Source organism: Cheilinus undulatus, linkage group 17 (assembly GCF_018320785.1).
Source record: "Cheilinus undulatus linkage group 17, ASM1832078v1, whole genome shotgun sequence".
Lineage (NCBI taxonomy): Eukaryota > Metazoa > Chordata > Actinopteri > Labriformes > Labridae > Cheilinus > Cheilinus undulatus.
The window spans coordinates 38917085-39205442 of record NC_054881.1 but is presented as its reverse complement, the minus strand read 5'-3'; the positions used below and the strand labels follow the sequence as shown (position 1 = coordinate 39205442).

At 39.5% G+C, this 288358-nt stretch overlaps 8 protein-coding genes and 4 non-coding genes across 21 annotated transcripts; 3 read left to right on the top strand and 9 right to left on the bottom strand.

Moving 5' to 3' along the window:
- Positions 1-36999: 36999 nt before the first annotated feature.
- On the bottom strand, positions 37000-45673 carry LOC121525476 (kynurenine--oxoglutarate transaminase 1-like). The gene is made up of 13 exons (XM_041811501.1): positions 45627-45673; positions 45492-45550; positions 42946-43093; positions 42686-42835; positions 42274-42360; positions 42047-42172; positions 41859-41979; positions 41701-41777; positions 41542-41631; positions 37581-37767; positions 37399-37475; positions 37209-37295; positions 37000-37088 (listed from the first exon to the last, which is right to left on the bottom strand). Exons 1-13 carry the CDS (start codon positions 45642-45644, stop codon positions 37035-37037), a joined length of 1281 nt encoding a protein of 426 aa, XP_041667435.1. The 5' UTR covers positions 45645-45673; the 3' UTR covers positions 37000-37034.
- A 2606-nt stretch (positions 45674-48279) lies between these two features.
- kyat1 (kynurenine aminotransferase 1) lies at positions 48280-55672 on the bottom strand. Its single transcript, XM_041810933.1, has 13 exons — positions 55387-55672; positions 55241-55299; positions 53401-53548; positions 53147-53296; positions 52683-52769; positions 52474-52596; positions 52284-52404; positions 52135-52211; positions 51963-52052; positions 49086-49272; positions 48925-49001; positions 48760-48846; positions 48280-48680 (listed from the first exon to the last, which is right to left on the bottom strand). The coding sequence occupies exons 1-13, from the start codon at positions 55456-55458 to the stop codon at positions 48621-48623; spliced, it is 1338 nt and encodes a 445-aa protein (XP_041666867.1). The 5' UTR covers positions 55459-55672; the 3' UTR covers positions 48280-48620.
- A 3129-nt stretch (positions 55673-58801) lies between these two features.
- Positions 58802-64808, bottom strand: surf6 (surfeit 6). 2 transcript variants are annotated; one of them, XM_041810934.1, is made up of 5 exons: positions 64708-64808; positions 64494-64606; positions 63142-63354; positions 62949-63031; positions 58802-59625 (listed from the first exon to the last, which is right to left on the bottom strand). In XM_041810934.1, the coding sequence occupies exons 2-5, from the start codon at positions 64582-64584 to the stop codon at positions 58936-58938; spliced, it is 1077 nt and encodes a 358-aa protein (XP_041666868.1). In that variant the 5' UTR covers positions 64585-64606; positions 64708-64808; the 3' UTR covers positions 58802-58935. The 2 variants fall into 2 exon arrangements, with proteins under 2 accessions (XP_041666868.1, XP_041666869.1); XM_041810935.1 differs by having other exon boundaries at positions 64494-64599; positions 64708-64800.
- On the top strand, positions 64730-69399 carry LOC121525122 (surfeit locus protein 1). The gene is made up of 9 exons (XM_041810936.1): positions 64730-64871; positions 64976-65042; positions 66424-66551; positions 66658-66740; positions 67002-67193; positions 67272-67344; positions 68728-68890; positions 69055-69136; positions 69239-69399. Exons 1-9 carry the CDS (start codon positions 64809-64811, stop codon positions 69300-69302), a joined length of 915 nt encoding a protein of 304 aa, XP_041666870.1. The 5' UTR covers positions 64730-64808; the 3' UTR covers positions 69303-69399.
- Positions 69400-71968: 2569 nt separating this feature from the next.
- rpl7a (ribosomal protein L7a) lies at positions 71969-82018 on the bottom strand. The gene is made up of 8 exons (XM_041810333.1): positions 81775-82018; positions 75979-76104; positions 75643-75792; positions 75268-75408; positions 74940-75019; positions 74568-74698; positions 72205-72274; positions 71969-72104 (listed from the first exon to the last, which is right to left on the bottom strand). The coding sequence occupies exons 1-8, from the start codon at positions 82016-82018 to the stop codon at positions 72000-72002; spliced, it is 1047 nt and encodes a 348-aa protein (XP_041666267.1). The 3' UTR covers positions 71969-71999.
- Positions 74815-74891, bottom strand: LOC121525714. Its single transcript, XR_005993254.1, has one exon. It is a non-coding gene; the product is annotated as a small nucleolar RNA SNORD36 (small nucleolar RNA).
- On the bottom strand, positions 75094-75166 carry LOC121525723. Its single transcript, XR_005993261.1, has one exon. It is a non-coding gene; the product is annotated as a small nucleolar RNA SNORD36 (small nucleolar RNA).
- LOC121525725 lies at positions 75486-75556 on the bottom strand. The gene has a single exon (XR_005993263.1). It is a non-coding gene; the product is annotated as a small nucleolar RNA SNORD24 (small nucleolar RNA).
- LOC121525724 lies at positions 75861-75934 on the bottom strand. The gene has a single exon (XR_005993262.1). It is a non-coding gene; the product is annotated as a small nucleolar RNA SNORD24 (small nucleolar RNA).
- usp20 (ubiquitin specific peptidase 20) lies at positions 81873-111925 on the top strand. Of its 4 annotated transcripts, none has more exons than XM_041810861.1 (25): positions 81873-82073; positions 82298-82405; positions 84118-84171; positions 84705-84767; positions 84867-85007; positions 85158-85260; positions 85584-85653; positions 86748-86861; positions 86953-87052; positions 90239-90752; positions 90836-91015; positions 92470-92582; positions 93034-93206; positions 99882-99976; positions 100529-100562; positions 100694-100739; positions 100824-101004; positions 101151-101277; positions 102630-102799; positions 103430-103511; positions 104168-104276; positions 104381-104483; positions 104572-104640; positions 106145-106313; positions 106666-111925. In XM_041810861.1, exons 2-24 carry the CDS (start codon positions 82328-82330, stop codon positions 106300-106302), a joined length of 2877 nt encoding a protein of 958 aa, XP_041666795.1. In that variant the 5' UTR covers positions 81873-82073; positions 82298-82327; the 3' UTR covers positions 106303-106313; positions 106666-111925. The 4 variants fall into 4 exon arrangements, with proteins under 4 accessions (XP_041666795.1, XP_041666794.1, XP_041666796.1 ...); XM_041810860.1 differs by having other exon boundaries at positions 82187-82405; XM_041810862.1 differs by having other exon boundaries at positions 81873-82405; positions 86953-87031.
- Positions 111926-127997: 16072 nt separating this feature from the next.
- ptges (prostaglandin E synthase) lies at positions 127998-136010 on the top strand. Its single transcript, XM_041811500.1, has 3 exons — positions 127998-128188; positions 128320-128402; positions 133772-136010. The coding sequence occupies exons 1-3, from the start codon at positions 128072-128074 to the stop codon at positions 134019-134021; spliced, it is 450 nt and encodes a 149-aa protein (XP_041667434.1). The 5' UTR covers positions 127998-128071; the 3' UTR covers positions 134022-136010.
- A 4112-nt stretch (positions 136011-140122) lies between these two features.
- Positions 140123-252769, bottom strand: garnl3 (GTPase activating Rap/RanGAP domain like 3). 6 transcript variants are annotated; one of them, XM_041810434.1, is made up of 31 exons: positions 252298-252767; positions 210239-210308; positions 187049-187123; positions 183318-183417; positions 181823-181941; positions 179611-179675; positions 177524-177587; positions 177365-177391; positions 176906-176981; positions 174838-174936; positions 174638-174741; positions 172427-172535; positions 172218-172263; positions 171800-171906; positions 171588-171703; positions 171033-171155; positions 165926-166000; positions 165588-165702; positions 165421-165447; positions 163280-163384; positions 162449-162565; positions 159865-160031; positions 158603-158761; positions 158236-158302; positions 157997-158104; positions 154259-154377; positions 153680-153815; positions 148484-148543; positions 144516-144734; positions 144306-144426; positions 140123-144232 (listed from the first exon to the last, which is right to left on the bottom strand). In XM_041810434.1, the coding sequence occupies exons 1-31, from the start codon at positions 252393-252395 to the stop codon at positions 144067-144069; spliced, it is 3159 nt and encodes a 1052-aa protein (XP_041666368.1). In that variant the 5' UTR covers positions 252396-252767; the 3' UTR covers positions 140123-144066. The 6 variants fall into 6 exon arrangements, with proteins under 6 accessions (XP_041666368.1, XP_041666369.1, XP_041666370.1 ...); XM_041810435.1 differs by having other exon boundaries at positions 171033-171137; XM_041810436.1 differs by lacking the exon at positions 252298-252767 and adding an exon at positions 218669-218961.
- Positions 252770-288358: the final 35589 nt, after the last annotated feature.

The window sequence follows — 288358 nt, the reverse complement described above, 5'->3', positions numbered from 1 at the left end:
TTTTATAATCTAAACCCGCCACCACCCCCTCTCATCAGAGGACAAATAACTTAATTTCACTGAACAAATACAATACCATAGGTTATTTAATATTTAAAACTACTTTTATTCTATTTTTTAATAATTAAACTAGACAATCATCTTTTATAATCTATATACATGTTTATATACATGTTTTCATTTTTAAAACTAATTTTAATCTAAAAATATATTTACTTTTTAAAAAATTTTTAAAACTAAATGTATTCTATTTTCTAATTACTGAACTAGACAATAATTACCTTTTTTTGTCTAAACCCGCCGCCACCACCCCCTATCAGAGGACAAATGACTTTATCTGTGAAAAAATCTAATAATATATGTTTTTTAATTTTTAAAACTACTTTTATTTTTTTTCAATAATTAAACTAGACAATCATTATCCTTTATAGTCTCTATACTTGTTTATATACGTGTATTCATTTTTAAAACTAATTTTACTCTGAAAATATTTACTTTTTAAAAAATTTTTAAAACTACTTTTATTCTATTTTTTTTCACTAGACAATCATTATCTTTTATAATCTAAACCCGCCACCACCCCCCCTCATTGGAGGACAAATTACTATATTTAAGCGACAAATATACATGTATATACGTGTTTTCATTTTTTTTTAAACTATTTTTATTCTATTTTTTTTTTTAATTCTTAAACTAGCCAGTCATTATCCTTTATAATCTAACCCTGCCACCACCACCCTCATTAGAGGACAAACAACTTTATTTTAGATACAAAATAAATGAATATACATGTTTTTATTTTTAAAACTACTTTAACTCTAAAAATATTTACTTTTTTTTATTTTTAAAACTACTTTCATTCTATTTTCTTTTTAACTAGACAATAATTATCTTTTTTAATCCCAAAGACAATGAGAATCCTGTCCCCACCTCTGCCTTTCCCTCTGCTTCTGTATCACCCTTGCCTCCCTTTCCCTCTTCTGCTGAACACCCTCTCCGCTCTTTCTCTTTGCTTCTGCTCCTGTCCCTCCTCCTACACCCAGCTCACTATATCTTCCTGTAATATTTTATCCATATGTTCCACTGTCCAGTGCCATGTCAATTTTTTTTTCTGCTGTTGCTCCCTCTTTCCATCCATCAGTATAGACTTAGTGGTCTCCCACTCTGTCTTCCTGCTCTCCCTCTCCATCTGCTCCTGTATCTCCCCCTGTTTCCACCACCCCATTTCCTGTCTCAACTTCAACTGCTCTGACAGCTCATCCCACTTCTTCATCCACTCACTAATTTCCTGTCCCTGTCTTTCCCTCTCCTCTGTCTTCTGAACAAAATCTACTCCCTCTTCATTTTCCTTCCTAAGTCCCTTCTTCTTCCTGATCTTTTCTTCTAAGGCGTCCCGTTCCCTTAGAAGCTTGTCCCATTTCTCCTCAGTCTTGGTCACAGCTTTCATGATGTTGTCTCGGCTGTGTTCCAAGTACCAGAGCTTCAGTCTGGAAATGATGCCCCGTCTCCCTCTCTCCTCTCTTTCCCTCTGTTCCTGTTTCTCCTCCTGCTCCCAACTCTCTATGTCTTCCTGTAACCCTCCATCTGTATCCTCCTCTCTTCCCACCTCCTTCTTCCTCTCTCTCTTCTCCGGCTCCTGGCTCTCCCTCTCTGCCTGCTCCTCTCTGTCCCGTTTTTCCTGCATCTGTCTATCCCTCTCTATCTGCTCCTGTGTCTGCTTCTCTATTAACCTCCGCAGCCACCTTTCCTGTGTCTCCTTTATCCATTCAGTTATATCCTGTCCCTCTCTCTTCCTGCTCTTCTCTCTCCTCCTGCATCTGTCCCATACTATCCTGTTCACTCCTTTTCCTGCCCATCATCTCCTCTCTTTCTCTCTCCATTCTGTCCCATTCTTCCCAAATCCTCCTATCCCTCTCTATCAGCAACTGTATGTCTCCCTCTACCTGCTCCTGTCTCTCCTTCTTCTCCCTCTTATGCCTCTCCTCTGACTCCTGTCTTACTCCCTTCTCCTTCTCCTTCCTGATCTTTTCTTTTAAAGCTTCCTGTTTCCTTAGAAGCGTTTCCCACTTACCCTTTGTCTTGGTCACAGCTTTTATGATGTTGTCTCTGCTGTGTTCAAGGTACCAGAGCTTCAGTCTGAAAATGATGCCCTGTCTCCCTCTCTCCTGTCCTCCTCGCTCCTCCCTCCTACTCTCCTCCATACTTACCTGTCTCTCCATCTCCTCCCTCCTGCTCCATCGCCTCTCTCTGTCTGCCATCTCCCGTCCTTTCACTCCTCTCTCTCTCCCTCTCTCTCTCTCTCTCGCTCTGTCACTCTTTCTGTCAAGCTTCCTCAGCTTCACTCTCTCCTGCGATGGTGTTCTCCGTCCTGCAGTGCTGACTCCGTTCAGTTGTTGATTTCTCTCTTTCTCTCTCTCTCTCTCTCTCTCTTTATTGTTCTGAAACACAAATTCCCTACGAAGTATCAGTAAAACTGCAAAACTATTTTAACAAAAACATATTTTCATTACATATTTGCAATCATTAGTTGAACATGGTATACGCTTCAAGAAGGAACATTTCAGAGACAAGAGTTCAGAGGACATTTTCAATGAAGCTATATTGAATAAAGAATGAAGGATATCAAAGAAATTAATAATAGTATAACAATATTACTTATCCTATCAAACAAAAAACGCAAAGACCCATACTATCACAACATACACCTTCATTACAGTGAAACATTAAAACAAAATCAAAGTACAGTAAAGAGAAAAAGAGAGCGGCATGTTAACGTCATGCTAAAGAACAGGGGTGTCAAACGTCACCATAGCAGGGTGGGATTTTGAATTTAGGTCTGACCTGAGAGCCTAACAGGGTCTAATTTAACCATAAACTGTCAACCTCTTTTCCACAAGTATTTAATCATGGGGAAAATTATAACGAACGCTTTTGAGATATGAGGAGTCACAATAAATCATAAGGATAAAGATCAGCGATAAAATGCAAACGTATTAGCTCAAATGGTCAAAACAAGAAATAACAAGCCAAAACAATGTTTTCAGCAGGTCAAAGAAGTCTAAATAGGAGATAAAATTCGAAATACTAAGTTTAAAAAGGTCAAAAGGTCAAAATATGAGGTATAGTCAAAATGATGAGTTTAAAAGGTGAAAATATTACATTTAATTCAAAATCATGAGTTCAAAAGGAAAAATATGAGATAAAGTCAAAATCATGAGGTTTAAAGGTCAAAATAGGACATAAACGTCCAAATTGTACGTTTAAAAGGTCAAAAATATGAGATAAAACATTGAAATCATAGGTAAAAATATTCAAAATATGGGATAAAATCAAAATGCTGGGTTTAAAGGTCAACCAATGAGATTTAGTACCAGATAAAAATCAAAATCCTGTGTTTTAAAGGTCAAAACATGGGACTAAAGTTAAAATAAGATTTAAGCAAAAATAACAAATTCAAAAGGTCAAAATATGAGATTAAGGTCAAAATCATGAGTTTTTAAAGTCATAATATGAGATTAAACTCAAAATCCCAAGTTTAAAAGGTGTGCTATCATTGTCCAACAAAAGCATACATTTTGACTCTCAAAACCCTGACTGATAGCCTAATTAAAAAATAAATCTAGTTCTCATTGTTTTTAAAAAAAAGGCTTTTGAATCAACTGTCTGCTGTAGTTGAACTGTTAGAACACTGTTTGCCCCATCTAGTGGTAATGGCTATGTACATTTGACTCTAAAATATTTTAAAATGACTGATTTTTCTACAGCAGAGTGAAACTCATCACTGATGTACTACTTTAATGCTGCTTTAGTACTCTGGTGAAAGTATTTCTTAGCTATTAATAAAACAGGAGTGAATGAATCACAAAGGTTGCTGAAAACTTTACTAGCTTGAGCAGAGACAGCCATTTTGTGACAATTTTGTGAAAATAAATGTCCAAGTCCCACTTTTGGAATGACTGAGATTTTTGTTTCCATTTAGAACTCCAGATCACAGCCACTTTTGGAAAGTACCTAATGATGTCACTGATGACGGCCATTTTTGGAACGTTTTTACAGATCTCATTTCTTGGACAAATCAATGCATTAACATGAAAAAAAGGTCAAAATTAGATTTTATTTTAACAACAAAACACATAGCCTTGTTTTGCCTCTCTTCACAAGACAGATTTCTTTAGATTTTACAGCATTCAAAAATCTCATACCCTCAAATTTGATTTAAAATCTTTAAGGTTTCAAAACCAAGCCTAACATTTCTCAACCAGAAACCGTTTCACTTTTTTTTCGATAAACCTAACAATATTTCTGACAACAAAGACACTCAATCTTTTGTTTCACACCAAACATGATACATTTATTCACAAAAACGAAGCAAAAATATAAAATGACCGAGCTTAGCTAGCTTAAACTAGCTTTTAGCCTAGCTTGCTAGCTCAGAGTTAATACATACCTTTCAAAGTCTCTCGATGAAAAAGGACGAACGTTGATCTCAGCTTCTATTTATACCCTCGGATGAGCGTTCTAGAATTAATCTCCACCAATCACAAGTAAGAAACCTTACGTCTTACGTCCATTTCCTGTATGTATATGTAAACTATGAGCTCCTACTTTACCAGTGTTGCTTGAATAAATAACGGCTTAATATTCATCAGATTCTGACTTCTTTATCCGATAAAGTAAATTCACTTAAGGAAACAGGAATTCAAATGTTGATAAATATTTCAAGGAAAAGTTACAAATATCAGACAATAAATAAGTTATTAATAAACGTTGTTTCAGAATCAATAATTATATTATCAGCAGTATCATTTTCCTGTTTATATTTATTTATTAATGTCACTGTTTCAAACCTGTTTTGTTATTTAAACGTATATTTTGATATATTTTGAGATTTATGATGTGCACAGGATCTGCTGCCTATTTCTATATGGTGGCCTGTGTAGAGTGTGCTGTATTTGTGTCTTTGAAAAGTGTGTAAAAAGTCTTATAATGTGTAAATAAATAAAGTCAGGAGCCAGGTTTTGTTAACAGCTTCAGCAGAAACATTATTAGCTCATTACAGTCATTGTTATTAGTGGATAAACTAACTGTTCATGCATCAAGCTAATAAGAAATTCTGTCAGTGAATATTCTACATCAGGGGTGTCAAACTCGACCACAGCAGGGGCCAAAATCTGAATTTAGGTCTAACCTGAGGGCCCAACAGGGTCAACATTTAACCATAAACTGTAAACCTAATTTTCACTGGTAATTCATTAAGGGGAGAAAAACTTATGATAAATGATTTTGAGATTAAAAATGACAAGTTTAAAGGCTCAAAATCTGACATCAAAAATCAGAATATTAGTTTAAAAGGTCAGAACACAAAACCAAAAATCAAAATAATGTTTTCAAAAGGCAAATATATGAGGTAGAAAGTAAAAATCATGAGTTTAAAGGTCAAAATATGGGATTACAGATCAAAATTAGGAGTTAAAAAGGTCACAATGTGAGATTAAAAAAAACCTAAATTTTGAGTTTAAAGGGCTGAGATATAACTTAAATGTAAGATTGTGAATGTAAAAGCTCAAAATATGAGATAAAATTCTAAACTGTGAGTTTAAAAATTTAAAATATGGGATTAAAAGTCAAAGTTTGGACTTTAAAAGAGCAAAATATGAGTTTAAATTTGAAATCATGATCTTGAAATTTCAAAATATGGCTTGAAATTTAAAATTGGAATCTAAAAGTTCACAATATGAGATAAAAAGTCAAAATGCTAAATTTAAGTCAGAATTTTAAGATTCAATTGAAAATAAACACAGATTAATTTTCCTCCCCCATTCCTTACTTTCTATCTCATTATTTTTACTCTTTACTTTCAAAAAAATTTTAAACAAAGGATATTTTAAATCTTCAAGGTTAAATTCTCATTTCCATACAGGAGAAAATCTGCAGACCTCAGACCTGCGGGCCAGTTCTAATCAAAATATGTTATGATCCTGTGGGCTGGGTAAAACTGCACTACGGGCCGGATTTGGCCCCCGGGCCTTGAGTTTGACACCCGTGTTCTAGACAGTAAATATATATACTTGAATTATATAATCCTACAGAGCTGCCTTGCAAAAAATGCTTGGAGTAATTTCTGGTGAACAAAACATGATGCGCCCACAAGAGGGCGCTGACAAGCGGATTTTCACCTTCCAACCATGCTGCATCACTGTGGCTCCTTTCAACCATTCTCTACGGTAGCCCAAAAGGTCAATTGTGAACTATTTGGACAGTTGTGAGATATTTCTTGCTATTTAAATAGGAAGTCAAAATATTTCACAGCTAAAATGTTTTAGATGCAACCAATTATTTTGCAGCAAGGAAAATATTTTACAGTAGCTGTAATATTTTTAAGCATCTGATATTTTTTCCAGCAGCCAGAATATTTCAAAACAGTGGCAATATTTTGCAGTAACCAAAATAATTTGCAGCCTCTGAAATATTTTGCAGATTCTTAATATGGTGCAACGGCAGAAATATTTAGCAGTGGCCAAAATATTTTGCAACAGCTTCAATATTTCACAATGACAGAAATATTTTGCAACTTCTAAAATATTATGCAGCTATCAAAATATTTTGCAACAGCCAAAATGTTTGCAATAGTCAGGTAAGATATTTTTTCACCAGCTCAAATATTTCAACACAGTGGAAATAATTTGCAGCAGCTTAAATATTTTCTGCTGAAATATTTCCAAACCCTGAAATATCCTTATATCCTTAAAATATTCTACAGCTGAATTATTTTTTTGTTTCTAGAATATTTAATCAGTTTTGCAGCAGCCAAAAACTTTAACACAGCTGGAATATTTTGTAGTAACTGAAATATTTTTCAGCCTCTGAAATATTTGAAAGAACTTAAATATGTTGCAGCTTCTTAATATGTTGCAACAGCAAAAATATTTTGCAGCAGCCAAAATAATTTGCAGCCTCTGAAATATTTGCCACAGCTGAAATATTTTGCAGCTTCTTGGTATGTTGCAAATGCAAAAATATTTTACAGTGGCCATTTTTTTTGTAACAGCTTAACTGTTCTGCACCGTTAAATATGTTGCAGTAGCCCTAATGTTCCAAGAACTGGAATTATTTTCTGCAGCAGACATATTTAGCATCCTCTAAATATGCAACAGCCCAAATATTTTGCAACAACTTAAATATTTTGAAGATACAAAATATTTTGAAGCAGCGAAAATATACAGTAGCAGCTGAAATATCTTGCAGCTTCTTAAATATTTCACAGTAGCCCAAAAACTTCAAACTAGTGGAAATACTTTGCTGTAGCCTAAATATTTTGCAGCAACTGAAATATTTCATTTTGCAACTTCTCCATACGATGCGACATCCAAAATATTTTGCAGCTTTTGAAATATTTCATGTTTGATCCTCAGGGCCACCGTAATTCTCCATAGAAATGCACTGATTACAATTTCTTAGGCTGATTTAGATTTTTATTTTATTTTTTTACCTGCTGATTTTTGGCCAATTTTTCTTGCTCTATGAACTTTTATAGAAAGCATTTGTTTAAACTAAATTTTGTTTGACCAAATCCTGCTTGAAATTCATATAACACATTGTGGCTGTTTATTTATTGTTCTCTTTTAAAAAAGGCTTTTAATCTGCACCATGTTAGTCCATTCATCCATCCTTTATCTTTACTGCTTATCCCGTTGGGGGTCACGGGGCCATATTAGTTGACAATTGAAAAGCTTTCAGTCAGCTGGTCAGTCCAGGTTCCATCCCTCACCTGTGATCATGAGCTACATCCCAAATGCTCACAAACACAAATGTGTACCTGACTATCTGCCGGACTATCCTCCAGTCATGGATTGTAAACAGTGACATATTTTACCCTTTTAAGACAAGTTTATATTGGTCTCAGAGGTCCCCAAAACACACCTGTGAAGTTTCTGAAAAAATACTCCAGTATTGGATTTTTGCATGTCTAAAAACCCCTCTGTTTCAGCCCTGCTCAGGACGAGCCGTTTCTGTGTCCGTAAATGGTAATGAGCTGTCTGACTCCACCCCTGACCACACCCCTCTCAGGAAATGGATGCAGCACTGGTGATGTTACAGACACTTTTTTTCCCCAAAGTTTAGACTGAGATTTGAACCATCAATCTCCTGGAGCAGGGAAACCCAGTGAGCTATCCAGCATCTCAGCTGGTAGCTGAGAGGATCAGTAGAGGAGGGCAGAACTATCCTCCAAGTGGGGGAGGGCCAACAAAACCTGGGGGCGGGTGCTTAGGCGCCTGGTGAGGTCACTAGATGTTTGTGCTTGAGGAATGTTTGATTTCTGGACTCTTTGTGCTTGGGAAACGTTTGAATTCTGGACTGTTTGTGCTTGAGGAACGTTTAATTTATGGACTCTTTGTGCTTGAGGAACGTTTGATTTATGGACTGTTTGTGCTTGAGGAACATTTCAATTATGCACTGTTTGTGCTTGAGGAACGTTTGATTTCTGGACTGTTTGTGCTTGAGGAATGTTTGAATTATGGACTGTTTGTGATTGAGGAACATTTGATTTCTGGACTGTTTGTGCTTGAGGAACGTTTGAATTATGGACTGTCTGTGCTTGAGGAACATTTGATTTCTGGACTGTTTGTGCTTGAGGAATGTTTGATTTCTGGACTCTTTGTGCTTGAGGAACGTTTGATTTCTGGACTGTTTGTGCTTGAGGAACATTTGATTTCTGGACTGTTTGTGCTTGAGGAATGTTTGATTTCTGGACTCTTTGTGCTTGAGGAACGTTTGATTTCTGGACTGTTTGTGCTTGAGGAACGTTTGAATTATGGACTGTTTGTGCTTGAGGAACATTTGATTTCTGGACTGTTTGTGCTTGAGGAACGTTTGATTTATGGACTGTTTGTGCTTGAGGAACGTTTGATTTCTGGACTGTTTGTGCTTGAGGAACGTTTGATTTATGGACTGTTTGTGCTTGAGGAACATTTGATTTATGGACTGTTTGTGCTTGAGGAACGTTTGATTTATGGACTGTTTGTGCTTGAGGAACATTTGATTTCTGGACTGTTTGTGCTTGAGGAACGTTTGATTTCTGGACTGTTTGTGCTTGAGGAACGTTTGATTTATGGACTGTTTGTGCTTGAGGAACGTTTGATTTCTGGACTGTTTGTGCTTGAGGAACGTTTGATTTATGGACTGTTTGTGCTTGAGGAATGTTTGATTTCTGTACTCTTTGTGCTTGAGGAACGTTTGATTTCTGGACTGTTTGTGCTTGAGGAACGTTTGAATTATGGACTGTTTGTGATTGAGGAACATTTGATTTCTGGACTGTTTGTGCTTGAGGAACGTTTGAATTCTGGACTCTTTGTGCTTGGGAAACGTTTGATTTATGGACTGTTTGTGCTTGAGGAACGTTTGATTTCTGGACTGTTTGTGCTTGAGGAACATTTGATTTCTGGACTGTTTGTGCTTGAGGAACGTTTGATTTCTGAAATGTTTGTGCTTGAGGAACGTTTGATTTCTGGACTGTTTGTGCTTGAGGAACGTTTGATTTCTGGACTGTTTGTGCTTGAGGAACATTTGATTTCTGGACTGTTTGTGCTTGAGGAATGTTTGATTTCTGGACTGTTTGTGCTTGAGGAACGTTTGATTTATGGACTGGTGATCCTTGGGAAATACTACATAGTACATAAATCAAGAGCATGCCCACTTCTACATGCACCACTACTCCGCAGTCTTGAATTAACACAGGGGTTGAAATGTTCTCCCAAACTCAGCAAACTGATTGAAATGAACAGACGATGAATTAAATCATTATCCCAAAATTACTGTCTCCAAATAATTCATTAAAAATATAACTGAATTATTAGCTAGGCCATTTTCTAAGTCTCAAGCTTAAAAATAACACGCCCTAACCTAATAAAGTACTATATATTGCTTTAACTACAATGTCTACACCAGTGGGTTTCAAAGTGTGAGGCGGGCCTCCCCTTGGGGGTGCCACAGAGCTTTAGGGGAGGCACTGAACCAGAAACCAGAAAAGAGTTGATTTGCTTTGCGAACCTCTGCTGTGCAAAATGGATAGACATAGTAACTATAGGGACCATGCTATAGAGCAGTGTTACTCAAGCAAAGAGCCAAACTGTTGAAAATACCTTTGCAAGAGCCACAATCTAAGAGGTGAAAAGGGGCAAAAACAGCTTGAAGTAGCAATAAAAATAGGTTAAAGGTGGCAAAATGGTCAAAAAGCAGCAAAAAATGGGTGAAAAGGGGCAAAAATGGGGAGGAAATGTGGAAAAATGCTCAGACAGTAGCAGAAATGGGGGAGAAGTGACAAAAAAATCAGTGGAAAGTGATTTCAATGGGCAAAAAGCAGTCAAGAGTGGCAAAAATGGGCAAAAAAGAGGAAACAAGTGGTATGTTATGGCAAAGGGTAGTTTAAATGGGCAAAAAGTGGAAAAAAAATGGGAAGAAGGGCTAAAAGAAGAGGCAAAAATTGGGAAAAAGGGAAACAAGTGGTACTTAATGGCAATGGGTCACTTAAATGGACGAAAAGTGGCAACAAAATGGTAAAACAAAAAATTTAAAAAGGGCAAAAAATGGGCTAAAAGTGGCAAAAATTAGTAAAAAGCGGCAACAAGATGGGGCAAAAATAAGCAAGAAATTGAACAAAGGGGGTATTTAATGATGAAAGGTAGCTTAAATTGGCAAAAAGGTGAAAAAGGGCAAAAATGGGATAAAAGTGCAAAAAAAAATGGGGAAAAAACAGGTAAAAAAGAAGGTGTAAAATGCCCAAAAAATATGAAAAAGGGGTATTTAATGGCATTATAACTGAATAAGAGGGAAAGGCAGATGTTTAAGGACATTTGCAAACCAAAATATCCAAAATATAATAATGTTAAAAATGTTTAAAGATTAGACATAAATGTTTGAAATGTTGTTGTTTAATTTTTTTTTTTTCAATTTGAATCCTTTTTGTGGGTGGGGGTCCACTGAATGGATCAGTTCTCCTTAGGAGAGGCTCACTGTCACACACTTTGAAAACCCCTGGTCTACAGGAATAAACCTGGTATCAAAGTAAAGCTGGCTTTCTTCAGTGATGTAAACTAAATAAAGATGGAACATGTCATTTCTGAAAGATTTTTGTCTGCTTAAAAACCTTTCCTCTTGTGGAGTAATTAGCTCAAGTAAAATGCTGTTGGGGCTCATACACCAACATCTAATAAATACATTCAGGCAGCATGTTCATTTATACATTAATTCATCCAGCGATGGACAGTGGAAGGTTCCTCCATCTTTCCATGTCCTTTCTACAGTGATGTAAACTAAATGCTCAAATTCTTAGTGAACAGAGATAAATACACTGATGTGATCTCAACCCCCAGGTCTATCGTTTCTTTTTTACCGGGGGTGTCCAAACTGTGGCCTGTGGTCCGCAGAAAGTTCAAGAAATAAAATTAAACGCAGCCACATTAGAATGTGAAGCTTGTGCTGTATTTTACTATTTTACTCTTAGTTTAGACAGGGGGAAGCACAATATGCTGATATTTAGCCCACAGATTCATTTTAGCTGATAGACTGATATCAATATAGATTAAACATAGCTCTGACCTAAAAGGCCCAAAGGACTATGGCAGCAAATATCAGCATGAATGGCGTTCATTTGCTGAATCATCTGCTCCATCTCCAGCTCCACTTTACAAATTATATTCAGGCCCCATCACCCCTAAAAAGTTTATCAGCTTCCTGCAGTTTGCTCTTATTTAGTGTCTGAATGTTAAGATGAGCCACCAGCGTCTCCCCTCTCTGCTCTCATCCTGACTAGGGCCAGATCCAGGAGCAGACAGGACCGCTTTATGTTATAGCTAATGATGGAAAGCTCTAAGGCAGGCCATTTTGAAGTAAGGAAACTTTGCTCTTTATAGAGTGCAATGGCCCTGAAAAGGGCCTTTTGTTTGTGAAGTATTGTAGGGTTGGTCACAACTAAATGCCTCCAGGAGCGCTCAGCAGCCTCAGAGGTGAACTACCAAGTGAACCTCTCCGTCTGCTGCATCAGTATCCTGGTGGACTTGTTGGATCCCAGAAGACCAGCACTTTCCATGGGGGACTGAGTCTTCAGGGATGGAGGTTGGGCCCCTGTTGACCTCAGAAGGCTCTGGAGGATGCAGGTTGCTTTCACGCAGGCGTCTACATGTAGAGATGTTCCTCCATCACCTGCCAGAACATCCAAAACCTGGAGACAAGGATTCAAAATGTGCACTCTACCCCCAGCAGAACCCAAGACACATGAATTATATATTCATACATATAAAATACATGCATGGGGTATCCTGCCGTGCGATTCTGGGAGCCGCAATGGCAAGAACAGCATCAAACTGTTCCTGGGACAGCCTGAAGAAGTTCCTGAACAAATGCAGCCAGCTCCTGGCGCTGGTGCAACAGTGTTCTCATCCAACAGGAAGAAACTCTCTTCTGGCTCCGCCTCTGACAAAACCGCTGATGGAGAACTTCAGAGAAAAGTAGAGAACATGTCAAGTCTAAAGAGGTGCAAATACTGTATGGTAACTGTATTAGTCAAAGACGCACTAGATTTGAAGGTCAGGCACCTTAGCTAAGTATAGACCTATATCTAAACTATTTAGCTGCAAAGATCCATGGGAAAGTCGTGCTCAGCAGCTCTGGGACTGTCTGAAATGAACACTATTGGAACACATTAGAGTCTGGATTTAGACTCCAGCTCAGCACAGTGGTTCAAGTGTCTAAAGATCTACAGTTAGCTGCAGACAGAGCTCTATTCTCTCAGCTTGTTTCATTACATCTTAGTGCTGCTTCCAAACACTGACTGTTTTATCTGATTACACAGACTACAACAATAAGTTGACAGTGCAGGAGCTGCTTAAAATCATTTCCATCTGATCCATCTCAGTTAGCAGAAGTTCACGATGAGTTCTCTACACACATCAAAGTTAGCTATGGACTTCTACAAGGCTCTGTGCTTGGACAGATTCTTTTCCCTGTGTATATATAATTATGTATGTATATATGTGTATATACACGTAGGTGTACATATAAATGTCCATATCCAATCTGTAATGTATTCAACATGTACATAACAGCTGTAAATAGTATTTCTATTTTTTTATTTGTAAGTTCCATTTCTATATTTCCTATTTTGTATTTATTCATTGTACTACTTGAATGCTCTTTTTACTCTCATGTGCTTTGTTTTCTCCACTCTTGCTGCTGTAAATTTGGAATTTCTCCTTGCGGGACTAATAAAGGAACATCTTATTTTACATGCTTTTCCTTCGCTAGCTGAGGCTTGGATCAGCCCTAGTTATTCTGCTATAGGCTCAGGCCGGACGCACACTAGATGTGTTTGAAATCTGAAATGATTTTAAAAACAAGGGAGACCACAGACAGCTGGACAATTTCAAAGGATTTTTCCTCTTTAATCTTCTGAACACACACAGCCAGATTGTCAGATCACTGGAGGCCACACACCTGCCGACCTTAGTGCAGCAAAAATCCTAAAACACGGGAAAGGCTGAGGAAGAAATCCTGGCTGAATGAAGCTACTGTTGTGTTTATGGTTGTGAGCGGTGAAAGTACCTATGATCCCGCTGCTGACACTGCCCTGTCTGCTCTCATTGGCTGTTGTGGGTGCTCTGTCAGAGGCACTACGACCTAGAATCATAAACGACTATCGGTCTGGGAGGCTCCAACGCGATTTGGAGCAGTAAAGCATTCGTGCTGACACCAGACACAAGATGATTAATCAGACAAATAGTGGTTTGTGACTAGGCTGTTGTTATAGGATTTTTTTGTTTTTAAAACTAAATGTATTCTATTTTCTAATTACTGAACTAGACAATAATTACCTTTTTTTGTCTAAACCCACCACCACCACCCCTTATCAGAGGACAAATAACTTAATTCCACTGAACAAATACAATACCATAGGTTATTTAATATTTAAAACTACTTTTATTCTATTTTTTAAATTGTTAAACTACACAATTAGTGTATATTTTCATCCAAACCCGCTACCACCTGCCTCACTGGAGGACAAATAACTTTATTTTGTGAAAAAATCTAATAATATATGTTTTATAATTTTTAAAACTAAATGTATTCTATTTTCTAATTACTGAACTAGACAATCATTATCTTTTATAATCTAAACCCGCCACCACCCCCCTCATTGGAGGACAAATTACTATATTTTAGTGAAAAATCTAAAAATACATGTTTTTTTTTAATTTTTAGAACTACTTTTATTCTATTTTCAATAATTAAACTAGACAATCATTATCCTTTATAATTTATATACGTGTTTATATACGTGTTTTCATTTTTAAAACTAATTTTAATCTAAAAATATTTACTTTTTAAAAACTTTTTAAAACTACTTTTATTCTATTTTTTTTTCACTTATTCAATTCAATTATTATCTTTTATAATCTAAACCCGCCACCACCCCCCCTCATTGGAGGACAAATTACTATATTTTAGTGAAAAATCTAAAAATACATGTTTTTTTTAATTTTTAAAACTACTTTTATTTTTTTTCAATAATTAAACTAGACAATCATTATCTTTTATAATCTATATACATGTTTATATACATGTTTTCATTTTTAAAACTAATTTTACTCTAAAAATATATTTACTTTTTAAAGAAAAAATTAAACTACTTAAATTCTATTTTTTTTAAACTAGACAATATTTATCTTTTATAATTAAAACCCGCCACCACCCCCCCTCATTGGAGGACAAATTACTATATTTAAGTGAAAAATATACATGTATATACGGGTTTTCATTTGTTTTAAAACTACTTTTATTCTATTTTTTTAAATTCTTAAACTAGCCAATCATTATCCTTTATAATCTAACCCTGCCACTACCACCCTCATTAGAGGACAAACAACTTTATTTTAGATACAAAATAAATGAATATACATGTTTTTATTTTTAAAACTACAAATATTTTTTTTTTTTTTAATTTTTAAAACTACTTTAATTGTATTTTCTTTTTAACTAGACAGTAATTATTTTTTTAATCCCAAAGACAATGAGAATCCTGTCCCCACCTCTGCCTTTCCCTCTGCTTCTGTATCACCCTTGCCTCCCTTTCTTCTTCTGCTGAACACCCTCTCCACTCTTTCTCTTTGCTTCTGCTCCTGTCTCTCCTCCTACACCCAGCTCACTATATCTTCCTGTAATATTTTATCCATATGTTCCACTGTCCAGTGCCATGTCAATTTTTTTTTCTGCTGTTGCTCCCTCTTTCCATCCATCAGTATAGACTTAGTGGTCTCCCACTCTGTCTTCCTGCTCTCCCTCTCCATCTGCTCCTGTATCTCCCCCTGTTTCCACCACCCCATTTCCTGTCTCAACTTCAACTGCTCTGACAGCTCATCCCACTTCTTCATCCACTCACTAATTTCCTGTCCCTGTCTTTCCCTCTCCTCTGTCTTCTGAACAAAATCTACTCCCTCTTCATTTTCCTTCCTAAGTCCCTTCTTCTTCCTGATCTTTTCTTCTAAGGCGTCCCGTTCCCTTAGAAGCTTGTCCCATTTCTCCTCAGTCTTGGTCACAGCTTTCATGATGTTGTCTCGGCTGTGTTCCAAGTACCAGAGCTTCAGTCTGGAAATGATGCCCCGTCTCCCTCTCTCCTCTCTTTCCCTCTGTTCCTGTTTCTCCTCCTGCTCCCAACTCTCTATGTCTTCCTGTAACCCTCCATCTGTATCCTCCTCTCTTCCCACCTCCTTCTTCCTCTCTCTCTTCTCCGGCTCCTGGCTCTCCCTCTCTGCCTGCTCCTCTCTGTCCCGTTTTTCCTGCATCTGTCTGTCCCTCTCTATCTGCTCCTGTGTCTGCTTCTCTATTAACCTCCGCAGCCACCTTTCCTGTGTCTCCTTTATCCATTCAGTTATATCCTGTCCCTCTCTCTCTTCCTGCTCTTCTCTCTCCTCCTGCATCTGTCCCATACTATCCTGTTCACTCCTTTTCCTGCCCATCATCTCCTCTCTTTCTCTCTCCATTCTGTCCCATTCTTCCCAAATCCTCCTATCCCTCTCTATCAGCAACTGTATGTCTCCCTCTACCTGCTCCTGTCTCTCCTTCTTCTCCCTCTTATGCCTCTCCTCTGACTCCTGTCTTACTCCCTTCTCCTTCTCCTTCCTGATCTTTTCTTTTAAAGCTTCCTGTTTCCTTAGAAGCGTTTCCCACTTACCCTTTGTCTTGGTCACAGCTTTTATGATGTTGTCTCTGCTGTGTTCAAGGTACCAGAGCTTCAGTCTGAAAATGATGCCCTGTCTCCCTCTCTCCTGTCCTCCTCGCTCCTCCCTCCTACTCTCCTCCATACTTACCTGTCTCTCCATCTCCTCCCTCCTGCTCCATCGCCTCTCTCTGTCTGCCATCTCCCGTCCTTTCACTCCTCTCTCTCTCCCTCTCTCTCTCTCTCTGTCACTCTTTCTGTCAAGCTTCCTCAGCTTCACTCTCTCCTGCGATGGTGTTCTCCGTCCTGCAGTGCTGACTCCGTTCAGTTGTTGATTTCTCTCTTTCTCTCTCTCTCTTTATTGTTCTGAAACACAAATTCCCTACGAAGTATCAGTAAAACTGCAAAACTATTTTAACAAAAACATATTTTCATTACATATTTGCAATCATTAGTTGAACATGGTATACGCTTCAAGAAGGAACATTTCAGAGACAAGAGTTCAGAGGACATTTTCAATGAAGCTATATTGAATAAAGAATGAAGGATATCAAAGAAATTAATAATAGTATAACAATATTACTTATCCTATCAAACAAAAAATGCAAAGACCCATACTATCACAACATACACCTTCATTACAGTGAAACATTAAAACAAAATCAAAGTACAGTAAAGAGAAAAAGAGAGCGGCATGTTAACGTCATGCTAAAGAACAGGGGTGTCAAACGTCACCATAGCAGGGTGGGATTTTGAATTTAGGTCTGACCTGAGAGCCTAACAGGGTCTAATTTAACCATAAACTGTCAACCTCTTTTCCACAAGTATTTAATCATGGGGAAAATTATAACGAACGCTTTTGAGATATGAGGAGTCACAATAAATCATAAGGATAAAGATCAGCGATAAAATGCAAACGTATTAGCTCAAATGGTCAAAACAAGAAATAACAAGCCAAAACAATGTTTTCAGCAGGTCAAAGAAGTCTAAATAGGAGATAAAATTCAAAATGCTAAGTTTAAAAAGGTCAAAAGGTCAAAATATGAGGTATAGTCAAAATGATGAGTTTAAAAGGTGAAAATATTACATTTAATTCAAAATCATGAGTTCAAAAGGAAAAATATGAGATAAAGTCAAAATCATGAGGTTTAAAGGTCAAAATAGGACATAAACGTCCAAATTGTACGTTTAAAAGGTCAAAAATATGAGATAAAACATTGAAATCATAGGTAAAAATATTCAAAATATGGGATAAAATCAAAATGCTGGGTTTAAAGGTCAACCAATGAGATTTAGTACCAGATAAAAATCAAAATCCTGTGTTTTAAAGGTCAAAACATGGGATTAAAGTTAAAATAAGATTTAAGCAAAAATAACAAATTCAAAAGGTCAAAATATGAGATTAAGGTCAAAATCATGAGTTTTTAAAGTCATAATATGAGATTAAACTCAAAATCCCAAGTTTAAAAGGTGTGCTATCATTGTCCAACAAAAGCATACATTTTTACTCTCAAAACCCTGACTGATAGCCTAATTAAAAAATAAATCTAGTTCTCATTGTTTTTAAAAAAAGGCTTTTGAATCAACTGTCTGCTGTAGTTGAACTGTTAGAACACTGTTTGCCCCATCTAGTGGTAATGGCTATGTACATTTGACTCTAAAATATTTTAAAATGACTGATTTTTCTACAGCAGAGTGAAACTCATCACTGATGTACTACTTTAATGCTGCTTTAGTACTCTGGTGAAAGTATTTCTTAGGTGTTAATAAAACAGGAGTGAATGAATCACAAAGGTTGCTGAAAACTTTACTAGCTTGAGCAGAGACAGCCATTTTGTGACAATTTTGTGAAAATAAATGTCCAAGTCCCACTTTTGGAATGACTGAGATTTTTGTTTCCATTTAGAACTCCAGATCACAGCCACTTTTGGAAAGTACCTAATGATGTCACTGATGACGGCCATTTTTGGAACGTTTTTACAGATCTCATTTCTTGGACAAATCAATGCATTAACATGAAAAAAAAGGTCAAAATTAGATTTTATTTTAATAACCAAACACATAGCCTTGTTTTGCCTCTCTTCACAAGACAGATTTCTTTAGATTTTACAGCATTCAAAAATCTCATACCCTCAAATTTGATTTAAAATCTTTAAGGTTTCAAAACCAAGCCTAACATTTCTCAACCAGAAACCGTTTCACTTTTTTTTCGATAAACCTAACAATATTTCTGACAACAAAGACACTCAATCTTTTGTTTCACACCAAACATGATACATTTATTCACAAAAACGAAGCAAAAATATAAAATGACCGAGCTTAGCTAGCTTAAACTAGCTTTTAGCCTAGCTTGCTAGCTCAGAGTTAATACATACCTTTCAAAGTCTCTCGATGAAAAAGGACGAACGTTGATCTCAGCTTCTATTTATACCCTCGGATGAGCGTTCTAGAATTAATCTCCACCAATCACAAGTAAGAAACCTTACGTCTTACGTCCATTTCCTGTATGTATATGTAAACTATGAGCTCCTACTTTACCAGTGTTGCTTGAATAAATAACGGCTTAATATTCATCAGATTCTGACTTCTTTATCCGATAAAGTAAATTCACTTAAGGAAACAGGAATTCAAATGTTGATAAATATTTCAAGGAAAAGTTACAAATATCAGACAATAAATAAGTTATTAATAAACGTTGTTTCAGAATCAATAATTATATTATCAGCAGTATCATTTTCCTGTTTATATTTATTTATTAATGTCACTGTTTCAAACCTGTTTTGTTATTTAAACGTATATTTTGATATTTTTCCTACCTGTTGTCCCAAGTTAGATGACTAATAAAAATCTGGCCACTTTCCACTGTGTAAGTGTTCAGTCAAAGACAGCCCTGATGACTTCTTTTATCAAATAATAATAATAATTTTAAGACACTTCAGACCATACTCTTTGTTATAAGAGTTACATTGATCTGAAATGAATGAATGATGAGCACACACAACGAAGTCAAAGGTATATTTCTTATGTAGTTTTAGGATTTGATTGATCTGCTTTCCCTACATTTTTAATTTCTGAATGTAGAAGCAGTGCACAATGCTTCTAATTTATTGGGTGCAGATGGTGTAGCGACTCCAAAAACCAGCCTTGTCGCTTGAGAGGAAAGGTGTGGGTCCTGTATTTTGTCCGACGCGCTGCCGGCTTGTCAAGAGAAGCACACTGAGGCTCTGAATGCACTTTAGGTGTTTTTAATGAAACAGCAGCTTGCACGGTTACACACTGGACGGATTCGAGTGCACAGTAGCAAACAAAAGGCAAAGCGAAGCGAAGCGGTCAACAAAAATTACGGCTACCCCGCTCCCCTCTCTCCACCTGACTGCAGGTAAACACGCCTCTAAGTCCTAACCGGCATTCACCACATACATCACGTGACCCAAGCTCCCGTGCGTTACCACAGCAACCCAAACACCACGTGACACATACACACATACTACATTATGGCTCCTACAGATGGCATTCAGTTCAGTTCTCTTCTCTGTATGTGTAGCTGACGCTGTCAGAGTTGAAGACCCACGCTCTGCAGACACGAGGCCAGCTTGTTTCTCTTCTGTTGCAGCATTGCAGGCAGTTGATGGAAGTAGCTCTCTCTCTCAGATCCTGAAGGCAGAAATGAATGAAGAAGATGTGCACAGGATCTGCTGCCTATTTCTATATGGTGGCCTGTGTAGAGTATGCTGTATTTGTGTCTTTGAAAAGTGTGTAAAAAGTCTTATAATGTGTAAATAAATAAAGTCAGGAGCCAGGTTTTGTTAACAGCTTCAGCAGAAACATTATTAGCTCATTACAGTCATTGTTATTAGTGGATAAACTAACTGTTCATGCATCAAGCTAATAAGAAATTCTGTCAGTGAATATTCTACATCAGGGGTGTCAAACTCGACCACAGCAGGGGCCGAAATCTGAATTTAGGTCTAACCTGAGGGCCCAACAGGGTCAACATTTAACCATAAACTGTAAACCTAATTTTCACTGGTAATTCATTAAGGGGAAAAAAACTTATGATAAATGATTTTGAGATTAAAAATGACAAGTTTAAAGGCTCAAAATCTGACATCAAAAATCAGAATATTAGTTTAAAAGGTCAGAACACAAAACCAAAAATCAAAATAATGTTTTCAAAAGGCAAATATATGAGGTAGAAAGTAAAAATCATGAGTTTAAAGGTCAAAATATGGTATTAATACAAAATCATGAGTTTAAAGGTCCAAATATGGGATTACAGATCAAAATTAGGAGTTAAAAAGATCACAATGTGAGATAAAAAACCTAAATTTTGAGTTGAAAGGGCTGAGATATAACTTAAATTAAGATTGTGAATCTAAAAAGTCAAAATATGAGATAAAATTCTAAACTGTGAGTTTACTCAGTTAAAATATGGGATTAAAAGTCAAAGTTTGGACTTTAAAAGAGCAAAATATGAGTTTAAATTTGAAATCATGATCTTGAAATTTCAAAATGTGGCTTGAAATTTAAAATTGGAATCTAAAAGTTCACAATATGAGATAAAAAGTCAAAATGCTAAATTTAAGTCAGAATTTTCAGATTCAATTGAAAATAAACACAAATTCATTTTCCTCCCCCATTCCTTACTTTCTATCTCATTATTTTTACTCTTTATTTTCAAAAAAAAATTTAAACAAAGGATATTTTAAATCTTCAAGGTTAAATTCTCATTTCCATACAGGAGAAAATCTGCAGACCTCAGACCTGCGGGCCAGTTCTAATCAAAATATGTTATGATCCTGTGGGCTGGGTAATACTGCACTACGGGCCGGATTTGGCCCCTGGGCCTTGAGTTTGACACCCTTGATCTAGATAGTAAATATATATACTTGAATTATATAATCCTACAGAGCTGCCTTGCAAAAAATGCTTGGAGTAATTTCTGGTGAACAAAACATGATGCGCCCACAAGAGGGCGCTGACAAGCGGATTTTCACCTTCCAACCATGCTGCATCACTGTGGCTCCTTTCAACCATTCTCTACGGTAGCCCAAAAGGTCAATTGCGAAATATTTGGACAGTTGTGAGATATTTCTTGCTATTTAAATAGGAAGTCAAAATATTTCACAGCTAAAATGTTTCAGATGCAACCAATTATTTTGCAGCAAGGAAAGTATTTTACAGTAGCTGTAATATTTTTAAGCATCTGATTTTTTTTCCAGCAGCCAGAATATTTCAAAACAGTGGCAATATTTTGCAGTAGCCCAAATAATTTGCAGCCTCTGAAATATTTTGAAGATTCTTAATATGGTGCAACGGCAAAAATATTTAGCAGTGGCCAAAATATTTTGCAACAGCTTCAATATTTCACAATGACAGAAATATTTTGCAACTTCTAAAATATTATGCATCTGTCGAAATATTTTGCAACAGCCAAAATGTTTGCAATAGTCAGGTAAGATATTTTTTCACCAGCTCAAATATTTCAACACAGTGGAAATAATTTGCAGCTGCTTAAATATTTTCTGCTGAAATAATTTAAAACCCTGAATCTTCCTTATATGTTGAAACAGTTGAAATATTCTGCAGCTGGAATATTTTGTAGTTTCTTGAATATTTAATCAGTATTGCAGTGGCCAAAATGTTCTAAACAATGGGAATATTTGCAGCTTCTTAATATGTTGCAACAGCCGCAATATTTCACAATGACTGAAAAATTTCACAGCTTCTAAAATATATTGCAGCAGCCTAAATATTTTGCAGCAGCCAAAAAATGTTCTCAACAGCCCAAATATTTTGCAATGACTCAATTAATTGAAATATTCAAAATATCTTGTGGAAGCCAAAATATTCTGCAGGTACTGTAATATTTTGCAGCTTCTAAAATATTATGCAACTGCAGAAATATTTTGCAAAAGTCAAAATATGCTGCAGGTAAAATATTTTGCATCACTCTAAATATTTCAACACAGTGGAAATAATTTTCTGCAGCTCAAATATTTCGGCTGAAATATTTCCAAACCCTGAAATATCCTTATATCCTTAAAATATTCTACAGCTGAATTATTTTTTTGCTTCTAGAATATTTAATCAGTATTGCAGCAGCCAAAAACTTTAACACAGTTGGAATATTTTGTAGTAGCTGAAATATTTTTCAGCCTCTGAAATATTTGAAAGAACTAAAATATGTTGCAACTTCTTAATATGTTGCAACAGCAAAAATATTTTGCAGCAGCCAAAATAATTTGCAGCCTCTGAAATATTTGCCACAGCTGAAATATTTTGCAGCTTCTTAAATATTTCACAGTAGCCCAAAAACTTCAAACTAGTGGAAATACTTTGCTGTAGCCAAAATATTTTGCAGCTTTTGAAATATTTCATGTTTGATCCTCAGGGCCACCGTAATTCTCCGTAGAAATGCACTGATTACAATTTCTTAGGCTGATTTAGATTTTTGTTTTATTTTTTTACCTGCTGATTTTCGGCCAATTTTCTTGCTGTGTGAACTTTTATAGAAAGCATTTGTTTAAAATAAATTTTGTTTGACCAAATCCTGCTTGAAATTCATATAACACATTGTGGCTGTTTATTTATTGTTCTCTTTTAAAAAAGGCTTTTAATCTGCACCATGTTAGTCCATTCATCCATCCTTTATCTTTACTGCTTATCCCGTTGGGGGTCACGGGGCCATATTAGTTGACAATTGAAAAGCTTTCAATCAGCTGGTCAGTCCAGGTTCCATCCCTCACCTGTGATCATGAGCTACATCCCAAATGCTCACAAACACAAATGTGTACCTGAGCAGCAGTTGCACAATCAAACACCCACATCTAATGCATGGCTTTCAGACGTTTGATGACACTCCCAGCTCCCATGGCCCAGCCAACCTGCAGAGAAATTCACCTGTAGTGAGGAAGGACTCATTATGAGAGGTCTCATTAAAAAAGTGTGTTTACCTTCCATCCAGTAGCACTGAACGTCTTTCCTGCACTGCCTACAGTGATGGTTCGCTCCCACATCCCAGGAAGCCTGGCTAATAAGACACTGACACTGAAGATTCATACATATTTTTGTGATTTCTGTTGGATGTATCTCACCAATCTTGACGTGTTTGGCTCCGTCATAAGTCAGCCACTCGTACACCTCATCACTGATGCACAGCAGGTCATGTTTGATGCACAGATCAGCCATCATTTGGAGCTCCTCTTTTTGAACCCCATTCAACCACTTTTCATGCATGTTTTATCCCCTTTGTGACACTCTTATCAATTTTTGCCACTGTTCTTCTATTTTGGCTCTTTTCAACCCCTTTTCATCACATTTTTTCATCAATTTTTGCAACTTTAAAACCAATTTTTCCCACTTTTAACCCATTGTTGATACTTTTTGCCTCTTTAACCTATTTTAAAAAACTTTAACCAAATTTAAAACACTTTTCATGCATGTTTAATCCCCTTTGTGACACTCATCAATTTTTGCCACTTTCTTGCACTATTTTTTCCATTTTTAACCAATTTTTATGACATTTTTCAACATCTTTTGCAACTTTGAAACACATTGTTGCCACTTTTAATCTATCGTTGATACTTTTTGCCCATTGTTGTCTCTTGTAAACAATTTTTGAACGATTTTAGCCCAATTTAAAACACTTTTCCTGCATGTTTTATCCCGTTTGGGCCACTCTTTTATCAAATTTTTCCACTTTTTAACCCCTTTTCATTACTTTCTTGCACTTTTTTGTCATTTGTAACCAATTTTTGATACCTTTTGTGCCTTTTTTCCTCTTTTACTTTTTTTTTTGTTTTTGCCACATCTAACCTCTTTTCGCCACTTTATCTGGTCATTTTTGCAGCATTTCTGCCAACCTTAACCAGTTTTAAAATACTTATTAATAATGACAGTAAATCTCTGGGAAAAAAAAAAAAACAAGAGCAAATGTTAAGTCATTCTAAAACTATTTCAATGCTATTTTTTTGTGGGATGGATTGTGGGACAGCTGCAGACATTTCAAGCCAAAAGATGCTCTTAAAATCTTCTTTTCCTCCTTTTTTGAATTTAACAATCTTTTGGGGACAGGAAGCTTTTGATGATCAGTGTCCTATGGGATATATAGCAATGGAAATAGAGCTGGCTTTGCTGCATTCTAGCAGCTTAATTCCCTCATGAGAATTTCACACTGACCCTTCCTCCTCAAAGTCAAGCAGCAGAAGTTGCAAGAGCAGTCAACACAAACTGTTGATCCTTTGCTGGATTACTACACTCATTACAAATATAAGGTACTGTAGCAGACGGGTGATTCCTGCTGCACAGCAGAGTAGTGAGAGGGAGGGGGTGTGGTGCAGCAGAGGAGAGTGTGTTAATTGTAGACACCTGTGAGCTGAATGAGGAGAAGAAGGGAGACAATGGCTTTCTGGAGGGACTGAGAGAGAAAACAGAAGGAGTGCAAATACCAAAAAACACAGTATAAAGAAGTGATATATCTGCTAAAAACTGGAAAAGAGAGCACATAGAAAGTCCAGAGTGGGTGAACAATTAGCCTTTTTACATTGGAGCCTTCTACATATGTGAATCCTAAAATCCTGGAGCAGTGTGAAATCCTCTCTCTGTGGTGGCACTGAAATCTTCTGGTGGCCGGGCTATCCTCCAGTCATGGATTGTTAACAGTGACATATTTTACCCTTTTCAGACAAGTTTATATTGGTCTCAGAGGTCCCCAAAACACACCTGTGAAGTTTCTGAAAAAATACTCCAGTATTGGATTTTTACATGTCTAAAAACCCTCTGTTTCAGCCCTGCTCAGGACGAGCCGTTTCTGTGTCTGTAAATGGTAATGAGCTGTCTGACTCCACCCTGACCACACCCCTCTCAGGAAATTGATGCAGCAATGGTGATGTTACAGACACTTTTTTTCCCCAAAGTTTAGACTGGGATTTGAACCATCAATCTCCTGGAGCAGGGAAACCCAGTGAGCTATCCAGCATCTCAGCTGGTAGCTGAGAGGATCAGTAGAGGAGGGCAGAACTATCCTCCAAGTGGGGGAGGGCCAACAAACCCTGGGGGCGGGTGCTTAGGCCCCTGGTGAGGTCACTAGATGTAAAATCTGAGAACAGCTTGTTTCAGCACACATTTTCTGAAAGGTGCAGAAAGAGAGGGGGAGAGGGAATGGATTTTTCTGGTACTTGAGGGGATTGTGGACAGGCCAGGGACACAGAATTGTGTTAGAAAAGCCTGAAGACGTGATTTTTGCATAATATGTCCCCTTTAACCTCCTGATTCTGACTCAGACTCTTCTAACTGCAAGTTTACCCCATTACCTTCTCTCCCACACCTGTCTGTCACCTTTTATTTCCCGTATACCCCGACATTCTCTGACACACACACCATTTTGGTTTTGGCTGAAGAGGCCTTGACCATTGAACACTGGGTTTGATTTTGTTTGAACTTTGGGGGGAGGGGCATTTGATTTCTGGACTGTTTGTGCTTGAGGAACGTTTGATTTCTGGACTGTTTGTGCTTGAGGAACATTTGATTTATGGACTGTTTGTGCTTGAGGAACGTTTGATTTATGGACTGTTTGTGCTTGAGGAACGTTTGATTTATGGACTGTTTGTGCTTGAGGAACGTTTGATTTATGGACTGTTTGTGCTTGAGGAACGTTTGATTTATGGACTGTTTGTGCTTGAGGAACATTTGATTTCTGGACTCTTTGTGCTTGAGGAACATTTGATTTCTGGACTGTTTGTGCTTGAGGAACGTTTGATTTATGGACTGTTTGTGCTTGATTGAAAGAGTTTGGTTATGGAACTGTTATTCATGTCCTCAGGAAGGATTTATGGACTGGTGTTACTCTTGTGGTTAAAGGAAAGACACATGCACCACTACTCCGCAGTCTTGAATTAACACAGGGGTTGAAATGTTCTCCCAAACGCAGCAAACTGATTGAAATGAACAGATGATGAATTAAATCATTATCACAAAATTACTGTCTCCAAATAATTCATTAAAAATACAACTGAATTATTAGCTAGGCCATTTTCTAAGTCTCAAGCTTAAAAATAACACGCCCTAACCTAATAAAGTACTAAATATTGCTTTAACTACAATGTCTACACCAGTGGGTTTCAAAGTGTGAGGCGGGCCTCCCCTTGGGGGCGCCACAGAGCTTCAGGGGAGGCACTGAACCAGAAACCAGAAAAGAGTTGATTTGCTTTGCGAACCTCTGCTGTGCAAAATGGATAGACATAGTAACTATAGGGACCATGCTATAGAGCAGTGTTACTCAAGAAAAGAGCCAAACTGTTGAAAATACCTTTGCAAGAGCCACAATCTAAGAGGTGAAAAGGGGCAAAAACAGCTTGAAGTAGCAATAAAAATAGGTTAAAGGTGGCAAAATGGTCAAAAAGCAGCAAAAAAATGGGTGAAAAGGGGCAAAAATGGGGAGGAAAAGTGGAAAAATGGGCAGACAGTAGCAGAAATGGGTGAGAAGTGACAAAAAAATCAGTGGAAAGTGATTCAAATGTCAAGAGTGGCAAAAATGGGCAAAAAAGAGGAAACAAGTGGTATGTTATGGCAAAGGGTAGTTTAAATGGGCAAAAAGTGGAAACAAGTGGTACTTAATGGCAATGGGTCACTTAAATGGATGAAAAGTGGCTAAAAAAATGGTAAAACAAAAAAATTTAAAAAGGGCAAAAAATGGGATAAAAGTGGCAAAAATTAGTAAAAAGTGGCAAAAAGATGGGGCAAAAATAAGCAAGAAATTGAAAAAAAGGGGTATTTAATGATGAAAGGTAGCTTAAATTGGCAAAAAGGTGAAAAAGGGCAAAAATGGGATAAAAGTGAAAAAAAATGGGGGAAAACAGGCAAAAAGAAGGTGTAAAATGCCCCAAAAATATGAAAAAGGGGTATTTAATGGCATTATAACTGAATAAGAGGGAAAGGCAGATGTTTAAGGACATTTGCAAACCAAAATATCCAAAATATAATAATGTTAAAAATGTTTAAAGATTAGACATAAATGTTTGAAATGTTGTTGTTTAATTTTTTTTTTTTCAATTTGAATCCTTTTTTGTGGGTGGGGGTCCACTGAATGGATCAGTTCTCCTTAGGAGAGGCTCACTGTCACACACTTTGAAAACCCCTGGTCTACAGGAATAAACCTGGTATCAAAGTAAAGCTGGCTTTCTTCAGTGATGTAAACTAAATAAAGATGGAACATGTCATTTCTGAAAGATTTTTGTCTGCTTAAAAACCTTTCCTCTTGTGGAGTAATTAGCTCAAGTAAAATGCTGTTGGGGCTCATACACCAACATCTAATAAATACATTCAGGCAGCATGTTCATTTATACATTAATTCATCCAGCGATGGACAGTGGAAGGTTCCTCCATCTTTCCATGTCCTTTCTACATTTTCTAAACAAAATGCTCAAATTCTTAGTGAACAGAGATAAATACACTGATGTGATCTCAACCCCCAGGTCTATCGTTTCTTTTTTGCCAGGGGTGTCCAAACTGTGGCCTGTGGTCCAATTCTAACTTGTCCGCAGAAAGTTCAAGAAATAAAATTAAACGCAGCCACATTAGAATGTGAAGCTTGTGCTGTATTTTACTATTTTACTCTTAGTTTAGACAGGGGGAAGCACAATATGCTGATATTTAGCCCACAGATTCATTTTAGCTGATAGACTGATATCAATATAGATTAAACATAGCTCTGACCTAAAAGGCCCAAAGGACTATGGCAGCAAATATCAGCATGAATGGCGTTCATTTGCTGAATCATCTGCTCCATCTCCAGCTCCACTTTACAAATTATATTCAGGCCCCATCACCCCTAAAAAGTTTATCAGCTTCCTGCAGTTTGCTCTTATTTAGTGTCTGAATGTTAAGATGAGCCGCCAGCGTCTCCCCTCTCTGCTCTCATCCTGACTAGGGCCAGATCCAGGAGCAGACAGGACCGCTTTATGTTATAGCTAATGATGGAAAGCTCTAAGGCAGGCCATTTTGAAGTAAGGAAACTTTGCTCTTTATAGAGTGCAATGGCCCTGAAAAGGGCCTTTTGTTTGTGAAGTATTGTAGGGTTGGTCACAACTAAATGCCTCCAGGAGCGCTCAGCAGCCTCAGAGGTGAACTACCAAGTGAACCTCTCCGTCTGCTGCATCAGTATCCTGGTGGACTTGTTGGATCCCAGAAGACCAGCACTTTCCATGGGGGACTGAGTCTTCAGGGACTGAGGTTGGGCCCCTGTTGACCTCAGAAGGCTCTGGAGGATGCAGGTTGCTTTCACGCAGGCGTCTACATGTAGAGATGTTCCTCCATCACCTGCCAGAACATCCAAAACCTGGAGACAAGGATTCAAAATGTGCACTCTACCCCCAGCAGAACCCAAGACACATGAATTATATATTCATATATGTAAAATACATGCATGGGGTATCCTGCCGTGCGATTCTGGGAGCCGCAATGGCAAGAACAGCATCAAACTGTTCCTGGGACAGCCTGAAGAAGTTCCTGAACAAATGCAGCCAGCTCCTGGCGCTGGTGCAACAGTGTTCTCATCCAACAGGAAGAAACTCTCTTCTGGCTCCGCCTCTGACAAAACCGCTGATGGAGAACTTCAGAGAAAAGTAGAGAACATGTCAAGTCCAAAGAGGTGCAAATACTGTATGGTAACTGTGTTAGTCAAAGACGCACTAGATTTGAAGGTCAGGCACCTTAGCTAAGTATAGACCTATATCTAAACTATTTAGCTGCAAAGATCCATGGGAAAGTCGTGCTCAGCAGCTCTGGGACTGTCTGAAATGAACACTATTAGAACACATTAGAGTCTGGATTTAGACTCCAGCTCAGCACAGTGGTTCAAGTGCCTAAAGATCTACAGTTAGCTGCAGACAGAGCTCTATTCTCTCAGCTTGTTTCATTACATCTTAGTGCTGCTTCCAAACACTGACTGTTTTATCTGATAACACAGACTACAACAATAAGTTGACAGTGCAGGAGCTGCTTAAAATCATTTCCATCTGATCCATCTCAGTTAGCAGAAGTTCACGATGAGTTCTCTACACACATCAAAGTTAGCTATGGACTTCTACAAGGCTCTGTGCTTGGACAGATTCTTTTCCCTGTGTATATATAATTATGTATGTATATATGTGTATATACACGTAGGTGTACATATAAATGTCCATATCCAATCTGTAATGTATTCAACATGTACATAACAGCTGTAAATAGTATTTCTATTTTTTTATTTGTAAGTTCCATTTCTATATTTCCTATTTTGTATTTATTCATTGTACTACTTGAATGCTCTTTTTACTCTCATGTGCTTTGTTTTCTCCACTCTTGCTGCTGTAAATTTGGAATTTCTCCTTGCGGGACTAATAAAGGAACATCTTATTTTACATGCTTTTCCTTCGCTAGCTGAGGCTTGGATCAGCCCTAGTTATTCTGCTATAGGCTCAGGCCGGACGCACACTAGATATGTTTGAAATCTGAAATGATTTTAAAAACAAGGGAGACCACAGACAGCTGGACAATTTCAAAGGATTTTTCCTCTTTAATCTTCTGAACACACACAGCCAGATTGTCAGATCACTGGAGGCCACACACCTGCCGACCTTAGTGCAGCAAAAATCCTAAAACACGGGAAAGGCTGAGGAAGAAATCCTGGCTGAATGAAGCTACTGTTGTGTTTATGGTTGTGAGCGGTGAAAGTACCTATGATCCGGATGGTGACGCTACCCTGGCTGCTCACTCTCATTGGTTGCTGTGGGTGCTCTGTCAGAGGCACTACGACCTAGAATCATAAACGACTATCGGTCTGGGAGGCTCCAACGCGATTTGGAGCAGTAAAGCATTCGTGCTGACACCAGACACAAGACGATTAATCAGACAAATAGTGGTTTGTGACTAGGCTGTTGCTATAGGATTTTTTTTGTTTTTAAAACTAAATGTATTCTATTTTCTAATTATTCAACTAGACAATCATTATCTTTTTTTTAATCTAAACCCACCACCACCCCTCTCATCGGAGGACAAATAACTTTATTCTCGCAAAAAATTACAATACAGATATTTAATGTTTAAAACTACTGTTATTCTATTTTTTAAATTGTTAAACTACACAATTAGTGTATATTTTCATCCAAACCCGCTACCACCTGCCTCACTGGAGGACAAATAACTTTATTTTGTGAAAAAATCTAATAATATATGTTTTATAATTTTTAAAACTACTTTTATTCTATTTTCTATTTATTAAACTAGACAATTATTATCTTTTATAATCTAAACCCACCACCACCCCCTCTCATCAGAGGACAAATAACTTAATTCTAGTGAAAAATCTAATAATACATAGTTTTTTAATTTTTAGAACTACTTTTATTCTATTTTCAATAATAAAACTAGACAATCATTATCCTTTATAATTTATATACGTGTTTATATACGTGTTTTCATTTTTAAAACTAATTTTAATCTAAAAATATTTACTTTTTAAAAAATTTTTAAAACTACTTTTATTCTATTTTTTTTTCACTTATTCAATTCAATTATTATCTTTTATAATCTAAACCCGCCACCACCCCCCCTCATTGGAGGACAAATTACTATATTTTAGTGAAAAATCTAAAAATACATGTTTTTTTTTTTATTTTAAAACTACTTTTATTGTTTTTCAAAAATTAAACTAGACAATCATTATATTTTATAATCTATATACATGTTTATATATGTGTTTTCATTTTTAAAACTAATTTTACTCTAAAAATATTTACTTTTTAAAAAAAAAATTAAACTACTTTAATTCTATTTTTTTTAAACTAGACAATCTTTATCTTTTATAATCTAAACCCGCCACCACCCCCCCTCATTGGAGGACAAATTACTATATTTTAGTGAAAAATATACATGTATATACGTGTTTTCATTTTTTTAAAACTACTTTTATTCTATTTTTTTAATTCTTAAACTAGCCAATCATTATCCTTTATAATCTAACCCTGCCACCACCACCCTCATTAGAGGACAAACAACTTTATTTTAGAGACAAAATAAATGAATATACATGTTTTTATTTTTAAAACTACTTTAACTCTAAAATTATTTACTTTTTTTTTTAATTTTTAAAACTACTTTAATTGTATTTTCTCTTTAACTAGACAGTAATTATCTTTTTTAATCCCAAAGACAATGAGAATCCTGTCCCCACCTCTGCCTTTCCCTCTGCTTCTGTATCACCCTTGCCTCCCTTTCCCTCTTCTGCTGAACACCCTCTCTGCTCTTTCTCTTTGCTTCTGCTCCTGTCTCCCCTCCTACACCCAGCTCACTATATCTTCCTGTAATATTTTATCCATATGTTCCACTGTCCAGTGCCATGTCAATTTTTTTTTCTGCTGTTGCTCCCTCTTTCCATCCATCAGTATAGACTTAGTGGTCTCCCACTCTGTCTTCCTGCTCTCCCTCTCCATCTGCTCCTGTATCTCCCCCTGTTTCCACCACCCCATTTCCTGTCTCAACTTCAACTGCTCTGACAGCTCATCCCACTTCTTCATCCACTCACTAATTTCCTGTCCCTGTCTTTCCCTCTCCTCTGTCTTCTGAACAAAATCTACTCCCTCTTCATTTTCCTTCCTAAGTCCCTTCTTCTTCCTGATCTTTTCTTCTAAGGCGTCCCGTTCCCTTAGAAGCTTGTCCCATTTCTCCTCAGTCTTGGTCACAGCTTTCATGATGTTGTCTCGGCTGTGTTCCAAGTACCAGAGCTTCAGTCTGGAAATGATGCCCCGTCTCCCTCTCTCTCTCTTTCCCTCTGTTCCTGTTTCTCCTCCTGCTCCCAACTCTCTATGTCTTCCTGTAACCCTCCATCTGTATCCTCCTCTCTTCCCACCTCCTTCTTCCTCTCTCTCTTCTCCGGCTCCTGGCTCTCCCTCTCTGCCTGCTCCTCTCTGTCCCGTTTTTCCTGCATCTGTCTGTCCCTCTCTATCTGCTCCTGTGTCTGCTTCTCTATTAACCTCCGCAGCCACCTTTCCTGTGTCTCCTTTATCCATTCAGTTATATCCTGTCCCTCTCTCTCTTCCTGCTCTTCTCTCTCCTCCTGCATCTGTCCCATACTATCCTGTTCACTCCTTTTCCTGCCCATCATCTCCTCTCTTTCTCTCTCCATTCTGTCCCATTCTTCCCAAATCCTCCTATCCCTCTCTATCAGCAACTGTATGTCTCCCTCTACCTGCTCCTGTCTCTCCTTCTTCTCCCTCTTATGCCTCTCCTCTGACTCCTGTCTTACTCCCTTCTCCTTCTCCTTCCTGATCTTTTCTTTTAAAGCTTCCTGTTTCCTTAGAAGCGTTTCCCACTTACCCTTTGTCTTGGTCACAGCTTTTATGATGTTGTCTCTGCTGTGTTCAAGGTACCAGAGCTTCAGTCTGAAAATGATGCCCTGTCTCCCTCTCTCCTGTCCTCCTCGCTCCTCCCTCCTACTCTCCTCCATACTTACCTGTCTCTCCATCTCCTCCCTCCTGCTCCATCGCCTCTCTCTGTCTGCCATCTCCCGTCCTTTCACTCCTCTCTCTCTCCCTCTCTCTCTCTCTCGCTCTGTCACTCTTTCTGTCAAGCTTCCTCAGCTTCACTCTCTCCTGCGATGGTGTTCTCCGTCCTGCAGTGCTGACTCCGTTCAGTTGTTGATTTCTCTCTTTCTCTCTCTCTCTCTCTTTATTGTTCTGAAACACAAATTCCCTACGAAGTATCAGTAAAACTGCAAAACTATTTTAACAAAAACATATTTTCATTACATATTTGCAATCATTAGTTGAACATGGTATACGCTTCAAGAAGGAACATTTCAGAGACAAGAGTTCAGAGGACATTTTCAATGAAGCTATATTGAATAAAGAATGAAGGATATCAAAGAAATTAATAATAGTATAACAATATTACTTATCCTATCAAACAAAAAATGCAAAGACCCATACTATCACAACATACACCTTCATTACAGTGAAACATTAAAACAAAATCAAAGTACAGTAAAGAGAAAAAGAGAGCGGCATGTTAACGTCATGCTAAAGAACAGGGGTGTCAAACGTCACCATAGCAGGGTGGGATTTTGAATTTAGGTCTGACCTGAGAGCCTAACAGGGTCTAATTTAACCATAAACTGTCAACCTCTTTTCCACAAGTATTTAATCATGGGGAAAATTATAACAAACGCTTTTGAGATATGAGGAGTCACAATAAATCATAAGGATAAAGATCAGCGATAAAATGCAAACGTATTAGCTCAAATGGTCAAAAGAAGAAATAACAAGCCAAAACAATGTTTTCAGCAGGTCAAAGAAGTCTAAATAGGAGATAAAATTCGAAATACTAAGTTTAAAAAGGTCAAAAGGTCAAAATATGAGGTATAGTCAAAATGATGAGTTTAAAAGGTGAAAATATTACATTTAATTCAAAATCATGAGTTCAAAAGGAAAAATATGAGATAAAGTCAAAATCATGAGGTTTAAAGGTCAAAATAGGACATAAACGTCCAAATTGTACGTTTAAAAGGTCAAAAATATGAGATAAAACATTGAAATCATAGGTAAAAATATTCAAAATATGGGATAAAATCAAAATGCTGGGTTTAAAGGTCAACCAATGAGATTTAGTACCAGATAAAAATCAAAATCCTGTGTTTTAAAGGTCAAAACATGGGATTAAAGTTAAAATAAGATTTAAGCAAAAATAACAAATTCAAAAGGTCAAAATATGAGATTAAGGTCAAAATCATGAGTTTTTAAAGTCATAATATGAGATTAAACTCAAAATCCCAAGTTTAAAAGGTGTGCTATCATTGTCCAACAAAAGCATACATTTTTACTCTCAAAACCCTGACTGATAGCCTAATTAAAAAATAAATCTAGTTCTCATTGTTTTTAAAAAAAAGGCTTTTGAATCAACTGTCTGCTGTAGTTGAACTGTTAGAACACTGTTTGCCCCATCTAGTGGTAATGGCTATGTACATTTGACTCTAAAATATTTTAAAATGACTGATTTTTCTACAGCAGAGTGAAACTCATCACTGATGTACTACTTTAATGCTGCTTTAGTACTCTGGTGAAAGTATTTCTTAGGTGTTAATAAAACAGGAGTGAATGAATCACAAAGGTTGCTGAAAACTTTACTAGCTTGAGCAGAGACAGCCATTTTGTGACAATTTTGTGAAAATAAATGTCCAAGTCCCACTTTTGGAATGACTGAGATTTTTGTTTCCATTTAGAACTCCAGATCACAGCCACTTTTGGAAAGTACCTAATGATGTCACTGATGACGGCCATTTTTGGAACGTTTTTACAGATCTCATTTCTTGGACAAATCAATGCATTAACATGAAAAAAAGGTCAAAATTAGATTTTATTTTAACAACAAAACACATAGCCTTGTTTTGCCTCTCTTCACAAGACAGATTTCTTTAGATTTTACAGCATTCAAAAATCTCATACCCTCAAATTTGATTTAAAATCTTTAAGGTTTCAAAACCAAGCCTAACATTTCTCAACCAGAAACCGTTTCACTTTTTTTTCGATAAACCTAACAATATTTCTGACAACAAAGACACTCAATCTTTTGTTTCACACCAAACATGATACATTTATTCACAAAAACGAAGCAAAAATATAAAATGACCGAGCTTAGCTAGCTTAAACTAGCTTTTAGCCTAGCTTGCTAGCTCAGAGTTAATACATACCTTTCAAAGTCTCTCGATGAAAAAGGACGAACGTTGATCTCAGCTTCTATTTATACCCTCGGATGAGCGTTCTAGAATTAATCTCCACCAATCACAAGTAAGAAACCTTACGTCTTACGTCCATTTCCTGTATGTATATGTAAACTATGAGCTCCTACTTTACCAGTGTTGCTTGAATAAATAACGGCTTAATATTCATCAGATTCTGACTTCTTTATCCGATAAAGTAAATTCACTTAAGGAAACAGGAATTCAAATGTTGATCAATATTTCAAGGAAAAGTTACAAATATGAGACAATAAATAAGTTATTAATAAACGTTGTTTCAGAATCAATAATTATATTATCAGCAGTATCATTTTCCTGTTTATATTTATTTATTAATGTCACTGTTTCAAACCTGTTTTGTTATTTAAACGTATATTTTGATATTTTTCCTACCTGTTGTCCCAAGTTAGATGACTAATAAAAATCTGGCCACTTTCCACTGTGTAAGTGTTCAGTCAAAGACAGCCCTGATGACTTCTTTTATAAAATAATAATAATAATTTTAAGACACTTCAGACCATACTCTTTGTTATAAGAGTTACATTGATCTGAAATGACTGATGAGCACACACAGCGAAGTCAAAGGTATATTTCTTGTGTAGTTTTAGGATTTGATTGATCCCCTTTCCCTACATTTTTAATTTATGAATGTAGAAACATTGCACACTACTTCTAATTTATTGGGTGCAGATGGCATTCAGTTCAGTTCTCTTCTCTGTATGTGTAGCTGATGCTGTCAGAGTTGAAGTTGCCATGACAACATAAAAGGTTAAAATACCTAACTTTACTTTCTATGATTGCCAGGTTGTTTTGTTTTTATTTGCAATCATAAATGTCTGGTTTGATAATGTTTGTCACATTATTAGTCATATTATTATTATTTAATTTATTATTTTGTCTGTAAAGTTGGTTCTGTCAATAAAGTTTATTGAAAGTGACGTGATCTTGTGGCCTGGAAGCATCGAGGGCCCAGAGAGAGAAACTAGCGGGTCCAGCACAAGAACTTTATACTCCCTCTGTCCCTTTTTCATTCCCTTCTGTTGGTCATCAGGTGAACACAGTAAATATTTGTAAGAACAATGAACAACATTGTTCATTATAATAATAACAACAATATTTATCATAACATTAGTAATAATAATATGATAAATATTGTTGTTGTTATTATTATAATGAACAATGTTGGCTTGAACATATGCTCTACTGAAATTTTCCATCTAACCCTGCATACCCATGCAGCACAGCTGATCAGGAAATGAAGACACACTGTGGCGGAAGAACACATAACCGAATGTTGCATTGCAAGATAGTTCCAAACACAGGCGCTTTCTGGGTGAAAAATAAAACGCTTCAAAAACTTTTGATAGAGCGTATATTTGAGCCAACATTGTTACTCGGCCCATTTTTACTTAAAACTCTCTAAATACAGGGGAGCAGGTGGCCTAGTGGTTAAAGGCGCTCCCCATGTACGCGGGCGGCTCGGGTTCAAATCCGGCCTGAGGCCCCCCACTGCATACCCCCCCACCCCTGACCCCGCCCCCGACTCCATCCACCGTCCCCCCCCATCTAAATCCTTAAAAAAAAAAAAAAAACTCTCTAAATACCGGAAACTGTACCCTTCTGTTCTGCTGTGCACACTAGTTTCCCTGTCATTATGACCAATGAATCCTTCTTAAGGGGCAACACTTACAGAAAACCCTGAAGGGTAGTGCCACTACTATTGCCTCATATGACCCAGCTTCAAAAGAACTAAAATATCCCTTCAAGTCGGGCTGCTCTGTACAAACAATGAGAGTGAATAATACTGAGAAAATTTATCGTGTATATGTCGTTATTAGGGGTGTCAATCAGGCTAAAATCCTAGAAGGGGCTAATTTAGAGTCAAAGGGGTCTTTATTGGGGGAAAAACGGGGTAAATAATGACATGTTATGCACTTTAAACATGATGGACCATGGACCACATCTGACTGTAGTTTGGACTTTAGTTTGGTCCTCCTGGTCTGTGGGTTTAAAATAGACATAAGGCATGACTAGTGTGAACTCCATAATGTGTTTATTTTACAGGCTAAAGTTTCTCAAGATGTCCTCGGCTGCATCCAAAGTTGAGTCCTCCTGTCACACAATAAGAGCTGGAGTTAGAAAAAGGGACAGCCAAAGAGCTGCAAATAAAATATGACATGTACCAAATCAAATTAAGATTAAACTCAGAGCAAGAAATTGGATTTCGCCTACTTTCACAAAGCAGAATCGGATGTATTTGTCAAACTCCTTGCTGTGCTCTGGACTGTAGAAAGCAGAGACCGGGATTGTTGCCAAACCCTGCAGGGAATTTAGAAAACTGTGAGACCAGAAAATCTCTTTGCCTTGAGAAAGCGTCATCTTTTTATCTTAAGTAAAGATTTAATAATATATCTACCATTACCTTCTCTTTGATCATCCATTTAACAAATCTGAAGTCATATGGTTCATCCTCAGCGCTCTGGTCCTTAAAGTCCACCGCTATCAAGAATAAGTAGTTTTTAATATTTAATTGGTTGTCATTGCTTTGCATCTTGTTATGATATGTTAGTTTAAAAGTGTAATACAGGCTCTGGAGACTCTTACTGAGAGAGGAGATGTCTGCCATGATAAAGTATCCTCCCTCAGGCATGATGGGCTGCAGACCCACGCTCTGCAGACACGAGGCCAGCTTGTTTCTCTTCTGTTGCAGCATAGCAGGCAGTTGATGGAAGTAGCTCTCTGGAGTAGCAAAGACTTTGTACTCTCTCTCAAATCCCTGAGCTACCGCCTCCTGGTGAAGGCAGAAATGGATGAAGAACACAAGAAGGGATAGAGGAGTTGATGCATGACCCTGGTAGGAGATTTATGATGTGCACAGGATCTGCTGCCTATTTCTATATGGTGGCCTGTGTAGCGTATGCTGTATTTGTGTCTTTGAAAACTGTGTAAAAAGTCTTATAATGTGTAAATAAATAAAGTCAGGAGCCAGGTTTTGTTAACAGCTTCAGCAGAAACATTATTAGCTCATTACAGTCATTGTTATTAGTGGATAAACTAACTGTTCATGCATCAAGCTAATAAGAAATTCTGTCAGTGAATATTCTACATCAGGGGTGTCAAACTCGACCACAGCAGGGGCCGAAATCTGAATTTAGGTCTAACCTGAGGGCCCAACAGGGTCAACATTTAACCATAAACTGTAAACCTAATTTTCACTGGTAATTCATTAAGGGGAGAAAAACTTATGATAAATGATTTTGACATTAAAAATGACAAGTTTAAAGGCTCAAAATCTGACATCAAAAATCAGAATATTAGTTTAAAAGGTCAGAACACAAAACCAAAAATCAAAATAATGTTTTCAAAAGGCAAATATATGAGGTAGAAAGTAAAAATCATGAGTTTAAAGGTCCAAATATGGGATTACAGATCAAAATTAGGAGTTAAAAAGATCACAATGTGAGATAAAATAAACTAAATTTTGAGTTTAAAAGGCTGAGATATAACTTACATTAAGATTGTGAATCTAAAAGGTCAAAATATGAGATAAAATTCTAAACTGTGAGTTTACTCAGTTAAAATATGGGATTAAAAGTCAAAGTTTGGACTTTAAAAGAGCAAAATATGAGATTAAATTTGAAATCATGATCTTAAAATTTCAGAATATGGCTTGAAATTTAAAATTGGAATCTAAAAGTTCACAATATGAGATAAAAAGTCAAAATGCTAAATTTAAGTCAGAATTTTCAGAATTAAATTGAAAATATTAAATGAAAACGCAAATTCATTTTCCTCCCCCATTCCTTACTTTCTATCTCATTATTTTTACTCTTTACTTTTAAAAAAATTTTAAACAAAGGATATTTTAAATCTTCAAGGTTAAATTCTCATTTCTATACAGGAGAAAATCTGCAGACCTCAGACCTGCGGGCCAGTTCTAATCAAAATATGTTCTGATCCTCTGGCCCGGGTAAATTTGCACAGTGGGCCAGATTTGGCCCCCGGGCCTTGAGTTTGACACCCGTGATCTAGATAGTAAATATATATACTTGAATTATATAATCCTACAGAGCTGCCTTGCAAAAAATGCTTGGAGTAATTTCTGGTGAACAAAACATGATACGCCCACAAGAGGGCGCTGACAAGCGGATTTTCACCTTCCAACCATGCTGCATCACTGTGGCTCCTTTCAACCATTCTCTACGGTAGCCCAAAAGGTCAACTGCGAAATATTTGGACAATTGTGAGATATTTCTTGCTATTTAAATAGGAAGTCAAAATATTTCACAGCTAAAATGTTTTAGATGCAACCAATTATTTTACAGCAAGAAAAACATTTTCCAGTAGCTGTAATATTTTTAAGCATCTGATTTTTTTTTTCCAGCAGCCAGAATATTTCAAAACAGTGGCAATATTTTGCAGTAGCCAAAATAATTTGCAGCCTCTGAAATATTTTGAAGATTCTTAATATGGTGCAACGGCAAAAATATTTAGCAGTGGCCAAGATATTTTGCAACAGCTTCAATATTTCACAATGACAGAAATATTTTGCAACTTCTAAAATATTATGCATCTGTCAAAATATTTTGCAACAGCCAAAATGTTTGCAATAGTCAGGTAAGATATTTTTTCACCAGCTCAAATATTTCAACACAGTGGAAATAATTTGCAGCAGCTTAAATATTTTCTGCTGAAATAATTTAAAACCCTGAATCTTCCTTATATGTTGAAACAGTTGAAATATTCTGCAGCTGGAATATTTTGTAGTTTCTAGAATATTTCATCAGTATTGCAGCAGCCAAATTATTTAAAGCAGGGGGAATATTTTGCATTAGCCAAAATATTTTGCTGCCTCTGTAATATTTTCAGCTTTTTAAAATGTTGCAGCAGCCCAAATGGTTCAAACAGTGGAAATGTTTTGCTGCAGCCATCATATTTTGCTTAATTTGATGGGGTTAGGTTAATTTCTCAACTGCCCAAATATTTTGCAATGACTTAAATAACTGAAATATTCAAAATATTTTGCAAGAGCCACAATATTTCATGGCAGCCAAAATATTCTGCAGCTACTTCTAAAATATTTTGCAGCAGCTGAAATATTTGGCAACAGCCAAAAATGTTCTCAACAGCCCAAATATTTTGCAATGACTTAAATAATTGAAATATTCAAAATATTTTGTGGAAGCCAAAATATTCTGCAGGTACTGTAATATTTTGCAACCTCTAAAATATTATGCAACTGCAAAAATATTTTGCAAAAGCCAAAATATTCTGCAGGTAAAATATTTTGCATTGCTTTAAATATTTCAACACAGTGGAAATAATTTGCTGCAGCTCAAATATTTCGGCTGAATTATTTCCAAACCTTGAGATATCCTTATATGCTGTAATAGTTAAAATATTCTACAGCTGAATTATTTTGTTGTTTCTAGAATATTTAATCAGTTTTGCAGCAGCCAAAAACTTTAAAACAGCTGGAATATGTTGCAGTAGCTGAAATATTTTTCAGCCTCTGAAATATTTGAAAGAACTAAAATATGTTGCAGCTTCCTAATATGTTGCAACAGCAAAAATATTTTGCAGCAGCCAAAATAATTTGCAGCCTCTGAAATATTTGCCGCAGCTGAAATATTTTGCAGCTTCTTGGTATGTTGCAAATGCAAAAGTATTTTACAGTGGCCATTTTTTTGTAACAGCTTAACTGTTCTGCACCATTAAATATGTTGCAGTAGCCCTAATGTTCCAAGAACTGGAATTATTTTCTGCAGTAGACATATTTAGCATCTTATAAATATGCAGCAGCCCAAATATTTTGCAACAACTTAAATATTTTGAAGATTCAAAATATTTTGAAACAACCAAAATATATGGTAACAGTTGAAATATCTTGCAGTTTCTTAAATATTTCACAGCAGCCCAAAAATTTCGAAACAGTGGAAATATTTTGCTGCAGCCTAAATATTTTGCAGCAACTGAAATATTTCATGTTTGATCCTCAGGGCCACTGAAATTCTAAGTAGAAATGCACTGATTACAATTTTTTAGGCTGATTTAGATTTTTTTTCTAACCTGCTGATTTTTTCACTTTTATAGAAAGCATTTTTTTAATTAATTAAATTTTGTTTGATGAAATCCAGTTTTAAATGCATGTAACAAATCATGGCTGTTTATTTCCTATCCTCTTTTGAAAAAGCTTTTAATCTGCACCATGTTAGTCCATCCATCCATCCATTTTTTATACTGCTCATCCTGTTGGGGGTCACGGGACGATATTAGTTGACAATTGAAAAGCTTTCAATCAGCTGGTCAGTCCAGGTTCTATCCCTCACCTGTGATCATGAGCTTTGAGTGATGACTGAACAAATGAGATCACAGAAACAAGGCTGAACTCAGTTTCCTCCTGAGGTGGCATGGCTCAACCCTGACACATCAGGTTGACTGTGACAGTATTTGGCTGCCTGACCATTACACCAACAGTAGCTGACATTGCATGCAAAGTCAGCTCACAAAGTCATACTTAACTGCATCATCAACATCCCAAATGCTCACAAACACAAACGTGTACCTGAGCAGCAGTTGCACAGTCAAACACCGACATCTGATGCATGGCTTTCAGACGTTTGATGACACTCCCAGCTCCCATGGCCCAGCCAACCTGCAGAGACATTCACCTGTAGTGAGGAAGGACTCATTATGAGAGGTCTCATTAAAAAAGTGTGTTTACCTTCCATCCAGTAGCACTGAACGTCTTTCCTGCACTGCCTACAGTGATGGTTCGCTCCCACATCCCAGGAAGGCTGGCTAATAAGACACTGACACTGTTAACACACCAATAACACAGATTCACACATATTTTTGTGATTTCTGTTGGATATATCTCACCGATCTTGACGTGTTTGGCTCCGTCATAAGTCAGCCACTCGTACACCTCATCACTGATGCACAGCAGGTCATGCTTGATGCACAGATCAGCGATCATTTGGAGCTCCTCTGTCTTATAAACCTAAAACAAAACAACTGTTAATGCACAGATGATAGCTTTAAAGAGACAACACGGCTACAAATCTTACTTTGCCTAGCGGGTTGTTAGGAGTGTTGATGACGATGGCTTTAGTGTGTGGAGTTATTTTACTGGAAAGTTCCTCAGAAGAGAGAACCCAGTCTCCACTCGACAGGACGGCACCGCTGTCAGCTTTCTGGAAGTAAGAAGGAAAACAAGACCACCTCAAGATTGCCACATAAATATAAGATGAAGGTGGACAAATGCTGCTGAGGCTTTAAAAGTGTGAACACTGACCGGCCTCAGAGGAACATACACCGCTTTTCCTCCTGCCATCATCACCATTGGATGGTAGCAGTCAAAGAACGGCTCAACTATTATGACCTGGAAGACAAACATGTCTCAGTCTGGTTATTTTCAGTCTGCAGCATGCCTAAAAGTTAAAGGACTCCTAAATGATCAGATATGGGGCCTTTTTGGGCCCACTGGGTCAGTAGTAGTCCCATAATCTTGGTTTCACCAACCATTGTAATGACTACACTGTAATCCTTTGGGCGGTTACAGGTAATTTAGTTATGTCCTCCAAAGGTGCTTGCTTTTATTAATGCTAGGCTGAATTTGTAATGTGTTTAAACTCCCTTAAACTCCAATAGAAATAGAAGAATGCTGTTAAAAATGTGTAAAACTAGCAGAATAGGGGGGTTTCTACCTCATCTCCTTCATCAACCAGAGCTTGAAAAGCACAGTAGAGAGCCTGGTACGCTCCAACAGTGACCAGGAGGTCCTCAAATGGATCAATCTCATGTCCCACAATCCTACTGAAGAATTTGGACAGAGATTTGACCAGAGATGGGTGGCCCTGAGGAAAGAAGTGAAGCAAAATGCGCGTTTAGTCTTGCTGGTTGTTTTGCATCCATGTGTCCCTTTAAAACTGGATTTAAAAACACTGAATCACGGGATTGCACTCACAAAAGCTCGGGTGTACTGGTGCATTAGCGGGCCTCCATTCAGAGCATTACAGAAAGCGTCCTGCACAAACTTTGGAGGGGAGAAGTCTGGGAATCCCTGACCCAGGTTCACAGCTTTGTAGTCGGCTGCTAGCTTTGTGAACTCAACCCTGATGGCAGAAAACAGGTCAGACACTGAAATGATGATCATAGGATAAAATAATATAAATATATAATAGTTTAATTGTACAACTGTATGCTGTAGAGATGTAAGAGCAATTTGTCCCAAGCAAAATAAAGCACAGACTCTGTGATAATGCATAAATGCATAAATAAGTCAATAAACTATGGCATGTTGTGTTTATTTCTAGATTTAGCACCTTTATATATCAAGCAGTGACTTACAGAGTCAAAACAACGCACTTAAAGGAACAATACGCAGCTTTGTCACCTTAAAACAGAAGCAGAAATGCTATGTAATGGTATAATAATATCCATCAGGGAGAATGGCACAGTGTTCCGTGCCACAGTGGGATAGGAGTGGGGTGTGGTTCCCTTGTGGTAAGTGTTTACATTTAGAGAGGGGTCTGGATGCAGACCACAAATCTCAGACCCTTCTTACAGACCACTACTGTAAAATATCTGTCAGAACAGAAGTGACGTAATTTGCTGGGACAACGTATATCCAGTTTTGGATTAAAAATACAAAACATTAAGCTAGCATAGCTATGCTAGCTGCATAGTTAACATAAGTCAGCCTAGCTACACTAGCTTTGTCTGAGCTTTAGCAAACATAGCAATGTCTACGTAGGTAATGTAGCCACAGCTAAAGCTAATGTTGCTACCAAGCTAACATAACTAACATAATCTATTTAGCTACATTAGGTTAGGTTAACATAGTATAGGCTTAAGTAGTTAATGTAGCTTTGTTAGCTATGCAGGTAGTACAGATACATAGCAAATATACTGTAGCTAAAGCTAATACAGCAATTAAGCTAACATAAGGTAATGTAGCTAATATGACTTACATTAACTTGCTATGTTGCTCTTTTAGGTTTAGTAAACATAGTTAGCTTTTTGTTAGCAACGTAAGTATTGCAGCTACATAGCTACAAAGCTAACATAATTAACATTAGCTACATTAGGTTAAGTTAACATAGCATAAGCTTAAGTTGCTAATGTAGCTTTTTTAGCTGCATAGGTTTTGCAGCTACATAGCAAACATAGCTAAAGCTAAAGTAGCTATGAAGCTAACACTGAAAAAATTAGGTTTAGCAAACAACATAAGATAATGTAGCTAACATAGCTATAGCAAGCTATGTTGCTCTATTGGGTTCAGTAAACATAGTGAGCTTTTGTTAGCTACATAAGCATTGCAGCTATATAACAAACAAAGCTCCAAATCTAAAATAATTAACATTAGCTACATTAGGTTAAGTTAACATAGCATATGCTTTAGTAGCTAATGTAGCTTGGTTAGCTGTGTAGGTGTTGCAGCCAAAAAGCAAACATAGACAAAGCTAATGTAGCTACAAAGCTAATATTGAAAATATTAGGTTAAGCAAACCTAACATAAGATAATGTAGCTAACATAGCTAAAGCTTGCTATGTTGCTCTATTAGGTTTAGTAAACATAGTTAGCTTTTGTTAGCGACATAGGTATTGCAGCCACATAGCAAACGTTGCTACAAATTAAATGTAGCTCATGTAGGCTAAAATTAGCTACAGTGGGTTTAGAAAACCTAACATAAACTAATTTAGCCACATTAGCTGTAGCCTTAGTTTTAGCTTAAGCCTTAGCTATGTTAGCTTTGTTAGTGTTTTCATGGAGGACAATCTTTTTTCTATAAGCACTCTTAGTTTACTCAGTTTCATTAAATGTTTTTCACTCAGGTTTTGCAGGTCAGGTTTTTGACTTTTAACTTTTCGTATCTTAACCCTGACCAGAAGTTTAATCTGATTTTATTTTGAAAGTTCTTGTGTATTTCTGTTCTGACAGAGGTGGGGCGTTCCACAGTAGTGCACGGTCTACAAGAGGGGGTGTCTGAGATCTGCCGTCTGCAGCCAGACTGTCTCATACAACTTTATGGCATCAGTTTACACACCAGCTTTCAGCTAAAAAGACGCCAGTTAATCTTTCCTGGTACTGTTTAGCCAAAGGTCTGTGGACAATCACACTAGGCAGTTAAACCTACCGATAATCACACAGAACACTTCTGATTAAAGGTAAAAGAAAACACTGAGATTTTAGTTTATTAGAGAACTGAATTATTTGAATGTAAAAAAAGGTTGAGTTGCCTATCAACAAGAAATCTGGTCCAACAGTCACTGAGGAGGGCAGGGCTTAAAAGGCTCTATAGCCCTGACAGACTTAGCTCAGGGTACTACAACCCAACTTTCACCCAAACCACATTTAAGACAGACCTTTACTATCTTCATGACTAAAACACAGAAAAATACATGCTCCCCTGCAGCGTCTTGGTCGCTGACACAACCAGAACTTTCCTTCCTGCCTCTAAACTCCTGCACTGCTCAGGTATCAAAGGTCCATCTGTTATTATCACTCACCAAACATTTTTATCCACACCGTCTGTTCTGAGTGCAGAGAGTCGTCCTGTCATGTTTATCTGAAATCAAAGAGGATTCAATTGAGCTGTGAAGTCAGCAGTCCTTGGATTATTGTGTCTTTTGTTCTGATCGTACCTGTGGACAGTTTCTCATGAACTCTGACAGCTCAGTCTGCAGCGACATCCAGCTGCCTCCACCACTCCTTTCCTTGAACTTTCAACCTTTCGTACCTTTATGGCTGCACTTTTCTTTCCCTTTAATCATATTTGTCCATTGAATGAAACCAGGAGGCCTAAAACACTGTGCAAAGAGAAGAAACAATGAAACGGTTAACACACAGAGGAAAGGTTAGTTTGAAAAGTGCACATGGATAGGAAGCTGCTTTGTCCTTTTAAACAGTATACAAGTCTCTCTTCTACTTTCATGGTCAACAAAAGGTTAAAATAAAGCTTATTATTGCACAGCTGTCACAGACAATGCAGGCTTTCCCCAGATAAGAGAAGGGACATGATGTTATATAAACGGCTTCTACGAGTTTGAAGACGAGAAGTAGTAATGATATTCGATAATATTCAATTCCTTGTCTACACTCCTGGAAAGAGAGCTGGTGTTTCTCCAACAAGAAGTCTTTCTTAGCATGTTTGGAAAAACTGACAGTAGCTACCACAGAGGGGGACATGGTGACGTAAGAGTTTTCATGAAAAGTAAAACATGCACTAATAATTTGTTTATTTTTGCACAAGATAATACATTCTTTGGATTATTTTGGTGTAATTGAAATAAGAAGTACTTCAAAATAAACATAATTTTCACAATAAACATAAAAAGACTGTTCTTTACATAAATAAGCAAACCAACCTAACCTCCAAACTGCAATAGGCCAATGATTAGTTGCAACAATACGTCTTAGTACATCTGTACTCCTCTACTGTTAATTTTACTGGAAAAAACAGTAGAAATACTGAAAATCACTGCAAAAAAATATTTACAGAATGAAAATGGCATTGTGCTGCAGACATGATTAGAATGTAAATGATTTGAGCTTCTATAGCCAAGCAACTGAATACAGAATTTCCTTATATTAATGATTCATTATCGTTTTTATATTATCATTATTATCATTACTATCATTATATTGTTATCAATATTATCATTACTATTTTGTATTATTATTATCAATATTAATTAAAATGGCTAATGTACCTAACATAGCTAATGTAGCTAACATAGCTAATGTACCTAACATAGCAAATGTACCTAACATAGCTAATGTAGCTAACATAGCTAATGTGGCCATGTAGCAAACATGGCAAAAGCTAAGCTCACAAAGCAGCTACCTAAGCTACATAGCAAGATTCTCTAAGTAGCTATGTATGTTTTAGCTATAATTGGTAAATGCCAATTTGCTAAAGCTAACTTAGCTACACTGGCTTATCCAGTAATGTTAAATACGTACCCAGCGTAGCTACATTAGCTTTAGCTAAAGCTAATGGAGCTAAAGTGAGCCACCATTTAAGCACCCACTTCAAAAACGTGTCCTTACTTAATTTAATCCTAGATTAGTCCTCTGATCTTTTTCTCGGTTTTATCCATAAAATGTTTTTAAGTCTGCAGTGTTAACAATCTGGTTATTTCATGAATGCAATTCCCAAACTTTGTTTATAGATAAAGCTGAATTAGAAAATAAAGAATATGTTGTACCGGCAAATGATGGCACTTCCGTTCTGAAAGAGTTGGCATCTCAGATGAACAGTCTTTGGTGGTGGCCTTCAGAGGTTTAAGGTCTGCAGCCAGACTTTGGCTGGAAGTAAAGCTAGAGTGCATGCAAACCCATGGACTGTTTATGGTCCAGTGCAAACACAGTCCTCAATTTAAAGTAATAAGTAGTATTGAGAAGGGGGCAGCGGAGGTGAGCAGCACACATCACCAAGTCTAATGCCAAGAGTTGGATAGAGTGGTGTAAATCACACCGACACTGGACTGTGGGGTGAAGAATCTCGCCTTTTTGTTTGGCAGTCAGATAGTTGAGTCTGGGTTTGGAGGATGCTGGGAGAACGTTACCTGCCTGGCTGCTGTGAAGTTTGGTGGAGGAGGGATAATGGTATGGGGCTGTTTTTCAGGGTTTGGGCTAGGCCCCTTATCTCCAGTAAAGGCCAATCTTAATGCTTCAGCATACCAAGACGTTTTGGACCATGCTATGGTTCCAACTGTGTTGCAACGGTTTGGGCAAGGTCCAAAATGACTGTGCCCCAGTACACCTGACCTCAACCCCCTCCAGCACCTTTGAGATGAACTGGGATGGAGATTGTGAGCCCGGCCTTCTGGTCCAGCATCAGTGCCTGACCTCATAGATGCTCTACAGAATGAACAGGCACAAATTCCCACAGAAACACTCTGAAATTTTGTGGAAAGCCTTCTAAGAAGAGTGGAGGCTGTTGTAGATGCAAAAGGGGACCAACTCCATACTGAAGTACATAAATATGAATGCAATGTTAATGTAATGGTCAGGAAGCTGAATACTTTTGTCCGTGTAGCGTTTCTGTAGAAAACTACTAAAATTCACAATCTATAACCAAAAAAACTGGCTAAAACTGGCCAGAGAAACTGGCTAAAACAGTACCAACCAATATCTTCAATTAAATGTGACAAAATTTGTTCCAGCAATAAAGCAGATGACGTAGTTGATTTTATAGTGAAAATATATACATGTACACTAAGTATGGAGTGTGTTCTTCCATTTGCATGAGCTAACACTGTGAAAATTGTAAAGATTTAAAAGGAGAACGTGGATTTCTTAAAATCTTTATTACATTTTTTCTACTTTGTCTCAGGAAAAATATCTCTTCAGCAGGACGTGATTCAAGCGAAAACATTTAAATAAACCCCTTAGATTGCTGAGAAAAGGTTATTACATTCAAAAATATGTATATTAAGTTATTGCAAAGGAACACTTAAGAGGATTTCAGTGTCACGGTGTTTGCTGCATAGGGACGAAGTAAAAGTGGACATATTTATCTGTAACACAGGAACAAAGCATGTGGCTCATTTCAGCTGAGGAGGCAACCCAGGCTGGGTTTAGTTGCCGGGGAAAATGTGGATGGACGGGTAATGCTTTGTTTCTGGGCGGTTTTACTGTCCCTGACTCCACTTTTTCAGTATGTCTGCTGCTGCATCCAGAGTGGCGTCCTCCTGTGAGACAGAAAGAGGTCAAAGCGTGACAGAAGGACTCTCGGAGTGACTGGATTTGCTTCATTTAAGTCAGGTTTACCTTCACAAAGCAGAATCGGATGTATTTGTCGAACTCCTTGCTGTGCTCTGGACTGTAGAATGCAGAGACTGGGATTGTTGCCAAACCCTATTCATAACATAAGTTATGTTTAAAGAAATTAATCTAAAAATCTGACATAAGAACTCATTAAATCATGACTTTTACCTTCTCTTTCGTCAGCCATTTAACAAATCTGAAGTCATACGGTTCTTCCTCAGTGCTCTGGTCCTGAAAGTCCGCCCCTGTCCAAAGATGAAGAAAGGAGGTGTTGTTAACACGGCGCTAATGAGGAAAAAAACATGTGAAGATGTTTGCTCTGTACTTACTGAGAGAAGAAATGTCTGCAATCATGAAGTACCCTCCCTCAGGCATGATGGGCTGCAGACCCACGCTCTGCAGACACGAGGCCAGCTTGTTTCTCTTCTGTTGCAGCATTGCAGGCAGCTGCAGGAAGTAGCTCTCTGGAGTACCGTAGACATCGTATTCTCTCTCAAATCCCTGAGCTACCGCCTCCTGGTGAAGGCAGAAATGGATGGAGGAAAAAATTATTACACATATGATGAAACCCAGTGTATAGGATGCATTATATGCTGCGACCATGCCAGGAGAAAGTGCATGGATGCAGATGAAAATTCAACCCTTTCATTGTTCACTGCATGCAGCTGCTTTACTGCTCACAAAATGATGCTATACCTAGCAGCACAGACCAAGCTAGCAGGTGTTGCTACTTATTTTACTATCTTTTCTCCCTCATTACGTCATAATCGTGAGCATCAAAGAGAATGAGGTGGTAAGTAAATAAAAGCTTGTAAAGTGCTGATTTAGTTCAGAAGAATCCTCAGTCAAAGCCAAAAGTGACCAGCAGAGGTGGGCACAGTGACTTCCTGACTGCATTGCTGTCAACTTCATTACACACTTTGCAGATTCAGAGCTCAGCTACCACGTTGTAGCAAGGAGAGGAGAAATGGTAAAACAGATGCTGCTGACAGAGTAACACAGAAACTTTACATTGCAGACTTTGATTAATACAACAGAAATCACCACACAGGTAGTAAATTTAAAACCTTTTCTCCCTTTGGAGGAGGCCCATAAACAGACAGTAGCTTATGTACCTGTGCAACCTTTAATTTAAACTTAATACTAACTGAATCTGAAGTGACAATAGGGATGGTAATAAAAGGCAAATTACATTACAATAGGCTGAAAATTAAAGCTGCATTAAAGAAAAGTGATTTTGAAAAGCAGCCAGCTAAAATAAATGTCCACACCTGCAGTTCCTCAAATGGCCACTTGAGGCTTGCTCCAAAAGAGAGTACATCCCCATCGACCTCTGTGTTACGCTTCTGAAGCTTGCAGCAGGAATTAACCCTTTAACTCCTGAGTTTCTGGACACTTTTTCTTATTTTGACCATAAAAGGCCCAGAAAATGTCCTGTGGGTTAGTGCTTTTGCCCATTTTTCAACAATACTTAAAACTTTTAATAAATGGCAGTTATTTACATTTGACTGCATGTTAAGAGTGTTTTAACAGTTGAAAATAAAGATATACAGTAAAGAGGGGAACTTTATGCTAAGTTTTTAGTGAGGAAAGGTGAAATTACGGTAATACCACATGTTGGCTGTGAAGTACTATTTCTCAGCTTACAGGAACTGAATTTTTCCGATAACACAAACAGTCGTGTAATAATGGTAATGCAAAGTAAATGTGGCGTTGGTGACGTGTTAGGTCTTAAAGGGTTAAATACCCAAACAAAAGGTTTTTTATTGGCCTTTGTACCTTATTTTATCACTCACCAACCATTCAGCTACATAAATTTGTTCTTAAAACCCTTGTTTGCAGTTTTAACTCTATAGAACCCAGTGCAGCACCAGCGCTATGATTAGCATATTCATTTTTGAGTGGCGATAGATTTGAAACCGGATAAGACAGATCGATCATTCTTTTGCATATAAAATCTGGGCAGTTACACTAACATTTCACACATTCACCATGTTTCAGAGCGCTTTTTCGTTGCAGTGATGGGTTTGTAAAAATACACAATAAAGCGCACATAACAAAAATCTTCATAAACGAGACCACAGGTATTTGCAGCACTTCCTATGTTGAAATAAACATCACGTTGTGGGCATGAGCTGTCACATGATTATTACGTGTCCCTACCCGATAGCCCCCCCCAGCAACAGGAAGTGTTGTGTTTTCCTGGGAGTTGTAGTTTTTTTCTGCGGAACACACCGAAGAACTTAGCCTGCACACATACTCGCCCTCACTCTCGTTTTACTCCTACTTTGTTACAAAAACACTCAGACACACAACCCACACACACCGGACATCCATCACACACACCTTTGACACACTTCGTATGTAGTTATGTAGTCATATGTAGTTATGGATTCGCAAAATTCTAGTCGAGCCAAACAACCAGCTGGCGCAAAGTTTTCGAACTAATTACAGCGTCAGATGAAGAGTCGAACTACTCATCTGGCTTGTTTTCTTTACATCTTACAAAATTGACAATATCTCAAAAATCAAGTTATGTAGGCTCCAAATAAATTTCCTGTGGTTCCAAAGGATATTGTGTAACTTTTTTACATTTACAAAGTTGAGAGATACAGCTGTGCAATTTCTGTATTTTAAAATATATGTGAAAAACCAAAAACGATTTTCATTTTTTTAGGTTAATTGCACTTTTAAGCAAATTATTGTAGTAGTTAAGATAAGTCAATACATATTAGTAAAACTTGGGATCTCAGGGTTCTATTGATGTAAAGCAAATAAAAATACTCCCAAAAATGTAAGAATATGTCCTGGCGGACTTGCACATAGGTTGGTTTTAAAGGGTTTTAAAGAAGATTCTGATCTAAGAACACTCCAAAGCTCTCTTTTGAACATTAGCGTGTTGCTACGACAGGATTAAATATTTAATCTTGTACTCATCAGCACTCAAATGTGCTAGAGAACGTACGGAACAATAAAATTGGTTTTTTTTTTTTTTAAATTCTGTTTTACTGCATCTTTATCTATTTAACTCTTTCAAATAACTAAGACAGATTTTTGCCTTATACATAATACATTAGTACATTTGATTCACAAGCAGGGATCAGCTAAATAGCTATCGTAAACATCAGATTGCTGTTGGCCCCTGACCTGTTTTTCACAATCAGTGCAGCCCTAATAGAAACTATGTTCATGATTTTAAAGCTTACCTGAGCAGCCGTGGCGCAGTGGTAAACAGTGTTCTGATGAATGATTTTCAAGTGTTTGATGATGTGTCCGGAGCTGATGGCCCAGCCAACCTGACAACGAATAACAGATTATTATAAAAATGTGGTGAAATAGGTCTCATTGTTAGAATCCTTTAACAGAGAGTGTGTTTACCTTCCATCCAGTAGCACTGAACGTCTTTCCACCACTTCCTATAGTGATGGTTCGCTCCCACATCCCAGGAAGGCTGGCTGATAAAACATTTGCATTCTTAGTAACACAGATTCATACTTTTTTTGTGATTTCTGTTGGATATATCTCACCAATCTTGACGTGTTTGGCTCCATCATAAGTCAGCCACTCGTACACTTCATCACTGATGCACAGTAAGTCATGTTTGATGCACAGATCAGCGATCATTTGGAGCTCCTCTGTCTTATAAACCTAAAACAAACACAGAAGACTTACATCTATAGTGTAAACATAGAGAAGCTGCAGCAGTTCGTGTCATACCTTTCCTAGCGGGTTGTTAGGAGTGTTGATAACGATGGCTTTAGTGCGTGGAGTGATTTTACTGGAGAGCTCCTCACGAGAGAGAACCCAGTCTCCACTTGACAGGACGGCGCCGTCAGCTTTCTGTAATTACCAGTATGTAAAAAATGGTTGATGCTCCTTAACACATGATAACACTGAAGCTATAAAAGAGGCAAACCAGCACTGACCGGCCTCAGAGGAACATACACCGCCTTTCCCCCCGCCATAATCACCATTGGCTGGTAGCAGTCAAAGAATGGCTCGACTATTATGACCTGGAAGACAGAAATACTCATTTCAGTGTGTCAGTTATTATTATTATTACTAGTCAGAATTAAATTGCATCTGTTTTTATACCACAGCAACAAAAATAGAAGTATATTATTGAGGGATTTCTTCTTTTAATCTCCGAATTTTGAAGGCAAACTCCTCCACATCGTCTGCAAATTTTATATTGGATTTATTCTTCACTTGTGTGCCAGTCTTATGAAAAAGCATTGATATTTGTGACTCCCTCCATCATTTAAATAACAGAGATTATATCACTTTAAAACATCTATTAAGTATTCAAACCCTGACAGCCTTATTTATCCCCTAACCATTGCTGCACCTTGGATTATCCTGACTTCCTGTTTTAGTTAACCAATCATACCTCATCTCCTTCATCCACCAGAGCTTGAAATGTGCTGAAAAGAGCCTGATATGCTCCGACTGTGACCAGGATGTCCTCAAAGGGATCGATCTCATGTCCCACGACCCTACTGAAGAATTTAGCCATGTTTTTAACAAGAGGGGGGTGACCCTTGGGAAGGAAACAACAAAGAAACAGGAAGTGAATCGATCAGTTTTTATGAAATCAAGACAATAAGAAAGCTTCTCTTATTGGAAATGTGTAACTGCACTCACAAAAGCTCGTGTGTACTGATGCATCTGGAATCCGCCGTTCAGAGCGTTACAGAAAGCGTCCTGCACAAACTTTGGAGGGGAGAAGTCGGGAAATCCTTGACCCAGGTTCACTGCTTTGTAGTCGGCTGCCAGCTTTGTGAACTCAACCCTGTTAAATGAAATAATTGCAGTCACATGACACATTGCTCAGTGGTCACAGAATCCTTCAGTGCTTGAAGTCCAGCGTTTTCAGTTTCCACAGGTAGTGATGGTTTGGGGTGAGTCAGCGCTGTCAGCCATCTACCAGGAGATTTTGGAGACCTTCATGCTTCCATTTGACTAGAAGCTTTAAAGAGATACTGATTTCCTCTTCACCTGCCCACAGTGAAGTCAGAACTACCAGAAACTGGTTTACTGACCATGGTATTACTGGGTTTGATTGGCCAGCCAATCGTGCTGGTCTCAAAAAAAAATGCCTTATGCCTCATATCAATGAATATGTGAAATTATACCTCATTATTGGATTTAACAACAAAGAGATTCTCTCTCATTAGCACATAAACACAGCGTCTGGCTGATTCAACTTTATTTTCGAAATCTCGAGTTGATTCTCGAAATTTCAACTTAATTCTCATCATTTCAACTTTAATCACATCTTGTCCAAAATTTATTCTCCTTCAAAAATGGCCCTAATCCTCTTCCGTACGGCAAGAGAACTACGGCTTAGGGCAGGGGTTCCCAAACTTTTCAGCCTGTGACCCCCAAAATAACTGCGTCAGAGATCGGGGACCCCCGCTTTCCCTGAAGGGGGGATAAAGGGCACGGTGTTGCATAAAGCATCATGTATAAAACTTACATTTTAGGTAGTTTTTTTTTAAACATTTACTTACATTTAAGCAGAAATATTTCTTAATAACTATGTTTTTATTTTAAATTGAATTGTTTTTACAATAATATCTCAAATGTATGATGACCCCCACTTTGGGAACCACTGGCTTAGGGAAACATTTATTTCCTGACAGAGTTTGAGCAGTTCTGAAAGAAGAATGGAGTAAAATTGCAGAGTCCAGATGTTTGAGTCTGACTGAGACCTCCCCACACAGACTCAGCTGCTAATACTGACCGCAAAGAGGTGAAGTTTCATTCATTTTTATTTGATTTGCTCTTATTTTTTTCTTGCTTAATTCTCATATTTATTTTTTTATTATATTTTGCATTGTTGTGTATGTGGGCTCTTTTATTGGGGTTATTTCAGGTTTTATTGGTTGTGAAGCACTTCGGCAAATGTGTGTTTTTATTTGCATTTTATAAATAAATCTGACTTTATTTGATTAGAAGAATGAGTTGATTCAACCTAATCTACAAAGAAATAAACCAATAGTCAAGATCAATGTTGAAATCTTTGCGATAACTATCTTTAAATGCAGATGGTCTGTCTTCAGTTGCCTCTGTTTTGGAGAATCCTCATCTAAATTCCAATTAAGCATTCAAAAATGTACATTATGCTTTAATACTTTTTATTTTCTCTCAGAGGCATTGTCAAAAATGTGTTTTTCCTTTACACAGGCAGTGTCTAAAATCTACCATATGTCAGATATTTGGGTTAGTCTAGTAAATACCATAACACCTCAAAATGCATGCAAATATCTCATTCATGACAGAATATTTCATCTTAAATCCAAAGCTGTACCACCCATATTCTCCACCAATCAGATGTTAATGTACTATGTGGCATGCCTGCTGTAGATTAATGTATTTTTCATTGTAAATAGCATATAGCTAACCATGCAACCTTTAAATCAGCTCACTGTTATCTTCAGTTTCATGATCTTTGTCCTGCTGTACCAATAAAATCTCTTACCATACGTTTTTGTCCACCCCCTCCGTCCTGCGTGCATGTAGCCGTCTTGCCATGATTATCTGAAATAACAAAAAAATGAAAGGTGAAAAATATTTCTCCAGCTGGTATTTTAAAGTGTATAATCACAGCGGTGCAGCTCGACTCACCCTGTTATTGTTTCTAAATAAACTCAGACGAATTAAAGTGAAATTAGAGAAAAGGTTGGTGAATATTCCCATTAAAGAGGGATCATCGTCCTGTAAGGAAGCGCTCAGGCTTCTTTAACGCGTCTATAAGGCCGACAGGAAAGCGGACGCAGGGCCTACGACTGATTTAAATATTCCGTTAGCCTTTGTGTGCAAAAGCTCGAAGTCATTTAAAGTTTAAATCAAACACCGCTTGGCTGCTCCTGTCAAACTCTTGGACTTCCCCTTCAACCTCCTTGTGTTTTCCTTTTACTTCCTCTCGCGAGATTACAAACGAGATTAACCCCGAGTGGAGCACGTGCGTGCTGCAGCCTTGAGAGAGCGGCGCGTGAGTGAAGCAGAGACAGAGAAATATGTAAACAACGACTTCTAAGTAAACATTTGATTTGCTAGTTTGGCGTTTAAGATGATTTATTTTAGGATTCACACAGTTTTAAAGACACAGCTTCCAGTAACATTCATTTGGCGACGTTAATAACGGAGTTTAAAAATACGAATGTTTTAATTTAACTTGAAAAGCAGAGTCCAAAATAACACATATTTGTTGCTATATGATGCACTATAACAGTTATCTTAAAGGCTATTTAAGGGGGAAAGCAACAAAAATGTAATTATAAAAGGAAGTGAATTAAGTGATATAAAAGTAAAGCTATAAATTATGAAATGATTTGATGAATTCGAAGTAGATTTGATGGAAACAGAGGCAAATTGAGATTGATTTTTATTCGTAATTTACAGCTCAAACATTTTCAATGAGCATTTAAGGAAAGAGGCCTCGAAGTTCGATGGAACCAGTATTGATTTTTAACCAGCTATTTTTAATTTTAGTTTTAGTCTTTAAAAGAAATGCATTTTAGTTTTAGTCACATTTTAGTCATTTCTGCCCTTTTTGGTTTTAGTCTAGTTTTAGTTGACAGAAACAAAACATTCTAGTCTATAAACGTTTTAGTCCATAAAAAGTCCTCACATTTCAGTCTTTACTTTTAGTCCAAGCATTTATTTTCTTGCCTAAATTTGGTACAGAATCATGGTAGTGTGTCTCTGCATCCTGCCAAACCTGGGGTCCCTGCTTTCTACAGCTGAGAGGCAGAAGAGATGCAGATGCAGATTTACCCACGGTGGAGAAATATCACAGATTTTGAATGTCCGGCAAAAACTAAATAACACTTTAGTCTAGTTTTAGTCATTTTGACAAAAAATTAATTAATTTTTTGTCTGTTTTAGTCCTCACAGATCTATTTTGTTAGTTTTAGTCTGTTTTTGTCATGGAAAAAAGGCTGTCGAAGAATAGTTTTATAGTTTTAGTTGACAAAATTAACACTGGATGGAACAAGAAATGGTGGTCAAAGTTAACTTGATGAAATTGAATTTGTGATTGGACTTACTAATCATAAAAATGTGTGAATTACATCATTAAGAGATGTAAATGTTTTTGAAGTACAAATAACAGTGATTATCCAATAAAATGATCAGTTTTTATCATTTATACCATGTATTAGGCCTCCATGTTTGATGCTGTGATGATGCTGATGGATTTTGTTTTGTTTTTTTTTATTCTTGTTTTGGTAAAGCAATTTGAACTAAATGATTATTGTATGGTCTTTCACTTGTCATAGTTGGCTTTAGAGGCGCCTCTTTAAGATAGTCCCATATAACAGCTTTTATTTTATTATAGAGTACTAACTTTTGGGATGTGTGTATTTTTTTAAATTTTGTTTGGGTTCATGACATATTAACATGTTTTTTCTGTTATGTGTGCATCATGTTAGACATTTTAAAAAAGATTTTTGTGAAAATGGGTATTTATTTATCTCAGTGAAAATAACCTATCTCCTAGGGTTACATACTTTATACCTGGTGATGTTTTTCCAGATGAAGATATTTCTCTGATCCTGACCTAAAACCATCTCATAGCTACTGTGTTCCTCTGATTTGGTGTTAACAAGTTTACCCTGTGGACCTGTTTTTAGGATTCACTCAGTCTGAACTCCTATCAGCAGTAAACAGGAAGTTATGTTTAAACAAGATACCAACTAGCAAGGCAGAGGGCTAATCCAGTTTTATAATTAATGATAAATTTCTTTAGATGATGCATGTAGTGAATATTTCATATTTTCACGTTTAAAAGCAAAACTTGATGCTCTACAGCCCTGATCATCAACTGGCGGCCTGGGGGCCATATCAGCCCCCCCAAAGCTTCCTGAAAGATCATTCAATTCAGAAAAGGAGGAAAAGACGATGTTGTGGTTTTAAGAGTATCCTTTGTTTTTAAATGTCTGCAGCTGTTAAATCCACCCCAAAAACAATTAGTATTGAAATAGTTTTAGAATGAATCAAAATTTGATTTGTTTTTACTGAAATGTACTTATCAGTACTAATTGTACTTATTAGATATTTTTAAAAAAGGGGTAAGGTTGGCAAAAGTGTTACAAAACTAATGGGTGATAAATGGCAAAATGGGTCATGGAGAGGCACAAAGGAACACAAATTGGAAGAAAAAGAGGTTAAAATGTGGCAAAAAATGGTAAAAGAGGAAAAAAGGAGCAAAAGTATAATAATAGAGCAAAAAGTAATGGAAAGGAGTTACAAAGTGGCAAAAATGAATAATAGAGTGGCAAGAAGAGGACAAAACATGCAGGAAAAGTGGTTTAAAAGGGGTTAAATAGCAGAACTTGGGCTAAAGACACAAACATGGGTTTAAAGTACCAAAAATATAGTAAAAATAGCCTGGCAATGTTGTGAAAAGGTGTTAAAGAGTGGCACACAAGGGGAATAACTGGCAGGAAAGTTGCAAAAAGGGGTTGAAGAGTGACAAAATGGGCGAAAAGTGGCAAACATTGGTTTAAAAGTTTCAACAATTGTTGAAAACAAAAAGTCAAAACTGACAAAGAAATTAGACGTACTGTTTGTCCTAAGGGGGCGCCAAAATCTACTCTAATTAATAGACCCTCACAGGAGCTTTAAGTCAAAAGGCCACACCACTTCCCTAAACAAACACAGATCAGTCCGTCAATGATTATTAGCACACACAAAGTTACATTTACAACAAATAAGTGTGTTTTCATCCATTAAAAGGTTGTCCACAAAGACAAACTGAAGAATCAATTATCTTACACACAAATACACATGAACCAGCTCATAACAGTCAGGACTGAAATCTGAGGTTTAGTTACAGAAACTCCGCCAAGATTTACAAGAAAGAGGAAATGCTTAAACTGAGTTATTCCACCGTATTATGACATTATTTGAATTAGTCTTTGGTACCTTCCTTGTTAATTTTCTTACACAGATGTAGACCAGAAGAGTCATAGCAACAAATGTATTTAGTTTTATATCCACACAAAATGATCAGTTTCTACAAAGAAGTTCAAAAATGTCAGTGAAGGATCATATTTTATTGATCAAAACAAACATCATATCAGTCCTCAACAGAAGCTAAGGTTTTTTTTTTCATCATTTAGAAACCGTGTATATTCTGTTGTTTTAAAATTATAGCCCACACTCTTTCCTCTAAACAGTGGCTTTTTTCAAGTCCTCAGGCAGCACTCTGCCCTTCTTCCTCGCCTTGTCCTTCTTCTTCTCTGTCTTCACCTGTTTCCGTTTCTGAATGTTCTTCCGTCTCTTGTCCTGCCGCTGCTGCATCTTCTCCAGAACGTTCTGGCTGCGCTGCTCCCAGCCCTTCTTCCTCTGCGCCCGGCTCTTCTCCTTCTTCTTCAGCGCTGTGCGCAGCATGTTCTCGTCGTCCTTGATTTTGATGCCCTCGGCCTTGTAGAGCATGTTGGTCCATTTCATCTTCTCCTCCATCTCGCGGGCTTTCCCCTCGTCTTTCTCCCGCAGCTGCTCCAGCTTCGTTTTGCGAGCCTCCACGCGGCTCAGCAGCTGCTTGTAGTTCTTCCCCGTCAGCGGCGTGATCTGACCCTTCATGCTCTGCTTCTTTAACTTCTTCTTCTGCATTTTGCTCATGTATCCCTCCTCAACGGTCTCCACCTTGTTGAAGATGATGGCAGTCTGGTCTCTTTTACTTGAAGCCGGGGTTTGAGCTGCTTCTTGTTTTATCTCCGGCTGCTCTTCTTGGCCATTTTTTTCAGCAAGTTTCTTCATGCGGAACTCTTTTCTCTTTCTCTTCTTACGCTCACGCTCCAGTTTTCTCTTCGCTCGCTTTGCCTGGACGGCCTCTGATAATGCATCCTTTGGAGGTCCCTAAAAAGAGATTGACCTGACATGTTAGTTAAAAAGAAAGCATACTAATGATTTACTACTGAGCATATCAGCCCTCAACATGCTGAACCAAACAAAGCTGAATAAAAAGAAGAAAGAAGATGCACATAAATGGCTCCCTTAAGGATTAGAATCTGGGACATCTGCTGTATCAAATGTCTTATTCATTGAGTGATTCATCTACAAATATTGCAGCTGTTATAAAACCAGATGTTCCCAGCTGTGGCCCGTAGCAGCACAGGAACAGGACATGTTTTGTATGAAGCAACCGGATGAAATCTGACCAACCGGCTGCTAATAACAGCTAAGATTTGACTGTTAGATATCCATCTAAATCAAAACCTCTGTTTCCTATTAGAGCTGCACAATACTGGAGGAAAAAAACACTAACATTGCAATAGCTATTCTTTCTGTGTTGCATATAAAACACTGAAAATAAAACCAGATAATCACAGGGTTTTAAAATATAAATAAGATGAACGTTATCTTAAAAAAATAGTGGTATCGGAATCAGTATCTTGTTTTATTGCCAAGTATGTTGCCAAGTACACTTACAGGAAATCTGACATGGCGGTTTTTATTACAAGTAACATAGGGAAGAAAAAAGATGGTAAAAGGCTGTACAAGGAGTAATACTTCTCCTGACAGACACATAGAAAAAGATGATATTAAACCAATATAAACGTATGTAAGAGAATGTTAAGACACTGTTCAAAGGTGCTGTTCCTATGTTTTAGATAATACTTGTGTTTTCTGCTTATCCCTCTTCAAACCAAAACAAATCTAAAAAGTAGTTTTATTCAAGACAGTCTGGCTGCAGAAAGCAAACTCAGAGCCCCCTCCCCTTAAACCAGCTGCAGAACACTATGGTGAGATATTGTCACATAGCTGACCCATAAAAACCTGACAAAAATATTAAATAAAGCCAGGAAACAGTCTGCTTGCAGGAAAAATCTTCCATGAAAACACTTTAACACAGCTAATGTAGCTAAGGCTAAAGCTACTGAAGCTACATTAGCTACATAAGTAACAGAATTAAATCTAAAGCTAGCAAAGCTATATTAGCTACATAAGTCATGTAGCTAAATAAACATAGCTAAAACAAACAAAGCTGGATTAGCTTTATTAGGTTAAGTTGCATTTGCAAAACTACACCCTTTTTAGAAGTAGTTATGCTACTTAGATAAATTTAGCTACGTTGGCTAAATAAGTAACCGCTAAGATAGCTAAATCAAAAGCTAAAAACCCTACGTTAACTATGTAAGTAATTAAGCTAAAGCAGACAAAGCTGCATGAGCTACTTAAGTAATGTAGCAACATAACTTTCCTAGCTAAAGCAAACAAAGCTACATTAGCTATATTAGATTATGTTGTGTTTGCAAAATTACACCCTTTTAAGAAGTAGTTATGCTACTTAGATAAATGAGCTATTCTAGCTACATAAGTAACAGCTAAAATTGCTAAATCTAAAGCTAAAACCTTTGTTAGCTATTTAAGTAATGAAGCTGCATCTAAAGCTGACAAAGCTACATGACTTAAGTCATGTAGCTACATAACTAACCTAGCTAAAGAAAAGAAAGTCACATTAGCTATGTTAGATTGTGTTGCATTTGCAAAACTTGACCCATTTTAGAAAAAGTTATGCAAACAGTTTGCTTTATTAGCTTTAGCTACATCTAACTTAGCTACACTAGCTTATGTAGTAATGTAAAAATAAATAAAGCTGTGTAAACAGTCTGCTTACAGAAAAAGATTATCCTCTATGAAAACAGTAACACAGTAAATGTAGCTAAGGCTAAAGCTAACGATGCAACATTTGCCTAAATAACATAGCTAACACAGCTAAATCTAAAGCTAATGAAGCTACATTCGCTACATAAGTAAGGAAGCTAATGCTAAATCGAAAGCTAGATTAGCTACTTAAGCCATGTTGCTAAAAAACAAACATAGCTAAAGCAAACAAAGCTACATTAGATTATTCAGCATTTAAAATACACCCATTTAAGAAGTAGTTATGCTAGTTAGATATATTTAGCTAAGTTAGCTACACGGGTAACAGCTAAGATAGCCATGTAAGTAATGTAGCTACATCTAAAGCTGACAAAGCTCCATCAGCTGCATAAGTCATGTAGCTACATAATTAACCTTGCTAAATCAAACAAAGCTAGATTAGATACTTTAGATTGTGTTGTGTTTATTAGCTTTAGATACAGCTAACTTAGCTACATTGGCTTACGTAGTAATGTAAAAATAAAGCTGTTAGACAGTCTGCTAACAGAAAAAAATCCTGTTCTCTATGAAAACACTCTTAACATGGCCAACGTAGCTAGAGCTAAATCTAAAGCTAAATCTTAAGCTAAAAATCTACATTAGCTATTCAAGTAATGAAGCTAAATCTTTAGCTAACAAAGTTATGTTAGCTACGTAGGTCATGTGGCTACATAACTAACAGAGCTAAAGCTAACTCACACACATTGGCTTACGTAGTAATATTAACTATGTAGAACCCTGAGGTGATGTGTTCTGTTTTTACAAACATAACAGCAAGAAAGAATGAAAACTGAATTAATCGTCCATGTTTTTCTTTCTCAGCATCATGCATGCACAACCACAGGTTCTGAACTTTTGAAGAACTTATTCGAGGCATTTGTTTGTTAATCTTATCATACTTCCTTATAAATAAATACACAATGACATAAGGCTTTCCTGAGCTGTGTTTCATCTCCCACGCCAGATTTGTTTTCCATTTGCATCAGAAACAGAACAAACAAATGTTTGTTTGTACACTTTAAAAATAATGTTTGGAACAAGCAAACATGTAACGGTAGTCAATAAGGACTGGTTTTGCTAGTTTTTAAATGTTTCTAGTTGAGGAGTCAGTGAATGAAGTTTAAAGTCACATACACTGACACTAAAGTCCGCTTTTACACATGCACTTTAATCCTGAAAATTTCTCTGCATTTTCAGTTTCAGGGTGAATATTTCTTATACTGAGAGATTGACTTGTTCACAGTGCTGTTTCAGGACGTGATATTTAAGGCTCTGTGACGTTTCACCTTCAGTATGAATGTTGAAGAGGCGTAAAGGGTAGATGAAATAGTCGTCCCATACACGTTAGCCAGAACATGCAAACCTTCACCATTTCATCATATGCATTTGAGTTAATGATGTCCAGCGGTGAGGTGCATGTGAGTAAGAAAATTCAGAAATAAAGTTCCAGTGATGTCCTGAAATTATCTGCATGTCAGGAACTCATTTGTAAAATGGCTAAAAAAAGAGCATGCAAAAATCTGAGTTCTACACACCTGTCCTCTGGACTCTTCGATCTTTTCATGCAGTCTTTTACGAAGAACATCTACTGTGGAGAAGCTGGACTCTACCTTTCCTCCTTTGAGTGAATAAAAGAATAGAAGTGAAAAAAATGCAATGACAAGTACAAATAAAAAGATGTAAGTGCATTAACTTCTACAGAAAGAAACAAAATCCTACGGGATGTACCTTTAGGTTGCACTGTTGTAGATCCATTTACACTCTGGGGTTTGGATTCCTTGAGTTTCGCCGATTCTGGGCCTTTCTGTGCTGGAGTTGAGGGATTAGACTTCTTTGGAAATTTGGGAGTCTTCTCATCAGCGACCTTTTCTTTAAAATGCTTCTTTTTGCACTTTTTCTTTTTCTTTGGAGGACCAGAGTCACTTTTACCCTTAAAATGTACTGAACATAAAGCAACAAAACACAAGCATTAACAAGCAAAGAAACACAGAAATAGTATTACAGTTTATAATGAAGAGCAAATTAAGAAAATGAGTCATATTTGAGATAAAGAGTTGAAATTATGAGATGAAGTCAACAGAATGAGATAGTAATAATCCTAACGTAGAAGTCAAAATAATGCAAGTTTAAGAAAAATTAAAGTTAAGCAAGTCCTTATTGTGAGATAAAATCATAATTTGAACCCTTATTTTCTCACAGGTCTGACTTTTATTTCATTTATGGCTTTACACCTCATAGTTTCAAGTTTTATCTCATAATTGTGACTTTTTTTTCAAATCTCATTATTTCGATTCCAGACTTTTTTGTCATTTTCTTTAAGGAATTCCTTACCGTCAGATTTTTTCTTTTTTAGTTTTAAGAATTTGGCTTCTATGAAAGAAGATTAGGGCCACTGGAAAAAAAAATTAAAGGCAATTTTTTTACTTGTGAGAAAAAAGTCACATTCTGAGATTAAAGTCAGAATTCTGAGAGTCAGAATCTCAGATTTCTGACTTGAATCTCAAATTTCTTACTTTAATCTCAGTATTATGACTTTTTTTTCTCACAAGTAAAAAAAATAAAATGTGTTTCAATTTTTTTTTTTCAGTGGCCCTAATCCTCTTCCGTAGGTTTTCATATCAAATAGTCGTTTGACAGCTCGAAATTGCACTCAAAGTGAACCTTTGCTGTGGAATACGTTTACAGAAACAGGATATTTTCTCCTTATCTGGCACCTACCCCTCAACATTTATTCATACAGGCATTATAAACCATATCAAAATATTCAGCCTTCATGCTTATGGTCTTCTTTGTTCTTGCTAGTCATATAATTAAGTAGTTATAATTTTAATGTGCTACCTAACCTGTTAAAACGTGTTACTGTACCTTTAAGGTGTAAAGTAGATGGATAAATGACAATGTGGCGCCTCCTTCAGTCAACTGACATCATTGTTAGAGGTTTTATGATCAGATTTTAATTTGGGGTACTATTTGCAGCTGCTAGCACACAGGCTTTAACATACGTGCTTGAAATGACAGCTAACTAAACCAGTAAATGTCATAAATGAGTGTATTTTGTGCTATAAAGTGAGCTAACATACCAAACGCTCTCTTCTTCGGCTCCTGCTCTCGCTGTGAAAACACTTTACTGGCCAATTTCTGAATGTAAGAGTCCTTAGAGGCGAGGTCCATGTCGACAAATTCCCCCTAAAAGCTGCCAAAACGGACGAATTAAGGACAAGATTTCACTGACGAAAGATATCAACACATTTCTGAACACACGTGGGGAAAAGTTTGGGCGGAGCGTCATCATACCGGAAGGTGTAACACTGAAAGAAGTCCGCCGTGAGAGTAGTTATGTAGCTGTTATTTAGTCGATCATTTCTGTCCTTCCTTCATTGATGTTTTGACTCAGGATGGCCCCTCTGAAAGCAGCGCTGCTTTATTCTACCAGGCTGATTACGGCTCTTCATAAACAGGTGGGCTTTTTTCTTGACCTTAACGTGGCTTCACGTAGTCCTGTGTTTTGTGAATGTCGTCCTTGCTGGGTTGCAAGTTTTGAACTGGTTTACTTTCATTACAGACGCATGTTATTTATTTAAAGAGGACTCTACTGCTGTCTAGACTGACTCTCTTCAAACGAACAGACGGTAAGTGAAATTATAACAATACTGTGGAACATTATTGGACCCAATGTACTATTTTCTCTGTTGTTTAAAACCCGAAAATAAACGGACGTTATCAAGAAAAGCCTGTGAGTAATGTTGATTTATAAAGATAAACAGGTGTAGCTCAAAATGTGAAAAACTTCCATATATTCTAGATTCATCTCTTACATCGTGAAATATTGCCAGACCTTTAATGATTACGACTTTAAGCTCACAAAAATAAAAAATATCTATCAAAAATATCAGTCCAACAAAATGAATTATTAGACAGAAATGTTGAACTTTTGGAACATGCCCTCAGTGTAAAGATGCTGGATAAACTACTTCCTGTTTAGTGGCAAAAAAAAATAAAATAGAATTTGCCAAGACTACATTTTTGAGGTGACTTGAGTGTAAGCTGGTTTGAACCCGCTGGCAGTTGTAAAAAGTCTACAACAAAACAATAATTACAACTGATTTTTTATGTCGTGAAAAGTTTAAAAAGTTTTTCAAAACTGGAGATTTTTACCAGCCCACAAACGTAATAAATTTCTGCAAATATAGTAGTAATTTTACAATTCATAGGGAGCTGACAAAAAAAAGCTTTTTGCAAGTCAAAACAAACAAGACAAGGCTGTCTTAAAAATATAGCTTTAAAACCTTCTGAGACTAAAAATAATTTTTAAGTGGACAGGGATTTTAAGTTATAGTAAAAAAATAAAACTGGCTAGGTGAACAGTGTTTATATATGTTATTTGTAATCTCCTCAGAGCGCTGTTTTGACACATTTAATCCACTCTGCTAAGATTCATGGCACTACTAGCGTTTTAAGACACTGAAAAAACAACTTCCTGTTTCATGGTGAACAAAAAATGGCCAAGAATACCTTTTTTTACATGACTTGAGCTTGAGCTGACTTTAACCCAGCTGTAAAAAGGATCCCAACAAACAAAAATGACCATAAAAGTTCAGTTTTCATGTTCATTTTACATTTGTGGGAGGTTGAAACCATTTTTAAAAGCCAGAGATCTTAATTCTACATTCAAATATGTAGTTAATATCTTTGCAGTAGGCAACTGCCATTACATTCGTGGGAACTTTATTATGTTTGTGGGATTATTACATTAAAGGCTTCAGATTTGTATCAATTTTGTGTTTTTTTTACTTTTGTGGGAAGCTATTATGTTGTAAAATGATGCAAATCTCACAGGAGGTCTAAGAAGGCAGTTTTTTGCTTTAAGAAATCGACTGCACAGTAAAATTTCTATCCAGTTTTTCCAAACATTCCAAATCATTTGACAGGGCAAGGCTAGTATGTTCAGGGAAAACTGGAACATTTCATCCCATGTTGAAGTGGTAAACATCCATGTTTTTATATTTCCAGGCAGGTTTGTTCCCTTCATTCGACCATCGAGCTCCACAGCAGCAAGGTCAGAGAGCGGAGAAGACTCCTTCCTCAAATGGTTCCTGCTGATCATCCCAGCCACCACCTTTGGCCTTGGCACATGGCAGGTACGGCTTATTTATTCCTTCATCACATTTCTAAATGTGATATGGTTTGTTCTGTCTTTGGTTTGCTGTTTGCTGGATTGACTCTGATGCTTGAATTTCTGTGAAGGTGAAACGGCGTCAGTGGAAATTACAGCTGATTGATGAGCTGACCAAGCTCACCACAGCAGAGCCCATTCCTCTTCCTACTGAGTAAGTGAAGATCTGATTTATTACTAGATTTAGACATACATACAAGTATGAAAGGTCAGAAAGCAAAATTTTTGTTCTTTTTAAAATCAGGTAATTGATTCAGGATAATGCTGTTTTTTCATGCTTAGAGTGACAAAATGTAAAATGCTTAAGAAACAGAGAGAATGAATTCTCTGACTTACTAACACCGTTCTTTGTGAGCCAAGCTCGTCTTTTTTTCCTCTAAAAATTAGGATTTCTTGTTTTTCTCCCTGATCTCAGTCCTCATGAGCTGAAAAGCTTAGAGTACAGGAGGGTGCGAGTTCGTGGACGGTATGACCACTCACAGGAGCTGTACATCCTTCCACGTTCCCCTGTCGACCCGGAGAAAGAGGCCCGAGAGGCAGGCAGGCTGTCCTCAAGCGGGGAGAGCGGCGCCAATGTCATCACTCCGTTTTACTGCACTGACCTTGGGTACGATAAACACGTGAAACACTTAATTTACTACAGTCTTACATCCGCAAGTCACTGATATCTCATCTTCACCTTCAGCATCTCAATCCTGGTGAACAGAGGATACGTACCGAGGCAGAAGATAAGACCGGAGACCAGGATGAAGGGGCAGGTTAGGGGTACACATGTGACGCATCAACATATTTATTTCTAAGAACTGACCCATTTATCACTCTGCTCTTACAGCAATATGAGGCTCAGTGGAGAGCCTGATACTAAAGTTTATTTTTCCCTCATTAATCTACATGCAGTACCCCATAATGACAACACTGGAACAGAACTTCGAGTTTTATCATAATGTATAAAAAGTAAAAATCTGAAAAATCACATTGAAAGAAATACTCAGACCCTTTGCAAAAACGCTCACAGTTTAGCTCAGGACTCGTGACATCACTCGAGCCCTAAAGAGATTTCACAACCCCATCTAAAGCTCCATTTGTACTAACCAGGAGCTGTTGATCTGCTTATGCTTCACTTTCCTTTAACCCTTTAAAACCTAAGGGATAGCCAGCGATCCATTTGCTTACCTATTTTGAACTATGGGTAGAATTGTAACCAGATGAGACAGAGCGATAATTCTTTTTGCATATAAAACCAGAGGAGTAACACTAACATATCACACATTCAATGTGTTCCAGAGTTCTGTTTCCTTCTAAAAATATCCTTCCTTCTTTTGCAGAAATGCAGTATAAAGCGCACACATCAAAAACAATATATTATAATATAATCCGGGCTATATATGTGTTGTTTTCTTGGAGGTCACGAGTTGTGCTTGTTATTGTTCCAACACAGTCTTCTGCAAAGACATGAATGCGAAAAAGTATCTGGCACCTTAGAGATTTGATTGCTGTAAATAGTTTATTTTTTATAAAGATGCTGTCTTTTTTGCAAATTGAACACAATTTCATTTTATTTTCATTTTTGCCACAGTTTATAAACATGAGTGTATTTCAAAAATGAAGCTATGAACATACTGAAAATATGGTTTTTTGTGCAACTTTTTTACAATCACAACTTTGAGGGATATAGCTATGACATCTGTGTTTAGGAAAATGTGTAAAAAAAAACGCTTTTCATTTTCCTTTTTTTTTTTTTTTTTTTTTGCACTTTTGAGCAATTTAATTTGTTACTTTAGACTTACCACATACATTTCATTAAAATTTGGGTTCTAAGGGTTGTATTGATGTATAGCCAATTCAAATACTCCAAAAAATGGCCCGACAGCATGTAAAAATGTAGATATGCTCTGGCGGACTTGTTCTATAGTAGGTCATAAAGGGAACGTGTTGACACTGCTGTTAAAATGCTTTGTCTGTCCTTAACTCTGCACTGACTCAGTGTCATTGTGAACTCTGGCTCTGAGTGATCTCACGAATATAAATGAAAGTTAAAAAAACTGGATGTATGCATATTAAGTGCTATTGGATAGAGCTGGAATCGATCAGTAAATTTGAGACACCTTCCCGAACCTTATGACTATCTGTATTCTGTCTAGGTGGAGGGTGAGGTGGAGGTGGTCGGTGTAGTCAGGCTGACGGAGCAGCGAAAACCCTTCGTGCCTAACAACGATGTGGAGAGAAACCGCTGGCATTACCGAGACCTGGACGTCATGTCCTCTGTCACTGGAGCTGAACCCATCTTCATCGATGCAGACTTAGGTAAAATGTCAGGAACTGCAAAGCCCATGATGCACTGACTCAATGACACCAGAGAGAATACCTGAGAAAATATTTAGTTATTTTACAGGAAAGGAAACCGATAAACCTCCATTACCCATACATTATATATTTTAGTGAACCAGTGAGTGTATTTTCTGATGCAGGGAGCACAATCCCTGGAGGACCGATCGGTGGACAGACCAGAGTCACTCTGAGGAACGAACACATGCAGTACATAGTGACATGGTAGGTGGGAGCTTCCTTTAATATGAAAAGCTTATAATATTCTATCATTAAAACCGGTCTGAACTTAATGTATGATTAATTTGATCCATCTTTTATTCTCAGGTATGGTTTGTGTGCAGCCACCTCCTACATGTGGTTTGCAAAGTTCATCAAGAAGATCGTCTGATCCAGTTTATCATCTGCTGCTTCCTTTCAGATAAATATGTATATAGCTGTGAATTATTCTCCAGGAGAGTATATAAGAATACATTCTACTAATTAAATGCTTGTCATTTGTTTTTTTTAATATTCAGCTGTAACCTGCTGGTATTTTAGAGATTTATATCATTGGTTCTCTGCTGCAGCATTTCTCGATCTTTTTCTGTCATGGCACCTTTTTAAGATTTTAAAATTCTCAAGTCATCCCAGACTAAACATTTTTATTTAAAAAACAATCAACATGCTTTGACTGGCGGGGGATGCATGTAGTAATAAAGGCAAATGCCAAAAAAGTTGGCACACTGTGTAAAATGTAAATGAGAACAGAATGCAATGATTGTCAAATCTCACAAACCCAGTATTTTTCCCAAAAAGGTTAAATTTCTGTTTCAACATCCAATATATTATGGGTGCATACAGTGTCCCAACTTTTTTGGAACTGGGATTGTAGACTTATCAAGATAAAACAGAATGGCACACCTGCCAGACTGAAAAAGAAGCACTGCTTTTTCATTACTTACTGACAGATTCATCAGCTGATTCAGACAGGAGTTGCAGAAAAGTGCATGAGTTTTGACTCTTTGCTTGTATAGCTAATGATCTGCACATCCATGGTAATTCTTAGTTGACTTTAAATCATTCTTGAGCTGCCTCTGACCATGCCAGAAGGATGACAGCCACTGTAGTGCAGACAGGGATGATTACAGTACAAGCTGTCCAGCTGCCACAAAGAAAGATCTACAGATACATCTAAAAAAATAGAATATCATGAAAAGTTCAATATTTTTGTCACTCATTTCAGAAAGTGAAACCCATATATTATATAGACTCATTACACATAGAGTGAAATATTTCAAGCCTTTATTAAGCCTTTATATAAAAACCCAAAATTCAGTGTCTCAGGAAATTAGAATATTGTGAAAAAGTTTTCATGGTGTCACCCTAATCAGCTAAGTATCTCCAAACACCTGCAAAGGTTTCCTGAGCCTTTAAATGGTCTCCCAGCCTGGGTCAGTAGGCTACACAACCATGGGGAAGACTGCAGACTTGACAGGTGTCCAGGAGACTGTCATTGACTCCCTCCACAAGGAGGGTAAGCCACTAAAGGTCGTTGCTAAAGAAGATGGTTGTTCACAGAGTGCTGTATCCAAGCATATTCATAGAAAGTTGAGTGGAAGGAGAAAGTGTGGTAGGAAAAGGTGCACCAGCATAAGGGAGAACTGTAGCCTTGAGAGGATTGCCAAGCAAAATCCATTTAAGGAGTGGACTGAGGCTGAAGTCAGCACATCAAGAGCCACTACACACAGACCAATCCTAGACATGGGCTACAAATGTGGCATTCCTCGTGTCAAGCCACTCCTGAACTAGAGACTACATCGCAAGCGTCTTACCTGGGCGGTGAAAAAGAACTGGACTGTTGCTCAGTGGTCCAAAGTCCTCTTTTCAGATGAAAGTACATTTTGCATGTCATTTGGAAATCAAGGTCCCAGAGTCTGGAGGAAGAGTGGAGAGGCACAGAATCCACATTGCTTGAAGTCCAGTGTGAAGTTTCCACAGTCAGTGATGATTTGGGCTGCCATGGCATCTGCTGGTGTTGGTCCACTGTGTCTTCTGAAGTCCACAGTCAACACAGCCATCTACCAGGACATTTTCGAGCACTTCATGCTTCCTTCTGCTAACAAGCTTTATGGAGATGCTGATTTCTTTTTCCAGCAGGACTTGGCACCTGCCCACACTGCCAAAGGTACCAAAAGCTGGTTCAATGACCATGGTGTTACTGTGCTTGATTGGCCAGCAAACTGGTCTGACCTGAACCCCATAGAGAATCTATGGGATATTGTCAAGAGGAAGATGAGAGACACCAGACCCAACAATGCAGATGACCTGAAGGCCGCTATCAAAGCAACCTGGACTTCCATTACACCTGTGCAGTGCCATGGGCTGATCTCCTCCATGCCATGCCGCATTGATGCAGTAATTCATGCAAAAGGAGGCCCAACCAAGTATTGAGAGCATAAAAATTAACATACTTTTCACTAGCCTGATATTTCTGTTTAAAATATCCTGTTTTTATTGATCTTATGTAATACTCTAATTTTCTGAGACAATGAATTTTGGGTTTTCAGTATCTAAACCATAATCACCATTTCCAGAAATAAAGGCTTGAAATATTTCACTCTGTGTAATGAGTCTATGTATGGGTTTCACTCTGAGTGACAAAAAATATTGAAATTCTCATGATTTTCTAATTTGAGATGTACCTGTATAGTGATATTCTATTCTGAACCAGTTTTTGCATTTAAGAGATCCCACAACCTATTCATCAAATTAGGGTACACCATCTCTTCCACAGGGTTCCTGATGATATTCCCTTTACAGACTAAATACTAAATGCGATAGAGATCCAGTTTTCCTTACATTTTTTTTCCATTTCTCACAGTGTGGTTATAATATTCAACTAGTTTTGTTCCCCAAAACTCATTTTGATGTTCAGGGGGACCAAACAGACATGTTATAATACTGGGATGTGCTCCTGACTTAGAAAAACACTAACTTTAATCCAAATATTCTCCTGCTGAAACAGAGTTCATGTAACACACTTGGGTATGACAACAATGAAGCCAACTCATTTAATTTAGGACATATATTTTTTATTCCAAACAATTTAACCAAGCTTGGTGGCCAGTTCCTTGGCCTTTGCCTTCTCCAGCTTGCTGATGCGAGCTGTGGATTTGGGACCCATGATTCCGCCTCCCCAGTGACGACGGATCTGGAGGAAGAGAAACAAAAAATGTAATACGAATTGAGTGATAACTGGTCCATCACTTAAAGCTTCATTCAGCAGACAACCACAGCTAACTGATGCTCACCTCCTCATATCTGTCGTTGTAGTTGGTCTTGATGGCTTCCACAAGCTTTGCAAGTGCACCCTTATCCTCACTGGGGAAGAACAAAACCAGTTATTACAAGTTTATGCATCATGTTACCTTTAGATAGGAGACATTCAGATACATTGAATCCTTATGAACAATCCTCAACCTGCTAATTTTACAGCTTTTATTTCTGCAATCTAATATTTGTAGATTAAAAAAAAGGTCAAATGTAGTATGCAAACCCATAACAGAGAATATGACCATTGTTATTAGACTGACAGCTACTGCAAGAAAAAACAAGACAAGTTCATTAAAACCTCTGTCAAAGATGAATACTCTTAATGTTTGGGAAAAGTAACTTTTCAAACTAGGCTCCCTCCGTGTGTTAGGAAGCAATGCTGCACTTAAATCTGTTTAAAACACAGGAAACAGCTGTGCTTTGTTTTTTTACCTTTCCACTATGACTCAACTCATCTTTTAAGTTTTCCATTAGGGAGGATACCTGGTCACTGGTAGTTTTTTTAATGTGACAGAAAGAAAGACTAACCACTGACTGGTCAGAGATCATTGCAACCCAGAGCGTTACGAGTGGGACATCAAACATGGAATTCAAAACCATTGCATACTTTTTAAAAGGATTTTATCTCCCTGCTTCAAAGAGTCTCCAGAACAAAGCTTGTCTCAATGTGACAAAAAGCCACAGATCCAGAATCAGATACGCCTATTTGTCCTAAATTATTGTGTTGGGCTGCACACGTTTGGCTGAAACATCCTTCTAACCTCTTTCCAGGGCTAGACAGACAAAACATCTGCTCTAGCAGATGTAAGTCAAATATGTCAACAGCCCCTAAATGCACCAGCTGCTCTGCAAATAAACCACGCTATGTTTGTACTGAAAAGTTCATAATCTAAGGAAGTGGTTCCCAACCTTTTTTCCTATAACACACCTCCTTATTTGTATCAGAGGAGCTGAGGTCCTCCAGGCCCCACACAGAGAAAAGGTGATGCATGGATGTAAAAAATTAACATCAAATTTTAAAAGTTTTTATTGTTCAACACTATATAAAATACAAAGTCTTTCTTATGAAGAGACTTTTGCATGAATAAATGCTTAATCATGATTTTAATTAGCATCTCTGGCAACCCTCCAGGGAGTCCTGGACCCCAAGTTAGGAACCAACGATCTAAGGTATGAACGTCAAAGAATAACACCTAGTATTTATAATAAAGGCTCAGAACAGATTTTTTATCAAATAGTTCATCATATTTTACCTTAATATGACTGCCTTGGGAAGTGATTTTAATGATAAACTAAGATTTTCTCAGCAAACTCTTTGCTGTGCTTCTGTACTGTCTTAGGCCAAGTGTCCTTTTCTTCTGGTTTACAAACAGCTCTTACTTGAAAAGACAAAAGAACTTCTGGTTTATCGCCATTTTAGCAGTAACTTAACAGCTGGAATCATGAGTGAAGCTGTTAAAACTCTGATCGTAGTAATCATCTGATGATTATTTCATGATTAGCAGAACAAAAGAACGATCATTTCACATATCAGAGACGATCAAGAGTAGCTCTGTTGTAAAAACTAAGGAAAATCTAAAGTTATGTTTCTGTTACGAGACTGGACAAAAACAATGGTGGACTGTCTGACATTCATGTAATCCAAGATCTCCACCCCACTCTGAGTCTTACATGCCCCCTAAAATTTGGCCAGGAGAGAGGAAGGATGACTACCAACTGCAGCCACTTTGCGAGAGGAGAGGTTTGTGTCTTTGAATAAGGGCCAGCCCGAGAACAAGCATTAATGCGCCAACGCTAACTTGATCAAGCAGTGAGTGACACTTCTCTAAGTTCTCATTATATTAAGCTTTGAAGACTGAGGCTCCTTTTCATACAGATGAATAAACAGCTGTTTGATTGGTTAAATCTGTGGCGGAGATGTCTGGCAGAGGAAGCAGTAAAAGCATTATCCCGCTTTACCTAGAGTCCTTCAGAGCAAATCACTAAGCTACTGTCATGTGATCTGTTGTGATCTTAAAGTGCTAGTGCAAGTAAAAAAAATTATTAATTTTGTTGTGTTTATTCTGTGGCATGTGTAACTTACTTAATGCAACACAACTCATAAAAATGTAGTTTCCTTTTAGTTAATAAAGTACAGATATGTAGACTTTTGCATTTCAACAGTGTTTGACTATCTGCTGAAAAGCATCCAATCAACCAATGAATCAATGACTGAAATTGTTGGTAGTAGCCTGCCTTTGTTCAGCAGGTATTATCTAAGGGTGTACTGTGATGGAGAACAGAGTGCCTGGTATTAAATCCTAAGTAGACCTTAGCTGGCTGTGTCTGAGTGCATACTTACGGGTTAATCTGTGTGAAGGCGACTGAAGTGCATGTCTTTCTGTGCACCAGTCTGCCCAGTCTAGCCTTGCCCTTAACGATGCAGTATGGGACACCCATTTTGCGGCACAGAGCTGGCAGGAACACGACGAGCTAGGAAAGCAAAGACAGAGAGAACGTTACACATTTATGATCCAGAAGTAGAACTACCAGTATGACCAAAGACCGCCATGTCCACAACAACAGAACAGGCAGGTTTGGTTTTAGACTCTGCTCAGGGTTAAAAAGCTCGTATGTTTGGTTCCACACAGATGATTCAGGTGAAGAAATTCAGACATCATTGCCAGAGACCAACTCAACTCAGACTGCTGCCAAACCAAATATGAAAACTCACCTCAATGGGGTCCACATCGTGGGCGATGATGACCAGCTGAGCCTTCTTGTTCTCCACCAGAGTGGTGACAGTGTTCACGCCTGGTGGAAGAAAAGCATTGGTATCTTACCATTTTAAAACACCCTGACTCAAACTGTTTTAAGTAATTTTGGCCAATGCTCAGGGTTAAAAAGCTCAATAACCATCAAGGAATGTTTCAGGTGAAGAAATTCAAGTCATCACTGCAGTAAGGCCAGGCTAAACGACACTTCTAACGATGTAGCTAGTTATATTTGTGGTAACACACTGCTTCATTTCAGCAGTCAGCTTTCAGATCATTAACGCTCACCTGCACGGAGGACAGGGGGCCTCTTGGTTGGGGTGTCTCCCTTTCCAGCGGCCTTCTGCTCAGCGCGAGCCAGCAGCCTCTGCTTCTTCTCCTGCTTGGTCTCTGGCCTGTACTTGTGGGCCAGCTTGAACAGCTGTGTGGCTGAGGAGAAACCAGAACACAAGCAAAATTAACTTTATTCAATAAAGAGGCCACATGCATGTTTGCTTTATTTCTATTGCATCAGTGATCTTGGTGGAAATGTCAGCACGGCTAATTAGATAGCAAATATTCTTTCACATCATTTGCAAAAGTCAAAACATAGCCATAATGAATGTACATGAAATGCAACTACTTCCCAGCAAGCTGCAAATCCAAAAAGTTTTAAAGACTCACCAGTCTGGCGGTCCAGAGCCTGGGTGAACTGGTTGATTGCAGGGGGGACCTTCAGACGCTTGTAGAGGATGGAGCGCTGCCTCTGCAGGCGAATGTAACGAGGCCATTTCACAAAGCGTGTTAAGTCACGCTTGGGCTGAATATCCTGGCCTGTGGAATAAGACAAAGCATTTAGTGACCAGCGTCAAAGAAAGCTAAAGCACCTTATTGATCTTAAGTGCATCAGCGATCTTGGTGGAAAAATTGTCATCAGTATTTCTAAGATAGCAAATATTCTTTTACATCATCTGCACTATACGAGTCTCAGTCCTCCCAAAATGCTGCAGAGCTACTTACCGATGCCAAAGTTCTTTGGCCTCTTCTCAAAGAGGGGGTTTACAACTTTTTTGGCCTCATGTTTCTTGGCCACAGAAGGGGCAGGTGCCACCTTCTTCCCCTTAGCCTTCTTTCCCTTAGGCTGTCAAGAAAAATAAACACATGCTTTAGACAACAGAAGACACAAGGTTCCACTTGTTTGGAGCGTTTCACTTAATCACATCTAAACTTGACACAAATAGTAAGGAAATATGTGTTTGGTATATTTTTTCTTTGTTGAAACAATGCTCCTGATCAATACATTTACTGTTGTAAAGACTGTTTATTTCCTTTTTAAATGGTGCCACATTTGTGGGATGAGCAGCAGAGCAGATTATGTGGGTTGCACCCTTGAAAATTGTGCCAGATCTCTGCCAATGCAGAGTGGGGTTTCCAACAGCACAGGAGTCATCAACAAGAACTGTGACCAAGAGATTCACCAAACACAAATCTCTTTACCTTTTGAGCAAAGTTGTTTACTATAGACTACCTACAGTGGTAGACGCATTACCAAGGGCTCTAACGTTGAAATGTTGCCAGCAAATTAGTCAAACTTAGCCAGTAGGCTAGCGTTTACTTGCAATTTTTCATCAGTAAAACTCAACTTTCCACAATTAGATACTTAGAACTTAAACTCCACAGCGTAAAGGGATCTAATACACACATTTGGTGTTAGACAGGCCTACAATGATGCTCTAAATGTGTTACTTCTAACAAGGCTAAACTTATTTCCCACTTAGGCTTTTGCATCCTTTGCTTGGCAAATAGGCTAACCACATGCGATACTAAAAGCACAAGATAGCACGTCAGTGTGAAGACTGGAAAGCTGCTACTGCCAATTCAAAGCATCTTAAGACTCCAGCTAGCCAAACCCCATGCTGGCCAGTCTACCTCACTGTTAGCAAGCAGTCCAGCGCCATTTAAAAACAATGTAAGCAGAAATGCCGCTGCCACTAAAGCAACACGAGTCCTTCACCTGAAAACACTTTAATTACTCAGCTACCAACGACGCTTTCACGTCCACGACATAAGAGAAGCCACAGTTAGCTGTAGCATTAGCATCCGTATTCTGACAAGTGGGAGCAGCGCCAGGGCCCATTGACTGTACCGGTGACAGCCGAGCTGGACACACTGCTACAGCCCCAAACAGCGTTCAAGTCCTTGGATAAAGTGATATTATACAGCCGACTGGAAGACAACAGCCATTCAAACTGAAGCGAAAATAAAGTAACAGTTGAAAACAGCTCCAGAAATCAAACGTGCTCACCCACGTTAGCTTTAGCTCCTCATAGTCACAGTGCTAACTCCTACCGGCTACACCGACCATCAATTTGACCAAGTCTTATTAAAATACCAAAACACGTCTACGCTCAATATCAACATCATTTACAAGAATATGTTTCAGAGAATCCGTCTGTACAATTGATGATATCAGAACAAGCATACATACAGGGATGCGAGCAGATAGAAAAGCTACAATGATTTCTCAGAAGAAACAGCTATGCACCCACCATGTCGGTTCAGGCAGAAAGGAAGACAGAGGGATTCTGGGTAGCGTAAATACCGCGAGGCTTGCAGCGTGATTACGTGGCCTGGGAAGAGCCGATCTGAGGTCAGATTTACGAACGACACGCTCTGAGCAGAGATAGGCAGTTAAAAAGTTAAAAGTCTGACCCAGGATCCGCGTTATTTTGATACTTTGTTGTTTATAATCCTCGTTTACAAACAAAACTAATACATTAAATCGATATAAAGAATGATAATAGAACTATTATTATTATTATTATTATTATTAGTAGTAGTAGTAGTAGTAGTATTATATGTTTTCTAACAAAATGTTTTTAACAAAAGCTGACATTTTAATTATATAAACATATATTTTTTAATATAAATTATTATAATATAAAAACATTAACTAATGAAATTGAATATGAATTTGTGAAATTTAGTTTTTATGCAGTAATACGTTTTACAGTCAATATTTTTTTTTATTTAGTGTGTATGTCATAATCAGTTACAATACTGAGAATTAACTTCTACTCAATATTATTCAGAATCATGAGAGCAGGAGAAAAATATTGAATATTCAACATAGTTTTTTTTTATTGACACATCACATCATACTTCACCAATTGTGAAAATTAAAATCAAATAAAATTATTTAATTAATCAGTTAAATTAGATATTCTGACTGTGTAATTTATTTTTCTGAAGATTAAATAATCTTCATTTAAGACATTTATTGTCATGTTGTGAAGTGGTAGATTATGGAAATCAAAAATCAAGCAATTAGATATTACCCATGATAAATAAGTAAGTATGATTAACATAGAATATAAAGAAATGATATGAAAAAGTATGTGATTAAAAAATACAGTTTCATTTATTAAGTACGTCATATGAATCTTAGTTCTTCTTAAAGGAGCCTAGTGTGAGGAAGAACCATACACAGCCACAAAAGCCTGGCTCCTCCTCCTCCTCATGCCTCAGCCTGGTCACACACTGCTGTGGAATGGCATCCCATTCTTCAACCAGCATTTATCACAAATCAGCCAATGTGGTTGTGTCTGTCATTGTGGCACGATCAGCTCGTCCAAGCTGATCCCACTAGTTTTCAATGGGTTTGAGGTCAGGACTGCTGGCATCTCCATTCCCAAATTCTGGAGGTAGTCTCTGATAAAGCCCGCTCTGTGGGGGCAATCACACTGTCTCCACCGAAGATGTCACTGTATCACTGTAGCAATCAGTATAGCCTTCTCTGTGTCTCCTCCACACTTTGACCCTACGATCCAACTTCCATAGACAGACTGTGGACCCACTGTTGAACACAACATTCCTTTGCATGTTCAGGTTCTGGTGCACATGTTGTCGCCACCAGTGCTTATGGGCCTGACAAAGAAGGGCAGTGATGGCAGGCCTCCTGGCGGCCCTATGAAACCACAGCTTGGCCTCATGCCATCTGTTCTGGACTGCAAACCTGTAGAAGACAACCTGTGGTTCCTAAGTGCTGACAGGGTGAGGAAACGTTCTTCTTGTGGTGTCATCTTATTGCAACACCTACTTTGCGGCCTGTCTCTGACTTTCCCCATTACATGGACTTGGCCTTCAGTCTGGAGATGGTACGAGGGCTCACTCCAAATAAAGCCACAATTTGATTTTGTGGAACACAAGTTTCAAGTTGCCCTTTCATATGGGCTCTATTCAGATCAGTCAAATGTTGCATGCTGATTCTTGAAGCAGACACCTACTGATCACTGTAGCAGCTCATTAAGTTAAGTCATACTTTATTAATCCCTGAAGGGAAAGTTTACACTCTTGATCTATTGTTATTCATGCTACAAAAACATAAGCAGTTACATGCAAATGCACATGCACAAACAGGATCCCCATGGACTTGCAGTAATGGAGAGATGTCAGAGTGATGGCCTTGCTGCCCTCGTTGGAGCGCTGCTGTGAGCTCCTGGGGGTCCAGGGCTCAAGGGCACTTCGGCTGTGCTCAGGAGGTGTCCTGGCACCTCTCCAGCTACCAGGCCAAATTCCAGATATGATCTGACCCAGTGGCGTGCACAGATTTTTTCAAGGGCAGGGGTGAAAAGAAAAAAAAGGGCACATACAGCGCGTTCTCACCACTGAAGAGGGCACTAAGTTTTACGTGTTTTCAAGGGCACTTAAGATATGTTTATATGTTGTACAAATGGCACATTATATAGCCTTAAAACAGACTAACTAGACAGACTACTCAAGTTAGTTTGTAGTTAGGATCAGCATCCACAAGAACTGTGTAGATTCAACATTGGACTGTGAAGAACACACAGAAATAAATAAATAAATCCCTAGGGGGTCTGGGGGTCTTCCCCCAGAACATTTTCAATGAAGTAGATGGCATTTCCTGTATTCTAGTGCATTTTAACACCATATTAGCACCAGATAATCCAAACTGGTTCTGTGAGATATAGTTCTGGCTCAATATAGATCAGAGAAGGGCCCAACATAAAAGTCATTTCAACAGTAATGTGCCATAGTATTTCTTGGTCCTAATGGTCTTCTGGAGTTTAGTGTGTTTTGCCAATGAGGAGGGTACTTAAACACGCCTTTTTGCCACCCAAGTGGGAAGTTATCATATTTTAACCAGCCAAGGGGGCAGTTTAGTGTGTTTTTTCCAACCAAGAGGGCAGTTTAGTGTGTTTTGCCAACCAGTATTGCACTTTAGCATGCGTTTTGGCTCCCAAGGGCATTTTAGCATGGGTTTTGGCTCTCAAGGGCACTGTAGCATGTGTTTTGCGTCCCAAGAGGGCACTTTAGCATGCATTTTGGCTCTCAAAGGCACTTTAGTGTGTGTTTTGGCTCCAAAGAGGGCACTTTAGTGTTCTTTTTGGCTCTGAAGGGCACTTTAGGATGTGTTTTGGCTCTCAAGGGCACTTCAGCATGTGTTTTGGCTCCCAAGAGGCCACTTTAGCACGTGTTTTTCAACAACTGGGCCACAAGGGGGGATGACTGCCCCCCCCCCATTCACACTACTGGTCTGAACGGGACTTAAACTGGCGACCCTCCAGGCCCAAGTCCTTCCAGACCGAGCTACTTCCGCCCCAATGATCACAGACAGTCAGGCACCTGGGGGTACCAGAAGCTCAAAACAACAGTGAAACAACATAATAAGTCTTGACAAATTTTACATGGGTGCAACCTGTATACTCAGCTCTGCTGCTCATCCCACAGATGCATGTTCCTTACAAATGTGGTATCATTTAAAAGGGGCATAAACAGGCTTTCCAACGTTATATGGTTTATTGCCAAGAAGCATTGTTACAACAAAAATACAATCCAGCAAACACAAATTTCCTTACTTTTTGTGCTAAGTTTACAAAACAATGAAAAAAGGCATACAATTAAATGTAACAGGCAGTGTGTGTTTTCAGATGTGATCATTTGAACAAAAAGAATAACAGGGAAAAAGAAGCCATGATGATAAATTAATAAATCAATTAATGAAATGGCAGACAACATGTTGCAATGGTGCAAATCCTACAACCTGTAGATATGCCCAAAATTGAATGATTGAGGATAGAAGGGTGCATTTCTCAAGGGGTAAAATTACTCTTGTGCACGGCTTTGAGCTGTATTTATGTAAAAGTCTCAACTTCTATTATAGATTGTTGCTTAATCAATAAAAAAACAAACAAAACAGTTGAATGTCTGGCATGCAAGTGTAGGAAAATTAAGAATAACAGTTATCTTGATATTTTATTGTATTTTATGACTTTATGCCATGGAAGATGAGTCATATTTGTCAATCTATAGCTTTATTGCAATGCAAAAATAATTTGAAAAAAAAAAAAAAATTCTGTGGTATTATAAGTACAAAACTGCATTAAATTTAAAGTTTAATTGAGGAATTTCAGATTGTGTCCCTTTATTTAACATGGATCCAACAAAACACTGAAAAAGTAGCGGTGAATTTAAATATTTGAACCCTTTTTTTTTTGTTATCTTTTTCGTTTATTCGTCAGTCATTTGTCCCATATATTTAAAACCACACCGGAATGAATGTCCCTCAGTGGCCGTCTATGACGAAGCATTTAACCGACGTACAGTGTTACGTCACTTCCGTAAACAATCATGTATTCTGTTAGGTAGTTAAAATGTCATGTTTGACAGTTTTAGTGATTTATTTGGTAAGGATAAACATGAAATAATTTGTCAATGATAAATAATATTAGTCAAAGGGGTGTAATAAAGATGAAAACGGAGGCTAACGGAGAGTTAACGGACAGAGCTGACGTCTCCTAGTCTCCTCCCCCCTCCTCCTCTGCGTCGTGCCGTGCCGGACCGTGCTGACTCTGGATGGGAGGGGGCGGAGTTGTTTGGGGACGGTGGGCCGGGGTATCGCGTCCGTCGTCTCGGCTCCTCGATATCTCGCTATCTGACGGTTTCCTCGCCGCATCCAGCCGAGATTGTTGACATGGACGGTGATAATTAGCGGCAAGAAGCGTGTCAGCAGGCTGTGCTGGTAAAGACGGCTCATTCTTAACAGATGTTATCATCGCTGCAGCCAGGAGATGATCTCTGAGCTTTCGCTGGTAAACAGAAGGCCTTTCACTTTGCAGAGCTGCCAGATAACGGCTTGAAATACTGGTTATTATTGTGATAAGATGGCGTGAACAATACTGCCGCTGTACTATTGGTGTTTCAGCTGTCAGTCGGAGGCGAGCTGTTTCTATGGCTACAGTCTATGTGTCAAGGCAAAGCTAGCTTTAGCTACATCTGAATCTACAGTTTTCTTCAATCTACCCTGTTAAACCAGCAGACGCCCCTGTAAAGACAGTTAGTAGCCATGGCAGACCAAGACATTTGTCCTCACCTGGACTCTATTGGAGAGGTGACCAAGGAGGACCTCCTTCAGAAATCCAAGGTGGGTGTCATCTGTTGGCTTATTATGTTCTCCACAATGTCAGAGATGTCCTGTCCAGGTCATTGGCTGTGTCTGCTATATTTAGCCTTGTCTCCATCAGTTCATATTGCATTGATAACCACTTGAGCTGCAATTTAGGGCTACTGGTCAGAGTTGTCATGGTAGCAGATTTTCAAACTTCTGTATGACATTAACAGCAACCTACAGTGCCTATAAAAAGTGTTCACCTGCTTGGATATTTTCCATTTTAAGGATTTTATAACTCAACCATGGTCAACATAATTAGGCTCTAATGACAGAAAAAAATCTTTAATGTCAAAGTAAAACAAATTTCTTTAAAGTAATGCTAGTTTAATAGAATATGTCAAGTAGAGTAGGTGATTGCATGAATATTCACTCCCTTTACGTCGGTATTAAGTAGAGTCACAGCGCTGAGTCTGTATGGATAGGTCACAATCTAGACTCTGCAATTTTACTCCTTCTTTGCAAAACTGGTTGAATCAGGCATGACCAACCCTTTTCAAGTCCAGCACAAATTCTTTATTGGATTGAAGTCTAGGCTCTGACCCATCCTCTCCAGAACATTCCCCTTATTGTCTTTAAACCATTTCTGTTTAGCTTTCTCTGTATGCTTCAAGTCATTGTCTGGCTGGAGAGTAAATCATCTCCCAAGCCGTAGTCCTCTTGCAGACTGAATAAGATTGTCCTCTGGGATTTTTCTAAATTTGGTGCATTCATTTTTACCTTCTACCTCTACAAGCATTCTAGAGCCGGCTGCTGAAAAGCATCCCCACAGCATGGTGCTGCCACCACTGTGCTTCACAGATGGTTTGGTGTCTTGTCTGATGGCCTAAAAGCTCAGTTTTGGTCTCGTTAGACCAAAGAATTTTCTTCCGCTTGACCATGGAGTCTCCCACATGCCTTTTGATAAACTCTAGTCCAGATTGAATCTGAGTTTTCTTCAACAGTGGCTTTCTCTTTGCCACTCTCCCATAAAGCTCTGACTGGTGAAGAACCTGGGCAGCAGTTGTTTTCTGCAGAGTCTCTCCATCTCAGCTGCTGAAGCTTGGAACTCCTTCAGAGTAGTCATAGGTGTCTTGGTGGCCTCTCTCACTAGTCTCCTTCTTGCAGGCTCACTCAGTTTGTGAGGGCGGCCTGATCTAGACAGATTTACACATGTGGAATATTCCTTCTGTTTGTTGAAGTTCACTGTCTTGGAAATGTTTTTGTATCCATCCTGCTGACTTGTACTTTTCAGTCACCTTTTCTTTGAGTTTCTTGGGGTGTTCTTTTGTCTTCATGATGTAATAGTAGCCAGGAACACTGATTAACCAGTGACTGGACCTTCCAGACACAGGTGTCGTTATACTACAATCACTTGAGACACACTCACTGCACTCAGGTGATCCCCATTTCACTAATCATAAGACAACTAGTGCTAATTGGCTTGAACTCTGTTGAATTAGGTCAGTCACTTTAAAGAGGGTGAATATTTATGCAGTCACTTTTTTACATTCTATATTTTTATTTAATTGACAGTACTATTTTGTCAACAAAGCCATATATATTGCTTAAAACAAGATCACAGCAAGAACAACCTGGCTTTTGTTATCTCTTATTCATTTTTAATGAAACCAACAAACCTGTACATATGCTACTGTATGTAATCCTTTTATTTTATACAAATTCAAGTTGTCTTTCTCTTGCTGTAGGGAACTTGCCAGTCTTGTGGAGCTGGAGGGCCAAACCTCTGGGCGTGTCTGCAGGTAGGTTTGAGACTTGAATGTGCTCTAAAAATGTTTAAAATTCTCTCTTTTATGGCACCAGTTGGCCTTGTTTTCACATTGTTTGCCTGAAGTTCAGAGGCTACAGCCCTAAAAGTGGGTGGTCTGAGTCAGACTCATCTTTCCTCTCTCCCACCACCCTGTCTCTCAAATAACGGCATAAAAAGCCACAAACTGCTGCTTTAGCTTGTGCACCCCTTCACATTAACTCTGACCTCACAAGTGCAGCTATGTCAGATTAGAAGTCCAGCTGGATGCTGAATAATTGATGACAATATATGGCATTAATGTTGTTGTGAATGTGAAAGCTTTTAAACTCTGACATATCTCAGACTCAGCAAGCAAGGACTGCATAATTACAGTTACAGCTATGACTTTTTACTCAGACTGACCTTCTCGTGAGAGATTAATTAATTAATTAAGTAGAAAGTAAGATTGTGTGACCTTTTGGTGAGCTAAATGAGAGGATTTAATAGCTTTCGGTTCCTCTCTAATTCACTCTTTATGCTCCATAGAGTGACTGTCCATATGTTGGATGTGGCGAGTCATACTCTGATCACAGCACCCTGCACGCACAGGTAAAACTCTCACAGCTTTGCTTATCAGTTTACCCTCTTGGAGAAGATAAAAACACAGTTTAAAGTCCCTTGAATGACCATTTGTGTGTTTCCTTTCAGGCTAAGAAGCACAACCTGACCGTGAATCTGACCACCTTCAGGATCTGGTGTTATGTGTGTGAGCGGGAGGTGTTTTTGGAGCACAGGCCGGCGCTGGTGCCCATCCCTGCTGCTCCTCATCACTGTAAAGCTACAGATCAGGTACAGCTTTGCACTTCAGTGGTGTATGCCTCCTCTGTTTGATGAGACAAATGGGAAAACTACAAGTGCTAGCATTGCATTTTCAAAAGCCTCACAACTTTGCTCCTTTATCACCCTCATATTTATAGTATCCATTCATCATTTTCCCAGGAAGCAGCTCCTCAGCCAGTAGGTCACCCGCTGAAAGCAGTGCCCATTGCCGTTGCAGAAGAAGAAGGTTCAGAGTCAGAGGAGGATGAGCTTAAACCCAGAGGTACAAAAAGTCAAGATTTCTTCCCTGAAACCATCACCTCAAATCACACACGTTCTTAGTGCAAAAAGCTCCGCCATGAAAGTCTTTCTCTAGTTATTAAAGCCATTTCTTGTAATATTAGGTCAAAGCTGACATTTTTATCAGATATAATTGCTTTGAAGCCTAAGAATAGCTTGAAGACCCTTTTATCCAGACAAGCTTTGATAATTAACCCTTAGTGGTGTCATCTAGATTTAAAACTGTGCCATTACTGCTTAATTATACACTCAAAGCAGTCTGGGGGGATATGGAAACCAAATGATTTTCTTCTCTCCTCTTTGTAGGTCTGACAGGAATGAAAAATATTGGAAACTCCTGCTACATGAATGCAGCTCTTCAAGCTCTGTCCAACTGGTGAGGCAACCTCCTCTCATAACATCTGCTCCATCCCTAGTCATGTATAGTGCAAATCAAAAGTTATCACCCCCTTGGATGTTTTATTTATTTAATACATCAATCATGATTTATATAGTTTGGCTTTTATGACAAGGAAAATTAGAAAGAACTGTAGAAATATGTAAGTGGCTGCATAAATATTCACCCCCCTGCAGGTTAATATTCAGTAGATGCACCTTTGGCTGTTATCGCAGCACTGAGTCACCCACAAATTCTCCTCACCTCTACAAGCCTTCCAGGGCTGGCTGCTGAGAAGCACCCCAACAGCATGATGCTGCCACCACTGTCCTTCACAAATAGTTTGGTGTCTTGTCTGATGGCCAAAAAGCTCAGTTTTGGTCTCGTTAGACCAAAGAAAGTTCTTCCACTTGACCATGGAGTCTCCCACATGCCTTTTGGTGAACTCTAGTCCAGACTGAATCTGAGTTTTCTTCAACAGTGTCTTTCTCTTTGCCACTCTCCCATAAAGCTTTGACTGGTGAAGAACCTGGCCAACAGTTGTTGTCTGTGGAGTCTCTCCCATCTCAGCTGCTGAAGCTTGGAACTCCTTCAGAGTAGTCATAGGTGTCTTGGTGGCCTCTCTCACTAGTCTCCTTCTTGCAGGCTCACTCAGTTTGTGAGGACGGCCTGATCTAGGCGGATTTACACATGTGCCGTTATCCTTCTGTTTCTTGATTATGGATTGAACTGAACTCTTGGGGATGTTTAAAGCGTCGGAATTTTTTTTGTATCCATCCCCTGACTTCTACTTTTCAATCACCTTTTCTCTGAGTATTCCTTTGTCATCATGATGTAATGGTAGCCATGAATACTGATTAAGCAGTGACTAAATCTTCCAGAAACAGGTGTCTTTATATGCTATGTATCATTTATATTTTCTATGGTCTAAAAAGCCAAGTTATATTCACCATGATTGATTGATAAAATCAATAAAAGGATAAAACCTCCAAGGGGTTGAATCCTTTTGTATTTCTTCATTTTCTTTGTCTTTCTCCGTCTGCTCTGACAGAGAAAGAAGAAACACATGTTAATTTTACCTCTTTTTTTTCCAGTCCTCCTCTTACTCACTTCTTCCTGGACTGCAGTGGATTGGTCCGCACCGATAAGAAGCCAGCTCTCTGTAAGAGCTACCAGAAACTCATCTCAGAACTCTGGCATAAAAAACGGTAAGAACTCCTTAAAGAGTTAAATAAATACTTGTGAAAGCTGTTTCAGTTCAGGTTATTTATCTAACTCTCATGGTTTCAACCCTGCCAGGCCCAGCTATGTGGTCCCTACCAGTCTGTCTCATGGCATCAAACTTGTAAACCCCATGTTTCGAGGTTATGCTCAGCAGGTAGGGGCAAACACCCAGCAGGTAATTACACCTGGCATAACTCAGCTTGAACATGCCTTGTTTCATGTTAGTAAACACCCCAAAACTATTAGTTTTTCCCTTAAAGTGCTGATTTTGACTAACAGTTTTCACAAGAATACATGCAATTAGGTTTTTTGCATGTTTTAAGGAATAGTCCTCAGATCTCATGTAGCAAACTAAGGCAATCATGCATTTTATGTCTCTTCCTTGTAAACTTTACACAAAATACTTAGACAAAAGATCAGAACATTTTGAAGAGTAATTTTTTTTATGTCTGAGGAGATTAGTTTTCTTTCCGGGACACTTAAACTTTCTGTTCCTACAGAGAGGCAATCAGCTGAGCATATGTAAATCCCGCTCACTTTCATATGCGCCAGTTTCCTGTGAACAAACAAGCAGAGAATGTGATAGAATCAGGAGACTGTTGTATGATAATCATAGAAATCTGTTACATACATTTAAAGTATAAAGACCTTCTTGGATATATTACCCTTTATTGATTTAATAAATCCAACCTGTTAAATATAATTTGGCTTATGTAATGTGAATTAAATGACTGCATGAATATTCACCCCTTCAGGTCAGTATTTAGTAGAGTCACCTTTGGCTGCAATCAGGATTTTTCTTTATTTTGCTTCATTCATTTTACCCTCTACCTTTACAAGCCTTCCAGGGCCAGCTGCTGAGAAGCATCCCCACAGCATGATGCTGCCACCACTGTGATCCACAGTGGAGATGATGTGTTTGTGAGGGTTTTTTTACGTCAAAAAGCCAAATTATACCTACCATTACTGATTTTTTAAAAATCAATAAAAGCATGAAATAAAAACATAAATATGCCTTGAAACTCACAAAAAGCAGCCAACACAATTAAAAATGTCAAGGTTGTCTAGTTTGAGTGAAAAATTCTGGTATTAATCTGATGAAATCCCTCAGACAAGTTCGTTCAAATGTGCAAAGTGTCCGTCAGTGAAAAAGGCAAAAAAACGCCAAATTTTGCCCGTTTGGCGTCCATAGTTTGGTTCCTGTACGTTTTAGAGGATGGTCATAGTGTAATTTTTTTCTCGTCTCGTCATGATACATACAGTATGTGCACTGAGTTTCATGCATGTAGATGTTACCCAGGGCCCTATCTCACTTTTGGCACCGCCTAGAGGAAACCGTGCGATGGACTTAAACCATTCCACCACCAGATGGGGACAATTTTTGAGAAAAAAAAACTGGAGTTTTCACTTAAGGCCCCCAATCCCTTCAATTCCAATAGGGCTCTCGCACTGGTCCCTAGATATAAATGTTGAAAGGAAGTTTCTGGTTTTGTTTTAATACCATAAAAAGTGTTAGCAGTGATTTTATAATGATGACATCTGCCTGTTTGTAGAGTGTCTGGCCTGTGTGTTAATTTTCCCTGTCTGTTTGTCCTTGTCTATTTCTAACCGCCACACAAAGGCTCTGTTGTTGCACAAACACAATATAAATAGTACTGCAGGGGTTTTCAAAGTGTGGTAATGTGACCCTCTCCTGGAGGATTTCTCTCTAAACACCTCTGATATTTTTATCAGGGCTGTCAAAGGTTGAAATTGTTAATTGCAGTTAATTTTAGAATTTCTGTAGTTAATCGCAATTTAATGCATCCTTTTATTGCATTGTAAAATTCCACTATTTTGCATTCAAAACTGTTCTGATGTCATTTTGCATTTGGAGACGTATTGGCTTCGTGTTTGGATGTACAACTGCCTTCATGGGTAGATTGAAGAACAGTGATACTCAACGCGTGGCAATAGAGCCACATGTGGCTCTTTTGTTAGGATTTGTGGCTTTTTTATGTGTAAATTTAAAATATAAATATAAAAACATTAAAAAAGGAAACTTTGACCTCAGAATTATCCATTGCAATTTGTTTCCCTCACTTATACATCAGACTTTAATTGTCAAACTTAATTGTCAACCTTTATTTTTTTGTCTGTATATTTCCATTGCCCTTATTTACAATTTTTTGCCCTTTTTTACCCTTTTTACCTCTTTTATCCTGCTTTTCGTAAATAGCATTTTTTCCGTTTTTTGCTTCTTTCAAGGGGCCTCTTGCCATTACATGTCACTTTTTCCATTTCCCCCAATGTTGCCAATTTTAGTTATTTTTCACTCATTTTTTTGTCATGTTTTTGCAGCTTTTTTTTTCACCATTATTGCCACTTGTAAGTCATTTTTTTGTCATGTCTCACCCATTTCTGCCACATTTTCTCCACATTTTTTGTCATTTTTCACCCAGTTTTTGCCATTTTCTGCCTATTTTACCCCCGTTCACCCATTTTTGGCCACTTTTTTGCAGCTTTTTCACCTATTTTGCCAGCTTTAACCTATTTGTATTGCCACTTTCACCCACTTTTCACTACTTAGATTGTGGCTCTTTGGTTGAGCAGGGTTGAGTAACACTGTTGAAGAACATAATTTAACCATGGAAAAGGGAACTTGTTATGGATTTGATGAAATAAGGGAGTAGTAAAAAGGTAAAATTTTGATAACACAAGGTGCAGCTGACTTATGACTTGTCCACTGAGCTGTCTGTGAGTGTTTAAAGTGAAATGAGACGTTAAGGAGGAAAGGTGGATTTTACATCACTGTGGCTGCAGGGAGACCAAAGCATGCTGAGAGAAATAAAAAAATACGCAATTAATTAGGATAAAAAAAAAAATAGAACAACAATTGTGGACCTTAATTAATTACAATTAATGCAATTAATCTCTGCATTCCTAATATTTACAGTGCATTTATTTTTGAATATCTTCTTTTAAGATCTTAAATATATTCAGTTTTCTTCTCTGCTTTTCTTAACAGCTTTATGATTGGCCAAATGTTCTCCTACATTCACACTTAAAGTGTAGGCCATAAAAACCCAAATTTTACTTCTTCACTATCCATTAACTAAAATGAAAACAGACTCTAAGTTTCCCATCTAAAATCATGTATTATAATGCAAATTTGTGCAGTTTGACTGAAGTCCTATAACTTTTTAGAGCACATTAAATCAGCCAGGCGCCCAAACTAGATCATGATTATGCTCTGTGAGCATCACTACTTTTCACATCATTATTCCTGCAGCTTTATCGCCTTGTCATGATGCTTCAGCCTTTGTTGCCCATAAACACATCAATGCCTTCTGCCTCTCTGTCCCTGACCATGTGACCACAGGACACTCAGGAGTTCCTGCGCTGTCTGATGGATCAACTGCACGAGGAGCTGAAGGAGCCTCTGACCGAGTGCAACATGAGCACGGAGGGAAGCGACGGCGAGGAGATTCGTGACGGAGACCCCTCCCCGTCTGAGGATGAATTCCTCTCCTGCGACTCTGGCTCAAGCAGCGACCGCGGCGAGGGAGGGGGAGCTGCTGATGGCGAGCTGCTCCTGCAGGACGAGTGCGATGGGGTAAGGACGTCAGCGGGAGGGATTGTGGGCGTCGGTAACGGCGGGGTGATCTCGGAGAAGGAGAGGCTGAAGGAAAGGAGGGTGTCCGGGTCTCCTCTTCGTGGTGGCTCTCAGGAGATGGATGAGGATGCGGATGTGGATACAGCAGCTGAGGAAGGGGCTTCCGAAAGAGGGGAGGAGGAGGAAGGGACGCCAACGGCAAACAGCGAGGTCCAAAGCCAAGAGAACAACCAGATATCTGAGGCGACACAACCCCAGACACAGAGCAACAACAGCCCAGGTAAAAACCGTCTGGATTGGTAACATTTTCAATCACGTCTCAGATTATTAGCCTCTCAAGTGTTTAAGATTTTGTTCTTCTAGAACCAGACAATGAAGCATCAATGACCCAGCCCCAGCCCCAGCCTCAGCCTCAGCCTCAGCCTCAGTCCATGCCCTGCAGCCCTGTACGAACCCTCCAGGAGCTGCATCCTAAACTATCCTCCAGTCCACCACGGTCTAGTCCACTCCGCTCTGCAGGACCTGCGTACTCCTTCAAAAAAGGTTGGAAATATCTGTATAGGAAACCTCTACCTACCAGCACAAGTTCTTAGAATATTAGCAGCTTTAAAGATCATATATGGACACTGCTGAAATAAGTACAGCTACAAGTGTTAGTGCAGTTCTTCTGCTTGGTCTTTTTTGATTAATACACCAATCACTACACATCCAGTTGTCTTCTTTTGTTTGTTAGCTTTTATTTAGGCTTTGAAAATTATTGTGGCTTCTCTTATTTATAAAGACATAGAAACAAAAAGTGTGAAGTTATTGTGATGTACAGTGCCTATGAAAAGTCTTCATCCCCTTGGATGTTTTGCCCTTTTATTGATTTAATAAATCAGTCATGGTTAATATAATTTGTCTTTCTTGAAAAAAAAAACTCTTTAATGTCAGATTTCTTCAAAGAAAGTTCAATCAAACAAAAATATGTAATGTAAAATAGATGGCTGCATAAATAGAAATATGTACCTGGAATGTCCAGCCACTGGTTAATCAGTATTCCTGGCCACCATTACACCATGAAGACAAAAGAACACTCCAAGCAACTCAGAGAAAAGGTGATTGAAAAGTAGAAGTCAGGGGATGGAGACAAGGAAATTTTCCAAGGCCCTTAACATCCCCCAGAGTTCAGTTAAATCCATCATCAGGAAATGAAGGAATATGGCACATGTAGATCTGCCTAGATCAGACTGTCCTCACAAACTGAGTGAGCGTGCAAGAAGGAGACTAGTGAGAGAGGCCACCAAGACACCTATGACCTCTCTGAAGGAGTTCAAAGCCTCAGCAGCTGAGATGGGAGAGACTCTGCAGACAACAACTGTTGGGGGGGTTCTTCACCAGTCAGAGCTTTATGGGAGAGTGACAAAGAGAAAGACACTGTTGAAGAAAACTCAGATTTGGTTTGTGTGAAAGAAAGTTCTTTGGTCCAATGAGACCAAAATTTTGCGTTGTGGCCATCAGACAAGACCCTATGTTTGGCCTTTATTGTGAAGCATGGTGGTGGCAGCATCATGCTGTGAGGGTGCTTCCCAGCAGCCTGCCCTGAAAGGCTTGAAAAGGTAGAGGGTGAAATGCATGTGGCAAAACATGGGGAAATCCTTGAAGGCAGTCATATGACCATGACTGATTTATAAAATCAATGAAAGGGTAAAACATCCATGGAGCACTGTAAGATGGTCATTAGGTTGAAGTGCACTTTTCTCTCCGTGTGAGTATAACACACTGAGCAGTTGTAAACAGAAGAGAAGTCTGTGTAAACATGCATTATTTTTCTTGGTTTCAGTTTATTCTTTTTAAATATAGTGAGTTTGATTTATACTTACCTTGTTTTTAAATAACTGCATTTTCTATGTATATTAAAACGCATATAAACTCTAAATCTGATTCTGGTATGTTCTAAGCTTCCCACATTAATGTTTATTATTCTAATATTCTTCTTCTCGTCGTCAAACCTCCAGCTCAGCTGCTGCTCAGCGCTCGAAAGAAGAAGCAGTCTCACTATCGCAGCGTGATCTCGGACATCTTCGACGGCTCCATCCTCAGTCTGGTTCAGTGTTTAACCTGTGACAGGGTAAGCTGCACTTCACATGTTTGAACACTAGAGGGAGCTATGGATTTAGTCAGAAACAACAGCACAGTCACTTAATAACATGTTTTGTTGCTGTTACATCTGATTAGAGAGTGGATAAAGGCCCTTAGCTGAGAGCCACTTAAAGGGTCTGCAGTGAAAAATGCTTTCACAGGGTAAAATATCCAAGCGGGTGAATTCTTTTTAGGCACTGTAAAGTGAAACGCAGATAAAAAGAAGTAAAAACTTATGATGCGTGGTAGATTAAACTCATGCACACGGGTGCACACATGCATCCACCCTCAGAAAAGCCTGTTTTTAATCCTGAATTACTCATCCACCCCATGCTTGTTTAAATTAAACATTCCTCCAGCCCTCTGGGTAATGCACTCTTGGTTTACAGCTCTTGTGATGAATGCACGCTGTATAAACCAGCTCTCTGATTGTGTTTCAGGTCTCTACAACAGTGGAAACCTTCCAGGACTTGTCCCTCCCCATTCCCGGTAAAGAGGACTTGGCCAAGCTCCACTCGTCCATCCACCAGAACCTTCCTGTAAAGACGGGTGTTTGTCCTGACACTTACAGCTCGCAGGGCTGGATCTCATTCATCATGGACTCCATACGGCGGTCAGCAGACTATGCTTAGATATAAAACACATGCATTAGGTGGAAATCTGACTTCACTGTAGCACGCTGATGTTATTGATATGATTTGAATACTGATTTCCTGGTAAAGGTGTCATGTGGCGTAAAGTGAGATGCAGCTGAAGATTAGACAAGTACCACCATGCAGTCATGATCTGTGGCATTTTGATGGAAATTCTTTTTTATTTCTCAAGAAATTCAAAGATATCAACACTTGTGATAGAGAAAGTCCCCAAGGCAAATTCTTTTCACCCACGTATAAACTAACCTCACAAAGCAGATGGATACGCCCGTTTCCTTGTTTCTAACTGGCGAATCCATCTTGCAAAGTTCCTGTCTAAACCGTTTGGGCCCGGTTAGAAAGTGACAGGACCAATCAGCGTCGAGGGGCAGTACTTTAGGGCGATGCGGAGTAGTGAGGTATGCAAGCAGACAGAACGTTCATCCAATCACCCTCCAGGGTTTTTTTCAAAGGCTCTGCCCTTTCCCAAATGTTGTCTATGAGTGGTTTTCCAGATGGTTGTGTGAAGCAAATCCATCTTGTGTGCCAGGTTACTTACAAACAACTGATGGGCAAAAGTATTACCTGATGATCAATATTAGAGCCGTACTGTAAATGACATTTTAATGAAATTGCAGTTTTCAAATTGCAGGACGTGCAATATTTATTTAAAGTCAAATGTGTCTCAGAGTACCATTTTAATTAAACTCTTTTTTTTGCATTAGAGGTGTCTTAGGTCAACTATTATACACAGATTCAATTTTTTTAGTGCAAAAATTGCAAAAACTCAATTATTTTGATAATCTTTCAATAATAAAAATATTTTTTTATTTAAAAAAAATTATATGGTAAAAACTGTCATTCCCTTCATATTTGATACAGACTTTTTTGAGACCTCTATCTAATCAATATGACCAATTAATTACTTTAAAACCTTTTGAATACAGTCTGATAAATGATGCACAAAGCCCTCCAGGGGAATATCAATTGAAAGATATACAGTGCTTAACAAATTTATTAGACCACCCTAACCCTAACCAAAGCAAGGTTTATGCCACAGCTGCCTTAAATTAACAGCATTGGTAATTACCAAAATCATTTTTTATATTTCTGCAATGGTTAATACACCAATATGTAGAAGCTCTTTAACCAAAATGATATTTTTAATGCTAAAATATAATTATTATTGTTATCCATGAATTTTCAAATTTACTGATTTACAAAAAAACTGAATAAATAGTAAAGCACATTAATATTTCTTGATTAATATGTCAAATTCTAGTTGTTTACTTGCATTCCTGAACAGAAAAATGAATTTAGTGGTTGAATGTTATACTTGATTCATTTCTGACTTCTCAGAGAAGCCCAGTGAGCCGGCTCAAATTTGGGTAAATTCAGTTTGAAATTCCTCATTCCTGTTCAAAATGGTAAAATGTGGAGAGCTGACTGAAAATGAAAGAGTCCGCATTAAAGCACTTCATGATGTTGGATGGTCTTTGAGACAAATATGACAGGTGGTCTAATACATCTGTTAAGCACTGTACATAACGCAACAAATACGATACAAAAAATTATGTGAGTTTTTATGACATTTTTTTATTTCTATAGAAGGGTGAAAAAATGAGATTTTTTTGGCTATTATTTGAGGTTTCAGACTTTAGAGGGTTAATACCAAAAATCATATCAAAATTCTAGTGTAAGTTTACCTCCATTGACTGATGTTCTTTGGATGGGCCTGTTTAGGGCCTCTCAAATGACGCTGCATTGTGGGTGTAGACTCATGATATTCTACTTTTACCTGGCAGTGTTTGCACCTGACCTCATTTTTAGTTCTCACTCGCTCACAGGACTCTCTGAACTTTTCAGTTAAGAATCTCAACACCAACACCTTGCACGACAGCTTTCTTTTCCCGTTTTTAAATAGTGGTTTGCAAACAGCTTTTAAATGGAATACTACTGCTGTCTGTAGGGCTGGACGATTATGGCAAAAATAATAATCACGATTATTTTGATTTATATTGAAGTCAAGATCAATAAACACGATTATTCATTGATTTCAAAACTCGAGTATTTATTGAACCACAACTTAAAAGAACAATGAAAATTAAATTAGTAACAAGTAAAATAATAATAATATATGAAATAATAGCAATAAAAAACAATAAATAAATTAAATACCCAATCTACATGCACTCCTGTAAAACTTGCAAATTGCAAATGCAAATTGTCCTACCATGTCCTACCCTTCTTCTCAACCAAAGGCTGTCATTCTGTCATGTTTTTAATCGCTCACTCCTCGTATTATTGATCCACATACGTCACACGCTTGCTGCAGCTGCAAACGCAACACAGGTGCATTCACGGTGCTTTTACAGTGTAGGAACTTGCATACACGCTGCGTGGCACATTTATCATTTTTCTTTGATTATAATGGTTTAATGATCGTGAGAAGCCAAAGTTGAAATCACGATCAAATTTCAATTAATTGTCCAGCCCTAGCTGTCAGGCAATAGTACAAAATTACAACCATTAATAGTTGCATGAACCCATCAGTACTTTAAATATTATGAACAAATAATAAAAAATCATGTCCCATAAGACCCTATCACAAACACAGAGCACTCAGAAAGTAGTCAGACCCCCTTGATTTTTTTTCAGTTTTCTTATGTTGCAGCCTGATGCTGCAGTACAAAAAAAAAACATTTTTATTCTCATGAGTCTACACGCAGTACCCTATCATGACAAAGTGAAAACAGAATTTTAGAAATTTTTGCAAATTTATTAAAAATAAAAAACATAAATATCACTTTTAAGTTAGTGTCCAGACCCTTGCAGAAACACTTGTAATTGAGCTCAGGTTCCTCCCATTTCTCTTGATCTTTCTGAGATGTTTCTACACCTTGATTGGTGTCCACCTGTGCTAAATTACACTGAATGGACCTGATTTAAAAGGCACACACCTATCTATAGAAGGCCTCACAGCTGACAATGATATAAAAGCAAAAACCAAGCCATGAGGTCAAAGGAACTGCCTCTTCCAGGAGCAGTTCGCCCAGACAAACTGAGCAGTCAGGGGAGAAGGATCTTAGTAAGAGAGGAGACCAAGGACCTGATGGTCACTCTGACTGAGCTTCAGAGATCCTGTGTGGAGATGGGACAAAGTTCCAGAAGGAAAACCATCACTGCAGCATCCACTGATCTGGGCTTTATGACAGAGTAGATAGACTGAAGCCTCCTTGTTGCAAAACACATGAAAACCTGCATGGACCAAAAAATCTCATCTGAAATCCAAGTGGGCATTCAGTGGAGGGTTGCAGTGATGCTTTTCCTTCTAGAACTTTGTCCCATCTCCACACAGGATCTCTGGAGCTCAGAGTGATTGTCAGGTTCTTGGTCTTCTCTCTGGAGTCATCTGCAGTTGTCCACTGATCTGGGCTTTATGGCAGAGTGGCAACACGGAAGCCTCCCCTCAGTGCAAAACAAATAAAAGCCTATTTTGGAGTTTGCAAAAACCTCTATCTGAAATCCTGTAATCTGTTACCTGCAAATATCAGTCAAAGATCTAACCTGAAACCAGCATTCCTCTAAAAGTCCCTCCTCTCCTAAACATTAGCATGTACAAAGATGCCTCTGGCCTCTCAGCTGCGTTTGGAAAGAAATGGACAAATTCTCTTAAAAAAATCAAACAACATGTAACTGGAGAGTCTATCTGTATTGAAGGCCAACAGAACAGAAGCATTTGGTGTTTTTCAGCCAATGATATGTATGGTTTTTAATAGAAATGTTATCATTGGGGTTCTTATTAGGAGGGGAAGAGCAGTACAGGTGGATGAATGGTGCTCATTACTGTTAAATTCTCAAATATAGGGATTGTAATTGATGTCTGGATGGGAAAAAGTGGATATCAATGCATCTCTAAAAACAGTGTGTGTGGCTCATGCAGAAAACGAGCCTTGAGGACGTCTGGGATCGTGTCCAGGACTGATAGGTTGGAGAGATTATTTAGACTTTGGAAGACTCTGATATACTCGTCCCAGTCGTCCAAGATAAGATCTGAGCAGTGAGCCAGGAGATGACTATGAGGCTGCAGAGGGAGTTAAACAGTGAAGGAGGAGGTGTGCTAGCTTTCCTGTCTGAGGGCAGGGAAGTTTTTCTGAGAGACAGCTGATTTTTCCCAGCCTTCTAATGACAAAAACAGCTGTGCAATCAGTAGACTCACTCTCTTTGTAGAGAGTGTGCTCATACAGCTGGGCTTTTGTCTGTATTTGGTATTTATATGAGAGGGCATGGATGCAGACACGACTCTAGTTTGTATGCAGTCTTCCTAACGCTGATTAGTGCCTGATTTATTTTTCTCCAGAAGGTGTGAAATTATTCACAGATAGATAGATTGCTAGCTTGATGCACACCATAATGGAATGAAGCATTAGCATTACAATCCCAGTAATTTTACTTTATGAAATGATCTATTTGACATGCAGGGGGGCGATTGCATTGGTGGCAAAATAAGTCTGAGACTAACAAAAGAAATCTGTAGCTGAATGCGTTATCGTATGACTTGATATGGAGTTGGCCCCCCTGTTGCAGCTCTAACAGCCTCCTCAATTGGAAGGCTTTCCACAAGATTTCTGTGAGAATCTGTGCCCATTCATTCTGCAGAGCATTTATGAGGTCAGGCACTGATGTTGGACCAGAAGGCCTGGCCCACAATCTCCATTCCAGTTCATCCCAAAGATGGATGATGGGGTTGAGGTCAGGTTTCTCTGCAAGTTCTTCCACATGGAACTCATCAAACCATGTCTTTATAGTCCTTCTTTGTGCACAGCCACGTTGGAAGTGAAAAGGACCTTTCCAAAGCTGTTGCCACAAAGTTGGAACCATAGCATTTTCCAAGAGTTCTTGGTATGCTGAAGCATTAGGATTGGCCTTGAAAAACAGCCACATACCATTATCCCTCCTCCACCAAACTTCACAGTCAGGTAACGTTCTCCCAGCATCCTCCAAACCCAGACTCACCCAACCAGAGACCACAGAACACATTTCCGCTGCTCCACAGTCCAGTGTCTGTGTGTTTTACACTGCACCATAGACGCTTGGTATTGGACTCGGTGATGTGAGGCTTGCATGCAGCTGCTCGGCCATGGAAACCCATTCATGAAGCTCCTGCTGCACAGTTTTTGTGTTTACGTTAATGCCAGTGGAAGCTCAGAACTCTTCAGCTCTGGAATCAGCAGAGCGTTGGCAACTTTTATGCACCATGCACCTTAGCAGTCGTTGACTCCGCTCTGTGATTTTAGTGGTCTTCAACTTTGTGGCAGTGTTAATTTGTCGACTAAAAATGTTTATAGACAGCTTTTTTTTTTCCCGTGACAAGACCTAGACGAAGACTAACAACCAAGGTTATTATAGTTTTGGATTTTTCATTAGTTTTTATTTTTGTTTAGTTTAGAATTTTTGCTTTAGATTTCAGTTTAGTTTTTAATTATTTCTTTTCCAGCTGATTTCTTAGTTTAGTTTAGTTTAGCTTTGAGTTTGAGTTTAGTTTTTATTAGTTTTAGTGTAAGTTTTAGCTTTTTAGCAATATGAGACACCTGTCAAAGGCCAGATCCAAAAGGGTCCTTCAATTTCATTTTCTTATTCAATTTTTATGTTTGTATACAACTCAAGACCTGAAATTTACCATTATGTGAAGTCTTCTGCAATCAAATCAGGCCACTTCACTCTCTCCGGGCCTGGGTGTTCATGTCAGACAGTCTGCTGCTGACAAAGGCTAAAACTAAGGACATTTGTCTCTGATTTTATTTAATTTTAGTTAGTTTTGTAAGCACAGAATTTAGTTTTAGTTAGTATTCATTATTCTCATAAAGCTCAGTTTTTATTTAGTTTCAGTTAACTAAAATGATTTTTTCCTTTTGGTTATTTACTTGAAGTTAACTAAAATAACCTTGGTGATGACTAAAACGGACAAAAACTAGATTTAGTTTTCGTCAAGATGACTAAAACTAGACTAAAATGTAATGTAGTTTTCGTCTGACATTCAAAATCCATGATATTTTTCCACTGTGGGTAAATCTGTCAAAATACAATGCAGCTGTATCTATTCTGCCTATCAGCTGTAGAAAGCAGGGACCCCAGGTTTGGCTGGGGGCAGAGAACACACTAGCATGATTTGGTACCAGATTTTGGCATGAGAATAAACGCTTGGACTAAAAGTAAAGACTAAAATGTGAGGCCTTTTTGTGGACTAAAACTAGACTAAAATGTTTCTGAGTTTTCATGGACTCAAATTAGCTGCCAAAATTAACACTTCTTTGTGGCTGAGTTGCTGTTATTCCTGAACGCTTCCACTTTATAATAATTTCTCTTACAGTTTGCTATTGAATATCCAGCAGGGATTAAATTTCATGAACCGTCTTATTGCAAAGGTGGCATCCATCACAGCACCACTCTTAAAGTCAGCGAGCTCTCAAGAACGAGCCATTTAGGATCATAAATGTGATATACAGAGAATCTAGACAAATATGGATGTTGCTAAATCTGAGTAATTTGAGTAAAGCAGCCATGAGCTAATCTAGATTCATATAGGACTACATTTGAGGTGATTTTATCATTAAATAAAGATCTTTTTTTTCCTTTTGTGTTTTGCCTCTAAACAGGTTCGTAGTTTCATGTATCCCCAGTTGGTTTTGGGGGCCCATGGTGACGCTAGAAGACTGCCTTGCTGCTTTTTTCGCTGCGGATGAACTCAAAGGTAAAAGAATCTCATCCTCTAAAACAGTGGTTCTCAACTGGTCCGGCCTCAGGATCCACCAGTCACACGACAGCTCACAACACAAGTTTCCAAAAAATTTTCAGCAACACATGTTTAGTTAATCGGACATGTTGCAGTTTGGGGCATGATTGGACAAAAAACCTGATATAAAAAAGAAAAGGGACAAAACTGACACATTTTATACCCTCTTTCCCCATCATTATGTGTCAATTTTTGCCAATTTTTCAGGGGACTTGTGAAATTTCTTCATTATCATAGAAAAAGTCGCCATTTAGTACAAGAAGAGGAGATAAATTAGTTTAAATATTTATCAAACATCTAAATTTACCCAATTTCTCAGTAAAAAAGTAAAATAAAAGGTATCAATGCGTGTCTAATAAGGACTGCAGGGTTTTTGCCACCATTTTTTTCAGACACCTGCTCCGCAACCCACTTTTGGGTCCCGACCCACCAGTTAAGAACCACTGATTTAAAACCCTTTTTCAGCGTAGATTTGTTAATAGTTTATATTTCCTGTCCTTCTGTCCTCAGGGGACAACATGTACAGCTGTGAGAGATGTAAAAAGTGAGTAGACCAAGATGGAGACTTTTTTAAACCTGGGGAAACTCTGTCCTTTGGTTAGATTTTTAAAATTTGATCCATGAAAATAAACCAAAATCAAAGATGTTTTTAAGTCTGTGTGTCATTTTCCACAGGTTGAGAAACGGTGTAAAATACTGCAAAGTGCTTAGACTTCCTGAGGTATTTTTTTTGCATCTTTTTGACTTCCTTTGCTGCAGATGAGTGAAGTTAAAGGAAGCTTAAAGTGTATTTTTGCTTGTGCAGATTCTTTGTATTCATCTGAAACGGTTCCGCCATGAGGTGATGTATTCGTTCAAGATCAGCAGTCATGTTTCCTTCCCACTGGAGGGCCTCGACATGCGGCCGTTCCTGGCAAAGGAGAGTCCGTCCCAAGTCACCACTTACGACCTGCTGTCAGTCATCTGTCACCATGGCACTGCAGGAAGTACGAGACCGCTTCATTTCTACTGATAAAAACATTTAAGATCTTATCTTCATGTGGTGTGCCATGTCTCGGAAATGTATTTATAATCTATCTAACCACCTCTCTTTCAATTTTTTTCAAATGTTATCCTCTGTCTGCGGCTGCAGGTGGACACTACATAGCATACTGTCAGAATGTGATCAACGGCCAGTGGTACGAGTTTGATGACCAGTATGTGACAGAAGTCCACGAGACAGTGGTGCAGAACGCAGAGGCCTATGTTCTGTTTTATAGGTCAGAATTTATGGTGTCTATTAAAAGTACACTCTCCTTTTGGATGTTTCACCCTTTTACTGATTTAATAAATCAGTCATGGCCAATATAATTTGGCTTTGTTGATTAAAAAACACAAAGATGCCCCTTAAATGCCAAAGTGAAAACAGTTTTCTCCAAAGTAATGTCAATTTAACAAAAAAAAATGCGATGTAAAATAAGTGACTGCATGAATATTGACCCCCTTCAAGTCAGTTTTTAGTAGAGCCACCTTTGGCTGCAATCGCAGCACTGAGTCTCTGAGCATCCCCACAGCATGATGCTGCCACCATTGTGCTACACAGTGGGGATGGTGCGTTTGCTGTCTCATCAGACCAAAAAACGTTCTTCCTCTTGACCATGGAGTCTCCCACATGCCTTTTGGTGAACTCTAGTCCAGACTTAATGGACTTAATGAATAATTAGTGTCTATATAAAGTATTTATTCCCTTGGATGTTTTACCCTTTTATTGATTTTATAAATCAATCATGGTGAATATAATTTGGCTTTTTTGGCAAAAAAAAATGGGCCTTCCAGGCTGCTACAAAGCATCCCCACAGCATGATGCTGCCACCATCATGCTTCACAGTGGGGATGTGCAGTTTTAGGCCTCTTTTCTGATGGCCACAAAAAAGGAACTTTCTCCCACTTGACCATGGAGTTTCCGACATGCCTTTTGGTGAACTCTAGTTGAGATTGAATCTGGTTTTTCTTCAACAGTGTCTTTCTCTTTGCCACTCTCCCATAAAGCTTTGACTGGTGAAGAACCCGGCCAGCAGTTGTTGTCTGCAGAGTCTCTCCCATCTCAGCTGCTGAAGCTTGGAACTCCTTCAGAGTAGTCATAATAGTCTTGGTGGACTCTCTCACTAGTCTCCTTCTTGCATGCTGACTCAGTTTGTGAGGACAGCCTGATCTAGGCAGATTTACACATGTGCAATATTCATTTCTTCATGATGGATTTATCTGAACTCTGGGGGATGTTCAGAGCCTTGGATTTTTTTGCATGCATCCCCTGACTTATATTTTTTAATCACCTTTACTCTGAGTTGCTAGGAGTGTTCCTTTGTCTTCATGGTGTAATGGTAGCCAGGAATGCTGGCACTTCAGATACATTCACTGCACTCAGATGATCCCCATTTCACTAACTGTGAGCACCAGTTGGCTAAACCTCTGTTGAATTAGGTCAGTCACTTTAAAGGGGGTGAACATTTATGAAGTCACTTAATTTACCTTACATATTTATTTAATTGACATTGTATAATACAACTTTAACCCCTTATCTATGCAGATTTAGCTAAAAGTAATTCTCCTGTCTGTTTTTGTGTCTGTTCAGAAAAAGTAGCGAGGAGTCGGTGAGGGAGAGGCAGAAGGTGGTGGCTCTGGCCAACATGAAGGAGCCCAGCCTGCTGCAGTTTTACATCTCCAGAGAATGGCTGAACAAGTTCAACACCTTCGCAGAGCCGGGCCCCATCAGCAATCATACGTTTCTTTGTCAGCACGGGGGTGTGTGGTGAAAAATGTCTTTATCTGAAAAATGTGGGAGGAGAAATTCCTCTTGTATTCAGAGAAAGAACACAGGCAGTATTCCTTTAAGGGGAATTGAGACTTCCAGCTGTAGAAACAGATATATATCTGCTTCATCAAATCCTTGATGTCATCATTTTGGTCTGAGATTTGTGCTTTTAGTTTAACAGAAACCATGAGGATAAGCAGTCAGTCAGTTGCCTTTTTTAGAGAATGATTCTACTGGAGCACTGTTAAAAACACTTCTCTGTGGATTCATCCCCTCAGTGACGGACAAATGAAACATACATGAGCCTACACATTGACCAAAATCTGTGTAGAAAGTGATCAATCTAAAAACAAAGAAGAGGCTGTTTCAGCTCTGCAGTATATCATAACATAACGTCTTAACTCTATTTCTTTTAGATTTTTATGATATTTGGCTCGTTCTTTCTCTCCAGCCAGCCACAGCTTCATGACTGTAATAGGTTCCAGGCAATCATTGAAGAGGCCAGCAGGGATAAAGAGGGGGGTTTTGGAAGAAGGGGGAGAATCTTATAATATTTATGGGTGAACTCACAACTTCAGGCCAGAAATCTTCCCATTAACATCCTTTTTTTCTCTGCGCAGGAATCCCTCCTAATAAGTACCACTACATCGACGACTTGGTTGTAATAGTCCCGCAGAATGTGTGGGAGTACCTTTACAACAGGTGAGTGTGTAACACTTTACTAGTTTATTTTATAACTCAATCATGGTCAAAATAATTTGGCTTTATGAGAAAAAATACAAAAAAATACCTCTTTATTGTCAAAGTAAAAACAGATTTCTACAATGTAATGTAAATTAGATAAAATATGTGGCTTGCAGGCTTTGTCTGCTCTAAGGCTGCTAAAATAAGATTTGCAAATATTGATTAAAACTGTAGTTAAGTAGTTATAAAGTAGTTTGTACAAAGATGTTTTGATACAAAAGCATGCATAGGCCTTTATTAGGATTTTATCAGTGAAACAGTAAAAATCTATGTTGATTTTTGACGGCACTTATCACTTTTTCTTCTCTCTTGGGTCCTGGGGAGGCTTTGCTTTTCATAGCTACATGTTGGGGGGGTCCAAGGAAAAATGGTTGGCAAACATTGAGTTAAATCCATCATCAAGACATAGAAAGAATATGGCACATGTGTAAATCTGCCTAGATCAGGCTGTCCTTACACTAATAGAACGATTTATACCAATAGTCTGATTTCATGCAGGCTAATCTGGTGTTAGAAAAGTTCTGACAGTCCAGAATGTTTACAAAAGATTCCATTTGCATCCCCTTTTCATTGAGTTCTCTAAATTCTCTCTTAAATGTTTGGTGTGTCTTCAGCTTTGGCGGCGGCCCAGCAGTGAACCACCTGTATATGTGTGCCATCTGCCAGGTGGAGATCGAAGCTCTGGCTAAACGCAGAAAAACAGAAATAGACACTTTCATCAAGGTAGAAGCCCGCTTTCCTGCGAGGTGTTACCTGTGTCTAAATATATCTTCTTTGCTTTTTGATACGTGCTGAATAAGCTTTTTTTTTTCGTCTCTCATAAATAGCTGAACAAGGAGTTTCAGGCCGAGGAGGCTCCAACTGTGATCCTGTGCATCAGCATGCAGTGGTTCAGGGAGTGGGAGAGCTTCGTGAAGGGGAAAGACAACGGTACGTCCCTGCAGAGAGATGAACACAGCTATGCAGTAAAGTTCTCTTCATACTGATATTTTAGATATATTCTAAATGTTTTTCTTAGAGCCGCCTGGTCCCATTGACAACAGTAAAATTGGAGTCATGAAAGGCGGACACATCCAACTCAAGCAAGGTAAAGTCACACTGCTCGAAAAGAGTTGAGTAATTTTTAAGAATCTGATCGCTCTGGTTTTTTTTAAAGTTATCTACTTGTTTTGATAAACAGCAAAAATCAGAAAGGGCTTCTTAGTCCCGACCAGTTCACAGTAGGTTTCATTTTCTGCTTTTTAAACCTGCAGAATTTTTGTCGATACAACTCAGGCACTAACATGGAAGCATGCAGCACAGCGCAGTTTTCTTTATCATAGTCAAGGCAACTCTCAGAAGACATGGCAGTATATGCATTTTGTTCTGTACCAGTAAAGGTTTACTGTCAAAGTAAGGTCCACACAATCTTAGGCCACTTTAAAGTCCTGGAAACACAAAAAAACATGACAAAAAAGCGATCTACATCTTTTTCATTAAACAGTGGGACTAAACAAATGGATTTGTTTACATTGATGCCAAATATTAAAAGGCAGATACTGACACGAAGAACCAAAAAGTGGTGAAATGGGTGAGAAGTGACATAACAGGGTCAAAAATTGGCAAAATTGGTACAAAGTTGCAAAAATGGGTGAAAAGTGACAAAGAATTGGTATGAAGTGGCAAAATGGGTAAAAAGTGACAAACAGTGGCATAAGGGGAACAAATTGGGCCAAAAAAGGGGTTAAAATTTATCAAATATGGGGAAAAAAGTGGCAAAATGGGTAAAAAGTGAATAAAAATAGGGAAAAAGTGGCAAAAATTGGTTAAAAAAAGTGGCCAAAAATTGTTATAAATGGCAAAAAGCTGGCAAAATGTGTAAAAAGTTGGATATCAGCAAAACTGGGACAACTGGAAACTGGAACTGGGAGCAAAAACTGGGACAAAAATGAGTGAAAAATGACAAAAGTTGGGATAAAAGTGGCAAAAAATGGGGAAATTGTAACAAATCAGGGCATAAGAGTGGCAAAAATTGGCAAAAAAGTGTCTTGAACTGGTTAAAAAGAGACAATGGAGTGGCAAATTTGTACAAAGTTGCAAAAGTGAGTAAAAAGTTATAAAAAAGTAGGAAAAAAAGGGACAAAATGGTGGCAAAAATTGGTAATGAGTTGCAAAAGTGGGTGAAAAGTGACAAAATGTGGGTTACAGTGGCAAAAATTGACAGAAAATTGGCAAAAAGTGACTTAAACTGGTTAAAAACCCAAATAGAGTGGCAAATGTGTACAAAGTGGGTAAAAAAGCGACAAAAAGTAGGAAAAAAGTGAAAAAATGTAGTATTAAATGGCAAAAGAGCTGCAAAAATGGGTGAAATTGACAAGTCAGGGTAAAAAGTGGCAAAAGTGGGGGTTCTCTGGGTTTCTAAGGGGCCAGCCAGCTCTGTGGGCAGCCCTGCGTCCCTCTTCCACTCTTGAGTGCGGATCAGGCTCAGGTGTGCTGGAGCCTACAGGTGGAGGTAGGAGGGAAGCTTGAGAGCCAGGGAGAGAGGAGACACGCAGTAACAATAAGAAACAGACTAATGGATGCTTTTTTAAAACTGATATTTCTCCATTCAGGTGCTGATTACGGTCAGATCTCAGAGGAGACATGGCAGTACTTGTTGGGTATTTATGGCGGAGGCCCTGAGATCGCAGTGAGGCAGACCGTGGCCCCGGCTGACCCCGACAGCCTCCATGGAGAAAGGAAAATCGAGGCGGAGACGAGAGCACTTTGAGATAAAAAGAGGTTGGATTGTTTACTTCTGAAACCCACTAAAATCTGCAGAATCCTTGATAAAACTCAGACATAAATTCCTGCATACTGACAAGTATTTTCACTATTTTTTGGTCTTAAAAATTTGCTGGAAGCTGTGATTATGAAAGCTTGCTGCTAGCTCTGACCAAATTTCCACCCACTTTCCCTAACATGAACCACATGTGCTCATACATTCCTCCTGGCCTACAGGGAGCTGAGAAATCAGAACTTTCAGGCCAAGAGTAACGGAGGCTGAACATGCAGAAAATAAACATCTGTGTATCTAATCTGGACAGTCTATTTGTTCTCAGCTTGTTTCCTCACTCTTCTCTCTCCCCTTTAGGTCTTCTGATTCCACCCGTTCCACTTCTGCCCTCACAGGAAGCTGAGGAATTTGCACCTTGGTGAAAAAGCCTTGCCGTGAGCACTTTGTAAATGTAGCAGCGAATTATCCTGGAGGAGGGGTATTTAAATATCACATAGTTTGTTTATTTATTGGATAACTGATCTCGATGTTAAGGTGTGAAAAATAAGGCGTCATGTCACATCTCTGGAGCTGTTTTCTGTAGTTTCAGTGGCTGCTGTAGTGACTAGGTGTCAAATACTGCTAAAACCGGCTGTGGAGGACACAGAGCCAACGTCGGAAGATCAACAGAAAGATTTGAGGACTGTGCTTTACAACCAAGAGACATTCGGCTTTGTGTTGTTTGCCTGTTTGCTAGCTACATAGAAACAACTTAAGACATAACGTGAGAACTGCTTAGATCTAACTCTTGCACCTCCGACCTTAAATACACAGTATATCAGAGCCCTCAGGAATGGAAGTCTTGAAAACCAGTGAAATAACATCTGACTGAGAGAAAATACCATTAAACATGCATGTGTTCCAGTAGACCATTTTCAGGGGCATTTGTACTCTAAAAACTTCAAAATGCATGAAACTACAAACCTTTTTAGACCCTTTGAGGCATTTCAGAAAGAGGGAAGACGCAGAGCAGATGTTTTATGCTCAACCAGAACTAACACCTGGTCAGAAAGTATTCAGACCCCCTTCACTTTCTGTTTTGCTATGTTGCAGCCTGATGCTACAGTAAAAAAAAATCATTTTTATTCTCTTTAATCTACACTCCATACCGCATCATGAATTTTAGAAATTTTGCAAATTTATTAAAAATAAAAATCTGAATATCACATTTTACAACACTGTAAATGTATCTCAGGTTCCTCTAATTTCTCTGATCTTTGCTGAAATGTTTCTGCACCTTGATTGAAGTTCACCTGTGCTAAATTAAACTGATTGAACCTGAGCTAAATATCAAGTCTTTTGCAAATGGTGCAAAAAGATTAAAATTTTAATCATGCTAAATGTCAGAATTAATCATGATTAATTGCACCCTTTCTATTGCATTTTAAAATTCCACTGTTATGAATTTTAAACTGTTTTTGTGTCATTTTGTATTTTTCTGCTGTCTTGCACTAAAGGTAATTGACTTCCTGTTTGGGTAGAGACCTACTTTTAGAGGTAGATCGAAGATACAAACCAAAGCCCAGTCTCAGTTTCCACACTCACACTCACTGACTTTGAGGCTTTCCTGCCAAGGGTGGCCACACACTAGACGATTTTAAAACCGTGGGAGACCACAGACTTCGGGACAGTTTCAAACAATTTTTCATCTTTAATCCTCAGCCAGACCGTCAGACCACTGGAGACCACACACCTACCGACATGCTGACGGCCTTGATAATCATGTGACTTCAGAAAAAAACAAAGGCCTAAGTCTGTGAGCACTTAGGGCTGTCCCACTGTCAAATCGTAATGTGTGTGAGGGATCTCTTGAGCCCTGCATGCAACCTTTCTGTGAGTGGGCATTTCTGCAGACTTAGCATGAGGGAATTACCCATAGTTTATAGCATCGTGACACATAACAGGCATTCCCTTGGGTTACGCGCTAGCTAACCCTATAAAAGTGAAGCAAAAAGAGCAAAATGGTAAACAAAAAAACATGGAAGGTGACGACGCTGCTAAAAAAAAAGCCCTTTACTTTAACTTTGAGCCCTTGCAGCCTTGTGCACTCATCACTCTCCAGGTGCAGTCAGTTAAGTCTATCAGGGCTCACGGTTTAGGGAGGAGATTGATTGAGCCTTTGACTTAACCACAGAAAAAAGAAGTTGCTACTGATTGAAAATGAATTAAGACGGTGGTTACCAAACTTTTTCTACCAGGCCCCCCTTTTTTAGAATTTACAGCAACATAAAACCTAAAAATTCAGAGTTTTCAAAATCTGACTCTGAAGATAAACAATTCCCTGAAAATAAAAACTTAATGAACATCTTTCAGATTTAAACACAACCAGTTCTGCAGTAACTTCAGTGACAACTGTGAGCCTTTTTGGTGCTACAGTTATTTTTGCATATCGGGTGCAGATGTGAGACTGGGTCTCTCAGATAATTTTTTTTAATGTCCAGCTATGATTTGATTTTGTATCGTGGAGGAAACATCCTTTTGCTACATCCTCAAACAGGAGGGATGTTGCAAAAGGAAAAAGTGTGGCAAAGGCTCTCATGCTTAGCCACTACCACTTCTTTTCCACTCCAATCCAAAATGCTGATGATGTCTTGGACTTGAACTGCAATAATGTCGCTGAATCCGAGGAGACTTCAGTAGACTGGTCCTCTTCTCCAGGGCTGAAGTTATCAGCTGGTGCTGCGTAGACTGGCCTTACTGCACCCCCCTGGGCCAAATGGTGCAGGTGACTTTGGACTTGTCTACTGAGCTGTCTGAGTTTCATGGACTTATTTTACATCACTGCAGGGAGATTCTGACATGGTCTTAGCCAAAGTGTGAAAAAGGGACAATAAAGCATGCAATTAAAAACATTAGTCCACTAATTGTGGGCCTTAATTAATCACAATTAACTTGATTAATCTTGATCGTCCTAGCCTGAATACTTATATCAGTTATTTTTCAGTTTCTATTTTTAACAAATTTGCAAAAATATCTTAATTGTTTTCACTTTGTCATGATGGGGCACTGAGCGTAGATTAATATATTTACAGTACTGTGCAGAAGTTTTAGGCATGTAGAGCGCTAACGGTTCCTCACAGATCCTGATGTCCCACAACCCTGGGCTGAAGAGAGGAGGGAGGGCCAGAGTCAGAGTCGACACATTTGACATGTACGTGTGCTGCTCAGCAGTCAAGGTCAAGCTTAACAGCATTTCTTTTGTCCAGGCCTTTGCACCCCTGGTAATAGGCCCAGCAACCACCAACAGTTTTCAAGTGCTTAGAACATACACACGACAACCAGGGGGTTGTTGCAACCCTCCTACCCGCCCGAACAGTACCCTAGACTATGTTTAAGCACCACATCTACCCATAACTCCACCTTAAAGCTGTGGTTTTTGTTTTGTTTTCATCAGATTATTTTCCCATGCCCTTGGTAATGTACAAAGACATTCAGAGCATGACCTGGGTTGTGTCAATCCTCCTTCCCGCTCGATGTGGACCTTAAGCTGGTGTACTCGCCATTACACACCTTACTTCAGCCTCAAATTTCGGCCCAAACTTGCCTAAAACTTCTGCTCAGTACTGTATATTTTATTATTGTAGCATCAGGCTGCAACATTACAAAACTGAAAGCAGTGAAGGGGGTCTGAATACTTTCTGAATGTACTGTAGAGTGGTTTGTTCAAGGAGAAAGGCTGGGGTGGTTTCTATAGTGTATTCTGTAGAAATCTTAAATCAAGGGATAGGCTTTACCTATGACTTCAAAAATCTACTCAGTTCATCCTTGAGTTGGAGTTGGCAAATCTGTAAAGTTTGACAAAAATCTCTCAAAGTCTTCTTGAGATATATTCATGAGATAATGGTAGAAATGACTGACGTATGACCTACAAATTCTAGTCTGTTAAACAATGAATCAGAGTGTTTTTTGCTCAAAACTTGATGAAAGTCCTTCAAAGCTCTCTTGAGATATTAATGCACAAGCAAGGGATAAAGATAAACCCCAGTGACCTTGACCTTTGACCCCAAAATCTATTCAGGTGTTCATGAGTCACAGTGCTGTGTTTGAAAGAAATCCATCAAAGTAGATAGATATCACACTCATCATTAAAGGATGAACATGAGGCTAAATAATGACTTTGACCTCCAAAATCCAATCAGTCCATTCTTGACTTCTGGTGCTTTCACACTCTTAGCCTGGTCCTGGATCTGAGTACACTTGAGCCCAAAGTCCTGTTTGTTTAGGTCAGTGTGAACACAAATGAGCTTTGCCGGGGCACCAGGCCCGGTCAAAGGTTCAAGTGGACTCTGGCACAGTTCGAATGTGATGCAAATACAACCCCACTCTGATCCGGGAAAGACGGTTGCGACATTTTTGTAAAGGCAAAACATCTTTCCTAACGCTGCAGTTTGTTCAGTTTTCTCTATAAACATCAAGTCGACAAATAGTCTGTTTTGACCGTAAGTTGGGGTCAGCCAGTAGAGTTGCAAAGGTAAAAGGTGTATCCAAAGCTTGATGAAAATCCCTCAAAGGTGCTGAACCCACAAGAACGGCCCGAGCAGACAGAAAACCTGAAAACTCAATGCCTCCATCCTCAGCCATCCCCAGCATGGAGCTTTAATAATGAGAGAGCTGCTCATGTCTACAATTACCCTGAAAAAGCAAATAGACTTCCAGCAGTAGTCCTGTCATTCTAGAGCACTTCTCAAACATATTTGAGCGTTTGAGTCAGTTCAGTAGGAAATTACACAAGGTATCCTGTGCAATAACTATAAATAAGCTGGAGGGTGATGATGATGATCTCTAATGTATTTTCTTGTGAATAGCTCACAAAGTAAATCTGAAATTCTTCTGAAAGTGTAGATTAAGTCACAGTTCCTCAAAGTTATGCTCTCAGTTAAAATGCAGTACCCATTCTGACAGGAAGAGGGCGATGTTAAAGACATTTGTACCATGTGACAGATTACCAAGATAAAATGAATTATAACCAGCACAACATGCTCATACTAGGACCGGCTCCAACAGGGACATTATTTGTGACTCGAGGAACATTTCCTCTTCTGTTACTGTGCTTCTTTTCATTCTAGTTGGCACTAAATGAAGCTGTGCCCTGTGGTAATGTGGCACTGTGTCTTTCAATTTTTCATTTTAATTATTTTGTACAATTTAACATGTTTTTTAAAATATATACATCATGGCGTATTTATTAAAATGGCATTCTGATGCAAGGTTAAGCCCTAAACTCTAATGGCATCAAACGGAAACTCACATCTGCTGAGTTCTTGTGAAGAGGAAACCTGATTCAGATCTTGTCTTGCTCATGATCTCTCAAAGATTAGTGTACATTTAGCAAGAATGTATTAAGCAGTCAGTTTCAGAAAGCTCTAACGGCTGCCAGCAGCTCCATATGAGGCTGCTAACTGCCACATTATTTTAACATTTCCTTTGTAATGGAAAGCTGTATTTTTGAAAGCTCCCTTGCTCTGCTGAACAGAATAAAGGGGGTTAAAGCAGTATAACCTCGTCCAATAAAATCCTACATTCTTGATGTGTTATCACTTGCTGCAATGGCCTTTACAGAGCTTAAAAAAAAAAGTACCCCCCCCCCCCCCCCCCAGAGGTTTTACCCTTTTATTGATTTTATAAATCAATCATGGTAAACATAATTTGGCTTTTTTGATGAAAAAAGTTATATGTTTATCTCTGTCAGGCTCCATGTGGATCAGGCGTGAACAGCCCTTTTCAAGTCCGGCCACAAATTCTCCACTGGATTGAGGTCTGGACATCAGTTCTCATGCAGACTGAATAAGATTGTCCTACAGGATTTTCCTGTTTTGTTGCCTTCATCCTCTTCCAGGGCTGGCTGCTTAGAGGCATCCCCACAGCATGATGCTGCTGTAATTGTACATCACAGTTGGGATGGTGTGTTTGTGGTGATATGCAGTGTTTGTTGCATCTTGTCTGATGTCCAAAAAGCTCCATTTTGGTCTCATCAGACCAAAGATCTTTCTTCCACTTAACCATGGAGCTCTGACTGGTGAAGAACCCGGCCAACAGTTGTTGTCTGCAGAGTCTCTCCCATATCAGCTGCTGAAGCTTGGAACTCCTTCAGAGTAGTCATAGGTGTCTTGGTAGCCTCTCACACTAGATTCCTTCTTGTACTCTCACTCAGTTTGTGAGGACGGTCTGATCTAGGCAGATTTACACATGTGCCATGTTCCTTTATTGATGATGTATTTATCTGAACTCTGGGGGATGTTCAAAGCCTTGGAAATGTTTCTTCATGCATCCCCTGGCTTATACTTTTCAGTCACCTTTTCTCTGAGTTGCTAGGAGTGTTCCTTTGTCTTCAGGGTGTAATGGTAGCCAGGAATACTGGTTAACCAGTGTCTGGACCTTCCAGACACAGGTGTCTTTATTCTACAGTCACTTGAGACACATTCATTGCACTCAGGTGATCCCCATTTCACTGATTATGAGACTACTAGCATCGATTGGCTGGAGTTCTGTTGAATTACGTCTGTCACTTTGAAGGGGGTGATTATTTATGCAGTCACTTCTTTTACATTCCTTTTTTATTTATTTTAAATTAATTTGTAGCAATCTGTTTTCACTTTGACATTAAAGAGGCATTTCTTGTATTTTTTTTTCTTGTTTTTTTTTTTTTTTTTGCATTATTTTGTCAAAAAAGCCAAATTATATTGACCATAACTGATCTATAAACTCAATAAAAGGGTAAAAATCCAATGGGTTAAATATTTTTTACAGGCACTGTTAGTATATTTCTCAGAAGTACAACATAAAACATCAGCACTTACGGTAACTTTTTCTTTAACAAATGTAGTTTTGCTTTCTAAACTTGTTTGAAACCCCTCAAGAAGACAAAGATCAATTCCCATAAACACCATATTTTAATTAAATTCCTGCAAGCCCACAAAATGTTAAAACAAGGAGGATGGTATGCAAAACCCCGCCTTTCATGACAAATGTCCATAAAATATGAATAAACACTGCTTTTTATCCCGTGTTCATGCAGTATACACAAAAGAGTACAGTAAATCTTACCATCTACATTATACTCATCCAACCTTTCAGTACTGTGCCTTCATTCGTGAACACATCCTCACATATTAAGCCTTGATAACGTGTTGGAGGATGTATAGCTCCTTTCCTCATCTTTAAGCCATGTTACTGAGGGACCATTTGGTGCTATCTTAGAAATTCCCAGCTCAACTTTATCCTGAGTAAAGGTTTAAGAGGCAGGATAAGTAAAAACATCTGTGTGGGGGTGATGGAGCTTTTCTAAATTTTCCATTAACCTTGGCTTTAGAGAAGCGTTACTCAACCCTGCTCAACCAAAGAGCCAAATGAAAAAAAAAGAAAAATCTTTGTAAGAGCCATTATCCAAACCTGCACTGTAAAGCCAAACAAGTTAAACATACTCAAAATATTTGTTAAATCGATTATAATGAAGTTAGATTGACCACAAACTATTAGAGGTAACTGATTATATACACTTTTAATAAAACTACTGTTCTTCGTCCACTCTAATTTACTTTGTTTTTATTTCTATCCTATTCTTTAATCTTGAACATTTATAGTACTCAAAAAAGTCCAACTTAAAGGACTAAAAGTGACAATAATTAAAGGGTGCACAATGGACCACGAAGTCCTCTTCCATCATGTTCAGTACGCCGTCCATTGTGTATTGTGATTGCTCCTCACAGGCAGACTCGTTTTACTCAGTCAGTAACTTCACTCAGGGTGTAAAAGTGTCTAATGCCAATGGGGCAAATAATTGTCAGTAATTAAAATTACAGAAAAATACTTCAAGTAACTGAGTTATGTTTACTTAAAACTAAAAATGCATCCTATCAACTCAGATGACTAGAACTGTAACAGCTGTTTAAGATTTTAATGTTACCACGACTATTTTTGAACAACCTCCAACTGTTCAGTTGTATAATTTAAGACTAAAAGGGGCATTTTGCCCAGAAAGAACTCCTCTACAGATTTCAGATACTTATACTTTTTATGTTGAGGACGATCCCCACAGTCAGGCCTTCTCTAACTGAGTCAGTAACTTCACTCATGGTGCAAAAGCGTCTAATGCCCAAAGGCATTTCAGACAAACTGACAGAGTTCTGTTTACTTTAAACCAAAAATGTGTTCAATCAACTCAGAAAAGTAGGGCTGAAATAGCCATTTTGGATTTTTAGTTAACACAAGTCAATTTTTTTAACAACTGTCAACTGTTTGATCTTACAGTACGGGGGAGTGAATCCAATAACGACACAGAATATTTATATGTTTATTAATCAGAGCATACAGAAGCTTTGTCTTTCATTTCAGTCATTTTTTATGCAAAGTAAATTTAGATTATTATTTGGGTTAAAAAGCTTGTTTAAGCCATATTTATTCTCATCAGATAATGGTTTTGTTAATTTTACAAAAAGTTACTGTTGTCTGTTCATGTTATTCTTCTTATTTGTTGAGATACAAGCTTATTCAAATGCAGTTATGAAATATTTAAATAAAATATTAGCTTGATATTGTTAATATTACAAATAAAGTTAGGAAGTCATGAAATTCAGAGATGAGATGCATCAGATGACTGACAGTAAAAAGAGTAAGTGAAAACGTTTCATTTTACCGAATGGTAGTATTGGATAACTGAAAACTTGACATTCATCTTGAATTCATAAAGTAAAATAAAACTCAGTTTGGTGCAGCTCACAGAGTTATTGGAAATCAAGACACAATTGGCAAAAAGATTTTGGAGAAAAAAAATGCAGAATTAAAAATCTGATCCTACACACAACATAGTTGAGACCTAAACCCACACAAATCTCCAGTCCAGATTATTTTAGTAAAACAAAAGAATAAAGACAAGCTCAGAACATTTCGTCCCTTCTGTCAAGAATCACTGGTTTTTATCTTGCATTTTCTGTCTTGCACACATCCAATGGAAATATACGGTCTGTCTGCCACATCTTTACAGGCCAATCAGAGCAACAAAACACGTGATGTAGCCGCTACCTAGCTGCGCCCCTGCCGAGTACTAAACTCCATAGAAATCTGCATAAAGCCGCAAATCATGGCGACTGTAGACATGTCAGTACACGACTTTTGTTGTTTTTGAAAAGAAAATAACTCACTGATGTTCTTTTTTATTCTTTTAACGAAGAAATATCGTCAAGTTCTGATAAAACGGACGCTTTAGCAGCATCCAAGCTAATGTCTTCCGCCAAACAGTTCAGACGGGAGCTTTGCAAGATGGATTTGCCAGTGAGAAACATGGAAACGGGCGTATCCATCTGCTTTGTAAGGTTATAAAAGAGCCACATGTGGTTCAAGAGCCAGGCATTTGAGTATCACTGTCTTAGAGAGGTCCATTCATCAGTGTACTATTAAAGTCCATGTAAAGTGAAATCCAAACTTTGTGTCCTAACACACTAGATTTGCTGGAATAAGGTTACTGTAAACATGGGAAAACACTGAGATCTATGTTTGACTGCAATTTTGATGTAGCTCACCTCTTTCAGACTTGTTTTCATGATATGAGCCCATGACATCAAGAGTCTTTATGGGAAAATGCCCCATCCCTCTAACACTACAATGATATAAAATCACTGAGCAGTTCATCTCAGCACAGTCTTTTGTTCGCTGATGCCATTCATTGTGGGGTATATTAGCCAAATCTATCAGCCCAAGTGGCTTACAGGTCATTAAAAGTATCACAACGGAGAGATTTGTACCAGAAAACAGTAAATTTAAACCCCAACTCCTGTCTCTCTGCTCTGGCACAGAGCCAGCCAACTGATCAGAAGCATTTTTTAAAACCTAAGAGGATATTATTTCTCATGAGTGGGCGTGGCTTCAGCTCAACCACCCCCACACTAACCTAGAGCAGATTTTACCAGCTCATTTTTGATGATTTTGAAGCTTAATTTTATAAACTTGGAGATGTTTTTCATGACTCAAATTTGGCCTGGTGGTTTATAACACAGTTGCCTGCCATACAAGAGACCTAAAATAATGATTTTTTTAGCCCTTTACAGGGACTTTAAATTCCCAAGCTGCATTTCCTTGTGAATTCTAGCAGGAAAAATCACCTCAGTCAGATTTATTACATTACACACAATCTGTGATTGTGTAAGGAGAGTGATGATGCAGGACTTAACAAAAAACAGATGGTAACTTAAAACATCCTGAAGCTGTTTTAGCCATCATGTTTTGACTTGTTCCATTTTAATAACCCAGGATAAATTTCATAAGCTTCATACTTTAATGTAAAAGAGCTGTGCTGTTTCACAGATGGTGTAAAGTTCTGTCATCTTATTTTTGTTTCACTTTTTTCAGACTTAAAGCTGAAGAAATGTGAGGTTAGAAAATCAACTTCTTGTCTATTTGTTTTTAGTGTTTACTTTTTAAGCTTTTAAAATTAATTTGCTTTTTTGTACCAGGCAGTGATGTGCTGTACAGCTCCTTTCCTGACATCTTTAAAATGAGCTCAGAATTGCCTTCAAAGTTGAGGAAACCTAAAGGCTCAGGTGAGATCTGTAGTTGCATGAACAGGGCCACTGCTTGTTATTTAAAATGCCCTCATGAGAAAAATCTAAATCACAGCTGCCTCATTGATGATAAAAGTTATCCCAGCCTTTTATGAACACCCATGCTCGGAGGAAACATATCCCTTTAAATTTCACTTAAATTTCCCCGCTATTCGGTGCCAAATGCTAGATTATTGACTTGTCCTGAGCCATGTCCTAAAGACATTTTCCTTTTATATTTGCTGTCCAAAGAACAATTCATCCTTCATGTCCACAAAAACCTCTCTCAAAGTGTCCCACCATGGATAGATATGTTACTACAGAGCAGTACGTGATTTTTGACTCTTCATAGGGGAGTAAGTGCAATGACTAAAGGCCAATCTTTGTGCAATCTTCATTCTGTCAGAGACATTTGAAGGTTTTAGAGTAGTTTAATCAGCCGACCGTTTATTATATTGCAGTGGTAAGAAAACATGCAGTGATAATGACTTGATCTACCCCACCTGTGAGTTTGTTTGCTTGTGTTACAGCACGTCTCTATGCGTGTGAGATTTCAATTTCACCTCTCAGTGGAAAATTAAAAAAACTCTGCTGCGGTTCGACAGAGTTCATCAGAAATATTTTGACACCCTGCAGACAGCACAACAGGATTTTGCAGCTCATGTTTTCCCCATATTTGACAGTGTGTGGCTGTTGTGGTCATATAATGGAGACGCTTTGGTAACGTGGTTGACCTCAAATCAATGAGATGTCTTAATGTCTGTATAAGTTATGTAATTATTCATGACTGGTAAAATGATTAAAATTGCCTGGTCTTTGTGATCCTGGTCGTGTTTTTTCCTATAAAAGTTAAGGAGAAAGAAGGCAGCTCTGACAATGGAGGAAAATTGAAATATCACATTGACAGAAGGATTCAGACTCAAAAACTGCAAAAACACTGTCACTCTCATTTCTTTGGATCTTTGCTGACTTAAAAAATAAGTAAAATAATATTATTAATAATAATAATTTAAAAAATTAAATACATTTGGATAAAATACAAAAAAATTAAAAAAGAAATAAAATATTAAAATAAATTAAATTAATAATACATGTCTGTATATAAATTAAATCTAAAAACTATTACTAAATCAAATTGAAATTGAACATTTTTATGAAATTTTGATGAATAAAAATTTGATAAAAAACAAAATAGATAAAATTAAGGAAAAATGAAAAAAAATAAAATGATACAAAATCAAAATAAAAAATAAAGAATGTAAACATTTCAGGTACTCTAATGGAATGAAAAAAAACCAAAATGAAATGAAAAAATAAATTTAATACAGAAAAATTAAATGGATATAAATCAAATATATTAAAATTTTAAAAACTAAAAAAGAAACAAAAATCAAAACAAAAGGAATGAAGACTATAATGAATAAATTTATTTAAGATTTATTTTTGGGCATTTTTGTGCCTTTATTGGATAGACGAAGACAGTGGATAGAGTCGGAAACAGGGTCAAGAGTGGGGGAGAGACATGCAGTAAAAGGCCTCAGGCCGGATTCGAACCCGTACATGGGGAGCACCTTTAACCACTAGGCCACCTGCTCCCCTGAATAAGTTTATTTTTTAATGAAATGGAAAAACTACAAAGTAAGTCATATTGAACACAAATTAAAAATAAATTTTAAATGAATTAAAAAAAAAAAAAAGAAATTTAAAAATGGCAAACAACAAAGATATACATCAGATAAAAACAAAAAAAATCAGAAATTTATAAATAAATGTAATTTTTTAAATTTAATCAAAAAACTTTAAAACTTAAAAAAAAAATTTTTTAAAATTTAAAAAAATCAAATCAAATACAAATAAAAGCAAAAAAATATTTTTTTTAAAAATAAAAAAAAAATGGAATAAAGTTTTGAAAAGTTTTGACCAATTTTAAAGCTACATAAAATTACCTACCATTTACCTGTAGCAAAAGATATGAGAAATGTTCCTGTTTTTATTTCTTGTTTTCTTAACGTTTATAATTTATTGTGTTTTGAAATTGACTTCAGGGCTGCATTTAACGAGGTGGAGGACCGCATGTGGCCCCAGGACTGCCAGTTGCCCAACCCTGCTCAAGGTCCTTATGTGATATAAAGACTTGAGGGTGATACTGAACTTGCTTTAAGACTTAATTAAAACAAGGATGGAAACTAGCCTGAATGTCAAAGACAAATGGGTTTACTCTGCCTCTGCAGAGGCTGACAGTACACCACACTGTTGATACTTTTATTGTGAGTTTTAAAGTGAGGATATCGTATCCTCTAATGCAGAATCCTTAAACTTGATAGGACTTCCACCTTATGTAACAAACACGTTAGCTTGTCCACATTAATCAGCATAAACTTGCTCTAAAGATTTACTACTTATCTTGACAAACTCACTTGGATTTGGTCCATTTTGGCATGAGCACAGGTAAATTAGAGTGGAGCTGAATCACTAAACGAGTAAATTCACTCTCTAAATTTGTTGTCCAGTGAAGGACTGAGGTAAGTATAAGAGAAAAGCAGTGATAGGGTTTACTTGTTTTGGTTTCAGACAAAAGCAGCTACTCCCAAGTGAGCAGCTGTGATGTCATCTCGAGTCCCATACGTATGCCGAGCTGAATCCAGCCCAGACAGAGGCAGACTGAGAGGATAACAAACCAAACCGGGCTGGAGAGGAGAGGAGAGAAGAGGATGTGATGGAGGCAGGGGAGCTGACACAGGTAAGAGACAAAAATAAAACTAGCCTTTTCCACACATTCACGGATGCAGCTGCATCATCCCTTCACACCTTATTACCAACATTTCTCCTGCACTGCGAGTGTCACCGAGGCTGGGATACTTACTTGTACGCTGAAAGGGTAGCATTGCATGTGACACCAGATATGCTGATGAATAATTTAATATCTCATAGCAATAGTTGTACAGGACGTTGAATATGATTTCACGACAGCTGGGGGAGCTGGCTATAAGACGGCGCCACATGCTGAGTCCATTCACTGCTGGGATGGGTGTGGCAAGTACAGCAGACCACTTGTCCTTTCAACCATCCTGGTTTTATTCCTCTCTGGGCACCAGCTATGATTGCATCATGAAGGTCAGAGGATTGATTCAGAAGGGCAGGTTGTGATCGGTAACAATGAAGCAGAATAATTACCAATCATGCCAGGACATATCTGTGTCAGCTGCATGGATTCTCCTGCAGCTCTGACAGATCTGAGTATACGATACTCAAAGTTATTTTTAACACTGAAGCAGCAGTGTGATATTATCCGCTTAAAATAACTATTTCAATGAGATTCTTGTCTTTGGCTACAGCTGTCAGAGTAAACAGGTAATGCTTGTAGATGCATCTTTAATATTTCACATTATGAACACTTGAGTGGTTCCCCCATTTTATCTCAGAGTGCTCTACTTACCTGCTCTCTTACTTTGCTCACAGCAAGCCTGTTGGTGTAGTTATTCTGGTATGAGGTTGAAAATAATGGTTGCTGAAATACAGTGCCGATAAAAAGTGTTCATCCTATAGGATGTTCTGTCATTTGATTTTATAAATTAATCATTGTCACTATAATTTGGCTTTTTTGGGGAAAGTTGACAAAAATATGTTATGTAAAATGAGTGATTGCATAAATATTCAGCCTCTTCAAGTCAGTATTAAGTAGAGTCACCTTTGAGGTCTGAGCTTTGACTCCCTTGTTGTCTTCAAACCATTCCTCTAGCTTTCTCTGTATGCTTCGGCTCATTGTCTTACTGAAAAATAAATCCTCTCCAAAGCTGTAGTTCTCTTGCAGAGTGAATCAGATTGTCTGCAAGGATTTTGCTGCATTCATTTTACCCCCTGCCTTTGCAGGCCTTGGAGTCTCCCACATGCCTTTTGGTAAACTCTAGTCCAGATTGAATCTGAGTTTTCTTAAACAGTGGCTTTCTCTTTGCCACTCTCCTATAAAGCTTTGACTGGTGAAGAACCCGACAATATACTTTGGCTTTGTTGACTAAAAAACACAAAGATGCCCTTAATTGTCAAAGTGAAAACAGCTGTCTCCAAAGTAATGTCAATTTAACAAAAAAATGCAATGTAAAATAAGTGACTGCATGAATATTGACCCCTTTCAAGTCAGTATTTAGTAGAGCCACCTTTGGCTGCAATCAAAGCATTGAGTCTCAATCAGGCTTGCACTTCTGAGAAGCATCCCCACACCATGATGATGCCACCGCCATGCTTCACAGTGGGGATGGTGCATTTGCTGTCTCATCAGACCAAAAAGCGTTCGTCCTGTTGACCGTGGAGTCTCCCACATGCCTTTTGGTGAACTCTAGTCCAGAATTAATGAACTTAATAAATAATTAGTGTCTATATAAAGTATTCATTCCCTTTGATGTTTTACCCTTTTACTGATTTTATAAATCAATCATGATGAATATAATTTGACTTTTTAGGCAAAAAAACAGGCCTTCCAGGCTGCTAAAAACCATCCCCACAGCATGATACTGCCACCATCGTGCAGTTTTTGGCATCTTTTCTGATGCCCAAAAAAGGAACTTTCTCCCACTTGATCATGGAGTCTCCCACATTCCATTTGGCGAACTCTAGTCCAGATTTAATCTGGGTTTTCTTCGACAGTGTCTTTCTCTTTGCCACTCTCCTATAAAGCTTTGACTGGTGAAGAACCTGACCAACAGTTGTTGTCTGCAGAGTCTCTGCCATCTCAGCTGCTGAAGCTTGGGACTCCTTCAGACTAGTCATAGGTGTCCTCTCTCTCACTAGTCTACTTCTTGCACACTCACTCAGTTTGTGAGGACGGCCTGATCTAGGCAGATTTACACATGATGGATTTAACTCAACGCCGGGGGATTTTCAGAGCCTTCGTAATATTTTTTGTATCCATCCCCTGACCTAGACTTTTCAATTACCTTTTCTCTGAGTTGCTTGGAGTGTTCTTTTGTCTTCATGGTGTAATGGTGGCCAGGAATACTGATTAACCAGTGACTGAACCTTCCAGATACAGGTGTATTTATACTACAATGACTTGAGACACATTCATTCCACTCAGGTGATCCCAGTTTCACTAATTGTGAGACTACTAGCACCAATTAGCTGGACCTCTGTTGTCTGTTGTCCAAAGGGGGTGAATATTTATGCAGTCACCTATTTTACATTACATATTTTTGTTTGATTTGACTTATTAGAAATATGTTTTCTCTTTGACACTAAAGAGTTTTTTTTGGAAACTTTCTTCATCTAAAAAAGCCAAATTATATCAACCATGATTGATTTATCAAATCAATACAAAGGCAAAACATCAAAGGGGGTGAAAACTTTTTTCATAGGCACTATCTGTTCTTATTAAGCGTTACGAAATTGTCCATGAGCTCTACTGATAAGCCGCACAGAAATCATAATCAGTCATTGGCAGGTCTTTGTGCAACAGATTTGTTTTTTTTTTACAGTAAAATATGATTAAGAAGTATTCCACTACTCGCTCAACCCTCAAATTAACAAGTTGTTTTAAATCAAATATACAAAGAATTGTGGGTTGTTTTACTTTGATTTCAGAATTGTATTTTAATTGGTGGAAAAATGGCTAAACAGAGTTTTTTCACCCCCTTTTTAATCAAATTTTTACTTTATGCTCATTGGGAGCTGAATTATTTTATTGTCTACATTTTTAGCTTTAGACAAACTTTTGTTCTTGCTTGTCTGGAAGAAGAAGTAATGAATTGTATGCATTAATCTTCCCATAGCTAACCTCCGTCTCTTTCCTCAGGGATCTTATTATACAGCCGTGCTTTGTTCAGCCAAATAGAGGAAATCCTTCACAACACGGGAAACAATTCATCTATTAGATCTCCAGTCTGAGCAGAGATGAAGCGGTGATCCTGCACCATGCCGAAGCCAAAATCAAAGCACTGCAGTGTCATTAAAGGAGCAAGTCAGCAGCAGAGTTGTGTTCTTTACCACACCGTCTCAGCTTTTCTACGTCTGTGAAACCTCTTGAAGTGTTTCCGCAGAAGCAACCGTGGTAAATATTTACATGCCGCGTCTGGCAGCCGTTGGAGACGGAGAACACCTTGAAGCAGACTGACTCTGTGACCTCATGGTAACCCTGCAGGCAGAGCTGGATGTGCAACTGTGGATGGGTTTATGGGGGCTAAAAACAGAAGAGAGCATGATCAATAACTTCAGTCTTTGATTGGTGCTTCTCTGCACTGTGTCCTTCCTTTTTGGTTGTCTATTTTTGTTGTGCTGTAAGCCTTTTTCATGCTGAGGAATACACATATTCACTCACTTATTCACAGAAAACCACTCCTACTTAATCTGTGTTTAAAGCTGCAGAGACAGACTGTACAGCTGACTACCTTTCTCAGTTTAATTATTTTACCATACAGGCTTAACATAAGGTGGTCTGTTCACAGTATTTGTGTGGTATTATGGTCACAAATCTTTTACTCTTAAATTAAGCTGCATAAATATTGATATAACATTCCTGGTTTAAAAAAATACAGCTTTAGACAACATATTTTAAGCAATAAAATGTAAATATATCATTCAATATAGTCTTCATTACATATTCACTGCACTTTATTTGTAAATCAAAACCTTAGAAGTCAGTGAGGGTAAATATATTAGTCATCTTTAATGCAAAAATGTGTCAGTGAATTAGCTGAATCAGTGACGATGTGTGCTGTCACCTGTGTCAGTACGTAGGGCTGTTTACACCTGTATATTCTGAGCTGTTTACATACTCACACCATGGGCTGTGCCATGTGCACCCAGCTGGTCGACATGTGGACCGTGAGGGTGAACAGGAGCGGCCGCAGAGCCATGGAGCTCTCCACCTACCCACACATGCTGAGGGGAGGTTACCACAGAGTGACCGGCCTCCACTACATGTCTTCCTTCTCTGACGCAGAGGACTGCTGTGACGACACCAGCTCGGGCAGTTCTCTCACCCTGGACTGGCAGGCACCGGGGACCGACACCTGATGGCCGGCAGGAGGGTGCTGAAATATACCAACAGGTCATTAAATGTGATGGACTGTCGGGGAAATGTGCAGAATCAGCAATAAATGGGGTTGTAGATGGGATGTGGTCATGTCATGCTTTCACACTATTCATACTAAATGTGACCTCACATTGATGCACGTTCCAATCTTTGGATTTCTTGCGTACACAAAACTGCATCCTATAGCTTTGGAACGTACATCAATGTGAGCCAACAAGTAGCATAAAAGTAACTAAAATGTTTTAAATGTTACCCAACCTTGAAATAATGTAGCTGTATAGTACTGAAAGCTGTTGTTAAAGGGGACTTATTTTACCCCTTTAAGACAAGTTTATATTGGTCTCAGAGTTCCCCAAAACATGCCTGTGAAGTTTGTTGCTGAAAAAAACACTCCAGTATTGGATTTTTGCTTGACTAAAAACCCCCTCTGTTTCAGCCCTGCTCAGAACGAGCTGTTTCTGTGTCTTTAAATGTGAATTAGCTGTCTCACTCCGCCCCTCTCCAAAAATGGATGTTGCTCTGAGGAGGGCGGAACTTTCTTCCAAGCAGGGGAGGGACAACTGAGTCTGGGGTGGGACTAACACTCCACATGACATCATGAGGGGGAAATCTGAGAACGGCTTGTTTCAGCACACATTTTCTGAAAGGTGGAAGAAAAAGAGGAGAGGAGGGAATGGATTTTTCTGGCACTTGGGGGGATTGTTGACAAGCTAGGGACACATATTCTTGCTAGAAAAGCCTGAAAAAGAGTATTTTGCATAATATGTGACCTTTAAGGCATGCGCCTAACCCTGTAGCCACCATGAAGCATTGTTGCCATGAAACAGGAAGTTGTTTTTAAGACGCCTAACATATACAGCCACAAAACTTAACAGAAGTGGGCCTTGTGTTAATTCTTAAATTTTAAAAAAGTTTATACTCCTTTAAGATTAAAAGTTGATAAACTTGAGGCAGTAGCAGAGTTTTTTGTAATATAACAATCCTATTTTTATGTTACGTAAATGTCCTGGCCTGTACATGTATATTCAAGTAATTATGTACACACAACACCATCTGTTGGCAACAGGAAGGTACTACTTCTAGGTTATAATAAGTTGCTTTAGTCAGAAGCTCAAAGACCTCCACTATGCTACCTTGAAGGGCTCAAAGGCCCGAGCCTAAGCTTGTGGCCATGAAAATGCATTGTTCACCAAGAAACAGGAAGTTGTTTTTAAGAAGCTTAACAGATACAGCCACAGACATACCAGAGGTGGGCCATGTGTTAATTCATCAATTAAATTAGGAGAATATAGACTCTTTAAAGATTTAAAGATATCATAATTGTAGCAAGGGCTAAAATGTTGATATTTTTCATAATATAGCAACTTGCTAAGATACCAAAATACTTTATCAACTGGCAACAGGAAGGTACTACTACTAGATTATAATAAGTTGCTTTAGTCAGAACCTCCAAAGACCTCCACTATACTACCTTGGAGAGCCCAAAGGCCTGCATTTAATCCTGTATGATGTTGCATTATTCGCCATGAAACAGGAAGTTGTTTTTTAGGAACTTTACATATACAGTGCCAAAACTTAAAAGAAGCAGGCCATGTGTTAATTCATTGATTTGTAAATGGAAATATAAAGCCTTTAAAGATCAAATATATTAAACTTGTGGCTGTAGAAAGGGGGGCAAATGTTGTGTTTTTTGTAATATAGCAAATTGCCGAAACACCAAAAATTGTTATTCTCATTTACATTGTTAAAACTTATTCATGCATCATGTAATTGTCCTGGTCTGTGCATGTGTATTTTAGCAATTTTCTAAATACAACACCATCAACTGGCAACAAGAAGGAACTGTTGTAGATTATTACAAGTTGATTTTATTATAACCTTCAAAGAACTCTACCATGCTACCTCGAAGAGCTCAGAGGCCTGCCCCTAATCCTGTGGCCATGATGAGGCGTTGTCGCCATGAAACAGGAAGGTGTTTTTAAGGAGCTTAAAATACACAGCAACAAAGCTTAACAGCAGTAGTATGTGGGAACATTAGAGATGCTCAGAGGCCCATTGGAGCCACCTGCAATATTTTAAACATTCAGCCCCAAAGTATTTTCAATTTAAGCTAGAAAATGCAATCATTACTCAACTTCAACAACTCCTCATCTATAACAAAATTGTGTATCGTGTATCGTGTATGACTCTTGACAAAACAGTGCTGGCTGAATTATAATTAGGTCTACCAGATTCTGTGTATTGATGACTACTCTTTGAAAATGTGGAGTAAATTCTTAAAATAATTGTCCCTAAAATGTTTTATAGGATGATAGAGGAGCATTAAATTAGAACAGACTACCCTAGAAATCATAGTTAAAACAGCACTTCAGAAAGGTCTTCATTACTTACCAGCATGGGCTTGTTAAAAAAAAGATAAAAGGTTTTCATCATAATGTTTTTTGGCGGAAATTGGCACCTTCACTAGTTGAGCAACAAATTTTGGCACACGTCTAAACTGCAATGGGAATTTTCCTTGTTTTACAACCAACCCCACCCCCCCTTATTTTGTCAGCAGCCTTACAAGAAATGTTTTACTCAGTGTGACCACCATAAAGAAAACACTGACTGGCTCTGAAAGTCAGATTGTCTGGCTCTGAGTCACATTCATAATGTATCTAATTGAGAGGTTTTTTTTTCCTTTTGGCCTGCTGTATTACACGGTAAACGTGATCTCAAGTGATGGATTAATCTTGTATTATGCAATAGAATTCCACTCTGTTGTAAGATAGATTATGGGGAAATTTTACTTTTTTCTCCATTGAAGGAGAGTTCAACTGAAGGGGACACTTGAAGGTCTCAGCAGTGGTCAAAGCAGGCTAGTTTAGTGGTGAAATCACACAGCGCTCAGAACGCTGGACTACACTGGTTTGAATTAAAAGTAAGGGCTGCCAGCACCAAAAAAGCCGGCTGTGGACACAGGCCCGCAACAAAGCCAAGGAAACAGTCTGCTTATAGGGAAAGAAAAAGCTTGTCCTCCATTAAAATGCTCTAATGCTGTTAGCTGCACAAGCTAGGTAGCTAATGTAGCTACATAGCTAAAGTAGCTAACTTAGCAAAAGCTAAGCCGTCTCATATGCCACCTTTCTACATTCTCTTTATAGCTATGTTAGCTTTAGCTTCATTTACTAAAGGTCATGTTGCTAAAGCTAGCTTTATTACCTCCACCAAGGAGGTTATGTGATCGGGTGGGTTTCTTTGTTAGTTTGTAGCAACATAACTCAAAAAGTTGCGGACGGATTTTGATGAAATTTTCAGGAAATGTCAGAAATGGCATAAGGAAGAACTGATTAGATTCTGGTAGTGATCTGGATCACCGTCTGGATCCAGGAATCTTTGAAAGGATTCTGTACTATTGGGAGATAGGGCTAAGGGCGGAGGTCTGTGCTGTTACCACTTTACACCAGGAGATGGCGGACATGAGTAACTTCAATCCCAACAGCAGTTTTTGGGTGTGTTTCTATTCAAAGTTTTGGAGTTTATAGAGTTTGAAAGATGCATGCCCGGTCGAGGAAACGAGTCGGAGCGTAACAGAGAGAAAGACAGCGAATTGTAGCAAGAATACTCCCAATGCTGGGAGGAATAGAGGAATATTCACTCTCTGCCATGACTTCCAGTCGTCTGGTGAGACCATGGGTGCATCTGTTTGCACCCGTAGCGAAGCCAATGCTCCTGGGCCATAGTTTGGACACCCCTGTCTTAGGGCTGCTGTATCCTCTCGTTGAATAACTCACTTATTTTTTCTGCTAAGTAGATCTACTGAGAACTTGTGCGTGCTACATTTCGTTGTGCGTACTTACAGGGAAGAAATGTTTGAATGTTTTTACTCCAAACAGAATCTTTCATTCGTTCTGTCTTGATAAAAAGAGAGAAAACTACTCCACTTGAGGTCTTAAGCATAGCCTGGGGCTCTGATATTTCGCGTGCCAAGGTTTTCCTCACCTCAGAGTGATAAATGTAGCAGTCAGACTCTTCCGTCGAACACATGCTCATCATTGTCTGAGGGGCGGTGACGTCATCACCGCAGACAGTTTAAATGTAGCAGCCTTCCCTCGCGAGCTTACTCTCACTTTCTGACACAGCACCCACGCGCCGGTTAAAGAGCTCACGTTGGATAATTTAGAGAAACATGGCAGCTCTGATGAAAAATGAAGTCTTCTCCTGTTTTGTTTTCTACGGCGTGCTTCTGGTGATAAAAATGTACATCATCGCGATAATAACGGGACAAGTGAGGCTGCGCAAAAAGGTGAGACTTTCTATTCGAGAGAAAATTGTTTTTAAGATGAGATGAGATAGACTTTAATGTCTCCGTAGGGAAAGTTTTTTTAGCACCTGAAACTTTCTCTAACTCAAAGTTTGTTTTTTTCTCTTTGAAAGGCTTTTGCCAACCCGGAGGACTCGCTCAGACACGGAGGATTACAGTTCCACAGAGAGGATCCTTATGTGGAAAGATGCCGGAGGTAAGAGAAGAGGAGGTTTGACATTGTCACGACATGCTTTTACTTTGAAAGGACACCTTTGAAGCTATTTAATTACGGCTGTAACTAAGAGGGAATTAACACTAACAACTCGCTTGCAAATGATTCCAACGTTCTCTGATTTCAAGATTTAAAAAACTTGAAAAAACTTTATTGACTCAACTGATTGCAAAGTTGTAGAAATACACTGTAAAAATAAAAGGCTGCATTACAAGTAAAGCTCTATGTAGAAGGTGTAACTTAAAGCTCCTGTGAGGAGTTTTTAGCTGGTTATGAAATAAACTGAAATTTATAGAGTCATCTCTTTCTGACCTATAAAAACAAATAAGTCCATCAGCAGAATGACTGGCTATTTATATTTAGTAATATTTCTATTCATTCATCTGCTGCCGCAGGGTAGGTGTCAGTCAAAGCAATAAACTCCATGTAAATGTTTGAAACCACATGTTTTAAGATGATTTGTCTGGGTTGACTAACTCAGCCTGCTGCCACCGTGACCTGGCCTTGGATAAGTGGAAGAAGTTGGATGGGTAGATGGACATTTTTTAACTGAAAACAATGAAAATTATAGGAAAAATGAAATGTTATAGGCATAGCCCACCCAACAGAGAACCATAAACACTGTCTAATCTGGCTATGTTTCACCACAGAAAGTGATTGCAATATTTTTATTTTTTTTAATATTATTTACCCAGTATTGGTGCCAGTGGGGTTTCCCCCCTTTATGTATTTATTAACTTTTTTTCTTGGTGTTGAAACCATCCAATTTGATTTTTATGCATATTGTGCCAAAGTTTAAAATCTTGCAACAACAAAGTCATGATAAGCCCACTCTGCAGAAACATCCTTTTTTTTATTTCCCAAAGTAAAGATTATCTGTCATTGATACATGCGACTATTAAAGGGAAGTTTCAGTATTTTCGAAGCTGAGTTGTATGAGGTACTTGGCAATAGCAGTGGCACTAGTCTGCAGTGATTTCACTGAGCATTGCCCCTTTAAGAAAAGCAGGGAAGCTAGGCTATAGGCTTAGTGCTTAACAGACATGTACTAAGTCTCTGAAGTATTTGAAGAGTTAACATGTGCAGAGGAGAGATATGTTGTGGTATTTTTTTTTTTTTTTAAAGATTTATTTTTGGCCTTTATTTGATAGGACAGTGGATAGAGTCGGAAACAGGGGAGAGAGCGGGGAGAGACATGCAGGAAATAGTGCCACGGGCCGGATTCGAACCCGGGTCGCCTGTGTATATGGCATGCGCCTTAACCACTCGACTACCGGCGCGCCATGTTGTGGTATTTTTATTTATTTTTTATTTGAATAAGCTCCCAACAGCTATTAAAACAACTTCATAAAGAACTGAGACTGAAACAGTTTCAAGATGACTTTATGTTTCATCCACTTATTCAGAAAAACATGTGCTAAAATATCTCAATCGCCCCCTTGTGGCTGGCTGTGATAAATAGGACTTATCCCATTGTTAGAGCCTAACAATTATGTACATTTGAACAAAAATTAAATTTTTATCCCTTTAGTAGATAGAGGAGGACAGTGGATAGAGTTGGAAGCAGGGTCAAGAGTGGGGGAGAGACATGCGGTAAAGGGCCTCAGGCTGGATTTGAACCCGGGCCGTCCGCATACGTGGGGGGTGCCTTTAACCACTAGGCCACCTGCTCCCCTGAAAATTTAAATTTTCAAACAAAAATAGGTTAATAAGACCATTTCTTCATTTTTTAAAGGTATCGGCTCCCAAAGCACCTCTATAGAAAAAAGCTGGCCCTCGTCCAAATGTAGTTGATGACCCCTGCTGTAGAGACTAGCTTCTCTGTCTGCATGACCTGCCTTTCTTAAAGGGCCAAGAAATCACTGAAGGCTACTGCCACTACTGCCAAGCACCTCATATGACCCAACTTAAAAAAAACAGCTGGATGAGGGGTTTTGTTTGTTTAAAAATCCCCAGAATAAACAGGCAATACATTAACTATTCTAAATGTTCCTTACAGAAGCTTTAGGTTGAAGCATGCTTGCAGAATTTAAAAAGCAGAGAAAATGACTTGCACTGTTGCTGTTTTTATACTCATGCTTATTTCAGCAGCTTCTCTTCCTAGCTGTGGTGTCTGGTTGAAAAATCCCTTACTTTGTTGAGATTTTAAACGTCTTTGTAACTTAAAGAGCGGTTTTCTATCGACTTCAGTGATGTGAAAAGTCTCAGAGCTGCATATGAACTGTTAAGGTGATGCACATTGGCTTGAAACTGAAATACAGACCAAAAGTAGCTCAATGCAAAACATAATGATCAGATTTGATACCTCTTTCATCAAAGTTTTGAGATTAGGAATATTATTTTTCAGATATACCCCAGTCTCAACAGGTTATGTTTAAAGGTTATTCTGTAAAAACTAAGCTGTTAGTTTTTAACAGCTTTTTATTCATAACTTTCGCAGGTTTAGCTAGTTATATGTATATTTACACAGGGGTGTAGCACAGGGGGGAAACAGGGTACTTATTACCTGAGCCCACAGTTGGAAGGGGCCCTTGAGAAGCCCACAGTGAAAAGTGTGATTTTATTTACTTTTCTTAGCATTTAGTGTCATTATTAAATCAAAAGTGACTAGATGAATTGGTAAATGGACTGAAATTAGTATCAAATGGAGCAGTGTTACTCCACCCTGCTCAACCAAAGAGCCAGATTGTTGAAAAATACCTTTGCAAGAGCCACAATCTAAGTGGTGAAAGTGGCAAAAATGGGTTTAAGTGGCACTGAAATTAAGTTAAAGTGGAAAAAATTGTCAAAAAGCAGTAAAAAAGGATGAAAAAGAGCAAAATCGGCAAAAAAGCCAAATACTAGGTGAAAAGTGACAAAAATTGGGGAGTAAAAGTGGCCAAAAAGGACAGAAAGTGGCAAAATGTGGGTAAGAAGTGACAAAAAATGTGTTACAGGAGGCAAAAATTGTCAAAAAGTGGTAAAAACATGACAAAAAATGAGTGGAAAGTGACTTAAATGGGTAAAGGGCAGCCAAAGGTGAGAGAATGGGCAAAAAAACAGCAAAGAGTGGCAAAAAATTGGGGGAAAAAGTGTCATTTAATGGCAAAAAGCAGTTTAAATGGTTAAAAAGTGGCAAAAATTGGGGGAAAAAAATTGCAAATAGTTAAAAGCAGGAAAAAAGAGTCTAAATTTGGACAAAAAGAAGTGACAAAGGTGGGCTTAAAGCAGTAAAAAAGGATTAATAGGGGCAAAAAAAAGCTAAGAAGGGCAATAAAAAAAGAGACAAATTTAAATGTTTATTATTAAAGCCAACTGTATAAGTGTGGGAAACAAATTTGATTAGTGTGACTTACCATGGATAAATTCTGAGGTCAAAGTTTCCCTTTATTTAAGGTTTTCTGGGGAATTCTACCTTATTTTTGGCCTAGGCCTGGGCCTGGGTGATTCATTGATGTTACTGATAAATCATATTTGTGGAAAATTTACCCAGTTGAACAGAGGACAGGCGTGTGGTAAACATTTCGAACTCTTGGATCTTATTAAAGTGAACAAACACCACAATAAGTTTCAGAATAAAGGCCAGTTAACTGACTGATTTTACCAAATATCAGCCAGCACATGTGGACTATTTCTAATAGGACTGATCCAGATCTACTTTATTAGGATTTATATGAACAACAAAAGTAAAACTGTGAACTCAACTCAACTTTATTTATGTGTATAGCACCTTTCATACATAAGACATGTAGCCCAAAGTGCTTCACAAGGAACAGACAGACAACAAAGACCAATAAAAACCAAAGAGAACAAAAGATACTAAGGAATAGTATAAGACAAATTGAGGAAATAAAATTTAAACAGTAGAGAGACAAAACAAAAAAAAGAAAAGTCAATAAAATACAAAACCATAGATTAAAAAATGATAATACTAAGGTAAAAATATAAAAGAACATTAAAAAATACCGCATGTTAAAAGTCACATTAAAAAGATGTGTGTTCAGTTTTCTTTTTAAAACATCAGTGGAGCTGGATAGTCTAATGTCTAGGGGGACTGAACTCTAAAATCATTTGTAAAAGAAATGCGACACCAATGCAGAGTTTTTAAAAGGGAGGTTATGTGCTCAACTCTCTTCTTTCTGGTTAAAATTCTTGCAGCAGAATTCTGAATAAGTTGTAGTTTTTTTAATTGACTTTTGGGGTAGTCCAGGAAAAAGAGAGAATAGTCTAAATAGCTGGTAATAAAATCATGAATTAAAATTTCAGCGTCTTTTTGTGTTAAAAAAGGTCTCACTTTGATGATGTTTCTTAGATGGAACTTATGACCTTATTAAAATGTAGATTCAAATTTAATTTGGGATCTAAAACCACTCCCAAGTTTGAGACGCTTGCTTTAATGTAACTGTTAAAACCTCTGAGTTGTGTTTGTAGTTGCTCTCGTTTTTCTTTGGTTCTAATTATGAGAATTTAAATTTAACTCAGTATTTTTAATTAACTCAGTATTCATATACAGTACAACTAAATAAAATATGACTCATGTTACTGCTAAATACTCTTAAACAACCCAGTGCACCTTAAAAGACAATTTTACAACAAAATTGTTTTGAGTAAATTCTTTTCTGTTTTTTCCATGAGGAAATAAAATCAGTTAAATTGGGCTTAATTTGAAAAACACTGAGATTTATTTCTAAGCCGTATCCTCCAGCCCTCTGCAGCCCTTTAGAGTTAACTGTGGTTTCTGCAGGTAGCTGCAGGAACCATGCCTCACGGCTCTGTTTTAACTTGTCAGGAAATGATCTGTGACTGAAGCATTAAAAGATTTTTTCTTTTACAACTCAGAAGAAAGGTTTCCTCTAAATCTGTCATCAGTTTGACTCTTGTTTGATCTTGTGACAGGAAACGACCCCCTGTTGACAGACAGTTTCAAATCCTGATCCCCTTTTTTAAATCCTCATTTCAGCTTCATTCAACTTTACTCGTAGAAAAAAATCTGCCTTCCTTAGTGTTTTTTTTTTGTTTGTTTTAGTGATGTTGCTGCAAGAACTGTTATCAGGGCAGGTTTCTTAGAATAATATTATTGAAAAATTGAGCTCAGCGACTGGAGAGGAAGCAGGAAGCCGTAGTCTGACTGAGTCACCGGAAAGGAGAAAGTCAGACTTCTTTAACATGAGTCACCTTTTATTGATTCTGTAAACCAATCATGGTTGATACATATTTGGCTTTTTTCCCCAAATGTCAAAGTGAAAACAGATTTCTGTCTTCATGGTGTAATGGTAGCCATGATTACTAATACTAATACTATCGTAATTTAAGATTCATGCAAATAGGGAAAATAAGTAAAGTGTGACTAAATCAATTTCCTTTTTCTGCAGAGCTCATCTCAATGACTTGGAGAACATCCTCCCCTTCCTCTTCCTGGGCGCCATCTACTCCATGACAGGACCCACGCTGGCCGTCGCCCGCCTCCACTTCCTCGTCTTCTTCTTGGGTCGCGTGCTGCACAGCGTGGCCTACCTGTTAGCCCTGCGAGCGCCCACCCGCTCTCTGGCCTACACCGTGGCACAGGTCCCTTGCATCTCCATGGCTCTGCAGATCCTCACATGTGTCGCAGCTTATGCCTAAATGTTCTGGATAATGAACCAGAGGAAGTTTTCCGGCCTGAAGGAAGGATTTGCGGCCTGTCAGGAAAAAAAAGGAGGAGGAGGATACCTGAGAGGCCTCCTGGGAGGACGAGCATAAAGACAAGAATGTCAGTGCAATTAAAGGTGTCATGTAACACCTCAGCTGGGGTTTGGGAAGGTTTTCTTCAGTATTTTTATTTACAATGTGAGATTGTCTTAAAACTGACCATACATGTCTATTTATGACGCAAATGAAGGTTGTTTTGCTCCTTTCTGAAGCATGTTTTGTTGAAAAACTTAAAAACCCACTGACAAACATTTAGTTAAAGCCACTTAGGGAATTTTCCAGCGCTGCTGTTCATCCCAGCCTCTTTTTTTGTGTTTACACACAACACAGACCACCATCAACTTGGTGTTGTATCCTCCATAGCTTCATTTGTTTCCTGTGGGGATATTCCATCTGTGTTTGTGTGCTGCTTTGGAGAAACTCTCAGTGGATCCTGGCACAATAACTGAAGGCGTGTTAGGAGATTTGATCCCAGTCGTTGGGATAAAACTTGATGCTCTTTATGTGTCAAAGAGATTGTTTTTGTATTGTTTTAAGGGATAAAAACTCTTTTTGGATAGAGAATAAAACCTGTGTGGGCTGTCAGGATGCAAGAATTTTAAACTTTCTTATGATACTAGTAAAAAACAGTATGGATGGCAGCAAAAACAGAAGTCTTTGGCACCCAGTATCGGGTAATTTCTAGCAAAATTGCAAGCAAACTTGTGCAAAGTTTATAAAATTGCACAAAAACATTCAGTACTGAAATGTAGATTATGTTTGGGCAGATTTAGATGGATTACTTCCTCTTCTTCACACCTTTTTTAGGAAATAGATATACCAATGAGGATGTAACTATTAGCTCTCCTATGTATTCCCCAAGTGCCGTTAAACATAGCAAAGATTTTTTTGACACAGCTCTTCCAAACTTCCTTGTTTTACTTTAGATGCTAACATTATTTTTAGTGCTGTCAAACAATTAGAATTTTTAATCAGATTAATCACAGGGTTGCTGTGGATTAATTTAGATTAATTATGATTAAATATCATTCATTTGTAATCTATATTAATCGCGTTTCATTTTGCATAAGCAAGCAGACTCATGAAAGAAGGGAATATATATGCCAGGGCTATTCAATTACAGATTCAACTGGGCCAAATTTTTAAATCAAGAAATGTAGCTGGGCCAGACATGTTTGGCACCCAGTAAGCATCTGGTAATGTCAAATTTTGAAACAATACAGATCAATTTGATGAAAAATATTCACTTTTATTCATAGTCTCCCTTTTGAATTTGGCGTTCCGTGAGGGTGGTTTGTCGCAAGCTTGGCGATGCATTAGCCAAAGTGCTGGCAGAATGCCTGATGAATGTATGCTTCATGTTAATGTGGTATTTTAAGCTGGAAGTGCTTCGGTGAAAAGAAAACTCCTTCCTGCACAATGTGCATAATAGTTTCTTTCTTACTTTCTTTTTTTTTTGTACTCAAATTTCCCATCGAGAGGGCCAACGTGCTGTTTAGCGTCTTTAATATTGAGTTGGTTGGTCACTACTGGATCAACGACCCATTTGCGCATGCACGGCGGCATGCTTGACGGTAACCCTACTTGGATAAACTGCCCGAAATGCGTTGCCAGAGACGTTACAGGGATTTTGAGTCATTCTCTGCTGTAGATGGGTTAATTGCATTAATCAGATTAATCATGATGATGGATTAATCGGCATTAACGCATCAATTTTGACAGCCTTAATTATTTTACTTTGCGCACAGAAATGAAGCTTGTTAGTGCAGGACATAGGAGTCATACGTCTAGCTGTAATCAGCTGATGGCCAGCCGATCCCAATTATCGCCTCCCACAGCCAATCACGGCTCTTTCTCTCAACACAGTGGTGCATTTAAATATGACGTACTTCTCACTGATCCCTGCCTGCATTAATGCTGATGCACCACACTGCTGCTGCTGGCAAAACTTACCCTCCTCCACCCCAGCCTCCTCCTTTATAGCATAAAGCTATTGCACCCTCAGATTCAGATTCATGCTACTACAGATTAATTGCTTTTGGACTAATTTTATTGTAAATGGTAAAATTTATGACAACAGTGTTCCTCACTGAAACAAAATAATTTCACAAAAAATACCCCCTGGTGCTAATAGTCAGTTGTGTCTCCTTTTTGCTGGACAACAGTCGCCTAACGTTTGACAGCATGGGCAGGAGGATTTGGGGGTTTTTGGTCATTGAGCATTCAGGACCAGCTTTGCTCATACATTCAGAAGCATGCAGAAAAAAGGGGTTTCATTCATAATTTTTGCAATGGCTCAACAAAAAGGCCAGATCTAAAGGAGGCTGGTAGTTTTTGGTGCTGTGTTCAAACAAAAATGATGCAAGCATAAAAAATGGATGTTTGGAAAAGCTGTGTTAGAAATTCCTTGCTCTGGGAAATACAGATTGCATTATCTAAAGCATTTTTTGTGAAAAAACCTATAAATTTTGACAACCCAAGTAGAGAGCTATATAGAATTATCTGTGAAAAAGGTTTTCGACATGATTTCTCACTTTCATCTGTGAAGACTATATTTAAAGTATTGTATTTACGTATTTATTTTATGCTCCATGTAAACAGTGTTTCTGAACCCTTGGATGCATCTTATTGTCAATAAAAACATAAAATACCTGCATTTGATGGTTCTTTGTTCATTCATTGCATTGTCTTTCAGTGCAGAGATTCTTCTGTTGACTCAGTTTATCATTCAGGGGGCCTGGGCCCCACTTTGTATGAAAAATGTTCGTGTGAAATGATCCGGCAGTCCGCGGCAAAGCTCCAGCATTCCTCCAGCTATTATGTAAGACCTTTGGCTGTGCTCGTGTTCACAATTCATATCCTGAGGGGCCAGAAGGGTTGCTGGGAAGCCTCACAGACAGATGCACTGACAGACAGGAGAGCGCTCAGGCATGCATTCATACCAAATATTATTACTAAACATGGTCTGCACGATAACCTGCTCCAGTCACCTGTTATGTTATCAGAGATTCAACATTTTCTTTGGCTGGGTTACTTCTCACTGCTGTGTGACTTGTTTTTGTCTTCCCGGCTTCTAACATGATGTATTCCCAGCAATCCCAGTGATTTTCCAACCTGCGATGACTAATTTAAAATTACAGAGCTGGAATGTGACGTGAATATGGAGTTGTAATCCAAACAAAAGGAATATAACGTACCCAAAGAGGGCAGGGGAACTGGAAACTCCTAATCCTTTCTTTCTCTGTGAATGAGCATTAAGAAAACATATGATCCTGCTGAAACATAAAGCTAATGCAGGGGTTCAGGGGTGTGTCTATTCCCTGGGAATGCGTCAGTCGCCTGAACCTGTCTGTACAATGTCTTACCTCCCAAACTTCACACTTTTACTCTTTTTCAGTCTTAGCTTCCCGGCCTGACTCACACTGGAATCACAGTGGTGAAATGTGTTGAGTAATAGGAAACATTTGGATATATAAAATCCTCCTTCTTCCTTATCTATTCACACCAGATCTGGGAATAGCGCTTAAAGAAAAGGTCTGGTTTTGTTGCCTTCGGCAGCCCCTGTTAGGGGATTAGTTTATGTTGGACAGGTCTGCCTGTTGTTCACTGGGTGGAGCTCGCCTCAGGCTCCTTTGGTCAGTATGAGAAAAACAGAATGACAGCACCATTCTCTAAGAAAAACAGCATTACCAAGCAAAACTCCTTGATTTTATCCAAACTTATTTAAATCATTATTTTATCTCCACCTGGTGGCTGCAATCAGCACTGACCAACAAAATATCAGCCTTGATTTAAAGCAACTGTAGTGTGTAATGATGCAATGTTGATTAACTCTGGTCTTTATCATAATAGGGTGTAGTCTTTATTACAATGCTTACATTAATAGGCCATAACAAAGGGTACAATCTAGACCTGCAAGCTTTCTTAAATAATATTAATAGTTCCATTTTTAATTTATGATTTGCACTAATAACTCTTTTTGCATACAAAATTCACATTTCACCATAATTTCTACCTCAACCTTCAAATTTTTTCTAGCATCCAAATACATAATGGTGGGGATGCATGGTGGTTAGCACTGTTGCCTCACAGCGAAGGTTCCTGGTTCACTTCCTGGTCTCAGCCTTTCTGTGTGGAGTTTGCATGTTCTCCCCGTGCATGCCTGGGTTCTCTCCAGGTACTCCGGCTTCCTCCCACCACCAAAGACATGCTCGTTAGGTTAAATGGTAACTCTAAATTGCCCGTAGGTGTGAGTGTGAGCAGGGCTTGACATTTACACCTGCCAACTAGCCAAATGCAGGTGGATTTCAGCCGTAGAAGGTACCAGATTGACTCCAACTAGCCACTTTGGCCAGTGGAATTTATCAGTGTCACAACCTCAGCATTCTCTGGTGGAGATTTGTCTGACTGAGAATTAGATATGTTTATGAAACCAGCTGTGTTAATAGCCAGTGTTTTAGTATTGGTATGAACTAAATACCCATTAAAGAGGGAAATGGAGCATGTGTTTCATCTCATACCAGACGTACCCAATATGGCATACAGCACATAGTTTCCTGACAACAAAACTGTGGCCAGTGGAAATGCTTAGTGGCTAATAACTGTTCAAAAACAAGTAGCCACGGGGGCCGGTGCGCAAAAAAGTTAATGTCAAGCCCTGAGTGTGAGCATGCCTGGTTGTCTGTCTCTATATACACAGACATTACTTTTGAATTGTGGTTAAAAAAAAAAAAAAAACTAATGAAACAGTCCTGGCCTAAAATGATGGTACTCCTATAAAAGAATCTGACCTTAGGGACATGTTGAACAAAGGTGTGTCCTCTAATTAGCCTCACAGGTGTCTTCAAACTTGTAGCCAGTCAGTCTGCTTGTTTAATGGCTGAAAAGTAGTCACTATGCTTTTTGGTACCACACTGAACATTGAGCATAGAAAGCTAAGGAGACAGTTGTCCAAGGAGATTATAAAGACAGTGATAGACTAGCATGGTAAAGGTAAAGGATATAAGACCATCTTGGATAGCTCCATGTTCCTGTGACAACAGCTGACCAGATTAGTCAGAAGTTTAAGATCCACGGGACTGTAGCCAACCTCCCTGGACATGGCAGCCTTAGTAAAAAATTGATGACAAATTAAAGAGACGGGTAATAGGAATGGTGCCCAAAGATACCAAAATAACTTCCAAAGAGATTAGAGGTCAACTCCAAGGTCAAGGTTCATCAGTGTCAGAATGTACTATCATCACTGTCTGAGCCAAAATGGAATAGATGGAAGACGACTGAGGAAGACTCCACTTTTGAAAGCCAATCTTAAAAAAAGCAAGACTGGAATTAACCAAAATGTAAATAAAAAATGTTTGGCAGATGACAGATGACAGATGAGACAAAACTGGAGCTTTTTGGAGAGTCACATGAGCTCTATGAAGCATCCAAAGAAAAGAAGAGTGTAGTTACTGTGGAACACAAAGGAGGCTCGGTTATATTCTGGGGTGGCTTTGCTGCATCTGGCACAGGGGGTCTTGGATCTGTGCAGGGTACAATGAAATCTCAAAGCTGCCAAACATTCTGGAGTCAAATGTGCCCTCCAACAGGAGAATGAGCCAAAGCATTGGTTTGGAGCAGTTTACCCTTGAAGAGAGGGCCAAAATACCTGGGACAGGTGCAGAAGTCTCATTGAAGGTTACAGAAATAATAACAGAACATTAAGCAAAGGGTATCATAATTTTTGTTTGTTTTTTAAAATAAATCTGCTGAACCACAATTCAAAAGCAATGTCTGCTTTTCATTAGTTAATTTTTTGTAAATTTTTATTTATTATTACTTTTGTCAGTTTCAGGTTATTTTAGTGGCTATTATGGGTTTTTCTTTCTTTAATGGAAGGGTACCAATGTGTCCACGTATCTCTTTATATGGGGGTTTCCAATTGAATAAGAGCAATGAAATGAAGTTTTTTGACAACAACTCTTGCAACTGGTTATTTGAAAATTAAAGAGCTCCAAAATAAAAACAGTGACCTCAACAGGAATAAAAAGCAGCCGTTCAAATTTCATAAATATTTATTACATATCAATGAACAGAATCGACTACTTTCACAGCAGTGGTCTACAGCACTTGTTTAAAATAATTGCTCAAATAATAATATTAATAATAATAATAATATAGTTCAGTTTCATTTGAGGCCACATTTGATACACAAACATTTACAAGTAGTACTTGGCATTAAAAACGATGGCGATACAATATTTTAAGACACTTGGTGTTTTTTTTGTTCATTTTCTTTCGTTTTGATATCACAGAGAGGTTCAGCAACAGTCTAAACAGTAAATATAGATTCAAATACAAAAAATAAAAACAAAATAAACAGTGAAAATGCCAAGGGGAGGTAGGAACAAAGAATACTCGACAATACAGGAGAAAGAGAAACGTCATAAGTGGGATAGTCGCTGTTAGAAAACGAAATGTCCAGACATCCCCCAGTCCCCCATTCAGAGTAATAAACAGTAAAGTACCTTGGAGTATAATCCCCTATTCCGTTTTTCCTTTTTCTTCCTTTTTTTTAAAGTTTTTTTCTGAGTTGTGTTATAGTGTTGTTAGAGAAAACAGAGCAGAGGAGGGGCAAGAAGGGAGACGAGGAGGAGGAGGCTCATGCAAGATCTGGAGGCTGCTGTGTTGTGAAACCACCACATGGAGGCGCTCTCATAACAACATACACAGAGAACTGCAGCTCCCATTAAACTGGCCAGTCACTGGTCCTACAGCTTCCTGGTTTTATTTCTGTCTTGTTTTCAGATCAAGTGTTTGAGGGGGCTTAAATAGAACTGAAAACTAAAAAAATCAATTTAGCAAAAATTAAGGCTTTACATGCAAGACTTTAAGGCCTTAAACTCTGTAGCATTTAAGTTCATGTATTCATCAAACAGGGTTGTTGGCTAGTTTTTCTGCATTTGTATAAGACACATGAATAGACTTTTATGTGCCACTATTTCTTCACTGCATGCTTTCTCCCAGTGTAGACTTATGGAGTTAATTTATTACAGTTAATATAAAAGTATGCATGTGTTATCTGCAGGATATTGGTTGATATTTGCTTAGAAATGAAGATATTGATATCGCCAGATATGAACATTTTTGCTGATATAACTAAAATGTTATCAGTGAATGAATATTGGCCTTTAGCGGCTCCAAATATCGGCTGTATGCACATAAAATTATAAATTTTAGGCAGGATGACCTTTTCTTTGTTCCCCTTTACTTTCTTTAATCTAAAAATGTGTTTTTAGAATTAAAAAAAACTACACTACATGGCCAAAAGTTTCTGTCCACACCAGTTAATTATCTAATAGTGGTGATAGTTGTACTGCAAGGCTGTAAATGAAGGTAGCGAGTGAAGAGATGGGCTTGGATGCAGCTATAAATAGTTTCTTTAATATAAGAAGAGCAAAGAACCAAAAAAGATTTTTGCTACATCTCTACTTACTTATTTTGATGGGGTTTTTAAAGTCTTTTAAGCTCTGGTTGATTTCTTTGGACACTTATTTCAACTTTGCCAACAAGACTGAGAGGATCTGGCTTAAGACAGTGGCTCTCTGACAGCCACTCTCACAGGTGGTTCAACTCTGTCAGAGCAGAAATACATGCTAAAACTTTCAAAATAAAATCAGGTTAAACCTCCGTTTAGGTTCTGGTTAAGGATTAAGGTAATGGTAAGGATACCAAAAGTTTAAAGAAAAAAACCTGACCTGCAAACCCAGATCACAAAATATTTAATGAAGCAGAGAAAACAGTTCAAGTAGGTTATAGTGGATTAATGTTGGGTCTTTGTAGGTAATCTATCAAACAGTCTGGTCTAGATCAGGGGTGTCAAACTCAAGGCCCGGGGGCCAAATCAGGCCTGTGGCACAGTTAAACCCGGCCCACCAGATCTTATCATAATTTTATCATAACTGGCCCACCAGTATGAGGGCTGCAGATTTCCTCCAGTAAAACAATGTAAACTTTTCCTTGATAATTGAAAATATCCTTGTTAGGTCAAAAGAATAAGAAAGAGTAAAGAGTTAAAATATTGTGATAAAAAGTCAGGAATGTGGGGAAGGAAATTTGTGGTTTTATTTCGTATTATCTAATTTGCATTTCACAACTATGAGTTAAAGTAATGGTTTTGAATTTTTATATTTTGACCTTTTTCAAATCATAATTTTTACTTTTATCTCATATTTTAAAAATTTAGATTCACAGTTTAAATTTCTGTCATATTTTGATGTTTTAAAGTCATGAAATTGATTTTAATCTTACATTTTCACACTTTCAACTCCTAACTTTGAATTTTAATCATAAATTTGAACCTTTTCTATTAAAAATCTGAAATTTTTAGCTCATCTTTGGACCTCTATAACTCAATATTTTCAACTTTATCTCATATTTTGACATTAAAAACTTATTATTTAGAATTTCATCTTATATTTTGACCTTTAAAACTCTTGATTTTGAATTGTATCTCATATTTTCACCTTATAAACTCTTGGTTTAGATTCTTTTTCTCATATCTTGACATTTTCAACTACTAAATATAACTTTTAATCCCAAATATTGTCCTTTTCGATTCAAAATTTTGAATTTTTATCTCATATTTTGACCTTTTAAAGTCATAGTTTAGATTTTTTTTTAGTACTTTAACTGTTAAAGATCATGATTTTAACATTTAAATTTTTTTTTTTAATCTCAAAATCATTCATCATCAATGTTACATATTTTCCCTATAATTTGTCACCACTGAAGATGAGGTTGACAGTTTATGGTAAATTTTGACCCAGTTAGGCCCTCAAGTTAGACCCAAATTCAGAATTCAGCCCCTGCTGTGATTGAGTCTGACACCTCTGGTCTAGATGAGTCTAGATGGATGGATCTTGGTTTATTAAGAAGTCAGTAATTCATTTCTATTTTTTGGACAAAGTTTAGCTTTAATTTGTCCTTTCTTGCTGCTCTCCCTTCAGGACAGTGTAGACAGTTTACCCATAGTTCTCTTCACATTTGTATGCTTGGTATGACGCCTCCTGGTTTCCACAGAAGCTATTATTTGGCGCAGAGGATACAATACTTGTAGCAAAGGCAGATCATGCAGGTTTAAGGTTGAGAGCAACGCCTCCTGTTAGTGAATCTATGTGTGAAAGGACCTGTGGTAATCTAACGTGGACTACAATCATGGCTGCTACTGTAAGACACCATAATACGGTGGCTGTTAGAGGTGTAGTTCAGTGGAGGATGCTGGGAAATGGCACTTGTGGGAGACTCTGCCTCCAGCCCTGTCTACCTGTAAACTGTGAAAAAGGAGCGGAATAAGGACTAAAATGTGCAGATAGAATAAAACAGGTTCTCCTAAATACGGGAATAAAATGGGATTTTATAATATATCTATAAATATGCACCGCAGGCATGACAGGCATGTCTCTGTGGGCATTTTCATGTATAAACAGATGTACACGTACATATGCATATCATACAACATTTGATAGTGGATTGGAAATTATCACATAATATACAACACAGAAAAAGCTCTACTGACTGCAGACGGCGCTGGGAATGAGATCTGAGTCGTGCCTCGGTGCGCAGATTTACATTCACTTTGTGGTTTGGGATCAAACGGTTAGCATCACCTCAAGGCTGCTGCAGAAGTCTGAAGAAACCACGGCATCTCAACACTACTTCATAGCCTCTTTGGGTTATTTGCTGCAGGGCAACACAAACAACCGACACGCAGTGGCAGAGGGACCGCTTGTGAGAACAAACATGCACACAGACACGTCCTCACTCCCACTGCACACGTCTCATCTGATGAACGGGGAGAGCCAGGATCCAGGGGTATGAACAAACCAAACGTACGGGTAAGTCAACAAACAACAAATGAAACGCAAACCAACCCAAACCATAAAAACCATGGTGACAGTACAAAAGTGTGAGGGCAGAGAAGTGCACGATGGGATTGTCTTCACTTTAGGTCCAGGACATCTTCTTCAAACGACGTGGAGGGAGCAAAGGCGTTGACCAGAGTTGGGCTCTCCGCTCGCAGCAGCGCCTTCTCTGGCTCCGCCTCCGAGCTGGAGGAACAATGCAGCTGGACGTCCAGGTCTGAGTCTACAGACTCTGAGGCTAACCTGTGGAGTGCAGATGGATAAACTTCAGCTTCAGTGATGGGACGTTATTCTGCTGTTGGATCTGCAGCATTACCTGTCGCTGTTTGTCGATGTCAGTGCTCGTGCTTTGGGCTCTTCTTCAGTGTTCTTCTTGCTCATCCTCCTCTGTTTGACCGTCCCGCTGTCGGACTTCCCACTTGGTTCCTCGGTCAACCCTTTATATGGAGAGAGGTTTAAGAGAATGTGAGTTAAAGGAACTGAACCTACTCTAAAACTATCAATGATAAAAGGAGAGTATTTTTACCCAGCAGCTCCTTCCGTGTGCGGCTGGCTATCTCTTTGATCTCCATGCGGGACAGTGACATCGAGTGCGTAGCAGAGATGAGGGGCGTTGGGGGCACCATGGCGGGGGCTGGCGTCGTCAGCACCTTGTTGACCAGAGGGGACTTGAGGGGTCTTTCGATGCTCCGGCCCACCAGGTTGCAGAGAGGGATCTTGAATATGTGTTTACACGAAGCCTCACCTGAAAGGAAAGATCCCAGAGGAAGAAAAGGAGCGAAAAACAAGGAGGCGGCGAGTAAAGTCAGGAAAGGGAGAGAGGCAAGTGACAAAAGATGACAGGAGTTAATAAGAGCAGAGATGAAATGTCAAAAAGAGGACACATGAAAGCGGAAGATTAATGCATGGCAAAAATGAGGAAACTTCAGTGTTCTAGTTGTGTTGTTGCTAACTGGCTAGAAAGATGGAGAAGCATTATTCAGTAAGCATCTTACTGTTTATGCACCTTATTAACTGCAAACTAACTCCACTGGTCTAGTTAAATACCTAATACTATTGGATTTATGTCACATTCACCTGAGAATACAGATAAATATCTTATATCAAATAAAAGATTGTTTTGCTTTAAATAAGTCAAACAGGCTTCCAATGCTGCAATCAAGCCACTTTAATCAAGTTTCTTAAATGCTTGCTGCAAATTTTAATCCACAAATGTAATCTAGGACTTTTTCTGCAATATCATACATTTCTCTATATGAAAATTTACCTTGACTTGTCATTGTGAGTGAATTATATTTGTTCTGTAATTAGATCATTTTGGCCTGAAATAAGACAAATATACTCCTAGCATTTAACATTTCTCTGAATGATTTATCTCATTACAAAAGACTCTTCTGACTGTCTGGATAACAATAAATCAAAACTAATCGTTTTTATCAACTGGATAGCTTACAGAGTCTGTGAGGTTTGCACTGTTTGCAGTGCCCATAAAAATATTCACCCCCTTGAATATTTAACCTTTCAACTGATGTTATGAACCAATCATAGTCAACATGATCTGGCTTTTCTGACAGAAAAATTCAAAGTAAAAGATATCAAAGTATATATAGATGCTCCTTTGGGTGCAATCACAGCACTGAGTCCATCCACAAAGTCTCTATTTGATTGAGGTCTGGGATTTGACTCGGCCACTCCAGAACATTCACCTTGTTGACTTTAAACTGTGTCTGTGTAGCTTTCAGCTCATTGTCTTGCAGGAAAATAAATCTCCAAAGTCGTAGCTCTCTTGAAGACTGAATAAGATTGTCCTTCAGGATTTTCAGATATTTTGCTGCATTCATTTTATCCTCTACCTTTACAAGATGACTAAAACTAGACGACTTTTGCCAAGATGACTAAAACTAGACGACTTTTGCCAAGATGACTAAAACTAGACGACTTTTGCCAAGATGACTAAAACTAGACGACTTTTGCCAAGATGACTAAAACTAAGCTAAAATGTAATTTAGTTTTTGTCGGACATTCAAAATCCATGATATTTCTCTACTGTCGGTAAATCTGTCATAAACAATGCATCTATATCTCTTCTGCCTCTCAACTGTAGAAAGCAGGGACTCCAGATTTAGGGTGCAGAGTGCAGAGAGCACACTACCGTGACTTGGTACCAGACTTAAGCAAGAAAATAAATGCTTGGACTTAAAGTAAAGACTACAAGTGAGGACTTTTTATGGACTAAAACTAGACTAAAATGTTTTTGAGTTTTTGTTGACTTAAACTAGGCAAACGCAAAAGGGTAGAAATGACTAAAATGTGGCTAAAACTAAAACTATCACTAAATGTGATCAAAAGACTAAGACTAAAATTAACAATAGCTGTCAAAACTAACACTGGTTTGTGGTGATTTGCAGTGGTGGGATAGTGTCTTGCCTTATAGCTGGAAAAAAAAAAAACTTCCTTCCACTTGACCATGGTGTCTCCCACATGCCTTAAGGTGAACTCTAGTCCAGATTGAATCTGAGTTTTCTTCAACCGTGTCTTTCTCTTTGCCACTCTCCCACAAAGCTTTGACTGGTGAAGAACCCGGCCAACAGTTGTTGTCTGCAGAGTCTCTCCCATCTCAGCTGCTGAAGCTTGGAACTCCTTCAGATAGTCCTAAGTTTCTTGGTGTCCTCTCTCACTAGTCCCCTTCTTGCACGCTCACTCAGTTTGTGAGGACGGCCTGATCTAGGCAGATTTACACTTTCGCCATATTCCTTCAATTCTCAATGATGGATTTAACTGAACTCTGGGGGATGTTCTGAGCATTAGAAATATTTTTCTATCCATCCCCTGACTTCTACTTTTCAATAACCTTTTCTCTGAGTTGCTTGGAGTGTTCTTTTGTCTTCGAGGTGTAATAGTAGCCTAGAATACTGATTAACCTGTGACTGGACCTCTGTTGAATTTGGTCAGTCATTTAAAAGGGGGTGAATACTTTTTGTAGGCCCTGTATCTAGACTTGACAAATGTCTCTTCCTCACTCAAACATTTTCTAATTTCATGATACCGAATTTTTTTGAGCTGATTCTTCATATTCAAACGAAGGTAATCTAAAAATGATTAATGGCCCTATTTACTGAAACAGCCTGTCATCTTAAAGGCAATCATCCTCTCTGCACAGAGCTAATGAAACAGAACTGTTAAACTGTAGCCACTTATAGCAGACCACTGATTATTTAGCAGTCAATATGAACACTTAAAGTTCATTTGTAACCCTCTGAAATGATTTTTGAGATTTTAAATGGAAAAAACAAAGCCAACAAACAAGCAGCAGTGTAGCATCCTGCAAGTTTCTAATTGCACCAGCAGGGAGCAGCGTTGCATTTCAAACTCTGCTCCATTGAGACAGGCTGGTAGAAATGTTGGATAAGACTGAATTAATGTGAATGCTGCGCTGCACAAAGAGGAGCGTCTCATCTGAAATGTCAGCGGGTGAGAGGTGAATGAAGAGCCACGGAGGAAAATAGAGGGTCACTGCTGATGTTTGACAGGTACACTGTGTTAGTGTTGTTACAGAGCCTTGTTTCTCTACCTTTGCTGTCATACAGAAACAAAACAAAAAAGCAAGAAAACATGCAGGTTTTATTTGGAATATATAGTCATGGAGGTCCATATATTCCACATGCGATTCTGGACCAGGGGAAGAGTCAAACTCCATCACACTGAATGCAAAAATAGGAATTTTGAGCACTAATTTAAGGGAGTCTCCAGGGAAGACAGCTGATTTGTTGCAGGGTTTATTTAAGCCAATGGATGGAGGTGGATGGAGGTAAGCAGCCACATCAGTAACAGCATCTTGTTCACATTACTGATGCAATTACATCTGATAAATCCCTCCCCAAGGAGCAGATACAGCAGGCGCACGGGCAGTTAGAGGATGGGATTTTTGTCAGCACCCCTTCCACCTTTTCCTTCTCCTCCTCCTATACCCCCCACCCTCACCCTGCTCAGATGGCAGCACCGCTGTTTGGACTACCACTTTGGATCGAAGAGGGGGCTGACAAAAGTCTCCATGGCGACAGTGCAATCTGTAAATCATGCTGCGGCAGACGTGTCTTCTCCTTCCCTCTTTCCCTTCTTCTCTCGACCTCCTGCTTGTACACAACCCCTCCCTTTTTCCCTTTTTCATGCATACCTTTTCTCTTTCTAATTTCCAAACCCTCCACTCTGATCGACATTATCTCCTCCAGCTCACTTTTTGTACTTTGCACTTTATCACCTTTCTCCACCCTCTCCCCCTCCCCTCGCACTAACGCTTTAATTAGTTAAAACAGAAAGTCGGGGGATGGGGAAGACATAATGTTCACTTAACATTCAACCAACGTTCAAGTCAACATGCCGCCGTGGAGGAGCAGACAGGGTGATACACTCTGGGAGCATGTGCATGTTAGTGGGACAGCACTGTGAGCGTTTTCATGGACTGAGGAAACGAGTGGAGGGAGAATCCTGCAGTACCTTCAGCATCCTTAGACATGTACAGGGAAAGCTTGGTACCATAGGGGATCCGTATAGAATCTGAACCGGGGATGAAGAAGAGGGTTACACAGTCTGAACACACAGGGTAAAACGTACGCTGAGGATCACACACAAACACACAGTAGGTGTCCAGTAAACCATATTCACATGGGGGCATTTTTCAAGTCATCATGCTAAGGATGGGAACCTTAAATGCTGATATCATATCACACAGCTAGTTTTCAGCTATTGACATTTAAACTCTTCCAGATTGAGAAAAACATCAGTCCTGTTACTCTTATAATTCACCCATTTACTTACTAAAATCACCATTGACCACTGGGAACTTAAAGCTAAATCTATCATTCTGACATTAAATTTAAGACAGGACATCTAGTCTACATCAATAAGTGCAAATGTGCATATAAGGTCAGGTATTTTACCACAGTGAGTTTTCTTACAGTGATTAAGTACAGTTAATAGATTGATGAGTGCAAATGTGCATCTGAGGTAAGATATTTTACCACAGTGAACCTTCTAACAGTTTATAAGTGCAATGAATAGATCAATTAGTGCATATGTGCACATGATGCGAGGCATTTTACCACAGTGAGCTTTCTCACAGTGTTTTAAAATACACTTAAGTCATAAGAGACAGCGCAGGATATTTTACATTAAGAGGGGCAGGTGTAACCTGACATGCCAGATGGAATTGTTTCACACGTCCATCTGGAAAACCTTCAACACTAAATGTTTGGGAAAGGGCTGAGCCTTTGAAAAAAAACTCAGAGTGTGACTGGATGAACATTCTGTCCGTCACACCTTTACGAGCCAATCAGAGCAACAAAACAAATGATGTAGCCGCGACCTAGGTGCGCCTGTGCAGCTAGTGAGGAATAGTACCTGCACTAAATGTGCTCTTTTGAAATCACTCCGCCCAGCAGCCATGCCTCGAGAGTAGTTCCAGCTTTGCATTTGCCTCTAAAAACAACTTTGTCTTGTAATGTTCCATGATTTTTTCATAGCGTGGTCAATGTGCAGGTCACAACTTGTCCACGAGAGCATTTTGGAGTTGTTGGATTGTGTATTTGATAAGTTTGATGAGGGAAAGCCGGAGCCAGAGGTCTCCATAGCATTAACTGAACAGCTGGCATATCAGCCTCCCAGATCTAGAAACAGCTTGCACCAACAACTAAAGGAAACAAACCCATTACTAAGACTATAGGGATTATGGCAATGGGCGAATTTGCCAAAATGTTGAAGTATCCCTTTAACGAAGAAATGTCGTCAAGTTCTGATAAAACTGTCGCTTTAGCAGCATCCACGCTAATCTCTTCATAACTGCACCGGCCTCTTGTTGCTGCTTGCTTACTTACTTCAAGACTCCACCACCCCTGAAAGTACTTCCCCTTGCCGCTGATTGGTCCTGTCACTTTCTAACTGGGCCCAAACAGTTCAGATGGGAGCTTTGCAAGATGGATTCGCCAATGAGAGACACAGAAACGGGCGTATCCATCTGCTTTGCAAGGTTAGGGCCAAGGTGCTTGTGAAATGAAAGTTCCATTCAGAGGCTAGAGGCTCCATCCACTTCTTAGCTCAAATTTCTGCTGAGGACACTAAATGCTAACACTGCCTTTTGAAATTCTTGTGCAAAGATAGGAGATGCATTACCACACAGGTAAATAAACTTAAGATGATCAATAAGCTATCATTGGTCAACAGCTAGTGTTAACATTTAGCCACTGTTTGGCTCACAATTCTGTGTAACCGAATTTTTACATTATCTAACAGTAATCTTAGCTTGGAGATGGCAGGTACTGAAACAAGCTGTTGTCTGATGGAAGCTTACTGCATTACTAAATGTTCTTTTTAAAATTTACAGTGGTCCAGATGATCTTCCTGACTTTCACCGTCCATTAGGTTTCAATCGCTCATCACTCAGGATGTAGCTGTCAGATTCTCTAGAGTCATACGATCTAAAGACGAGAAATTATTAGCCCGTAAGCTTCCCAACCTTAGCATAATGTCAGAGGAAAACATCTGCTGTGTGAATACAGGGAATGATGCAGAATTATATGCATAACCACCTAAAACAGGAAAGAAAATTAGAATCCCTTTGAGAGAAATGATGACTAAAATCAGTCTAAAAGCACAAAGCCCGTCCTCTGCTAATTGAAGCTGCGACAGACAAACTGTCCTCCTTGTTAGTCTTAATGGGACCTGTAAATACCTGCTCCCCTCAGGAAAACAGAGAAAATCTGCCTTGATGGTGCAGCAGCAGCCACGGCACATTTTAATAATTGTTTTCCCGAGGCCTTGTCCTTGTCACTGTGGCGTTAGAATCACACAAATGCATCTGAGGGTGACTTTGTGTCACTTTTAAGGGCCAGACAGTATAATGAAGATGACATTGCCATGATCCAAATGCTGAATGACAAACCGGTATGTCATTAACTACAGCCGTGCATCACAAATACGCCCCATTTAAAGACAGGTGAAACAATCGAGGAGAGGTCAGCTGATGGGGGAGGGGTGACTCCGTCTGGTCAGATCCACATAAAAGATGGACGGGGTCGTTAAAGTGGGCTGGATGTTGGAAGGGAAGGAGTTGTATTGATCCTTAAGCATGCTTGAAAGCCTTCCTTTTCTTTAAAGGACATTTATTGTGTCCTCTGAATAAGTGATTTGTTAAAATGTGGGGGGATAGTTCTGTTTCTTTTGATTTAATTTGTGGTTTGTAAGAATTTTTTCAAAGCACATTAATGCTTAGAAAGCTGTGACTCCTTCTCCACAGATTACACGCATATGGCTGCCATTTTTCCACTGACATTTTTTAATCTTATTAAGATTTTTCTATTACAGTAAATTTAAATACAGTCTCGCTATTGCATTTAAGCTGCATTGGGTTCTGTATCTTTGATTTGAAATTTTTGGTGTTCATAGATTCTTCATAAAAGGAGTTGAAGAAGCAAAACCTACAGGATAGTTTTTCTTGTTGACAAAAAAAGACCATGAAACAGCCTAAAATTGGTTATCCAACTAAGAAGACAACTCAAAACTTAACTGCAGAGCTGTTTAAGTCTTGTACTACGGTTCACATAGTTCATTTTTTTCTTTTTTATGTTGCAGCCTGATGCTACAGTCAAAGAAATAGATATTTATTTTCATAAATCTACACTCAGTTCTCCATCATGACTAAATAAAAACAGAACTTTAGAAATTTTTGCAAATGTATTAAAATTAAAAAACTGAAACATCACATTGAGTTCTCAGATCGTGTGCAAAAACCCTTGAAATGTAGCTCAGGTCCCTTCCATTTCTCTGGATCTTTGCTGAGATGTTTCTACACCTTGATTGAGGAACTTGAATTTAAGATCTGGGGAAGGCTACAAAACATTTCTGCACTGAAGGTTCCCAAGAGCACAGTGGCCTCCAGAATTCTTCAATGGAAGAAGTTTGGCACAACCAGGACTCTTCCAGGAGCTGGTGATCAAAAAATGAGCAGTTACTAAATGCCTTATTAAGAGAGGTGACCAAGAACCTGATTGTCACTCTGATTGAGTTCCAGAGATCCTGTGTGGAGATGGGACAAAGCTCTAGAAGGACAACCGTCAGAGCAGCCCTCCACTGATCTGGGCTTTACAGCAGAGCGGCTAGATGTAAGACACCTAAGTGCAAAGCACACGAAAACCCACTTTGCTGTCACGTGGAGTTTTTTGCAAACTCCAGGCTTGTCCTGATCATTTTTGAACACATATCCTAATTTTTAACTCATTTAAATGTTCTTTCTGGCATATATTATCATTGTCATGGTCTTCCTGTCTTTGAAAGTAACTGCAGCCATGTCTCAATGCCCCTTCCAAATAAAGCCAAGGTTTTTTTATAGACTGAAGTTAAACAGTATATGATCTCTTGACAGGAAGAAGCTTAGCAATGAGACCAGTGTTAACAGAAACATCCCCCTCCAGCATCTCATAAACTCAGCATTTATTTTGTTAAACTTAGTTTGCACAATCTGCAAAAAACAAGCACAAAAATGCTGCCAAAAAACTGTTTGAGCATGAGCTTGCACAATGTCCCAAAAAAATCACTGATTTGAATTTGCTCAGTAAGACAGGTTGGAGATAAAAAAATCTTCAAGAAAAGCCAAGTGGGCTTGAATGTTTTTAGGTGGGCGACGAGCTCTTGGAAGAGTCCTGGTTGTGTCAAATTTCTTCCATTTGAGAAATCTGGAGGCCACTGTGCTCTTGGGAACCTTCACTGCAGCAGAAATTTTTTTTGTAGCCTTCCTCAGATCTGTGCCTTGCAACAATCCTGTCTCTGAGCTCTGCTGCAGTTTCTTTGACCTTTGACCTGGTTTTTGTTCTGAAATCATTATCAGCTGTGAGGCCTTCCATAGGGAGATGTGTGCCAAATCCTGTCCAATCAATCTAATTAGCACAGGTGGACTCCAATCAAGGTGCAGAAACATCTCAGCAAATATCAGAGAAATGGGAGGGACCTGAGCTAAATTTCAAGTGTTTTGCAAAGGGTCTGAATACTTCAATATGTGATATTTCAGTTATTTATTTTTAATAAATTTGCAAAAATTTCTAAAATTCTGTTTTCAGTTTTTCATGATTGGGAACTGAGTGTAGATTAAAGAGAATAAAATTGATTTTTTTTTTGACTTTAGCGTCAGGCTGCAACATAAGAAAGTTGAAATAAGTGCAGGGAGTCTGAATATCCCCCATCAGTGCTTAAATGGTCAGCTTTAATGTGAAGTTTAATAAGATTATCGGGTAATAGGGGTTAAACTATCTAAACAGAAGAAATCAACTGAAAGAAATCTGAACATCGGGATCATTTACAGTGTCACCATCAGTAGAACCAAAAAGAAGACATTTCCATATTTTAATAGACTAAATTATGTCAGTTTGAGGTGTTAATGATGGGAAAGATAAAGCGATTAAATATCTTGCCCTTGAGAAGTGCACATGATTAATACTGGAGAAAGAAAAACTCTTTAGGGGAAAGACTGCACCTCCAGTGAACCTTTCTGCTGAGACTAGTTTATGTAAATTGCTCCGGAGCTCCTGGCTAACAGCAGTATCCAAAGTCAAACAGGTCTGCAGGCAACACTGACATTTGGAAACCTTTACTAGCAAAGAAGTAATATCAACATCCTCCGGCGCTTTTTGGCTGAGCGGGGCTTACCGTCACCAAGCGGCGAAGGAAATACAGGCATCTCGTAGCCAGTGGGAGTCTGCGGGGAACTCTGGGAACTGGTGTCTCTCGAACTGCAGTTGGATGCTGAGCTCACCGGAGCAGACGAAAGGAAATAGATATCCGACTGTGTTTGGAGACAAAGAAGGAATCAGAGATGAACTTGTACCAATAAACAGACAGAAAGCATCTGACTGATGCAGGGGAATATTAGAGGAAAGAACATGAAAAATCATACAAAGAGATCAATTGAGGATAAAGGTATCTCTTTTATCAGGTGGCCTCTTTACGTGTGCATGAATTATGAATGTATTATTGCTCTGTAGCCATGCAGATAGCCAGCTATATTTCCCAACAGGGTGATAAAGATTGATTGAAACAAGAGAGCTGAGACAGCTACTTTACAACACACCGATGGCTCTTCCAACACTAAAAAGACTCACAGGCTTAAAAGAGCTCCGACAGTGAAGCCAAGGGTGTTTTGGAAGCACATGTCATGAATTTCTACTGCATCAAACTCAAGTTATGACCATTTATTTTAACAGAAACAAACTACAAATAAGTACTGACCCGTGAGGCTGCTAACTGCAGCTCTGGTACCACTGCTGTGTACACAAGGTTGCCGTTAACGACCAGCCGAATCTCGATGGAGTCCGTGGTGAAGGCCAGGATGTAGGGGAAAGCGCAGACTGGAAAGACAAAATGAATGTGCAACAATGGAAGAGGGATGACCAACAGGGGGCATCAGAAAAACATTCTGTTCTATCAAGTCTTTTTGCTCAACTATCCCACTCAAACAGTGCAGGACATTTAGCAGAGTCCCCCAGACTATCCTTTTAAAATGTCATCATTAGTCCATGAGTTTATGAGTCAATCATAAGTCCACTTTCAGGGAACTTTTTTTTGCCACTGTAGACCCATTATTTGTCCCAATTTTGCTGCTTATTTTTGCTTCCAATCCATTTTTGCCATTTCATTTCTCCAATTATAGCCCATTTTTCCTGCTTTTTGCACTACTTGCCACTTTAAATTTATTTTTGCCACTTGCTTTGGATTTTTTTGCCACTACTATACCACTATTTGCCATTCTTCTCCAAATTTTGCCACATTCTTCTAATTTTCACCCATTTTTTGCCACTTTTAATCCATTGTCGCTCTATTTTGCCACTTCTTTTTCTCCACTTTGAACCCATTTTTGATACTTTTGCACTATTTGCCACTTTGACCCATATTTGCAACTTTTATTTAATTTTTTTCATTATTTTGAACTTTCTTTGGTCACTGCTGACCCTTTATTTCCCCTTTTCTCCCAATTTTGTGGCATTTTTCAAAATTTACCCCCTTTTTGCAACATTTTTTAATAAACTTTTGCCACTTCTTATCCCCACTATTAACATCTTTGTGGAATTTCTTTTAGCCACTATTGGCCCATTATTTGCCACTCTTCTCCCAATTTTTGCCACAGTTCCGCTGCCATTTTTTGACACTTTTTGCTACCTCTTCTCCCCAGTCTTAACCCTATAACGCTGCTATTTCGCCTATTTTGCCACTTTTAAGAAATTCTTTGGCCACTTTTAAAAATGATTTTTGGCCACAGTTAATCTTTCATTTCCCCTATTTGTCAAATTTTGCAGCATCTTTCCAATTTTTCACCCCTTTTAACCACCTTCAATCAATTTCTGCCAATCTTTGCCACTTATCTTCCCCACTTTTAACCCTTTTCTGCTACTTTTTGCACTATTTTACACTTTTAACCCTTTTTTTTTGCTACGTTTAACCCATTTTTGACATTTTCTCTCTTTCCCTTCTCCCAATTTCACCAGATTCTTCCGATTTTTTACCCATTTTACCAATTTTAACCAATTTTAGCTGCTTTTTGCCCCATTTAGCCACTGTTAACACATTTGGTGCCTTTTGTCCATTTCAGCTACGATTTGCTACTTTCACACTTGGATAATAATTTCATCCTACTGTCCTCGAACGCATCATGAATGTAGCCGTTGGTAGGCTCGTTAGGCGAGCAGATTTTAACACTGGGATCATACACTGCCTGGCAAAAAAAACAAAACAAAACAAAAAAAAGTCGCCACCTGGATTTAACTAAGCAAATAGGTACAAGCCTCCTATTGGATAATTACTGCATGGGCGATTATCTTTCAGTTGACAACAAGTTATTTAACTCCAGCTGATGAAATGAGTAACTTCTCATTTCTTAAACAATGGATTTTTTCTTCCCTAATGGCACAGGCATATTCCAAGATGACAATGCCAGGATTCATCGGGCTCAAATTGTGAAAGAGTGGTTCAGGGTGCACGAGACATCATTTTCACACACGAATTGGCCACCACAGAGTCCAGACCTTAACCCCATTGAGAATCACTGGGATGTGCTGGAGAAGGCTTTGCGTAGTGGTCAGACTCTCCCATCATCAATATTAAAATTAATGCAACACTGGATGGAAATAAATCTTGTGACATTACAGAAGCTTATCCAAACAATGCCACAGCGAATGCGTGCTGTAATCAAAGCTAAAGGCGGTCCAACAGAATATTAGAGTGTGTGACCTTTTTTTGGTGGCGACTTTTTTTTGGCCAGGCAGTGTATTTTTAAGTAGAAGGAGCTGCTTCAAAGTTTAGGAGTGCTTTTCATGGACTTTCTGAGCAGAAAAGGAGCAGCTAAAGCCAGTGTGAGTCTGTAATTTCTACAGTCCAAGTTTTTTGTCTCAATCAGCAGTTAAAGGTAGACTACTACATTTTGGTCTAATTTAGCAAAAGCTAAAGAAGAAAAATGCAACTTTGTTATTCTTTAAATCATGTAACTTTGTAAGCCTTAGATTCATTACCTATGTAGCTTCATAACTAATGTAGCTTGGTTAGCTTTAGCCTTAGCTATGTTACCCATATCTGGCTTATAGCTACTTTAGCTTTAGCTACATTTATTAAAGCTAGCATAGTTAGATTAGCTGTAGCTAACGTAGTTTTGTAATATTTTTACACAACATAGCTTAGTTAGCTTTAGCTACATTACCTGTACAGTTACACTAGGTATGTAGCTCCATAACCAGCATAACTTGGTTAGCTTAAGCCTTAGTTTTCTCACCTATGTAGCTGACACAGCTACTTTAGCCTTAGTTTTCTTACCTATGTAGCTGACACAGCTACTTTAGCCTTAGCTATGTTTGCTGCATAAGGGTGATTTTATGGAAGCTGAGCTTTTCTTCTTGTAAGCAGGCTGTTTACTTTATTAAATGTCAGGTTTTTGATTTTGACTTTTTTGTGATTATTTTTTCAAATCAAGCCAACAGTTGAAGGTAGGCAACTGTATTTTGGTCTGATTTAGCAAAAGCTAAACAAGCAAATGCAACTTTGTTATTCTTTAAATAATGTAACTTTGTAAGCCTTAGCTTCTTTACCTATGTAGCTTCATAACTAACAGTAGAGCTAGCTTTAGCCTTAGCTATGTTACCTATGTGGCTTAGGTAGCTACTTTAGCTTTAGCTACATTTATTAAAGCTGGCATAGTTAGATTAGCTGTAGCTAACTAGCAAAAGCTAACATAGTTTTGTTATTTTTTTAACAACATGGCTTAGTTAGCTTTAGCTAAATTACCAGTGTAGCCACATTAGGTATGTAGCTCCATAACCAGCATAGCTTGTTTAGCATTAGCCTTAGCTTCCAGCTGCTGTCTGCAGCCAGACTGTCTTGAACATTGCATATCATTTTGTGCTAAATAGTTCATGTACAGTGAATGGCTTTAGTGGACCAGCTTTATTTTGTAACAGAAAACAGTTAGCTGTTGCTGCTTAAAATTCAGAGCAGCATGACGGGACTGAAATAGTAGATTTAGTGCCTGTAAAATTAGAAACAAGGAGCTAAAAACAGCTGAATGCAGAGTTAGGAGGATTGTCTCTAAAGAGTTTGGTGGGAATGTTTGTGGGCTTTTATACGAGAGTCACTGCTGCTATAAAAACATCAATGAGAAAAGCCCAAACAGAGGTTCTCCAATATCTCAGAGCTTTTATTAGCCTACTGCCTGTTTTTCTGAGTTTGGTGCCTTAGTGTGAAGAGAGCACACATGTCACAAACGGGGTCAGGGTTCAAAAGCCTTTCATCACTTTCTGCATCGATAAAAAAAATCACAAACACAGACACATGCACTCAAACACACACAACACAAATAATCATGCTGGCCAATTGGATGCTTGTGACCACACATGGTGTTTCCATGGTGACGGCAAGCCCTGGGCCAGGCCTGCAGGAAAGGAAAGGGCCAGGTGGAGCCAGAGTGTTGTTTCCGTGGTAACGTACCGATAGCATTGGGCATCTGGTTCCAGCTGAAGTGGAAGTCTGAGGTGTTGGACTGGATCATGGGTGTGGAGCCGTTGAATGGACAAACTTTCTTATAGTAACAAATATCTGGAGGAGAGACAGGAAGCAGGTTGGACTTTCAAAGTAAAGGATGTGTTTTTGTTTTTATTCCGTGGGTTTTGACCAAAAGTTTGTAGCTTCAATTTGCAGACAGAAACTTGGAGATAAGTGAGACTCACAGTTGTAACACAACAGCAGACCCGCCTCCCCGTCTTCATAAACATCAATGGCTGCTACATAGTTTACCTGCAGGAGGAGACGAGGCAGGTTAAAGGGAAAATTTTAAATCCAAAGCCTGGAGAGAGGACATGTTTGCAACAAATGATGCCAAGGTACTTGGAGAACTATGTCGGCCATATTTCAGCAGTCTGTCTCATATTTGGTTACAAAGGATAAACGGTAAAAGCAGAATAATAACACAGTTTAGATGGAGCAGCTGCTCATACTCGAGTCTCCTCATCATTCCTCCCTGTTCAGCTGGAGGCTGTGAATGACAGCATGTTGATTCACCCTAGCAGCCTGTCCATGAGTGTGTGCGTGCCTCACCCTGTTGGCATCTACATGATGTAGCCTGTAGGCATCTCCTGTGCTCTCATTGATCAGGTCAAACTGATGTTTGTAGGCCACGCAGATCATGTTGTCATTTTCTCCCGTCGGGCCGTCCACCAACGCCATCACCACTGGCGGGTCGCACAGACAGATCTCCTGGAAGATCGATAGGACAAGATTCACCTCAGTGCTTTTACGCACATATGGATTGATTTAAAAGGAGCATAACCTTTACTGTCTGTATGATTTTAAAGCTTTAAGGCTGGGTTTAGTCTGACCTCCTGAACTGACTACAAATCTCTGTAGACAGGACCGTCACTCCCTAGTGATGTAACAGAACACTTAATACATGCTGCATGAGTTTTAGTTGTTTTGCTGTGGAGACTGTGTCCATGACATCCTTGGCAAGGTCCTCCTTAACAAAGATGCACAATTTCCAGATGTGTGATGTTAGTCACTGGACCTGATGCTGTCATGCTGCCACTACTGTGTTGTTTGATGAAGACTGAAAGTATTCATGCCCTTTTTTTTTTTTTACACGGTTGGACTACTGTAATGTACTTTACGTCTGTATTAACCAGGCTTCTCTTGCATGCTTACTGTCGGTTCAAAATGCTGCTGCTCGTCTTTTAACAGATGCACAAAAACATGAACACATTACCCCGTCCCTTCACTGGCTCCCTGTTCATTTTAGAATTGTGTTAAATTACTCAGTGCTTCTTTTTGTTAACACCTGCTTGACTTGTTCCCTTTACCTTCTTCTCCCTCACCACATCATCTGCATAGAGTTTCAAAGTTTTGGTATAAAATGGTATATGTAGGAAGGGAACTAATAGATCTGACATGCTTTTCTATTGAAAAATGAAAAACTATAACCAGGTTTATCTATGTAAGTGTGGGTCTGTTAGAGGTGAGGCTGTCTGGGCAGTGATGGTTAGATAAAGGCTGTCTCCTTGAGCTCACTGTTCAGCCGTCTGGGGGGGTGACGGAGGGTTGACAACTTGACAACCCTGGAGAAATGTTTGTTTTTTCATAAGTCAGCACAGTTGACTTGTGGAGGCCAGCATAAAGGCGTAGCTGAGCTGAGGGATTTCTTCCTTGACTGCTCTAGTACATTGTATTTAAATCAAACACTAATATTTAACTGTTCTAGATTTAAATGATGGCACACTTTACCTTTTCCTTTTGTGTGTGTAAAAGAGTAGCTAAACTATATCTCAGCATGTTCATTTACAGCTTTATTCCAAACTTTGCCGTACCCGTATGTACTGAAACTCCTCCACCGGCGAGTCAGCTCCAGCCGCCACGGCGCTGAAGCTTTCAACCCGTGGATGTTTCCTGGTGATGAGGAGGAGTTTGTTCCTGATGGCTGCTACTATCCTCAGCTCGGAGCCGTGGTGGGTGTTGATCGAGTACAAATGACAACCTGGGACAATAAGAGGGGGGAGGGGGGAGGGCAATCCAACAGATCAATGCATGCAGCACAGACAGCTGGTCACGCAGCAGCAGCAGGTCAGAGGTCGTGTGTTTGCACTGCTGAAAGGGCCTTTTTAAAGGTCACTCCATCCTGTACTGAAATGTTAATTTTCTTTTTCTGTTAATATAATCATGCCAGGCATAAATTACATTTGACTATTGATTTGTTAAGACCGTAACTGACTTTGTCCGAACATCTTCAATTAATCTCTGCCAACACTGACAAGTAGCAAATGTGAAGAATGGATGTTTGATGGACTATTTTATCCATTTTTGCCACTTTTCTTCTATTTTTGCCACATTCAACCCCTTTTCATTACTTTTTTGCACTATTTTTTGTTATTTGTAACCAATTTTTGATACTATTTGACCCTTTTTTCCTCTTTACCAGTTTTTGCCACATTTTAACCTCTTTTCACAACTTTTTCTGCATATTTCTGTCCCTTTGTGCCACTCCACAACACATTCTGCCCCTTATCACCCATTTATGCTACTCTCTAACCCCCTTTTCACCACTTTATCTGGTCATTTTGTCAGCAGTTCTGCCAATATTAACCCTTTCTTAAATATCTACTAATTTTGACAGTACATTTCTGTAAAAATAGATCAAATATTAAGTCATTCTAACACTATTTATTATGAATTGTTTGTGGGATGGATTTAACTGCTGCAGACATTTAAAGCCAAAGGATACTCTTAAAACCACAACATCTTCTTTTCCTCCTCCTTTTTCTGAATTTAATGATCTTTCGGGGCCAGACAGGAAGCTTTTGGGGGGCCTGATATGGCCCCCCGGGCTGCCAGTTGATCAGTGCCATAGACTGAGAGCTCAACTAGTCTACTGGTAGCATGCAGGATCACAAACTCCACATGGTGAGAAAGAAAGCTCTAAAGGAGCTACACATCTGCACAGAAACTGCATGTTTTGGATGCAGTGGAATTTTGCTAAACGACTTAGTCTTTTTTCTTGGTATACCAGGCTCCTTGAACAACTTTTCATCGACTGGGTAGCAAGAGGAGCTTTGGTGACACAGGAAGAGTTTTAGACCTTTTTATCTCTATGAGAGACCCCCAACACAGACTACATTCTAAATACAGTCATGTGCATAAGCTTGAGGCGTGTAGGGTGCTATTTATTTACCACGGGGCCTGAAGTGCCATAACAGGGGGCTGGATAGGCAGGGGTAGGGCCCCAGAGTCAAGCTTAACACATGCAGTGGAATTTGCTACACAGCTAGAGTTTTAGTCCCTATTTCTCTGCGAGAGACCCCTGAAGAAAGACTGTGTCTTATATACAGTTTTGAGTTTTAGGCATGTAGGGTGCTTAGGGTGCACTGACAAGAAAGGAAGGGTTTGTGCATGTGCATAAGTTTGAGGCATGTAGGGTATTAAGGATTCACCCTGGGGCCAAAAGGTGCCAAAACCAGAGATGTGAGAGGGAGGGGCTGGGTGGCCAGAATTCAACTCGACACATGCAGTGGAACTTGATAAACAGGAAGAGTTTTTGGCCTTTTATTTCTCTTTGAGAGACCCCCCTAAATAGACTGTGTCTTATATACAGTTTTGAGTACATGTTTTCAGCATGTAGGGGGCTTAGGGTGCACTGACTAGAAAGGGAGGGGTTGTGTAGCCAGAATCTAGTTTGACATATGTCACTCTGCAGCCAAGGTCAAGCTCGGCAGCATCTCTTTTGCCCCCCCCCCAGTAAACCCTCTGGAGGACGCCCGTGTTGTTTGGGCCAATGGGACATCCACAGCACGACCAGGGGGCTCATGGCAACTCTACGATCGCTCAGCTGGCACCCTAGGCCCTGCTAACTCAACACATCTACTTCTTACTCCACCTTAAAGGTGTGGACTTTGTAATATGCAAGGACATCCAGAGCATGAGAGGGGTTGTACCGATCCTCCTTCCTGCCCAGTGGTACCATCAGGGGGGCTTTCTTGCCACATTTACGCCCTTACTTCAGCCACGATTTTGGGCCAAAACATGCCTGACAGTTCTGCACAGTATTGCACCTGTGGGACTTGCATTTCAGATTGTGCAGGAGAGATCAGCTAAGAAACAAATGGTACCACTATGTCCACCGGAGGGCACTAAATGACACAAAGCTCCTTTAACAGGAGCTTTAAAGCTGGTCATTGCTTAGTTATTCCTGAATTAAATTTGACTTTATTTTAAGTATGTTTATCTAAAAAGTGAATAGAGAGTAAAAACAGGAGAAATACTGTTTATAACACCATAAGAACACAATAAATTATGTACTAACTCTTCAGGAATTAAGCTGAAATTAAATAAATCTCTGTGTTTTTTACTTGTGTGGAGTAATTTGCATGTCTTGGAGCTCTCTTGAACATTTCTGCATACCTTTTGTTTTCTCCAGTTTGTTCTCCCGGCTGTCACACTTGCTCCTGACGAGCTGCTTCTCCTCCAGGCCTCTCTTGAGCGCGCTCAGTCTGAACACATAAAGGCGAGCGTCCTTCCCTGTGAACACAACACAAAAGCCGCTTGCGTTTTTATGTGAAGGTTACTCTTAATTTGCCGTCTCTCTTTTTTTAAGCATCCTCCCACGCTCGGACAATGAGGAGGATTAGTCCGAGGCTTCTTGGAGGCTTTATCAAAGCCCACGCACAGTCATGACAAATGTTTGCACTGCCATCACATTATCACTATCAAAACCAAGTCAACCATGTTTGTCAATATTAGGGTGAGCTAATCATCTGCTTGTTTATTAATGACATGGTTGAAACAAACATGGGAGCAATTGTAGAGCTGTTTGTTGTTACAAAAGCTCTGTTTTAAATGATTTCAAGTCCATGTGTCTCATTTTTTTAATCTGTCTGCTCACAAAAACCCTCACAGTCAATCCAGTCCTGCAGGATAAACAGACACACACTCTTCTGCACAGACACACACACATAAACCCGGCGGGGATTGGTTCTCTATAGGTCAGCTTCCTTATATCCCAGCGAGAGATCGATGTGTTCACTCGGCCGATGGAGGTTGAAAGGGTAAGTACGTACTCAACAGCGCAGAGAGGGATGATGGAGGTGAAATGAGAAAGAAAGTAGGAATAATGAGAGAAAAGGTCTGCTGTAAATACTGCTCCACTGCTAAAAAAACAAATGAATGACAAACAGAAGAGCTGACTCTGATGTGCAGAGAGCTTAATTCTCCAGTTTTTTAAATGAGTTTTACCTTTGTCCGCCCTGGTGATAAGCAGGTCCTGAGGCTCGAGAACGTGCATCTGCTTCACCAACATGGTTTTGTCGAAAACCTGCACTGGAGGGAGAGTCTGAGTCTCTGAAAAACATCATAAATGACAAAAAGAAGTGTGAAATCGAAGTAATATTTAATTATCCTACAAGAGAAACCACCTCACAGAAACCACCAAAGAATAACTGCAGAAAAAAGAAGCAAACACACACCCGTCGTTTTATTTAACCCAACTTTTCTAAAGCTGGAAAGCCTGTTTTTTATTCTTTCACATGGTGCCACATTTGTAAGGAACATGACTTTGTAGGATGAGCAGCAGAGCTGAGTATGTGAGTTCTGCCCATTAAAAAATTTGCCAAATCTTCTCTGCCAGTTCCAAACAGCTTCCTCTGCCATTCCATCTTGTTTGGTGGATTGGATGATTGAAGGCTGAAGAATCGATTCATGGCTACAACTATGGACATAATATACGTAGACGCCGCATTGGCCAGTGGGCTGTACATCAACGCTGCCGCCATTTTGCCAGAGGCATTTCTGGACAAGATGCCTCACTCCTGTGATGCGTGGGGCTGACAAGATCGCGTGGCATAACATTTCAAACAATCACAAAACCTTTCATGCCCTATATACTTGCATTTGTTTATGGAACGGTCTTGCCTCTGGCAATCTGGCGGACACGTTGACGTATAGTGGCAACGGGAAAACCCAGTCAATGAGGTGTCTACGTATATAATGTCTATGGCCAAAACAGCCTGGCTCCTCCTCCTCATGCTGCTCACCAGCCTGGTCACACACTGCTGTGAGATGGCAACCCATTCTTCAACCAACATTTGTCGCAGGTCAGCCAACGTGGTTGTGTTGGCCTGTCTGGCACAAACAGCACACGGAAGCTGATTCCATGAGTGTTCAAAGGGGGTTGAGGTCAGGACTGCTGGCAGGTCATTCCATCCTCTCCACTCCCAAATTCTGGAGGTAGTCTCTGATAAACCTCGCTCTATGGGGGCGAGCGTTGTCATCTTAGATGACAGAATTCAGTCCCTGACTGTGGAGATATGGGATTGCCACTGGTTGTAGTACCTCATCCCCATCTCTCTGCATCGAGATTTCCTCCATGATGACAAGCCTTGTTTTTTCCAGTGAGGGGGATGCCACGCCACACCACCACACTTCCTCCACCTAAAGATGTTACCCCATCAGTACAGCAATCGACATAGCGCTCTCTGCACTTTCTCCACACTTTGACCCTATGATCTGACTCATGTAGGCAGAATCTGGACTCATTGCTGGACATAAGATCCCTCCACATGTTCAGGTTCCAGTGCACTTGCTACTGACAGCAGCACAAAAGAGCCTGATGGTGAAGGACAGTCATTAAAGACCTCCTGGCAGCCCTATGAGACCAGGGATTTGCTGCATGCAGTCTATTCTAGATTGTCCTCTTGGGACACCCACAACGTGGCCTATCTCTGACACTCCCTTTGAACTTGGCCTACTGCATGGGCCCTATCCAGATCAGTCAAATGTGGCAAGCCGGTCCTTGGAGCAGGTGCCTACTGACCACAGTAGCCATGCCCATGCTCACAGGTGATGAAGACAAGAGTTAATAAACAGCAGAAAAAGCTGTTTGGCATTGACAAAGATGATTTGGCAGATTTTCAATGGGTGCAACCCATATACTCAGCCCTGCTGCTCATCCCACAAATGCATGTTCCTTACATACGTGGCACCAATTAAAAGGGAAATAAACAGGCCCTACAATGGTATAAGACTGCACTGTTACAACGAAGACATAATCCACCAAAAAATAATTTACTTACTTTTTGTGCTTAGTTTAGTTATGTTATGACTTAGGTTATTGTTTGGTTTCTCTGCAGAGACATAAGGTTTATCTTGACTAGTGAAGTTCAGTGTTTTTTGCACCATCTTAATGCAATGCTGCCTTTTGTGCCTAACTGTACCAGGTTGAACTCTAACACTGTAGTCACTTCTAAAATAGGAAAACTTGACAGCTGCAAAGAAATAAAGCTATTCTGTCTTACTGTTTTTTATAAAAACCTGCTGTCCAACTTCAACAAAGACCCTGAAAGCATGTCGTATCTCAGGATTAATCAATTGTCACTCACCGGCGTTTGGCAGAGCAGGATCCGGCCCTGAAACATGCACAACATCATTATTATCGTCATGCTAGGCTTTAGCCGTGGCATTCAGCCGAGCGCAGTATTGAATGGATATGGATGGGTGGCTTTTATTTTGGAGGACATAGGGAGATATCGATTAGGGATGATCTCACCATCCAGCAGCATGACCCCCGCTGTGTCCGTGGCAACCAGCAGAGATTGACCCCAGGAGTCTGCACACACAATCTCGTAGGGGAAAGTGCTGCAGAATGACTGGGACTCCCATGGCTGCAGTGAACATACAACACAAAAGCACAGATATAAAAGCTGATGCCTGCTAACTTTCACTGAATGCATTAAAAACACAAGATTTCCAAAACTTCTAAGACTCCTATTATTGTGGAACCAGTTTGAATTAGGATACGGATTTGCTGTCATTAGTCTAACAGTAAATAGCACTTATTGGCTCACATTTCCTGCAGTGAATAGTCTGAAAGACACAACCCCTCACCTCTTTTCTGCACAGGCCCGTGGTGACGAGGCTGGTTGGAGCGTCTCCTCTCACGATGGTCTTCAGCTTCAGAGCCTGAACATGAAATGGCATCAGATATTAAAAAGCCGCATCTGTCACTTCTGGATGATTTAGCTTGCAGCGCTAGGGGAAGTGCTCTGATCTATTATTGAGCTAAAAAGAGCGATGCATGAATGCAGAAGATACTCCAGAACACATTAAAAAGCATTCAAAATCCTACCCGAGTAAAAAGAAGGACATATAATCATCAGGAAAATTTGATCTAAGATTGAAGAGTAGGAGAAATGCCATATAAGGATTAATAGATGACAGAAGTAACAGAGGTGGTTGGAGCTGATCAGCACAGCTCTGAGCAGCACATTTTGTTGTTTTTTAAATTTTGATTTAACCATTGGAGTTTAACTACATATGTTTTTTATGACACTGATCATCAACTGGCGGCTCAAGGGCCTTAACAGGCCCCCCAGAGCATCCTGTCCGGCCCCTAGAAGGTCATTAAATTCAGAAAAGGAGGAAAAGAAGATGCTGTGGTTTTAAGAGTATCTTTTAGCTTTAAATGTCTGCAGCTGTTCAATCCTTTCCCGAAAAACAATTAATATTGAAATAGTTTTAGAATGACTTTAAAGAAATTCACTTGTCAGCCATTATTAGTAAATATTTCTTTTAAAAGGCTAAAGACTGGCAGAAATGTTGCAAAAAAGACCAGATAAAGTGGGGAAAAGGGGTTAGAAAGAGGCAAAAATGGGTGATAAGTGTAAAATAATGGGTTGTGGAGTGCCACAATTGGACAAAAAAATTGCAGGAAAAATAGTGAAAAGAGGTTAAAATTAGGGGTAGGAGAAAAAATAAATACAGCATAGCATTGCGATATTTTGTCTGGCGATATATCATAATCCTCTCTTCCACCAAGAATCGTTTTTTTTTTCAAATTAATCGCTAGTGGAAAAATAAAATCAATTTTTTGTCAGCAGAGGTGACGGTCATAGAGCAGGAGAAAAGTTAGTAAAACAAACATGGCAGCACCAGGGGAAGGACATTAGGAACGCAAGCAGGGACACATGAGGTTTGCAAGAAGTGCTACGTGAAAATAAAACACTAGGGAAAAACAACAAACATGAGGGCAAGACTAATTCTAAATCAGCAAAACAGTCAAAAAAAAGGTAGAGATCGCAATATATGATATCGCAATACTCACTGTATTGCAAAATGTTTAAAACTAAAATAATATCGAATCCTGACCCAAGAATCGTGATAATATCGTATCATGGGGCCGCTAGTGATTCCCACCCTTAGTTAAGATGTTGCAAAAGTTTGTACAAGAGGAAAAAAAGGGCAACAAGTTTTCAAAGTGGTTTAAAAGTGGCAAAAATGATGCAAAAAAGTAATGAAAAGGGGTTAAAAAGGGGCAAACATAGATGAAAAGTGGCAAAAATGGATAAAAGAGTGGCACAAAGGGGATAAAACATGCAGGAAAGAGGTTTAAAAGGGATTAAGAATGGCAAAAAAATGGATTAAAGAGGCAAAAATGGGCAAAAAGTCTCAAAAATGGGTTAAAAGTGTCCAAAAAAAAAAAAGCAAAAAAGACCTGAAAAATAAGTGGAAAGGGGTTAAAGAGTGGTACACAGGGGCAGTCATTGGCATGAAAGTTGCAAAAAGGGGTTAAAGAGTGGCAAAATGGGCAGGAAAGGCCATTTGAAGTAGTGAGAAGGGTTTATAAAGTTTAAAAAGAGTTAATATCAGTGCAAAATCACTTGTCTGACTGAATGGATCCCACTGGTAATGCTTAAACATTTCCTGCATTTCAAAAGAAAATACATTATAAAATACAATACTAATACAATAATATGTTAATCAGACCTAAATATTTGTTTTGTTTTTTATCTGAAAGTCTGGACCCCAGAGTCTTTGTCAGGACTAAATCTGGCCCTGATGACCCCTGCCTTATGAAATACTGAGGAGTAGAGCGATGAACTACAACAAAAAGGAGAGATTCAAGTGATTTGCTTAAAAACTTCATCCTTCTTGTATTAAAGGCTTAAGCTCTGAGTGACTTCTTAACACAACTGTTGTCCTAGATATTTAAAATCTATGTGGACAAGGCATTAATCATTACCCCTGCATTAATGAAACTGCCTCTTGCATGTTAAATGTGCATGTAAATGCATGACAAGAAGAACAGCAGTGGAGCAAGCTTGTTGAATTATGCACCTTGTATTTCATCAGGAATAAACAACCACACAGCTAGGGTTGCTTTCTTGTTTTCATGCTTATTTATGCTGACGACTGTGACAACAGCTCACCAGAGTGGAAATGATCTGAGCAAGACGACTAGCAACTGTAGAAAGAGTGTCTTATATGCCAAATAAAAGGTGTAATTGCATCAGATTTCAAACAGAATTCTGTTTGCACAAAGCAGCAACCATCTGATCAGGTTGACTAGCTGCACAGTCGGCTGTTTCTATTTACATATCTGCATGAAGAGCCGGTCTGGAAATCAATACCAGCCAACAGAATTATGGCTTGTTGCTCCTTGTTGTTGGAGCATTGTCTGATAATATCCATAAAAACATAAATATTCTGACCTATCAACATGAAATCAGACTTTACAATCTGCATCATCTGGTGCGTGAACTTATACAGAGTCAGTTTGGTTGAAGGAAAACGCTTGGTATCTACAAATCAATGACTCGACATGTCTTGCTTCTTTTGTTTTCACGCTTTACAGCACAGATAGTCGATGTCGGGCATCATGTTTATGAGCAGAGAGTGACAGAAACAAGACAAATAAGGCAGAAAACACAATGAACAAGGTTGAGAATAGAGACAACAAACCAAGGGGACAAAAGAGGCAGAAAATACTGTGGAAACAAAAACAAATGTTTAGAACAAAAAAAGGTGTCTAATGTACTTTGCGTTTTATTTTTATAGTGTCCATCTGTTTCAGTTTGCATGTACCAATACTATTGCATTTTTTATTCAGTGTACGCTAGAAAAAAGAGCACACCTGCTTTGATTGCAGGAATTTTTGAAGCCAATTTGGATTTTTGAAGTAAAAGGGAAGATGAGGAATAATACGAAAGGATGAGTGGGTCAATCATGTAACAAAACTACAAAAAAACATCTTTAATTTTACAGTGTATTCAGATTTCTACAAAGTAATGTTAATAAAATAAAATATGTAAAGTGAGTGACTGCTGGTGGTGCTTGGTGCTAGTACTCTCAAAATTGGTGAAATGGAAATCACCTGAGTGCAGTGAATGTGTCTCAGTGATTGTATTAGAGAGACACCTGTGTCTGGAAGGTCCAGTCACTGATCAAGCAGTGCTCCTGGCTACCATTACACTATGAAGGCTAAAGAACACTCCAAGCAATTCAGAGAAAGGTTCAGAGACTCCATGGTCAACTGGAAGAAAGTTCTTTGAGCTTCAGAAACCAAAATGGAGCTTTTTTTGGCCATCAGACAAGGAGTTTTGTTTGGAGAACACCAAACACTGCACATCTCTACAATAAACACCATGTGAAGCACAGTGGTGGCAGCATCATGCTGTGGGGATGCTTCTTAGCAGCTGGCCATGGAAGGCTTTTAAAGGTAGAAGGTCAAATGACTGCCTCAAGATATAGGTAAACCCAGAACTCAACCCAAAAAAGAATTTGTGGCTGGACTTATATTTTTAGTTTCTGACTGATTCAGTCCAAAGTCAAATCAAAAGTAGCACTATCAAGATCTTTATATCACAATAGGCTGCACATTTTTTCCTAGAAACATGCATCATTTCCAGACCAGAACACACTAATTGTTTCCGGAGGGATTCAGCACCACGGACAGTTCTTTACATGCTTACCTTCTTTGTGTTTCCAGTTTTTGTTCCTGGAAAATTAAAGTTACATAAGCACTCAGAGCAGAGGTGTAATGATCATTACATCAACCCGATAATGACGACTCGACTGTGGACTCAGTGACCACTTCTTATATCATTATTTGACCCTGACCCTCCTGCAGCGTTTCACTCTGCTGTCTATCAGGAATAAGTCACTTTAATGGCTATATTAAAATGGAGAAAGTGACTGTAATCCTCACAAACAAGAGACAGTGGATTTTTAAGATACCTGCAGCTTCTGTTTAAGGCTTTGAATGGTGTTAAAATGCAAATACATGCAGGCGCAGGGAGTTAGAATGTGTCTTATTCCGGCTTTAAAAAGCAATGTTTATCTTCTGTGAGCTAATGACCAAACTTCAGCTTAAATCTGAGTTTATCTTTTTAACTGATCAAACTAGCAAAGCAACCTTAAAAACATGAAAATAAATGTGATATTTACAGTGCCTATAAAAAGTATTCACCCCCTTGGATGCTTCAGGTCATTGCCCTCCAGGATTTTTCTAAATTTGGTGCATTAATTTTATCCTCTACCTTTACAAGCCTTCCAGGGCTGGCTGCTAAGGAAGCATCCCCACAGCATGATGCTACCACCGCCGTGCTTCACAGTGGGGATGGTGTGTCTGTGGTCTCATAGGACCAAAGAACTTTCTTCCACTTCACTATGGAGTCTCCCACATCCCTGTTGGTAAAGTGTAGTCCAGACTGACTGGTGAAGAACCTGGCCAACAGAGTCTCTCCCATCTCTGAAGCTTGGAACTCCTTCAGAGTAGTCATAGGTGTCTTGGTGGTCTCTCACTCTAGTCGCCCTCTTGCACACTCACTAAGTTTTTGAGGACAGCCTGATCTAGGCAGATCTAACATTTCTTGGTTATGGATTTAACTAAACTCCGGGGGATGTTCAGTGCCTTGGAAATATTTTTGTCTCCTTCCTCTTAACTTCTCCTTCTATACCACCTTTTCTCTGAGTTACTTGGAGTGTTCTTTTGTCTTCATGGTGTAATTGTAGCCAGGAATTCTGATGAACCAGTGACTGGACCTCCTAACCACTGAGACACATCCACTGCACTCAGGTGATCCCCATTTCACTAACTGGGAGACAGTTAGCACCAATTGGCTGCACCTCTGTGTTTAAATGTGGGTGTGTCCTCACTGCAGATCTCCAATTGGTTAATAATGCCTTGTTTGTGTTGTTTTTGTGCGTTTATTACCTGTCCTATTCTGACAAACTCCGCCTGCCGTGCCTCCTCTTTTTTGCGTGCTGACTTTGGAGACTCAGGCAGCACGTCGCTGAAGGAGCGCCGGTTTAACATGTTCTGGGGAGAAAAAGGAACCTAAAACACCCAAAATGTTCACACACATGCACGCAAACACACACACACACACACACACACACAGAGGAAAGAAAAGGCAGAGAGGGGTCTTAGAGGCAGACCCTGGCAGTGAGAACAGCAGCAGAGGAAACAAAGTACTGTTAGAAGCAACAGTTAAAAGAAGGAAAACAGGAGTTTTGAGAACAAAAGTGATGTAAGGAGAGAGAAAGGGGGGCCCTGCTGAGAAAGTCAGCATTGCAGTATCCAGTCAGTGTGGTGCAGTATGCAGAGACTGAGGGCTGCAGTAGAATACAGCAGAACAGCAGTGGAAACAGCCTCTCTCTCTGAAGTGACCAAAGTGACAAGAAGGACACAACTTTGATGAACAAAAAGCACACTTATCCAAGAACGGACCAGAAAAGTTCCCTCCTGGAGCTCAGGATGAAGCCCTACCTTGTGCAGGTCTGGCATGAGGTCCTGGTAAAGTGAGCGGATCAACATGTCGAGGGTCCTCTGACGCTTTTGAGCAAACGTTGGCGTCTCCAGTGTGGCTTTCTCTCCATTGATTACTGCATTGGAGGAAGCATCAGCATACATCAGAAAAAATGCATGGTACCATTTTTACATGCATATTATGGCAATTTAAAAAAGGAACCTTTTCTTACATTTGACTAGTAAAAAGTCCCTGAATTCTTGGTGATCAGTAAACACAGGTGGAGACGGCAGAGGGGGTCCAAACAGTGGAACACTCTCCTCTGAGAATATCTTCAACCTGTGACAAAGCAGAGATAAATTAAAACATCTCTTACACTTCTAATGGAGTCCAGCTGGAACTGAACATTTTATGTTATTTATTTTCATATGGACATAGTCAAGAATCATTTTTTTAATGGATTGCATCTCTATTTAAAACAGTGGATGTGGTTATTTCCTTAAAGATGAGCATGGGTCCAAAACAGCTTCCATTTAACCATCGACCATTTTAAATGATAATATTTTTTTCTTTTTTCTACAATAAAGTTGATGTGAGATTTTTAGAAGTTGCAGACCAGAGTGGGCTGGAGCTTTTCTCAGAGCACTCACCTGTAACTGTCATTCTGGCTATTATACCTAACTAATGCAAAAATATCTGGAAACGGAGTCAAGGAAACACTGCTAATGCACACAGGAGACACACGAGTGGTCAAAGATGGTGTATCACAGGTCTGATGTGAAATCTGTGTAATTCCTTCTCTGGCTAACATCACTGATGACCTCTTTTTTTCTATATTGGTCATTCATGTGAAGGATACGGGTGAAGTGGGAACGGATCATAGACGGTTTGAAGGACGACGATGCGTCATCTCCTTCCTGGAATACTATGGTAACAATGTCGTTTCCAATGTGTCTCTTTCTCTCCACCTGCAAGAGGACGGACCAAATATGAGAAGACAAATCAAATATATATGAAGTTTCCTGTCTGAAACATGTTACTTCTGCTTTCATCCAAACTCATCCTTACCCTAACCCTAACCTCAGAAAACTGTAACTGTAACTGTAACAGTACAAAAACTTAACTAGCGCCAGTTTCTGCTGTTATAAACCCTTAAATTTGCATTTCAGGGTTTAGCTGTAAGGGGGAAGGTTCAGGGTTAGGGTTAGATAGGGTTAGATACCAAAAAAGGTATCTCAGTTACTACAAGGTAAAACTCAAGTCAGTTTGTGCCTAATTCTTACCAACAACTTGGTCAATGAGGATACCGAATAAACATAATAAATCATAGCCATACAGTGCCTATAAAAAATATTCACTGCCTTCAAGTCAGTATTTGGTAGAGTCTCCTTTGGCTGGAATCACAGCACTACGTCTGTGTAGACAGGTCTCAATCAGGCTCAAACATCTGGACACTGCAGCTCTTTTCAAGTCCAGCCACAAATTCTCTGCTGGATTGAGGTCTGGGCTTTGACTCAGCCACTCCAGAACATTCACCTTGTTGTCTTCAAACCATTTCTGTGTAGTTTTCCCTGTATGCTTCCAGTCATTGTCATATTAGAAGATAAATCTTCTCCCAAGCTGTAGTTCTCTTACAGGTCGCAGGCTTAACCACTGACAAGCATCCCCACAGCATGATGCTGCCACCAGCATGCTTCGCAGTGGACGAGGTATGTTTGTGGTGATGTGAAGTGTTAATAACCTTTTCTCTGAGTTGCTTGGAGTGTTCTTTTGTCTACGTGGTGTAATAGTGGCCAGGGATACTGATTAAACAGTGACTGGACATTCCAGACACAGGTGTCTTTATACTATCCTATTTATAAAATCAATAGAAGGGGAAAACATTATTTTCTGAACCAGAGTCCCTTGAAAAAGAAGAGTCTCTGTGAAGCAAAAGATGGGACTACATACGGCACCAACCTCCAGAGAGAACAGGGCTACTGCTGCAGCCAGGTTTCAGCCTGTAGAGGACAATCCCATTGTTTCTTCCTCTTACAAGATGAAGAATTTAAGTGCAACACCAATGTTGAGAGTTGGACCCAAAATGATCAACAACACCAAATATCCATGTACATAAGGTTTACCGCTGAATGAATGAGCTTTGGAGGATTAGCTACTCCTTAATAAAAAGCAGCTCTTATCAGAGAAACTTAGGTTGATAGCCTCTTGTTGGTTCAGAATTGTGGCCCTTACATTTTCAGTCTTCAGTGTTTTTCTACCATCGTTGACCCCGGACAAAGACAGTCCTCCTCTGGAGGTACCAAAGAAGAAAGAAGAAAGGACATTATTGCTTTACTGTTGAGCTCCTTTCAGTATTGCCAATACTTGTGTGGTTTTATCAGGCTGGTGTTTAGCAGATCTGATACAGAATTGGATTTCTTCTCAAGATAGAAAAAATACATTCTGGCGATCAATAATAAGGGGGAGAATGAGGTTGTTGAACATGTGGGTCTGCCTGCCACTGCTGTGATGTTTACAACAGCTGCATTTAAAAAAAAATCAAACCTGAGCAGAGTTGCATTGAAATTTTTAATCAGTTTATTTTAAAAGCTGAAGACGTGGCTTTAATTTGCCCTCTTAATGCAAGCTTCAGCAGCTGAGATGAGAGACTCTGCAGACGACAACTGATGGCCGGGTTCTTCACCAGTCAAAGCTTTATGGGAGAGTGGCAAAGAGAAAGACACTGTTGGAGAAAACTCAGATTGAATCTGGACTAGAGTTCACCAAAAGGCATGTGGGAGACTCCATGGTCAAGAGGACAACACTGCACATCACCACAAACACACCATCCCCACTGTGAAGCACAGTGGTGGCAGCATCATGCTGTGGGGATGCTTCTCGACAGGCTTGTAAAGGCAGAGGATAAAATGAAAGTGGCAGCAAAAACTCCTGGAGGACAATCTTACTCAGTCTGCAAAAGAACTACGGCTTGAGAGAAGATTTATTTTCCATGAAGACAATGAGCTGACACTTTTTAAAGGCACAGTAGCTAATGATCAAATCTGCAAAAGCAGCACATGCACATGCCCACCTGCTGCTTGTTCTCCTTAGAGTAGGGTAACATGGTGGACACATGGAACATGAGCTCATGGCCCTGATACACTGTGTAGATGGACTTTATCCCTGTAGTGTCATCTGCAGGAAAACAGACATAAAAAAGACTTAAGTATTTTGGAAAAGCTTTAAAAAAAGATGTAAAATGAAGAGATGAAGCCGTGTAAATGGTCTTACTCTTTGTGTCTAGCCCTCCACGGTAACCTGCCCATCCCTGAAGTGTTATGGAATCACCCAGAAGATTTAGAAACTTATCGAAGCTCTCACTCCCCATCTCTGAAAGAAACACAAATATGGCTTAGTGAATAACAAACATTGAAGCACAATTTATTTTTTCTCATTGCCGTGCAGTGGAGAAGACTAAAACTACCAGAAACTATATCATAGACAATAAAAATAGACTGACTCAGTTTTAATCTCAGTGACATCACCCATTGATGTATGAGTTTGCTGCCTGTTGATAGAAGTCCCTTTTTTTAGAAATGCTATTTTACACTAACTTTTGATCAGCAGGCAAAGAGAGCTGCCCTGAAGCATCCTGACCAACAGCTACAATGCTCCCACCTGTCAGTCAGCTCCGGAACGCCACGGATAATCCGAAAGTATGCATAACTCTCTGCCTTATTGTGACCTTAAAGGATAAGAAATTTACTAAATCTCCCTGTAGCATGTGTACCTGTTAATTAGGTAACAAGTCAAAGCATAAGTGTTGTTGAAACTAGGCTGTAAACATGTCTTTTTTCACTTTAAAAACCAGCATCTTAACATGGGTTTTAATGGGACTTTCAGGGCTTTTGGGGCCAGCCTCAAGTGGACATTCAGGGAACTGCAGCTTTTGCACTTCTGCGCTGGATTTCTTTTTCAACACTGGAGCTTGCAGCTTGGTTTCACCCTAAATAGTGCTCACACCAAACTAAACTAAACCAACAGGGTTTGCAGGCAGGGAACTAGGAGCACTGTTTACCATCAATGCTGTACCAAGCTATCTGATGGGTGCCCCAGGCTTTAAAGTTAGAGAACGTGCATCAGAAATTAAAAGATGTTCTCATCTAGACTTTGAATATTTTTAATAAACAGGTGCATCTCATATAATTAAAAAATCATGAAAATTTTAACTTTTTGCTGTGGTTTAATTCAAGAAGTGAAACTTCCATAAAGTGTAGATTCATCTCATACAAAGTGAAACATTTCAATACTTTTGTTTTAATCTTGATGATTACAGCTTACATCAGTCAAAAAAAAAAAAATTTTTATACAGAAATGTTGCGTGAATGCTGCATGAATTACTGCAACAATGCAACATAGCATGGAGGCGATCAGTCCGTGGTCCAATCAGTCTCTCCATAAAGCGTCCCAGCAGATGGAAGCATGAAAGGCTCTAAAATCTCCTGGTAGACAGCTGACAGCGTTGGCTCTGGACTTGATAAAGACCAGTGGACCAACTGCAGCAGATGACATTGACCCCAAACCATCACTGACTGTGGAATCTGAAAACACTGGACTACAAGCACCTTGGATTCTGAGCCTCTCTGATCCTCCTCCAGACTCTGACACATTGATTTACAAATTAAATTCAAAATTTACTTTAGCCTGAAAACAGGACTTTGGACTACTGAGATTTGGTCCAGATCTTTTTCTCCTTGGCCCAGGTGAGACACTAAGAACACGAAAATTATAGTCCATTTCCTGGACCTGTCTGTGTGATGGTTCTTCAGCCACTGACTCCAGTCTCAGCTCACTCATCCTGAAGCTCCCCTAAGTTCTTGAATCTGCTGTTTGACAATCCTCTGAAGGTTGAGATCATACCTGTTGCTTTGCCACACTTTCCCTTCAGTCAACTTTCCATGATCATGCTTTAATACAGCCTCTGAGAACAGCCTGGGCTTTCAGCAGTGACCTTCTGTGGCTTACCCTCCTCATGGAGGATGTCAGTGACTGTCTTCTGGATTTTAGTCAAGTCAGCAGTCTTTATCACAATTGCAGTTGTGAACTGAACCAACGTGAGAGAAATATTACACAATATTCTAATATTTTGAGATAGCAGGTTCTTTATTTTCATGAGCTGTAAGCCTTAATCATCAAGATTAAAACAAAAAAAATCTTGGAATGTTTCACTTAGATGAATCAAGAAGATTTGGAACTTTTTCATGATTTTCTAACTTTTTGAGATGCACCTGTATTTGTTTTTCCAAAATTTGGAACCATCCTCTTATTAAGTGTGAAAATGAAGTGAGCAGTGGGTTACCGTTGCTAAACATCTCGTCATCTGTGAGCTGTCCTTCTTTGGCAAAAAGGACACCAAATTTAAAGTTGACAGATCCCTGCAAAAATCAAAGCAAATTAAAATAATGAATCAATCATTGCCGACGCATTATTTTTTTTGTATTTTCTGCCAAACAAACAGGACTGTCGCTGTTAAAAATGTTATAAAAACAGGGAGAAATCATGATGTAAAAGAAACCCAAAAAGGTGTTCAAAAAACACTTTTTTAATGGAGAAAAAAAGATGAACAGGTGATTGAGAGTATATTTTTCTCCTTGTTGAAACAAAATGAAACGATTAATATCTGTGGTAATGAGAGATTGTAAAAGTGGCTGAACAACAGAAACATTTTAAAAAGAAGAATCAAACCAAAAAAACAACAATTTTTAAAAACAGTCTGCAGACGAGCTGAATCGACCATAAAATGAACCTCATCTCTTACCTCCTGTTCCTCCAACACCAGCAGATCCTAAGGAAAGACGACACAACAATTATCATTCTCACTGAGCAGCTCTGCAGGACTGAGCCTTCACACCCTGAGGATATGTTTTAGTTTAGATGCGGCTGAGCCGATGCCACAACACTCTGGTGTTATTCTCACCTTCTGGATCTCCGGGTTGAGGATCTCCCTAGGGCCTCTCTCAAACCGGTCCATGTTCATTGCACTGGCAGTGAAGAAATGATGAGGAAGAGGAGGAAGAGGAGGAAAGGGAGCAGTGACGAAAAAAGAGAAAGGTGTATTTAGGATCGATGGAAGACAAATAGCTTAAAGGATGACACGGAAAAACGAGTGAGACCTGATTCAGGGGGGATTTCTCTTCCTGCTTGTATCATTTGTTCTCGTCCAAAGTGAGACGCTGCTCAGCCTGAGGAATTTACAATCTCCTGTTTCATGCATTCATAACACTCTCTTTCCTTTTATTAATGCAACCTGCCACTAAAAGCATGATATTAAATAAAGAAATAAAAATGTATTAGAAAGCAACACTCTCCAGTGTGTGCTTTGAAGTAACTGGTTTCATTTTTGTCTAATAGTGCTTTTTATAGTAATAGTGATGTCAGACAGGCTCCAAACTTAGCAAAAAAAAGTAGGGAAATGTGTTTTTGGTAGATCACTTAACAATGCTTTGTTGTAATAAATCTCATACTGTTGGAAAGACTGTTTATGTCCCTTTTAAACTGTGCCAAATTTGTAAGGAATTGCATTCGTGGGAAGAGCAGCAGAGCTGAATATGTGGTTGTAAGCACCTGTGGGCATGGGCCCTGCTAAAGTGGTCAGCAGGTGTCTGCTCCAAGAATTAGCATGCCACATTTGACTGATCTGGACAGGATCTGTGCCACAGAGCAACTTCAAGCTGGTGTTCTGCAAAACCAAGCTGCGGCATTATTTGGAGTGAGCCCAAGTGCCATCTTCAAACTGAAGGCCAAGTACCATATAATGGGGGATGTCAGAGACACAGCAATTAGGAACCATAGGCTGTCTTCTACAGATTTGCAGTTAAGGTCTGCAGGATGAGTCTCTGCAAACACAATCTGGAATCTCTGGTCTCATAAGGCTGCCAGGAGGCCTGCCATGACTGCCAGTCATCATCAGGCCTTTAAGTGCTGGTGTCTGCAACATGTGCAATGGAACCTGAACATGTGGAGGAATGTTATGAGTCCATTTTAAGTTGAATCGTAGAGTCAAAGTGTGGAGAAGATGTGGAATATGCTATGCTGATTGCTGTACTGATAGAGCAACATCTTTTAGTGGAGGCAGGGTGATGTGTAGGGGGGCATCTCCCTCGCTGGAAAAACGAGGCTTGTCATCATCGGAGGAAATCTCAATGCAGAGAGATATGGAGATGAGATTTTGCAACCAGCGGCAATCCCATATATCCACGGTCTGGGACTGAACTTTATCCTCCCAGGTGATGTAGCTGGCCCCCACAGAGCGGAGTTTATCAGAGACTACCTCCAGAATCTGGGAGTGGAGAGGAGAGGATGGAACGTCCTGCCAGCAGTCCTGACCTCAACCCCATTGGACACTTGTGGGATCAGTTTGGTTGTGCTGTTGGTGCCAGAGTGACCACTACAACCACACTGGCTGACTTGCAACGAATGCTGGTTGAAGAATGGGATGCCATCCCACAGGCTGGTGACCAGCATTAAGAGGAGGAGCCAGGCTGTTGTGGCTGTGTAGGGTTCTTCCACATTCTACTGAGGCTCCTGTTTCTTCAGACTTCAATCAACCAATCCACCAAAAAAACACCAACAGGAGTGCATGGCGGAAGAAGCTGTTTAGGAATGGCAGAGAGGATTTGGCAAGTTTTTCATGGGTGCGACCCGCATACTCAGCTCTGCTGCTCACCCCACAAATGCATGCTCCTTACAAATTAAACCATTACCAAAACATTATCAGAACAGACTTTTGTACTTTCTCAGGCTGGTACTGTGCTGCTTTTTGATTCTCATGTAGGTTTGATAATATTTTGTGAAAGCAACAGACACCTGGCATGGTTGCACATGTGTGCAGAAGGAAGCTCTCCTCAGTGGTCAGTTATTTTTCAAAGTTTGAGGTGCTGATTGGCTAATAAGGTGCCAGTAACAACAACTAATAGAACTGTTTTCAGGTCTTCATATCACATCTGAAGCTACTACTTAAGTCTTGTGGATTTAACTGTGTGAGCTCCAGGCGGCACCTCTCACCTTAGGATGGACTTCACTGATAGTGTTTTTGTCGGGCTGTAGGGGAGGCTGATCTTCAGAGTGCCCTGTGAGGACAGAAATGACACAGATCAGGGATTGCGCACTCTTAGCACAGCAGGCTTCAATCACCTTTATCCCAGAGGAGTCACTTTGCTGAACCTGTTGCTGCAATCCCTGATCATAGAAGAATATCCAACAAAATCACGGAGGGGAAAGTGCAGGCTAACAATATATATTTCAATCAGTTATAGAGCAATTAAAGAGAACCCGATTAAAGCAGAACAGCTCAGAGAAACAGGGTCGATTCATTTGGCAGAAACAACAACAACAACATCCTGTTCCAGTTGGAGTCAGACAGAAACAAGATAAATCAATGTGATCAGTCAGCGGAGGTGCAGCACCCTAATCAGGTTCCAGATGACGCCCAAGGCCAAAATTAGTCGCAGGCTATCTTGGTCATGAAGCTGAGTCACCTCACTGCAAACACACCTCGCACAAACACGCACAGACACTCAGGGGGGTTTAAGACCACTTGGAGATGCCATTGTGTAGCTTTTTATAATTAAATCCCTGAAAAAGTGCCACCATAATCTGTTTACAGTGATGGAAAACGTGTCTACTGAACATTAATCTGGGCTTAAAACATTAGAGTGTCCAGACCTCTTTTACTGAGGGCCACATCCCAAAAATATCAGGATGACTGGGCCGCTTACAGTGCAATAGAAAGTATTCATTCCCTTGGATGTTTGACCCTTTTATTATTCGAAAAATCAGTCATGGTCGATATAATTTGGCCTTTAGGACAAAGAAACAGATTTCTACAAAGCAATGCCAATTACACAAAAATATGTAAGGCAAATAAGTGGCTGCATAAATATTCACCCTCAGTCATTGGTTGATCAGTATGTCTGAGTACCATTACACCATAAAGACAAAAGAACACCCCAAGCAACTCAGAGAAAAAGTTATTAAAAAAGTAAAAGTCTGTGTTCAGTTAAATCCATCATCAAGAAATGAAGGAATATGGCACATGTGTATATCTGCCTAGATCAGGCTGTCCTCACAAAGAAGGAGACTAGTGAGAGAGGACACCAAGTCAGCTATGACTACTCTGAAGGAGTTCCAAGCTTCAGCAGCTGAGAAGGGCGAGACTCTGCAGACAACAACTGTTGGCCGGGTTCTTCCCCAGTCAGAGCTTTATGGGAGGGTGGCAAAGAGAAAGACACTGTTGAAGAAAACTCAGTTTCAATCTGGACTAGAGTTCACCTAAAGGCATGTGGGGGACTCCATGGTGAAGAGAAAGAAAGTTCTTTGGTCTGATGAGACCAAAATGCAGCTTTTTGGCCATCAGATGAGACGCCAGGCACTGCACATCCCCACTGTGGAGCAGTGTTAATTTTGTCGACTAAAACTATGACTAAAACTATTCATTGACAGCCTTTTTTCATGACGAAACTAGACTAAAACTAACAAAAATAGATCTGTGATGACTAAAACTGACAAAAGTAAGTTTAGTTTTCATCAAGCTAGACTAAAATGTAATGTTGATGCCAGAAAACAATGTAGCTGTAGCTATTCTGCCTCTAAGCTGTAGAAAGCAGGGACCCCAGATTTAGCAAGGCGCAGAGAACACACTAACATGATTTGGTACCAGATTTAGGCAAGAAAATAAATGGTTGGTGCAAAAGTTAAGAATAAAATGTGAGGACTTTTTATGGACTAAAACTAAACTAAAATTAAAAGGGTAGAAATGACTAAAATCTGACTAAAACTAAAAGACATTTCATCTAAAGACTAAAACTAAGACTAAAATTAGAAATAGCTGCCAAAATTACCACTGCTGTAAAGCACGGTGGTGGCAGCATCATGCTGTGGGGATGCGTCTCAGCATACTGCCCTGGAAGGCCTGATATTTTTGCCAAAAAAGCCATATTATATTCCCTACGATTGATTTATAAAATCATTAAAAGGGTTAAACATCCAAAGGAATGAATACTGTGCATCGACTCTGTAAATGTATAAATTGTTGTTGCATCAGTATTTCTTTAGTGTGATCCTGCTTTCTAAAATCTGATGCAACTCTGATCCTGACAATGCCAGTAGAAATTCGAATGTTGAATTTTTACTTGTAAAATTGCTTTTTACATTGTTGTTGTCCCACTTTCACTACTCCTTAGAGCAATGCAGCATCATTTGTAGCTGGTGATCTCACCGTCTTTCTCCAGAGGATGGCTCTGTACTGAGGAACCCGTTGGTTGTTCTGGTCTGAGAGGACGACTGACAGATAGAAGGGGTTCTTCTCTGCATCTGTACCCACATAGTTCTGGTGAACTGAGGGAAATGGAGGAAAAGCTGAATATTTAATGTGAAAATGTCACAAACAAAAATCAAAGAACTGCAATGGCTATAGGAGATTATGGCATTGCCACCAACATGTTTAGACAGTCAACCCTCCCCCATCATCACCCATGACCTCTTTCTTCCGTCTTTCCCGCTTTTCTTTCATTATTTACCACCTCCCTTTTGTGTTTCTCGCCCCATTGCTTGTTTTCTCTATGTTTGACATGTGCATGGACAAAGATCTTCTGACACGCCACAGCGGAGTCGTACATTCATGCTTCTGCCTCCTCGGTTGACGCGGTAACATCATTAGAAGCCATAGCAAACAGACCTCCAAACCTAATTAGATCCAGGGTCTCTGTCTCCATATCTCCCTTCTTCAGTCTGTTTTTGACAGGGCAGTGTTTTCTTCACTCTGCAATCCATGTTCTTCATTTTCTCAAGCTGTTTTTATTCTAAATTAGCAACTTTTAAAGCCTCAGGTGTGCTATGACTGGGCTTTATTAGTGTTGAAGCTTGACTTTTTCTATTGAATCTAAACAGGAATTACTTTCAGATTAATGCAAGACAACATGGAGACAAACAAGGAAAATCTACGTCACCCTATTATCAGGAAAATGAGAATTAGTCATAGTATTGGATGCTTCATTAGACAGGAAGTGCTCATGTTGGAATAATCTGCCTGAGTTCATGTTGTACTATGCAGTCCGCTCTGATCAGGCTGTGAGACGCAGATGGTTCAGCTGCAGTCCAAACAGGTCGTGCCAACTAAACTGTCTGTGCCGTAGCAACAATCAGACCCTTGCTGGAGGAAATGAGGAAATGGCTTCTCTTTTCTCTCTCACTGTCTCTTTGCTGCCTTTCATTCCTTCACAATTATCCCCATCCATCTCCTCCCCTCCTCAACCTTTCAGCTGAAGGCGCTCATCAAAGAAACCTCGGACAATCATGCTTTTGTTGCACAATGCTGCGCCACCAACACGGAGAGCAGGAGAGGTGTTAATTAGGTATGGGGGATGTTGAGGGTCACAAAGGTGAAAAAAGGTGACAAATTCTAATGTATTATTTAACAATTTCCAGGGATATGAATGGCGGCTGCTGGGCAGCTGAGCTGTAGCAGCAGCCTGATCTTAATTGCGTTATCTCCAGGAGGAAAGCCTTACAGTGCTGGGGCTGCACGCCCTCTATGGACTTCCTCCCTGGGCAGCATATGGGATTAGAGTGTAGTTGAGACTCTCAGTGGGGATATGGCTGGATGCTAACAAGTTATGAAGGAAGAGGCTGACTTGATAAGGAGCGTCCTGTGGAGAAATTCAAAGCTTTTCCTCACCTTCACAGATTTAAAAACACAGCAGAGAAGGACTGACCTTTTCCCAGGAAGTATTTAAAGAACCATCTGGTGTGGTACTCTGGATTCTCCAGGTGGACGTCAGTCCTCCTCCAGGTTCCTGGAGTGTAGTCCGAGGTCTGTTTGTCGCACACACATACACGTAAACACACATAACACATTGTCATCATGATGGTCACAGCTTGAGTCACAGCAGTCTCCTCTGCGAAGAACTGTTCCACTATGCAGCATTACTAATTACAGTACAGGGCAGAAAATCACAGACAGCCAGGCCTGGGTGCAGGGAGAGACAGCGTCTGCAGTTATTCCTTTATTATGATGTAAAGCAGTGTTACTCAACCCTGCTCAACCAAACAGCCAAATTGTTGAAAAATACTTTTGCAAGAGCCACAATCTAAGAGGTAAAAAGTGGGTGAAAGTGGCAATAAAACTAAGTTGAAGCTGCAAAAAAAAAGTGGCCAAAAATGGGTGAACAGAGGTAAAATAGGTAGAAAATGGCAGAGACTGGGTGATAATTGACAAAAACTGTGGCGAAAAAGTGACAAAATGGCTTACAGGTGGCAATGATGATAAAAAAGTGGAAAAAATGTGGCAAAAACTGAGTGAAAAGTACCTAAAATCGGCAAAAAAGCAGCAAAAAGGAGGGAGAAATAAGTGAAAAGTGACTAACATTGGCAAAAAGCAGGAAAAAAGGTGGGAAAATAAATGAAAAGTGACTAAAATTGGCAAAAAGCAGGAAAAAAGGTGGGAAAATAAATGAAAAGTGACTAAAATTGGCAAAAAGCAGCAAAAAGGTGGGGGGAAATGGGTAAAGTGACATGTAATTGCAAGAGGCACCTTAAACTGGCAAAAATGGCAAACATAGGAAAATATGGGCAAAAAAATTGCAAAGGAGGGCAATAGAAATAGAAAGGACAATAGAAATTAGACAGTTAAAGCCTGCTGTAAAAGTGTGGGAAACAAATTGCAATGGATAATTCTGACGTCAAAGTTTTCCTTTATAATGGTTTTTGGGGAATAATATTTCAAATTTAGACATAAACGAGCCACAAATCCTTACAAAAGAGCCACTCGTCGAGTATCACTGATGTAAAATATCCTGGAACAAGGATTCTCTGTTCAAACTGGAACCTTCGAAGACAGCCTTTACATTTACTTACATTAAAATAAATCCTGAATTACACCAGCAGGTAAAGACTGAGCATGCTCTTTCACATTTGAGCGATCTAAATCAGAGCTTGTTGATCCAGAAATGTGAACGTAACCCAACTTTGTAACTTAGATATCTCTTTAGCAAAATGCACTGTTTAGAAACTGATGGCTTTAGTGATTTAGGTGCCTCTCTTTAAAATCTACATTATCTCTGAATCTTTTTAGTAGGCCAACCTTTTCAATTTGTGACAAAGGAAGTGAAGCAGCTTGTAGCTGGGGGCAACTTGTTAAAGGTTGCATTGAAAAAGTACACAGACCCCTGTCACACTTCTCAGTTATTTTCTGTTGCAGCTTGATGCTACAGTAGAACAAAAAGAAATTTATTCTCATTAATCTACACTCAGCATCCCATCCAGAATTTTTTTTAATGTATTGCATATTAAAAAATTAAACATCATATTGCCATTAGTATTTAGACCCTTGAAATGTAGCTCAGGTTCCTCCTATTTCTCTGATCTTTGCTGAGATGTTTATACACCTTGATTGGAGTCCACCTGTGCTAAATTAAGCTGACTGGACATGATTTGGAAAGGCACACTTCTCTCTAAAGAAGGCCTCACAGCTAACAGTGCATATCAGAGCAAAAACCAAACCATGAGGTCAAAGGGACTGCCTGCAGAGCTCAGAGACAGAGTGTTGCAAGGCACAGATCTGGGGGAGGCTACAAGAACTCTTTTGCTGCCCTGAAGGTTCTCAGGAGCACAGTGGCCTCCATAAATCTCCAATGGAAGAAGTTCGGGACAACCAGGACTCCTGTGAAAGCTGGATGCCCAAAAAAACTGAGCAATCAGAGCACAGACTAGGCTTTCATTTGGAGTTTTTGTGCGAACTCCAATCAGACGTTGATGTGTTTTACACTGAGAAAAGGCTTCCGTCTAGTCCAGTGATACTCACCGTGTGGCTCTAGAGCCACATGCGGTTCTTTTGTGATGATTTGTGGCTCTCTCATGTCTTAATTTTAAATATTATTCCCCAGAAAACCTTAGAAATGAAAATTCTGACTTAAAACATTATAAATTGTAAGTCACATTGACCAGTTTGTTTCCCATGTTTAAAAGTAGGTTTAATGATCAAACTTAATCGTCAACCTTTATTTTTTTCTCTGCATATCTCCATTGCACTTATTTACAATTTTTTGTCCCTTTTAATCCATTTCTGTTGCTTTTAGCTCATTTTGACCACTTCTTTTAGCCACTTTTTACCCATTTTTGCCACTTTTGTCCTGTTTTTGCCCTTTTCATCTGTTTAAACCACTTTAATCCTGCCTTTTTGCAAATTTTTCCCCCTTTATTTGCCGCTTTTCGTGCATTTAAGCTGCCTTTTGCCATTAAATGCTACTTTTACCCCATTTTCCCACCTTTTAACAGCCTTTTTTCCCATTTTAGTCACTCTTCACTTAAATTTTGCCGCTTTTTGACCATCGGCAACTCAATTGTTTGTGATTTTTTCCCCCATTTTTGCCTCCTGTCATTGCCACTTTAACCTATTTTTGCCACTTTTCAACAACTTGGCTCTTTAGTTGAACAGGGTTGAATAAACTTGTCTAGTCACTCTGCCATAAAGCCCAGATTAGTGGAGAACTGCAGTGATGGCTGTCCTTCTGGAACGCTGTCCTATCTACACCCATGATCTCTGGAGCTCAGTCAGAGTGACCAGATTCGTGCCTTGCAAAAATGCTTTCTTAAACCTCTGCAGGCAGTTCCTTTTACCCGTTATTGCAAAGATTCTGAATACTTAAATCAATGTAACATTCCAGTTTTCTTTTTAATAAAATTTGCAAAAATTGCAAAAAAGGTCTCCACTCATGTCTTTGCCCCTCGAGAACACTTCTATATTTTAACTTCAGTCATACATGTACCCATTTTATTGCAAACGGATCTACAGTTTTACTTGGCGTAGAAGTCTCTGCATTTTTGACAATGCAAACTGAATAAAGTAACGTTTGTTTAAAAGCAATTAATCCACAGTAGGATGAATCTGAATGTGGATGCATTAGCTTTGTGCTATAAAGGAGGAGGCTGGGGTGGAGGAGGTGAAGCTTTGCACCTGCATTAATGCAAGCAGGGATTAGTGAGAAGTATATCATATTTAAATGCACCGCCGTGTTGAGAGAAAGAGCTGTGATTGGCTGTGGGAGCTGGGAGGCGATAATTGGGATCAGGTGGCCGTCAGATGATCACGGCTGGGCGTATGACTACGATGTCCTGCATGAAGTCCTGCAATTCTGTCTTAATGTGGTAATAAATGGTCTCAGTGGCAGGTGCTTAGTTGTTTCTTCTTGCTCACAGTCTTTATGCTAACCTAGTGAGTGTTTTTTAAACCATAAAACATGATATTAATGTGATTTTTTTACAACACATTTGGCAAAAAGAATCTTACATTTCTCCAAAGAAAGATGACTGCTATTAAAAAACCCATCTAAATCTTTGAGAATGACCCTAATTTTGAATATACTGTCCATTATCTGCTACTTATGGGAGCATTATAAGGTAGAGTGAAAAGGTTAGATGCATCTGAGCACAAAAGTGTATTCTTTACCTCATCTGTAGAGCCATTCTCCACCCTGAAGCGCCCTGCCCTCTGAATGGCCCCATCTGCGTCACTGGAAATTAGCTGAGAGGGAGACAGAGAGAGGGAGATGTTTAAAATTAGGCACCTGACAAACCATGACTTGTGGCAGACAGTAATAAGCAGGTCATAAATACATTAGAGCTGGCAAAAGAGGAACCGTGGCAGACACATCAACTCCATGTGACAACAGCAACATGAGTCCAACTGCAAAGCTCTACCCACAGAGGCTGTGAAGACTCATCTCCACACTTCCTTAATCATCAGTAATAACTCAAGTCTTCTCTGTAGTTTCTCCCACTCTCTCTGTCTTTGCTGTGAAAACTGTTTTTATGCTTGATTTTCTTTTCCATTCTCACATCTGCCACCCACCACTTATCGTCCCCAATTATCTGTCTCTTGCTGACTCACCTCTCTCTACTACACTGTTGGAGAGGAGGCATTATGAGAGCAAAACGGTCCAGTTAATGATAGAGGGAGAAGAGGCGAAACAAGAGAGGCCAGAGGAGGACAGGATTTATTCTATGAAAGTAAAAACAATGTCTTGGAAAAGCTTAATGTTCAGATAAACCCTGAATGCTTACAAGTTTGCCATTCACCTTGTTGTCTTTAAACTGTTCCTGCGTGGCTTTCTCTGTACGCTTCGGCTCATTGTCTTGTTGGAAAATAAATCTTTCCCACACTTCTCTTGCAGACTGAATAAGACTGTCCACCATGATTTTCCCTTTTTTTTTGCCACATTGAGTTTACCCTACTGAGAAGCATCCCAACAGCATGATGCTGCCAGGATGGTGTGCATTCAAACCTCCCTGGACCTATGTGATAAAGTCATAACCCTCAAACCTAATAACTGGTTGTTCCACCCTTGACTGCAACAACTGCAAGCAAGCATTTGTGATAACTGGCAGTGGGTCTCTCACATCTCTTCAGAGGAATTCTGTCCCACTCGTCGTTGCAGAATTGTTTTAATGCAGCCACACTGGAGGGTTTTTTCAACATAAACGGCCCGTTCAAAGTCATGCCGCAGCATCTCAGTCAGATTTAAGTCCAGACGTTGACTAGACCACTCCAAAACCTTCATTTAGTTTTTTTTTTTCCCATTCAGACGTGGACTTGCTGGTGTGTTTCAGATCACTGTCCTGCTGCATAACCAGTGGCGTGCACAGACTTTTTCAAGGGCAGGGGCGAAAAGAAAAAAAAAAGGGCACATACAGCGTGTTCTTGCCACTGAAGAGGGCACTAAGTTTTGTGTGTTTTCGAGGGCACTTTAGACATGTTTATATGTTATACAAATTGCACATTATATAGCCTTAAAGCAGACTAACTAGACAGACTACTCAAGTTAGTTTGTAGTTAGGATCAGCATCCTCAAGAACTGTGTAGATTCAACGTTGGACTGTGAAGAACACACAGAAATAAATAAGTAAATCCCTAGGGGGTCTGAGGGTCTTCCCCCAGAACATTTTTAATTAAGTAGATGCCATTTCCTGTTTTCTAGTGCATTTTAACACCATATTAGCACCAGATAATCCAAACTGGTTCTGTAAGATACAGTTCTGGCTCAATACAGATAAAAAAAGGGCCCAACACAAAAGTTATTGCAACATTAATGTTTAATAGTATTTCTTGGTCCTTAGTCTTCTGGAGTTTAGTGTGTTTTCTTCACCCAAGAGAGCAGTTGTGTTTTGCCAACTGGGAGGGCACTTAAGCACGCGTTTTTACCACCCAAGAGGGCAGTTTATCATGTTTTAACCAGCCAATAGGGCAATTAAGTGTTTTTTTTCACCCAAGAGGGCGGTTTAGTGTGTTTTGCCAATGAGAGGGGTACTTAAACATGCCTTTTTGCCACCCAAGTGGGCAGTTTATCATGTTTTAAAGAGTCAAGGGGGAAGTTTAGAGTGTTTTGCCAACCAGGAGGGCACTTTAGCACACGTTTTGGCCCCCAAGAGGGCACTTTAGCATGCGTTTTGGCTCTCAAGGACACTTTAACACACGTTTTGCCTTCTAAGAGGGCACTTTAACACACGTTTTGCTTTCCAAGAGGGCACTTTAACACATATTTTGGCTCCCAAGCGGTCACTTTAGCATGTATTTTTGAACAATTGCCCCGTTATTATTGAATCATGAACTCTGACTTTAACTGAGTCAAGTGAGGCCTGCAGGTCCCCCTGGATGAGTTGTCAGGGCACTCTCGGGAGTCTTTTTGGTAGGCCGGCCAGTCCAAGGAAGGCTCACTCTGTTCCAAATTTTCTCCATTTGTGGGTAATGACTCCTACTGGAGTCCAAAAGCTTTGGAAATGTCTTTGTAAGTCTTTCAGACTGATAGCTGTCAATGACTTTAACATCTATTCTTGAACTTCTTTAGATGGCACCATGATGTGTTGCTTTCTGAGATCTTTAAGCCTGCTTCATTTTGTCAGTCGGCTCAATCAGGATTTCTGGATTAAACAGGTCTGGCAGTAATCAGACCTGGATGTGGATACTGAAACTGAACTCAGCTTTCCAAAGAATGTGGTTAATCACAGTTAAATCATGATATAGCAAGGAGACTTTTCACTCAGGGAAAGTGAGGTTGGTCGGCTTTCTTTCCCTTAAAAATGAAATCATCATTTAAAAACAGAAAAATAAGAAGCCAGGAAGGGGTCAAATACTTTTTGAAGGCAGTATCAACCTGCGATGGCTGCCATTTTTCGCCCAGTCTCTGCCTTACTATTGAATCATGAACTCTGACCTTAACTGAGTCAGTGAGGCCTGCAGGTCTTTAGATGTGTCGAATGAGCCATCCATGCGCTCTTGGAGTCATTCTGGTATGCCAGCCACTCCTGGGAAGGTCTGCCAGTGTTCCAAGTTTTCTCCATTTGTGGGTCATGACTCTTACTGGAGTCCAAAAGCCTTGGAAATGGCTTTGTAACTTTTCCAGACTAATAGCTCTGTGTTCTATGTGTTGCTTTGTCAGTCAGGTTCTGTTTAAGGGTTTTAGCGACACATTTTCTTTCTTTCTCCATCGGCTTTATCAGCAGACTGAATGATTTCTACCATCTTTTCACCCATACACTTTCAGGATCCTCTCTAATCTATTCCTCCTCACGTTCCCCCTCTTATCACTCCCAACATCGTTGCATAGAAAGATGTTTGTAGCCAGGCAACAGACCCTTTGGTTCTCCTCCCTTTTTTGCTCTTCCTCCTCTCCTCTGCCTCGTTGCCCTCTGCTCTTTGACCATCTTGATACCGTCCTCCCCTCACCGGTAGAGGTCTCCGCTGTGCCAACACGGGCTTTTCAGAAGTTTTTGGCACGGTTGTGTCTCAGCACAGCGCACACGCTGTGATCCATCCAGATGGCCTAAAACATTCTGGTGGAGTCGAGCAAGAAGAGGATGAGAGGGAAAATCCTGGGAGGAAAACACTGAACACGGAAACCTCAAAGTGTAACTGACCTCTACGAAGTACTGACAGACACTTTGAAACTAGGGCTGCGACTACTGATTCATTTATGATCTGCAGAGTGTTTATATAATTTATAGTAAAGTCAATAAAATCTCTTACAATAGAAACATAAGAAAAGACTTCAGGCATATCCTAAACAGCATCAAAACTAGTTAAACTGTGCTCTAAAGCTTAAATGACATATAAGACACTGTTTCTGTCTCTAAGGGTCTATAAGCAGAAATCTAACACTATTTTCTGAATGGCTGGTACAACTTGTACAAAACAAGGCATGCCTCAGTGTTCATGATCCCAGAAAGTGCATGGTGTGCCCTCCTCCAGCGGCTCATTAGATCATGTCAGACCGAACAGTGATGAGGGAGAGTGCTGAGAGAGCACTTATCATGGAAACAGACAGAGGGGTGAGGTCCATTCAAAACATTCCTGTGGGCAAGTGAGGATGAAAGAAGAGAGCTCCATGTTCTGAATAAAATCATTAATAAATGTCACACTGACTTTATTGTTTGAGCTTAATTAAATGTGATATGTTGTAACATGGCTGGAGGATTAGATTAGCTCATGAGATCCTGCACCTTAAACTGAACTGAAAGGTAAATGTGTTATACAGTCATCATACATTTATCATACCAAGTACAGTTTTTTATTAAAAGTATTCATCCACTTGGATGTTTTACACTTTTATTGATTTTATATACCAGTCATGGTGAATAGAATTTGGCTCTTTGACCAACTGTTTAATCAGGATTCCTGGCTACCATTACAGCATGGAGACAAAAGAACACTCCAAGCAACTCAGAGAAAAGGTTATTGAAAAGTACAAGTAAGGGGATGGATGCAATCATATTTCCAAGGCTCTGAACATCCCCAGAGTTCAGTTACATCCATCAACAAGAAATGAAGGAATATGTCACATGTGTAAATCTGCCTAGATCAGGCCGTCCTCACAAACTGAGTGAGCGTGCAAGAAGGAGACTAGTGAGAGTGTGGCAAAGAGAAAGCCACTGTTGAAGAAAACTCAGATTCAGTCTGGACTAGAGTTCACCAAAAGGCATGTGGGAGACTCCATGGTCAAGAGGAAGAAAGTTCTTTGATTTAATTTGACCAAAATGGAGTTTTAGGGCACTACAAACACACCATCCCCACTGTGAAGCACAGTGGTGGCAGCATCATGCTTTGGGGATGCTTCTAGGCAGCTGGCCCTGGGAGGCTTATAAAGGTAGAGGGTAAAACAAATGCAACAAAATAGGAAAATCCTTGCGGACAATCTGACTCAGTCTGCAGGAGAACTACAGCTTAGGAGAAGATTTATTCCAGTGAGACAATGAGCCAAAGCATACAGAGAAAGCTAGACAGAAATGGTTTAAAGACAACAAGGTGAATGTTCTAGAATGGCCGAGTCAAAGCCCAGATCTCAATCCAATAGAGGATTTGTGGCTGGACTTGAAAAGGACTGGCCTGATTCAACCAGTTTTGGAAAGAAGAATTGAGTAAAATTGCAGTGTGCAGATGTGCAAGCCTGATTGAGACCGATGCACACAGACTCAGTGCTGTGATTGTAGCCAAAAAGCCAAATTATATCGACCATGATGAATTTATAAAATTAATAAAAAGGGTTAACCCTTTACCTACTGAGCCGGTGCCGGCACTGCGTTTTATATGTCCGGAGTATTATTACCGTGACTCTGTCAAAGTTTGTCTGATCAGTAAAATTCCAATGGTGTTGGAAAGCTGAGAATTGTGGGCATGCGCACATAAATGTTTCATTGAGGTACTCCCAACCATATGACGTGGGCGTTCATAGCAAAACACCATAGCAAAACACTAGAAGTATCCCGAGACCGCTACACTGATTCTCAACACTGTAACTCCTCGAAAGTTTGTTCAATCTAAAAAATTCCAACGCTGACAGAGAGCTGAGAATCTGTGCTTTCCGACAAAATATGATGTGTGGTATATATAATACGGTAATGTCGAACAGCATGAAAACGGCAGCTTTGGCAGAAGACGAGTGAGAAGGACAGTGAAGGAAGAGAGTAAGAGGAGAGCGAGTGAGAGTGGTGTTTTGTTTTCAAAAAATAGCGTTAGATAGTGGCATTTGTGCGTGTCTGTCATGTGCAATAACAATATGTTACTTGAGAATGTTGAGAATGCATTTTTCCACCTTTATTTGCACTAATTGTGGCCTATGTATATAGTTATCTTTTGCACTGTGTTTTGCACACCTAGAGTCCTAGACTCAAATAATGACTGGTGATTGTTCTTAACATGTATAGGTTCACATTTCAAATGTCAAATCAAAACTTCATGAGTAATAACAAAATTTCTTCTCATAAAAGCCATGAAAAACAAATACGTTTTTGTGTTTTTCTTCTTTTAAACTGCTGACAATTCCATATAATGTACAATAACCATTAACCAGATGTTGAAAAGTCAAGTTCAAGTATTCTGGGAAAAAGGACCAAAGCTCTCAGACTTAGGGCATTTCCTGACTATTTTACAGCCATAATAACAAAATATGTCCAAATCGCCATTTTTAGACTCAGTAGGTAAAGGGTTAAACATCCAAGGGGGTGAATACTTTTTAAAGGCCCTGTATGTCCATGCAGAAGTCCCATCGATCTTGTGTCACTGCAGAAGTTAAAAAAAGACTGGAAAAATGTGAACTCAGTATCATGATGCAAAACACTGAATAACTGTGATTTTTAACTTTCATATCCTGAATAATCCTATTCATATTACATTGATTTTGCCCAGTCCTAATGTGCAAACAAGTGCAGCAGTAGCTGAATTCTCTCCACATGTTCTGCTGTTATTAATGAGATAATATAAACCAGAGCGCAGCATGTTTACTGCAGGTGTGAAGCTCTGATAAACGACGGAGCCGTTTCTGTACAATAATTGGCCGTATCTCAGAAGAGGCTGCAGAATATACTGCTGTCTCTCCTTTCATATGCATATTAAGAGACTTGCAGACAAATATATTTTCTGCTTTTTTCCCCCACTGGTGTGGTGGCTTGTGCTGATATCTATTTACATGCTTTTTTCGACATGTAAGTTCTGCTTTTTTTGTTCTGTGCACGTGTGCAGAAAATGGAAAATAAACACTGCGGCTATAGGCCTCTATCTCCCTCCATTTCTCTCGCCTCTGGCAACATTAACTGTCCAATCCCAGGATAATGGAGGGGCAACCGATGCAGTGTTCAGGCACAGCGCTGCACCGCCTCCCTAGTAAAAAAAAAATAAATAAAAAATAACGGAGACATTCTGTATTAAAAGTGTTTTTTGGTAAGTGTTGGTGCTGCTGTGTGTGAAGATGCGGTTTTGCTGTATTTTGGATGAAAGGATGAAAAAAAGCAGGAGCAAAGGAGCGATTAAGCGCTCTGGGGAGTCGGTGTGTGCATGTGTTGAAGCACACACACATGCATGCATCATGAAGCTCCTAAATCATGCAACAGAAGAATGGCAAAGAAGGAAAAAGGCTGCCCTCCAACGATTCCCAGTGGGTCAGGGGAGGCAGACAGGAGGAAACAGGAGGGGAACCGCTATGCTTCCACGCTTTAACAAACAACCCATAAAACACGTCACCACTTCCAGGGAGCAAGAGCGGAGGGTAAGGGGAGAGAGGGGGCATCAAATGTATATATAGAGAGAAGGGAGAGGGGAGGAATGAAGGATGAGGCCACTGGGGATGAGAGGCAAAGAGCAATGTGTAATGACAACAAAAAGCAGAGTGATAAAAGAATAATAGCGGCCTCTAAGATGCCTAACCAATGGGAGAAAGGCCAAGGCTTTCCAGCATTATAGACAAGCCAGGGATGCACTAATACACAAACTCAAACATGCACAATCCCACACTTAAACAGCTCCTTTAGCAGCACGACTCAAGCAATTCACAAACACAATCGAGCTGGCGTTCGCACGCAGAGAGAGCCTCTGATTTCCCCAAGGCCTGCGGGACAAAGGAGCGCTGCAGTGTGGACAGAGAAGTACGCATGCATCTGTGTCTGTGTGTGTTGCAAATATTCAAATCAATACTTTTGTGACTGCTGATAGATAATTGATCTCATCAGTGCGCCTGTTCATGCAGACTCATAATCCTGCAGGAAGGCAGCGGAGGGTGAGGAGGAGGGAGGCAGTTAGTGGCTGCTGGGGGTGTGAAATGAGGCAGGTGCACAGTCAGAGAGAAGATATGAGAGACTAATGAGAGGAAAGAGAGGAAGGTGAAAATTAGGGATGAGATTACAGAAAGAGGAAGACAAGAAGAGGAAGAGGCGAAGCAGAAAATTAAAGGAATGAGGAGAAAGCAATAAAAAGGAGAAGCTCGTAAACCTGCAGATGAAGGTCTGGATGAAAATAAAAGCACCTGAAAGACGTGACAATTGACAGGTTTCTCTTTCTCTGTTTTCCAACCAAGCAAACCAGCTGACTAGTTTAGCTATGCCACCAACAATACCCACACTTCTGGTCAGGTTGAACTGAGAGGCCTGCTTTAGTTAACTGTATTTTTATTTAAATAGATCAGGGGTGTCAAACTCAATCACAGCAGGGGCCGGACTCTGAACCTGGGTCTAACCTGAGGGCCTAACAGGGTCGACATTTAACCATAAAATGTCAACCTTATTTTCACCAGAAATGAATTATGGGGGTAAAAAACTTGGCACTGATGATAAATGATTTTACGATTAAAAGGTAAACATGATAAATTAAAAACTCAAAATCTGAGATAAAAAGTCAAACTAAGAAGTTTAAAAGGTAAAAACATGACAGCAAAGTCATAATAATGTTTTTAAAAGGCAAAATATGAGACGTAATATTGAAACCATGAATTTTAAAAGTCAAAAACTGAGATGAAATTCGAAATCATGATTTTCAACAGTCAAAATATGAGGTAAACATCGAAATAATGACTTTCAAATGTCAAAATATGAAATAAAATTAAAATTCATGCATTTTTAAGGTAAAAAAATGAGATAAAATTTAAAGTTAGGATTTGAAAAAGGTAAAAATGTGAGATAAAAGACAAAAATCATGATATCCAACAGTCAAAAAAACTGAGATAAAATTAAAAATCATGAGTTTTTAAGTTAAAAAATGAGATAAAAGTTAAACTTAAAGAGTTAAAAAGGTCAAAACATGAAATAAAAGTCAAAATCATGATTTTAAAATGTCAAAAAACTGAGATAAACTAAAACTCTTGTGTTTTTAGGGTAAAAAGTTGAGATAAAAGTTAAAGTTAGGAGTTGAAAAAGGTCAAAATATGAGATAAAAGACAAAATCATCATTTTAAAAGGTCAGTAGACTGAGAAAATTAAAAATCCTGTATTTCTAAGGTAAAAAAAATAAGATAAAAGTTAAAGATGGGAGTTGAAAAAGGTCAAAACCTGAGATTAAAGTCAAAATCATGACTTTAAAGGATCTAAATAGGATTTAAAATTTTAAATTATTCAGCTAAAAGGTTAAAATATGAAATGAAAAGACAAAACCATAACTTTTAGTCATAACCTTAAGATGCAAAATTGAAACACTAATTTCTTTCCCACGTTCCTGACATTTTATCAAATTATTTTTACTGCTTACATTTTCTAATTTTAATACTCAACAAGGATATTATAAATCATCAAGGTTAATTTTACATTTTTATACTGGAGGAAATCTGCAGACCTCATACTGGTGGGCCAGTTCTAACAGAAATATCATACGATCTGGTGGGTCGGGCATGACTGAACTATGGGCCGGATTTGGCCCCCCAGGCCTTGAGTTTGAAACCTGGGAAATAGATCAACCGGTGTTTAAAAAGCATTTATGGTGATAAATCTGTACGTGGTTAAGCTTCATGTTAGACTCAGTAAGGACAAACTGGATCAAGACAGAAATCGTGTTGTGTTTTTACTAAAAGGTTGGGACATGACTCTAGGAGAAGTTCTTTTAATATTTCACTGACATTACAAAGAACCTGGGAGCTGTACGGACATAAATGTGTGACACAAAAGTCGTCCACTGACTCAGACAGGTCAGAATAAAAATACTACAGCTGCTGCATTTAAAAGAGGAAGTGGAAGTTGGCATCACTGAGAACAGAAACAAATACAGAATGTTTTCTTCCCTAAGTTCTGTTTCTCACACGAACTCGTGTGTTTAAAATCTGAAAAAATGTGCAAAACAATGCAAGATCCTGATATGAATCATATCATGAATTATAATGCCATTATTGATGTTTCACTGTCGCTTCACTGCTGCAGCCCTTTACAGTGTAGCTGCTGATGTGCCGCTGATTAGCATTAACGCTCAGACAAACCCAGCCATGCAAACAGCAGCATCACATCCATATGTTCCCACCTCTACTAAAGCAGGACTGGCAATGACTAATTTAATCACCAGGACTGAAGGCATCAGACCAACCACCCACCCAGGAGCCACAGTGACAGGGTGCACAGCTTTAACGGCCCTCAGGAGTGGGCAGATGCTGCAGTGAATCCTACAGCAGAGCGCAGCACAGCAGCATGGAGCCGTGCATCAGCTCCTTTAATAGGCCGTTAGTTATGTATAAGAGACAGTGGGAGGTGGAGGGACAGATGGGGAGACGAGCAAGAGGTAAGGAGAGAGACTTGGACAAGACACCACAATGACAAAGAGAATTCAACATCCAGACTGATACTCAGAGATAATCACAACCAGTAAGACGATGCATTTTGATGAAGTTTTATGCTTGTAAAAACTGAACTGTCATGCAGCGCTTGTTTTTTAACCTTGACTTAAGGTTTTACAGAAAGTTGACAACACAGCCAGCAAATGAAACTATGACAATATTCAATATTGCACAATTTAGAGGAGCCACAAAGACCACGAACCCCCAACCTTTAGCCCAGAGTAAGAATCAAAAGCTTCAAACTAGTATCAGACAGGCAACTGAGCTCCTATTAAAAAGTATCAAGTGAATCTAAGTACAGAAAACGAAGGACTTTGGCTGCAAGGGCCCTTGTTTCCCAGCAAATATTAAGTTGTGGCGGACCAGGGGTAAATAATGAGCATTTAATAGCATTTTGTGTATGAGGTAGTACTGCCACTCAACAGTAGGTGGCAGCATGAGCATGGTTGAGGCTGATATGTAGAAGCGATCAGGGCAGGGCTGTAATTAATCATGAGAAATTCATGGAAGATAGGACACATTATGAAAGAGGTGCTACTGGTGTCTTACAGTAGGTGGCGCTACAGCAAAACCATTGAAGAGATCCATTTGTGCCACTTCCTGCTGCCAGTAGGGGGCGCTATGATGAGATATTTGTAGGCAGGCATGTCCAGTGTGATGTGTTCTTGGCATGGAATGTTAGAGGTCACATTTTTACCCTTTTAAGACGAGTTTATATCGGTCTCAGAGATCCCCAAAACATGCCTGAGAAGTTTGTTGCTGAAAATACACACCAGTATTGGATTTTTGCATGTCTAAAAACTCCTCTGTTTCAGCCCTGCTCAGAATGAGCTGTTTCTGTGTCTGTGGCTTTAAACTTTCATGAGCTGTCTGACTCCACCCCTGAATCCGCCTCTCTCAGGAAATGAATGTGGCTTAATGGATGTGGCTCCTCACATGACATCATGAGGGGGAAATCTGAAAACAGCTTCTTTCAGCACACATTTTCTGAAAGGTGAAGAAACAGAGGGGGGGAATGGATTTATCTCATTCTTGGGGGGGGGGGGGGGGTGTGGACAGGCCATGGGCACATATTTTTGTTAGAAAAGCCTGAAAAAGTGTACTTTGCATAATATGTGACCTTAAAAAACACAGAATTACATACACAAAAGTTGCAACAGGTTAAAGGCATTGTTGGACTTCTTGTTGGGATCCAAGCAGGGGTCCTAGAGGCTTTTTATAGGTCTAATGATGATCCATTTGCAGGCCCAAAATCACAAGCTTAGCCTAAAACTCAGAGGAGGAAATGTAAAAAAACCTTAAGTGCATTTAAGAATGGAAAACAATAAAAGACGAGGGCTTCAGAACCATAATCATCTTTGGAATCCCTGTGATAATCAGCTTTACAGACTCCTGCACTCCAGCTTTTAAAGAGCAACCCCTGTGAGCTCATTTCCTCTGCAGTCTGAGGAGGGTTCGTCACGTTTGCAAGTGTTTGTTCCTCTGTGGATGCGGGTGATGAACACCGCCCACTAACTCTGTGTAGTTCTGCAAAACTAAACCACAGCAGTTCTAGTCTTGACGTATAAATCTACTAATAATAACTTTATTCTTACAGCACTTTTAAAAACATGGGTTTACAAAGTACTTTGACATGTGAAGAAGCAAACAGAAGAACAAAGCAACAAGCCCAAACAAAAGACAAGAAGACAGAACGTGACATGCAAACATCAGCAGAATCCAAACACTAAAAGAATCTAACCAAAAATATGGATGAGATAATAATTCATCAACATCAAACTACATCAAAACCTAGACGCCATGTGATGCCATCACAAACATCAATCAGAGTGCAGACATCAAACCACTGAGACGTCATGGACATCATCAGAATGCAGGCAGGACACAGACATCAAGAACCATCAAAACAAAAGGAACCCAGCTGCACAGACTGAGACCAAGAGGACCAAAATTAAAGACGTGAGAAATTAAAAGCGAAACAAAGAGGAGTAAAAACAAAACAGGAGAAAAATGAGAAAAGGCAGTAAAATGCAAATAAAGGGGGCAAAAACAGATAGTAAAGCGAGACAAAACAAGATCTAAAATTGTAAAAGCAGTAAAATTGATAAATATAATAGCAAAGGTAAACAAAAGGGAAGCAATAAAGACATAAAAGCATTAAAATGAGGAAGACAGTAACAGTTAAAAACAGCCAAGGGGCAAGGAAATAAAATGAGGTTGACAGGGAGTAAAGGTGAGATTAAGAGGAAATTAAATTAAAATAGGTAAGAATCTGTGATAAGACAAAAACCAAATAAGAAGAAGATGACATCACATAAAAGCAAGTCTATAAAAATGAGTTTGAATAAGTGATTTAAAAGATGCCAATGATTCTGCATGCCTTTTCTCCTCGGGCAGGTCATTCCAAAGTCGAGGGGCCCTGAAGGCTAATCTTGCAAAGCAGATGGATATGCCCGTTTCCTTGTTTCTCACTGGCGAATCCATCTTGCAAAGCTGCTTTCTGAACAGTTTGGGCCCGGTTAAAGAGTGAAAGGACCAATCAGTGTCAAGGGGCAGTACTTTCGGGTGCAGCTGAGTTGTGACGTATGCAAGCGGCGACAAAAGGCCAATGCAATTATGGTGGAAGAGTTTTGTGTGGATGCTGCTAAAGCGCCAGTTTGATCAGAACTTGATGACATTTCTTCATTAAAAGAAGAACAAAGAACAGCAGTGAGTTGTTTTCTTTTCAAAAATGACAGTCGTCCAAAAGAGGTTCACGTTATTCCTCGGTAGCTGCACACACGCACCTCGGTTGTAGCTATGTCACGTGTTTTGTTGCTCTGATTGGCCTGTAAAGATGTGACAGACAGAACGTTCATCCAAACACACTCCAAGTTTTTTCAAATCCTCTGCCCATCCCCAAACACTTAGTATTGAAGGTTTCCCAGATAGATGTGTGAAAATAATCCATCTGGCACATCAGGTTAGGAAAAGACCCTGTCACCTTTAGGCCCCGTCTACACGGAAACGAATTCAGGTGTATACACAAAAGTTTTTTGTCGGATCGGCGTTTCATCCACACGGAAACAGCGTTACAGGTGACTGTAAACGATACAGAGTGCTTAATCCGTAAACGACTACCATTTTGTCTACGTGTGGACAGCTATTCGCATCTTTCTTGAAACGATTATGTCACACACAGCGTAGCTTTCTTAAGATGCCTGCGCGGGTCTGACCAAAACAACAATGGCTGATTACAGGGTTGTGTTCATGCTGCAGAAGCTACTGAGCTTGTTATGGCTTTTATAGCAAAATCTGATGCTCTTTTACCACCACCGGGAAACGCATACACCATATGTTCTTAAATCCAATGCAGAGAACAACCACAAGGGCAACTAGAAGAAAGTCTGTGTCAGTTTTCTGTGATCTTCTTCTCTCGTTTGGTGAATGTCTGTGGCAGCGTTACAGCGCCACACACAGGCTTGGCATATGCACTACACCGTTTTCAGCGGTTCTGTACTTATGTGGATATTTCCTGAAACGATTCCGTGTTTACTTTAAATCTTCTCAAAACGAAATGGCAATATATCGTTTTCGTCTCTGTGTGGATGAGGCCTTAGATTTGAGTCTCGACTTTGGAATGACCAGGAAGCCCCCGACCGAGGACCTAAGGCTGCAGGTTGACTCATAGGGAGTTTAAAGTCCTTGTATATAGATTGGAGCCAGGCCCTTCAGTGCTTTAAAAGTAATCAATAAGATCTTAAAATCAATTCTAAAACAAACGGAAATCCAGTGTGAAGATGCTAAAAGGGGGGTTGATGTGGTGTCGTCTGTTAAAACCAGTCAGAAGCCGAGCTGCTGCATTCTGTACCAGTTGGAGGTGAGAGAGTGATTTATAGGAGATACCAGAGAGGAATGAATTGCAATAATGTGTATTTTTATCGAAGCCTCTTTTGATTTCGACAGGAATTCATGAGGCTGGACAAACTTTAAGGCACAGTTGCTTGTGAACAGGGCGTGCTGAATATGGTGAGGTCCTCAATTAAGTCTTTATAACCCAACTCAGCTCCCAGTCTCTGCAGACCTTGCATGTGGTGAGTGGCTGCACTTCAATAGAGCACGACATCTGAGATAACTGCTAATGTGCAATCACTAGGAGTCGACTGATTATCGGCCTGGATATCTGGCGACATTGACACATATTGCTGATGGGCTGACTTTTCACCGATGCATTGGTGCATCACTACTTCATACTGTCATACCTCTTTTAGCCACGGCGGCCGCTGTTCAGAAAAAGCATACAGTTTCACTTTAATGTAAATAAACGCTTCATCAGATGTAGTCACACACTGTGAGACTCACAGAGTGTGGGAATAAATTCAATGTGACATTGCAGTGAAAAGCCTCCGAGGCAGTGACAGTAACACTGGCAGGCAGATGGGAGTGGAGCCGTCTGCTCACCAGGCACTCAGAAAGACTGACAGCTCACCCTTCACACACAAACATGGGCACATACACCCATCCTGACTGAAGTCTGAATCTTTTGTGATGTTAACTAAAAACCAAACGGCTCAGACCAAAGAGAAATGCCCACACACAAACAAAAAAAATCAAACATTTTCTCATTTTCCTGTGTGCCATAGCAAACAGCTTCAGTGACATCCCCCCCACTTCTAACTGCCTGTCATGGCCTTTATCTCTGGGCCTCAAAAAAGACCATTTAATTGTGTCAGGATGAAACATGTTTAATTGTGTGATATCAAACCGTGGATATGTGCATGAATTAAGCAACAACACAGGGTGAGAGCTGCCTATATGTTGTTTGTCTCTATCTTTAAATGCAGACCATCTAGCATGTTAGCTCATTTATATTGCAGAGATGGGAAACTTGGGAATGCATGGACCTGTAGACTTCTTTAGTAGTTGTATATTCCAGTATAGTGAAAGGGTCTGAATGATGACTGTAGAGTCATTGTAGGTAAACCTGTAATTCAGTATGTCTGGATTAAGACTACTTTACCCATAGTATTTGGCTAGTAATGTCTGAGATGCTCTGGGTTGGTTGGTCCATCACTATGACACAGATGGACGTATCTCAACAAATGTTTCATGGATTGGAGTAAAACTTGGGACAGCCATTCGAGGTCCACAGAGGATGAATCCCAGAGACCACCCACTTTTACCACTTCTTTTTGCCTATTTGTTCCTGTTTATACCCTCGTTCAACAATTTTGCTTCTTTTATCCTGCTTTTTGCTATTTTTTCCCTTTTATTGCCACTTTTCCTTCCATTTTTTTCTACTTTTTTGCTTCTTTTTGCCTGTTATAGTCACTTTTCACTCATTTTTTTTATCCTTTTGTTCGACTTGTGACTTATTTTTGTCACTTCTCACCCATTTTTGCCACTTTCTGCCCTTTTTTTGTCACTTTTTCTTTTCATTTTTCACCCAATAATTGCAATTTCAAGCCTACTTTGCCTCTTTTCATCCATTTTTGCCCATTTTTCCATTTTTTGCCACTTAATCCTTGCCACTTGATCCTTTTTTAAAGCTTTACGCCCACTTTTGCAATTTCTTTTTGCCACTTTTTGCTTGTTTTGACACTTTTAGCCTCTTTTATCCTGCTTTGAGCAACTTTCCCCCCTTGTTTACCATTATTTCCCACTTTTCACACATTTAAGCTGCCTTTTGCCATTAAATGCCATTTTTTCCCCCATTGTTGCCCATTTTTCCTACCTTTTTGCTGCTCTTTGCCTGCCTTAGTCATTTTTCACCCCTTTTTTGACATGTTTTTGTTGCTCTTCGACCATTTTGCCACCTGTATCAATTTTTGGACACTTCTAACCCATTTTTTTTTTCATCCTCCAACACTAAAAGCAAGCCAAAAAGTTGGATGCTTTACCCTTTAATTGATTTTATAAATCAATCATGGTCAATATAATTTGGCTTTGTTGTGGAAAAAAAAATACAAAAAAGCCCTCTCTAATGTTAGTGTGAAAACAGGTTTTCACAAAGTAATGTCAATTAAACAAAAATATGTAATGAAAAAAAGAAACAAATCTACACCATCCTTTAAAGCAGTAGTTCCCAAACTGGGGTCCAAGGACCCCTGGTGGTCTGCAAGCCACAGCTTGGGGGTCTGCAAAAAAATTCAAAATAAATAACTGCAGTAATGCCACATAATTAAAAATGAAATAAATACATATAGGGACCACAGCACCATAAAATAACCATACTATACCAATCTCTCCCACATAATTCAGCTTTGGGCCAGTAAAAATTCAGATATGACGGTGAGATATAACTTAAATCTGTCACTCATCATACATAAAAAAAGCACAAGAAAAAGCCCAGAGGGTTTCTTATTTGGCTGCTCAAAGAACGCAAAAAGTAAGAAGCCACGCTCAACAGGACAAGAGCTTGTAGGTTTTAGGTTTAAGAGTTGAAAATATAGCATCTAGGAGTACAAACGGCAGTTAACACATGTTTAATCAGTGTGAGGGTTATGTGGGGGTCCTTGGAAAATTTTCTGCCCTGTAAGGGGCCCCTAGCCCCAAAAAGTTTGAGAACCCCCGCTTTAAAGTGACTGACTTAATTCTGGTGCTAGCAGTCTCACAATTAGTGAGACGAGGATCACCTGAGTGCAGTGAGTGTGTCTCAGTGATTGTAGTATAAAGACACCTGTTTCTGGAAGGTCCAGTCACTGGTTAATCAGTGTCCCTGGCTACTATTACACCACGAAGACAAAAGAACACTCCAAGCAACTCAGAGAAAAGATTATTGAAAAGTATAAGTCAGGGGGTGGATACAGAAACATTTCAAAGCCACTAAAAATCACAGTTGAAGAAAACCAAAAGGTGGTGGCATCATCATGCTGTGGGGTTGCTTCTTGGCAGCCGGCCCTGTGAAAGTAGAGGGAAAATTAAAGCACCAAATGCCCCTGACTCAAGAGTTCCTCTCAAATACACTAAAACTCTGAGTGAAGGCTTTCTACTTCAAACTATTTATAAGTAAAGCTAAAATATACTTGGATCTGATAAAGTCACAGAAGCTTCTGTATTTGTGTGTGTGTATGTGTGTGTGTGTGTGTGTGTTTGTGTGTGTGAATCTTATTGTTATGATGGTCTGTGGAGGTAGCCGGTTTTATTGGTAACTGCTACCGCCACTGATGCCAAAAATAAAACAAACAGGCAGGATGAGTCACAGCTCTGCTTATGCTGCTCTGTCTTATTAGGGGGATTCTGCTTTAAATCACCTTCTCTCACTTACATTGAGACATTTGGAAACGCTTTCTGAAAAGAACTGACGGCTGAAGAAACTAATAATGTCAATAATTAATGTAAGGATACTGCTGTATCTTATACGATACTTATTTTTTAAAGAATGGATCATAAAATAAAATAAAGACTGATATTTTGTGGGTTGCTGATAAATGTACGGACTAGCAGACTTAAAACCATTAAAGAATTAAATTTCATTGTTTTAAAAATGGCATAAGACACAAATATAGAGACTGAAAAGGTGTTTGGACATATTTTGAAGGCATGTGCACCACAGTAGACAGGTGGGAGAAGTCCTGGTTTAGTAATTTATTATACAGGTCACTCAGGAAGTATTTAGTCCCCCTTTCCCCAATCACAGCAGGGGCCAGATTCTGGATTTAGGACTAACCTGAGGGCCTAACAGGGTCAACATTTAACTATAACTGTCAACCTCATTTCATTGATAACAAAATATGAAAAAACAGCACTGATGACAAATCATTTGGAAATTCAAAAAAGTAAAAACGATATGTTTAAAGGCTCAAATCTGAGATAAAAATTCCAATTTATTAGTTCAAAAAATCAGAACACGACATTAAAAATAGAAAAATAATGTTTTTAAAGAGCAAATATATGAGGAGAAACTTAAAATCCTAAGTCTGAAAGTTCAAAATATGAAATAAAATTTGAAAAAAACATTTTGAACAGTCAAATATTTTAAATTGTGAGTCTGATAGGTCAAAATATGGGATTATAAAGCCAAAATTAGGAGTTGAAAATGTCTAAATATCAGCTAGAATTCAAAATGATGACTTAAAAAGTTAAAAAAATATTACTTGAATTTAAAATTGGGAGTCTAAAAGGTCAAAATATGATATAAAAAGTAAAAATTATTAATTTCAAATGTCAAAATATGAAATAAAAATTGAAATCATGAGTTTAAAAGTCAAAATATGACTTAAAATTTAAAAGTGGGAATCTAAAAGATAAAAGTGTGATATATAAAGTCCAAATCATGAGTTGAAAAGGTCAAAGTATGAAATGAAAAGTCAAAATTATAAGTTTGAATCATGATCTTGAGGTGCAAAATTGAAAATATGAAATAAAACACAAATTTATTTCTTTCCCCACATTCTTGACTTTTTATGAAATCTTTCTTACTCTTTACTTTTTCAGGTTCTTATGGTTTAACAAGGATATTTTAAATAATCAAGTTAAAGTTTCCATTTTTATACTGGGGGAAATCTGCAGACCTCATACTGCTGGGCCAGTTAAAATACAAATATGATATGATCTTTCAGGCCAGATATAATTGATCCAAGGTTAGGTCAAATACTTGAACATCATATGTGAGGCTGCATTTTCACTGTAGTACACTGCAGTCTGTAAATGCTTTCTCCAGCTACTCTAAACACTTTTAGTGGGATTGGTTGGGTAATGTAGGCTGATGAATATTCTTGAAACCCTGGCTTTGACAACAGTTGTGGGATTGCTTTGGCTCGCTATCTGGAGTTGAATTAATCTACAATAGAGCTTTTCTGACAGCAATTGTTAAATTTTACTAAGAGGGAAGACTGAGATTTAGTATTAGGCATTTTTTAAAGAGTTTGATTCTGAGAAAACTGGAATAAATGAGAAAATCTCACAAAAAATATGATATTTTCTCTTATATCAGCTGGCTTATCTTTCCCTGATCTGCAGCATTTCTCTGGAGACGTCTTATAAAAAGTCTATAATGGTAAACATCATCTGCTTATCTTTCACAGTTTAAAAATGTCAGCTTTCCATTTCCTGGTCGCTGAGTCGAATGTATCGACCAGTCAGAAATAAAAGCTTGCTCAGCCCTTTTATTTGAGTGTTTGTCCCAGTTGCTATAAGTTCATGTGTTATTTAGAAAAGGCTTAAAACATGGCAACTTGGATTGCAGCATTTTGAAATCCGTCTGCAGAAAAGCCTGAACCAGTCCAAACTGCAGCATGGCGGAGGAGGTGAAATGATCCCACCCTCCTCATTTCATGACTTCTCTGACTTTTCTGGAAATGTCAGATGCTAATATGCTGCTGATTAACACTGGACTGACCGACACAGTACAAGCATACAGATTTAGCATTGTCAACACAAGGGGCTGTTTGTTGAGCAGGACCTGAATTTTCCTCCAACTCTTCCCCGACCTTTGCACAATCCTCCCCTGGAGACGGACGACCTTAAACGGTGCGAGTTGACAGAGCCACTTCCTCCAGTATGTTCACAGAAGCGATTTTATTTCTTCTCCAGCAGAATAACAAAAGATTGAACTTCCCTGCAGGTCAAGGACCAAAGATAATTGCTTGAATTTAAGCCTGGAATCATGTGCTTATCCTCCCTAAGGTGGTTTCTGAAGATCAACCTGGATTTATCAAACTCTAACATTAATTCTCTATATTACTTTCCTCACAGCCTGTTAATCCCCCAGGTATCTTCATCTCATAAAAACATAATCATACTGGAAATAATTATTTCTGAAAATTCATGCTTCCTTTGTTTTGGTAATATTCTTACATTTTCTAATTACAATGACTGCTCTGAAGTAGCAATTCATTTCTTATGGCAACTTATCAGCATAAAGGAGGCCATACTGATGCCGATTAACATTTAATATTTATAATGGCTGAAAAAGAGTTTTGGCTGAAGTTTAAGAAGTTCTCTTTCACTTAATTTAAATGAGGAAAGTTCTGCTGTTCCATTAAGATGTACCATCATGCAATAAGAGCGTGCACAGTGCAGCGCAGCCCTGATCAGCTTGAGACAAAACAGCAGAGATCACTGACAACTGCAGGTTCATGCAGGAACAATACGACAAGAGCTGACAAGTTTGCCTTTTTGGGGTTGATTTGCTGTTAATTTGGACATGATTCTATGATTTTATTTGCTTCCTCCATGGGTGAGTAACATTATGAAGTTAAAGGATTAATGTTTGCTTCAAAGAATCTTTTGTTTCATGTAAAATTCTGTAGCTCGTTGCCTCAAAAGTTAGCTTTTCCTCATCAATGGTGTTGTAGCTCTGTGACCCACTGACCTGATGACCTTTTGCTTGTGCTGCAGGGTGAGACGTAATGTTGGTACAGTGATGATTTATGATTGGGAGTCCATGCATTGAAGTTGACAGAATGCTTTGCATGTTTTTCCAGCCATTAGATCGATCTGATCTGTGTGGATTGACGTGGTTTGGCGTCGGTCATCACTGAAAACAGACCTGCTGTGTATCTCCAATGAAGCAGAGTGGCGCTTCAGGAATTGCTCTGATTGACTAGAGAAGGAGTGATTTGCTGCACAGTATGATTCTCTGTGCAGCCATCATATGTGGAAATTGGAGGTAAGATGGGGATATAAAAGCGTGTTCTGGCTATTAGAAGAAGCAGCACGTTAACAGAAGGAGGCCAGCTGAAAACTGTCCCAGACTGAGAGGAGAGTGGCTGTAATAACTCAGTTTCAGGTATCTTACTTTTATCATCTGCGGCATGTCTGTCTGTATTGATTTGCACGCCACTCTGTTGTTCCAGTTGTTCTTAATACCTCTTAGCAGACATCTTGGCTGTACCAGTTAGAAAATGGTTCCATAACAAAATCATACATATGAACAGATTCTGTATAAAATGCTAAATCGTTGTACCTTTCGCTACATTTTACAGTCACTGTCTCCGTCATTTCTTCTGAATAATGCCAAAGAGAAGACAAGCTTTGTTCTTAAACACACACAAAAGACGTAAAAATACAGCAGGAACATGAGTCCGGTTTTCTTTATCACTGACAGAGAAAGTGACAGAGCTGGAAAACAACTGGACTTTGTTGAAACACGCCCACAAGGAAACGTATTTGGCACACCTAGATGGGATGATACACCTGCTCCAAAATTACCGATCAAAATCAGCTCTCTTTAAAGTACTTCTCCATGCTCATATTAACCCATGACGCTGTTAGAAATCACAATTTATTTGCTGGTACTTGTCGGTTGTAGTGGGCGGTGCTACGTACACTTGTTAAAATTTGTGTCTATATCTGTGCAGCTAAATGGTGTGATGCTTTTTAAGACTTAAGACTTAAGACTTACTTTGCCCCCTGGCTTGCTTTCACACTGGCTACATTGAACCGTACCCGGACACACTTGTGCCTGAGACCACCTCCCCAAATGGGCCTGGGCCCGGTGCCCGGGCGTGGTTCGTTTGCATTCACACTACCAAAACAAGCTGGGTTTTGGGCTGAAGTGAACTCGGATCCGGGACCGGACCCCTAGGGTGAAAGCCACCTCAGTCACATTGATTTCCTGAGAGGGGCGAAGTCAGAACATTTAAAGCCACAGACACAGAAACAGCTCATTCTGAGCAGGGCTGAAACAGGGCGAGTTTTAGACACAAAAATCCAACAATGGGGTGTTTTTCATCAACAGACTTCCCAGGCATGTTTTAGGGACCTCTGAGACCAATATAAACTTGTCGTAAAGGGGTAAAATATGTCCCCTTTAAAATATTAAAACATCAAAACCTCCTGTAGCTGTTTTCATCTGGGATAAAATATCAGATAAAAATGGCATGGGCTCAAAACTACTAAAGTAACTAAATTTTCCCTCCTTGGGTTTAAAATAAAGGCTGGGGGTGTGATATTTTGCAGAATATCCTTGACTTTGTTAGTAAACAAACTAAAAAGTTCTCATAGAAATCAAGAGGACTAATAAGTGCAATTGCTTTAATGCAATTCTGTGTGCACAGCCTGACACTGTGATTGTGATTAGATTAATTGTGCAGCACCAATAAAAACAGTGTCCTGATACTTGGCAGATTGTGAATTGGGTGCTTTGCTACATCCCTGCACAGTGCATCGGTGTTCTTAATCTAAAGAACTGCTAATCAAGGGGTTTTGATGTGTTGTGGAGAGAAAGAAACAACATGACAGAGATCAGTAACTTTCTGTGCAGCTCTTAACTGTTCACCACATTACTTCACACCATCATGTGTCACCAAATGAACTAATCAGAAGCTAGAATGACTACGTTTAAGGCCGGTGTCAGTAGGCCTATGACTGTTACAGCATAAGATGAATAAATGTCTATTTTAAAGCTTACAGACTGTAAATTTGTCCATCATGACACAGATGGAAAGAGCAGGTTTGCAGACAAGTTGCAGGCATCTCTGCTGTGCGTCGGGTCCACTTTGAATATGAGGCTATCATTGACCTCACCCTGGCTCACACTCCACACAGCGTTTGGATACGGCTCTCTCCTTTTTTTCTCACACACACACCCACACACAGCAGCATTGTGCACACTGTCAGTCTGCTGGAGCTGATAGGCAGCATGTGGTTTCTCCTCAACACTAATCTGCCACACACGTGGTGGTGCAGCACTCAGGGACAAACCCACAATATGTCTCTGGTAGGAAGTACGATGGCAGTGCCAAACTCGGGGGCTTCCTGCTCTTCTCGGCTATCGGGATGTACAGACACAGACACCCACCCCCCTCCCCAAAGCAACAATGACTCAACAGCTTAGTAATCAACCACAAAGACACACATTGTGCTGCAGCTTTACACCGACAGGGTCAAAACAAAACAAATTAACTCTGAAGGGTGCCCTGGGAGAAGAGACCTGCATCACTAAAAGGCTAAATTTAAAAAAACACATCCCTGAACCACACCCAGGACGTCATGACTCATCAGTCCCCCTCTGTCGTCCTTTCACACCAACAGAAGAGAAAAAAGCAGAAAGAGAGAGGAACAGGGGATCTCACTGAGGAGGATGAAGGGAAGAGGAGACACAACAAAAGCAACAAGCAGATGAGTGCATCGTGGGTGGGACTCACCAGCTCGACCGAGCCATAGTGTTTCCTGCTGAAGTCTCCACGCCTGCAGCCCAAGTCCTCCGAGGCAGAGCTGCAATACAAGCGCATAGTCAAACACATGGCCTCCATCACATAACACAGACATGCATGTTCTGTGACATCTCTAATGCAACAAGCATTGGGGAATCAGCTCGACTTCCAGACTGATTTGTCTTTTTATTCTACTCTACATCATTTCTTCCTCTATTTTTCTTTACTCCTGTCTGAGTCGTCTCAAAGTGCAGGGTCTGCCAGTGGCATAGTGACTGGCCAAGAGCAGCGGCCAACCCGGTTTTGATTAAGACATGGGTCCTGATTGAATTAGACTCAAGTGATAGATGGAGACTGTCTATGAGAGCTGACTGCTGCTCTAATATGCCAACGCATACACAGAGATGCTACAAAGGCTAATTCATAAAAGAAATCCACATGAATCAGAAACAAGTTTGAAAATTTGACGCTCTGGACTGTTGAGTCAGGAACAGGAGGATTTTCAAAGCTATGCTCTGTAGAACCCTGAGTAAGATAATGAGCCTTGGTGCTAGATTAAAGTATATTTAAAAGCCATCAGGAGCTAACTCAAGCTACAGTGCCAATTAAAAGTACTAACCCTCTTGATTATTAATTTTATAAATCAATTATGTTGAACAGAATTTGGCTTTTCTGTATGTGATGTAAAATAATAAGTGATTGCATAAATATTCACCCCTTCAAGTCAGTATTTAGTGGAGTCACCTTTGGCTCCTATCCTGTGTGGATAGGTCTCAATCAGGCTTTCATATCTGGACTCCATTCTTCTTTGCAAAACTACTTAAGCTCTGTCAGGTTGCACTGGGATCGGGCACCAACAGCCCTTTAGCATTTAGCACATTTAGCTTTCTCTGTATGCTTCAGCTCATTGTCTTGCTGGAGAATATATCTTCTCCCATGCCGTAGTTCTCTTGCAGACTGGATAAGATTGTCCATTAACTGTTGCATTCACGTTACCCTTTATCTTTCCAATCCTTCCAGGGTCGGCTGCTGAGAAGCATCCCCACAGCATGATGCTGCCACCACCATGCTTCACAGTGGGGATGGTGTGTTTGTGATCAAACCAAAGAACTTTCTTCCACTTGACCATGGAGTCTCCCACGTGCCTTTTAGTGACCTCTAGTCCAGATTTAGGGTGTTTTCACACCTGAAAGTCCAGACCAAGGTTTGTGTTTTTGTTACATTGTATACATTTGGTTCGGTCTGTTTGGGTTTCACACTGTCATTATTGCAACCAGACTAACAGACTTTACATGACGAACCTATGCGATATCGTCATCAACTACGTGGTTTGCATGTCTCTATAGTTTACATTGATTGGTCATTTGGCCAGCGGGTGTCTGACGTCAACACGTTGAATAATGGAGTCTTGAATGTTGTAAAAAAATGAATGAAATCGTCATTCCCACTATCATATTATTGTTGATTTTCTACTACCAAAAGCGACAACTTGAAGAGCTGTACGTAAGGCTGGTCCGAGTTCATCTTGAGTTTTATCATTAGACGACAACTTTATCGTCGTCAACAGGAAAGGAGAAGAAAATATGCAATCCTGCGAGCCATTGCAATACCGACTCAGGAGAAAAGGTATGTGTTGTAAAACTGTTGAAAAGATTAGCTGTAAATAGTGAGGCATAACTTTATCTACAATTTTATTAAATATCCATGCTTGGACAATCCCCATTTAACATAATAACGGACACTTCTACTCCTCGCGTAAAGTAAAGCAGCTACCGTTAGCCCACCCTGTCCAGGCTGCTGCTTAATTTCAGTCCATGAGATTGTTGTGGGCTCTTCCGCGGTTCATTTTGTTATGGTGATGGATTTCCTTTGCCGGTAGTCATGTCGTAATTTCCTGTCATTGATACGAAGGTCTGAACCGTTCAAAATAATGCTTTCACACTGGGCATGAACCAGACTGTGGTTCCATTTGGTCCGGACTGAGAACACCTCTTTTGGTTGGACCAAGGTCCGGCTGTTTGGTCCGGACCATGGTCCAGGGGAAGTTTCACACCTATCATTTCGCACCAAAATAGAAAAGTCCGAAAGTCCGGACCAAACGACAGAGGTGTGAGAGCTCCCTTAATCTCTATTTGCCACTCTCCCATAAAGCTCTGACTGGTGAAGAACCCAACCAACAGTCGTTGTCTGCAGAGTCTCTCCCATCTCAGCTGCTGAAGCTTGGAACTCCTTCAGAGTAGTCATAGGTGTCTTGGTAGCCTCTCTCACTAGTCTCCTTCTTGCACGTTCACTCAGTTTGTGAGGACGGTCTGATCTAGGCAGATTTACACATGTGACATATTCCTTCCATTTCTTGATGATGATTTAACTGAACTCTGGGGGATGTTCAGAGACTTGTAAATCTTTTTGTATCCATCCCTTGACTTCTACTTTTCAGTGACATTTTGTCTGAGCAGTTTGAAGTGTTCTTTTGTTTGCACAGTGTAATGGTAGCCAGGAATACTGATTAGCCAGTGACTGGATCTTCCAGACACAAGTGTCTTTAAACTGCTAGCATCATTTGGCTGGACCTCTGTAGAATTAGGTCAGTCAATTTAAAGGGAGGTAATATTATATATTTTTGTTTAATCAACATTCCTTTGACATTCAAGATGGTTTTTGTGTTTTTTTAAATTATACTGACCACGACTGATTTTCAAAATCAATTAAAGGGTAAAACATCCTAATGCAAGGGAAGTTGTCCTTAAAATACATAAATATTTAATATCTGCTGCTTCCCTCCTTAAAACTCATTCATTCATGGTCCAAATTTGCATTTATTAGGTCTTTGCTGGCAAAGCTCCTTTCCCAAAATTCAATTATGTCTTTTTTTTGGTCCTAGATTGTTTAAACTATGTGAAAGGTTTTCCTCTCTGTGTTGGTGTGTGCTCTCATGGTGGGGGGTATCTTGTACCAATATAAGAAAGCCTGTAGCATGATTGCCAGAGTTATGACACAACCTGCATGCTTTCTACTTCCTCTGCCTCCCTGGACCTCATCCCCCGCTCCTCGTATATCTCCTCTTAACTCTTCCCTCTCAGGTCAGGTTTCTGTCTCTCTCTGCAGAGTGGAGCTGTTAATGCATAATGTACACTGAAGCTTTACGGACGCATTTTAAAGTGTCTGCAGGAGAAGATGAATCCATCACTGTGTCTTTACCTCACTCTCCTCCTGCAGTCTCTCCTCCTCTACATGCGCGTTAATGGGGTGAGGTCTGCTGTGGCATCATGACATGTACTCCATCACAGCTTTACCTCCATGTGCTAACACTTTTTTATTTCTTGTTGTGCAGGTGGCTATCTCTGCAAGCCTTCACCTTCTTCTGAGAAGGGGTCATGGAAAGGATTGCATCTGGGGGGGGTGATAGAGTGATGCAACCCCACCCACCTTTGTAATAAAATCCACTCCACTGTAGAAACTCATCTCCTCTTGAGTCCAGGCATGCTATGATGTTTAAATTAAATACATAGTGGACAGACAACGTCTTTCTCTGGAGCTTTTCTTGTTTCGGCTTGAGTTACGCAGCATTTCCCACAGAAAGTAAACACCTAAATGTCTCACCATATAAAGGAAAAGTGCTTTTGCAAGATTAAGGATCCTTTTTCTTGGTGTTTTTGCCTTAAATTTAGATTTTTGGCTTTAAAAATGAGGCATTTTTAACACATGTAGGAGGTGTACACTGTGGTAAAGTAAGAGCTGTTAGTGGACAAGGTAGTTCCTGTCAAACCACAAAGCTGTTCTGATCAGAGAGGTGGAATGAGGCACTGAGGTAAAGTGCTGCACGTCTGATGAGGAACATGTACCTGTCAATTGCTGTGAAGATGACATATTCCAATTTCAAGAACAGTATGTCCTAGAATTTACAATGAGAAATCAAAATGGCTAAAAGATCGGCTACATTGGGAGGTTTTTCATACTGGACAAAATTCAAATATAGCCAAATATAGTCTGAAATTATCCAAATCCTGTTTTTAATCAGTGAAAATCAAGTTATTTAATTTCAAGCAAATTTGTCCTGCTGATCTGAGATTGATTTCAGGATTTTTGGGGGCATATTTTCTTTTTAATCTACACTTTTACCTTGACTGAAGGTTCTCAACAACTTTATGACGCATGTCCATTATTTAATGTATTATAAAAACTTGGTGTTAAACCGTCTGCAGATGTGGTGGAGCATGACACATGGGCTAAATGGCAAACTCTGCCAGCACTATCACAGATATTTAAAGTTAAGGTAACCTAGAAGAGCTTTCAGCTATTTTAGCTTGGATATTTCTAGAAACTGATGCCACTTGTATAGAAAACTAGCAACATTATTTTGCTCCAAACACCAAGAAATGTCATCTGCCCTGTTATTGTAGCCATCAAAGAGTTTCTGGTCCACGACAGCAAGACTAGAATTGATTCTAAGAGCAGCTCTACTTTACTGCTTAGTCTATTAAAGGGGACATATTTTACCCTTTTAAGACATATTTTAGTCCAAAAACATGCCTGTGAAGTTTGTTGTTGAAAAAACACTCCAGTATTGGATTTTTGCATGTTTAACAAACCCCTCTGTTTCAGTCCTGCTTAGAACGAGCTGTTCCTGTGTCTTTAAATGTTACTGAGCAGTCTGACTCCGCCCCTGACTCCGCCTGTCTCAGAAAATGCAGAAAATGGATTTGGCTCTCCTGATCCTCCTCTCTGTTGAGTATCAGGAGAGGAAGGCAGAACTTTTTTTCCCGAGCGGGAAGGGCCAACTGAACCTGTAGGCGGGGCTAACTCCCCACATGACATCATGAGGGGGTAGTCTGAAAAGGGCTTGTTTCAGCACACATTTTCTGAAAGGTGGGGGGGGCTGTCTTGTACCATGCTGAAGCATGATTGCCCTCTCCCCCCTTGCTCCAAGCCAAAGCCAGCCTGAGCACGGTTACCTCTTTGCAGGTTATGATGTGACACGTGCATAGTCGTTTACATGGAGTGCAGACTCAGAGTTAGCACAATGGAGAGCAATGCAGAGAGAAAGACAGCAACTTCAATGACTTTGTGGCTCATTAGGAGTAGTTTTGGTGTGATACAACCCTCTAGCACTCCTGGGTGTCTCTATGATGTAACATAGGTACATTAATTCACGACAGTTATATGTGTGCCTGTGCATGAGCAACCATAACATTCCTACCTCTTCCATCCATGCCAGGGCCAGGGAAATGTGCCGTGCTTGAGCATGGTGCCAAGCCAAACAAACTGGACTTTGGGGGTCATCTGTGCTTGGACAGGATATGGCTTTCCTAGTGTGAGTGTGCCATAAGATTCTGAACCTTGCAGCTGCATTTTCTTTTTTTGATTGCATGTCTGGTAACCTTACATGCTGCCTTACACACTCAGAGAAATAAAGCTGAAAGCATCATCCTTCCTTCAAAAGCCTCCTGTATGTTTGGACAGCATCACTTGAACTCTGCACCACGGCAGCTCAGATTCCCAGCAGCCCCATGGCCGTTAGCCAAAGAAAAATGACTTTGAAAGCTTGGAAAAAAAAATGGCTCTGACACAGAAAGAAGTAAAATGGATATTCATTACTTAAACTGCTGGCCTCGGTAATGGAGTACGGGAAAGGTTACAAATTGTGGTTCCTGTCACAAGACAATGGACAGTGGCTACTGAAAGTCTCCACACAATTCAGTAAAATGTGAGGTATAAATCACTCTGCCAACTGTCATAGCAAACCTCCAACTGCTGCTTGAGACAAACTCCAATCCTTTTAGCACATTTTACCATCATTTCACGTCTCTGAGGACTCCTCAATCGCTCCATAAACTTACTCTTTTTGAAATTGTGTTAGAAAGAAAAGCCAAATACACTAAAAGTGTTGGACGCTAACAGATGTAGCAGCAACAAAACACTGCCAGGAGGAGAATGCAATGCATAAAAATCCCCACAAGGTGATGAAAAATTACTCATCACATCCAACTGCAAAAAAACAGTTAAACATCTGTCCACAAGGCATCAGCAGCTATGACTGTGTCTCATGTACAGTGTTTCCCATGTACACAAAGGTAATATACTGTAGGTTGTTAGCAGATGATGTCACAGCACAAAAGTCCAGAGGTTTGGCTGAGATGAAGCGGGTATATGCCAAAATTTATAGCCAATGCATTCCCATATTTACAGCTGATATTTCAGATATTCAAGACTAATTTTGGCATTATTAAAAGCTGACAAGGTCAGTATTTACAGCTGATAAAAGCCAACAGTCACAGATTATATCACTGATATTTACAGATATTTCCAGCTGATATATGGTGATATTTACATAATATATACCATTTTTACATCTGACGCTAGCAATATACACCAACATTTACAGCTTAAAGCCAGTATTAAAAAGGTGACAATCAAAGGTGATTTATAGTCAATATGTACAGATTATAAAGCTGGGATATAGAGCTTTTTCCAGCCGGTATAAGCCAATATTTATAGCTGAGATAAATAATTATTTTGAGATTATATAGGCCAATAGTTTACAGTCAGTATGTACAGATCATATAGCTGATGTATACAGATATCTCCAGCCGATATAAGCCAATATTTACAGCTGATATAAACCGATATTACAAGATTATATAGGGCAATATTTACAGTCAGTATGAACAGATTATATAGGTGATACAAACAAATATTTCCAGCCGAGGTGAGCCCCAATATTTAAAGCAATACATACTGATATTTCACGACGATATAAGCCAATATTTTACTGTCAATGTGTACGGATTACATAGCTGACATATACAGATATCTCCAGTAGATATCAGCCAATATTTTCAGCTTATATATACTGATATTTACAGCTGATATAGGCATATACTTACAACTGATATAGATCGATATTAACAGCTATTACAGGCTGATATTGGCTCATATTTACAGCTAATATAGGCTGATATTAACAACTGATATAGGTCAATATTTGAATCTGATATAGGCAAGATATTTACAGCTGGTGCTAGGAATACACACCTATATTTACTGCTGATAATTACCAATACATACAGCCAAAATGGGCCAACATTTACTCCCTATATAGGCAGTTGTTTACAGCTGATACAGGATAATATTTACAGCTGATTAACAGATTAATTAGCTGACACATACAGATTTTTTATGATATTTGCAGCGCATATATTGGTTGTAAATATCTGAAGAATTCTTTCTGCCTGCAAATTTTGATTCATAACTTTTCAAGCTTATATCTGTTGAAAGCAATATCATGGTGATAGTACTGCACATTATTGAGCAGTGTTTTGTCTGGTCTATAGTCCAGTTTTGGATACACAGAGTCAGAGATGTTGCCAGTAGCAATAAAAATGCAAAGTGCAAATAAACACAGGCTTGTGTAACCCTTCAGTATTTCATTTTTCTGCATCTGTAAAAAAACACATTTTGCTACAATTATGCACAGAAACTAGAAACGCAAGCTGTGACCACTGCGAGAATGAGCTGAACAAACACACAGGAAAGAGAGAAAAAAGCTAATTCCTGACATAACAAGCCATTACAGCAATATGACAAGTCACTAGAGCGTTTAATGGACATTTCAGGACATCTTTGGCTCCCCTCTCTCCCTGCACAATTGGTGCAGCATGGTTAGAAGCCTCTCTGCTACTGGCAGAGCTGTATGTTCCCTCTATGATCTCCTTCTCTCTTTATATTAGAGTCACTGCAGCCTTGGCTATCTTGCCAATAAAGAGCTGCAGATCCATCTAAAAGGCTTGAAATGAGCTACTACTCAGTAACCTTGGACTACATCTCAACTCAGTTGCACAGTTTAAGCCAGATGCCTGCCTTCATGCCTTTTTTCCTGTCGCTGTCATACAGAGAGCCAGAGCTGCTACCCTGAACTGCAATGCATGCCATGAATTATTCATATTTTTCCGTGTACATAATGTCTTCTCACAGAGACAATAAAGGGTAAATTAATAAGCAGAATATTCCGTTTTGATTCATCAAAGTGGCGATAAAGCTGCACATGACGCTGCTCTGTTTGTGGTTTAATTAAAAGCTGTTGTGGCTGCTCAGGAGCGTCAGGACTTCCACACTGGAGAGACTTGTGGATTCAGAGACGCTCAGTTTGCCAAGACTAAATGGAAAAAAAGATCAATAAATCGTGCACTTGACAAATACCGGCACAAGTTTTAAAACTACTACCCAAACACTCGAACATGATTGAGCGTAATTTGGCACTTTTACGCGCGACAAATGCTCGGTGCAGGTGCTCCCAGCTTTGGCTTTACTGCTCCAGGCTGCGTTAAACTATGCCAGCGCTGCAGGGACAGAGGAGAGCGAGCAAAGAGCATTCAACAGATGAGAGGAGGCATGCACAAACACAGGGAAGTGTAGCGTTATTACCGCTGATTGAAAGTCAACAGTTTGGTAGACGCTGGATCCACACTGTTCATGTCCCCATGCGGTGTCTCTCCAACAGAAAAGCCGGCTTTCTCCTCTCTTTCTCCCCCGTTTTTATCTCCTTATCGCTGCTAGGAGCGCAGGAGCATCACTTCGGCGCAAACTCCGGCAACACAGCTGATCCAAACCCGGCTGGTGGTCGGGCTCTTTGCTCCTCGCTCTCTCTCTTTCAGTCTTCCTCTTCGCGTAACAGCGTTATTATGAAGCGGAACGGATCTGCCATAGGAGCTGTGTGTTTACTGTGTGATCCCTCTCTCTCTTTTTCTCTCTCTCTCTCTCACCCCCTCCCTCCCTATTTCTCTCTTCCTCTCACTCACTCTCTCACAGCAGTGGTGCATTTCAATCCAACACAATGTTTTAGCCGCAGGCTCCGCAGAGTGAAGGAAAAAGCACCATTCAACGCAAATTATTCTTATCGGTGTTTTTCCCCCTTCTTCCACTTACGTCACCGTGGATTACGTGAAGCTTCTTTTACAGTTACAGTATCCTGGAGCAGAAAGTGATGTCAGGATGCAGAGCAGAGGCTGGGAGGTCGGACCAGCTCCAATTTCAGCATCGAAAGAAGATGTGAAAGAAATATAACACGTTTTCTGCTCTAAAAGGGATTCCCAGTCAGTTTGGAGCCGGAAAAAGTCACAGTTTTCTCAAATATTAACCAAGGCTTTTATTTTGAAGTTTATCAAATTACTACGCATTACCTTTACATGCCTATGAGTTCGTACAGGTGGCTTTAAACAACAATAACTCGCTAATAATTCTTACAAAACTATTATCTTTTATAAAGACTGCAAATCCAATCCCCTTTAGGCAATCTAAGACAGTCTAGCTGCAGACTGTAGATCTCAGGCACCACCTCTTGCAGACCTTAACCTGTCAGAACGGAAATACTGCTTCACAGTTTTTAAGTATGGCAGTTATATTGATGAAATAAGTACATTTCATACATTACAAAGCAAGCAACACGCATAAATAAAACAGAAAGAGTCAGCAGTCTGATCTCGGGGTGAATTAAGTAGACCCATTTTAGAAATAGAGAGGGGAGAGTGGGGTGATTTGTGCCAAGGGGGAAGTAGTGCCACCCCTTGTTCTAGAAAACCATAGAAGAAATTAGTCATGTGACCACATAATTTTGAAGAGCCATCCATTTTACTCATTTTGCATAGAAGAGAGACACATGGCATGAGAGGTAAGCACTTTTTAGCTCAAAAAAAGTTTTGTTTTTTTTTCCTTTCAATGTAAAATTTCTATGATCAAGGTATTTTTGATTATTGTGTCTGAACAATTATAGATAAGTTTGAAAACATTTCACACACGTTTTAGTGCTTTAGTCGGCTACACAATGAGTCTACAGTTAGCATGATGTTAGCTCTAAACTGCTGGATCATGCTAGTTTTTCAAAATGGTGGGGCTGGGGGGGATATGTGCCAAAGGGCCTGGGTTAAGTTGTGCCAGTGGCACACCCACAAACCCAGACCAACAGACACACCCAAACCCTGACACCCACACAACTAGACCCAAATACCCACAAACCCAGACCCACAGACACACCCAAACCCTGACACCCATACAACCAGACCCAAATACCCACAAACCCAGACCCACAGACACACCTGAACCCTGACCCTCACAAACCCAGACCCACAGACACACCTGAACCCTGACCCCCACACAACCAGACCCACAGACACACCTGAACCCTGACACCCACACAACCAGACACACCTGAACCCTGACCCTCACAAACCCAGACCCACAGACACACCTGAACCCTGACCCCCACACAACCAGACCCAAATACCCAGAGACACAAATCCCAGACCAACAGACATAGACCCTTACCCACACACCCAGACACACACCGACACACCCACCCTAACAAAACCACACAACCACACCTAGAACCCAGTAAAGAAGAGCCAAGAACAGCTGGAGGTGTGAGGAGATGGGCCTCATCAGTGTTTAATTTACCCTCTACTTGTTTAATTAAGCTAACACTGATTTCAGTTTTGAGTTTGCACTATGTTATTAACGAGCAGTTTTATTCAGTTTTTAAGTGGCCTAAGTAACAATGAGATGTTAAGAAACTGGCCTAAATCAGTTTATTCATATATAGTATGTTGCATAATTGACAGACAGTGTTCTATGTATGTCAACAGGCATCTATTGCCAAAGCCTTGTTGCCTGAAATGATTCACAAATATCATATAATGTGTATTTAGTTTTTTTGTGTTTTCCCAAAAACTAGAAATATGACTTATGCCATTAGTTTAATAGGGTGACGATATCTAAATAAACCTTAAATGAGTCATTTTGTATTGAATTTGTCTTGCTTTTATATAGCATTACAGTTTATGAGATTAAAATGTTCTGTTTTACTTCAATAATCTTCAGTAATCACTGGCACAATTTACCCCAGCGTATTCTCCCCAAAGGCACATCTTACCCCACACCGGGGGCAAGTTGTGCTACAAGACCACTTTTTTTTCTGAAAGCTATATTTCTTAAACAGTTTATTTCAGATCCAAAGTTACTGTTCCCAGGGATGCACCACATCCTGAAATATATGTACATACTTAAGTTGGAGGCATTACTGTCATGGCCTCCCTTTAAAGGGATACTTTAACATTTTGGCAAATTCGCCCATTGCCATAATTCCTATAGTCTTAGTAATAGGTTCGTTACCTTCAGTTGTCGGTGCAAGCTACTTTTTAGATCGGCGCTGCTGAGTTTGGACCTGCTGTGCCAACTCAATGTAAGCAGACGGTATTCCGGCTTTCCCTCATCAAACTCATCAAATACATAATCCAACAACTCCAAAACGCTCTCGTGGACAAGTTGTGACCTGTACATGCACCACGCTATGAAATAATCATGGAACATTACGAGACGGAGATGTTTTAAAGCTAAATACAAAGCCGGAACTTCACTCCAGACATGGCTGCTGCACCGTGTCACTCCGCCCAGTGGTTTACTCAAGAAATAGTTCCGAGTATTTGCTTCATGTGTCGTAATGTTACATAATTATACATTATTATTTCATAGCGTGGTGAATGTACAGGTCACAACTTGTCCACGAGAGCGTTTTGGAGTTGTTGGATTGTGTATTTGATGAGTTTGATGAGGGAAAGCTGGAATACCGTCTGCTTACATTGAGTTGGCACAGCAGGTCCGAACTCTGTGGCGCCGATCTTAAAATAGCTTGCACTGACAACTAAAGGTAACGAACCTATTACCAAGACTATAGGAATTATGGCAATGGGCGAATTTGCCAAAATGTTGAAGTATCCCTTTAAAGTCACTTTGAGTAAAAACTGGCACAACTCACCCCACTCTCCCCTACAGTAAAGGTGGCTCACTTTAGCTTTGTTAGCTTTAGCTAACATTAACATAGCTGGGCTAGCTAAGTAGTTAACGTGAGTACCTAATCTAATGTAGCTAAGTTAGCTTGAGCAACGTGAGCCTTAGCAAATAAAACTAGCATAGCTATGTAAGCTACAGAGATCACAGAGCTGTGTAGCAAACTTAGCTAACATTAGCTTCAATAGTATAGATTTGCCGGAGCTCTGTGAGCTTTAGCTTCGTTAGCAAATCTGTCGAGGCCACAATCCTCCTAAACTTGACTTATGATAGATTCCTAGTCCTCATGCCTGTTTGGTTTATGCCTTCTTCCACACTTTCTCCATATTTGCTGTCTCTATTCAGTTGTCTTTTCCTACAGAGGAAAAAATGAATAAAAATAATCTTTAAAAAGGGTGAGTTTGAACCCCTGTACATGGGGTTTGCAGACATCCAGTGCCTATAAGTATTTAACCCCCTTGGTTGTTTTACCCTTTCATTGACTTTCTAAATCACTCATGATGAATACAATTTGGCTTTTTTTGGCAAAGAAAAATACAAAAATCTCGTTAATGTCAAAGTGAAAATAGATTTCTACTGAGTAATGTCAATTGAATATAAATATGTAATGTAAAACAAGTGACTGCATAAATATTCACCCCCTTTAAAGTGCTAGTAGTCTCACAATTAGTGAAATGGGGATCACCTGAGTGCAGTGATTGTATCTCAGTGATTGTAGTATAAAGACACCTGTGTCTGGAAGGTGCAGTCACTAGTTAATTGGTATTCCTGGCTACCATTACACCATGACGACAAAAGAACACGCCAAGCTGCCCAGAAAAAAGAAGTTACTGAATAGAAGATATAAACAAAATACCAAGGCACTGACCACAGCCAAATGTCCATCTACTAAATGCTGACTTTAAGGGGATGAATATTTATGCAGTCACCTATTTCAGCTTACATATTTTCATTTGATTGACATTACTCTGTAGCAAATAGTTTTATTGACCATGGCTGTTTTATAATATCAATAAAAGGGTTAAACATCCAAAGGGGTGAAAACTTTTATAGGTGATGTAAACAGTGGCTACCTGCATCCCGGTGAACTTTTCTTGCTCACAGAAAAAGTGTTTTTTTCCAATTATTCCACAATTTTTAGATGCAGTTTTACAGAGATTAGTAAACCTCTGCCAAACTTTGATTCTGGGAGACTCTGCCTCTCTAAAATGTTCCTTTTGTACCCAGTAATGTTACTGACCTGTTGCAAAATAACCTAATTATTTGTAAAATGCTTCTCCAGCTGTTTTTCATTAGAACTACTACCCATTCCAGCATTTTGTCGCCCCGTCCCTACATTTTTGAGATGTGTTGTAGCCACCAAATTCAAAATGAGCTATTGCTTTTCATGTAATGGAAAAATGTCAGTTTTAACATCAGATATCCTGTTTATGTTCTATTGAGAATAAATAATGGCTTTATTAGATTTACAAATCATTGCATTCTATTTTTGTTTACATTTTAGACAGCGCCCCAACCTTTTTGGGATGGCGGTTGTATTATAAGTGCATTTTTTTGGGTTGCCAGGTTGTGATTAACATTTATATTTTTAATTCAGTCACTTTAATAGGTCTGTATGCTGTTACAAATATTGTCTACCATTAATAAATACTATAAACTGATCATGTTACATATCTTAATTGAATTTTGGTAACATTCCTACCACTTGAAGAAAATTTCCACTACCTAGCATCCCTAAAATGATTCCCATCAGTAACTGATTAATAACAGATGTAGCATTAGTAATGTAGCTGTCCTATTCTGGTGAAAATAGTGAATATTAAGTCTGACCGATGAGATGGTGCTACCACATGCTTTGACATTTCTCTTAAAGGACAAACTGATCTTTGTGTTTCTTTGACCTCTCAGATTCTCTCAAATCAATTCGCTTTTATGTCCTCTCCAGGGTCTACCCATAATCCCACTCAACAGCAGGTCTGGGCAAAGATGAGGTCATTCAGTCTTTCATTCATGCAGCCTCCCTCCTCTCTGTTTTTAACTCTTCAGCTTTCACTCTGTTTGTCTTATTTTTACCCTCTTCATAAACACTATAAGGTCGAAGCTGGAGACACAGCATAGACAGGCCTGAGATTGATCTTAAATACATTACTGCATCACTGATGGGTGGATGATGATGGATGGCATGTCAGCACAAACATCCACTCTGGTGATTTATAGGCACTGACATGACTTCCTCAATGTTTGAGGTCACGCAGTCACACGACTGTATGTTTAAAAAGAGTCTATATTTGTGCATGGGAGAGCACAGAATCATGAAACACTTCAATATCTGACAGCTGGTTTTGCACATTTGTAGAAGGTGATAAATAAGAAAATTATCATAAAGCATGTTATCACCAGAGCTAGAACAATGCTGTCAGCTGATGTTTTGTTTTAGGAAACATATCTGAGCTCGCAATGGAAGGAATTACAACAATTCTGTAAAAAAAGGGAACCATATCAATACAGTTTTTTTACATTATAGATCTAATTTATAATAAGGTAATATAAGTTTACCTCTTAGTATGAAAAAAAACAAATGTATGTTGTGTAAATTGTCAGCATTAACCATACTTATAGTTGCCTATTAAACAGGATATATCCTGAAGAATCCACTTTCAGTGTTATTGCACATATATTTGGGTATCCCGAGTATATTAAGACCAACTAAATAAGCTAATCCAGTCCTCTGTGGTTTGTCTATAGGCCTATTCGCACAGTATTAGCCTTACCTAGGAACCCTGGTTATTTTAATTCATCTGTAATTTAAGGTTGTATTTAAGAAACTCAGTGTTAGTTCACGCAGGACACGTTACTCATACGCCAAACTAGGATCAGCTGACAGCCAGCTGATCCTGATTATCACCTCCTAGCTCCCACAGCCAATCACAGTTCTTTCTCTCAACACACTGGTGTATTTAAATATAAATACTTCTTACTTATCCCTGCTTGCGTAAATGCTGATGCACCTCACTGGTACTGGCAAAGCTTCACCTCCGCCACCCCAGCCACCTCCTTTATAGCATAAAGCTTGTTGCATTCTCATATTCAGACAATGAATGACGACAGTGTTCCTGACTGAAATATGGTTTTTACGCTCTATGCGGCATTTTCTGCTCCTTTTTCGGATAAAAAAAATAATAGAGGCTGCGTAGGACATTGTTTAAGTTCTGAAACACTTAGATTATTAATAGTGCCTTTCTTTCTGGTAATTCCAGTTTGTGTTCAGAAATAACTATTTTACTTAACTTATTTTTCAAAACTCTGCTCTCTTCATACGCACAGCACTTCTGCTCTTCTTCCTACAGCTTCTCCTTACAAGTGCCTGCCTTATATCAGTATTATTCAGCCATGCATTTCATGCATAACACATTTAACAATTTGAAATGTGTCACTCAACATTCAGTGGTCAGACTGCAACTGCTTATCTGTGCTAGGAGGGTTGTTGGTGCATAACAATCCCTAATTTATAGAGTGCAGAATAACATCAACAGCACCAACTGCTGTTGAAAATGACAGGAGAGGCTCATATTTAACATGAGACATCCCTCTCAACAGAAGGGATGCTCGACTTTCTTCCTCTTCCTCTTTTTCTGTCTGATCAGCTGCAGATACTCACAGGTGGCACAGAGGTCACATGACTTCAGTGCTAGGAAAAATTGTTCACTGCTTAATTGGCCAGGGACAGCTTACTACACGTCTAAAAAATGTTGAAAATGATAGAGAAAAAAACGTTGGCACATTGGAAACTCTGGTTAACAGCAGGCAATGCATAGGACACCGAAGAAAACAACTGCAGAATGCGACGTGCACGATAGTGCTCATTTGCATTTAAAGAGACACCAAAACCAAACATTCTGAGAAAGGATGCTAATCGGGATGCATACAGGACAGAAATCCTCCTCTGATTCTTGAATCTAGGATTGGTTGGTATCCATCCGTCACACCCTCTCCCACCTTTTCCCATAGTATAGGTTTTTTTGCAATCACATGATCCTGAATTCTTAATGCTTCTAAACTGAATACTTCTGCACTTAATACTTAATATTTTGAGTGCATAGATGTGTTCACACTGAGAAATATGCACAGTCCAACAGTCCAAAAATAGGTTATCTGCAGTCATGTAATTCTGATGATGCACAGATGTCTGTTGGGGTCAGGCAGTGGGGCACAGCGTTAAGGAATGAATGATAACAGAGGAAAGTTAGTACTTAACAGCTCTAAATGGACCTGTGCACTGCAATTACCATGAGGCAATTTCTACATCCCTACAATTTACAAAAAGAGATTTTCCCACAGTTTGACTAATTCACCTGGTGTGGCTTGAAGGTGGTCAATATGGCAATTAAGTCAGTCCTGAAGACCTCCTGGCATTGTCTAGTCAGATGACGGGGAGACAAGAGTCTTCTATTAAGCGAAGAAGCTAGCTGAGCCTCTTTCACATATAAAAAAATCCTAGTGGGGTAAGTGACTGAGTAATGAACATGTCGTATGAAGTGGCTCTTTAATGTGAACCACTATAGCTAGCTCCCATTTGCCAGTTTCTTTTCCTCCATTGTTGTTATTTGATCCACCTTTAAAAAAGCCAAACTGGTACCACTTGATGAGCTGTTTGGGAGCCAAACAACCAGTTCTTCTACTAAAACATGTCCTCATCATGCTAATATGTCCTCATAACTCTAACATGTCCTCATAATGCTAATATGTCCTTATAATGCTAAAATGTCCTCATAATGCTAACAAGTCTTCATGATGCAAACATGTTCTCATAATGCTAACATGTCCTCATAATGCTAACGTGTCCTCATAATGCTAATACGTCCTCGTAATGCTAATATGTCCTTACAATGTTATATTGTCCTCACAATGCTAACATGTTCTCTATTGCTAAAAGGTTTTCATAATGCTATTATGTCCTCTTATTGCTAAAATGTCTTCATAATGCTAACATGTCCTCATATTGCTAACAAAAAGGAATGTGGGTGGAATATGTCAAAAAAGACTCTGTTTTCATACCCTGCTCCGTCGCGTCTACATTTACACAAAAACAAGCACACATGTCTAACATGTCCTCATATTGCTTATATGTCTTCCTAATGCTAACATGTCTTCATAATGCTAACATGTCCTCATAATACTTACGTGTCCTCATAATGCTCACATGTCCTCATAGTGCTTGTATGTCTTTATATTGCTAACATGTCCTCATAATGTGAACATGTCCTCATAATGCTAACATGTCCTCATAATGCTAATATGATCTCATAATACAAACATGTCCTCATAATACTTACGTGTCCTCATAATGCTAATGTGTCCATATAAAGGTACCATGTCCTCATAATGCTAACATGTCCTCATAATGCTAATATGTCCTCATAAAGCTAACGTGTCCTCATAATGCTTACATTTCTCATAGTGCTGACATGTCCTTATAATGCTAACATGTCCTCATATTGCTAATATGTCTTCATAATGCTAACATGTCCTCATATTGCTAATATGTCTTCATAATGCTAACATGTCCTCATATTGCTAACAAAAAGGAATCTGGCTGGAACATGTCAAAACAGACTCTGTTTTCATACCCTGCTCCGTCGCGTCTACATATACACAAAAACAAGCACACATGGAATTACAGATGAAACGAGAGCTTAGCTAAATCTGATACCTTCACAATAGCTCAGCCACAGCTCAGTCCACACACACAACATGAAAGAGTGCAGGAATGCTGGGCTCAGGCTACACAGCACTCAGCTGCTCATCAATTTTTAATCAGCAGAAAACCCCCCTCTGTGACACACCACACCACAGGAAAACACCTAAAGCTACTAACACACATGGCATTTGCTCTCTCTAAGTGTGACTCAGTTTAAAACGAAGCCTGTGTTCAAATGCAGCTGAAACCTGCTGCAGCTGTGAAGAAGAGATGAGCCTTTTCTGAAGAGACTGCAGAAAATAATACAGCCTCAGTTTTCTCACGTCAAAGATCCGGTTACAAACAATCAGCCTGAGATACCTGAACACCCCCACCTCTAATTAGAGCCTCGAGGCCTGTCACACTCTGGCTCACACTCACGTTACATAAACACAACTCCACCACACACACTCCCATTGTCACACTTTGACACGCTGTGCTCACTTCGCCTTTGCATGAGGGCGTCTGGTGTTTTAACAATCGCTTGTGAAGCTTGTCTGTGACGAGGGAAGTCAGAAGAGGAAGACTTCCCGTTCAAAGATCAGTCTGTTAGCGTAGCTTGGAGCTACAGTGTCATCCTGAATGCCTACACAAAGCTGCAGTAAGAGAAATAATATGACAGCAACCTGCTCCAGGTCACAGCTTAAATCCACTGATGCTTCATGACTACTTGTAAATATATGGGATGTTTGTATTTAAAGCTCCACTGAGGAATTTTAGCCTGTTATGAAAAAGACTGAAATTAATGCTAATGCCTTTAATATGACCTAAAAGTAGACAAGGTCATTACTAAGAAGACAAAAAGCAGGACACTACTGGAAAATCCTCTTTTTAATAATTCTTTCATGTCAAGGACTGATACTTCACAGAAAATGATGGCGTTTCTATGTCAGAAATACATAGGAATAGATCAGCAAAGAAAAAAGAATTACTTTGTCCATAGGGGGCACCATAATCATCACAATCCTATGGTTCACCAATGAATGCTTAAGTCGGTGTCATTTTCTTTACCTTTACAGTCTCAAACCAACTATTAAATCTTTGGGGGATTAGGGAATGTACTTGCTAACTAACTCATGAAGCTTATGTGTTCTCATGGCTAACTTATGGCTAACTTGTCCTCATGATGCTAACCTTTCCTCATGTTGCTAAGTTTACCTTATTATTCAAAGGAGTCCTCATAATGCTAACATGTCCTCATAATGGTAACATGATGTCATAATGCTAACATGTCCCTATAATGCTAACATGTCCTCATAATGTTTATTTCTCCTCATAATGCTAACATGTCCCCGTAATGCTTACGTGTCGTCATGATGCTAACGTGGCCTCATAGTGCTATTGTGTCCTCATAATTCTTATTTCTCCTCATAATGATAAAATATCCTTATAATAATAACTTGTCCTCATAATACTAACATGTCCCCATAATGCTAACATGTCCTTATGATGCTAACAAGTCCTTATGATGCTAACATGTCCTCATAATGCTAACATGTTCTCGATATGCTAACATGTCCCTATAATGCTAACATGTCTTCATAATGCTAACATGTCCTTATGATGCTAACATGTCTCCATAATGCTAACATGTCCCCATAATACTAACATATCCTTAAAATGCTAACATGTCCCCATAATGCTTATGTGTCCTCATAATGCTAAAGTGTCCTTAGAATGCTTACATGTCCTCATGATGCTAACGTGGACTCATAGTGCTATTGTGTCCTCATAATTCTTATTTCTCCTCATAATGATAACATATCCTTATAATAATAACTTGTCCTCATAATTCTAACATGCCCTTATAATGTTAACATGCTCTCATAATTCTAAAATGTCCTCATAATGCTAACATGTTCTCGATATGCTAACATGTCCCTATAATGCTAACATGTCTTCATAATGCTAACATGTCCTTATGATGCTAACATGTCTCCATAATGCTAACATGTCCCCATAATGCTAACATATCCTGATAATGCTAACATGTCCTCATAATGCTTTTTCTCCTCATAATGCTAACATGTCTTCATAATGCTTATGTGTCCTCATAATGCTAATGTGTCCTTAGAATGCTTACGTGTCCTCATGATGCTAACGTGGCCTCATAGTGCTATTGTGTCCTCATAATTCTTATTTCTCCTCATAATGATAACATATCCTTATAATAATAACTTGTCCTCATAATTCTAACATGCCCTCATAATGTTAACATGCTCTCATAATTCTAAAATGTCCTCATAATGCTAACATGTCCTTATAATGCTAACGTTTTCTATATAGTGCTTACGTGTCCTCATGGTGCTAACATGTCCTCGTAATGATAACATATCCTCATAATGCTAACATGTCTTCATAATGTTCACGTCCTCATAATGCTAACATGTCCTCATAATGCTAACATGTCCTTATGATGCTAACATGTCCTCATAATGCTAACATGTCCTCATAATGCTTATGTGTCCTCATAATGCCAACATGTCCTCATAATCCTAACCTGTAATTAAAATGCTTAAGTGTCCTTATGATGCTATTGTGGCCTTATAATGCTGTTGTGTCCTCATAACGCTTATTTCTCCTCATAATGCTAACATATGCTTATGAGTCTTTATGATGCTGAAGTCTCCTGATAAATCTAACAAGCTTGATGCTTACATTTTCTCCTGGTGCTAATGTGTTCTATCGATGCTTATATGTTCTGACGGAATAATGCAACCTTTGTTATTGACGTGTGCCACCTTTGAATTCTGTGAGCATCCTGTTTACTTTTGGATTGACTAAACCTTAAACAGCAGGCTGATATGTAAATATAGTCTGCATCATGTCATTGGAGAAAAACTAATTTCGCACCGTGAAAGTAACTTTCTCGCTCTGCATAACCACGCCCCTTGTTTTGAATCTTCTGAATGCTTCGTCATCATTAAGGAAGTGAAATTTTGATTTGTTTTTCTCTGGGACCAAGCAGTTTTGGACTATCCCAGGCCTTCCCTCTCCCAGATGAATACACCTTCAAAGACCAGGATATAAACGTAGGTGTAGGCATTATGGTGTGTGGGCCGGATCTTTGTGTCCATGCCAGTCAGGGTTGTGGTGCTCAAGTACACAAACTTGAGTGTGTGCGCTCACACTCCCACGTCAGCCTCCGAAGTCGGCGCTCACAGAGCTGCAGGATGCGGATCAGGAGCTCTTGACTCAATAGTGTACTAATCCCTGTGAGCTGGGCTGCCTTCTCTCTGGACAGCTGCCACTCCGGCCTTTTAGTCTCCCAGAGTAAGCCATGTCTGACCACGGCACCTTTCCCACGCCAGGATAAACAGGGCCTCTGTTATGGTGTGTGTAAGAGTGTGCAATGTGATTAACAGGGCAACTACTCATACAACAAGTCATTTCTATGAACACAGGAGATGAAAATGTTGCTGGAAATGTATGGAAATGAAAAACAACAGAAGTATTGGCTCACCGTGTAATGGAAAGTGTCCTAAAAGCATAAATACAGTGGGGTTATTATCAGTCACACATCTAGGTACAACATGCAAATCAATTGATGTCACTTCTTTATGAAGAGGCTTTTAGTCAGGATAATCTGTAACCTGGAGGAGGAAGTGGTGATGATAAACGGCCTTATTTGACTACCGTGCAACCATTGTGCTGCACCTGGAGTGAACAAACTAAGCAAAAGTTAAAAACTGCAGCACATTTAACATCACCTTTATTGTTTTATTGACTAAGAAAAAAGCGTATGCATGTTTACTTACCAAAAGACCATTGTTAGTTTAATACCATGATTTAAGTTGATGTGTGCAAACGTTATTTTGACAACTTCAGCGTAAACAAATCTTTGGCGTCCTATCTAGCTGTCAATGGGTGAGAGGTGGGGAAAACCCTGAACTGGTTGCAAGTCAATTGCAGGGCTGACATACAGAGAAACAACTAGGCATGCTCTCACTCACACCTGCAGCCAGTTAAGAATCACCAATTAACCTAACGAGCATGCCTTTAGTAGTGGGATGAAGCCGGAATACCTGGAGAGAACCAAAGCATGCACAGGGAGAACATGCAAACTCTGCACAGCCCCTTTTGTCAATGTTTTAAATTAATGTTAAATATTTCAGATTTTTAATTTTAATAAATTAGCAAAATTTCTACAATTCTGTTTTCACTTTGCCATGATGGAGCACTGAGTGTAGACTAATGAGAATAAAAATGATTTTTTTTTGACTGTAGCATCAGGCTGCAACAACAAAATTAACTTTATTTTTGGCTTGATGAACAAATTACATTGGCCCATCCAAAGTTGTAATTCTGGCACTGCAACAGGCAGCACACAATAAAAAAAAAAATCCATTTTCAATATCATTCAACCTTACACAGATGGTGTATTGTTAGTTACATGTCCATAACTGGGTATTTTTTGCAACTCTCAGGGACTAATATTAAAATAAATGCATTTGAGGATGTTTAATCAGAAAACAGTCACTGTTAAAGATTACACATCTCTCTCTTCTACACACGTAAAAAAAGTATGCACACATGAAAACACACATTTCAATGATTTGAATTCAGAGCTTGGCCTATGTGCTCTCGGAGCGTCCCAAATGGCAGCAGGTCACAGTGTGGCCTCTGTGAAATGTCACAGTGTCAGGCGGCAGGGATTGATGGCGCTGCTCTCATTAAACGTGATCAGGTGAATTAACCTTTCGTCTGGTACGACTGGAGCTGCTATGGGTGAAACTCTGCCCTCCACCCTTGGGCTGCAGGTGAACTATGTGTGCTTGTACATCAAAATAGTCTTCAGTCCTGGTGACTGCTGACTATTAGTCTATGCAAAGGGATGATGAGGGCTGTGGAAATGTTTAGAACTTGGAGAAAAACAACAAGCATTTTATCTGTTTATGAATGAAACCCAGAGCTGAAACTACTTGAGCCGAGCTCTTGTCATTCATGTCGGTGGTTCTTTATACAAGAACTCCTCCTAGTGGAAAAGCATGAATGACCAATGCCGCTGTGCCATCAGCACTGCTTCAAACCTGCTTAGACTGCTTTAAAATAACTCAAAATTCTAACGGTTTCCTTCTAATTAAAACCTCTAAACTTCACTATCAATAGTCAAAGAGTCTATGTTTGTTCATAATTGATGTATTTACAATCCTGTCTTGTCATTTTATGTTGACAGAGTTTCACAGGGAGAGTCTGCCCTCCAGTGGTTCCAACTTTTATCACACGTCACCGTCAAGGATGTGCTGTCAAACTCCAGAGAGTTTTAATACAACATATATAACGATATACATGAATTAGTTGATTAAGAAGAATTTGCAGCTGTGTTCATGGACCCTGTTGTGTATAAATATGGAAGCTCTCTATGGTAAACTGGTAAAATGCCACTTTACAGATCCTCTGAGTCAAAATTATAATAATGTGAGCCATGGATATGTGCTAAAAAGTCAGAATTTTGAGACAGATTCTTAGAGAAAACATCTGTACTGTAGCTGTATGTTACTTCTTCAGTTTGCTTTACAACCGATTTACAGAGTCCATAAAAAGTATTCACCCCCTTAGAGGTTTTACCCTTTCATTGATTTTTATTAATCAATCATGGTCAATATAATTTGGTTTGTTGACAAAAAGACACAATAAAGGCAAAAGATAAAATAAGTAATTTCATAATGATTCAACCCCTTTAAAATAACTCAGGATCACCTGAGTGCAGAGAATGTGTCTTAGGTGACTGTAGTATAAAGACACCTGCGTGTAGAAGGTCCTTCAGTCTTCCTGGCTACCATTACACCATGAAGATAAAAAATATTCCAAGCAATTCAGATAAAAGGTTTTTGAACACTAGAAATATCGCACATGTAAATCTGCCAAGATCAGACCATCCTCACAAACTGAGTGAGTGTGCAAGAAGGAGACTAGTGAGAGAGGCCACCAAGACACCTATGACTACTCTGAAGGAGCTCCAAGCTTCAGCACTGAGATGGGAGAGACTCTGCAGACAACAACTGTTGGCCGGGTTCTTCACCAGTCAGAGCTTTATGGGAGAGTGGCAAAGAGAAAGACACTGTTGAAGTAAACTTAGATTCAGTCTGGACTAGAGTTCATCAAAGGCATGTGGGAGAATCCAAGGTTAAGTGCAAGAACGTTCTTTGGTCTGATGAAAACAAAATGGAGCTTTTTTGCCATCAGACAAGACACCAAACCATCTGTGAAGCACAGGGGTGGCAGCACCATGCTGTGGGGATGCTGCTCAGCAGCAAAACCTGGAAGGCTTGCAAAAGTAAAGGATGAAATTAATGCAGCAAAATATAGGAAAATCCTGGAGGACAATCTTATTCATTCTGCAAGAGAACTACGACTTGGGAGAATATTTATCTTTCAGTATGACAATGAGCACAGAAATGGTTTACTGACAACAAGGTGAGTGTTCTGGAGAGGCTGAGTCAGTTATACAACTGTATTTAGGTTCTCTCAGGACAAATCCTTCTGAAATTGACATCTGAGGATGTGACAAAACACCCTGAACAACCACAGTATTGGTTCCCAACCAGGGGGGCACCAAAGATCTTAGGGGGAGCAAGAAGCTTTGGCTGCTCTGAGGCAGCTACAACAGCAGCTACAGCTAGATGTTCACGTATTGACAAAAACTATGATAAAGAAATTTTTAAGTAGTTTATACGAAGGTCTTTGGATAAGAAAAGCATGCATAGACCTGTTTTAGAGTTTTATCAGTGAATCAATAAAAACCTGTTGATTTTTGGTGGCAGTGTGTCACTTTTTCTTCTCTGTTGGACCGGTTGGGAAACACTTATCTATAACTGCATAGAGACATTCATGATTCCCAGACTCCCTGTGACGTCTTTAGACGTTCCCCCCCTGCTCAATCATGATGTGGAAATCTGTACTTGTGGCTTAAATATTTCAAGAGATCTGTTTTCACAGCAACTTCATCGAGTAAAAAAAAAACAAATTTCCCATCACCCCAGTGTTAATTTCGTCAACTAAAACAATGACTAAGACTAACAAAATTAGATCTGTGATGACTAAAACTGACAAAAAGTAAGTTTAGTTTTTGTCAAGATGATTAAAACTAGACTAAAATGGAATTCAGTTTTCATCAGACATTCAAAATCTGTGATATTTCTCTACTGTGGGTAAATCTGGTGAAAAACATTGTAGCTCTATTTATTCCGCCTCTCAGCTGTAGAAAGAAGGGACCCCAGGTTTGGCAGAGTGCACAGAACACACTACCATGATTTGGTACAAGATTTAGGCAAGAAAATAAATGCTTGGACTAAAAGTAAAGACTAAAATGTGAGGACTTTTTATGGACTAAAACTAAAAAGGGTAGAAATGACTAAAATGTAACTAAAACTAAAATGCATTTCATTTAAAGACTAAAACTAAGACTAAAATTTTAAAAAGCTGCCAAAAATAACGCTGCATGAACCCTAGTTTTATATGCTTGATATGTTTTGGCATGCTACTAAGCTTTTATAGGATTCACTTAACATAACCATGTTGGCACCGATAGTATCAGCAAAAAGTTTCACACCCCACAACAACAACAACATTACACCAACCTCAGCTCCTAATATAAATGAACACACATTGGAAAAATGTCAATGTAAAATTGTAAACTTATATTTTTCAATAGTAGATAGTAGAATTTCTTCAGGCCTTTCGATCACTGCTGGAATGTTTGCACCAACTTCTTGAACCTCTATTTTAAGCTTTGGCACTAAGAACTGGCTCAGAAGAAATAGCACAGAGTAAAAAAAAATCCAAAAACTCTTTCAGCGGTTTGGGAAACCCCCTTACACTGTTTTTAAAAGCATCTACATGTCAACAACTTAATTTAAGCTCCATCTTTAGAACTTCTGCTTAATATACCCCTTTGTAGAGGCTTCCTCATGCACCTTCAAACTATACTTGCACCCCTCTGACCCTCTTTCTCTCCACTGCTCTCTCTCTAACCATGAAGAGGTTTTTTGGCCGGCCTCCCTTCAAACCGCAGGATAAAACTGTACAACAGTAACCCTTCACAGGCTCCATTTCCTCCTCTGCCTCTCTTGGATCTCTCTCGGAGGGGTTATGATGGGGGCAGTGGGCTGGCGTGAAGCTGTACACACAGACTGTGTCCATGCCGGCTTCTTCTGATCTCTCATACTCCGGCACACACTCACTTTCACTTTGCGTCATCCTTCACATAAGCCGAGGCTTACAAAAAAAAAAGGAAGTTTATGCAAAAAAAGGAAGACACTCTTCACAATATGACTCTTATATGAAAGTGGTTTGTGGCTTGTGCTCGAGCTGGCCACATCTCAACCGATACCCTGCTGTAAGTACAACTCACTCCTTATTCCAGCCAGCTATAATGGGAAATGTTTTTCCAGCGTCTGAGCTTTCCCGGAGCGGTGCACAGTGCATTTTAATGTGTAGGTATGTGTCTTAAAGCCCTAAATGGAAGCAGATGTCCCTGTAGAAGAAGAAAAGTTTATACAGGGCTGTAATCAAGTCAGGGAATTTTTCTTTCTCATTTTTTTGCCTGTGTATTTTTTCTTCTGGTAATTTGAATCTATTTTTCTGTCTAAATGAGCGAAGCATTGTGCGCGAGGCTGGATTGTGTGTCAGCGATGCAGAGCTATGCAGACACATATGGGAGTGATTACAGTCCAGTGTTTATCAGACCTCACTGAGGGACCGACTGTACGGCCGAGCGGAGCAGAACCAGCCGAGCAGACTTTTTCAATTTCACAGCTACGGCCTTCTATGGAAATCAGGGAAGTGATAGAGTATTACAGCAACACTCTGACGTAATCATAATTCCTGGAAGAAAACGGTTTATAGAGGAGGAACTGTGATTCCTTCATGCTAATGTTTTGCTAATCTATTTTAGCATTTACATACACAATATTGCCAAAAGTATTCACTCACCCATCCAAACAATTGAAATCAGGTGTTCCAATCACTTCCATGGCCACAGGTGTATAAAATCAAGCACCTAAGCATGCAGACTGTTTCTGCAAACATTGTGAAAGAATGGCTCGCTCTCAGGAGCTCAGTGAATTCCAGCATGGTACTGTGATAGGATGCCACCTGTGCAACAAGTTCAGTGGTGAAATTTCCTCACTCCTAAATATTCCACAGTCAACTGTCAGTGGTATTATAACAAAGTGGAAGCAATTGGAAATGACAGCAACTCAGCCACAAAGTGGTAGGCCACGTAAAATGACGGAGCGGAGTCAGCAGATGCTGAGGCGCATAGTGCACAGAGGTCGCCAACTTTCTGCAGAGTCAATGGCTACAGACCTCCAAACTCCATGTGGCCTTCAGATTAGCTCAAGAACAGTGGTAGAGAGCTTCATGGAATGGGATTCTATGGCCAAGCAGCTGCAGCCAAGCCATACATCACCAAGTGCAATACACAGCGTTAAATGCAGTGGTGTAAAGCACGCCACCACTGGACTCTAGAGCAGTGGAGACGTGTTCTCTGGAGTGACAAATCTCGCTTCTCTATCTGGCAATCTGATGGATGGGTCTGGGTTTGGTGGTTGCCAGGAGAACGGTACTTGTCTGACTGCATTGTGGCAAGTGTAAAGTTTGGTGGAGGGGGGATTATGGTGTGGGCTTGTTTTTCAGGAGCTGGGCTTGGCTCCTTAGTTCCAGTGAAAGGAACTCTGAATGCTTCAGCATACCAAGAGATTTTGGACAATTCCACGCTCCAAACTTTGTGGGAACAGTTTGGGGATGGCCCCTTCCTGTTCCAACATGACTGTGCACCAGTGCACAAAGCAAGGTCCATAAAGACATGGATGAGAGAGTTTGGTGTAAATGAACTTGACTGACCTTCACAGAGTCTGGACCTCAACCCGACAGAACACCTTTGGGATAAATTAGAGCGGAGACTGAGAACCAGGCCTTCTCGTTCAACATCAGTGTGTGACCTCACAAATGCGCTTCTGGAAGAATGGTCAAAAATTCCCATAAACAAATTCCTAAACCTTGTGGAAAGCCTTCCCAGAAGAGTTGAAGCTGTTATAGCTGCAAAGAGTGAACCGACGTCATATTAAACCCTATGGATTAAAAATGGGATGTAATTTAAGTTCATATGCCAGTCAAGGCAGGTGAGCGAATACTTTTGGCAATATAGTTTATCCGCTGATGGGGACGTGACGTGTTGCCTCACAGCAAGAAGGTTCCTGTTCGCTTCCCAGTCGGGGCCTTCCTGTGTGGAGCATGCATGTTCCCCCGTGCATGCATGGGTTCTCCGGGTACTCCGGCTTCCTCCCACCACCAAAGACATGCTCGTTAGGTTAATTAGTGACTCTAAATTGGCCATAGGTGTGAGCATGAGGTTGTTGGTCTCTCTATGTCAGCCCTGTGATTGACTGGCGACCGGTCCATGGTGTACCCTGCCTCTCGCCCAATGACACCCCGCGACCCCTAACGGAATAAACGGTGTAGAAAATGGATGGATGGACAACTTGATACAACTGCTTATAGCATAATAAATCCCAAAACACCACATTGGAATAGACATCGTGATTTTGTCACAGCAGCATGTAAAAGTGCATCTAAAAAATTAGAATATCATGTAAAGTTATTTTTACAGTATTTAGGTACAAAAATGTATGTAACAAGAGGTTTTTATGCAGCCTCACCACACTGCTAAGGGTTAGCTTGTCACTGTGACTCAACTTATCTTCTGCCAACCAATTAGAATTACAAGAGAAGGTGTCCAGATGGTCCAGAACTTTCTGGTTAACATTTCCACCATCCAAACATGTCACAACTGTTTCCAAACATAAAAATGATCTATTATTAATAATACGACTGTTGGCATATGAACTCCACTGTGGTCAGTATAAAGCCCTGTTTTGAAAGGAGGAAGAAAATGAGGCAAAAAGAGCCTGTCTTTGCCTCAGCTGAATCCATTTTTATGTTTTTACAAGCTAACAGCTTGGGGCTTTCTTAGCCGCTACTAGCATAACAAATCCCTGTTGCTGATCCAACTGCTGGCAGACGAGCTGCCTGGTGGGCAACATAGAGCCATTTCCTGATAAGAGAGAAAACTGGACAAATAAAAACATGCCTTTGCAGCTAAATTTATGTATCAAAAAGCCTATTTTGTTTCTGACAATAAGACACACAATGCTAAATCAAAGGGATGTGCTCATTCCAGCTCCATAACAGCGTACACGTGCTGTAGAGAGGCTGCTCTGTCTGACAGAAAGACGTCTGTGATTACTTCAGTCCTATTTAAAACCCTCTTAACACCTTAATGTGAGTGTGAAATGATGGAGAAGCTCTGATTTGCTGATTTTTATTAATGTAGTGAACATAAATACGTTCTAGACTAGTAAAACAAACTGATATTATAAATACATACTGATGGAGTCATAACGGAGAAGGCATGAGTTAACATGATGCTAATGGTGTAGCAACAGCTAAATACAGCACAGTGCCCCTTGAATGTTTTATTCTTTTATTAATTTTATAAACCAATCATAGTCAATGTAATCTTTAACCCTTTTAAAACCTACCATTGTGCAAGTCTGCCAGGACATATTCTTACATTTTTACATACTGTAGTGCCATTTTTGGGAGTATGTTTATTTGCTTTCCATCAATACAACCCTTATATCCCAAGTTTTAATAACAGGTATTGACTTATGGCCTAACTAATACAATAAATTGCTTAAAAGTGCAATAAACCTTAAAAAAAAATGAAAAGTGTTTTTGTTTTTTTCACATATATTTCGAAATACAGAAATGGCAAAGCTGTATCCCTCAAATTTGTAAATGTAAAAAAGTTGCACAATATCCTTTGGAAACACAGGAAATTTATTTGGAGTCTGTACATAACTTGCTTTTTGAGATATAGTCAATTTTGTAACCTGTAAAGAAAAACAAGCCAGATGAGTTGTTGGACTCTTCATCCACTGCTGTAATTAGATTGAAAGCTTCGCGCCAGCTCTTAAACTGTTTGGCACGACCTGGGTTTTGTGAATCCATAACTAACCATGTGGAAGTGTGTCAAAGGTGTGTGTGATGGATGTCTGGTGTGTGGGTTTTGTGTCTGAGTGTTTTGGGGAAATGAGAGCGAGGGCGAGTATGTGTGCAGGCTAAGTTCTTCAATGTATGCCGTGGAAAAATACAACTCCTGGGAAAATACGCTATTTCCTGTTGTTGGGGTGGGGAGCCTATGAGGTAGGGACACTTAAGAATCATGTGACAGGTCATGTGATGACGTTTATTTCAACGTAGGAAGTGCTACAAATACCTGTGGTCTCATTTATAAAGATTTTTATGTGCACTTTATTGTGTATTTTTACAAACCCATCACTGCAACAAAAAAGCGCTCTGAAACATGGTGAATGTGTAAAATGTTAGTGTAATTTCCCAGGTTTTATATGGAAAAAGAATGATCGATCTATCTCATCTGGTTTCAAATCTAACGCCAATCAAAAATGGATATGCTTATCGTGGCGCTGGAGCTGAAAACTCAGATTCAATCTGGACTAGAGTTCACCATAAGGCATGGAAGACTCCATGGTCAAGTGGGAGAAAGTTCTCTGGTCTGGCAGCATCATGCTGTGGGAATGCTTCTCAGCAGCTGGCAGCTACTGAATACTGACTTGAAGGTGGTGGATATTTATGCAGTCACTTATTTTGCATTATATAATTTTGTTTAGTTGGCATAACTTTGTACACCATGATTGGTTTATAAAATCAATGAAAGGGGGGTGAATGCTTTTCATAGGAGCTGTATAGAAGTTTTAGAATATCTTCTGATGTGAAATTTTAGTTCTCTACATTTTCTGCTCTCTAGTTTATATTCTACCGACACAACCATCAGAGGAAAAATCTGTGTTTTTGTGTCCAAACTGCATGTCAGAGCTCAGTAATGTTCACAGTATGCAAAGCAGGGGAGTGCCTTGAGTCAGCAGAAAAGTCTTCACTCTGTCAGTTTAGCTCCCCGCTGTGGGCTTGATGACAGACTGTAACACAGAGGGAGACCCCAGCAGCCCGGCCTATTACATCCACTTTCACTCCGTACAGCTCTGTCCTTACGTGCTGTCTGTGAGCTAGAATCATGTCTGGCATTTGAAACACATGTTCCTCATTCACATGCTACTTTGAAGCCTACTGTAAAAGCTTCACAAGGAAACCGCAGGAGGATGAACCCTAATACATATATTCCCTTCCCTTTTCCCCTCTTTAAAAAGGCGCATATGCACAATCATTCTTCACTCTGCCCTTGACTGAAGCATCTGAGCTGCATCTGGCTCTGCTCTTGCACCAACCTGACAAGCTACGGCAAAACCCCTGGCAACAGTTAATCACTAAACAATGCAGGTTTGGCAGCAGGAGAGGTTAATGAAGCCACTGTTAGCATTTAAAAGCAAAACGCACTCGAATGACCTCTGAGGAGAGAAAGGAGGATAAGGGGGCGAATGAGTGAAAGAGTCTGTGTGAGTTTGGGTTGCCGCAGCCAGTCAAGGATCTATTTTTTGCTCTCTTAATGTGGCTGCAGTCCCGAGCTTAAGTTATTGCTGATTTATGTGAAGCTTTGTGTTCAGAGGGAGGACGGTAAAAGCAAGGAGGGGCTGGATTGATTAATGAACGTTAGCATGCATTTCACAGCCAACTAGGGCAGCGATCAGTCAAACCTAATCTGTCCCTCCTACCCTGTGAACAAGCTCCTTATCTGGTTGGATTTGTTATGTCTGCTTTACACACTTAAACCATTATAACACATTGTAATCACAGTATTCCCTGTGTTAGCTTGATGCTAAATGTGCTTCCCTTCCCTCATGGTCCAGTAATGTACTCAAAGAGCTCGCTGCCAGCGAATGCCTTTCCTTAAATGAACTACAAATGTTCTGTTATGGATTGACAAGCGAGCGCTAACAGGTTCCAGACAATGAGGTTAAGTTTCCACCACAGCAGAATTTGCTGATGTCGAGTTCATAGACAGCTCTTTGGCTTTTTCGGATGTTTGATCAAATCTTTCCTCGCTGGTCAGTGTTTGCATGTTTGCTGACTCATTGTATGTTTTACTCTTGAGAATCGTTAGCATAATTTCCCTTCGCCTCTTTGGCACCGTCTGTTAGACTTATGTTTGTTCTGCCAGTTTGTGTTCAGAGCTGAGCCAGGGGTTTCTTGGCTCCTCCAAGTGTCACCATGTAGCCTAATCTCATCACACACAAGGAGCCGGAGCTGACTGGAAGGGGTTCAAGGCGAGCCAGAGCCTGAAGTCAGTGACAGACGGCGACTGATAGCCTCAAAGAGACACGAGACAACTGTGGAAGTGAAAGGAAAGAATGCACTAAATAGGTGAGGATTTGCTATTCCTGGAGGAATTCCAGATGTTCAATTCTGTCAAGACTAAAGAGCAAAGGACTTGCCCAAAGCTGTGGGCTAGCTTATACTGGCATTATAAATGCATAGTTCTTTAGTGCAATTATTTAGCATTCAATGAAACTGTCAAACTCACAAAAAATTAGCTGAAAAGGAAGCCAGAGAGACATCTTTTATCCCTGCAGTCTTTTTTGGCAAAACCAGAGAGCCTATATTACCCAGAATGCAACCTGAGCACTGACAGTTCAGACGGACTTCTAGTAGTGTTATGCTAGAAATTGCTCATAGCTTTATGGGACTAGTGGGCTGCATGGCGGTGCAGGGGTTTTGCATGTTCTTCCTGTGCATGCATGGGTTCTCCGGGTACTCCGGCTTCCTCCCACCACCAAAGACATGCTCGTTAGGTTAATTAGTGACTCTAAATTGGCCGTAAGTGTGAATATGAGAGTGCCTGGCTGTCTGTCTCTATATGTCAGCCCTCCTGATTGACTGGTGACCAGTGCAGGGTGTACCCCGCCTCTCGCCCAATGCCAGTCGGGATAGGATCCAGCCCCCCTGCAACCCCCAACGGGATAAGGGCTATACAAAATGGATGGATTTATGTGGCTTGCCTGAAATAGAGATGTGGAGTTCTACACTAGGGGTGAACCCCGGTGAATACTGATTATTAATAGTTCACGTGACCGATAACCAATACTTGGAATGGATATGCGTTTATCATGACAAAGTAAAACTGCACGACCAAACTAGAAAAGCACTCGGAGAACACAGACCTCCACCATTAGCCCTATCTCCCAATAGTGAAGAATCCTTTAAAAACATTCCTGGATCCGTCCCCGTGTGCCCCCCACCACGGCATTCGCTCCCTGGTGGGGTGGAAACACGGTGAGGCAAAACATTGGCCTCACTACGGGTGCCAACAGATGCACCCATGGTCTCACCGGATGACTGAAAGTCATGGCAGAGGGTGAATATTCCTCTATTCCTCCCAGCATTGTGAGTATTCTCACTACAATTTGCTGTCTTTTCTCTGTTACGCTCTGACTTGTCTCCTCGACCAGACGTACGTCTTTCAAACTCTGTAAAGTCCAGAACTTTGAACAGAAACACCCATAAACTGCTGATGGGATTTAAGTTACTCATGTCCGCCATCTCCTGGTGTCAAGTGATGACAGCGCAGACCTCTGCCATTAGCCCTATCTACCAATAGTACAGAATCCTTTTAAAAAATTCCTGGATCCAGACAGTGATCTGGATCACTCCCATAATCTAATCAGTTCTTCCTTATGCCATTTCTGACATTTCCTGAAAATTTCATCAAAATCCATCCATACATTTTTTGAATTATATTGCTAACAAACTAACAAACAAACTAACCAACGAACAAACCCATCCGATCACATAACTTCCTTGGCGGAGGTAAAAATTCAGAAAAATAAACCACTGTAGTCCAAGGTGCATGAGAAATGGTACGAATTAGCATTGTAGCGCCAGGAAAATAGGAAGTAATACCGCTGTGTCTACAAGGAAAGCCAGAGGCAGGGAGAGAAGCAGCAAAAATACCCAGAGCAGAGAAGACATCAGTGACAACAGAATGACACTGATTGAGGCAGAAGTATAATAAAGGAGGAGCTGGGGTGGAGGAAGGTTGCAAGAGCAGCTAGCAGAGCATAGCCAGGCTAGAGCAAATCAGCTGATGAAGGCTTGGGTGAAATCAGCTGAATTATGTGAATTATGTGAATTATGTGACAGTGCTTGACTCCATGGCCTAACTGAACTAACAGTACATGCTCAATTTTTATCTAGGGGCGGCTAACGTAGCACAGAGCCAGTAACGAAATGTCCAGAGGTAAAGTTTTTATCATGTTTTCACTTTCTGACATACAACCAGTTAGCTGCTTGCTAACTAAACTCCATAATGACTAGCTGAAGAGAATATATCTTCATCTAACCCAGTGGTGTAGTAGTAGTGAGGAGTGGAGTCTGAGACTGAACTACAGATACATAAATCAGCTGAGTTCCTCTTAGACACAGAAATATGCAGACACAAACCCTTGCACACAACTGTTTATTTTTTAAATCTCACAATCACCTGCCATTATCAAGCATCTTTGAAGGAGATCAAATGAACAAATAACCCCTTTATTCCATTCAACTTTTGTGCTACGAGCAGCTGCCTGCCTGCTGTCAGTGACAAGATCTGCCAACTGGCTCCTCGCTGACTTTGTTAGATAAGGCTTAGTCACCATGAGGCCGTGTCCAAAACACAGTCAGACACAATCATTAGATGTGATGTGTTTATCCATAAGCAGATCACACAGTTTAAGACAGCTTTACATTAAATACACTATGTTGGTTGAGTTTAAAATGACCTGGTGCTGCGATTTGTGTATGCCTCTATAGTGGACAATGATACTAAGTCTGAAAGTTAAACAACAGTTTCTGTACTTTGTATCAAAACTGGATCTAACTGGATTTATTCACAGTATCACAAACACATAGAAAAGAATATAATGGATTGCAGGGCTGCACAGGAAATTGCAAAGTTTTGTTGTTGCAATCAGAGCTTCAAATATAAACACAGACTGCACAATATTAACAGCATGATATCAGTATTGTCAGATTTTAGCATAAAAAGTTAAATATCAGTTTCAGCAAAGATGAACATTCATGCTAATATATTAGCTGTGAATATCAGTAGCATATATCATATATCAGCCCTACATGTTAGTAAAACATACAAGAGCACCATCAAGTATAGGTGATTGCCTTTGGCACTACACACTCACAGAGGCTCATTGTGAGCCCTAAACATCTTGAATAAAACCCCAAATATAAAACAACCAGGCAGTCTACTTCACCGCTCCTCTCCCCCCTGTCTTGTGAGATTGTTTACGCACATAAAACCCTCCCCTCCCTTGTGGTGTCTGATACAGGCTCTACAGATAAACATAGTAGAGCCCGACTGATTGATCGGCGGGCTGATTAATCGGGCCAATTATAGTGTATCACAGATTAATCAACATCGGCCAATATGTAGACGATATGTTAACCCTTAGAGCTCACGCGGTACGGATCTGCTGTGCCTTCTAATCATGTCTTTCAAGCATTTGTAGCTCTTACAGAACATTTTCTAGTGAGCCCGGAACTTGGCTGACTTTCCGGTGTCTCTTAAGACAGTGTTGTCCTACACAAAAATATGTGACACAGTTTATCAAAACACTGATAACTTTTGAACCATAAGTCATAGAAACTTACTCTTTTTTCCCCTGAAAGCTGAACATTTTGCCGTTCGTTTGCTACTATCAATGTCTCCATAGCTTTAAAGGACGCCGTTGTAATGAGGCCGGAACTTTGGTGACTTTTCGGGGTCTTTGGAGATTAAACCCACAGCGTTACATCCGATAATAAGCGTCTTTTTATCCATTTTTAATCAATTTTCGATCATGTACTTTAACTTTCTTCAGTCTGCAGCCATATTTGTTTGACATGCAAAGCATTGTGGGAGTTGTAGTCAACCAGTTGGGTCTCTACTGCTTAGAGGAATAGAGACAGGAGTCAAGAATAAACAATGAAAAATGCAACTGTTAATTCCCATGTCCAACATTATCTAACATAAGACTATTATACAGTGTTTTAACATCGTCTAAGTTGCATCTTTGTGAAATAAACAAAGATAATATAAATATAAGAATTTGTGTTCATGTACAGTATATATCCTGTGTATATCAATGTTCTTATTATATTGCCCGATATATCGGATATTGGCGTTTTTTTAGCCCCCAATATCGGTATTGGCATCGGCCCCAAAAATCCCATAGCGGTCGGGCTCTAAAACAGAGAAAGAAAAGTCTGCAGCCCCCTGCCCCCTTTGATAACCTGACTGTAGTCCACCGTCTCACGTTAGACTTAAAATGGAAATATAAGCTGTCTTAACTTGATGTGGTTCAAGCAGGAAAGCTTCTCTCTTTCAACTTACATTCCCTCTTTCTCTCTCGCTATGAGGCTGCTCATACGAAGAGAGCATCCACTACAACTTTGTCCTAAGCCCTCCATTTATAAAAGTAAAGGTTGCAATGAATCAAAAACAATGTAAATTCATCAATATGGCATCACATGCCACAGATTTATTCTCATTAAATTCTCACAGAGTATTGCAAAATTACAAGTAAAGTACTTGCCACAGTATTAGCCCCTATGTAAAGTATGAAGGGATGATTATAGAGAATTAAATATTTAAGTCCACATTTGTGTAAATGAGCTCAAGACAAAATCTGAAATGGGCCAAAAGACTTGATCATAATCATGAAATCTGCAAAAAAATTACATTTGGTTCTGAAAATGTTAACTCACACATTAAAAAGGGAATTTTTAATGCTTTTTCTTAATTCATAATTCCTTGATTTGGTTCTTGTACTTGTATTTGAGTATTTTTGCACAAATACGATCACTGTTATGAAGCCTGGTGTCAGACTGCAACGCCGTCTGTCATCAGGAGAAAAAGAGGGCAGATTGAGTGGAGATAAATCTACCTCATGACTTAAATCCACAAGCACACATGTGGAAACACTCCAGCCATTGTGTGTGTGTTTGAGCACGTTACACATGTGACGACAGCAGGTTAACAGCACACAGTCTCTGTCCCCGGCCGTCCCTGTGTATGCTCTGTTTGTATCTCTGCAGTACAATAAATTATACAGAGACTCCTCAGCAGCAGCTCTTTACTCGAGTGTCTTTCATATCTCCCCGGTAAAGCGCAGTCTATTTCCCCCACGCAGGAGCACTCTGATTGATTGTCTGTTAAACTGCGAGTGTCTGAGAGAGCGAGTCTGCCAGGAAGCCCTTACAGCAGGGCGACTCCGGGTCCAACATTATCCCACACAGGATAAATCAGGCTCATTAGAGGGGACGTGTAATTTGAAAGTAAGTGTTTGGCAACGATCCGTCCAAAAAGTCGCCCCCGCACACCCGGAGCGTGCCTCTGTTTGGAGAGAAGAGACCCTGATGGAGACATCTCAAACAAACACACATGCTGAGACGGAGTTATCAGCAATAAGAGCAATAAAGCAAGATTCATGAGGAAATCTGCACTCCTGCACACCTCCGCAGATTGTCTGAAATAGCAGGAAATTAGATTGAAAGTGGGAGTGAAGGGGGAGGGGGTGGGTGATGTGACCAGAACAATAGTGAAACATGCACTCAAGAGAATGGAAGTTAGAGCTGCTAAGGACTGGCTGGTTAATTGATTAGTGGCCAACAGATAATGAATGTTTGCTTTGGAGCTTTCTATGATAAAAATGCAAACGATTTGGTGGTTTAAAGCTCTCAAATTTAAGATTTTTTCTTTTAAATCTTCAAGTTGAAACAACAAAACCAACATCTTTGCCATAATTCAGGAGCGTAGCCGAGGAACAAGTCCTTCAAATATGCTACTTGGCAACTCGCTGTCAAAACTGGCAACATTTCTGGAGACATTGCCAATATTTTTTGGCAATTAGTAGTGTGTGCAGGGGTTTTCCTGCAATTTTTGTCAATTAAAATAAGAAATAAGGGCACCAGTTGGCCCAGGGTATAAGTCGAGCCCCATGTGCAAAGGCTATAGTCCTCCACTCTATCCACTGTCCAGTCTATATAAAGGCAAAAGCCCAAAAAATAAATCTCAGGAGAGAAAAAATAAACAGCCCCATATTGAATACTTAGGACTTCTAGTATCGATATCATTTGGTTTCTTTAGAATCTAACCTTGCAAAGCTGATGAATTAGCCAGATTCCACACTTTAAAAAATAGCAATTTAAATATATATTACATATAGTTGCATGTATTTTCTCAAAAATAGTCAGATTTACTTTTCATTAGCGTATTTACTACCAGCAGCTGCCAGAATTGGAAGAAAGAGCAGGCTGAAAAAAAAACAAAGATAAGTGACTTTTCATAATCTTATTTGAAGTAAAATGTCGACTTTCAAAACGTTTTTTCCACAAAAAAAGTATAGATTCAGTCACTGTTTAGGTGTTTAGCACCATATAAAAATTATTGATTCAGTAATGGTATCAGATAAAACCCAAATGATACCCAACCCTAGGCATAAACTTACCAAAAGCATGACATGTTTAATGTTTGCAAACCTTAGCAATTATTCTGGCAGTTTAATTTATTTCAGGCCATTGTTGTCATGGTTGTTCTTTTATGCAATTCTCTGGGTTTATTTTTGTCTTGCAGAGGTGTCTCTCTCAGTTGGTGAGGGCAGTAGCACTGGGTCATGGCTGCAGCTCGTTAGGCATCCTTGGCAATCCTTGGCAATCAAGATCTCCTTTTCCTCGCCCCGCATTCAACATTGGACACCAGAGTATACTACAGCTTCCATTGTGGTAACTAGGGCTAAACTATTCGCAAAAATAATCTAATTGCGATTTCTCCCCAAATATTTAACACGTGATTATTCTTGGGTTAATGTTATGTATTTTTTGACAAATTCAAGCAATAAATAATTCCATAAATAAGAACATGTATATTGAAAACAATGAAATTATTTCAAATGCAATTAATTCATAGTAGCATGAATCTGAATATGGGGGTGCAACAAGCTTTAAGCTATAAAGGAGGTGGCTGGGGTGGAGGAGGTGAGGCTGGCTACCAGCTGATTGAAGCTGGGGTGTGACTTTCGTTCTCACAAGGTTTCACCAGTGTTAGACAGAATGAGCTTACTATTTTTGCTCTAGTGCAAATGTGATGTCATTTGCTTTGTTTAAGGGCATTATCATTTTTAAGTCACTCATTTTTATTAGGAAAAACACACATAAAACACAAAAAGGAGGATTTTTGTAAACCATTGTAAAAAAAATTGACACTTGAATGTTTGCATAATGTGCATAAAATCTCGGCCGCTGCAAAAAAATGACTTATTAAACTGTCACAAATTTCAGGTTCAAGAAATATTGCACCTTCTCAATTTGAAAATTGCAGCAGGCCATATTACGATTTAATCTAATTTGCGATTAATTACCCAGCCCTAGTGGTAACCCAGCTCCTCTCCAACCTCTAAATCTAGTGATTTTTCAGGGAGCTTTTCACCTTCTCTTACACCTCTTTGTCCTCCTCTTCTGCACTGCCTCCATCTCTCTGCTTCTGTCAACCTCCAGCCAGTACACTCACCATCGTTTGCACTATTGTTAGAGTGAAATAAACTCCTTTAACCTGACTACCAAGTCTCAGGTTCTGCTTGTTTGTTTTTCCTCCCTTTACAGGTGGAAAAGCAGCTGATAAAGAATCATAAGTTCAGAGTAAAATGTCATTAATTAAAGGTTTTTTATATTGAGAAATAAAGTTATATAATTAGTAGGAGACACTATGTGGAATGACAAAACAGTTCTGAAAATCACTAATTGTCTCGGTTACTTTCAGTGACCGAAATTCCTTTCACTTCCTGTCAAAAACTCCCTCTGATTTTGAAACACCTGAAACACCGTGGCTGTTGAGCATCATCAGGACCAATGCAGGACAATCCCAACTGTACAAGTCAACTCTAGTATAGAGATATCTGAGAGATAATTATGGAAGCCTTTCCTAAACCCTGAGTATGGACCCTCAATTAGATGGATGCAAAATGCAATCTCGTGCAATGGATTGGTGGAACAGTCTGTCTTGCATGTCAGGTAAAGTAAAATCAAACCAAGTTGTAAATACTAGTGTGACGACAGCCCTAACAAGGGTACAGGCACTGTGGGTGTGCTATGGGTGTCAGTGTTGTACATGGCTGTAAAGCTGCCATCAGTCCACAGGCTGGGATGTAGAGAAAAACTTCTAGAGAGAAGACAAGATCATCTGTCTGTAGCAGACACTAGAAGGACTTAATACCCAACACTGGGTCATTTCTTGTTCTTTGGTTAGGGAAGGGAAACTCCTGCACAATTTAAGAATTCTGGTACTTAAATGTTGCTCAGTATTGGTGCAGTTTAGATAGTTTTTTAAGCTTTGCTACTTTTCAGTTCTATCTGTGATAAAAAACAACAGAAACTCTAAAAACATGCTGAAACTAGAAAAGCACTTGGATAGTGCAGACCTCTGCCAATAGCCCTATCTCCCAATAGTAAAGAATCCTTTAAAAAATCTTCAGTATGATCCAAACTTTGTGATGAGAGTTAGTTCAGTCATGTAATTTGCATATTCTGACATCACCAGGCGGCCTCCACCACCATTGGCTGTACGTTTTCTCCCATGGCTTCTACCACGTCTCTACCTCCGCAGTGTTTGTCATTCCTGATCTCTGTCAGTATTCCCAGTGTTTTGAACCCCTCCGCAGGATACCCCCACCACGTCCCCATGTTCCCCCCACCACGGCATTCGCCAATTACTCCCTCCCTGGTGGGGTGAGGTAAAGCATTGGCGTCGTGACGTGTGGACTGTGACGGCGGATGCATTGCCTGCTGGTGCCAACAGACGCACTGATAGTCTCACCCATGGTCTCACCGGACAACTGAAAGTCATGGCAGAGGGTGAATATTCCTCTATTCCTCCCAGCATTGCGAGTATTCTCACTACAATTTGCTGTCTTTTTCTCTGTTACGCTCTGACTTGTCTCCTCGACCAGACGTACGTCTTTCAAACTCTGTAAATCCAGAACTTTGAACAGAAACACCCATAAACTGCTGCTGGGATTGAAGTTACTCATGTCCGCCATCTCCTGGTGTCAAGTGGTGACAGCGCAGACCTCTGCCATTAGCCCTGTCTACCAATAATAAAGAATCCTTTAAAAAATTCCTGAATCCAGACGGCGATTCGGATCAGTCCCAAAATCGAATCAGTTCTTCCCTAAGCCATTTCTGACATTTCCTGAAAATTTCATCAAAATCCGTCCATAGGTTTTTGAGTTATGTTGCTAGCAAACAAACAAACTAACTAACCAACTAACAAACCCTGCAAATCACATAACCTCCTTGGCAGAAGTAATAAAGTATTGCGCAACCTTCTCTATGAGCACACAAATGCTACGCATGACATCAAGTAAGAATGGTGTGTTTACTGGCCAAACAAAAAACAACAAAAGCAGTGTTTTGTTGAAGCTGCAATAAAACACGCCATGCAAACAGAATGCATACATTTTAACTGACCTTTGCTCCAATATACTTTCATTTCTAGCCAAATAACCCCCACCTATTGGGTATGCAAAGAGGAAGGAGCTGGTTTTGACATCAGTAAAAGTGAAAGCATTCCAGTAAAGCAGCTATTAACTGGCCTGTAACAACAATACCTTTGATGGATGCACAACACAGGGAGCTTTCTCACTGCTCTGACAGTGTCATCCTGATGGAGCTGCCCCACAGGAGGCCACACATCTCAGAAACCTCCCCTAAAACCAGTACCACCCCACTGTGAAGTCCAATCACCTGCACAATATGTGGTCCACCTTCCAGCTCAGACCCCCCTGCCTTCAGGTGTCTGCATCCTCAGGACGTGTGTGACTCACAGAGTCCAGCTGCGCCTCAGTGGTATAAGTCTATAGCTGGTGATTCCTCAAATCATCTCCTGTAGTGGGTCTATTTTTAGGTTGAACTAAAACCTGCATGTTTCCAGCTCTCTATGGCGCATGATTGGGCAGCCTGGGGACACTGGCGTTGCTGGGCTGCCCAATCAACAGCTGATTTTGGCAATTAAATGACGTCTAGCGGCGTCCTGCCACTAAGCAGCTTTGTCAACATCTTAGAGTCAGGTGCAGACGGAATGTATCCGTGCGTAACACCTCGCCAAACGATCCAAGGAGGATGCAAAACGCACGGTTTCAGGTTCAAATATGCCAAGATAATCAAAAGACATCAGGAGGATGTTTTGGACTAGAATGCCTAAAAAAAATCTGATGGGAAATGTGACTAAATTAGCCTTGGAAGGCTGTATATTTGGGGCTTTCCTTCGCGCAGTGCGCACACACGATATCATGGCTAAACCCACAAGGTGAATGGCACACTCACAAACTCGTTGTGTGTGTCCACTTCACTGAAGGAGGTTGCGGTGTCTCTGTGGTAGTCTAGCCCTTTTGATCGCCCTCTTGCACCAGACAAAAACACCCTCAACCACAGAAAACATAAAATGAAGACACAGAAAACAAGAAAGTGAACCCACCTGGTAATTTCGAAGCTGCAGCCTTTCCGAAGGAGCAAAGCTCTCTTCCGCATGATGCCTTTGTCTCTGCCGAGGTACACATTTTTATCCGTATTCATGGGTGCTGGGCGAGCAGGTAGACTCAGGGGGAACAGTGGCGCTTTCTTCCAAAGGAAACAAAAAGTCCTCAAAATCGAGCACTGGACCGTGAAAGGCGGGAGGAGAAAGCCTGAGCGAAAAAAGAAGGAAAGGAGCAAAAATCCCTTTACGCTCGGTCCACCTCAAGGAAAAGTGATCCTGCAGACTTTTTTCTCCCCCCGCAGGCTAGACAAAAGACGGTGTGTTGAAGCTTTCAGAGGTGCATGTTGTCGGGGTTGGAGGTGTCTCCATGCGGGCTAATGTGAGGGCAGGCTGCTGCAGTTGTCAACCTGAGCAGGACTGGGTAGAGGGGGGGAGACTCTCCGCGGCTCCACAGATCCTCAACTGTGGTGGAGTCCACACACAGCGCTGGTTCAGCTACAGCCCTGCATGGAGAGGTAGTGACTTCATTAAACAGGGAGAGAGAGAGAGAGAGAGAGAGAGAGAGTTTACGGTAAGTGGCGGTGTGTTCACTTTGAATTAAGTAACTGCCTGAGAGAGGAACACAGAGCCAAAATGAGAGTTAAATCCTAAGGTAGAATAGTGATTTTGTGCCATTAAAGCTCCTATGAGGGATTTCTCAGTGTTATGGAACAGCCTGAAATTAATACTAATGTCTCATTATAATGCAAAGGCACCAGATTTCCCCATAAAGACTGAATGTGTGTAGAAAAGTCTTAGCTGAAGACACAATATGTGTAACTTTTGCACTTAAATATTGATATGAATATAAAAAGAGACCATTTCTGTGTTATATTTTCTTTAAACTGAGGTCTTACAGTATCTCTAATATTTACTGTTTTTCAAAGACAGATAAATTCTAAAGTTTTTTGAATGGACGTGTTTTGTCATGGTGAGCTGCCACTGGTTGCAAGTCCAATTTTAGTTCAATTTTTTATTTTTTTTTTTGCAAATTATTAAAAAATGAAGTCTGGCAGGTACATTAATGAAAAAAACCCATTACAAACATCACCAACTAAGATGCTCTCAACAAATAGAGGAAGAGTCGGGGGACAAATTCAGACTTAAATTAGGTATAGACCTGTTTTTGAAGTAGATATGCAAATGGTGGCTTCCCAAGCTTTAACTAAAGCTAATGTAGCTACGCTAGCTATGCATTAAAAATGGCTACATAAGTCAGCTTTATCAACGTGACCTTTTGCAAACATAGCTAAAGCTAATATAGCTACACTAGCCATGTATTTAACGTGACTACATAAGTTAGCTTTTTCAACGTGACCTTTTGCAAACATAGCTAAAGCTAATATAGCTACGCTAGCTATGCATTTAAAATTACTTAACGTTTAAAGGTCACATTGATTAAGCTAACCTAGGTAGTACTACCTAAGTTAGCTTAATCACATTGACCTTTAGCAAACATAGCTTAAGCTGATGTGGCTACACTAGCTAAGCAATCAATGTGACTACATAAGTTAGCTTTTTCCATGCCACCTTTAGCAAACATGGCTAAAGCTAATGTAGCTACGTTAGCTTCGTATTTAACGCTATTAAATAAGTTAGCTTTATCAACATGACCTTTAGCAAAGCTACATAAAACTAATAGTTACATAGCTACGCCAGCTAAGCAATTAACGTTACTACATAAGTAAGCTTTGTCAACGTGACCTTTAGCAGAAATAGATAAAACTAATATAGCTACGCTAACTAAGCAATTGATGACCCTACATAAGTGAGCATTATCAACGTGACCTGTAGCAAAGATAGATAAAACTTATATAGCTACACTAACTAAGCAATTAATATTACTACACAAGTTAGTCTTCCCAACTTGACTTTTAGCAAAGCTAACTAAAACTAATAAAGCTACGTCGGCTTTGCAATTAACATTACTACATAAGCTAGTTTTATCAACGTGACCTTTAGCTAGAATAGCTTAAGCTACATTTCCTACACAACTTCTTTAGCTTTTGCAAATGACGCTGTGTAGAGAACATAGCTACATACAGTAGCTGATTTGTTTTCCCCTTTCTCTTCACATTGATCTAACTTGTATTCATTGAGTTTTTTTCTTTTATAAACTGACTGCAATCACCACCAGCACGCCGTTTGATAGAGGCTACTTTGCAAATGTAATTTGTTTTTTGGAGGTGGATTTTGTTCCAAACAAAATGCCCTATTACCATATACAGAGATTATATCATTGTTTCTCTATTGTTTAAAAAAAAATGTAGCTGCTTAGTGAGCTTTGCTTTAGCTTTATTAGCTATGTAGCTACATTCACTACATAGCTTACACAGCTAACGGAGCTATGGGAGCTACGCTTGCTGTGTAAGAATGTTTTTATGGACAATGTGCTTTTTTCTGAGAGCAGACGCTTTACTTGGCCCTAATATTTCCCTTTTTTTCCCTCTTTCGGGGATAAATAAAGTTTGCAATAAACATTATTTAATCAGGTTTATCAGGTCAGGTTTTAAACTTTTTGCTTTTGGTATCCTAACCATTACCATTAGCTTACTGAATGCACAAAGGGCAGTTAGTATTTAGAGATTTACAACAGAGGAGCAGTTTTTCCTTATGATGAGTACAGACATGAAACCATCGTCTGCACACACAAATGAGAATTTGCATAAAACATATATTATTTTGCTTAAAACTCACAGAACTTTTTATTTACAGGATGATCTTTGAGCAGATTTTTTTTGTTAAAATATGCGTTAAAATGATATTTACAATGCTGTCATTGTCTGTGGAAATCTTTTTCTTTTGTGCTGATGTGCCTGCTTCCACATGATATTAATGTGTATTTCTGTTTTATTTTGGAATCTAACATCCTCTGTCATGTCAGTGCCTGCCCTCAGGTGTGTCTCAGCTCCTTGATTACCTGCAGCTTCTCTTAGCCCCCACCTGCCTCTAATCACCTCATTAGCCAGCCACTACATAAACTCCTTTGTTTGCTCTCCTCGGTTAATAGATTGTCTCTGATACTCCACTGTGTACATTGCTGTCCACCTTTATTCTAGTTTTTGGATTTTTGTAGATTTACCACTTGGGTTTGAATATTGTTCAGGACTGAACACATCTCAATACAGTACAGTACCACAAACATGTGGTTCTAAAACCATATTATTACATGCAAGGACATTGTACTTATTGAGCAGTTTTTTCCTACATGACTCCAATAGTGTATTGTATTTTAAATTTAACCTTTCTGTCTGGATTATGAACCATAGCCCGTTTTTATCTGAGAAACATTTCCAAAACATTTTGGGATTTTTTTTTACCCAGTATGACTCATTCTTTCCAGAGAGATAAATTAAGTTGTGTCAAATGCAGTGTAACCTTTGCTGACCCCACAAAGTTGCTGATTTGTTTTTAAGTATGATGCAACAATTCAACTGTTGTTCTGGGCGAAGGATCCTCTTTTGTGGTTTTCTAAAAACATTGCCATCATGTGTCATGACACTAGTGTGTTTCCTGCTCACTCACTGTAATTCAGACCACACCTTATATCAACAACTGCTATGTGGCCTCAGAATCAGATTAAGAATTAATCAGTCTGTGTTAACTGGTGTTGTGTCTCTAGTTCAGAATCAAGCCTGATTTTAATGCAGTGCCACTGAGGGCCCCAAGATCCTAAGCATCCAATATTGGCCTAAAGTCTTGGCCCTTTGTGCTCAGAGATTTCACCAGATTCTCTCTATCTGTTGATGACATTATGGACTGTAATTTGCGGGATTTTCAAAGTTGTCACAATTTTATGTTGAGAAGATTTTTCTGAAATTGTTCTACAATTTTTAGATGCAGTTTTTCACAGATAGGTGAACCTCTGCCCATCTTTACTTCTGAGACAATAAGCCTCTCTAAAATGCTCCTTTTATCAAGACAGTCTGACTGCAGATGATTTACCAGAGACGCCATAGAGCTCAGAACAGAAAAACACTGAAACGTTCAAAATAAAATTGTATAAGACTTCGGTTATGGGTTAAGGTGAGAGTAAGGATAAAAAAAGGAAAAAAAAACCTGATTACAAAATATTTAATAGAGCAGCGTAAACAGTGTTTACAGGAAAAAAAGTTGTCCTCCATTTAGACATTGTAATGCAGCAAGCTACGTAGTTAATGTAGCTAATATAGCTAAAGCTGAGCTCACAAAGCAGCTAGGTATCTACCTTATGTATACAGCTAAGTTAACTCTAGCTATGTTAGCTAAACTCATGTTGCTAAAACTCATGTGGCTAAAGCTAACTTAGCAATAGGTAATGGAGCTATGTAGCTAACGTAGATAACGTGACTATAGCTAAGCTCGCAGAGCAGCTTCTTAAGCTACATATCCGAATTATCTATGTAGCTTAGTTAGCTTAAGCTAAGTTTGCAAAAGCTAATGTTGCTAAACTAAAGATAACAGAGCTATAAAGCTGACATAACTAAAGTAGTTAAAGCTTAGTTCACAAAGCAGCTATGTAAGCTACATATCTTAATTATCCGAGTAGCTATGTTAGCTTTGCTACATTTGCTAAAAGGTATGTTGCTAAGGCTAACTTAGCTAAAGATAACAGAGCTACATAGCTACTGTAACTGATGTAGCCAAAGCTAACCTTACAAAGCAGCTACTTTAGCTACATACCCACATTATCTATGTAGTTTAGTTAGCTTGAGCCAAGTTTGCAAAAGCTCATGCTGTTATAGCTAAGTTAGCTATAGATAACAGAGATATATAGCTGACATAACTAACGTAGCTAAAGCTAATCTCACAAAGCAGCTATGTAAGCTACATATCTAAGTTATCTGCGTAGCTATGTTAGCTTTGCCACGTTCGATAAAACCCATGTTGCTAAAGCTAACTTAGCTCAAGATAACAGAGGGTCAATAGCTAATGTAACTAATGTAGCCAAAGCTTACCTTACAAAGCAGCTACTTAAGCTACATATCCACATTATCTATGTAGCTTAGATAGCTTGAGCCAAAAGCTCATGTTGTCTCAAGTCTCAAGTTAGCTATGGATAACAGAGCTATATAGCAGCTTATCTCACAAAGCAGCTATGTAAGCTACATACATACTGTATTAGCAGAACTACACTTGTTAAAGCTCCCAATGCTAAAGCTAACTTAGCTACACTGGTTTCTGTTGCAACATTAATTATGTAACTGGTGTAGCTATGTTAGCTTTAGCTAAAGCCAATGAAGCTAAAGTGAATACACTGGAAAGACACTGTACTGGCAAATAGCAGTACTTCCTCTCTGAGATATACAGTGTCTGTTTGATATACAACCAGTTAGCTGCCTGCTATCATGTTTGCAAGGTTGCCCAGAAGAAGGCCCATAGTAAAAAGCTTAAGGGGAGTATATCACCACCTACTGTAGTCTGACATTCTCACATCATTAAATCAGTTTTACAGCAGTGCTTATTTACTGAGACAAGATTGGTAGTCCAGGTAAAAAAAAAGGCCTCATCAAGCCATAAGCATTGTGCTATTTTATATCAATAAATTATCATTCAGCACATCTAAATGCGTAGACTGATTATTTATGTAGATATGGATTTAGACTCTGTTTTCTTTGATAAATCCAGATCTCACAGTCCCACAGTGAGTACCCCAGACAGCTCACCAGGTAAAGCACAGTTCACATCCCAAGAAGAAAAAACAACTCAAAGTTTGTGTCTTCCCCAAACATCAGAAGAGACCTTCAAACATCATAACTCTGCTTAAACAGCCGAAGCTGCAGGTGCACTCAGCTTTAGGTGCAGGATTAGTCCTTTGCCTTTATTAATACTGAGCTGTGGGTTGGGGTTGGATCCTGTGCTTCATAAGGTGGGAGTGTAGAGGTGATTCATAGAGCACACAGTGTGAGACTGGGAAGTGTGGGCCGGTTCACATGAGGTCTAATCAGTCTGCACACTGAGAGCACTTCATGCCAAATTTAGTCCCTGCCTGCCTCGGGTCTCCTCTTACAGTTTGCAAAGGTTGTCATTTTTTACTAGAGTTGGGAACTTTGATAGCTGGCCTGTGTGAAATATAAGTACAAGACTTTATTGCAATGGTTCTCAACCTTGGGGTTGGGACCCCCTTGGGGGTCGCCAGACACTGAGAGTGGGTCTCCAGATTCCCTAAAAAAAAAAAACTAAGGTTGTTTTTACATCTGATAGTCCGGGGTCTGGTCCATTTTGGAACAGAAATGGCAACATTGTTGCACTTTCCTTTGGTTTGGTTCGCATTCACACTTCTCTCTTGGTCCAGTGGACCAAACTGTCTGAACACCTACAATCTCTGCCAGCTAGGGGTGCTGTCGCCACGAACAAACAGTGACCAAGAAGAAAAGAAGGCGTAGAAGACGAAACTCCTTCCACTGGTCTTTTTTCCACATAAACAATGAAAAAACACAGAATTTACACTGTATTGGGGTTTCTGCTCTTGCATTGGGCCATTACAAGCAGCCAGCGAGGTGGTGAGCTGTCCAACATGTCGTTCTTAACATGAGACGAATTAATAAGCACAGACTACGACGTGTTGCTATGGTTACAAGACGCCAAGTGAGGTACCGACATGTATTTGAATGTATTAAATCCCATATAAATCTGTATATCATTACACTTTATGCCACCTACTGCTGTTGGTTCACTAGTTGGTCCACTTTGCTTTCACACCTCAAACAAACCGCACCAGGATTCGTTTGGAAGCAGACCAGAGTCCGCTTGTTTGGTCTGCACCAGAGTTCGTGTGAGCTTTCACACCACTCCAAATGAACCAGACTATCTGTGGAAACGGACCAGAGTTTGTTTAAAGCGGACCAAACAGCTCTGGTGTGAATGCACCCTAAGAATATTTACACCAATTTTGCCAAATTTTAACTGGTTTTCATCATTTTTTCCCCCAAAATTTTGACACATTTTTGCCATTTAACACTTATTTTTGTCTTTTTTAAACCCCTTCCACCACATTTTTTCTGCCTGTTTTTGCAACTTCTAAACCAATTATTGCCTCATAAGCCAAATGTTGCATCTGTTGACCCGTAATTGCCACTATTAACCCCATCTTACCAATTTTTATGCCCAATTTGTCCTATTTTAACCCGTTTCACCATCTGATAAGCCCATTTTTGCCAGTTTGACCAATTTCTGCCAATATCTGCCTATATTTTCTTTCTCAGTTAGCACTTTTTTGCCAGTTTATGTTGATCTTTCTTACCATTTCACCAGATTTCCACCCATTTTTACCAGTTTAGAGCCTTTTCAGCCACTTTTTAATTCCCTTTTACCACTCTTTATGTCCATTTTTGCCACTGTAACCATTTTTTGCCATTCTTATATAATTTTTGCCACCCATTTCTGCTACTTTTACGATCCAGTTTCATCACGGACGTTGTAGCTCCAAACCAAGGTGCACCGCTACCAAACTCCATAGAGAACTGCATCACGTGAACCATGGCGACTGTAGACATGTCAATACACGACTTTTGTTGTTCTTGAAAAGAAAACAACTCAATGCTGTTCTTTGTTCTTCTATTAACGAAGAAAATGTCAAGTTCTGACAAAACGTACACTTTAGCAGCATCCACGCTAATCTCTTCTAGCCTCTTCTTGCTGCTTGCTTACGTCACGACTCTGCCGCGCCCTCATCGCTGATTGATCCTGTCACTTTCTAACCAGACCCAAACTGTTCAGATGGATTTTCCAATTTAGAAACATGGGAACGGGCGTATCCATCTGCTTTGCAACGTTAGAGGCATCTTCACTGTATAGAATTGATCTATACACTTCAATCAGACCAGACTGGACCAGGATGGTGCATGCTCCGCAGTGTCTGTGTGCGTTTACCCAGAAGATAAATAGCATTAATGTGTTTGCTACCAGTGTGGTAACAGAAACATCTCATTTTATCTTGATTGTACCAAAAGTGAAGCATAGAGTGTGAAATGTATACAGCTGCCCACGCAGAATGTTTCTCTTATGTACTTCAAAGCCTGCTGATACATAATTGGACCACATACATACTACAAAAGGAAACCACACCACTGTCCATGCTACAAATACAGACACTTGTGTATTTTGTAGAATCTAAAAGTAGAGATTATGAGAGGTCCGTCACTTTTTTAATAATGAGAAAAGAAAAAACACACGAGTAGAATATCTTTAACCAGTAAATAATTGCAGTTGTAGTGCGGGGGTTTCTTGTTGTATGTTTCACCTTTTCCATCTGATAGAAGGAAAACTAAGCTGATTACTCCCACATATGTACCAGCACACGCACACATGCTCCCTCTCCCTGCGTCTACTATGTCAGCCCTCTGTTTGGATGAAGGAATTCTCTCGCCATGACTCACAGCTGCATTCGCAGAGAGCCCCGGCCATGTTTGTGCGATTGGAAGGACTTCAGTTTGGTTTCTCAAACCTTCTGACTCACTGTGATTCAACAGACTGTCCTCTTACCACAGAGAGCCTTTATATAGCTGCTTTATCTTTAAGTTTGGGCCTTTGCATGTGAAGAGAGTGAAGAGCAAGCATCGGGGCTGACTAACTTGTTGAGGTTTCACTTGTGGTGTTTTGATCGTAGAGGGACTTTCAGTGACACAGTATTTACTGTAATGGATCCCTGCTCACCCTTACTAAGTATAATCATGGTGCTAACCTTTCGCTGAAAGAAAGATGTTTTACAAATGACTACTATCATTTTCTGTTTAAATGACCTGCTGCGTGACTCTGCAGGTTATGCAATATTTGTTTAGCTCTTTACTGAGCAAGAATGAAGGGCGCTGAAAAACCTTGTACATCTGTGACTTCAAACAGGCTTTAGAGAATAAATCACAACATATTCCTCCTTATTCTAAACTCTGTGCACTTTTGGGCTGTATTAGAATGTTATTTGGATTCATACAGATGATGTTACTGGTTTTGCTGAGTTGCTATGAAATGCATGGCTTCATTTAGGGCCTGAGACTTTTTGCATTTGATATCACAAAGTCTGTCCCACCCCAGCCTAGAAAGTGAGAGATATGCTACTCACTGGATGCTTGAGGTAAAGAATTAAAAAAAATGTCCACAAATGCCCCCAAAATAATCTGTGTAGTGCACATTTTGTACAAGAAAAGCTTAAAAAGCTTATAATGTCAGTATTAAATACCTGCAAAAGATCATTTACAGTCATGGACAAAAGTATTGGCATCCCTGGAGTTTTATCAGAAAATGTACAATTTTTCCAGGAAAGTTGCAGTTACAAATGTTTTTGATATACACATGTTTTTTCCTTTATGTGCATTGGTACAACACAAAAAAAGCAAAAGACAAAATTTACATAATTTTTAAAAAAACTAAAAAAAAAAATGGGCTGGACAAAATTGTTGGCACCCTCAACTTAATATTTGGTTGCACACCCTTGGGAAAAAATACTGAAACAAATCTCTTCCTATAACCATCAACAAGCTTCTTACACCTCTCAACTGGAATTTTGGACCACTCTTCTTTTGCAAACTGCTCCAGGTCTCTCAGATTTGAAGGGTGCCTTCTTGCAACAGCAGTTTTGAGATCTCTCCTTCAGAACTCTCCAGTGCTTTGTCTCCAACCATTTCTTGGTGCTTTCTGAGGTATGTTTGGGGTCATTGTCCTGCTGGAACACCCATGACCTCTGACGCAGACCAAGCTTTCTGACACTAGGCCCTACATTGCGGCCCAAAATCTTTTGATAGTCTCCAGATTTCATGATTCCTTGCACACAGTCAAGGCAGCCAGTGCCAGAGGCAGCAAAACAAGCCCAAAACATCTTTGAACCTCCACCATGTTTGACTGTAGGTACTGTGTTCTTTTCTTTGTAGGCCTCATTCCATTTTCTGTAAACAGTAGAATGATGTGTTTTTCCAAAAAGCTCTACTTTAGTCTCATCTGTCCACAAAATGTTCTCCCAGAAGGTCACTGTGGCAGCAGGCTAAGCAAGTCAACCCTCTCCCCAGGGATAGTTTCCAGCTCTCCCAGGAGGACTACAAGATGTTTGCATGCCAGATGTGACATATTATCCCTCCTGCAAATCCTTGGTCTAACCTGGGGACTCCCTCCAGTTGGATGTGCCTTGAAGACCTCCACAGGGAGGCCACTGAGAGGCATCCTAATCAGATGCCCAAGCCACCTCAACTCCCTCTTTTTGAGTGCCCTACACATGTTCAAACTCTTCACCCTATCGCTAAGGTCAAGCCACTCTCCTGAGGAATCTTATTTTTGAACTTGTGATTTCTTATTACCCAGAGTTCATGACCATAGGTGAGGGCTGCAATGAAGATCGACAAGTAAATGTAAAGCTTTGCCTTCCAGCTGATTCTGCACCAATCCACTTGTCAGTCTCACAGCCAATTACCCTCCCTTGTGAACAAGACCTCAAGATACTTGAACCCCTTCACTCCCCACCCACAGGGAACAATCCACAGTTTTCTGGCAGAGAGCCATGGCCTGACTGCTTTGCACTCTGCTACAAACAGCCCAAACACCTGCAGGAGGTCCCCAGCTGAGGGCACCAACAGAACCATATCATCGCCACCTGAGAGCATTACTCAAATGGAAATGGCCCATTCTAAAGCTTTAGATCTTGTAGGGGTGTTAGAAAATATGGATACTCTAAAATATTAAAATATTTCACGGCGCGATAGTATATCGATATTTAGTTATTTATAAGTTCAACCTCCGACTGCTAGTTGCCATCTCTTTCCGGCTTGAGTGAGCTGGTCGCTCCTGCAGTGTAAACACCCTTGTATTGTGATACGTTTCATATCACCTGATTCTTGCAGATACACAGCCCTAATATCTTAAGTCTTTTATTAGGTGTTACTCTGATTTCATCAGGAAGAGCAGTGTGATTGAGATTTGCCATGATGAGTTCTATGTCCCTCGTTATGTGCCAGCAAGTTCAGAGTGATGTTAATATCCTGCTGCCCTGCAGCTTGTCAGATAGGTTTGATGGTCTTCATCAACTCCATCAGCCCAGTAATGACCAGCTGCCATTTTGAACACGCCTGTGTCATTGGGAGTGTGGTTTATGATCTGAAGCTGGCCCCCTGCTCTGATCATGGCTCAGTCTATAACCGGTCTGGTCAATGACCTCTAGATGTTCACGTTAAGGTCATCTCTGTCAGACTGCCTCAGCCTCTTTTAGTCAGGAGTGACAGTTTGGGTGGGAAGAATAAAAAACACGGCCCAAAACTAAAGCTCCAAAGAAAGAAGGGACCCATGTGGGTGAGTAGAAGACGGACGCCAATAAAATCTGGAAAATGAATGTAGACTCCATAGTGTGATTAGAAAGTGCATTTAGGAGCTTTTCGTGCCCTCATAAATTGACAAATAGAAGTTTTTGGACCTTTAATTACAAACAGGCATAGAGATACCCATAGAAGTGTGCAACTCATCTTAAAAAGAGGGTATTATGCCTTTTTTTCGAGGCTTTACACCATCTCTCTGATACCCACGTAGTAGCTTCACATGGTTTACAGCTCAAAAAAACTCCTCATGTTTCTCACACTGGCGTCCTGAAAAACTCTTATTTTAAGCTCTGTCTGAAATGCTTCAGTTTTGCTGCAGGGCTCAATGTTTTGTGCCCGCTCCCTCCAATGTGGCTATGTTTACGTACTTGTAAACTTTGAATGAACCGGTACGACTGAGTAAAATGTGGCAAATTTTGATAAACATCCGTACGTGTTAGACCTGGAGTCTGACCCTGATAGTTTGAAGAGAGAGGGGGAAGAAAACCAGCAGCAGCGAAGGATAGAGCAGGACGTATCTGTTTGGTAAGTGTTTAATTACTGTGTTACTAAAAGGCTAAAAGGCCTTGTGGGGGCGGTCTGTTCCGCTTTGCAAGTCAGGAGATCCAATTGCGATGACCTCATAAGTTCGCTCCATCGAAATCTCATCTCGGGAAAATCTCGGAGAGATTCCCAATGAGCCGTTTTCATCAGTTTACACTCTAATTCCAAGATTACTGCCACATACATTTATCTTGCAGTTTGAAAATTTGCATACGGAAGTATGGACACCCAACATTGTGACTTTATGTTTTAAAAATTGGAAAAGTATAATACCCCCTCTTTAAATAAACACAGAATAAATTGTATTAAACTGTTAAAATGTCTCCTCTTTGTAAAGAATACATGCACAGTTTTAGGAATTCAAAATATTAGCACCAGTCTTAGGTGATTAAAGACTCAGTGTCATAAGGATAGCCTATAAAAAGCTTAAAGGTATAATATGCAACAATTTAAAACCTCTATACCACAGATATCAGATAAATACTGACTACAAGTACCATTGTGAAAACTAAAAATAGAGTAAAGCTAAACTCCCTCTTGGTTTGTTGTTTTCAGCTCTGTGTTCACATTGATGGGACAGTGCTGCCAAAGCTCAGTGACTTTAAGAGTAGTACTATGATGGATGCCACCCTTGCAATAAGACAGTTTGTGAAATTTCATCCCTGCTGGATACTCTACAGTCATCTGTAGGTGATATTAGAAAGTGGGAGAGTTTAGGAGCAACAGCAGCTCAGCCACGAAGCAGAAGACCACGTAAAATCACAGAGCAAAGTCAACGAGGAGGGAAAGCAGTGAGGGCAATGATATCTACTGAATATTTACTCTGAAAGTTGCATTAATACCCTAAATTACAATGTGAAACATCTAGCCTGAGTCCATGATGGTTATTTTGATTTAACATAGCTTTTGGCTAGTTTACCATTTTCATGCCAAACAGCCTATCAGAAAGAGAACCTAAAATGTCAGTATTTTTTCTAATAAAATCTCCGACTGCTATGTCATGGTCCGATGCTGCAGGAGGCTTTGTTTTGCTGAATTGTTGTCATTACATCCTGTCTTTGCCTGAACAAATTGGCTGAGCTAAAGGAGTCCTGCTGCACTGTCAGCATATCATGAAGTAAGTTTTTGAATTCAAAAAGAAATAATTGCACCTCCCCTCTAACCTGCAGCTGATGGAGACAGCGTTGGTGACAGGAGGAGAAAAGTATAACCTGCCAACATGAATATGGATCCCCCTCCACAGCTCTCCCCCCACTGTCTCAGTTGCCTGTAAATGGACTGATTCATCGCGCTCTTGCTGACCTGAGCAATAAAGAAAGAGCAAATAGGAGAGCAGGGCCCAACGTTGGTGCCAAACCACCACTGAGGTGAGTCTATCAATGACACAGGGTCTGATGCCAGCAGACCACAGCAGCCTGGATCTCAAATTCACCGTGGTGACATTTGACAAAATGATGCCAACACTGGCACATTTCTATGGGTCGCAGGGTTTTTTAGGGGGGTGCTGCTGTCTGGTGATGAGGGCAGTGTCAGCAGCTTGGTATTCTCTGAGGACTCAAAGGACAGGAGTGCCTGGAGATGAGATGCAAATGTCTCTACTTAAACCTTTTTAACAGAATAACGAAGAAAGCATGAATTAAAGCTCCTGGGAGGTACATCTAGTTTGTTGATTAAGGCGCCCCCCTGTGGACAAATTGTCCATCTTATCATCTTTATCTTTGCATATCTGGTCCTGTAGGTGTTTCAGTTTTGTTTTTTGACAAACATCTTTTACTGCTTTCTTTTAGCAGCCAAACCTGTCACCTATTGTGTCTGACATCTACCTCATGGCAGCCGTTAAAGCTTTAGAAATGTCTGGTAAACATCAACCTCATCACTTACAGTCTTGTTTGCTTTGGTGGGTTTATTTCAGTCACTTGTATAACCAGAAATCACCTTGATATAATGAAAATTTTTAAAAGTAATGGTCAACTCTTGTTCCTAACGCCCCCATGTGGCCAAAAATCCTCATACTCATGACTGGTATATATCTCAAGCAGAGTGGGTTGGTGCTTATGGCACATGCTGCAGAATTACGAAGATTGAATTAAAAGGGTGCACAGTGCATGTCGGAACACTGTGCAAACAGCGCATGTGGAATTTATGGGTAAATCCTGGAATATGTAAGAACAAGAAGAAGCTCAGTAGCTTCTGCTGCACGAACACTATCGTGTAATCTAATGGGGCTAGGATGTGATGGATGTGTTTGGCTGTACATACGCAGATGCCACTTTTAACTCTTTTTTGCTCTTTGTTGCACTTTACTGCCAGCTTTTAGCCATGTTGTGCCCTTTTTTGCCATCCTTAATCCACTTTTGCTGCTTTCTCCCCAATTTTCCCATATTTTGCCTGTGTTTGCTGTTATTTTTTGACAGTTTTAACATTTTTCCCATTTTATGCCCATTTTTGCTGATATTTTTTCCACCTTTGCCACCTTAACCATTTTCTGCCACTTTTACACCTAATTTTGCCATTTTTTGGTCCATATTTGACACTTATTTTTGCTACTTTTAACCCACTTTTAACCCATTCTTGCTATTTCTTCCATTTTTGCCACTTTGAACCCTCTTTGGCTACTTTTTGTCCAATTGTTGCCACTGTTAACCAATTTCTACTGCATTTCCCCCCAATTTTTCCCTTTTTTGCCCATGTTTACCACTTTTTTTTCGAGTGTTTCAAGCCATTTTGCCATTTTTAACCCATAGTTGCTGCTATTTCTTCAATTGTTGCCACTTCAAAACCGCCATTGACTTCTTCTTGTCCATTTTTGCCACTTTGACTCATCTTTGGTGGGGTTATTTTTGCCTTTTTTGCCACTTTTAACCCACTTTTGCTTAACCTTGCAAAGCAGACAGAAACACGTATTTCCGTGTTTCTCACTGGCGAATCCATTTTGCAAAGCTCCCATCTGACCAGTCTGGGCCTGGTTAGAAAGTGACAGGACCAATCAGCTTCAAGGGGCAGTACTTTCAGGTGCAGCAGAGTCGTGACGTAAGCAGCAGCAACAAGAGGCCGGTACCATTATGGTGGAAGACTAACCTGCAATTTCCACATAGGATGACTGCGCCTTGCACTGAAGCGCCGTGGGTTTGGTCCGACTGAAGGCGAGCGACCACACCCACTGGAAGCGAGTCTAGAGCGAAGCTCCAACAAAGCGGAGCAAAGTGTCGGCCCAGGCACGCGCCATAGCCAGTCTGGAGTGTCAGCTGTGGAAATGCTCTGATAGACTGGAGGTGGAGCGATTTGCTCCGCAGTATGATTCGCTGGCAGTTCACAGCGCGTTCGCTATATGTGGAAATTGGAGGTTAGCCTAGATGCTGCTAAAGCATCAGTTTTATCAAAACTTGACGACATTTCTTCATTAAAATAAGAACAAAGAACAGCAGTGAGTTGTTTTCTTTTCAAAAACAACAAAAGTTGTGCACTGACATGTCCACAGTCGCCATGGTCAACCTTATGCAGTTCTGTGTGGAGGTTATTCCTTAGTAGGGGCACAGCTTGGTTTTTGTCATTTTCCACAATTGGGTAACTATTCCCCATCAAGTTTTCCTGCTTTATTTTCTGGCATGTGCACATCATGTCTTAGCTTTGACATCTGACATTCAGGTTTAGTTGCATCTTTCCAATCTTTCCATCCTGATTGTTAACATCACCAATAAGGAGGAGGTTCAGTCTCAAGAAAAGGGCATTACATTTTGAAAAAGGCTTTATTTATATTTCAGCATAAATAGAATTCATTTTTGTTGCTTTGATAAGGGTGGTTATTATTCAGGTTAAAAGCTAAATATGGCTACCACACGTTAACTTTAAAGTGGAACATGATTTTGCTGATCTCCATGGGCCCCTCAGTTTGGCTGGGCCCCAGAAAGCTCCCCCCTTTGCGCCCCGTTATGGACGGTCAGCTTCTATAGAGAGGTGTGTGCCTTTGGAAACATGTCCAATCAGGTTAATTTAGCACAGGTGGACACCAGTCAAGGTGTAGGAACATCTCAGCAGAGATCAGGAGAAATGGAGGAACCTGAGCTACATTTACAGTGTTTTTTCTTTTTTTTGCAAATCTAAAATTCATTATGCATTTTTAATGAGGTTATATCAGTTCAGTTGTTTAAATGGTCAGGTTTTTAATGAAATATTAACGATAACCTTTTAGAAAAGTGCCTAAAAATACTGAAATAAATCTTTCTGCTAGGCTGTAGTCTCTTATGTTAATTCTTCACTTTTGATCCTTATCAGTATTCTAATTCATGCATAGGAAGCTCCAGCCTAAGTTGGTGTGAAGTCTGCAGTGTGAACAGGTGCCGGGGTTTAGTTGGGGTTGACTACGATCATTCAGTCAGGAAGACTCCAAGGACACGATGAAGGACAACCTTTGGTTTACCTGCATTATGTATGCACATACGTGTCATGCACCGTGTTGCAGAAAGATCACCGACCTCGTTCCTCGGTGGTTCCTCCGCCTGCTTTAACTCAGGAAATCTGCAGAAGAGCCATCAGAAGCTGAGTTAGCCACACACATTCATCACACCCTCCTGTAAAGAAACATTGATTGTTCTCTGCTGATGATGAAGTGAAATATAAAACCCTCCAGAACAATTTTGTCCCTTTTCCATCAGCTAAAAAAAAATGAAAACATATAATTTAGATGCAGAATGAGAGCAATCATCTGGGCAAGCTTGATAGAACAATTTGAATACTGATGTCTTGCTCTGAATTGCTGCAGAAACAATCCTGTCACACCTCCGTGGAGCTGCTGGCAGGCCTGTTTGTGCTCTTTTACGCCATTATCTGGCTGAAGAACACGTTTAAAAATGTCAAAATCCCTTTCAAAGCATCTGCTGAGGCGAGAAAATACTCCACGCTGAGTATTTCTGACCTTTGGTGACATGGGCTGCTCTGACTCTGCAGCTGTCTCCGGGGTGTGTTTCACAGCTGTAACACAAAAACAATTACACAACCGCCATCGTGTCAGAAAAATGGAGATTTGACACCCACAGATGGGGTTTGGAATAACGCTGTCATGTTTATGGATTACTTCATATTGTAAAGATGAATCAGAGGCGTGAGCCTGCTGATGAATGGTAATGTTCCTGTCCATCTGTTTAATCTCAGACGTCCCTGTGGATGTGGAACATGTCTGTTCTCATTCACAGACATAATTATGAGGAATCAGCGGCTGCCGTTTACCTCCTGATCACTTTATTCTGATTATTTCTGGCATTAATCTTTCTGAAGGCAGCCATCTTTAAAAAGCTAGTGCTTTTATTTTATCATGCTGCTCCTCTGCAAACCTCTACTCTACCATTTATTTTATTTTTCTAATATTTGCCCACATTTATCATCACGGTCTCCTTTAATTCATCAGAGTAAAAAGGTATGCACCAGAGTATAAGCAGCAAAGACATGAATTCTCAGGATACAAGAACCCATTCTTTAAAAGACAATTATTTCCATACTTTAACTGTCCATGTATGTAGTCTCAACCAGCATCCTCATGTGGTTTCTCCATATGGCCTCAAGTTTCTATCAGAGAGGAAAACGCTTTATAACCCCTTTTCACTACTTTTCACTACCTTTCTGAAACTTTTAACCCAAATTTGCCACTTTTTCTATCTTCATTTACCACTATTGATCCAATTTTTGCTGCTTTTAATCAATGTTTTAACCCTTTTACTACACATTTCCTGACCTCTGCCTCTTTATGGGCACTTTAAGCCTATTTTTGCCTCTTTTGACCCATTTTTGACAACTCTAGATGTCCTTTTTGCCACTTTAAACTAATTTTTGCCTTATGTAACACAGTTTTAAGCCCTTATTTAACCTGTTTTGGCAGCGCTTGACCCCCTTTCACCACTTTTAAACCCCTATTTACCACTTTTTCTCCCCATATGTATCACTTTAACCTGTTTTCACCACTTCTGGCCCCTCTTCACTAAATTCCCTGGCCATCTTTACATCTTTTTAGCTCCTCTTTTACCACCTTTATCCAGTTTTTACCCATTTTTCAAGTATTTACCCACTCTTTTTTTTACCCACTCACTTTTCACCTCTTTTTTAGCAACCTATATTTACCACTTTTAACTTGTTTTGCCACTTTTAACCTGTTTTTACCACTTTGGCTCCTCTTCTCCACATTTCCTGGTCATTTTTGCCTCTTGTCTGGGAGTCTCATCTGTTTACTGTAGGATTATAAAGTCTAATAGTTGATGGTATGAAAGATTTCCTAAATCGTTCTGTCCTGCGGCGCAGGGATAGAGCCGTCCACCACAGTTGTTTCTTAGCTCACTGAGGGAGATATGAAGTGGATAATCCATGTTTCTCCGAATGGCCTCCACCTTGCTCAGTGCGCGTCTCGATGTATTTGCCCCTTTTAACTCTGTTTTGCCACTTTTAACCAGTTTTTACTAATTTTCACTCATTTTTACCCCTTAACCCATTTATTCTCTTTTAATCCATTGTGACTACGTTTAAGCCAGCTGTCACCACTTTTAACCACTTTTTAACACATTTTCAGCACCTTTCTGCCACTTTCAATCAATATTTGTGATTAAGATCATTTTTATTCTTCCAATTTTAACCCCTTTTCTTCATTTTTCCTGGCGATCTTTATATCTTTATGTGGACTTTTAGCCTATTTCTGCCTGTTTTGACCCACTTTTTTCAACCTTAAATACATTTTTGGTTTATGTAACCCAGTTTTAGTTTCAATATTAACCTGTTTTGACAGTGTTTGGCCCCGTTTCATCACTTTTAATCCCCCTTCAGGACTTTTTCCTCTATTAACATATTTTGCCCTATTTTAGCCCAGTTTAACCCATTTTTTAAACATATTTAACCTGTTTTGACAATGTTTGACCTCTTTTCACCACTTTTTAACCCCTATTCACCACTTTTTCTGCCCATATTTGCCACTTCCAACCCATTTCCACCACTTTTAATCTCCCTTCATGACTTTTTCTGCACATATTTGCCTCTATTAACACATTTCCCCCATTTTAGCTCAGTTTTACCCATTTTTAAACATATTTAACCTGTTTTGACAATGTTTTACCTCTTTTCACCACTTTTTAACCCCTATTTGCCACTTTTTCGGCCCATACTTCCAACCCATTTTCACCACTTTCCCAGGCCATCTTTGCCAGCTGGTGGCTGATCAGCTTCAGCCCTCCTGTGACTGTGAGCATGCTTAGTGTTCTAAATAATCCATGAGAGTATGATCTTATGAGAACCATGAATCTGTATAAAAACTGACCATAAAGGAAAGTGTCATGGTATGGCTAAAGACAGAAGTGAAAAGACACGCCTTTCCTTCTTCAGTTAAAGCATGAAATAAATTCTGATTCTTTTGAGGATAAAATGAGAGCACGGTTAAAGAGAGAACAGATAATTCATGCATTCATTTCATCGTTTAAGTGGAAAAAAAAACATTTTTAGGTTGCAGTTCTGCAGGAAGTGTCTGAAAGCCTCACTAGCTTTGGATGGCTGCCTTGAATCAGATTGTGCAGGTGTTCATGATGTAAAGTCCACCCATCAAGTGTTGGTTAGAGCCCTTACCCCCATCAGCAGCCGGATGGAGCTCTGGAAACAACAATTACAGCCTGCTGCTCTGTGATCACAGATGCCCACTTAATGACTGTGAGTCTGAGGCTACCATGTATCTGCTCTGCATTTGTGTGGGTTCATCTCCTTAAATCTGTGTGTGAAGACAGAGTATGAGGTCTCAGAGGAGCTCAGAGCTGTTACTTTTGCTGTTGCATTTTGTTATCAAGGCTAATGTTTGCTCTGCTTTAGTTTAAGAAGATGAAACAGGAAGTGGAGGCAGCAGAGCTGGATAAATGTGTATTTGTAGAGAAAAGGAAAGAAATGTTGGAGGTTGTCCTCCAGAGTGACGGGTGCTGCTGACTCACAGTGGATCCGTCTTCAGGTCTCCAGGTGCTTTTTCCTCCTTTTACCTATTACAGACTGACTCATAGCTTATCACTAAAAAGCCTCTCCACAAGATGCACACACAAACACACACTCTCACTCACTTCTACCTAGTCCTTGTCAGGCTGCCATCAACACTCTTTCCTACTCTCATCAGAGCTGAGGTCGCCAGGAACGGCGGTGTTGGTGCCACTCAATTTCTCTCCCTCTCCAAGAGCGTTGATAAGAGAGTACAGATGGAGACGATGAGTTGGGTTAAAGCCAGCCATCGCTCAGCTGACATATCTAGAATATAGCATGGCTGTAAAATAAGAAGGAGTATGAAAGATGGAAGGACGGTATTCTAGACTTTTTAAACGGACTGAGTAGCTGTGAGCAGGGGCGTAGCTAGGGAAAGAATTTACACAGGGCCCCCCTCACCGGTGAGACACGCAACATGTGTTGAGTCTTTTTTTTACAAATATCTATGCATTTTAATGTATTTTTGAAATATAATTTCCCCAGCAACATTTTCACTATGGTTAAATTAAATTGACTTGCAATATTTTGCAGCACTGGACTATACCATTTGGACATTTTGAAGGGAGGAGCAGTTTTGTATTTTACTCTATTTTATGCAGATTTCAGTCCGTTGGCAGATTCATTTAGTCCAGTGTTACTCATCACTGCTCAACCAAAGAGCCAAATAGTTGAAAAATGCATTTGAAAGAGCCACAATCTAAGTGGTGAAAAGTGGCACTTAAGATAGGTTAAAGGTAGCAAAAATGGTCAAATAGCGGCAAACACTGAGAAAAAGAAGTGACAAAACGGGAAGAAAAAGTGGCAAAAATTTGTGGAAAGTGACCAAAAATGAGTTAATGGTGGCAAAAATGGTCCCAGAGTGGCAAAAACGTGGCAAAAAATGAGTGAAAGTGACTAAACTGGGCAAATATCAGAAAAAAGGAGGGAAAAATGGGCAAAAAGTGGCATTTAATTGCAAAAGGCAGCTTAGATAGGCGAGAAGTGGCAAAAAAAGTGGCAAAAAATAGCAAAAAGCTGGAAAAAAGAGCTAAAAATGATCAAGAAGTGACAAAAAGAAGTGACAAAAACGGGTTAAAGTGGCAAACACTGGGAGAAAAATGGCAAAAAGGGCTTAGAAGTGACAAAAAAAAAGTTAGTTAATGGAGGCAAAAAATAGTCCCAAAGTGACAAAAAACAGTGGCAAAAATGGGCAAAAAGTGGCAAATACTGAGAGAAAATGGCAAAAAAGGGTGGGAAGTGACCAAAACATGGGTTAACGTGGCAAAATGGTCCCAAAGTGACAGAAATGTGGCAAAAAATGAGTGAAAGTGACTTAACTGGGCAAATGTGCAAAAAAGGTGGGAAAAATGGGCTAAAACTGGCATTGATTGCACAAGGCAGCTTAAATAGGCGAAAAGTGGCAAAAAATTGCAAAAAGCTGGATAGAAGTGTCAAAAATGGGCGAGAAGTGACAAAAAGAAATGTCAAAAATGGGCCAAAAGCTGCAAACACTGGGAGAAAAATGGCAAAAAAGGGTGGAAAGTGACCCAAAAATGAGTTAATGGTGGCAAAAATGATCCCAAAGTGACAAAAACGTGGCAAAAAATGAGTGAAAAGTGACATAAATGGGCAAAAAGCATCAAAGAGTGGCAAAATGGGAAATAAATGGCATTTAACTGCACAAGGTAGCTTTAATGGACATTGAGGATCACTTCTATATTCACTTTTGATCTCTTAATGTCACTTGTTACTAAGAAAAAATAAATCAAAATACACCTTTCATTGCAGGCTTCCCAAGCGCCCCCTCCCTACTGTGGGCCCAGGAATCAGTGCCCTTTTCCCCCCTGTGCTACGCCCATGGCTGTGAGCAACCAAAAAGAATCAGATTTATGGTTAAAACTAAGAGATTTGGCTTTTAATTTTCCATGTCTGCCTTATGAAAAACAAATCAAGTGAGCCTCAAGACCAACACCAACAGCATAGATTAAAAATGCAGGAAAATTAACCAACTGGCTGCGGCCCATGGGATGTTGGAACACATTTGCTGCAGGGTTACATACGGTGCATATGAAAGTATTCATCCTCCTGGATGTTTTACTCTTTTCTGGGGGATGTTTAACCTGACACGTCAGATGGATGTGTGAAACACATCCATCTAGAAAACCTTCAATACACAACGTTTGGGAAAGGGCAGAGGCTTTGAAAAAAACTTGGAGTGTGATTAGATGAATTTTCTGTCTGTCACTTCTTTACAGGCCAATCAGAGCAACAAAACATGTGACACAGCCGCTACCGAGCTGCACCCCTACCAAAGGAGTAAACTCCATAGAGAGCTGCATAACGCCACGAAACATGGCGACTTTAGACCTGTCAGTACACGACTTTTGTCGTGTTTGAAAAGAAAACAACTCACTGCTGTTCTTTGTTCTTCTTTTAACAAAGAAATGTCATCAAGTTCTGATAAAACTTGTGCTTTAGCAGCATCCATGCTAATCTCTTCCGCCATAATTGCACTGACTTTTTTTGTCGCTGCTTGCTTACGTCACGACTCCACCATGCCTGAAAGTACTGCCCCTCGTTGCTGATTGGTCCTCTCACTTTCTAACCGGGCCCAACGGTTCAGACAGGAGCTTTGCAAGATGAATTTACCAGTGAGAAACAAGGAAACTGGCATATGCATCTGCTTTGCAAGGTTAGGGGATGTTCAGAGCCTTGGAAATGATTTTGTATCATTCCCCTGACTTGAGACTCTGAGTTGCATGGAGTGTTCTTTTGGTGTAATGGTAGCCAGGAATACTGATGAACCAATGACTGGACCTTCCAGACACAGGTGTCTTTATACTACAATCACTGAGACACAATCACTGCCCTCGGGTGATCCCATGTCACTAACTGTGAGACTTCTAGCACCATTTTCTGGACCTCTGTTGAGTTAGGTCAGTCACTTTAAAGGGCTGAATATTTATGTAATCTTTAAACAGGCTGTGTATGAACAGACAACCTGGAATCCCCATGCCTTTAGCCCTGACTATTTCCAGTACAGATGCATAAAAATGATTCCCCATACTTTAAACATGTTGAATAAGGCATTCTGTTTCTGCAGAGGTAATCCTTCACTATTGTGACTATCATGTCTCCCATCTTCCTTTCCTTTACATTTTCCTTTCAATACCTTTTTGGCTCGCCATCCATCTCTGCAGAAATCCAGCTTACATTATCTTAAGACCTCGCACTCACAATGCACGGTTATATAGGATGACTCAACATGATTATCCCCATCTCTAGAACAAGTCATTTAAGCAGCAGCAGCAGCAGTTATGCAAATCAGCTCCAGCCTTCTTCTTTCTGGTGGCCGCTGGCTTCCTGTGGCTGTGGGAGGATCAGAGGAACAGATGTCAGTTATTCATGAGGTCTCTGCGTTACAACGGCTCTCAGAGATGGGATTTAGATTGTGTGATGCATCCATGTAAGAATCCTAATGTCTATTTTCCAGGCGTTTAGGTGATTGAGACTCAGCAGATGGGAGTAGATCTTACATGGAAGCTTTACCTAGGAACATGGAGTGAGCAGGTGCAGGGATTCCTATTCAACATAGCCATCAGTCACCTGGATGTAGCTGGAGGGCTCCCCTTCTGCTTCACTGAGATGGAGATGGACTGGAAAGAAGAGCGATAAGACTTTCATAATTGTAGCTTCTTCTTGTTTGTGTAATATTTTCTGTCTCCTCCTCCGGACAGAGGAAATTACTGATTGTTCTTTCAATTCTCTGTCTTGGTCGCCTCTATTCTTAGCCTTCTATTCCTCCCACTCTCCCTCTGTTTAGCATTCAATATGAGATTATAAAAATGCTCTTCATGAATGAAAAACAGAAACTTAATTTGGTAATAATGAGCACTCAAAGGGACCACTTAAAAGTCAATTTATTCCACTTAAAATGTGGACCCCGTTTGCCTCATCAGAGCACATGTCCTCAATCCTACTCCTGCATGATAGAGCAAGAAAAATAGACATGATAATCAGTATTATCCACGTGATGAGCAGAAACAGGGAGCTTGTTGCATGTCAAGTCCAAAGACAAGCAGATTCTGCATCATCACGCTGCCTCCGTGTTAGCAACCAGAATCAGAATCTGGTTTTAGTGCCAAGTACATTTTCAAATGCAAGGAATTTGACTTAGTGTTTGGTGCAAGGCAGATAACAACAAGGAAGAACAAAAATATTAAGAGGCTAGAAAAAATATAGTTGCAAAATAAAAATATAGAATACAGTGTAAACATCAAGAAAAGTGCAAAAAAAGGTAACTAAGTTGTAATGCAGACAGTGTGCAGTTGTAAAAAGGAGAGCTCAAGTGTGCATCAATGTAATGCATGGATGCATAGAGTCTTATGCACATGCATTATTCTGTTTGCTGGTTCTGGGGTTCAGAGAGAGTCTGTGGGGGAAGGGGAGGGCCGGAGTACTGCTCATTAGACTGACAGCAGAGGGGAAGAAGCTGTTCTTGTGGTGGGAGGTTTTGGTCCTGATGGACCTCAGCCCCCAACCAGAGGGGAGGGCCTCAAACAGTCCATGTCCGGGGTAAGTGGGGTTGGATGCACTCTCTCCTGCACATTGATTATCTGCAGAGAGCAGATGACACGCTGCAGCCTGTTTCTGTCATTTGCTGTGGCTGCAGTGTACCAGACGGTAATCAATGATATCAATCAAACGAGCCGGGATTAAAGCAGAGCTGAAATCCACTAGTGTAGGTTCCTGCTGAAGGCCAGATGCTCGGAGCCAGGTCGACAGCATTGTCTACAGATCTGTAGGCTTTGTACGTGGACTGCAGGGGGTCCAGGAAAAACTCTGTGATGGTTTTGAGGTGTGAGAGCACAAGGTGCTCGAAAGACTTCGTCACCACAGAGGTCAGGGTGATGGGTCAGAAGTTAATCATTGATTAGCATTCATGAGTACAATCATATTCTCTGAAGCCTTGTACTGTCTGAAATGTTGGAGTTGGGGGAGAGCTTTGTGCTTCAGGTCTTGACGGAGGATGGCAGCCCTTCTGGACCAGAAATACCTAAATATACAGTGCTTAACAAATTTATTAGACCACCACCAAAAGTAAGGTTTATGCCACAGCTGCCCTAAATTAACAGCATTGGTAATTACCAAAATCATTTTTTATGTTTCTGCAATGGTTAATACACCAATATGTAGAAGCTCTTTAACCCAAATGATATTTTTAATGCTTAAATATAATTATTATTGTTATCCATGAATTTTCAAATTTACTGATTTACAAAAAAACTAAAAAATAGTAAAGCACATTAATATTTCTTGATTAATATGTCAAATTATAGTTATTTACTTGCATTCAGTGGAGGGCTGCAGTGATGACGGTCCTTCTAGAACTTTGTCCCATCTCCACACAGGATCTCTGGAGCTCAGTCAGAGTGACCACCAGGTGACTGGTCGCCTCTTTGACTAAGACCTTTCTCCTCCGATTGCCCAGTTTGATCGGGCGATCAGCTCTTGGATGAGTCCATTGGAGAATTCTGGAGGTCACTCTGCTCTTGGGGACCTTCAGTGCAGCAGAAATGTTTTTGTAGCCTTCCTCAGATCTGTGCTTGTCAACAATCCTGTCTCTGAGCTCTGCAGTTCCTTTGACCTCATATCTTGGTTTTTGGATTGGTGGACTCCAACTGAGGTGTAGAAACAACTCATCACTGCAGTTTTTCTGTCTTGCAATTGTATGAAGCCTTAAAACTGCCAGGTGGAAGTACTAGTTGCAGTGTTTATTCCATGCAAAAGCAATAGAAGTCCTACATTCTTGATATTGTATCATTTCCTGTTTTGATGACCAAAAATTGCAAGCAAACTCAGGCACACTTCCTGAATTTCCTGGCTGTGGGTGGAGGCCAGTTCTACCATGTAGAGGTGGAGGGTGTCAGTTGTTTGGACCTTGTGAAACAGCGGCACGTGACAACTACAGTCACCATTTTCACCCTTTATGAACGTTGCGTAACAGTTCAGAATTCATCAGAAAAGATTAGACGGAAAGCGCCGCTCACGCTGCTCCAGTCAAGGCTTCAGACTCGTTTGCTGATGCAACAATCAAGGCCTGACAATCAAATCCGTCCTCCACTTCAACGTCCCCCTGTGACGGCTGCTCTTTATTATTCAGCGACTCATTACCATGACTGAAGATGCAACCGTGCCCTTGAACTCAGAGATGCAGCATCGCTCTGACACTTTCAGGAATATAAACATGCAGATACAAATGCACAGATGTACCCCGACAGCTCACAGAACAACATCACAGTCCTGGTTTCTCTTTTCATGTCTTGTCGATGTTGGGAAACTGTCCAATGGTGTCTTTTTAGAGTTTGAGGCTTATTTAAATGGTAAAGGTCTGATTTTGTAATTGCATATTTTTCTGTCTGTTGTTACTCATTAACATCCTTGATTTTTCTGCTGTCCCTTCCTTTTTGAAACCACATAATAGAAGATGAGGAGGAGGACAAGAGAACAATACCTTGTGGCACATATTTCATCGCACAGGGAGGGAAGTGAAGGTATCTAGAGAGACATGACAATAGCAGAAACATAGAGAGCCCAACATGAGGGTTTTCATCTATTATCCTTTCATCAGAGAGCGCTCCTCCTGCTGTCAGATGAATTCCACTCTTGTCTTTCTGCTCCGTGTGCATGTTTACGCAATGCCCCGGCATCTCATTGATCTATCTCTATGATAAATCTATGATTTGCAGCCGTGCCTTAAATATGTTTTTACCCTTCCTGTAATTAAAATCAGGTTGATTTATTTCATGGTTTGATGTGTAATTCTCTGGTGATGAGTATCTGTTATCTGCAGAATGGATTACACAAGAATCTGCAGGTATACTTCAATATGTGTCAAGGTAATTACATAGAAAAATCAATGAAACCGTATATAACTTTACTGTCAGGAGGTCTAACAGGATCACACACATATTATGAGACGTAGACTTGTGTAGGAGATTGTTGTGACACCTGAAGCCATGATAACACAATGATTTCATCTGTAGGTGGCAGACTTTTGTTGCAATTTGAGGCAAAAATGAATTAACATTGAAAACTGAGACCTGTTGCACATGCAAATCCTGGTTCCACTATAGCCGAGGCTCACTGCACACGGGCATTACACTTTCAGCCAAAGCTATGTGCTATTAAATGGACTACAATAGCTGACTCATAAGTTCTGTATAAAGACACTTGTGTTTGGAAGGTCCAGTCACTTGTTCATCAGTATTCCTGGCTACCATTCCACCATGAAAACAAAGGGACACCCCAGAACTTTCCAGCAACATCACTCTATGAGCTATTAAATTTTCTAGTGATAGCCTAAAGATGAGACTACTACTTTTAAAAACATGGAAATTACGTTCCTGTAAACAGTATTCCTGGCTACCATTACACCATGAAGACAAAGGAACTCTCCAGAACATTCAAGAAACGCCACTTTATGTGTTATAAAATTATTATCTAGTTATAGCCTAAAGTTACAAACTCTACTTTTAAAAACATTGAAATTACATTCCCATAAATAGTTTTCCTGGCTACCATTCCACCATGAAGACAAAGTAACTCTCCAGAATTTTCCAGCAACGCCACTCTATGAGCTATAAAATTTTCTAGTTATAGCCTAAAGTTGAGACTACTACTTTTAAAAACATGGAGATTACATTCCTGTAAACAGTGTTCCTGGCTACCATTACACCATGAAGACAAAGGAACTCTCCAGAACTTTCCAGCAATGCCACTTTATGTGCTACAAAATTATCTAGTTATAGCCTAAAGTTATAAACCCTTCTTTTAGAAACATGGAAATTACATTCCTGTAAACAGTATTCCTCGCTACCATTACACCATGAAGACAAAAGGACACTCCAAGCAACTCAGAGAAAAGGTTACTGAAAAGTGTAAGTCAGGGGATGGATACAGAAACATTTCCAAGAATCTGAAAATCCCCCAGAGTTCAGTTAAATCCATCATCAAGAAATGGAAGGAACATGGCACATGTGTAAATCTGCCTAGATCAGGCCTTCCTCACAGACTGCTACTACTGGACTACTCTGAAGGAGTTCCAAGCTTCAGCAGCTGAGATGGGAGAGACTCTGCAGACAACTGTTGGCAGGGTTCTTCACCTGTCAAAGCTTTAGTGGCAAAGAGACAGACACTGTTGAGAAAAACTCATATTCAATCTGGACTAGAGTTCACCAAAAGGCATGTGGGAGACTCCATGGTCAAGTGGGAGAAAGTTCTTTGGTCTGATGAGAGCAAAATGGAGCTTTTTGGCACCAGAAATCCACCATCCCCACTGTGAAGCATGGTGGTGGCAGCATCATGCTGTGGGGATGCTTCTCAGCAGCTGGCCGTGAAGGGTTTGTAGAAGTAGGGGGTAAAATGAATTCGGCATTACAGGAAAATCCTGGAGGACAATCTTATTCAGTCTGCAAGAGAACTGATTTATTTTCCAGCAACACAATGAACTCAAGCATACAGTGAAAGCTACACAGAAATGGTTTAAAGACGAGGGGAATGTTCTGGAGTGGCCGAGTCAAAGCCTTGATCCCCTTTCGACCTAACAGAGCTTGAGTAAAATTGCCCTGCCCAGATGTGCAAGCCTGATCGAGACTTATCAATCATTCATAGCACAGTTTTTAGGCATTTTTTTATACTTTTTGAAAGATTAATAAAACTTCTCCTTTTCATAAGTAAAGTAGACAAAGTCTAATAGTTTTAAAGCTGAAATGTTGAAAATAATCCACCTTACAGAACTGTACTGGTGGATTTTTTCCTGTCTTCTCAGAATCAAAGTGTTTCAGAAATAATAATAACCAAACTCAGTAGAAATAACTGGACTTAGCCAGTGATTTTGGGTAATTTTCCCTCCTGGCGGCCATCAGCTTCCAGCTGGAGACAGATTCAACAAGAGAAAATGGTTTAATAGCTTAAAATTGAAAGGGGCCTTGAAAGACTCAGATGTTTTTGGCTCAAAGTGCTGCGTCATTTGAGACTTCATCGCTGCTGTGAGGTCTGCTCAACCTCTGCAAAAAAATAACCTTATCTTTCCTGCATGGAGATGACTAAATCAGAGGATTATTATAAGCTTATGGCTGTAAATGCTCATCATCATGTCTCAGATATGATTCTACCTGTGCCACAGTATTACCTGTGTTCTTGGATGTTTAATCAGATTAAGCCTTCAAGTTCTGCCTTTCTGGTTGCACCTGTCCCTGTAAATTACAACATAATCTAACAAAGAAATCCCAGGTGAGGATATGCAAACAGGTGTTTTAGAGATGCACTTCAGGCACAACGAGCTGGGAGATAATTAAGGAGAATGATTTGACTAAATGAGGATGAATAGGGATGAATGGGAACGGAGCAAAGGGCAAAAAGAAACAAAAGCTAATGGGAGCAAAGGAAGGTTATGAGAAGGAAACACTGGGACAGAATGCATATTTATAAAAGGAGAAGCTAGACCAATCAAATGACTCACAAAGGTCAGGGACGGGCTGTCGTCATCCGTCTGAATGATTCTGATGTGGCGCGACAGCCAGAACACAGCTGCATGACAGCTCTGAGGCTCATAAAGCCTTTTAAGATAATCCCATGAAGGCGTCGTCTGCCCATGTGGCGTTTGATGTGCTCACGCTGGATGAATGAGGGTTTGCCTGGCAACATAACAAAGTTACCTCAATGATACCTATAAAAAGGGAGAGGAGAAATTAAAAAACATAAATCAGTCACAGATCGATAAATCAGTGCTGTCTTTTTCATGTGTCTGTGTCCTTGATCACTTTCCTCTGTGACGAGTTTGAGATTGAGTGCTGCGAATGAGACGAGAGGTTTTCCCGCCATACGTCCCTGGAGAGAGAGCTACATGTGCTGCTTCAGCATCACTCCTATCAATTTATCACTGTACCGCAAATAATCGGATTCATCTCTGCAAGAGAGGAATATGGTTTAAAAGTGTGGCAGCAGGAGGAGGGAATGGTCTGGCTTTTAATTCTGGGCAATATTCCGAAAAACGAGTCACAGAGTAAGGGTTTATTCTTCATCAGTGATGGATGTGAAAGACTTGTTATAAAGCTTCAGATCAACTGTTTCTCCACATTTCTCTTTACCTTAGCTAATCTGCTACATGATCACTCTCTGGTTGATAAACCCGTTTGCAAAAAATTCAGAACGTATTCTAGGATGGAGCAACGCCGATCAGGTGATTCCCACCTGGCATGCATCTTGATCAAACCACGCACATTCTCCTAATTCGGCAGTCTACTACAGCTGCAAGATTTCTGGTCTCTTCCTCTGCTCTGCGTTTGCTGGCTCTGCCCTGAATCAGTACTGCACTCTCACTTCAACCCTCCTCCACCCCAGCATCCTCCTGTAGGCTCTGATGGTGGATTTAAGATATTATCTCATCACTCCTAAATTCTGCGTGTAAAATAAATCTGGGGGGGAGTTTTAAATGCTATGCTGCCAAAATAAATGCTTGAACAATCACAAACATGAGTTCACTAAATGAAAGATCAACATACCTGCGCTGTCTGACTTAATCTAGTTTGACTTTAACTCCTGTTAAACCTTCAGTTTGTTATGAAGTGTAACAAATTCACACAGAAAAGCCCTCAACTGTCATTCTGTGTTGTATAAAGTGTTCATGAATGACCTGAGGATGCAGGTGCTTCATGCTCATAGGTCTGCAGCAAGCTGCTGCTACACATAGACATTTTATTGAATGCATGCCATTTAACTGTGGGATTCCTGGTTAGGATACAGGCTGTATCATTGGCCAAGCTTGGAGGGAGCAGCAGGCTGCTTATCAAAATTAAAAGTTGCACATTTAACACTAAATGGTCTCTTAAGATGCACGCTGCATCACTGACATGTTTTGGGTGGTGTTCAGCATGCTGGTGCACTGCAGAATTTTATTGCATAACTGTGAATGCTAATTTAGGATGCATGCCGCATCATAGTATTTATTTAGAGCAAAATCACTGGCTAAGTCCAGTGGAGTACTCTCAGGCGCAGCGGAGTGGTGACTTATGCAAGCAGCAACAAAAGGCCGGTGCAATTATAGTAGAAGAGATTAGCATTGATGCTGCTAAAGCGCCAGTTTTATCAGAACTTGACGACATTTCTTCGTTAAAAGAAGAAAAAGAACAGCAGTGAGTTGTTTTCTTTTCAAAAACGACAAAAGTCATGTACTGACATGTCTACAGTCGCCATGGTTCACGTTATGCAGTTCTCTATGGAGTTTACTCCTCGGTAGCGGCTTTGTTTTTGTTTCTCTGATTGGCCCGTAAAGATGTGACGGACAGAATGTTCATCCAATCACCCTCCAATTGTTTTTAAAGCCTCTGCCCTTTCCCAAATGCTTTCTATGAGAGGTTTACCAGATAAAACTATGACTAAGACTAACAAAAATAGATCTGTGATGACTAAACTGACAAAAAGTAAGTTTAGTTTTTGTCAAGATGACTAAAATTAGACTCAAATGTTATTTAGTTTTTGTCGGACATTAAAAATCTGTGATATTTTTCCACTGTAGAAATCAGGGACCCCAGGTTTGGCAGGGTGCAGAGAACACACTACCGTGATTTGGTTCCAGATTCGTTCAACAAAATAAAAACTTAAAATGTGAAGACTTTATATGGACTAAAACTAGACTAAAACTTAAAAGGGCAGACATGATTAAAATGTGACTAAAACTAAAAGACATTTCATCTGAAGACTAAAACTAAGACTAAAATTAAAAACAGCTGCCTAAATTAAAACTGCTTAGCATGGGAGGTGTTGCTAAGCAGGCACTGTGGGCTCTGTTGTTCTGGAGGTTTCTAGCCATACACTCCCTGGAAAGTCAAAGCATGCTGCTAGACTAACACAGAGAGCATCTTTTGAGCAGAGCCTTCTCTGCCATGTAAAACTGTACATCTATTTTGTAACCAAATAGTTAAATGTATGAAAAGACAGTTCCTGACTGAATGAACTTTCCTGCAATTTGTGTAGTACCAGAGTTTTCTCAGCATTTCAGCCTAATGAGCCAACTTCAGCCAGGTAGCAGCACCAACATATTCTCATTCTGTCATGCTTGTTTACTTGATAATAAGCTGGCTAATAATAGACTTGGGTATGACTGTTTATCATTCAAATGCTAACCCTTTCCTTCCCTCAAGCTTCCTAATAAGATATGCTATATTGCCAAAAGTATTCACTCACCCATCCAAATAATTGAAATCAGGTCAATCACTTCCATGTCCACAGATGTATAAAATCAAGCACCTAGGCATGCAGACTGTTTCTACAAACATTTGTGAAAGAATGGCTCGCTCTCAGGAGCTCAGTGAATTCCAGCGTGGTACTGTGATAGGATGCCACCTGTGCAACAAGTCCAGTGGTGAAATTTCCTCACTCCTAAATTTTACACAGTCAACTGTCAGTGGTATTATAACAAGGTGGAAGCGAAGGTGAATGACAGCAACTCAGCCACCAAGTGGTAGGCCACATAAAACGACAGAGCGGGGTCAGCAGATGCTGAGGCGCATAGTGCGCAGAGGTCGCCAACTCTCTGCAGAGTCAATGGCTACAGACCTCCAAACTTCATGTGGCCTTCAGATTAGCACAAGAACAGTGGTGGAGAGCTTCATGGAATGGGTTTCCATGGCCGAGCAGCTGCATCTAAGCCATACATCACCAAGTGCAATGCAAAGCATCAGATGCAGTGTTAAGCACGCTGCCACTGGACTCTACAGCAGTGGAGACGCATTCTCTGGAGTGACGAATCACACGTCTCCACCTGGCAATCTGATGGCAGAGTCTGGGTTTGGCGGTTGCCAGGAGAACGGTACTTGTCTGACTGCATTGTGCCAAGTGTAAAGTTTGGTGGAGGGGGCGTTATGGTGTGGGCTTGTTTATTAGGAGCTGGGCTTGGCCCCTTAGTTCCAGTGAAAGGAACTCTGAATGCTTCAGCATATCAAGAGATTCTGGACAATTCCATGCTCCCAGCTCCCAGCGACTCCGTGCGCCATGAGAGTCCACAAGCAACACATACCGGAGCCGATGCTTTTCTTCACTGTGGCCAGGGTGGGAGTAATCGGCGAATGCCGATGAGGGGATGTGGTGGGGGTGTCAGGGGTGGTCAATACACGACTGAAACTGCCGTGCGTCTGTGAGCAGCCACTGCGAGTCTGTGTGCCATGAGAGTCCACAAGCAGCACATACTGAAGCCGATGCTTTTCCTCACTGTGGCAGGGGTGGGGACATGGTGGGGGGTGCAGGGGTGGTCAAAACACCAACATTGACAGAGGTAGCGAGAATAAAAAACACCGCAGAGGTAGGGGCAGACGTGGTAGAAGCCGTGGCGGTGGAGGCCACCTGGTGATGTCAGAATATGCAAACTAGATGAGTGAATTTACTTCCATCACAAACTTTGGGTCATACTGAAGATTTTTCTCGTTTATAGTATGCCTTTATCTCTAACCACTTTTAAGCTTCTGCCTTTTGAAATCTTGATATTAAAATTGAATATTTTCTTGAATAAACTGTGGCACCAAAAGGGTTAAGTTCATATGTGAGTCAAGGTAGATGAGGGAATACTTTTGGCAATATAGTGTATCTTAGTATTTTTAGTTTTGGCTTAAAAACGTCCAGATTTCAAATGCCATAATAAAAACGAGGATGAAGCTTTCAAAGAGCCGGTTCATGATAGAAATGTCCTCTTGCCCATGGAACCAAATAATTATCATTTGTGTTGTTTTGACATTACATAGCCAAAACCTAAACCATCACAAACGTATGGTAAGTTGCTCAAAATATTGCTCAGATGTTGAAAATAGGATAAAAAACATTTATGCTTCAGTCTAAATCAGTTAGAAATGGTCATTTATACAAAAAAGAGCCAATAAGGTAGCCTTGGTTTGTCTTGTTTCCTGTCATTTGTTTCACAGATAAGCAGAACAGAATCCAATTATCTTTTTCATACATTGCTCATTACTTTATCAAGTACAGTATTTCAGCCTGTTCCTGGCATAGCGCTGCAGATGATGAATGATAAACCGGAGATGTGCAGAATGAAGAAAGGCTGAGCTGTTGAATGGGCTAGATTACAGAGAGCAGAGGAGCTTTGGATTTATTTTGGGCCTGTAATTCATGCTCCTCGTGCTGCAGTCAAATCTGATCTCCCCCCCAAGACGTGATGAAATAAATTGAGTGTGAAAACGTTTCACATTTGGAGAGAGCTGGAAAGTGCACAGCTGAGTGAGCATATAGTGACTGACTCACTGCTCAGTGTCACTGATATTATTACAGTCACACACACACACACACACACACACATCAAACGCCGGCACAGGGGGGCTGATAGGAGGCGACAGGTATCTGCTTTAATGAACAGCCAAGCACAGGAGCTGCTGACTCATGTTTCAACATAACACAGACGTTCAATCATACTTCACTCATTCAGCATTTACAGTATTGTTATATTATTTTTGTGTCTAATAGCTTCATGCTTTAATTTATATAATTAATTTTGTACATTTTGAGCATGATTAAAACCCATCATGGCTTTCTGGACATGCTGGCTCTGAAAAATGGTCGTTTTATACCGTGTAGTGAGTCTGCAAACCAACATTTTTCTTTCTAGCTTCTATAATTTGACCTATTGTGTCACTAGAATTGACCAATGAGAGCAGAGAGCACTCTGCACATGCAAAAGCCACATATGGTCGGTCTCAGGCCATAACCTCTTATCTCTAAAATCACCAGGAAATGAAAAAAATAAGATGTGCCTCCTTATATAACACTGAGAGATGTCACACTAGCACTGAGCTGCAGTGCCTATAAAAATGTTTACCTCCTTGGATGTTTTACGTCCAGCCACATATTCTCTACCTTTACAAGCCTTCCAGGGCCGGCTGCCAAGAAGCATCCCCACAGCATGATGCTGCCACCACTGTGCTTCACAGAGGGGACCATATTGGTCTCATCAGACCAAAGAACTTTCTTCCACTTGACCACAGAGTCTCCCACATGCCTTTTGGTGAACTCTTTAATCTGAGTTTTTTTCAACAGTGTCTTTCTCTTTGCCACTCTCCCATAAATCTTTGACTGGTGAAGAACCCAGTTAAAGTCAATATAATTTAGCTTTATGTCAAAAACAACCCCTCCAATTTTGCTACATTTATTTTACCCTCTACCTTTACAAGCCCTCCTGGGTCAGCTGCTGAGAAGCATCCCCACAGCTTGATGCTGCCACCGCTGTGCTTCACAGTGGGGATGGTGTGTTTGTGGTGATGTGCAGTGTTTGGCATCTTCTCTGATGTCCTAAAACAGGGGTGTCAAACTCAGTCATAGAAAGGGCTGGATTCTAAATTAAGGTCCAAACTGAGGGCCTAACAGGGTCCACGTTTAACCCAACTGTTAACCTCATTTTCACCTGTAAAAAATTATGGGGAAAAAACTAGCACTGATGATAAATGATTCTGAGATTTAAAAAGTCAAAATAATTAGTTAAAAGGCTCATAATCTGAGATTTAAAAAGTCAAAATAATTAGTTAAAAGGCTCATAATCTGAGATAAAAAGTCAAACTTATTAGTTCAAAAGGTCAAAACACAAAATTAAATGTTAAAATAATGCTTTTAGAAGGCAAATATATTAAAAAGAAAGTCATAATCATGTTTTTAAGGCAAAAATTTGACTTAAAATTTAAAATGGTACACCTTAAAGGTCAAAATATGACATAAAGGTCAAAATAATAAATTGAAAGGGTCAAACGATTTGATAAAAAGTCAAAATTATAAATTGAAATTAACAAAGTCAAAATATGAGACATAAGACAAAATAATAAGTTGAAAATGGTCAAAATAATTGTGAAATGTAAAATTGAAAATACGAAATGAAAACACAAATTAGATTATTTTATCACATTTCTTTTTCTCTAATTATTTTTATTCTTTATTTCTTCACATATTCATGACTCATTGATATTTGATATCATTAAGGTTACGTTTACACTGAAGAACCCGGCCAACAGTTGTTGTCTGCAGATTCTCTCCCATCTCAGCTGCTGAAGCTTGGAACTCCTTCAGAGTAGTCATAGGAGTCTTGGTGGACTCTCTCACTAGTCTCCTTCTTGCATGCTCACGCAGTTTGTGAGGACAGTCTGATCTCAGCAGATTTACACGATGGATTTAACTGAACGGGGGATGTTCAGTGCCTCTGT

Coding starts and splice junctions, on each gene's coding strand:
- ptges (XM_041811500.1), top strand. CDS start 128,072: ATGGCAGCTCTGATGAAAAATGAAGTCTTCTCCTGTTTTGTTTTCTAC. Junction 128,189..128,319: donor AAGTGAGGCTGCGCAAAAAG/GTGAGACTTTCT, acceptor TCTCTTTGAAAG/GCTTTTGCCAACCCGGAGGA. Junction 128,403..133,771: donor TATGTGGAAAGATGCCGGAG/GTAAGAGAAGAG, acceptor CTTTTTCTGCAG/AGCTCATCTCAATGACTTGG.
- surf6 (XM_041810934.1), bottom strand. CDS start 64,584: ATGGACCTCGCCTCTAAGGACTCTTACATTCAGAAATTGGCCAGTAAA. Junction 63,355..64,493: donor GCCGAAGAAGAGAGCGTTTG/GTATGTTAGCTC, acceptor CTTTATGTTCAG/TACATTTTAAGGGTAAAAGT. Junction 59,626..62,948: donor TCGAAGAGTCCAGAGGACAG/GTGTGTAGAACT, acceptor ATCTCTTTTTAG/GGACCTCCAAAGGATGCATT.
- LOC121525122 (XM_041810936.1), top strand. CDS start 64,809: ATGGCCCCTCTGAAAGCAGCGCTGCTTTATTCTACCAGGCTGATTACG. Junction 64,872..64,975: donor TTACGGCTCTTCATAAACAG/GTGGGCTTTTTT, acceptor CTTTCATTACAG/ACGCATGTTATTTATTTAAA. Junction 66,741..67,001: donor CCCATTCCTCTTCCTACTGA/GTAAGTGAAGAT, acceptor CCCTGATCTCAG/TCCTCATGAGCTGAAAAGCT.
- usp20 (XM_041810861.1), top strand. CDS start 82,328: ATGGCAGACCAAGACATTTGTCCTCACCTGGACTCTATTGGAGAGGTG. Junction 82,406..84,117: donor ACCTCCTTCAGAAATCCAAG/GTGGGTGTCATC, acceptor CTCTTGCTGTAG/GGAACTTGCCAGTCTTGTGG. Junction 103,512..104,167: donor TGGGAGTACCTTTACAACAG/GTGAGTGTGTAA, acceptor GTGTGTCTTCAG/CTTTGGCGGCGGCCCAGCAG.
- kyat1 (XM_041810933.1), bottom strand. CDS start 55,458: ATGGGAATATTCACCAACCTTTTCTCTAATTTCACTTTAATTCGTCTG. Junction 53,297..53,400: donor ATCAGTACACACGAGCTTTT/GTGAGTGCAGTT, acceptor TTCCTTCCCAAG/GGTCACCCCCCTCTTGTTAA. Junction 52,053..52,134: donor TCAGTGCTACTGGATGGAAG/GTAAACACACTC, acceptor ATTCGTTGTCAG/GTTGGCTGGGCCATCAGCTC.
- LOC121525476 (XM_041811501.1), bottom strand. Junction 41,632..41,700: donor TCAGTGCTACTGGATGGAAG/GTAAACACACTT, acceptor ATGTCTCTGCAG/GTTGGCTGGGCCATGGGAGC. Junction 37,089..37,208: donor TCCGATTCTGCTTTGTGAAA/GTAGGCGAAATC, acceptor ATTGTGTGACAG/GAGGACTCAACTTTGGATGC.
- garnl3 (XM_041810434.1), bottom strand. CDS start 252,395: ATGAATACGGATAAAAATGTGTACCTCGGCAGAGACAAAGGCATCATG. Junction 177,588..179,610: donor TCAGTGAAGTCCATCCTAAG/GTGAGAGGTGCC, acceptor CTTCACTGCCAG/TGCAATGAACATGGACCGGT. Junction 144,233..144,305: donor ACATCGACAAACAGCGACAG/GTAATGCTGCAG, acceptor TGCACTCCACAG/GTTAGCCTCAGAGTCTGTAG.
- rpl7a (XM_041810333.1), bottom strand. CDS start 82,018: ATGAGCCGTCTTTACCAGCACAGCCTGCTGACACGCTTCTTGCCGCTA. Junction 75,020..75,267: donor GCCCCCTGTCCTCCGTGCAG/GTGAGCGTTAAT, acceptor TTCTTCCACCAG/GCGTGAACACTGTCACCACT. Junction 72,105..72,204: donor ACAACGACAGATATGAGGAG/GTGAGCATCAGT, acceptor CTCTTCCTCCAG/ATCCGTCGTCACTGGGGAGG.